This window comes from Colias philodice, chromosome 7 (genome assembly GCF_061535455.1).
Source record: "Colias philodice isolate Cphi_HAF_F1 chromosome 7, ilColPhil1 Martin Lab GWU primary, whole genome shotgun sequence".
Lineage (NCBI taxonomy): Eukaryota > Metazoa > Arthropoda > Insecta > Lepidoptera > Pieridae > Colias > Colias philodice.
Genome location: NC_143092.1, coordinates 144516 through 372575, shown reverse-complemented (window position 1 = coordinate 372575; position 228060 = coordinate 144516). Strand labels below are relative to the sequence as shown.

General features: G+C 33.5%; 6 protein-coding genes and 1 long non-coding RNA gene across 9 annotated transcripts; 3 read left to right on the top strand and 4 right to left on the bottom strand.

Annotated features, from left to right (window-relative positions):
- The first annotated feature begins 1557 nt into the window (after positions 1 to 1557).
- On the top strand, positions 1558 to 17661 carry LOC149486871 (uncharacterized). Its single transcript, XM_089697072.1, has 5 exons — positions 1558 to 1752; positions 9993 to 10092; positions 11275 to 11460; positions 11989 to 12139; positions 14288 to 17661. Exons 2-5 carry the CDS (start codon positions 10012 to 10014, stop codon positions 14380 to 14382), a joined length of 513 nt encoding a protein of 170 aa, XP_089553198.1. The 5' UTR covers positions 1558 to 1752; positions 9993 to 10011; the 3' UTR covers positions 14383 to 17661.
- Positions 17662 to 23669: 6008 nt separating this feature from the next.
- On the bottom strand, positions 23670 to 127788 carry Vsx2 (Visual system homeobox 2). Of its 3 annotated transcripts, XM_089697045.1 has the most exons (10): positions 127491 to 127788; positions 88429 to 88479; positions 75138 to 75158; positions 70585 to 70675; positions 69964 to 70090; positions 36574 to 36752; positions 35366 to 35367; positions 25605 to 25735; positions 24417 to 24605; positions 23670 to 23825 (listed from the first exon to the last, which is right to left on the bottom strand). In XM_089697045.1, the coding sequence occupies exons 1-10, from the start codon at positions 127786 to 127788 to the stop codon at positions 23721 to 23723; spliced, it is 1194 nt and encodes a 397-aa protein (XP_089553171.1). In that variant the 3' UTR covers positions 23670 to 23720. The 3 variants fall into 3 exon arrangements, with proteins under 3 accessions (XP_089553171.1, XP_089553169.1, XP_089553170.1); XM_089697043.1 differs by lacking the exon at positions 35366 to 35367 and having other exon boundaries at positions 25605 to 25798; positions 36578 to 36752; XM_089697044.1 differs by lacking the exon at positions 35366 to 35367 and having other exon boundaries at positions 36578 to 36752.
- Positions 38323 to 39323, bottom strand: LOC149486870 (uncharacterized). Its single transcript, XR_016315834.1, has 3 exons — positions 38994 to 39323; positions 38806 to 38867; positions 38323 to 38731 (listed from the first exon to the last, which is right to left on the bottom strand). It is a non-coding gene; the product is annotated as an uncharacterized LOC149486870 (long non-coding RNA).
- A 64983-nt stretch (positions 127789 to 192771) lies between the features above and the next one.
- mRpL14 (mitochondrial ribosomal protein L14) lies at positions 192772 to 193641 on the top strand. The gene is made up of 2 exons (XM_089697083.1): positions 192772 to 193036; positions 193320 to 193641. Exons 1-2 carry the CDS (start codon positions 192856 to 192858, stop codon positions 193586 to 193588), a joined length of 450 nt encoding a protein of 149 aa, XP_089553209.1. The 5' UTR covers positions 192772 to 192855; the 3' UTR covers positions 193589 to 193641.
- A 1733-nt stretch (positions 193642 to 195374) lies between these two features.
- Positions 195375 to 202763, bottom strand: LOC149486867 (calcineurin subunit B type 2). The gene is made up of 5 exons (XM_089697171.1): positions 202599 to 202763; positions 202346 to 202385; positions 198916 to 199079; positions 197962 to 198096; positions 195375 to 197640 (listed from the first exon to the last, which is right to left on the bottom strand). Exons 1-5 carry the CDS (start codon positions 202599 to 202601, stop codon positions 197470 to 197472), a joined length of 513 nt encoding a protein of 170 aa, XP_089553297.1. The 5' UTR covers positions 202602 to 202763; the 3' UTR covers positions 195375 to 197469.
- A 1957-nt stretch (positions 202764 to 204720) lies between these two features.
- On the top strand, positions 204721 to 213694 carry eEF1gamma (elongation factor 1-gamma). Its single transcript, XM_089697032.1, has 10 exons — positions 204721 to 204804; positions 204921 to 205070; positions 205161 to 205227; positions 207685 to 207827; positions 208549 to 208689; positions 208982 to 209149; positions 209945 to 210084; positions 210433 to 210602; positions 211907 to 212049; positions 213221 to 213694. Exons 1-10 carry the CDS (start codon positions 204784 to 204786, stop codon positions 213356 to 213358), a joined length of 1281 nt encoding a protein of 426 aa, XP_089553158.1. The 5' UTR covers positions 204721 to 204783; the 3' UTR covers positions 213359 to 213694.
- Positions 213695 to 214332: 638 nt separating this feature from the next.
- LOC149486865 (uncharacterized) lies at positions 214333 to 223346 on the bottom strand. The gene is made up of 6 exons (XM_089697347.1): positions 223200 to 223346; positions 220072 to 222856; positions 217194 to 217209; positions 216763 to 216963; positions 216263 to 216356; positions 214333 to 216104 (listed from the first exon to the last, which is right to left on the bottom strand). The coding sequence occupies exons 1-6, from the start codon at positions 223344 to 223346 to the stop codon at positions 216090 to 216092; spliced, it is 3258 nt and encodes a 1085-aa protein (XP_089553473.1). The 3' UTR covers positions 214333 to 216089.
- Between the last annotated feature and the right edge of the window lie 4714 nt (positions 223347 to 228060).

The following is a 228060-nucleotide window of genomic DNA, read 5'->3' as shown; positions in this document are numbered from 1 at the left end:
TTATATAAACAACATACCTATTTGTAGATACCCTTGACCTGTGCACATGTATTTTAGATTTATGTAATATAGAATAATAAATTATTTTGTACAATAATATTATATGCTAACTATATTATGTAAAATGTTGTTATTTATTTCAACCCAGGCAAATATTATATGATCTGAAGAGAAAATATTAATTCTCATTAAAACAATACCTAATTAAAAATAACTATACCTAACTATATCAATTAATTTATTAGTATAAAAATGTTGTGTGGTTTTATGAAACCACGGCAAAAGTGAAACTGTTCGAACGGTTCCGAACACTGCTTTGTGTAGCGCATGTCGCGTGTATCGCGGCTGCCGAGTAGGTATACCTACTCGGCAGCCGCGATACACGCGACATGCGCTACACAGACCAAGAAGTTTGAGACGATGTAATAAAAGTTTCACTTTAATAATAATATATCAAGATATTTATTTTGATTTTTTTTTAATATGATACTTTATGGATACTTGTGATTGTTTCTCATATTTATTTTATTGCACGCCTCATAAGCGAAGCGTTGAGGTGGGTAGTTGGGTACTACTGTCACTTCGCGCAAAACATCTGATTTTTCAAACTTAAAATGTCTTTATGTATCATACATTGCACTTGTAAGATAATACATACACACACATATTAAGAAAAAACACTATTTTTAACGTTCATGATATTTTTGATGTCATTTTTGTTATTTAAACTAGTTAAAAAACAGTTTAAAAAAGTTCTGTCTTGGACGTCCGTGTGTCTGTATGTGCGGATCCTTTTTCTTGTTAACACGATAGCGACCGAAATACTTTACTAATCGAGTCTTTTTTTTTCTCTTACGCTTGAGTATGCTCAGGAATAGAACCCTTTCATTTTTCAGGGTCTGATTCGATGTGGTTTAATTGTTATTAAATAAACAAAAATAATAATTAATAAATATTTATTTAAAAAAAATTATGAGGCGTGCACTTTTGGATTTTCCAAATTATTTTATTCTATTACACTTTATTGTACATAAAATAAACAAAATGTTAAATGATACAAGAAATGATGTAGGTCTATCACAATTGGAATTTGGCGGCCTTATCACTATCCAGTGATCTCTGCCAGGCAACGACTGGGAGAAGGCAAAAAGGAAAATATGTATTAAGTATGAAAACTTTTAATTTTTTAGACGAGTTGGTGAAATGAGAAAAAATAGTACCTAATGTTAACACCTCAACATAGGTACACACATGGTATGTACACAATATAATGTTTTAATATTTAATAGTAAACCGATTGATATTTGATACAACTCCATAATATGTATTTTAATAGAACTCTGTACCTATTTGAACGTACACGTGTGCAGTGGTTTTTACTGAGCCTACCTAGGTTTTACCTATGCTTTTAGAATTTAAATTGAATAATCGCGCTTAGCACTTTCGAAAAACCCAACCCAGACGAAAGTGACGTCACATGACGTCGACTTGACGTTGTAAAATATCGACTACTATCTTTATCTCTCTCACTCCGTATACAATTTGTGTGTGCCATCTCGTTTTCAATCAGTATTGTACTCACATCTCGTCCGAAAACGAGTGTCTGTGTCTGTTTTTATATTTTCAATGTATTTACTTCATAATTAGTGAAATAATAGTGATTGTGCCAGGGAGTAATTTATAACTTATTCCTTCAATTTTTGGTGTTTTGCCAGTCAAGAGATTTTATTGTTCGAGGATTTTACTAACGCGGTAAGTAATTATTGTTTAACCTCAATAAAAAACATAAACATCAAAATTTGTATAGGTAAACAGAATATTAAAAAGATTTATTACACATTGCAATAACTATTTTTCTTCAGTTCCTTAATGTATGAACTAACTATGTTCTTAATATTTTTATCGAAAATAATTTACTTATAATTATGTAAATTCACCTTGCAAATTAATTATTTCGATTAATTAACAAAAGACAATCACGACGTGCCTATTTTTAAGGAATCAATAAGTACGTATTTTAGTTTGCAAGTGCAATATTAAAGACTATTGCTGTGTTATTTTATAATATCTCATACTGTAATCTTATCTCCTTATTCTCATACAAACATGAAACAATTAATTTTATGAAGATGGAAGGTCACACACTTGCCAAGATAAATGAACTGTCATTTGCCAGATGTTATCAATATCTCTATATAATTATATAACAGGCATATTTAAATGATTTCCTATTAGGATGAAGGAAGTAGAGATGTAACAAATAAATAAAATTATTTGGTGAACTAATAATTGCAAAGATAAAGATTTTCCACTAGTCAAACACTGTTGTAACTAACGGGAAATCTATGATAAATTATTCCTTTGTACACAAATTTATTATCGAGCCACATCGTTATTAGTAACATAGTAGATGCGAAAGAGATGCACATCCCTGGTGCGCCGTGTGCGGGACAGCCCCAATGTAATCATGTGCTGTATAGCGAGTCGGCTCGACTGCTGATATGTAAACCACTGCTGCAAACTGTCTGCTTCCTTGATAGGTTTGTAGTGGTGGAGTGCATTTCTAGCAGTCATAATTTTTAAGTTATTAATTGTTACTAACAAAATGAGTCCTGGTTACTTGAATAAATGAATGAATTATAGTGTAAACTCTATACAATATAACAATGTGGGACGCTTTTTTGATGTTTTATGTAACATTTTTTGCTGCAATATTGATTTTATTGTATTTCTTTATTTATTTTATTCATATCTTGCAATATTGAGCCAGCTTGGTGATAGAACTTTTCCAATAATTTAGCTGGTAACAGCTAAATTATTGGAAAAGTTAAACCTTCTCAAGTTTATAATTAGTTCTTAACAGTTCCCATTCCAGTGGGATTTCTGGGATAAAAAGCCTATGTCGTATTTTGGGTCTTCAGCTACCTACATAGAACATTTTATTGTAGTTCAGTAGTTTTTGTGTGAAAGAGTAACAAATATCCACCCTCCCAAATTTTTGCATTTATAATATTAAGTAGGTAGTTTCGCATTTATTATATTAATTATGCTATGAAAATGGCCAAATCCTACTATTACTTTTACCAAACATATCCGTAGCTATGTTATATAGAGCTTATTTTTAAAGAAATATTGGCTAATTTTGTTTAATGTCTGGGATACTACAACCTTGAATAGTGTACTGTAAATTAAAGCAATTGAGATAACATATTGTTGTAATTACTTATTTCCATTTGTTAATTTTAATTCATTACAATCAAATAATGAAAACTATAAATAATCCAGCGCCGGCATTGAATGTATTTTGCAACACTACAATTTTTTTATATAGACCTCTGTACATATAATCCGATTTAAATTAGTTTCTGACGCGGAAATAAAAGTGGGCATAAATGGAAGAGGGAATAGCCTTCGATACCGTAGTACGTATAGACTCATCATTATGGCGCCGATATTGAGGCCATTCATTAAAAGAATGTACGAAACGATAGACTGCTGTGAGGGTGTGGTTTTTCTGCCAATAATGTAGTGATTAATTTCGTGTCTATATTCTAATAGCACAGATTACTATCAATAGTAATATACCTACCTACCTAATACTATCAGTTTCTATACACTGAACTAATACTATGAATGGGAAAGTGTATGATTAATGTTTTTAACGGTTTCACCCAAAAATCACTCAACGGACTATGATTGTAGTTGGCAGTGTTGATACTTATTAATATGTAGAAATACTTGCCTCTGAGGTTCCGTCCACGGATGAAACCGCGCGGCACAGCTAGTTTGCTATAAAAAGCGTCTCATATACTAGGTACTTCAAGCTTCATAGTGTGAACTCAAAGCATGCCAAGCTTCATCTTCTAGGTACACATTTTTTTTATTCTACATACCTTTTTTTTTACGTTGGGAAATGCATTTACGCATCCCCCTCTGCAGTTTTTCTGCGTGAGGGGGTATGTGGGACTCGCGAGAAGCCATACCCACTAAAACCCAACGGTGGCCACTGTTCACCTTCGGCGGCAGGGGTTAACAGCCAGGCCTTATACCTCCACCGCTTACGTGGTCTACATACCTACTGTTCAATTGTGTGAAACAATGGAATTGAACTTTTGTATTCATATTCAGTATGGTTGTTAAGATTCATGTCTGCTATTGAGATGTGCACGGTAAGATTTTTAAACAGCTTACGACTTACATTTATTTAGAAATAAATAGATTAAATTATTATTTAATAGTATAGTGTTGCAGTGTACCTCTTAAAGTATCCATAATCCATATACGTACATATTCGAGGTCCTTGTAACTACAAACCTTTAGATATTGGCCTAATATTGCACACAAGAAAAGACAACTATCGCTCTTAAGTCTTGAGTCCCTGCAAAATTATGGTTTCGTTCTAAGTCTTGGCGGTTTCTGGTTTCTGATTTCTATGTTATAGTTGCTCCTTATTATCTATTTCTTTATCCGAAAATCGCTTCGGAATCTAAACTATAAAAAGTGAAGTCCCATGTCCCCTAGTGGGGTAAGGGTAGGGCATGCACCCGGGTTTACCCGGTTCCGAAAAACCCGGGTAAACCCGGGTTTTTTGATGATCTTGAGAACCGGGTTTGAATAGTATGAAACCCGGTTCTCCCGGTTCCGACCAAAATATTAAAATATGAAGTATTATTTATATTTTGCTGCATTATTTTAACAAATTTATTATATCTGGCAACGTCAGACTCACGTGCATCGCGAATTTTCGTGTCAAGCGTGGCTCTGATTGGTTGTCTAACCTTAGATGCTATAATTTTCCTACGGGGTGTATTACCAAAAAAAATTAGGCTTCGAAAATGACAAAAATTAGGCTACTGAAATATTTTTATTAGATTTGTCGTGAATTTGAAAAGCTGTTGATTTTACTGTTTCATATAATGATCCAGTCATGTTTTTGTTTTTGGTATCAAACTGAAATTTATATCGAATACTCAAGTCTTCGGTCCCTTGATGCTGTGAAAAAGTCAAACTCACAAGCCAACGCATCAAAAGATACCGCCGTAAATGCTGAAAATTTTTGCAAATTTCGACATTCGCATTGGACTCAAAACCTACAGGGTACTTCTCATGAACACAGAGCCTTTAAATTTCGTAAAAGTAACGTTTTATATCACAGATAAAGGAAAAATTGCTAGAAACATAAATTTTAAAGTTACAACATTATAAAAAATAGGTTTGTTCGGAGCCCTCGGAGCGCGAGTCCGACTCGCACTTGGCCGGTTTTTTGCTTTACAGTTTGCAGTTAAGGGGGCGCATAAAGCAAAATAACCAATCTTCTTTTGGATGATACGTGTAATATGCAAGACCAAATCTAAAAAATAAAATATATATCAAACTAGATGATATGTTCAACGATTCTGTTTAATCAAAAACATAAAATATTAAAATTGACTCGATAAAAAAAAATCACCAAGTTAGCTCTAATTTTCACACTTTTACGTTTTCTACTTGACATGGTAATACTTATTATGATTTTTTACCCGACTGCCAAAGAAGGAGGGTAATGTTTTTCGAGTGTATGTAAGTATGTATGTATGTCTTTTCCTTTGTGACCACCTGTAGCCTAAACGGCTTGATGGGTTTTGATGTATGAGGTATCGTTAGATTTGTCTTGATTACGGGAGTGTCATAGGATACATTTTATCCTAAAAGTCCCACGGGATAAAGACATAATAATATTTTTTCTAAATTTCCCTTTATTTAGTGTGCAGTCGGGTATTTTGTTTTTTTAATAATAATCTTGTTTTTCATAAACAATTATATTAAAACATTTGCAAGATATTTGTCAGAGCATTTTGTGTAATTACTTTTAGTTTTGGTTTTATCTGCGATAAACCACTTTTATCGTGACAAAATCAAACGTTTATCTCGAGAAAAAAAGAGCGCCAAAAGTGGTTTATCGCAGATAAAACCAAAACTAAAAGTAATTACACAAAATGCTCTGACAAATATCTTGCAAATGTTTTAATATAATTGTTTATGAAAAAAAAATCATAATAAGTATTACCATGTCAAGTAGAAAACGTAAAAGTGTGAAAATTAGAGCTAACTTGGTGATTTTTTTTTATCGAGTAAATTTTAATATTTTATGTTTTTGATTAAACAGAATCGTTGAACATATCATCTAGTTTGATATATATTTTATTTTTTAGATTTGGTCTTGCATATTACACGCATCATCTAATAGAAGATTGGTTATTTTGCTTTATGCGCCCCCTTAATGAATAAGGTTTAAGTTTATAATGTGATACTTATAGCTTCCGCCCGCGACTCCGTCCGCGCGGATATCCGTCTTCGCGTGGATGGTTTATTTCTCCATATTGAGTAACTCTGACAATGACATTTTATAAAAAAAAAGAATCCACTGCGGGTAACGCAACGTGTGTTCGCAGTTCTACAGAACAACGTGTATGGATAAAACTGAAAAATTTAGATTTATTTTTCTTCCACGTATTTTTCCAGGATAAAAAGTATCCTATTTTAGGCCCAGGATAATAAAGTATAATTATACCAAGTTTTATCGAAATCGAACCGTTAGTTTTCCCGTGATGTCAGCATATACAGACAGACAGACAGACCAAAATTTTTTTAATCACATATTTGGGTTTGGTATCTATCCAGTAACACCTGCTATTTATTTTTTCAATATTTTTAATGTACAGAATTGACCCTTCTACAGATTTATTATAGATATGTAAAAATTATGATAACAAGGTACTTTTATAAGACTGATAAATAAAGAGAAGTATTGAAATTTTGTTTCTTTATTAATTTAATAAAACAAGACACAAGCCGCGTAAAATAAAAGGCCTATCAGGTACTTTTATAGTTACTTTTGTTTAATTTCGTTTTTTTTCCGAGGTATTATAAAAGAACCGGGTAACCCGGTTCTACCCGGTTCTGAGCTCGATTTGGAACCGGGTTTCAGAAACTTGGAACCGGACTCGGTTCTGCATGCCCTAGGTAAGGGGCAGATGCATTATACATCTGTTTCACTGATCGATTTTCTTTAGGGGCAAGTAGGTGATCAGCCTTCTATGTCCTACCAGACCGAGACATTTTTTTTTTCTTCGTCTCCACCGGGAATCGAACCCAGGACCCCTTGGTGTTACGCTCACCCGTCAACCACTGTACCGAGGTCTAAACTATAAGATAGATAGATATTCGGGACGGAGACAAATGCAACGAATCAAAAACCATAAAAATTGGTCCAGCAGATCTCCAGTTATAAGTTTTGTTACAAACCTGACTGTTTTATATATATAGAGATAATCAGACCCAGTACTCTAGTATGACAGGTTATCCTTGATTGTTTCGTCTGGGATGTATATTTGTGGTGCAAGTTAAGCGCGTTTTAATTTACAGTTTATAGAGAAAGTTATATAGACTAGATTATTATAGAGAAGATTTTTCTTGAATCCTCTTAAAACGGTAGATTATTATAGATTAACACTAGAAGAGTGCTTGACTTAGGTTGTAACTTGATATACCTTTTTAATAAATTAATAATTGTAGTGTCATAACTCATAAGCTTCACTAAAAGTAGATTACGGTTCGACAAATTACAATAGGTAGCTTTTAAATATTTTGTTTTTCTTGTTAAGTTAAAATAAGTCTTTGGTATGCAGTTTATCGTGAATCTACATTCTACTTGAAGATCTTTAGTATAAAATTTAGACAACATACGTATCATTACTAAAGAACATATTACATACAAATGATACAATGCATACAATCTTGATACTAAATGACATTATAATTGGCTATTATAGAGATTTACCCAGCTATTAGCTTATCTTTAACCAAAAGTACCTTCTATATATGCTTCATTATTTAATATCTATACACACAATACTAAAGTTCTTTAGTCATTAAATATTCAATCGTAAAATTCGTAAAATGCGGGGATTACATTTTCCTTATCTGTGACTAGCTGCTCCGCGCGATTTCACCCCCATGGCTTCTCTTCTGTTGATCTTAGCGTGATAATATATAGCCTATAGCCTTCCTCGGATAAATGAGCTATCGAACACCGAAAGAATTTTTCAAATCGGACCAGTGGTTCCCGAGATTAGCGCGTTCAAACAAACAAACAAACAAACTCTTCAGCTTTATAATATTAAGTATAGATAAGGTTTCCCTTCCAATTAAACAGAGTACTTACTCAGGGAAAATTAAGGATTTAATAATGCAAGTATTTTTGTTATTTTAATCAGAGAAAGCTTGCTATAAATGTTTTTTTTCCACCAATTCTATTTATGTTTTCATAACTAAATCCTTATTTTAAATAGAATTTAGTCCGCTTGTCCGTTGGTCTTTCGTAACTTAAGCCTCTACTTAACGGATCTAGTTAACCGTTGAACTGGTCAGTAACAAAAAGAAGTCTAGGATAATAGTTGAGCTATCTATAACCATTCGATCGCATCATGAGGACCGAGGGTGATGTGCCGTGAGTACATTTTAACTGATTTAAATCCTAATTTAAAACAATATAAATAGATAATAACTCCCAAAATATCATGTATTATTGTGTTAATTTTAAAGAGCTTATGGATTTTAAACATTGTTTTTCTTGAGCTCTCTATCTGTGTTTAACTAATAACTACTAAGTTAATTTTAATGGTTTTAATTAGGTATTTATAATGATACGTTTACGTTCATATTTCGTAGATACTAGGTTAGTTATTGAAAAATTTAATGTGTATTTAATTGTTTTAATGACCATTCCTACAAATCTATACAATAAAAAGATGGAGGGTCGTGAGATATTCCTAAAAATGACGTTACTAAAAAATGCTGTAAGGTTCAATTCGAAACATTATGTTTATTGTTACGTTTTTCCCTTGTTTTCTATGCTATTCAGTAATTCGTCTTAATCGTCTTGTCACTTGTGGTTACAACGTCATCAGTTGAGGATGTTTTGGTGACGGTGCCATGCGTCGCTTCACTTTAGGTGACGCGTTTGTCCGTTTGCCTTCCTGTGGGCTGTGGTATGTGATAAATGATAATATCACAATGGAATAGGTATTGTTATTGCCTTGATGGCTTTCATTATCTCGATTGTCATCCGGTTAATAGTGATCTGCGTATGTTTAATGTTTTAATTACGCATCTGTGGTAATATTATAAAGCTATTATTATTTTGTGTTTGTATGTAAGTACTTATAGGACATTATTTATAGAGAATAGGACAATAGGCTAAAGTTACCACTTTTGAAGTGAAACTTCTTTAGGCGCGTTAAGAGTAAAATTTCAAGGTCGGGTCATGACAATGCCGTCACGTCATGGAATTTCAAACTTGCCAACTTGTCAAGTTTCACTTTTGACACGTGTGCTTGGCACAGAGGATCTTTTTTTATTTTTTGCTCATTAGATACAGCTAGTGTACAATATTGATATTTGATAGATTCTACATTCCTTTTCTAAAATAACAATCAGTTTAAAAAAGGGATTTATATATTTTTAAACATTCATTTAGCTAGGAATGTAGCGATAGGTAGCTGTAGGAATATGCTTGGAGACGTAAATACTTATAAAAATCTTCCGAATCTAAATAACTATAGAGTGATTTGCAAACGACCTTCCAATCAGACAGATAATTTTGGAATCAAATTCCAGAGAACTATTAGCTAATAATAATTCCATTGCTATAAATTGAATTAGGGCACTTGATGGCAAATACGCAAATTATTCTCTCTCTCTCTCTCTCTCTCTTCAGCCTTTTTCCGTAAACTGTTGGAGATAGGCCTCTCCTAAGGCACGCCATAGAGCTCGGTCGCAAATTATTAAAATGTGTCTATTATAAATTAGAAATCTAAATAACAAGGCACTAGATTTCTATAACTATTCCACAGACCACACCATGCTTATTACAACAATAAAAAGTTTCATCATATTGGGGTTAACCTGACAAAATATATTATACCTATATTTTTATTATATTTTGTTTTCAGGTGTCAAGAGGGTAAGGAGATGGCGGTTCCGCACATTACATCGTTCTGCTGGTGCATGGGACTAGAGGCTGGATCGAAATTGATTGGATTTGTGCATTTGGTAAGTGTGATGAAATTCTTTTGTTTTAATTTTTATAAGACAGTCAATTACTCAAAACACTAATTATACATAAATTGTAATCTATACAGAACACACTTTTTCTGAATTCACAATATCGACTGCCGCATTGTGCGCGACGTTGCCAAACGTACACTCGTAATTTTTTGCGACGTTGTCGGTCTGATCCAATGTCATTAATAACATTATGTTCGCAAACAGGCCGACCTTATTTACATTCGTGTTTGAGACCCTGAGGGTAGATTGATGTGGTTCGCCGGCATTTTTATTTTAGATTCTATAAAAAATCTATATAATAAAAATGAAATGCCCAATGGTAAGCGCAAAACTCGAGAACGGCTGAACCGATTTCGATAATTCTTTTTTTTATAATACCTATTCCTTGACGTACGAAGATGGTTATTATGGACAAAAAAGTCAACTTGTACCACGGGCGATGCTGGGGCGGACCGCTAGTTAGCAATAAAATTTGACGTATGGGCGTATGAAATATTTTAATATACGGGTCAGTTGTTCCAAGTACTGTATAAAGTAGCTGATGCGAGCTAGTGTATTGTTTATTTTTGCATATTATAAATTTAAATTAGGAAGATCTATTCATATTATCAAATTTATTCTTTGGAGGAAGTGTGTACCTACTACATTTACACACATTGTGTGACACATATTTATCTGAATCGCGCTTGTAAAATATTTTCGCTATTCGCAATTCTATACTTAGATAATTTATATTTAGATTAAAAAATGCGCGAATTTATCGATACGTATACAGCTAACATTTCAATACAAACTTTGTTTAACTTGTCAAGTTGACATTTGTATAAAATTTGTGACATTAGAATATTTGGCGCCACACTATCTGTCAAATTTGAAATTAGTGTTTTCATTTCTTTTTATCAAAATGAATGATCTCAACAAAAACATGAATTACAATACTAGCAGTCTAAAATATTTATGTGAAATTTTATTTCTGCTCAATTGACTATCGATTCCTTTTCATTTGCTTTCTGGTTTTTGGAGATATCGCCATAAGATCGCAAATAAGTCGTATCGTCTGTACATAATGTCACAAGCTGTCTTCCATGCCAGTGTACCTAAAGTGTACCTCCTTCGATTCCTGATTCCATGCTTGTGTACCTACAATGAAGAATATTATTCCTCCAGATAATATCGTTCAGTCTGATGGTATTATGCGCGGTGTACGCGGAAGCGTTCCGTCAGTACGTGGGCACGGTGGAGGACGCGGGCGACCGCCTGTACACCACGTGGTACGCGATCACGTGCGCCGTGGCCGTGTTCACCGTGCTGCACGTGCTGCTCGCTGCTACACTGCTCTATGCGGTGTTTAAGGTATAATAATCTATACTAATATTATAAAGCTGAAGAGTTTGTTTGTTTGAACACGCTAATCTCGGGAACTACTGGTCCGATTTGAAAAATTATTTCGGTGTTATATAGCCCATTTATCGAGGAAGGTTATAGGCTATATATCATCACCCTAAGACCAACAGGAGCAGAGCAAAGCGGGTGAAACCGCAGGGCACAGCTAGTACTATATAAGAAGAAAAAATAACATAGACTCAACTACTATAGGAAGACAAATTAAAAGTCAGAGACAACTTGGTACAATATCGAATTGAAAAAGGACACCTTGGAACTCCATTCTAAGTTCCAACTCACGTTTCAAACAACGCCATCTATTGCCAAATTAAATTCTATTGCATTCCATAAAGTTTTTAAAGTTATCATTTACAACTTTTTAAGAGTAACTCGAGTCTATCTAGATTTATTTCCATTTGATCCCTTAGTTTCTGTTAAATAACCAGTATATAATTTAACTGTTCTTACAATTAAATAACTTATTATTATAATTTCCAGAGAAACACCCGAGCCCTCCGTATTTGGGTATGGCTGATGCTGGCTCTGTACTGCGCTTCACTAATCTATGTGATAGCGGCCATGACATTTGGTTTCACTGTATCGGGTTCGGATATATTCCTCGCCTTTTTGCAGGGATTGGTTTTCTTTGGTGAGTTTGATTTAGTTTTAGTTTAAGTTTAATTATAATACATATATAAAAATACATCACCATATTAGATAATTAATGAACAATCCTAATCTTAATTCCAAGGTGCTATGTAACATGATGCAAGTTGATTATATTACTATGTATTTGTCTCAGTGTGTTCAATTATGTGTATTCTATAGCATAATTGAGCCACATTAAAAATTGTATGGGTTCATGGACTCTCAACAGACATGATGCATATTTCTGAGATAAAGATAAACTACGATAACATGGCGCGCCCCTCCAAATTACTGTTTCAATGTGTGTAGTGACATTCTTACGAAGGAGTTTGTATGTAGTTGTACGTATTCGTCTTTAGTAGCAGGACGACTAAGATCCGTTAGGCAAAAATAAAAAATACAAGAGTTACACAGCTATTGAAATAATACAAAAACATATCAATTTAGTTCATTATTAGGCCTCCCCCACATTGGGCGTAGGCCGAGCGTATGCGTTTCCTGAGCGTGCTGCCGGCGTCGGCGCGGCGCGGACGTCGCGTCAGCGCGCCGTCTGTGGGGCGCGGGCTACGCGTTGTCCAACGCCGCGCGGGCGCTGCGTGAACGCCGCGCAGACGCCGCGCTTACGTCGCGTTCCATGGGCGTTCGGCCGCCCGTGCCCCCCGCACACATTCCCCTCCCGCGCCCGCTAGCATCTCAGTCAGTCACAAGGCAATGAGTGCTAGGGGCACGGCGCGGGCGGCCGAGTGCTTTAGACGCGACGTCGCGTCGGCGCGGCGCTTGCGCAGCGCTTGCATAGCGTTCGATGGCGCGACGCCCGCGCCCCACAGACGGCGCGCTGACGCGACGTCCGCGCCGCGCCGACGCCGGCAGCACGCTCGGGAAACGCGTACGCTCGGCCTACGCCCAATGTGGGGGAGGCCTTAATGTTGTGGGCCAAGTGATTAATGAGGATATTATTATTAATGCCCAGGCAGTATGAATAATGCCTTTGTTATCACTTGGCTCGTAACATAATATTATAAACTTTCTTATAATAAAAAATAAATGATGATTACGTATTTTTGTAAATGATTTTGATGTCTTAACTAGTCACTAAAAATAAATGTGTTATAAATACATAATAAAGATTTCATTTTATTGAAAACATTAAACATGCAAGATATAGAGTAAATAATAAAAATATTACATTTCAGTATTTGAACACAATAAAATTAATTCATAGTTCTTTTGCAATCAGTACTCGTAATATCTCACTTATTACCAGATTTGTTGGTCAACTAATCATAAGTTGCCGAGCGCCCAAGACAACGCACGTGTCGTTTTCATAGAATACGTCAGTGCAGCGCCATTACTAATAATAATGAGCGATTAGAGCGTGACTAGTCGAGCAACAAATCCGTGGATTTGTTTTTGTTTGACGGCCGTCTCATTACGCACACATGCGTTGTGAATCTTGGTGGTGCATTGTAAATACTTTCACAAATACTTTCAAACGTTTTGAATTTTGGAGGGGCGCGCCATGTTATCGTAGTTTATCTCTACATATTTCTCAAACATGGTGTAGCTGTTCTAGATATAAAATTCTATTTACTTAATCTTTCTCCCTTTCATACATATGTTATAAAAAAATGCGAAATTAATTCTGTTTGTCTGTTCCGTTCAACTGTGTCATTCAAAGGATAGATTTTTAACATATTTATTTTGTCATATCTACTATTATACAACACTTACTAATATTAATATGTGAAAGTCTGTTTGTTTGTCTCGCAACGGAGCGATTTAATGGAATATGATTTTTATGTCTCGAGAAAGCTTAACTATGTACATATAATTATAAATATTAAAACTATGTTTGTCAAGAGAGTGACATAGGTTACTTTTTACCGGGGTGGAATATGTCATAGAGAATTTCATTTTATATGCGGGCGAATCTGCGGGCATAAGGTAGTTGTTAAATACAATAGTAGTAATTAAATACAATACGGCCTGGAAGAGATCGCTACCTAGCGATAAGGCCACCGTTTGTACACATTATTTTCCTCTTATCTGTACTTTATGTGTTTCTATTTCTTTTGTGTGTGCAATAAATAATTAAATAAATAAATAAATACAATAGCTTAAACTAATATCTATTTAATTAAAATTTCAGGAGTATTAGCGTACTGTATCCTCTGCGTGAACAGCTACTACCTGATGCTGAAGAGCTCCGAAGACATGCAAGGTCCACACAAGACTGATTTCTAGATTTACTGCTTAAGTTACGTCTAAGTCACTAAGTTTAGTTCTTATCTAAGTTAGACTATGCGATTCAACTAAGAATAGGAGCGATTCAGCGCCATCTTGTGACGTCATTACACTTGTGACGTCACAAAATGGCGATTGTGGTTTTAAAAATCGGATTAACAAACAAGAAAGTTTCTATTTTATGTAATGATGCATTTACATCAAACGAGCGAATGCTCATTCTAACCCCACTATGTCAAGTTCTTTTAGTGTAAACAGGCGTAGAGCATTCTTTCGTTGTTCTTAGTGCGTTCGAAAATTCTATGCAATGTTCTAATACTGAACAACACTGAATACGAGTTTTCGTTTACACTAAAAGATAATGAAAGAATGCTCTTGCTGTAGCACTAGCTCTATGTTCGTTTGATGTAAATGCACTGTAAAGAGTAAAGACAAAATGAAATAAACGATTATTAAAATAAAAAGGATTTGTAAGTAAATTGCCATTTTTAAATGACATTTGACAAGTAGGATATATATTAAGGTTATTCACGTTCCTATTCTTAGTTGGTTATTATACTTTATTAAGTGTATTTAATAAGTGATTTGCGGCACTATTTTGATGTTTTTTTATAAGATAATTGTACAAATGGTACTTATATTTGCTATAAATATTGCATTAACTTGAAAAGTACGTACAAATATTTAAAGTTTTTATTTTATTTCAAGCAACTCTTTATACAGAAAATATACCATTCATACTTTTCAAAAATAACGAAAAACAAAAATTTTCATTATGACATGCTTTCCCATCTATATACAGTACAAAATATAATTTTATAGTAAATACACGGACAAATATAGAAAACTTCATAATTCAAATATTTATAGATACAGATTTTATCTTCCAAAAATGGATAAAAAAAGTGTTATTTTTAAGTTCTACAAATAAATAAGCGTGCCATTTTATGTAGAAATCTTTATGTTATATAAAACATAAACTGTCTTACCACAAAAATCTTTAGACAGGGTTTAATTTTAAGCGCGGGTTCTCTTTAATCTGGTTTTGTCGTATTTCACATAGACAACTGTTAAAGTGACAGATCCCTGGTTTAAAGTTAGACTGTGTTTAAATTGTTTTGAGATAAGACTAATATTGTTTAAAATATTGTACTGTTACTGTTTTTTGCCCAAATCGTAAGTGCCAAAAAGGGTCATTCTTTATGAATCTCTTTTTGATAAAATTATACTGTATGCCTTATGCAATTTATTGAAATATATTTAAAGGAATTTAGGGCTTTTTTATTATAAAGTAGAGATTTGCCACAAATTGTAATTACTTAACTAAAATGTTGAATAGCAAGGATCATAAAAAGACAATAGATAGTACATATAACGGAATACATTTTAAATGCATGGAAAAAGATAAAATTATTCTTATCTTTACAAAGTCAATGATTTTCTAAAAAAAATATATTTCATATGTCGTCCAATTCCAAAAAGTGCAATTACTAAAACATCCTGTTATTTTATATCTAGAAAGCCTAGATATATTTGACGTAAGGAAAAAAAAATAACTGAAAATAAATAAATTAAAATATATATACTCGTAGATGTGCTTGAATAGAAATATAGTGGCCTTTATATGCCTAAAATTTTATTACATTATTTCTTACTATTTTTTTTCATAAAAAACATAGTTTTACATTTTAAATAGGTAATAGGTAGGTCTGAAACTTTGCTAAAATAAACTATAAGACGTAAGTTTCCTGAAATCTTTTCAAATTTCACTTCTACCGAACTTAATGGTAACCCATCCAAAAACTAACCGAGCCATATAATGCTTATCCTGTATTTAACTACAGTGTGTAAACTATGCCTTCGTAAAGCCTTAATAATATGATAGAATATTAAAAAAAAGACGTGTGTCACTTGGGGACTGCCGCGGTAAAGCTATTGCATGCTATGCCTTCAAGCCGCACCTCCGCGCCGTCCCCGTGGGGAGCGTGAGGTTTTTACGTTACGGAATTTCTCGATTCGGTCTCCGCGCTCAAGGCCCGCGATAGAAGCTATGCAATAGCTTAATAAAATAAATATAAAAAATGTTCCTACCGATATATTTTCAAGTGTTCTTATATAAAATAGCATTATAAATAATTATTTGGAATATTCTAGAGGCCTTATTCAGACAAATACGCGGATGCATTTATATACACAAATATATGAAAGAACTATACAATAAATTTGACGAATAAGTATAGTAAATAATTTTATTTAAGTACTATGAATTACTAAATTTTCGAATTTTTGAGTTTTCCTAATCTTAAATTACTCTTCCTAGTAGTAATCGATACATACTTCGAATTTTTGACTTATCCTAATTTTTTATTACTATTTCTATTTTCTAGTAATAATCTATAGTAATCGATACATGAACAATGCAAATTATTATTATCTTGTTTTATTATTAAGGATTTTTTATTTAACTCATGTCCATGTAATGGATAATGAAATAATACTGTTAAATGTAATTTTTTATATCTTATGATTTTTACATATTTACTGAACAGTATACTTTGTTCTTAGTTCTATAAATGCTTTTGGTGTCATATTATAATATTAAAGTCATCACATAATTTTAAGATTAAATAAGTACAAGTTGTATATGTCGCCGTTAACTGGTTGAATATGCTATTTGATTGAATGACTAGCGCGTTCATTGAATGACGACATTCAATTGAATGACTAGGCCGTTGATTTAACGAGCGTCACTTAACGTTAAAATAGCGGATTATAATATAGCCCTTTGAACAGAACAGATATAACGCTCGGCATATTGTTGAATGACTAGCGCGTTCATTGAATGACGAAAGTTGCTGAAAATTTACTTTGTCCACAAGAAGACGATGGCGATTACCTGACGATTAATTGTCCTTTAGTCATTCAATTAACTGTCGTCATTCAATCAAATAACAGATTCAACCAGATGTCTGCGACATATTCATAATGTTATGCACAAGGATTTTTATACCATCCATCCAAAATATTGTAAAAGAATTACTTAAGATATTTATTTTATTTTACTTTTCTATGACTCAAATCAAACACGAAATCATTATGAAAATATTGTTAAAACCTACAAAATTTATTTTTTCACACAGTTCCGCCTTTATAATGTTCAAAAATAACATAGTACAGTTGAAAAGGCATAATTTTAAAATATATGATGTTATATTTTAATCAGTAATCTCATAGGTATTTATTAGGAATCGAATAAATGTGCTATTTACATGTTGCTTACATTTTGTTTTATTTGTCCTTTGCCTTTGTATTACAATACTAGCTGCGCTCCACGGTTTCACCCGCGTGGCTACGCTCCTGTTGGTCTTAGCGTGATGATATATAGCCTATAAGCCTTCCTCGATAAATGGGCTATCTAACACCGAAATAATTTTTCAAATCGGTTCCTGAGATTAGCGCGTTCAAACAAACAAACTCTTCAGCTTTATAATAGTATAGATATGTCAAGTTTAACTTATTTTAATTGCGGTTCATTAAAAATAGGGCTTCATTGTATTAATTAAGATAGGTATAGTCAACTCATCTAATTCTGTGACAAAACAGAATATGAAAAAAAAAACAGGTTAAACTTTATAAATTTTATTTTTATTTTTAATAGGAACATTAATCAATCTTCTATTTATCAAATGGAGCAAGTGTAATCTTAACACATATGAATTAACTCAGCGTAAAATGAGCTTAATCAAACCGCGATGACTTGTCTAATTCTGTGACAATCACCATAATTCGGTGATAGTACTTCTCTAATTCTGTTGTAACCGAATTAAGTGAGTATTTATTATTTTTTAACACAAAAGTAAAAAAAAAAAATACAATTAATAAAAATATAAACATATTGAAAGTAATAATTATGTATTTATTTATCAATGAGAAATTATCAAAAGAGGGGAACCATAAAAAAATAATATTGGACATTATAATTGTTTGTGTGAACAGTGTACAGACTCATTTTTGACTGCAGAATATTTTGAATTGCGGATGTCAGCGTTGTTTCATTATATTTTCTATTTTTATTTTTGTCTTCCTCCATGCTGTCTAAAATAAAAAAAAATAACTCACTTAATTATGTGATAAAAAAAATAACGGACTTTTTTAAAATGCTTGAAAGCGATCCTACTTTTAAACCTGAGTAAAAATAAATATTTTCTGACTTAAACGACTAACGTATACGTACTAAAAACAATTATTTATACACGAATTGAAAATAATAAAAATTTGCTTGTTGCAATCTTGAAAATCGTTAACTTTTTGAACCCAGGAAATAAGGTATTATGCAAAAACAAATGAAAAATTACTAAAACCTTTATCGGTATCAACAAGAATATGTTTTTAACAATTAATTGTCAAAGTATCATGAACTTACACTCACCTTTTCTATTTAAAATTAATTAAATAATGACAGCACAGTTGCACGCTACCGGTGAAACGTCAAACATGGCGGGCGCAGTGACAAATCTCGTGATTCTTACTATCTCACCCGCACGATTTTAACAAAAGTTTGTACACGAAAAGAAGCTTTATTACCATACCATAGGGTTAATATTAATGTATTGGATTTTACTCCTATAACGCTATAAAAGAGTCCAAACGTTGTATCTCCGAATTAAGTGAGTCACATAATTAGGTGAGTTTACCCTACCACTTTTGTAATATTATCATAGTTTAAAGAGACTTTGATATAAATATGATACTGCAACCTCCTTGGTACAGTCTCTCTGGGGTATGTCTGTAAATTTAGTAAATAATATCATAGAAAACATTGCCAATCAACTAGCGTTTATATTTAATCAGTGTTGCGACTGTGGTATATTCCCTGATTTACTAAAGTTTAGCAAAGTTATTCCTTTATTTAAAAGTGGTGACCAAGAAGACAGTAATAACTATAGGCCAATTTCCATATTACCAACTTTGAGCAAAGTCTTCGAGAAACTAATTTTAAACCAATTAAATAGTCATTTTGCATCAAATGGTTTACTGCATGCCAAACAGTATGGTTTCACAAAGGGGCGCTCTACCACTGATGCCGGAGTAGCTCTTTTATCACATATATACAAAGCATGGGAAAATTCAAAGAATGCTTTGGGGATATTCTGCGACCTTTCTAAGGCTTTCGACTGTGTAGAACATTCCATTCTATTACGGAAACTAAATTTTTATGGTATCAAAGGTTTAGCTCAGGATCTCATAGCTTCATATCTTCAGAACAGGGTACAAACCGTTGTCGTTAATGGAGAGAAATCTCGCGGTGCGCCGATTAACATAGGTGTTCCGCAGGGATCTATCTTAGGACCGTTTTTGTTCTTAGTGTATATTAATGACCTACCTTATTATTTGCAGGATATGTGTGAAATAGTACTGTTTGCAGATGACACCTCATTAATTTTTAATGTGGATAGACATGACACAAATGTTGACGAAGTAAACTCTGCTCTTTTACGCATATCCAATTGGTTTAATGCTAATAATTTACTATTAAATACAAAAAAAACAAATTGTGTAGAATTAATCCTCCCAAATGTAAAAAAGGTGAAAAGGAATATTATTTTAAACGGGGAGGTATTATACCCTGTGGAATCGACTGTTTTTCTTGGTTTGACATTAGATGAGAAGCTTCAATGGGGGGCCCATGTTACCACCACCGCTGCTAAGCTCAGCTCAGCTGCATATGCAGTTAGAAGAATAAGGCATCTCACCGATGAAGAAACGGCTAGATTGGTTTACTTTAGCTACTTTCATAGCATAATGTCCTATGGAATTCTGCTATGGGGCAGGGCTGCAGATATAGAAACTATATTTATATTACAGAAAAGAGCCATACGCTCTGTATATAATTTGCGTGCTCGAGACTCACTAAGAGATCTCTTTAAGAATACTGGTATCCTTACTGTACCGTCGCAGTATATATTTAATAATATTTTATATGTACATAATAACGCTTACTTACACACAAAAGTAGGAGATAGACATTGTTATGACACAAGAAACAGAAATAAAATTGAAATGCCATTATTCCGGCTAGCTAAAGTTAAAAATTCATTTATGGGCCAAGGTATACGCTTTTACAACAGAATTCCTCATAATATTAAAGAGTTTATTAGTTCTAAATTTAAATCTTATATAAAAAATGTACTTGTCAAGAGAGCCTATTACAGTATTAAGGAATATATGGAAGATAAAAACCCATGGAGGGTTGTCGCGTAAAAACCACAGGACAGTTCTTTGGTATATTATGATAATATATTATGATATTACATATGTAATTTGTAAAATTGTAAATCTGACATGATTAAAAAGAGCAACTATGGAGTTTCTTGCCGATTCTTCTCCGTAGATACTGCTTTCCGAATCGGTGGTAAATGTTAAAAACATGTACTTAATGACGTTTCAAAAGTGCTTCTAGAAGAAGTCTAATTGAATAAATAAAATAAAAAAAAAAAAAAAAAACAGTGGTTAACTTGCTTGATCGCAAAACCGAAGGGTCCTGGGTTCGATTTCCGGTGGAGATAAAGAAAAAAAATGTCTCGGTCTGGTAGGATACAGAAAGCTCACATATGCATAGTTGTCAGAAAATCGATCAGTGAAACAGATGTATGCAAAATGCATCTGCACCATAAGCTACACGGTTCTTGATTCTTCAATATATAAAAATTAAAAAGTCTAAAAGGGACGAATATCAGTTTTGCACGCCTCATAAGCGAAGCGTTGAGGTGGGTACTACTGTCAAGTGTCACTTCGCGCAAAACATCTGATTTTTCAAACTTAAAATGTCTTTATGTATCATACATTGCACTTGTAAGATAATACATACACACACATATTAAGAAAAAACACTATTTTTAACGTTCATGATATTTTTGATGTCATTTTTGTTATTTAAACTAGTTAAAAAACAGTTTAAAAAAGTTCTGTCTTGGACTTGTCCTTTTTCTTGTTAACATGATAGCGACGGAAATACTTTACTAATCGAGTCTTTTTTTTTCTCTTACGCTTGAGTATGCTCAGGAATAGAACCCTTTCATTTTTCAGGGTCTGATTCGATGTGGTTTAATTGTTATTAAATAAACAAAAATAATAATTAATAAATATTTATTAAAAAAAAATTATAAGGCGTGCACTTTTGGATTTTCCAAATTATTTTCTTATATAATAATTAAAAGAAGGATACGATTAAGGATGATAAAATAAACACAACAATAAGTTTACACAATTGTTTATTCATCGGAATAATCTTATATTACTTAGTTATATTACGATGACGTCGCATGCTTAAGTTTCTTTCGAGTGGTAATTCAATAAATATATTACAATTTTATTCTATAGATATCGTAGTAAGTACAAGAGTACGGCGGTTTAAGACTAAACAACAATTTATCACAACGCCGAATACGAGAATATTTTAAGTCTATGCAATTATTCTACATCATCAATGTATTTTTTGTCTGTGGTGGCCGCCAATTTATTAGGCAATATTTGTTTATTTTTTTTTAATCAAAACAGATTCTAACAAAATTTTAACTAAGTAACTACATATTTTGAAAGTTAATGTTACCTATATTCCTATTTTGAAAAAAGTGAACAGAATGATAACAAATATTGCCTAATGAATGGCAGGCTTTACATAAAATGGATTGCTACAGATAAATAAAAAAATTGGTAAGTAATTATTATCTAAGGTAGTGAAAATATTTCTCAGTTTCTTAAGTACATTAGTTAATTAAAACATGGAAGAACATAATGTAGGCTCTAAGTAAAATCTAGTTCATATGAAAATATATTAAAATGAAACATGGGTAGGTAAATTATTTTAGAAATAATTTATTTAACACAATTTTATGTGTTGAGATTTTTAAATGCAGTAAATTATTGGTACTATGTAGTTGGTAATTTTATATTATTTGTCACAACCAATTTATAAAATTAATAAAAAATTATGTATACATATTTAGAAACATATGAGATCTAAGACTACGTGTTATATCTATACATTCAATTATTTCGTTAAAAAACTGGAATGTCAAGATATTTAATGGTATTAAAAAAATATCCAGATAATAAACATCTTTTTAATTTTAAAAATTATCTACACAATTTCGTTGGTTCTTCGATAAGCATCAGTTTTCTAAAACGATATCAAATCATTCCAGAACTATTTAGCTAACGATAAATTTAATTAAGGATAGCCTCACATTGTGCTCAATGACTCGTAAGTATAAGCCGAATTTAAGTACAGGCTCTATAATATACATTAGCAAATAATTAATACAATAATTTTCAATTAGGCGTCCAACATTTACAATAAAATTTAAAATTAGTGCCGATCACTTCAACTAGTCTTCCCGCCTTAACTATTAAATACATTACAACTATCCGACGCCAGATGGCGCCGGCAACTTTATACAACGCTAATACGGACACAGCTGACGAAGAAAACACGATTGCGTTACATTTTATGCTTTAATACATCTTAAATCAATTAGAAACATATACAAATAAAAACACGACCTTGCTAACAGCAAAGCACCGAAACACAGAATACAGAAATACTCAACACTCCGAAATTTGAAACCGTTCAAAGGTAACACTAATGCAATGTTTCGGTGTTTCGGCAGCGTTGCGCGACCATTTGCACAAGTATCATTCATTTACATTACTTCTACCCTTCATAATTTACAAACACTGCTTTACACCAAGTACATAGAGGAAAGGGACTGTTAATTCATTTAAAGCAATCTGTCACCAGAGAGAGTAGAGATATACAAAAAAAATTATCTACCAACCAACAAAAAAGAAATTGAAAATGGTCAAAGTCTCCGCAACTTGGCTTCTCATTTCATACTATTTAAAAGTATGTAGGTATGTAGGTACTCTATTTCATTATGTTACGATAATTTCTTTAATTGATTTGTTGTCTATTGAATTTGAGTAGAATTTTTAAAGTGAAACTTTTATTACATCGTCTCAAACTTTTTGGTCTGTGTAGCGCATGTCGCGTGTATCGCGGCTGCCGAGTAGGTAGGTCGACCGACACGCGACATGCGCTACACAAAGCAGTGTTCGGAACCGTTCGAACATTTTCACTTTTACCGTGGTTTCATAAAACCACACAACATTTTTTTACGCTTTCCATAACACTTTAATTGTTTATTACCTTACAAAAACGAACACATCAGCCGGCCCGTATCTAAACCGCTAAACAGATAAATACTTAACTATGGTATTGCACGAAAAGCCGGGGCACGTAATGTACATAATTACAAAGCACAGGGCCGGACTCAGGCTCAGTAGAGGCGCGCGTCGAGCGGCGGCGGCTCCGTGCCCACGTCGATGTCCGCCGGCCCGTCCTCGTCCGCGCTCGCGGCGCGGGACCGCTGCAAGCCTCGCACCTGCAATAATAATTATTTTTGTTAAGCATTATATATTATTTTTGAATGAACGGTCAATCAAATCGGTAGTTTGCCTAGCGGCAAGCATTACCGCCCATGAACATTTGCATTTGGAGATGTGATGCCCGATTTTAAGAGATAAAAGATAAAGAAATCCATTCTTTACGACGAAAATAAAGGCACATACTGAGAAGTGAAAAGTGAATTAGCATTAACACGCTTGTTATTATCACTATTTCTTGATAGATAATATAAATCAAATATAATACCTATGTTTTCTGTAAAATTGTAGCCTAGGCCCTAGTCAATACTAATATTAATTTTTAAATTGATCGAGAAGTTTTTCAAATTCATCGTTAACATAAACAAACTGACGAATAAATACTTCGTTCCTCGTAAGCTGCATATTAAATGTAATGAGAATACTATAACGTTTAGGAAGTCAAATAAACCAAGTTTTACGTCAGTGTTCACAAATTTTTTTCTAATGAAAGAGCAGAAGAGAAAGAATCGTTCCATTCCATTCACACATTCCATCAAGTATAGTTATATTATGTATAGTTAAGTATACAGTTTAGTCATGTTACTCACTTGCAGCAACAGGTTATTGGACAGCAGCCTCGCCTGGTGCTCCTGCGCCTTGGCCCGCAGACACGCGATGCTATTGTTCCTGAACGCTTCAGGATCGTCGTACATTTCGCGGGGTTCAGGTGACGCGCGGCCTTTGGCTGAGGAGGAAGCTGTCGTGCTGCTGCCGGGAGAGCTTTGCGCTTGACCGAACTGGGGATTAGAGATTATATTGTAATACAGAACAACCATGTCGAATTATAGGTGTGAGGCGATCTCTGCGCATGATGGAACTGAGGTTTTATAAATCATACTATAGTGATTTTAGCAATAAGAATTACTAGAGTGAAAGAGGTTGAATTATTACGATTTAGGGATAAGACCGCCCAGTAAATTGTACCTGTACTCGTACTTATGCAAATTTATTATACCTAAGATTTTGTTTATGTACAGTTTAGTAGGTATTTCGCACTTTGGGTAGACTGTATATAAGGTAATAGAAAACAATAATTTAAGTAAAAAATATTATTAGATAATGTAAGAATACTATGTATAAAATAGGAGAGCTGGTTTATAACATGAAGAACATTGTAGTTCTTGCTTTATCGTCCTAATAAATAATTATGAGGATTCATGAAGATAATTTACATTCGACTAACACGCCAATAACTTTTGGAAATTTTATCGTTGTCTCAAGAAGCAACTTGAAACGTGACTAGGCATTAAAATCTGTAAGCTGCTTATTTTATGTTCAAGATCTAGTCAAAATTTGAACTTATGATTAATACTTAACCATAAATTAAAATAAGACAACAAAAAAGATATAAAATTTATATTCATCGTCTGCCTGTAGAATTATAATCACGTCAATTGAAGTATTTATGCGAATTCGAAGATTCGATTTCCCAAAAATATTCGGTATTATAGTTATATCAAAATTGATGATTATGATATATCTAATACCGAAGGACTTCGGCCTTTGCTTATTGCATATAAACTTAATTATCTACCGATCACACTCTTATAAACTTATTATAGTAGCTATGGTGCAGCCACAGGGTGCAGCCAACGAATATATGGTAATACTCCAAATATGAAATTGCACTTTTTCTAAATAATTTTTATTCACATTTATTTTTGAATTACGTCTAAATAAATTAACTAGATAATATCTACTAGAGGTATTTGTCATAAATAAGACAAACAACAAACCTGGTTATCATGGCCATCATGTCGGTGCGGGGAAGCAGAGGGTGCGCGCTCGGGCTCCGCTTCCGACCCCTCGCGCTCCGACCCCGACTCCTTGAGGTGCTGCGCCGCCTCCAACGACTTGCGGTGCATGCCTGCAACACCAACATGGGTTATTGCACCTGCATAATAATAAATAAAATAATCTATATTCAGTTCTTAGAACAGAGATTGTTTCGTTAGTTTTATATGTCTCATTGGTAATCATAATAATAATTTTATATACAGATTGAGTTGAACCTTTTCCATCCATCTTTAGAAATTATGTACCTACTCAAACATAGCCTGCAACAACAACATGGGCTATTGTTTGTATGTTTGCAATATAAATGCAATAACCCATGTTGGTAGGTATTGCAGGCATGGCATAATAAAAAGATAGATAGTAGAGAACTATCGGGAAATGAATCGGAGTTTGCTGTAGAGAACATATTATTATTTTAAAGTATTTTTACATTTTTAAAAATTCATTTGAAAATTAAGTATGTATTCGTTTATGAGCAAATCTATCATATCAATTATAAAAAAAAATTCCTCACAACAAACCTACAATAATTATAACTGCAACATTATTTGTTTTAACTAAGACCCGCATTAAAAATATTCACCAAGAAACCTATAACGAGTTTAATTAGTCCAATCCCTGAATTAATTTGTAACGTAATCATTGAAAAAAGTTGGAGACATCAAAGATACGGCAGGCGCCATAATGAGTCGCATACGGCTTCTATTAGCGAGAGCTGATACCCACTTCATTACTATGCGAGCGGGGACGGATTCTAGCGCTAGTTTTAAGGGGCCATGGGGCTTACAGATTGTGTGATTGCAGTTTGTACGATTATTATTAATGTAGAAAATAGTGCAGTTTTCCGAACCGGTGGTAAATGTAAAATACCTAAAACATTTTAACGCTTCTGATAGAAGTTTATTTAAATAAATAGATAGTTGAGTATTAGGTAGTAACTAAACATTATGTACAATTTACTCGTCTTGTTTAATTTAGTTTACCACTATTACTAAAATAATTAGATCACTTCAGAAAGTTAGACAGACCGACTAAATATTCTGGTTTAGTTAATTATCACTAGTTGGCTTTGGCTGACTTAAAAAAGGTATGATTATATGATTTAAGCGATTTTACATTACCTATATGCTTATATCCCCGGTTTACGCATACATTGCGATAATTTTAATTGATACTCTCATCACGCGTATACCTAACCATACTCTGAATTTGTTTTCAATATAGCAAGTAAACAAGATAATTGCAATATTATCGAATTGGGGCCCCACAAATCCGTGCCTGCCCTATCGCTTGCACTCGACTCAGCTCCGCAAACGTGTAGGCTTCTAGCTGATTTGGTTATCCAGGTTAATATCGAGAGCGATACGAATTCATACTTCGTTATCGTTCGTAGCTAACAGCTAGATACTAGTTACTATTTGTATTTACTGGATTATGTAGGTACTTAGTGTGTGTTCTGTTTATGACTAACATGTTTACATGTTCAATCTATGCTGTAGATTTGGACTTTATTCTTATTATGATAACAATATGATGAGTATATTTTATCATTTATGTGATATTATATTACTGGACGAAATGACTCAATTTTTCTCTATGTAGCTGAGAATTTAATACGTTTCGTTTTTTTATGTTTTAACATTAAGACACTAGATGGCGTTGTGCGTCATGGCTGAAAATATTTGTGTCTTCTTAGTAATTTCTAGTTTTATGTCTTCTTGTTGTTCGTAGACTTCCACTTTTTGTTTTAATCTAAGTTCGTACGATTATGTATCTTTTATATTTTTATTAATATAAAAATAGCATTCTATATTATTTGTTAGTTATAATTTATATAATGTTATTTGTTTACAATTGGAATTTGAATTTCATTTTATGATAAATCAAATAGATTTACGAAAACATTATTAATTCTTGTTGTGTATCTGTAGTATAATTTTTTATTATCTATGTACTTATAAATATTAAATACCCTTAGAATATTATGATATAAATTCCCAGACAACTTAACGAGATAATAAACGATTAAAACTGAATATAAATATGAATTATTAGTCATTGGAGCGAACACACATGAATATTAATGAACCGTACCATGTCACACAAATAATGATAGTCACGTGACTAAATAATAGGAAAATTACTAACTAGCTTTACTGTGATAACTTATGATAATGGGAGATTTGAATTCAATAGAAAAAAGAACGTGTGTGCCGAGCACACGTGTTATAAGTGAATCTCTATACTAAAATCGTCGCCTTTATTCTCGCAAATAAGTATTTGAAAACTGATTCTCCACTGATAAAAAATACCTACCTATAGCTTAAAGCCCTAAGTATGTAGTACTTAGGGCTTAGCTATAGAGTCAAAAGGCTCTAAATAAATCCACGTTAGGTACATCTTCACATTATCTACAAGACATCGCTCGAATTACTAGGTAGGTACTCTATTGCATGTGAAAGTTGACCCACAATCGCTTAAAAATACTTCACTAACAAAGTCCAAACAGCGTCAAAAGACCCTTTAACAAATCCGATCTAAATTTTCATACACTATCATCCTGATATATAAGTATACGATGCTACTTGCACTGTTTTACTTATAGCATAGCTGAAATCGTTAACATAACAACACATCGTACAAGTCCCAGTATTATCCGAGCCATTAATTCTGTTACATTTTTGAAGCGTCACCCATAAACATGAAGTTGGTACAGTTGCGGGTAGTTAGTGTTAAATCAAACGGATGTATCGCTCTGGGTGTAATAGACAAACTTCGCAAGTCCTAATGCGAGTTGTGCGATTAGACGCTCCTTTAAACGCGTTTACTGTTTATCGTAAGATCGTTTTATTTCTCTAGATGTTGAGAAATAGAATCTATACTAAATACTAATATTATAAAACTGAAGAGTTTGTTTGTTTGTTTGAACGCGCTAATTTCGGGAACTACTGGTCCGATTTGAAAAATTCTTTCGGTGTTAGATAGCCCCTTTATCGAGGACGGAGGAAGGCTATAAATCATCACGCTAAGACTAACAGGAGCGGAGCAATGTGGTTGAAACCGCGGGGAACAGCTAGTAAATTATATTCGTTCTGATTTTACAAGATTTTGATTTCATAATAGGTAAAAGACATTTGGTACTTGTCTTTTGTAGAATGATAGATAGATATTATACCTAGAAATAATGGTAATAGCATTCTAAAAATACTTTTTTTGGTTCTCACTACTATCACAGATTACAGAATATTTACGTAACTACTAGGTACTTACATTAAGACTGCTCTCACTAACTAATTTCACGTCACGAGAGACAATGTCGTCAATATACTTAGTAGTAGGTACTTAGTAAATAATATATGATAGTAAATCAAAAGCGAAATGTATCTGAACAAAACGAACAATGCATATTCTAATACTCTACAGCTCTACGTAAGTCTACGTATTTTTTGTATATATATTCAATATTGCTACACACCTAATCTATACTAATATATATTACTAGATTTCCGCCCGCGGCTTCGCCCGCGTTTGCAAAGGAAAACCCGCATAGTTCCCGTTCCCGTGGGATTTCCGGGATAAAAACTATCCTATGTGTTAATTCAAGTTACCCTCTATATGTGTGCTAAATTTCATTGTAATCGGTTCAGTAGTTTTTACGTGAAAGAGTAACAAACATCCATACATCCATACATCCTTACAAACTTTCGCCTTTATAATATATATTAGATTAGACTAGATTTCCGCCCGCGGCTTCGCCCGCGTTTGCAAAGGAAAACCCGCATAGTTCCCGTTCCCGTGGGATTTCCGGGATAAAAACTATCCTATGTGTTAATCCAAGTTACCCTCTATATGTGTGCTAAATTTCATTGTAATCGGTTCAGTAGTTTTTACGTGAAAGAGTAACAAACATCCATACATCCATACATCCATACATCCATACATCCTTACAAACTTTCGCCTTTATAATAGTATTAAGATTAGATAAAGCTGAGGAGTTTGTTTGTTTGAATGCGCTAATCTCAGGAACTACTGGTCCGATTTGAAAAATTATTTCGGTGTTAGATAGGCCATTTATCGAGGAAGGCTATAGGCTACCTATATATCATCACGCTAAGACCAATATGAGCGGAGCACTGCGGTTCAAACCGCCGAGCACAGCTAGTCAAAATTAAAGTCAAAATCAAATGGAATATTAATAACCTATTACCTCCTATACCAGCCAGAATGCAAATAATAATGGCAGGAGTCATGGCGCCCAGCAACGCAATAAACAGGACCTGATTAGGTATTCAAAGGGACGACGCTGTAAAAACCTCGTAAAATCCTTCTCACTTGTATTAAAAACACTGACTGCTTCATAATAAAAGCTTGAAATTGGAAAACTTTTGCGAAATATTTTTGTTATAGCTAAGTATATTATATTTCTTAAAAAGCTGAATTTATATATAATTCTTTTTTTTACATTAATATTTGTTATAAGTACATGTGAGGCCAAATATACATATACTGGTATATGAAATTATAAAGGCTATCCAGTACGTATAGGTACCTTCAAATGCATTTACATAAATATCTATCCTTTAAAATTCATTGTATTTTCAAATTACGTGGTTGATAGTTTGAGATATATGTAGTTGAAATTTGTGAAAATATTTACATGGTACTTTATGATGAGCTTAGATTACAAAATAAAAGGATGATGAGCTTTTAATGTAGAGTCATTGCGCACCTCAATTTAACTATTTTTACTATATTTCAACTTCCTGTTTCCTGCAAATATATTCTGTTTGTTAATATAATTAATAATATTATTTATTTCGTATACAACATCAATCGCCTAATATTTGCGTGCAAGCAGCCGTATCCCGCGCTTAATAGGTATCTTCTTTTATACATGGGAAATTTAAATTTTAATGGAAAAATTCAGGCAAATCCATGGAAAACATCACCTATCAGATTATATAGCCTATTATGATTATAAAACTATGACTATTAGACAACACGAAACCAGTAAATATTTTGGTACAACGAACTGTCTCGTAACTGACAACATTACGCACTTATAGAAAAATGAAGAGTCAATTACAATCAAAGAAATATGACACATCAAAGCGTCTGTCTAATGCACTGCGGTGATAATTTTTAACCATTTAGCGAAGTGGTGAACAGACAAAGGACATATGTACGTAGCCTTCTGCTTTGTGCGAAATTTTCATACTGAGAGAGTAAGGCTTGCTACACACGACGCTACTGTTGTGTTTCGGAAGTAATGAACTGGTAATATTTTACACGAATTTTTGGCTTTTTGTGTACGAATTTAATTAAATATATCGCTAGATTTGTGATTGTATATAATTTGTTGTACTTAGTTAATTGGGGTACGCTAAAAATAACAAAAATAACTGCACTTTAGAGAAATAGATGGCCGATTACAATGTTCTAATCGTATCATTATGTAAATATTATGTAGATAGAAGGTGCAACGATATGTTATTGACAAAGTTGAAAAAATTAGATATATCTTATGACAAGGATACTGAAAATTTGCTACGGTTTGATTTCTACAATATTATCTAGTAGTATGTCAATACAATTAATATTCCTTTTACTATCCATTACTACAACTCTAATCTACAATTCAAATTGCTCGGATAAAAAATTGGTTCTAGCAATTTCAAGGTATCGCGCCACAAATTTCCACCGCATCACCGTGTGTACGCGGCCTAACAGCTAGTGTCATTTGACAAGATAAAAGCGTGATGCACAAAGCAAGTGTATAATAGGTAGATAATTTAAAAAGATGCCTGTTTCCATTTGCGTTCACTTTGATGTAGCTGAGGAGAGCCACTACGCCGTAGTGGATTGGATAATGTTATAATGTGAGGTTTTTTGTTATTTCCGATTGGGCTTTAATTGGCGCTTCTAGATATTTATGGCTTTCAAGTTTTTGATGAGTATGGAGTATCTCGAGTGGTATGGAATGTGGGTATTTGGGACTTTTTAGGAGCTAATCTTTTATAGGTGTCTGGTAATTGACGTATTTATTCGTATATTATTTGTAAAGGCATTTTTCTTAAATATAGCACGCTTCGCGGATGTGTAAGCGCCTTTTGAATTGTAATTCAAGTGGATATTTTAAGGATAATTACGATACCATGGATGTGTCACTGTCTAAAGACAATTTAATTTTGGTGCTCTACTATTTTGTTAAATTATCATTAAACTGTTAAAAAAGCATTAATTAATTTAATTATGTACTTATGTGAGGGTGTTTCATTATAACTTATAACCATTGCCTATGTTGTTCTTCAATCATCAGCTTCTAAAATTCATCAGAATTGATGGTATCTAATTATCTGGCTTAAGATACACTAAATACTAAATTAAAGAATAATATATATGACTTTTAAATAAGCATTGAAATCATTATAATAATTGGGAAATTATTCGCTCTTGATTAAAACGTCTATGCGGAGGCAAAACACAATCTTAACTTTTCTCTATCAAATACATATTTAGGAAAGGCGATTTTTTTTAAAAATTACATATTTTACTGGCTAATGGTTTAACGTAATAAATATGATGTATTTAAGTCAAAACAAAAATATTTTAACTTACATTTTTTCATAATAAAATAATAGAACTTTTCATGCTACGTGCGAACAATGCCGTGAGCGTTATGTTGAAATTCTGTACAGAAATTACCTATCTATTAATAAGTATGTTGTATTCCAGTTATTAAGCAAATAAATGAATTAAGTTTAGACTTATAAGCATATAAGATAACATATATTTAATCTATCGCAAAACTATATCACCAAAATACCAGAGGCTGATTTAATTCCTACCTACCTATAGGTACTGTGTTTTCGTCACTTTGAAAACCAATATTTGAAATAGGTACCTACATAAATAACAAAGAATTACATACAATTTTTATTCGAATTTGATTCCCCCCTAATCTTTAATTTATTTATTTTTACCACCAAAGTTAAACTTAAGCAAGACACGATTATCTAATAACTTATCACATAAAATTTATTCCTTATATAAGTAATTACTTAAAACTACTTTATTCATCTTCTTTAAAATACTTAGTAGAGAGTACTTACAGAATGATAAATTAAGAAAATTGGTAGTTTTCAGGAAACTTAATGACTATTTTAACTTGGCGCGTAGGACAGTTTGCGCGACTGAATATTATAATTCAGGTCTGATAGTAGGTTACTTGATACTTCAAAGGTTACTCTACATATTATTATAAGGCTAAATTTATTTATTATCTATGCCATAATATTATTTTTAATTTTATATATTTGTAATTTTAGTTACATGGCAGTTAAATTATAAGAAATATATTCAGTTTCGTTGAATTATTTCGCTCCTGCCCCAATTGCCATTACCATGAAACTTGGTAGTAAAATTATAAGCTGTCTCACAGAAATAATACACTTTTGTAATGGTGAAAGTAATTTTCTAAATTGATTATTTAGTTTCAGAGCTACCTTTGCATAAATAATCTTTAAAACTTTATCTTCAAATATTAGAAAAGCTTTATGTCATAAAAAGCTCAATTCAGTTGCTATAAAATACTATATATAATATTATTTATAATTGGGGGGGCAAGTATCTCGCTTCGCGGCGGTGCTGAAAAAAAACTCCGGCTGAGTGGCCAGACGGCCGGAGTCTAGGGCGACTGAGTGAGGAACCTTCGGACTATCCGAGCGTTATCCAGAAGGACTGCCCGCTTTATCCCCACTGTCATGGGCTTTACCGGTAAATCCAACCTCCTTAAATATTGTTTTAAGGAGGCAGGAACCAGCCCATTGGTGGACACAACTATAGGGATTATCTCGGCAGACACACCGTCCCACATCTCGACAACCTCGTGCGCCAGATCCAGATATTTGAGCCGTTTATCTGACTCGGCCTTAACAAGATTGTCGTCATGTGGAATAGTGATGTCTACCAAGAAAATCCTAGAAGTTGCTTATTTGTTATTATTATTTGCTTTGCTTATTTATTATTTGTCTTTAAGAAATGAAGATAATCTTATTCCTAAAACAGATAAAAAGCTCTTTCTTTAAACTTCACATTAGCATTTAACTTCACCAAATTACAAACTACACTTCAGAACATCAATATAAAAACCTACCACTTATATAAAGCAGCCATTTTGTTCAACAAACCCTTTAGTACATAGGCAGGTGAATGCTAAGCATATAATTAATATGTAAGCGCGAGCCAGCCCTAATAATCAAGGCTTAGACTCGGCGGCCATGTTGTGTTCCCGTCTGTGTGCGTCCGTGTGAGCCTGTGTACGCCTGTGTGCGTCGAGGAGGTTCTATGCACTTTGCGTCTGTGTGCGTGAGACGGGTTTACGATTTTTAATCTTTTTGCTATTGGTCTGGGATGGTGTTAATTGAACGACTGAGTAGTGGTGGTGATTGTATGTTTGTTTGCGTGAATAGTGATGGATACCTACTTCTATTTCTAAGTAAAGCCTATTAGTAAAAAAAGTAACATGAACACTGAGATTTTTAATAGGTACCTACATTATGGAGAATAGTAACTCAAGCCTTCATTTTTAAGAGTGTAATTTTAAGAAAATTGTAAATTAAAAATACAAAGCTCTATATTTATACCTACCAAATAAATACCTAATAGATACAATAATATGTTTATTTTCCCCATACATAAAAACAGATGTACCTACAGTTTCTAAATTTGTAGAATTCCATAATTAACAGCTTGCATAATTAACGCAAAAAATGCCACAATATTCTTTATTACCAAAATGACGCGATTCTCCACACTTGATAATTATATCACAAGTGTACCAACATTCAACATCTACATATAAACAATCCACGGTAAAACATACTTTAACACCAGTGAATATCGCTTTGTTTCCTTTGTGTCAGACAAGTGTGAAAATCACCATTTGCAAAGGCGTGATTAAAAAATTTCAGCTTTGTCTTTGGTTTGGAACTTTGGAACTGTACCTACTCTACTCGGTATTTGGCGATGCTCTATGGTTGAGATATTTCAGTAACATCGCTTAGTGTCTTTTTGGATGTTACCTATATGAAAAGAAATATGAATAACAATAATGTTTGTAAAATTGGTACATTGGTGGTTTGAAATTATGGTTCAGTTAGCAATTGCCCCCAGTATACCCAGGAAATTACATTGAAACATTTAATATTACAAATATATTATTATTAGGTATTAAACAACAATTGAACTAGTTTTTTTACAGAGAAAAGTAATCAAACTATCACAAACCATGGTAGAGTCAAAACATTAGTCTCCATAGAGATCGCTCTACAGCGAGCTATTTCGAGCGCCATCACTACATAGGTAGTATAAAACAAAGTCGCTTTCTCTGTCCCTAATCCCTATATCCCTATGTCCCTTTGTACGCTTAAATCTTTAAAACTACGCAATGGATTTTGATGCGGTTTTTTTAATAGATAGAGTTATTCAAGAGGAAGGTTTTAGTATATAATTTATTTATTAGGTTTTAGACAAAACGGGCGAAGCCGCGGGCGGTAAGCTAGTTAGAAATAAACAAAAAAAAATATCTATGAATTAGTTTGATAAATCGATATTTAATAACAACCCCACATTAGCTATTAATTCTTTACCTAAATACTTGTAGAAACTGATATTAACAAAAAAAATATACCTACTAAACATCTTGAAGTTAAAATTAGTACCTAATTAATTCCCACATGATGATTTTGTTGAAGCTAATTATCGTATTGAATGAAAGTTGACTCACCGCGTGGTGGCCCAGCCAACGGCGCGTGCTACGGCCGCCCCGCGGCGCCGCTCGACTCTTCAACAAAATCATCACATGAAATTATTGTTACATAATATGTTATATATGTACCGCTTGATAGCGTGTACTATATTTTTGGAAATATTTTTCTTTAAAGGATTGATTTTTTTAGTTTAATAATTGTGTCTTGAATGTACCTACTACCCCGACTTTGATAAGAAAAGGTACCTATTTCAATATGTTTGGATTTGAGAATCTTAAAGCCTAATTGGTCTTCAGCAGATCAGTTTTATAAAATGATAAAAATACCTATTACTTACCTTTGTTAGAAGTTAAAAGGGCTAAAAATATCGAAATAAGCATGAATAGCTAACTACGTTAAAGTTAGTTTCCATAGCTGTTATAAAAATAAAATGTCGCATGCATATTTTTGTTGTTCTGATACTAATAGGGAAATCCCATGTCTTAAAAAAAAGCTAAAACAATTCCACATTAGGTATTTGTTATCTATCCTACAACCTTACAGGGTAATAATATAAACCTATCCATAATTGAATAATTTATTTGCCTAAAAATTTTAAATGAGGGAAAAAATAAAACCTAAAGAATTTACCTTACAGAGAACTCTCTAACCTTACTGAAACCTACAGGTTTTATTATAGATAAAATTACGTTGGATATTCATAAAGTCATCCTTTATCATGCTAAAAAGTTTTTTACTAAATGTAAAGTAGAAGAATGTAATCTACCTACAAATAATTCGAAACATTGCAATACTTGGGAGGGTAAATCAAAGTAATGGTGTAAAATTTTAACATCATATTGTTCGAATACCAATATAACACCGCCCCTTTTCTGTTCGTTAACTATCTACAATTCCAAAAATGTAATAAGAAAATATTAAGAAAGCTTCATCCTAAATCCAGATTTTGTGAGCATGATTACCGATTTAACTTTGTATCTAGATCAACTAACAAAAATCAAAATCCACTACAAGAGAACGCTAATAGCACGTCATCATCATCAGCCCTTATAGGTACCTACGTTTCCACTACTAGAACATGGAACATGAACAAGTAGGTACAGGCCATAATTCAAAGCACATAAAAACAAATAAATGCTTACCAAGAAGCCAGGGCGCCACATTGTCATTGTCCTTCGCACTCTTGAGGATGGTCTCCGGGAGTGGCAGGGAGTGTCGGACCATCGCACCGTACAGGCCATACTCCGCCATGATTGTCGACCGGCCCCAACATTTCTCTGTCTTGCGCCATTTCGCTCGACGGTTTTGGAACCAGACCTGTTGGAAAGATGATTTTAGATATATTATGTAGACACCGAATAAAATAGAGACCTATCTAAGTTTGTATTGTGTCAAAAAATAGCAATAATAAATGATAATTTAACATAGTGCTGCCAAAAGGGTTCTCACATCGTCATGTGATGCTGTAGTTTTTGCAACGTTGATTTTCAGAGACTGTAGATTCGTCCTTCAAAATTTATGAACTCTTTTCACAGCCAGTTATGCGTTGAAACATTCATTAGGTAAATCAGAGTTGTTGTGCGAACATACTCCTACAACATGTAGGTATCATCTAACACCAGGATTTAACTACGATAAAATTTCTACTATATTTTAACATGATAGCCTGGATTAGGTATTAATTAATATTTATTGAATAAGTCAATGATTGATTAAATTAATTAATACCTAAATGTTTCAACAATTTCATTAGTTGAACTTCTAAGGATAGGTATATAGCGGTTGTTAATTCCTATACCTAATTTCCAATCAATAGGTATCCCGAAGATTTTTGAAGTGAAACTTCTTAAGACGATACACAAAAAAAAATCCACTGCTTGGCGGGCGGAGTCTAATAGCTCGCTATCGCGAACGCGGGTGTGCGCGAAGTCATTCTTGCAAACTCGCCGCGCTGCCGCTGGCCGACTCGGGACAAACATGTATGGAGTCGTCATACAGTTATAATATTGTTATACATTTATTTAATTGTTGATTTATTGGTTTTATTTTCTTGCTTATAAACAAATAATCTTCTTTTTAACAACTACTTAGACATTATTAATAATTATTATTATTTCGTAATGTTTACTTTATTACAAAATAATACAGGTTATAAATAATCTTTAAAATAACAAAAAATATTGTTACTCTGAAAAAATGAAATGGTAGGTACTCAATAACGCGGACTACTGAATTCATTTAGATAGAATTTGATGCTGACGTAGATATTACATCATGCCCAGAAATGAAAGGTACTATTTCTGAAAGAAGTTATAAACCCTAATTCTTCTCAGTCAAAGTCAAGAGTGAAAGATATCACTAATACAGTAAAACTGATGCGAAACTTTGGATGTTAATTTGTATATTTTTTTGTTAGTTGTTACTTAATCACGTCAAGACTACATTACCAATTTTGATAAAATATAGCTAATTGCCTGGATTTACACAAAGGATACTTTTTATCCGAACTGAACACTTCTGTGGGAAAAAACAGGATTCACGATATTATAACCTAATTCCACGCGGGCAAAGCCGCGGTCGGAATGATATTTTTTTAAATAAAAAAATTGTTTTAAAAAAAACACAAAATATATTGACGCATGTATTTATTTTTTGCACTCTATTATAATTGTAATTATTCATTACAAATAATCAAAATAAAATAGCCAGAACAAAGTTAGGCCCTGGTAGGGTAGGTAGGCAGGTACAGCAATGTGAGACGAACACTGGCTTATTTATACCAATAATAATGTATTATAAACATTAAATTAAGTTTACAACAAAAATACATAATATTAGCTAATGTGAAAACGAATCAACCAATCATCCCACAACAATGAAATGTGCACACAAATATTCATCCAAATCGGTTCATGTGATTAGGAGGAGTGACTGCAGCGCCATCTTCCGGGCCCAATTGTGTTTCCAGATCACCCAGGAACTAAATTTAATATACTTACACAAAATTATTCGAAATGAAAACTCACATTACTATGTAAATATGAATATAAACCTGTTTTAGTACTAAGCAATTTCCCGCACAGGTGTAGTAAGTATAAATGAAATAAATATCAACATCAAATTCTTTATACAACATACTTATCTACCACCTACTAAGAAATGTAATTCTTGAAATTTTTTCGTATTTTTTTTAAATATAAATACTACTCCAATGAGCTCCTGTTCCATATTATGTCCACCATACTTCCACTAAGTTCACCATGATTTTTTATTTCTTTGCACTTTGTTGCTTTTTGCTAAAAATGGAATCATGCGATTAAACCAGTAGAGCGTTGATAACATACATTTTTGACTGAATAAAGGTACTAACGAAGGAGTGGGTTCACATTGTGAACAATCAGTGGGTTTATTTTCCTTCTGGATTCCGGATTTCTGAAAAGATTATCTATGCTATAAATGAAAAAACCTTACACATTCGTTATGTACTTAAAACAGGGGTACATATCAAACATCGTCTATAATACAATTATCATCAAATTTAAAATAAAACCAACTTACTTCATTAATTTGTTCCAATTGTAGGCATTCTTTTTCCTCCAACCTTTATGTTTCTTCTTCTTATTTTCTTTATTGTCCCCATTTGTCTCATTTTGTCTTATCGTGTTGTCACCCTTTTTTACGATTGTGCGAGCGACACAAGTTCCCCGTGTGACGGCCGTAGCGGGAATGACTCGTACAGCGATCGGGGTAGGAAGGTACAGGGCGGCTCTCGCTATATTGGCTGGTCGCGCGCTAATTTCAAGTATTTCTTGTTTATTTCAAAACCATCGCATATTTCAAAATTCTAAATCGGTAGACGTATAGGTTGTATATTTTATAGTTAATATCCAAAAAGTCGTAACGTTACGTTTGTTATTTTGAAGATGCCAGAGATTATAAAAAAATAACAATGAGAACTTTACTATTGAACTTTCTTGTCAAGAATTTTCATCACGACAACTTTAATAATATAAAAATTACGAAGGTTTAAAAAGGGCCGTAAATGTTAGAAAAATTAATTCATCACCTTGAGAGTAAAATTTCAAGATCGCGTCATGGCAATACCGTCACGTCATGGAGTAAGGCGACGATTTTGAATCTTACCAAAGAAGTATACTTCTGACACATGTGCTCGGGGTACACGCTCATTTTTTACTATACCATCTACTATATAACCATGTACACACATAACATGTCCAAATATTCAGCTAGAGTGTCGCCGCGGTATTAACTAAGCGAGTAAAACAAACCAATTAGTGGGAACAAACGCGACTAGATTAAATTTTCAAACTCGAGTGTAGCTCTCTACCTAACCACTGCTAGGGCTGGCAATAACGAGTTTTTAAATTCTGGACTTTTCAGGTCATTTCGCATTGTGACACATAATTGAAAATTAAAGGACGGTTGGAGCTTTCAAATAGTTTTTTCAAAGAAAAGTGGGTTATTGCTGTGTTATAATTATAGGCTTAAGATTATGAATAAGTCAATATTCAATATTAAATAAACTTTACCAGTACAAGACAAGAACTTATATTGATTTATTTTTCGAAATTGGGATATTACCTATGTACAGTATTTAAAGCTATTGCTTACTACATTAATACTTTAAAACGAACAAAAAACCAAATTACCATTTTCATTCATTTTTGATCAAACTATCATATAGACTATAGAGCATATAAAGATTAATTTCTCCTTTATATAACAAACGATTAAATCGTTAACTAGTGACAACCCTACAACATCTACACAGCGCCTGCGAAACAGTTAATTTCTAATTAAATTTGTTAATTAAACTCGATCCGTGCTCCGCGCAAATTAATACTCCGTCGTATTATATTCCGAACCGCCCCCCTCCCCCTTCCCCCCACTTCTCACAAATCCGCCTACCGCTGTATGTAACATGTATTTACTTGGTCTATTGGCGGGTTATTTCGAGATTTTTCCGAAGAAAATTGATTGAAAACGCGTTAAGGTAACTTGGTAAGGTCTCTGAATAGAATTTACCTTTAGATTTTATGTTTGCGTCGATAATATTTCTGTTTCATTTAATTCTAAAGTATTTTGAGTCATTCTTCCGCTTCAAGATTGGATAGTGTATACCTATCACTATAAATTATTACCTACTTAAGAAAATCGGAAGTATTGGCATCGTTGACCATATCTAAGCAAAGCTTTAGAGGGCTTTCGGATGTTAGGTAAGTATGTGTTTATGCTATCCTTATAATACAAAATTAATTTAAACTTCATTCATTTCAATTCAAATAACGAAAAACAACGTGTTACAGATTCGTACATTTAACACTAAGTATTAATCAGGCAACACGTATGACGGTACATACCAATAACATTATCAACTCTAAGCTCCGCTTATTAAATCAAGTTTAATTAACACAAATACAAACAATTACATTGCCACAATCATTACCAACCCACCATCTTACAAAAACTTCAAAAGAACCACGCTGTATTAACGTCTTTGTAACGATCACTTAGCTCCTAAATAGAGTCCAGTTTATCCGGGGCATGTTATTGATTGGATGCCGCGACCCCGTGACAGTCTAATTGCGGCCCGGGATTAGTCCGGGACACCCGGACACCCGGACGGGATTAGGCCCGGTAATTGTTTGTGGCAACGCCCGCGGCTGCTTATTGGAAAATTCTGTTGCTATTGTTACGTTCTGTTTTTGAATTAGAAACTTGTTTAACTTGTCTATTTATGGGTTTAGGATATTTTATATTTAGACTAGCTTTTCGCCCGTGGCTACGCGCTCTTCTTATGAGTACCTTCCTCGAGAATCACTCTTATCCATTAACAACAATTGCATCAAAATCCGTTACGAAGTTTTAAAGATTTAAGCATACATAGGGACAGATAGACAGCGCCAGCGGGCAGCGACCGTGTTTTATGCTATGTGAATAGTGATGATATCTATACTAGGTAACTGCTTTCCGAACTGATGTTAAATGGTTAAACTATGGTATGATGATTCAGAAGAGCTTTTGATGAAGTTTAATAGAATAAATAAATATTTGAGTCTGAGTTTATAGCTTTTATTATTATATATTATTAACAGGATAAATAAAATTCTTAAAGAAGATTTTAGAGATTTTAATTCGAATTAAATTAAAATAAGGGCTTACTAAAATTTTTGAAAGTGGAGGTAATAATTCATATTTTTGTGGTATAAATTGGTAATATCTTAATTTTGGGACCACATATTAAACAAAATTTAATTAAACACTAAAACAGATAAACAACCAAAACATACAACAACAATTAGCCATTTCTTTAAACAAACAGCGAGCAGACTTGCCGCTAAAAGTAATTCCACTTTAGTTATCTGCTCAATATCACGTAATTGGCAGTAACCATGGCAACGTACATCTCCGCATTTCCTAATTAACATAGAGGCCCGAGCTTCGTGTAATTGTTAATTTGGCAGCACATTCGGGCGCGTTAATGACGCGTATGCTGCGAATTACACCCACCCGGCAATTTATTATCCGTGTGTGACAATCCACCGGCACATGACCTCTAAAACACGCTCAGTTGAATACATTACAACCGGCTCGAAGGACCAGCGCTCGCTGGACGCATTAGTTTAGGGTCGAATTTGTAACGCCTGTAAAACAATTTGTTACCACGTCGCTTTTGGATTTGAAAAGCTAACGTTGTTGCTAGTTTTGTAAATAGACGAGTTCGGCTGGTGTAATGTTTTCTACTTGTCAAGTTACGAAACTAAAAATGGTTAAGAAGTACACACCAAAATCTATACACATTGATTTATAAAGTTTGCTGTAACATTGCTGTAATTTTTTAAATGATCTATTTAAGCTCTTGATTATGCTAGAAAGACAGACAGAACAGAGATTGGTCGCAAATATTCATTGGAGGATTTAAATAATAATAGTTAAGATGTACTTATTTATTTATTTATTTATAAGATGTACTTACTTCAAAATGTATATACATATAAAAAATAATTAAAAATTAAACCTCTGAAGTATTTTATAAATTTATTTAATATAAGATAAGACAAATAAACAAAAACTTTAAATTAATCCATTCTGTACTAACTAGTCACAACTTACAACAAATTTAAAAGCCAAATCTTTAGAAGCCCTTTGACAAAGTTGCAAACATTTATTTAATACGGTGCTAAGCGGCGCGGCCGGGCCACTTCCCTCTTCACAATATCTAATCTATCACACAAAAGGGATGAAGCTCAGCCGACAGGATCACAATCAAGGTGCTAAGTGCGCTCCCGGGGGACGGCGTCCCTCAGGGCGCACTCTCGGCGCCGTTATTGTATAAATACTATAATCCTCTAACACGATCACTTGCCGTAATTGTTGTAAGTGATGGAAATTGATTTTGTTAATCCATACAAGCAACCCGATTTTGTGGCCCTCTTTTAGATGCAGTATGGTTAATCATTGGGTGATTATAATGTGTTTTATATCATTAAATGTGTGTCATGTTTTATTTTGATAAATATTCAAGTAATTTTACATAATAATATAATAATATTCTGTTAACAGTATGTACCTACATATAAATAAAGATCCATAATAGCCAATAGGTATCTTAGTTTTGTTTTTATTTAAGCAAAAAGGAATTATTTCATGAAATACTTAATAAATGACGATATAACATTATACATAATGGATTAATTTATTTCCTTGGTAATATTTTAGTTACCTAAAGTAATTTATTAACCTGCTCGTATTATACGCCCCCTGTCTACATGTCAAATTATACTTGCTCAGCAAACGAAACTATCATACGAACATGACGAAGCCGTTTCTGATATTACTCAATGAAATATCATGCAATCTACATATATCAGTAATGAATCGTCTCCATTTTCAATTATCATATGAAACTATCGTAATCACTGAAGTCTAGTAACGCCCAATTAGAATTTATAACCGACTACCTATGCCCCGCGGTTTTAACCACATTGCTCCACTCTTTATTGGTTTTAGCGTGATGATATGATATAAGTCTTCCACGATAGGGCTATCTACGGAAATAATTTTCCAAATCGTTTCATGGTTCCTGAGATTAGCGCGTTCAAGCAAACAAACTCTTCAGTTTTATAACATTAGCATGGATATTGCAATGATGAATTAGCGAAGTCATTACTCGTTGACAGCTCGAATAAGGCTGCAAAGTGTGACAAAGGTGACAAAGGCAGTCTTTACGGAGTGCATAATTTCATTTCTTGGGCGCGGGGGAGGGCCGACCAATCAGGTGCAGGCCGAGCCAAATAGAGTTGCGACTCTGCTCTCAATTTGGCAGCAATTTAACGCACAAAGCCGGCGCCGTAACAAGTTATTATTCAATTGGGGTGCGTTGGACACATTTTGATTAATCTATAAGTTAATGTGCGGTTAGCGTTGATGGGTTAACAAGTTTGCGGATTGCCGTTTTGTCATGTAACTGCTTGTTAGTGGATGATTGTGAGGAAAAGTGACTTTTGAATAAAATGTTTCACTTATGTTCGGTTTTTGACACATGGTAGATTCAATATTTTAAAATATATATATATTATACACTAGAAAAACAATAGTTTTAAAACTACCTATTCACTATTAATATGCCAAAATATGAATATAATATTATACAGTATACACCTATGCGATGGTTACCAATTGTAACATACAGTTTCTCTAATACGGAGCAATTTTTTTCCCGCTTATTACCTGCCGATCGATTCCAATAATTACGTTTTATTAAATTATTCGAACATGTATTTACGCTACAATGTAATTCTATAATAAATATGATAATAAAATAATAGGTGGAAACGGAAGGGAAAATAACACCAATTTCTACATGCAAGTCACAATTTAAAATCGAGGGGGGTAGTTATAAAAATACAATGTTAACGAGTGGAGACTTCCGACAGCCAGTTAGATAAACAAGACGCGTCGCGGGTTATTATAGTCTGGCGTTGGGTGAAAGCGGGACAAGGGACAGGCGATAGGAGTGGACAATCCTATAAACATGTTTGAACACATAAAGCTAGAGATATTAAAATTATATGAAGACTAGTTACACCTCGTGGTTTCACCAGCGTGGATCCGCTCCTGTTGGTCTAAGCGTGATGATATATAACCTATAGCCTTCCTCGATAAATGGGCTATCTAACACCGAAAGAATTTTTCAAATCGGACCAGTATTGCCTGAAATTAGCGCGTTCAAACAAATAAACAAACTCTTCAGCTTTACAATATAAAGTATAGATGGAGTGGACAATACTTTAAAGGTGTTTGAATTTGAATAAAAATTAAGGTGAAAATATAGAGAATAGAAATTATATGTATATAAGCTAGAGATTTAAAATGATATGTAGAGCCTAAAGTCAATTATTTGAAAGTTACCTATTAAATGATGGATTTAATGAACTTAAACTCATAGATATTAGATAAATTTATTAAACTGAACGACGATTATTAACGATTGTTTTATTTTCTTAATCAAAGAAGTTTACTATTTAAGTGTTTACTTAGTTGTCAATTACAATAATAATGTATATACATATTTTCCATTTTTATTAGTTAAACCATCGGTTTTTACACAGTCACGAAGCGTTCAGGAGGTATTTACGCAGTATGTTTATGGACACAATAGTAAAATGGTTTACGACAATTATTAACCTATGAACATTTGCAATGATACAGTAATTATAAAAGTGCCCCGCTACCGCTCATAACTTGGTCCGCTTCTAACTGGGCAACTAGCGGCCGTGAACAAGCGATTTTGACGGTTTGCCCAATCGGTATAATTGCTATAATATCTCAACGACAATTGACGTCTAATCAATACGATGGACGAATTTAAACGAGATCAATTCGGGCGTGTTTTGAAGAGTAGGTAGGTATTGCAAAGAATAGGTATGATGTAGAATCTATGCAATAAATTGATGTTTTACTGAATACTGAGTTGTTGTAGACGTGTTTTCTTCCGATTGATGATGTAGTTAATAGTTATGTATCTAATTATAATTTGTTCAAATATTAAATAAAAGTTATACCTAACGTTATTATTGCAAAAAGTTGCCATTAACATTGTTATATTTTAACTAGATTTCCGCCCGCGGCTTCGCCCGCGTTTGCAAAAGAAAACCCGCATAGTTCCCGTTCCCGTGGTACTTCCGGGATAAAAGCTATCCTATGTGTTAATCCAAGTTACCCTCTACATGTGTGCTAAATTTCATTGTAATCGGTTCAGTAGTTTTTACGTGAAAGAGTAACAAACATCCATACATCCATACATCCTTACAAACTTTCGCCTTTATAATATATATTAGATTAATAAATTGGTTCCTACACTTAGAGAGAAAGATCTAGATCTGTATTAAAAAAGACAGACCAGTCGTTTGCCAGTAACACAACAAAATAAATATTAGGTATAAAGCTTTCGTTGAGCATATACTTAAAAGCATTGCAAAAACCAAATTAACATTTGAATATACCCATGACCTGTATATAAATAACTCGTATACACAAACCTAATTATATTAATACGATTTCACAAGACGTTTGAAGTATTTCGCATTTGAAAACGTTTCTACAGCGGTCGGTTAATCGGTTTACCGCTCAAAAGACGTCTTTAATATATTTTTTAATTGCATGTGCTTCATATCCGATTATGATATGGAGATTTGCGTTATTGCAAATTGATTTCAATAGTTCGCATATCCATGTTTCGATTTAATATAGGAATTAATACAGATTACTCTGATAGCCAGCTTTGTGCTTCTGTGTTCATGGATTTCGACGGATTTTTAATTTAGTCGTGTAATATTAATCAATACTGTGGTCGGATTATGAATTTGCGGCTGTAGGTACATTTTGGAAAGACGGTTCAGCTTTAAGTGCATTGTTATATTACTTTTGTTTCCGTTATAAGAATTAAGTCTTTCCGTTGTCGTTATTTTTTTAATCCTTAAGTTAATGCAAGATTTACTATTATCTATACTAATAAGTTATTTAGCATATTGCTGGACAGACTGGAACCCTACGCGGAAAAAATTCTCAGTGACTATCAGTGTGGGTTTCGTCGGAACCGAAGTACGATAGATCAGATTTTCCTCCTCAAACAGATCATGGAAAAGAGGTGGGAATATGCTCAGAGCATGCACGCGCTATTTGTGGATTTTGAAAAAGCTTACGACAGTATCGATAGGGGCGCCCTGTTCGCAATTTTAAAGGAGCTTGGAATTCCAACCAAACTGGTGGACTTAATAAAAGCGGCTATTGGAGTCAGTAACATGCGAGTGAGAGTAGGCAAAGAACTAACAGAAGAGTTTACGGTTTTTACCGGATTAAAACAAGGCGATTCTCTGTCGCCTGTGCTATTCAATTTGGTACTGGAATACATCCTGCGGAAAATGCTTGCATTGGACTGCGGAGTGCTACTAAATGGAAAGCATATGGTAATTGGATATGCAGACGACCTCGCATTGCTTGGTGAAAACCGTGACGAAGTTAGCAAAGCCGCTGAGATCTTGAAAGAAGAAGCAGAAAAAGTCGGACTAAAAATAAATGTCAAAAAAACGGAATATCTCCACATGAAGCGCTATAGGGACACACGAACTCAGCGCCAAAACCTACAGGTTGGAGATACAACGTACACGGGAGTAGCTAGCTTCAGATATCTGGGTTGCACGATAACTGATACACACACCAGAGAGGAAGAAATTAAAATCCGCATCCAAAATACCCTCAAGTGTGGTGCAGCATTGCATAAAGTGCTCGTGTCCAGGCTTTTAAGTAAAAAAACCAAACTGCGGATATACAAGACGGTTATAAGACCAATACTTACATATGGTTGTGAAGCCTGGACCCTAACCCAGAACGAAGAGCGTAACCTTTTAGTTACCGAACGAAAGCTTCTTAGGAAGATCTTTGGTCCTATCCAACAAGAGGATGGAAGCTGGAAAGTCCGTAAGAATGCCGATTTAGAAAAACTCATGGCCGAGCCAAATATACTTGGGGAAATAAAATCACGACGCCTGCGTTGGCTCGGGCATGTAGAGCGAATGGGTGAGGAGCGAGGTCTGAAGAGAGCATACTTGGGTCGTCCGTCGGGCCGACGGCCAGTTGGTCGACCCAAGTATCGCTGGCGCGATCAAGTGGAGAGGGACCTGAGTAAGCTCCAAGCCAATGACAATTGGCAAGAGACCGCTCAGGACCGGGGAAGGTGGAGAGTTCTCGTCTCGGAGGCCAAGACCCACTTCGGGGTTTCAGCGCCACAGGAGTAACTAGTAGTAGTATACTAATAAGTAATATTATAAAGAGGAAAGGTTTGTATGTATGTATGGTTTTCACTTTTCACGCATAAACTACTTTGACCGATTTTGATGAAATTTAGCACAGATAATCTTTAGACCCTGAGAAAGAACATAGGCTACCTTTTATTGCGAAATATGTACCTACCTCGGGCGAAGCCGGGGCGGACCGCTAGTTTGATATATTTCTCTAGGTAGGTATAGGTATTATGATCAACTCTTTAAAAAGCTTACAAAATCATTAAAATTACCAAAAAAGAAATATAATTGAATGTTATCCACAAACAGTTAATCAGTTGCCAGAAACAAATGCTGTACAAACACGCCTCAGTATAACGATAGTCAAATGAAAATACAAGAGAGTCGCCAAAAAATAACGATATGTAAACTAAAGAATAGTGTCATCTTGGAATGTGACAAACAGACGACACTTGGGCTAACACAATCACACATTATTGTATATTAGACCAATCTCCTTTGTTATTTTTTAACACGCGTGTGTTATGTGGTCTGATCAAATATTTTGATTAGTTTTTTTTTGTGGTGATTAAAGAGGTGTTTTATTTTAAGTTTTGTGCATTTGGGAGTCTGTCTGTCTGTTTATATTTTGTGCTAGGTTTATATTTATATGCTCGCTCAATATTAATTAGAAGTGCAAAACATGTTTGGTAGTGCTTATTTTAAAGTGAATAAAAGAAGGATACCGAAATTATCTTTTTAGAATTAAAATGAAAGATTAATAAAATGATGAACACTCAAGTATCTACTAAAGTTTTATTACCTATAATAAGTTGAACACAGAAAAGCGAAATCTGCAGTGTCATGAATCTATTTCGGTTCAAAAGTGCCTCATTTGCTAATGGGAAAAGCGGTAAATAAAGAGATGTCAACAAAGGAGTTTTCTTTTAAAAGAAAAGCAAAGTGGCAGCCTATCGCGCACAATGCAGTATAATGAGAAGATTGTCTTGCCCCGTAATTGCTTCTGTTTGCAATTTGAAGAAGTGCCCGCGTTTTATCTATCCTTTATCTATTGTACGGGAAAATCTGTGTTAATTAATATTAATGTGAAAGTTTTGAGTTTTGTTTTTGTACTGAATTAGCTTGAGAGATTTTGATTAATTTATAATTACTGGCTATAAGTAGGTAGAGCATTATTATTTATTCATTTAATGAAGAAGATACTGAGGAAATTAATTATATTAAGGATATGCTAATAAATGTGTGTAAATTAGATATAAGTACAGGTACTTCTGTTTGAATAAAAAAGAAAACTTCAACTTAACTTCGAACCAAAAACCTTGTAACCACAAAAACAACTATAAAGTATCAATGTATACAATTAAACTACAATATTTCAACGAACTTACATTTTTTATTACAGGCAATAACATTATTGTTCTCGTAGGTGCCTCGTTGAATCAATTTCCATTGTTAAATCTATTTACTTTACTTATTATCATGTTATCCAATAAAAAATATGTTAAGTCAGCATAATTAGTGTTCACGCGGCGGATCGATGTTATTTCAAGAACTGTTATTGTTCCCGCCATTTCACGCCGACCGCCATCTTGCTGTCACCTGTCATTATTATCGCATGCAACGGAAATGATGCATTATGTTGTATTTCAAATTATTGTTGCATTGTGAATGTTAAGCTGAATGGAGTTACGGCCCGTACAATAGTTTTAATTTAGGAAAATTGTTTAGAGCGCTTAGTTGCGATGATTGTAGCTTTGGATCCAAAATTATTTATATTAGTGTACCTACTCCATTTACGTAAAAAGCTATATTTTTTATGTACCTATATCTTATAATTAAACAAGTAATCTGATCGAAATTCGGAATAAAATCTCTCAATACATAATCACAGATAATTATTATATTTCTTGTAAACCAACATCGAATAATATTAATTTGTTGTTGACACAAAATAAAAGAACCAATTTTTATTCAATTGAATACGGCTGCTCAGCAAATAGGCTGTCAATCCGCGTCTAATAAGACAGCACTCGACATAACTCGCGCGGTTTCCACGAACCTCTCGCTCGCTCGATAATTACGCATTTATTTTCACTCAAAACCCCACTTCAGTCTGAGATGCATCCCGTGTCACTCCTTTGTATACCCAACAAACTTATAACAACTGTCCCTATTGAATAATAGGTCGTTATTCACCGGAGATAGAGTCCAATTTTAAACAGAAATTCACAAACGGCCGTAAACGAAATTGGTTGTTGTATGAGGTGCCTACATGCTCATTAGTGTCTTATAATAAATAATATGGGGTCGGTCATTGTTAGTGTTGCAACAATATTAAAATAATAAAGCGATAATAAGGCTCTTTGTGTCGTGAATGTTTGGAATAGGACCTTTTAAGAACTTTGTAGTTGTGTTGATATTGTGAGAACGTGTAATATTTATTTTGTCTATTGTAACAAAATATAACTATCATTGGATTAACAATTCTTATTTTTTAGAGATTTTTCCGTTTGATACATTTTGTTTTTATATTGTGTCTTACACTCTTACCCACACACGTAGAAAAATTCGAGAAGAAAAGAATCCATTTTCTCATCAATACAATACAATATGTAATATAATATAATAAATTATATTTTCTCAATATTATGTTAGCATCAATAGGCAGAAGTCGATCTGATGTAGTTGAAATGTGTTTATTTTCTTTTTGTAGTTATAATAATCATTCTTAAAAATTATTTAATTTCTTAACAATTTATTATTTCTTTATTATACCGAAACGATTATTTACACGTACACTTCCTTACCACTATCAATTCTCAGGTGACAAAAAAGGTTATCACCAAGTGTCAAGTGTGTGCCGGCAAGCTGGGTCAACATTTCTGTATCGCCAGTAATTGGCTGCTAGGTGTTTGCTTAGGCCCCGAGTGTCAGATCGTTTAATCTTATTTGACTAACTGCTGGAGGATTCTTCAGTTGTGGGTTTTTTGGAGCAATTGAGAGTAAGATGCAGTCCGGTGAAATTTAATCGCGTGGTGATAAATCTTGGGGATGGAAAGTCTAATAAAGATACACGAGTTATCGTATTTGGTATAAATTAAGACATTTATACCAAAGAAGATCATTATATTATACTGGTAGACAAAATACGCAAAAGCTAAATAATATAGAAGATGAAGATGATGTAGTGGAAATCTCATGAAGTTTTGGCCCAATCATGTTTAAATCAATCAGTTATTTTCATAGCTAAAATACCTATTATATTTTAGTGTAAATTCCAAACCAATAAGTTTTCACTATCACATAGTACGAAAACATAACTGTGTTGCGACAGCCGTATCCTACAGAACATTATCATTGTCATGAATGTTCAAAATAATATAAGCCTTCGAACCCTTTTTACAAAATATTGAGTATAGTATAATGGTGCGAGCACGCAACACTCAGCAACTGTGGCCCAACTCTTCAGTCGAGCCTCCAATTTGTGTCGTCAAATTGGACGGTTTGTCCACTTTACGGAAACTTCCATAAAATAACTTTAAGGCATAGGTCACCCAATTATACGCATTTTTTGTGCTGGCAATACACTGTCCAATTGTTGAGTCTGTGGTGTTTTCTACGAATGGAAGAACAATTTTATACAAGAATTCAACACGTCATAAAAATAAACACAGAAGGAAATTATTTAATTATTTTGCAGTATTTTGTTCATTAACGTTCTCTATTTGTCCTAATATTATTTACCATTCAATCAAAAATATATTTCAAATATCACACAGCTAAGAAAAATAACATAGAATTGCAAAGATAATTTTTCAGCACAACTCTATAATAACCCATTTGTAAGCGTTTGTAAGTACATACAAATAGAATCGATCGGGTTGTCCGTCGCAAACAACGTCTAAGCGACACCGAAAGGTCTAGTAAACATCTTTACTGATGTAAGCATAAATAAAATGCTACATTTGTTCAATTGTGGAATTTGTCCAAATGTAAACAGGACAAAGATTTCGAATTATGGAAAATTTTTCGTTATTTCAAGTTAGAAAGAACATCATTCATTAAATACGTTTGTAATAACTAAATGAAATCGTACAATGAACAAAATAAACACTCCTGTTATCATGTGTATATAAGGGAAGATGAATATCACACAAATCAATCTATTCCTGATCGATTTTCTTTAATGAAAATTGTCTTCTGCGACCATAACAAAATTTCTAAATTTTCTTTTATACAAAAAGCTGGAACAACATATCGATATATTATAGAGATGCATTGTCCCTTATATGTTTTTCAATTAATAATAACGGTCTATATTCGCGCCATATCAGTTAAGGGCCATGCCAATAATTTGTGGCGCCTCATGGTGTCGATTGGATGACTCGCAGAATTAACTGTCATTTTAAATAACGTATCAATTGACTTGAACATTTATTGTGTTCTAATTTGAGATCATTAGCGCGTAAATATAACATGAATAGAACATATTACAAACTTTATCACGCTTTTTTAAGGGGGTCGGGTACATTTTTGAGCTACCAACATTCTCATTATTTTAGTTTGCTTTGTTAAAAACGAATGGTAAATGGTCAAGAAATCTTTCTATTATCTTGTCTTAAAACTAAATCTAGATTCTAAATTCTCCTTCTTTCTACAACTTGTTATTTCTTATATACTTCTTCGGATCTCATTAATCCTACGATTTTTTTATTTAACACGTAAAATTCATTCTTCTTCCAAAAAAGGTTAAATTATTGAGCAAGTAAAGCATATTGTCGTGAATAAGGAAATCCTCAAAATATATTCTACAATAAAATGAAATTATTCACCGTCTCGAGAACTACACAGTAAACCTGAAACGTGCTTACATGAATCACACGACTTCTACCGTTTTATTGTACACGCGTTGCCAAGATTTTTACATCACGTAAGATAAAAGTGCACTCTATTCTATCTCTTATGCGTTGGCAATAACATCTAATATTCAGTGCAATAAATCTGTATGCGCAGACAATTCGATTATCTCTCTATACTCACAATACGTTATTAACTTCACCATTACGAACATTACCTAAGTATTGGTTTTCGAATTATTTGGAAGTAGTGTTTATTATATCCTTAGTAGGTACGTATTTATTGTACAGAAAGAGTAAAAAAGAAATAGAGCCGACTTTTAATTAATTCTCTCCTCAAGTAAGTTTGAGTCAATTAATTTTAGTTTTAATGAACACGCTTCAAATTGATTTATTTGTAGAACTAGAAAAGGGTTTAATTGGTTTCGTTATATTAAATTCATAATTAACAATTTCCACATCGATATTTTAGTATTAAGCATACTAACTTTTCTCCAGGTTTCGTGCTAAGTAGGTATTTCAATCAAATTTGTGTCCCCACCAAAAAGTAGAGTCATACGGAAGAAGATAGTCTTCTTCTTTCATGAACTAGACATACTTTCACAATATACGGATTAGCAATTGATGGTAGATATTGATAATAAGTTGATAATACTTTTTTATAATATCTGACACGTAGGCATTAATCAAGAAGCTTATATCTAATAACACTGGAGATTTCAGTATGAACATTAAGTTGTAACAAGAAAATATGACCTTGAATGACGCCTGTATGTTTTTTTATCCCTTTTACACCTAACTTGGCAAGTGGGTGTGAAAGGGATAAAAAACATACAGGCGTCATTCAAGGACATATTTTCTTGTTACATGTTAATGTTCATACTGAAATCTCCAGTGTATTAGATGTAAGCTTCTTGGTATTAATAATATATTTGGCAACACCACGCACAGCCAAGTCCAGAACGTGTATCCGAAGCAGATAAAAAAAGTAAAATAAAAAAGTACAATTTGAATAAAGAACGTTAAATCGTTATCGAGTGCAGACCGAATTCGCGCCAAGATGAACCCAACTCTCAACGCTTGGCTCGCTCACTTAGTGCTCAATCTCGGCGTTTAGATAAATGCTTTTCGCTCGAAATAAGAATGGATAAAATGTATAATGGCGAGTATACTTGGAGATACTTCTAGAAACCGTTAGTGTGTATTATTTGTCTCTTGAGAAATGTGCTTTTGTATATTTATGTCTAGACAATAATGATAATTTCTGGTCTGGTCTGAGCTGCCATTTAGGTACTTCATTTAAGTATAAGGTCTACGAATATATTAAAGGTGAGTAGTCTTTTCAACTGAATTAAAAAAGGAGGAGCTTATTTGGGTTTGTTACCTCATAACTTTCGCCACAGTGAACCGATTTGGATGAGTCTATTTTATTTGAAAGCTGTCCTATTGGTTCCATTTAAATTATGTCAAGTACGAAATAATATTTGAAAGCGATTTAGTTTTTTTTAATAATTATTATCTATACTAATAGTATAAAGAGGAAAGGTTTGTATGTATGCAGTATGTATGTTTGTATGTATGTATGGTTTTCACGTTATTGGTTTCTTTAGACCCTGAGAAAGAACATAGGCTACTGTTTATTGCGAAATATGTACCAGGGGCGAAGCCGGGGCGGACCGCTAGTGAGCTTTAAACCTAAACTGTTACGCTCTCTTTGATAAGGCCAATGGCTAGACAAATATAATAATTGCAAATGAATAACGCGTTAACGAGGAAGCAGATAACAAGCTAGTAATTAATTAGGTGTACACAGCAATGCAAGTCGAACAATGTGGGTTTTCATAAAATAATTATTAATCTGTTTGCGCAGTTGCATGATACAGCTGTTTGCGTATAAAGTTATTGTCAAAACATATTTTCTGGGTATATGTTTTTTCTAGATAAAAAGTAGGGGAAATTGCTGTAAACAACAAAATTAATAAATTTATTTAAAAAAACTAGCTATACCATCTTCGTCTGGGTTGAAAAAGGACAAAAATAACGCTAAATGATGGTAAAAATCAGTCGAGTTCTAATTGAATTGTAAAGTTGATTCAGTCATGAGTCGTTTAAAAATTAAATTTTGTTTTGAAAGTTAATCTAATAATGTTAAGTACAAGCAGCGTAACGTGTCCGACACGACATCGTGACGGATGCGATCCGACACAGGGGGCGCCGTCCCCGGACGGAATTAATGGCCCGTTATATCCAATGTTGTTTATTAAGTTACAATGAAATGTGGGTTTTTAACGCTGATATTGTTAGCGAATAGGGACTCGTTTTATGGCTTTATCATTTGATTAGTAAATATTTGATACAAGTGAATTTGTCTATTGTGTTGCAGTGATTTTTCCTTGTTTGTTCGTATGTCAAGTGGAAGAATTATGAGTTGGTGGACAGAAAATTATGAGGAATATTCGAGACGGGAAGAAGATATGGACATTTTAGTGACTCTTAATAATTTCAATGAAATGTTGAGCGTATTTATAAATTGTGCCATGTACCACAATCGTGCTTTTTATGTTAAATTTTAGATTTTTAAAAGAGCATAATTTTCCAAATTTTAAACTGTTCTTAGCAGATAAGTATTGTAAGAATTTGTACATATTTTATTTCACTGTTTTTGTAAACAATCGTGTTACGTGATTTTTGTTTAAATCGTCTGTTAGACTATTAATTATATTAAATCATCAATCTTTGCATTCATTTTCAGTTATTAGAATCACAAATACATTAGCTATTGTTAATATAAACAATGAAATTAATGCCTTCAATAAACATCAAAAATTAATTAAATTAAAACGATAATGTATCATAAGTTATAAAGGTAGTCTTATTGTTGAAATCTAACAGAATGAACTGTGACGCGAATGACGTGATCATTTGTTACACGATTTACGCTACACTAATTGATGCGTGTGGTGTTGCTCGCGTATAGAATTTTAACGTAGAATTTTATACGTTGACGTTATTTACTGTATTTCGTGCAAATGTGCTCTACTTTTTTTTAATTTACAAAATTTCTGCTTATTATGTTTTTATTATAACTATTAAGTAATGTTATCTGCAAAACAAAGATAGTCTGTTATTTTACAGTGAAGGATTTTATTCAGACATACGAACACAAGAACTAAAAGAAAATTAATAAGATAGTTTGATAATGTTTGATACACAGAAAAGTAAATTGAGATAGAAATAATGCCAATGCATTAAACAAAAAATAAATAATAAATCTAACATACCTACACGAAACATTGAAAATAATTTCCTCTTCTATATTTCTTTTAGTAAATACAATTAAACAAAATACAATTTACAATATAATTCCTGTAAGTGATAGCCACTAAATGGACATTAGGGGTTGCATCTCGATAAATTACATCGTCGGGAATCGAACCCACTCTATCACATTAGCGGAAAATTTGAGATACTTAACTTGGCCGCTTTGCGCTTGGTCTAAGTTACAAACTTACAAGTAAGTATGATTTGTGATTCAGTTTTTAAAGAGCGAACAATTAATTATTTTGTGTACGTATAATCTTTCATTTTACATAATAAAATATTGAATAGATAGTGGACATATTCAACTTTCTTTAAAATAATTTTTACTTTAAAACCAAATCTTCATTAATAAAGTAATTATTAGGTATACACTGTGCATTTTGCACGCCAAAGAATTACCTATTCCGGTGATGTCTTACATAATCTCTACAAAGTTAAATCTCTCTTTGAAACTTATTCATCCTATAAAAATGTTTATTAGGTAAAAGATTATTGTATTAGGCATACAATCTTCATGCAAGTTTATTGCACAAAGAACACCAGACACAGTAGGTACAGTTTATAACTTTATACACATTGCACATTCTATGGAGTTTCTTGCCGGCTCTTCTTCATAGATACTGCTTTCCGAATCGGTGGTAAATGTTAAAAAATGTAATGACGATTCAAAAGTGCTTCTCGAAGAAGTCTAATTGAATAAATAAATGTTTGAGTTTGAGTTTATTTTCTATAGCTAAAACGCTATCAGCTCATACCTTAAAGTTTCCAATTCTCAAATAGACACGTAATGTGAATTGTCCAGTTCTATCCAATTCACTCGTATTTCGGTGGGAGTGAATTGTTTATATTGTAGTCTAGTATATATATATATATATACATATATAGATGGCTTTATTTCATTTTATTTTGTAGAAGTTTATTTTATTCTTCTATATTCGTGATAAGGAAAAATTCTGTATGTACTTACTTTTACTTATTATTTCAAAAATTGCGAATTGGTTTTTTTACTAGACACTACAGGGGTAGGTATATTAATTATTAATTGCCATTTTTTACGGCTGTGCGATGTAATATGTATATGTATTGTATATTTTTATTTAAAAAAGAGCGTGTACGCCGAGCACACGTGTCAGAAGTAAAACTTCTTTGGCAAGATTCAAAGATACCATACTTACCTTCTTTGGCATTCAGAACTTTCACTTCAAAATCTACTACAACTATCAACTGTCGCAAATCTACCTTGAAATATCTCTTATTCGCAATTAAACCTATCAAATTGTATTCTAAAAAAAACAAACTATAGTACCTCAGTACAAGCTATTGCATTATATTTAATGATCGTGTAACCAACAGATAGATCTAAAGAAGTGCATACACTCACCGCGGGTGGCCCGTTAGTGCCACGTGACGTCATTACAACGTTGTGTTCGCTTGCGTGCGAATAAGCGAGGATTATGGTTGGAATTGTTAGTTTTTTGGGGCTCGTGTTGTTTTCTAATTTGTAACTAGTATGCGATTTAATGATTGTAATAGTTATCATATAAATGGGAGAGGTATATGTCGAAGATGCGTTATTATTCGTAAATTAGTTATTAACGAGAAAAAGGAAAATCGCTGAGTATGTTTTGATTATACAAGTGTAAGTATTTAGCAAAATTGATTAAATACCTTATATTTCAAAGTCGGTACTGGGTATAATATTTACTCAAGTAAAATCAACCTGGGAAACAATATCTACTTACATGACATATAAAAAATATTATTATGCTTTACACGATTTGAATGTAGGTACCTACATATTTAGAAATTTATCAAAAATAGTAAAATTACAAAATTAGTACCTCCACTAGTATAGCAGTTAAAATAATAAATTACCAAGCTCTTTCACCAATCCCAGCAGATAATGATTAAAATAAAACCGTGTATAATAATAATGTAACAAGTAATTACCGAGGTGCGCACGTGCCGCGGCCTCTGATCCCTTCCTAATAACGCGATAATGGCGCCCTCTATGATAGTCATGACGTGTAAAAAATACACCACAAAGATAGTGTGTAAACAAAATGAATTAATTTTATTAGTATGGTAGGTATTAGCTAGATTATTTCTAAACTGATAATAAAAATGTAAATGCTTTCATGTCTAAATCACAGTACAGTTTCAGATGAAATAAGCAATGAAAACCTGGCTGCAATGAAAAACTTCTTACCTGATTTGAGGCTTTAAGTAGTAAGAAAAGATTTGAGAATAAAGATTTTGGTCGTGGTTATTTCGGGGAGTAACCACGAGGCGAGGGTAGGTACAAGTAGTAACAGTCATGGGTACATGTTGAAACGCATTTTTTAAAGACGTACCTATTTCATATTGTGCCCTCTACCAGTAGATTTATGAAACGTGTTCTATTTCTTGGTGACTTTGCAGTGGAATCTACTTGCGAAATGTACAGAATTCGATATATTTACAAAATAAATTAGGCAGGTAAAAGTTAATCCAAAACACCATTCCAATATACAACCTACTTACTGATTTCTTATTAGTAATTTATACATCATCATTACATAGTATAAAACAAAGTCGCTTTTTCTGTCCCTATGTCTGCTTAAATCTTTAAAACTACGCAACGGATTTTGATGCGGTTTTTTGTATAAGGAAGCCACGGGCGGAAAGCTAGTGTTTCATAAAAGACGATTCCAAGACTTTATTTTGCAGTAGGTATCTCATATTTAAGTTTGTTTGATAGTGATTAATAATTATAAATGTCAGATAGTTAGGACATGACATCAATTTTAACGATGACAAACTTTAATATAATCAAATTATTTTTTTAACAAATTCAGTCATGTTTTATAATAAAATTACGCTTTTAGAGCGTTTAAAATACAATTTGTTTTGAACCATTACACACTAGCAAGAAAACAAACAATTAGAGATCTTATACTGCTACAAATAGGGGTTAAATTTGTGTGATTGTATTAAAAGTTGGGTTGTGGGGTGTTGTAATAAGAATTAATGGTGATGTACCAGCGACAAGTGCGGCGCAAATGTAGCGGTTTAAACAGACAAACATGTTTTATAATAATTTTATTATTGATAAGTATGCTGAATTTTTCCAGTTATGAAATACTAGCTTTCCACCCGCAGCTTCGCCCGCACAGTCAAAGAAAAACCCGCATAGTTCCCGTTCCCGTGGGATTTCCGAGATAAAACCTATCCTATTTCCCGGGATAAAAAGTAACCTATGCCCTTTCTCGGATATCAAAATATCTCTATACCAAATTTCATGCAAATTGGTTCAGTACCTAGTTAAGGCGTGATTAAGTAACAGACAGACAGACAGAGTTACTTTCGCATTTATAATATTAGTATGGATATACTACCACATATATTAATTTAATATTAAATCATAACAATAAAAATGGTCTGGAACCTAGAAATATTTAAGCAATCATATCTTGAAATAAGTAGATCATTACGTACACAAGTATATAATATGGATATTAGATAAGTAATACGTAGGTAGAGCACAAATGTAGAGATCAGTCACGCAGTTACCTAAGTCATCGTTAAAACAACCCGCTTCGCGTTTTAAGACAAACAAAACAAAATTAACACACATTACAAGACGTAATATATTCAGCAATGAGCTATTAAACAAGATAAAAACAACCATTAATAAAACGAAATTCACACATGAATTAGTAAGAAGCATCCCTTAGGATCGCTTAATAAAATTATAACTTATTCTATAATATAATAGATGATACAAATTCGGAGGGGGTGTGAGCGGGACGCATAGATTGTGTCTCGCTTTCGCAGATCGTTACAAGATTTGCGTGAACAAATACATTGTTTATGTGGGTTCGGTTATTGGTGTTTTATAGCGTTTGTAACATTTTGCTCAAGAATTTTATTAATCCTGTAATTCAGACATTTCAACAAGACTTGTAGAAGTGCTTCACTGGACAAAAATTACCTATAGGTATGGAAATTAGGTAGCTACCTACCTATAGGTATAGGCTATAAGTACGTACTACGTACCTACCACAGGTTCAAGATCAAGACGAATAATATGTAATTAGTGATTCTGCATACTATATATCAACTATAATTTACATTTTTTGTAGTAATAAGCTTCTCCGTCTGCTTTCCAATTTTCTGAATAAATCTTCGGGTAATAATTGATCTAAATCCATTCAGCAGTTTGAGCTTAGATACGGTCAAAAACGCTAGAAACCTATTTTAATAAACTTTTTAATTACTTCCTCAATAATTATAATATCATTATATTATCATTATTGGTACAATACAAAGCCAAAATTTCCTTAAATAATCTGAAAATCACGTGACAAATTTAATTTGAGCCCAATAGTTCTGATTTAACAAGCACCCAGCAACTACAATTTATAGTTATTTGTAAATAGATTAGCGAAGCAGTTAATCATCAGTAATCGAATGAGGGGAATCTGTGGTTTATTGAATTAAGGAAATTATGGGTAAAACAACACAATTGGAAATGAAAACAATAATAAGAAAATTACTGAATACCAAACCTACTTTGATAATTAATCTTTTCTAAAAAGAATCAGAAGGATCTGTGAGAAGGATGTCTTTTTTATAAGCGTGGAATCGATTTTGATAAAATTTTTATCTATAGGTAGGTATATTAAGAATAAATCTTAAAACTTTAATTCTATTCAAAATCCCAAAATAAACAACACAATGTTAGGGCACAGATAGTAACATAAGGCGTTTTAATAAGACCACCACTTGTACGGTTGTACCACTTGAAGCTACTTATTTGGGATTAGAGCCCTTCCCGATGTGTGCGCGAACAAACACACAACACGATGTGGTATCTTCAAACTAAATGGAAATATTTAAGCCTATCTTACTTGTGTAAAATTATATTACGAAGATTGTTAAATATGAATCGATTGTAAAATGGATGTTGCAAAAAGTCTACTAAGTTTTTATAGAATCTACTGAATCTTATAAAAACTTAGTAGACGGTGTCTTGTGTATTTTTTTTTATAGAAATCCAGTTTGTTTATGATAGAACATGAGGTAGGAAACCTACGAACTAATGAATGTATATAAAATGTGTTTTTATCGAAAATAAACCGCTTACCCATTGCGAACACACACGTACAAAAATCCTCCTACAACAAGAATAGACAAATCAAAATACCAAATGAACGATCCATAACTAGCCATACCTTACATACCACACGACCAGCTGCCGAGACCCCCGTTTTCCCTTACATAACCCACGACTAGAGGTCAGTATACTGGTCGCTAGGTGGCTATTAGGAAGGCACGCTAATTGCTAAATTCGCCCCCCCCCTCCCCCCGTCTGGGTCGCATTGTCCCCACTAATGAAATTGTACGCTATACAATTAGTAAAATTTTGGACGTAAATTGTGTTTTGTATTTAACCGACTTCAAAAAAAAGGAGGAGGTTACCAATTCGGCCGGTATGTTTTTTTTTTTTTTTTTTTATGTATGTACACCGATTACTCCGTGGTTTCTGAACCGATTTACGTGATTCTTTTTTGTTCGATGCGGGATGGTGTCGAATTGGTCCCATAAAAATTTTATTCGGATAGGCCCAGTAGTTTTTATTTTATGAGCATTTTTGTCTGTATTTGTAAATGTTGCAAGTGCAAGTTTGAAGTCGGTTGTTTTTAACGCAGTTATTGACTTGTTGCTTTTAAGTTTTATTGATTCGGCTTGTGTGTTATTATCGCGTTTTGGTGTTAGTGTGTATATTTTATACGTAGGTCTACTTATTGGTAGCCTACATACTTTTCCTTGCCTTATACATACCTACTTTAATTAATATTCTAATTTTAGATTTCGCGCTTGCCTTAAATAATTATTCTAGATTCAATAAAACATTCATCAAAATGTTATGTTAGTCTTTGCTACACAGTTATTAGGAGAAAATTCGTCCACCTAGATACCTGCATGAAACTAAATTTAAAGGTGATTCATAATGTCACAAGATTTTTGAAAATTGCCTATTTGAAATCATAAGAACTGACTACCCATTTCCTAGCTTCTCCCCATCAAGCTTTTCAAAAATAACAGCATTACCAAATCCACCTGTAATCTAACCACTCAATTACTTAGTTAACAATAAAACAAATAGGTAGTACAATAATGGCGGATCCCGGACAGCGCCTAATAACCGGGTGACGCGATTATCCGGCCAACTTCACTTTACCCGGATATCCGTAATGTAGTTATCGTGCTCAATACTGAATATTTCGTTAATTTTTATTTATTTATTACAATAGTAGCTGCTTAGATAATGTTTTAGTTACACAGTTGTTTTGTTCTGTGGCTTTGCGTGGTTTGAATAAAAAGTCTATTTTAGAAGATATGTAGGTTAAGTGTAATGTAGGTTCGTTTGCGTTCATAATTAATCAATTATTCTACTAAGTTCTAAGTAGATACCTACTGTCTGTAAACTGCATGGCAGATTCGAATGAATTTTCAGAGGTAGAGAAAATATCAAAGGAACTCGGGTATTTTTGGCCGGAAAATGTAACTGAACTTGAAAATTATAGGTTTATTAAAATTTCAACTGTGAAACGAAACCATAATATTGAACTATCTAAATTTTATTTTAATGAAAACCAGACTATTTGGTCCTTAATAAAAACTGCCTAAGTTTTATAAAAGAATAGGTACATACTTAGGAACCTACCTACCTACTTATTACTTAATAATTATCACAAGGATTTAATAAACAAAATTATACATAGGTATAGTAGATATTAATCTGATACAAACGAATATCATCGTTGGCCTATACGTCTATTAGGTACAGATGGTTTATGGTACTATGCCTGCGCAATGCTTTTGGTGTCCAAACAATCCAATGCGGGATCGACATACTTTTCCGCAGGTCGGACAGGGGAAATTAAACATAATCCAATAGAAGATTATAACTGGATGTGAATATTAATTAATTTACCCTGCAAATAGATTGTCTATTTATTTTAAACTAGCGGTCCGCCAAGGCTTCGCCCGTGGTACATATTTCGCAATAAAAGGTAGCCTATGTTCTTTCTCAGGGTCTAAAGATTGTCTGTGCCAAATTTCATCAAAATCGGTTAAAAGGTTTTAGCGGGAAAGCGTAACAGACAGACATACAGAGTTACTTTCGCATTTATAATATTAGTAGGGACAGTAGACGCTATAAGTTTTACAGGGAAACAAACAGACCCGTAGGTACATTGAATAAACGTTATTACCCGTTGCGTTGGGATCGATCGCCCGGCGCCCGCACGGATATCGCATTATCCGGCAGCTCAGGATACCCGGGTTAGCATTTCCTATGCCTATTAGCTTGCATATTCATAAAGTGAAGTTAAATGTATATTATAGGTATTTGGATTTGTTAATAGCTTATTAGAAGGTTGCTTTCCCTGCGGATTTTTGGGTAATAATGTAATATTTTGTTTGGTATAAGTTTTATCTTGGTATTAGGTAGATCGGTACCTACCTACGTTTTGGTAAAATCTTATAAGAATTAATTTTTCTTCATTATGCCTAGGTAGATAATGACCGACTTTTATTTACCTATCTAGATGATTTGTTTGGTGAATGACTAATCATAATTTCATTTAAATAAAACACCTTAAAATAGCTATTTAGTATTCGCTATCTATTTCATAGGTACTTAATTGTCCTTATAATTTAGACATTATTTGATGCCATAAATAAATATTATCCTTTAATTATATAAATGGAATTGAACAAAAACACTTCGTTATACCGATCCCTGACCGCTACGAACAATAATTGGTAACTCATTTATCAAGGCAACCTTATTGATTATATCATTCAGAAAATTAATTAAAACGAAATATAATTCACGAGTCCACAAGGAAAACTCGTATTTTCTATTTAATTAAGTCATGCAATTAATCCTGTGCGAGCAAAATAATTCTCAAACGTTCACATGTCGAGTGAAAACGAAACGGCATGAAAAGACAAAATCTCAAGACAAACCGGCAGCCATGCCACCGGGAAAGGCGGAGCTAATCATATCACACAACCGAATATAAAAGTCGCAACTACACGCTCGTCTTACGCAAAAATGCACTTTATGCAAATCTCGTAAGATGGAATGTTGAGTGGCTGAATGTGGTCTTAGTTCTTTCTGGCGCGGACAGGTAGTACAAAAGTGGCCAATCAGCGCGCGGTCGCCATAGCTACGGCCTGTTTCATATTTGCTCGCTAGATGGCGTTGGTTGTCTTAACGAATTGATTATTTGTGTATGGCAAAATTTGTGAAGGCATCTTGATCGGATTTTAAACATTTTGCACTATAAAAAATTAAAAATTATTATGAAAAATGTAAAATTATGAAAAAAGCGCACTGAAACCCCTGTAGTAATTTGCTGAATATGTATTTTCCAGCTGGTTAAAAATAAATATTAGGAAAAAAGAGAATATACCTAATCTAGATACAAATTCTTTATACCTAATCGTTTCGAATCCTGTTTTTTTATTAAATTATGTTTGTATACCTACTTGTATGTTTATTAATATTTAATAGTCAGTACATAGAGATGTTCGTACAATAAATTAAAAATAACTCTTACTGAAGTGTAATTTAAAATAAAGAGTGAATACTTAGACTATTTTCTACATTATCTCCAGGTAAATCATACATAGATAGTAGAATACACCTACTAGGTATCTATGAAACTGAGAAGAAACCCCCATCGTCTACATATTAACAAGCAAAATTTAATTAATACCGGATACGTTTCATGCTTTATATACGAATTGAATTGCACAATAATTCATTTATTGCAGCGTCTCCCGGATCGGGGAAACCTAATCTCTAGTCCGCTATTATGCCGAATTCACCCCAGTGCTGCCATCTTAAACTTCAAGTCTCCCTACATACGAGCCATTTTTGAACGTTCTCAAATAATTTCCCACCAAATTGAGAGGCAATACACTCTATGCGGTTAGGTTAAAGTTTATTTTCTAATGGATTTCGCGAGGGTGGCTCGTTAGGGGTGAGGGTCGAAGGGGAGGAGGGGGGGTTATGTTTTCCCCGCTTCCGAGGGAAAGCGACACTTGAGCCCCGTTGTGTGGAGCCGCAAACGGAAAAATTATTAATAATAATCACAGTTTTAGTGGTCTGTAATTATAACGTATGTACCTAGCGAGTTACTGTTTGAGTTTTGCAAAACCGTTGTTTATTGTTAACTGTATAATTTAATTTTCATGTACAAAGCACGAATGTAGGGTTATGTTTTAGTAAGCCAAGTAGGTATTTCAACTTTGCGCTGTTTGCCAATTATTTTCAAAGTGTTGTTTGTTGATGAAATATATCAAATATTCCTTAAAATTTAAGTTAAATTTAAAGCACTTCAAGGTTTTAACTAGGTATGTACTATAGAGATCTGGTGAGGCTTGACTGGCTTGACTTGTGTGGCCAGATTACCTTTAGGGTAAACAAAAATATTCAGAATAAAATTTTTTTATTAGTGTAGGCAGGTATTTATGATGAACTGTAAAGCGCGAACAAAAATAATTTGAAGCTTAATTTTACATTGCGTATGGATTTAACTAACTCAAACATATCAAAATTTTTCGAAAAATTTGAACTTTTCCTCCATAAATTAACCGCAAACAAAAATAAAAATATCATATTGGCTGGAGACTTTAATATTGACATAATGAAAGAAAATCAGTCTTCAAAATGGTTTAAAAACTTACTTAAAAATTTCAACATTAATATAATTATTAATCAACCCACTCGTAAACTGGCATGTCTAGATATAATAGCAACAAATATACCGCGAGTAGAAGGTAAGGTACTGAAAGTATTTCTCTCAGATCATGAAACATGTCAACTAGTAAATCTTCCAAAGCAAGCTAGCCCTAAACCATCGTATTGGTTCGTAACACGAAGAGATTATTGCCAGGAGAATATAAGGAAATTTGACATGCATTTAAATTCTATTTATTGGACCGATGTTTTAAATGAAGTAAATGCTAACGTAGCTTTCAAAATATTTCATGAGTTTTTCTGCCTACTGTATAATTTATGTTTCCCTTTGTACAGAAAAAAGATATCGAATACTCTCAGTCACATGAAATGGATATCAAAAGGCATTAGAATAGCATGTGCAAGGAAAAGACAACTAAGATTTATTCATTATAAATCAAAGTCTTTTCAAAAAAAGTTAGAATTTCAAAAATACAATAAGATACTCCGATCTTGTATAGACTGCTCAAAAAGAATAATAAATAATAGATTAATATTAAATTCCAAAAACAAAACAAAAGCTACATGGGACTTGATAAAGAACAGAGGGACGCATAATATGTCTGATAGCAACTGTATTGACCTAATCTCACACAATGACGTTGATATAACAGATCCATTAGAAATTGCTATGACATTTAATAATTTCTTTACTAATTTGACATATAATAATTCAAGTAAAATAACTAATTCCATTCATCAATCAAGTAATTACAAATATAAAATAAATTCAATAAATAGCAGCATATTTCTCTCACCATGCACAGAGCAAGAGATTATTAAAATCATAAATTCTCTTAGGAATACAAAGGCTGTAGGTTATGACTCAATAGATACAAGCATACTTAAAGAATGTAAACACAGCATTTCTTATGTATTGGCTAATTTAATTAATAAATCATTCTCGCAAGGCGTCTTCCCTGAAAACCTGAAGGTATCTATTGTTAAGCCATTCTACAAAAAAGGCAGCAAAACGGATATAAAAAATTACCGCCCGATTACACTTATATCCATTTTTTCAAAAATTCTGGAAAAAGCTATGAGTGCCAGACTCATAAATTTTTTAAACAAATATAATATAATTAAAAAAGAACAAACAGGGTTTCAAGCAAATAAATCTACTGCATTGGCTACGTTCTATTTAATTGAGGAAGTAACGAGATGCATTAATAATAAAATTCCTGTTGCATCAATCTTCTTTGACATGTCAAAAGCTTTTGACTTTGTGGACCACAAACTACTTATATATAAATGTGAGAAGTATGGCATTAGAGGTCCTGCTCTTGAATGGATTCATGATTATTTGTTTCATAGACAACAGAGTGTTGAAATAAATAAAATAAATACCAAGCTAGAGTTCACTACATACAAGTCCCCCTATTTACCTAATAGTTTCGGTGTGCCACAGGGCAGCATATTGGGGCCTTTATTATTTTTAATGTACATAAATGACCTACCTGACATTATGGACCAGAAGTGTATATTGTTTGCAGATGACATTTCAATAATTTATTCTGACGATCACAAAGAGATAAATTATAACATGACAATTAATAAAAATTTAGAATTAGTATTGACATGGTTTAATGATAATAATCTATCGGCTAATATAACTAAAACAAAATTTAATTAATCGACATACACCTCTTAATGTAACGGACAAATTCCATACTATCGAACAAACACATTACATAAAGTTCCTAGGGTTAAATGTAGATCAAAATTGCAACTGGAAAGCACATTGTGACATGATTACCGGAAAAATAAATAAGTTCGTCTACGCATTAAGAAGACTACGAAAAACAGTGTCCTTTAATGCTGCGCTTACCGCATATTACGGATACGTTACATCTGTGATACGGTATGGAATTATATTCTGGGGCAACTCGACGGACGTGACAAATGTATTCTTGGCACAGAAGAGGTGCATAAGGGCTATGTGCAATATTGGTCCCTTAGAATCTTGTCGACCATTATTCAAAAAGCACCATCTTTTAACACTCACGGGATTATACGTTTTGGAAATTTGTATATTTGTCAAAAAACATAGTGAACTTTTTAAAAGCATGAAAGACCACTCTATACTGGGACTAAGAGATCCCACACGTTTAATGATGCCTAACTGCCGTTCAGCACTCTACCAAAAGAATGCAAGTGTAATGTGTGTAAAGATTTTTAACCATATACCAAAACATATAAGGGAACTACCAAAAAATTTAATGCACAAAAAATTAAAAGCGTGGCTTATTAATCACTGTTTATATTCCTTAAACGAATTTTTTAGATTATAATTACCGAAACAATAAAAATGTTAACCTAGCTTGACAAAATTGACGTAAGAAATCAATTATAATGTAATAGAATGGAATAATCAAATTGTCAAATTGCTATATTATAATTTATAATGTAAAATGAACTAATGTAAATAATATATTGCTTAAATAATAACTCACGTGAATTAGTTTAGATTATAAAATTTAAATATTTGTATGCCAATTGTTGGCGAATTGTGCGGACGTGAAATTTATTATAACTTTGCTTTGTAACCACAATTCATACAAATAAATCATTTCATTTCATTTCATTTCATTTAATTACTTTGTAAATCCAAATATTGCATACCTACGAACTTAATAGGTATAAAACATCTAGAAAATGCCGTTCAAGAAACTACCTCAATCACCCAATAATAATTTCAACACAAATTAAAAAGATTCCCCACATAAAGCAGCCATTCACGGACGAATTAAAATATCGGTAAACATAAAAGTTCCGGATTTCGTCCAAGGGGCACTGCCGAGGGGACCCTTGTCAATTAATCCGCCATTTATTAATTAATAATGCTGACGTGGAGCTATTCGACATAATTAATGTCAATAAAACCCGTCAATCGGACTACAATAGATGAAATGAAAAAATTGCGTAACGTTCCGCGAATCTTAAAGTATCATGTTGCGTCTATTGGGCTCGAATTCGATCCTTTTAGTTTACGTAGCTACCTGGAGATGGAATTTTTTTAAGAAATAATTGCGTAGAAATTAGTGATGCAAATATATTGAGAATTTATTTATTAGTCGATACCGTCTTCATGTGCGGTATTGTAGAGCTTTCAAAGTCTAGGCTAATTTGATTGTAGAGCATTATTTATTGAGTAATTACTGTTGTTTTGTACGTTACAATGATTATTGATAAATATAAGACCTTAAAACAAATAATATCTTCATATACATTTTATCTTCATAGATGTTCAGGTTATGAGATGAAATCACCCACCAGATCATAATTCACACAACCTATCAAAAACTATTCTTAGGTACAACAAATTAAATACAAATTCTTCCTATCGTAATGTTATTAAATAAATAGGTCTTCTTTGCTTTTGGTTAAGCTTAACCAAAACCAAGGAAGACAAATTCTCAACTTCCTTTTAACTTATAAAAAATCCCCAACATTATGACTGCTGTATATTCTATAGCAAGATCGTTTATAGCAAAATCGTTGTTGCCGCAACACAAAACAGTGTCACATTACAATCGACGCCAATTGACGTAACAGGATCAGCGGAGACGCGCCCAATCCAATTATTGGAGTCTTGGAGCAATCGCTTTTTGTGACTCAATTAGTCCTTTTGTCGAGCGTTTAGAGCTGGCCTTATCTTGTGAATATGCCGTGTTTTGAGGATAGGTATATAAGGATGAATGGTGTGATGAATGGAAAGAATATCTACGTACATTCTACAATTATAGATTAAAAGAAATAAGCATTAAACAATGTAGCAAAGAAGAAAGTCTAGATTGTGTAAATTACCTAAACAATTTCAGCACTGCAAAAAACAGCGTCAATTGTTTATCCAAAGTTATAAGTAAGGTAGGTATTTTTATAAGAACTTATACTTAGTATGTAAATTAAAAAAGTTGCTCACAATATAACTCCCAAGCTTAAACAACTTTCTCCTTATAGCACTGGCTACACAAATAGTGGTTATCGTAAGTATTTGCGGCTGTTCTAATGTAAAATTATTATGCATAACTTTTTCTAGATGACTTTAAGAACATGCAGCGGTATTTGTCTTTCTTATTACCAACGTAATAAAATTAAATATGGAAATTAATGAAAATATGGATAGCACCACAATTGTTTTGTTTTTTTTTTTGTCTTCAGGCATAAAAACGTTTGATATATTCTCAACATTATACCACAATAGCCTTTTCAAGAGATTCACTTACTTGTATCCTGTCCTCCGGCAGGTCAGTTTTGAGGGAGAGCATCTCGCGCGCGTACACGTCGGGGTAGTGAGCGTCCTTGAAGGCTTTCTCTAGCTCGTCCAGTTGGTACGAGGTGAAGATCGTCCGACTGTAACCAGAATACCGTTAGACCTGGATTGGCACTTGTTAATGTTTGCATGGTACAGAATGGTTTAGACCTGGATCGGCACTTTTTAACGAGGAATGGTTTAGTGGTTTGTTTGGCGATAAATCATCAAAACTGCTTAACGGATTTAGAAAAAATTTCACTACCTAGTGGTCTAATTAGAGACTAATAGAATTCGCTTTGCAATCAATTATCATACAATTTTTAAATTGTATGCTGACTTTAAGCTTTATTGAATAACTTTTCCAGAAAGCGTTTAGGAAAATCTTAACAGTTAACAAACATTGTGTATCAATGAGGACTTATTTAAAAATGTACTCACTCTTCTGCTAAATAATTATTACATAATAATTTTATTTTCAGTTAAGTCTATCTAAATACAGTTAATCCAGTTTAATTTAATATCGTCGCCTCGAAGGACTCCGACGAAGCGATCGTGAATTACATCATTATTAATTTTAGAAGTAAATAGTTACCTATGTCTCCTTTTTTTCTTCTTTTTCTTGCCATTGTAGCCCGTGAGACCGTCTACTGTGAAGTCTTTTGCAGCTTCGATTGATGATACACCTGCGAGAAATAGTCCAATTTATACTTCAATACTATCTGCTATACCATACATTATTCATTAAATATTCAATTATCAGGGTTGATTTTTAGTTAAAATTTACGTAGGTATCATAGGTAATTAGGTATTCTAGGTATCCATTTTTTCCAACATTCATTCTTATACAGAATAAAAACAATTATAGAAATATAAAAAATAAAATATTGAAAAATTAAATAATGTCTTGGAGGCATAATGTCTTGTCATGAATATGAGCTTTACATATTTTATGTTCTTTCAAAGTTGTAATTGTGAAACCAAAAGGAGCTAATAGTTCAAATAAAATTGTTCCTCAACAATCTGTCTTCTTTATTTCTCAAAACGTCCATCACCATAACTTTCAAACTATAAAATCGTCAACACCACGGTTATGATACCGTCCCCGAACTAGTCACATAATTACAGAATGTGATTGCCAAATGAATTAGTAAACAGGCGACATGGGTTAATAGAATGTGTCCCCGAGCACCAGCCCAGGACATGCCCTGGGGAAACCTCGTAATTGAATTTGCACCAATGAATACGACAATGAATTATTAAATTTACTACCCTCGATAGTACCGCCGTGTTGCACGTACACTGCGCGTTTAGTAGAGCAAAAAGTTGGAATAGAGTAGGAACAAGCAATGTATAGATGATTGGAGTCAGTGATATATGTGGTGTGTGACGAATCGCAATGGATGTTTGTTAAAGGGTAACATGTTGTGAGGTCAAGCCACGTGTGAGGGATAGTGTAATGTTCCGTTTGTTTTGTTTGTTTTATTCCGCTACTGTCAGTTGATAAAAGTGTGAAATCGGTTTTAAATGGACATTGGTAATTTAATTTTTAAAATTTATTGAATTTTTTCGCATTGACATTTAAATTATAAATAATAATGTATGCTATTTTAGTTGGTATTTAAAACGTTTTTTTTCTTAGTTTGTTCGCTACTTAGGTAGGAACGTCTTCTTAGAACTACGAGCGAAGATAACTTGAAGTTAAGTTTAAAATTCTATTTAACTTACCGGAGCACTCTGTACTTGTAAAGCTAGAATACCGTTTAAATTCCATTATAGGTAAGTATAACTTAACTTAACTTAACATTTAAGTTAGGAGTATGCGATGGTCCCAATACTGCTTCCGTTTCCTTCTTTTTTATAATATTTTAATTTAAAAAAACATATATATATGGGTATTTATAATGCTAAGAAATACGCTGTTTAACTCTCCATTTTATTTTATATTCGTATCATCAAATATTAATCAATAATTGTCTATTAAAACAATTTTATCAATTCTAGATACGATAAATTGTGTGATAGGTAATGTAAGTCTGAACTTGAGTAATTCTTGCCCTAATGTTTTTCAGCAAACTTCGATAGAGGATTATTATCTTTCGAGACATATTTATATTCTTATGTCTGCGTTGTTTACATGTTTGTACAAAATAATACCTAAGATAAAATTGACGCATGTTTTTAAAAATGTGTAAACTTATCTAACATTTCTGAACCACTCATTCAAACATTGTCACCAGAGCTATCGAATACCTACGAACATCTCCCCTTTTAAATTGGAAATCAATACAAGAAACTTACGCACATAACGAGCTAAGCGGGGATCATAAGTCGGTTACGGTAAGATCATTACAGATCTCAATGTATGCGTCACCACGAACACATGCACCACACAAAAAACAACTTTATTACACCGTGATAAGGGTAAATTTTCAACAGCGGAGAGCTTAAGGGAGGGGTCCAAAAGCTTAAGAGCGACTGCCACTTTACACTGTTGCACATAATAACAAACAAGACCTTTATTCGAGCCGCATAATTATTTGGTAATTGCTCCTTCTTGATAATCGACTGGATCGTTTTTATTTTGCCCATTTTTTTTAATCGAAAGCTCGATGTTTTGGTTCAAAATTAAGATTTAGTTTGATACAAAAATTTGGTTATAAGCTATTGCATAGCTTTTATCTCAGACTTTGAGCGCGGCGACCGTAATGTAAAAATTCCGTAACGAAAAAACCTAACACCCCCCACTCCAACCGGCACAGCGATGCGATGCTATGCAATAGCTTTACCGCGGCAGTCCTCGAGTGCCACACGTATTTTTTTATTTTATATGTAGGTACAGATGATTATTTAACATGTTTTAATAATTTTTGAATTTAATAATATTCAAAGTTCAAGAAGTTTCAAATTCAATTTCAATCGAAGAGACTCTAGGTACATGCACTCTACCCATAATATGATGAACATGAGACAATCATGAGATATTCTTTGTAGGTTAATATTACTTATGATAAGTTATAATTTAATATCTATAGTTCAATACACTCTCTCATTACTTTAATAATTAGCATATTGCTATTGCTTGTTATATGTTACAAAACGAGAATACTATGAGACTTGATTCTATCAAATTTAATTATGAAATGTCCATCGTCTTCATATTTTATAGCCAATCTAGTAGAAATTGAAGTTTTACTGATAATATGGAAATAAATTTATGTTCCAAGAGCTTACCGATACTTCATTAAACCCCCTGATTCCTACAACCCAATTTCTACCTTCTAATCCAAACTAAAATACTCCCAATTCTATTTAACATACCATAAAGCATTCACGATACATCGCTGACACCAATATCGAAATTTGATAAAAGTATTTGAAAGCTTGAGTGTGCGATATTGGGCCAATCGTTGCCAATTCCCCGCAATATTCGGCAATCGTCGGCAATCTTCGGAACGATTAGATTTATTTGCGAGACACGTTACACGTACTTCTGATGAGATCGGATTAGGTTAGCGATGAGCGAAAATGGAGCTTCATTTTAAACGCACGTGACATTTGCTGGATTGATATTCAACTGACTTGTTATTAAGCTAACATTATGAGCCTGAGATTTTAAATAATTGGGCACATGTAAAAAGATTAAAAGTAGGTGGTTTACTTTTTTTTGTGCAATTATTGGTTAGTTTATTCAGTATCCTGAGAAGAAACTACTGTTCTTCTTCTTTCTGATTGGATTATTATCACTAAAACATATTCTATTGGTATAAAAATCTCTCTTTTAACAGTTTCATAATGAAAATCACCAACCATTTTATGAAACATCCCCTACCTATCAACAAATCAAACGTACCCAAAACAAAAAGCAACAAAAGTTCCCACGACATTCGAAACTTATGTTTTGGTTTTACAATTTGACACGTTCCTAATGAAGACACTTGAACGCAAATAACGTTGCAAAAAGAAAACCATTGCAAGAGGAAAAGGGGATAATTTCATGTTTTAAAACATTTCGAGTGGACTCACAACATTATAATGAAGAAGTGCTTGTCTGTTGATGACTAAATAAGTATTTGGAAGAAAGCGACACCAACCCCTGTCGGCTGTCACCTTGTTTTCGTTTATTTGCTAAGTTCCTCATAGTCCCTGCTGGAATAATGCTTTTGATGATTGCCAAATGTTTTTGCTTGAATAGTCTCTGGCAAAACACATGTTGATATGTCTTGATTCAATAGTTAACTGCTACTTCTATAAATAACAACAGTTCATCGAATGAAATTAAAAACAATCAATAAAGTTAAGGATAATATTGCATGCCCTCTCTTATAAATGGAAAGGATGATCTATAAGATCTTTAAGACATTATCCAGATTCAAATTGATTATAATTATCTATTGCATTCGTTTGATATTCATATAAACATATAATAAAAAGTGTTTCAAATCCCAAACTAAATTCTGAGTTAAAGTTATCTTCAACCCAACTATCTATAAATGTACAAGACATTATAACATCTTCAAATCTTCGTCTATGTGAAAAGCTACGCAATTCGGCGATTCTGTGAGACATAAAAAATGACATTAAATTTCAATTGCAAGCGCTTTCAAGAGCGCATACAATTAGTGGCGAGAGGAAGAAATTGGCAATTTCCACGCAGAAGCCAATTTCGCACCCACATTCCTGTTATTTGATTTGCCTTCGAATACAGCTATACTCAACGTGAAGCTTTTTATACGCAATATTGCTTTTAAATGTGAAGATTTGGATACGGAATTTTCTTTAGATGTACGCTAATTTAAAAAAAAATGAGAAGTTAATTTTGTAACAGACAACATTATTTTTAATGTTATTGAGTGTGTTAGTTAAGTAGTGTGTTTTTATGTTATTAGTACCTAAGACACCGATGTAGAGTTTAGTTTTCATTTAAAATAAGTACTTAAAAAGAGGTTATACCCATGTCTTATTATTTTTATAAACTAATTACCACTTATGTTAGTTGTAATTTCAATCCAATTATATCTATTTATAAACAAACCTTTATCTAAACCTTCCCTGAACCAATAAGTAATAATGAGTGTTGTGATCTTTTAAAATAAACAAATACATAAAATAAACTCAAAAGAAATGAAAGTAGAATAAAATTATTACCTGAGTAGAATTGTCGGACAGCTACACATACATGAAACAAATAAAAATAAGAATTAAAAAAATAAATAACGATTTGTTTCCACCGTGACAAACGTGAAGATTACGATCAAGATTTCATACGAAGGTCGTTTTATGAAATACGGCAAAATAAAGACGTCCTCAAAATCAAAGTACTTAAGTAAATATAAGCTTACTCCGAGATATCAAAACCTTTAGAAAGATATCGCGTTTCGTTCACACGCAGGGCGTTAAGAAAACCGAGCAAAACGACTTGTATAGACCCTGGTTTTGTCTGATATTGTGATCTCGGGCCTTTGTCCGCTCGGACCGAGCTTTCAAATTACAACCGAATTTACGACGCGAATATACAGGTTCATTTAATAACTTGTGATTGGATTTATATGGAATTGAAAGTACAAAGTAATGTTATAATAGATTTTACGCTAAATTGAGGTTTTAAATAAAATTTAATTTAATGTGCCATACAACCGAATACCATCTGAGATCTTATCCAATTTGAGAGTTACATGCTTGATTATTATTTGACTCGTTATTAGACCTTGTATTATTTCTATAAACAGTCAAGTATCTACACGAAGCATAGTTACTTGCATGGTTGCTATAAGTTAGACGTAGACTTGATGATACGCCAAGTCGTAATCTATGTAATATATTGCAAATTTTCAACTAAATCCGTGAAGTTATTTGACAACAAACATCTAATTGACAAATAAACGTATGCCTTAGTTATAATATGCATTTGACCTACGTGTTAAACGCTGTTTTTCACATATGTATTTACTTTATAATAAAGCCACATAAAACAACGACTTAACGAAGTATTACTTAAGTACTTATTACAATATCGATTAGACAATTTGCGGCATATTTACCTCGCTAATGACTTATTGTTTCACAAAACAAACGTCAATTAAACGTCTTTATTATAAAATTACAATATAACTCAATTATGACGTCACGCGTGTAATTATACATTGTGTTGAACACATGTTTTGTCTTCGACATGGTTTCGAAAGCTCTATTGCTTATAACAGTAACTATGTGTTTAACTGTCAATATTAAACTAACTAGACGGCTGGGCTTTGTTCTCTTACTGCAATATCATTAATAGGATAATAATACGTAGGTATGCTATTAGGTATGATTTGCCTTAGAACTTTTAAGGTTAAGTTTAGTTCACTATTAGCTTGAGCGAAAGCTCAGAGAAGAAATAGTTATATTTATTTTCATACTAGCAATGCCCTGCGGTTTCACCCGCATAGATAGCGATATCGTGACAGTGAAAAGCCTACTATAGGTCGGACTATAGGTTTAATTTTTAATCACATGAAAATCACCTTCACCCCGTCCCGCACTACGCCTGCTCATTATACCTACTATTTTCTGTAGATTGACACTTTTAAAAATTCGTTATATCTTTTGAATGGAATATCCAATTTTTTTTATTTAAAAAGTATTTTGCTGGTATTGAAACAGTCTATATAATAAAACATCATTTAATGGGATAAGGATTAATATATGTGTATGGATAACATGGTTTGATTACTGTCGGCACTTCTATTTACTTTGAAAAAGTAAAAAAGTTGTTGTAGTAACATAACTACTGAAGATGGACATATGGTATCGCGGACTTTCTTGTAGATATTGATCCATTCTATAATACCGTAGAACATTTTTTTGTTCTATCTTCAATAGATTCCGCAGCGCACGCGATGACAGCATTTTTATTAAGGAATTTTTTACACCTTGGGTTACATTATTGCATTTTTGGTAAGGATCTCTAATTTTTTTGAAAATGCAATATAGCCTATGTTGCTCAGTGAAGATGCAGCTTTTTAATGGTGAAAGAATTTTTGAAATCGGTCCAGTAGTTTATGCGTGAAAACCATACATACATACATACATACATACATACTTACATAATTACAAACTTTTCCTCTTTATAATATTAGTATAGATGAAAACCAATCTATAAGAATACATTATTGATGCACTTTTTGCTTAAACATTTTAAAACTGATTCTATTTAGTTATAATTTTTTCCATCACTTCCCCTTTAAATTAACTAACCTTATTAAATATTGAATTTTTAGGATTCAAGCCCGTTGTACCCATACCTAATTACAACTTTTAATTTATTTCATTACTAGCTTTCCGCCCGAGGCTTCGCCCGCGTTTTCAGAGAAAAACCCGCATAGTTCCCGTTTCCGTGGGATTTCCGGGATAATACCTATCCTATGTGTTAATCCAAGTTAGTAGTTAATAGGTAATATGTGTGCTAAATTTCATTGTAATCGGTTCAGTAGTATTTGCGTGAAAGAGTAACAAATACACACACATCCTCACTAACTTTCGCATTTATAATATTAGTAGGATAGGATATTTAAGTCCACAGGGATATAAACAGTTGTTCCCAATTTCAATTTCCTATGACTTAAGCTTGTATGTTTGTAACACCTCATCACTTCACATGTTCCCGCGGGACGAGCTCCCTGTGGGCTTGTAATGTTAAATGATTGTAGACCCTTATTTGTTAACTAATGGATGAGGTGTATGTTTCTTTTATAAGTAGTATATTGAAAAACTATGTCTTGTATTCATTGAATACGTTCTCTTTATACTATGTAGTATATATACGTACATTGTACAAAGTATAGGAAGGTACGTGGCAATAAGTAATCTTTTCCTCTTTCTTACTTTAGATTTTAATTAAAATTTAATATCATGAACTGTCAAGACAATTGAATTTCACATTTTAAACACCAACCAAGTCATTAAAATCGATCATAACAGTCGGTCTGGTCCGGTGTCCCAAACCACTGCCAAACCTGTACTTTATTCGTGAATTGGGTGCAAAATATTTGACAGTCACCCCTCCCCCTCCCCTGTCCCCTCGCACCCCTCACCCTCACCCCCCCGCTAAGAAAGCTATAATGTTATTACCAGGCCATTATATTTTCGCGCTCGGCTGCGCTCGTTCGCCTAATATCCCCCTCTTGTTTATTGTACACTTTTCTAAATTAGATTTTGTTAAGATTTTGTATTTTTTTTCTCCTTTAAGTTTCTTATTTTTATGTGCGGATTATATTTTGTGATTGTAAGTGAAAATGAAGCTATGGTTGACAAACGCTAGCCTCCTAAGATGAAAATTGATTAAGATTTATAGTCAGACAAGACCTCCCGCTCATTCAAATTAGTAATACACGTAATTAGTTTGTAGGTAGATGAAACTATAATTTTATAACATAAAGTAGGTACCTATAGTGTACCTATGTATCAATAACAAGCATTTGTTTGCACTTCGAGATGATACATCATAATAGGTAACAACAAAGCATATGTGAAGAATATATTATAAGACACTTAAAAATACTACTCTATAACAACCTAATACACTTTTTTATGAAATCTCTACAAATTGTAGAAACATATGTTAATACAATATTCGTGTATTTGTATTTAATATGTTTGTATACCTACTTCTCTCTTGTAAAAGCCTATTTATTTTACGTAAAATATTTTCATCTCATATCATCATTTATAAAGCCTTCGCGAATCTAAACATTCGAGAAATATTTATTTAACTGATCTAAGCATGATGTAGAGCCACAGTAGAGCTCGCATTAAGTAAGAAAACCAAACCAAAAAAACCTGTAAATCACGTAAATCTAACATTCTTATCATTAGGCAAGTTGATAATTTCCGACGCGAGAATAATTGCCAACTAATTAACGTCGGTTCTGTCAAAAGCCCTTTGTACGCGCCGCTCTACGAGTGCCAATTAAAATTTTACATCAGCCACCCTCGCTACACTGGCCACTGTTGAAATAAATCTATATTTGCGGAAATCATACGTCGCTATAGTGGATAATGAGGTTTGGGAATGGAGGTTTTATAATTATTAGATTTAATAAATATTCTTTGGGTTTTTGTAACAGCGCCATCTAGTTGTGGAGTGAGGAAAGTTTGCATGGGAGGCTGAAGCATTGTCTTTGCAGGTATACAGTTATACATAGCGTATATGAACACCTAGACACTGGAAAAACGCTGTTCGTCGTGTATGCACATTTTTCAGTAGTGATCAAACTAACACATTCTAGTACAAAAGTTGGTATCGCTAACTGCAGTAGTCTATTTCTATACGGTCTACTAATATTATAGATATAGAGGAAATATTCTGGGTATTTGTATTTAATATGTTTGTAATGTTTTCAAACGTAACCTATTGGACCGATTTCAAAAGCTCTTTATTTTGTAGAGCTAGCAATGTAACAAACCTTGTCCCAAAAATGCTATCATTAAATTTAAATTTAAATTTTTTTATTTGGAAGAAATCTGGTTGTAGTTTAAACGTTTACTGACCAATTCTCTGGTATAGAAAGGTAATCACATGTATGATACAGTCTACAGATGACCAATTCATATGCGTCTCACGTCAGACAGTGTCTCTACATAGCACTTATATTTTATAACTAGCGGTCCGCCCCGGCTTCGCCCGTGGTACATATTTACGTTTTCTCTACATAAGAACCATCCTCGTACTTCAAGGAATATAATAGAAAAGAATTATCGAAATCGGTTCAGCCGTTCACACGTGATGCCGTGACAACGCGAAACGGGTGCGGACCCGCCGCCTTTTTATAGCTCCCGCCGCGAAGCGCGTCGAACGCGGCAACTGATACACAAAAATAATCCTTATGGCATGTAATTCACGCGCGATGACTTATAGCGTATTTCATGTATAACTTTGGTGTTTCTACACCGATTTACATGATTCTTTTACTATAACCTGCCCAGGAGTATGAAGAATAATTGTGCCAAATTTCGTTAAAATCCGTCGTGTAGTTTTTGTTTCTATAACGAATATACAGACAGACAGACAGACAGACAGACAGACAGACAGACAAAAATTTTACTGATTGCATTTTTGGCGTCAGTAGCGATCCCTTATCACCCCTTCATAGTATTTTTTTAAATATATTTCATGTACAGAATTGGCCTCTCTACAGATTTATTATAAGTATAGATTACATACCTAAGTATATAATAACCATAAACTACAACAAGATTTATTCAAATCTAAAGAGGTTTCGACTTTCAATTGTAAATTTTCCTTAAGAGGCCGCCATGGGGAGGCGCCCTCCATGTATCACATGTTTACCTCTGTCTCGCCTTTGTGGCTTTTAATCTAACACTAATAAGCTGAAGCCTGTGACTAACACATTGCGATGCGATACAATTAACAGTATACAAAATACTTGGCTCATTTTTTGACATAGGTACGAAGGTGTACAACTTTATCATGTCATGAGGAATATTTTAATCATTCCAAAAAAGTTTAACCACTTACCTATGTACCTATCACGAACTAAATTTTTTATTATCTACACTTGGAATTAAAACTTGGAAATTGAAAACAAGTTTCTATACCTACTCTACATTGTTATTTTGAGATAACTATACCTACATACTATGGAATGTGTTTCATTTCTTATATTTGAAATTAACAAAAATTGAAAATGACTGACTAAAACTCAATATTTGAGGTAAGATTGTTTTCTTGTAAATTTTATTAGAAAATGCTATGAATTTCCGATTTATTACAAAAAATAGTTGCACTAGGTACCAGGGTTAATCAGTTTGTGTAGGTACTTGTCTTTTAAAAATATTAAATATATTAAGACAATATATTTTTATTGAATGGAAAATGTTGAATGAAAAAATTGAATGTAAAATGATCGAGTTAACCTGGTTCAAAACTAGATGGCGTTGCAACCAATATTTGTGAAAAATCCTTCATAAAGAAAAACATTTTAACCTAGGTAATAGGTATATTCCAACAATTTAACTATGAAAAAAACCTTAATCGTATTCTTATGACAGCACTTAAACTTCAATTGATTCTATATCCAAAATATCGTACGACAACCTTACTTTTCAGAACATCGTATCGACACCGTCACGCATTCGTATTACTTCCTGACGTTGTAATGAGGCACTCACACCTCGATTATAATTGCTAATGAGGCGTTAATACTCCCAAAAGCCTGCCACATTTGAACAGCCCTATTGAGTGGTAATAAGGTCGATGATTGCGTGTCAAGTGCGCAGGTTCGTTAAACCGAGGGAGCGAGGGGAGGCTGGTCTAATCGTAAAATATTATTGTTCACATCACAGAATTAATAAAATAATCCCGTTATATTTTATAGATCTGTAAAGTATTTATGAAATAAAAAAATATAAAGTATCTATCTTATTTGTTGAAAAAAAAAAGAAATGTTATAGCGCTGTCAATCAATATTACTATTAAAATAAATTACAATATGTACCTACTTATCTCTTTAAATGAGTTTTTTTGGTACATAATTTAACTAGCAAAACTATTCGTTAACTGGATATGTTTTTACTGTGATTTTAATTTGAGAAATATTTTGATAGAGTATGTGCAAGGAATACTTGAAACGATAATACACTTTATTTTGATGATTGCTTTTATCTATAGAGTGTGGATACAATATATAGCTTTAATATGTTGTTATTACACACTATAATAGCTCAATAGCTACCTGATATAAGTAAATGTAATAGTCATTCATTTTAAAACGAATGTAGATTATTATTATAATAATACAATCCCTCTTTCCACTGATTGCACCTTCATTCCATGTAATGATATCCAAAAAAATAGAAATATAAATAAATAAGTTTTACTACAGTATAAAACACCAAAATTAAATAAACATGATTAATATTTAATACGTCCTTACTTACATGTGTATAAATCGAATGTTTTTAAATTCTTAAGTCGATAATTAATGAAAAGTATGTATTGTATTTTAATATTTTGTAATGCTTTGGGGTAAAACCTGTTAATTACTTGTTATTATGAAATAAATAAATAAATAAGAGAAATCGACGATTTTGAAATAATATTAAATAATTTGGAAATTGAAGTATTGATAATATTTTAATATTTCTGACATGTCACCTTTACAACTTTGACTAGAAAGTCAGAATAATATTATGCTCGACCTTAAGACAAAACGAGATTAACTTTACATTTCGCCTTCTGAGACACTTATTTTGATACTATGTATTTAATTAAATTATAATTAAATGAAACAATAAAATAGATAATAATATAAATACATTATAACAACGTCTCAAAATATCCAAAAATTAAATTATTTTTCACGTAAAACTTCCAAAATAGGCAATAGAGATAAAATCTAAAACACGATCTTCAGCAATGTTCAGCCCTTACAGTTTCCTTATTTTACTATTAAAATTAATGTAAATATAAGAATTTTCTGCTCAGTAATGTAAACAATAATCCCTTATTATTAATATACATAAATAGTGTGAATTTTTAATTAAAGTTATACTTAAAATCAAAATATATCGAAGCGCATGGATAGGTCGACCTTAGTATGGTGTAGAGCATGCAGATTTACTTCATTTGTATTATTTTTTTACGAAAATACAATGTATCTTCGTCTTTAAAGGCGTATTACGATAGATGCACTAATTGCTGCATCGAAGAACATATAAAATTAACAAATTTATAATAAATTATAAATGTTATAGAGTATTTCTGGAGCGTGTGAAAGAGCAGATGCCAGAGAAATAGTAGACCTTTCGATGACAATTTAGTATATTTGCCTGACACTTGTTTCTCGGTTTGCTTAGTATATCACTTACACAGCTAGGGGAGATTGTTTGCACACAATTTTGCTTATTAGCACGTTTTTAGAAACGCTTACTTTGACATTCAATTCATTCCAAGTTCCTCGAGCACTAACTGGAGATCAATCGACAAATATTGGCCATTTGATTCAGTTGATTGGAAAATACGCTTAATTTTAGTATTCTTGATTATTCTGCAAATAAGAAAATGTATGATACCAGTAGGGTTGTCGAACAGAAGTTTCTATAAATCAATCTCGAAGTTGCTACGCGCGTAGATACTCTATTGCGCGGTTGTGTCGTAGATGTTTCGAAATGTGCTAAAATCGTTAATTTATTGATTATTTTTTATTAAAATATTAGTCAATAATATGGATGTTTATCATAATTTCATTGAAGAGTATTAGAATTGTAGAGGTAAGTTTCAAAGTTGAATGAACTTGAATTTTCTGCTCCTAAACATTCATATCAGAGTGATTACGACTGTTCGTAGAACTTTGCTCTATATGCTTTGCTCTACTCTACCATTTCTTTTTTTTTACTAATGAATGTCTAGGTTTTATTTCTTGCCTGTTTGTTATTTATACAAAAATCTTTTTATAAATAGGTAATTTAAGCTTTAACTTGAAAACTATGGCTGGTGTTTCGATTATAAACGAACATAACATGATAAAATCCATCTAAATTGATTGCTAAGATTTGATAAAGGAAAAAATAAGGACAACCATAAGCACGTTTAAAATTTTTTTGTTGAATAATATGAACATTATTTCTCTGTAAATACACGGCTTTATCGAATTCGTTAAGATTATTCAACTACCTATTCCACATATAACAAAATACTTCTGATTGAAGATTTACAAAATTATGATTTTCTACTTTACAAATTTCCAAGCCAAAAAGCTACTTCATTAACACGAAAAAAACTGAAACGCAAAATCAAACGGCGCCGAACTAAATCCGATACTTTCGTCGCAATAGTTGTTATTGTTACAGAACCACTTAGCCGAGACAACATCTCGCAAGATATTCGACACCGACCACATACCACATTCAAATATACCCTCTATCACAAGGGAATAGAGTTGATTTGTTTCTTTGTTGGAGGTGGGAGGACCGCAAATGTTACAGTAACTGATAACCTTGTAGCAGTTAATAATATCTATATTAACTAAGTGTGGAAACCTTCATGTTGACACCTCGAACCCTCGAACGGAACTGTTATTTTTTGGGCGACATTTTTTATTTATATCCCGTGCAATGTATAAGTTTACGGTGTCTAAATATAGGATGTTTGTGTGTGAATTTGGAGCAAACGTTTGAAAGTTTTTGAAGTGAAACTTCTTTTTCGGGGTTGGAAAAAAATTTAATGTAACACTTTATCGTTACGCGTGACATTTTTCCGTTACGCGCCATCTTGATTCGACGTATTTCTGTAAAATTGCATAAATTATTTTTTGAAAAATAAGGTCATAAAGAAGTTTCACTTCTTACGTGTGTACACTAGTACACGCACACATTTTTTTAAGAATTGTGTGAGGTTGTTACACAATATGTCTAGAATTTTTTTGGGTAAATAGATATGGGTAAATGGATATTAATAAACTGAGTAAATAAAGAAATGAATTAAAGCTTGAGAAGTAGAGCTTTCCTAATTAATAAAAGTATAACATTTTAGAAGAGTTCATACAGATGAAAGAATAAATTTTGCAGAGTGAGGTTTTTTTTTCTAAGATATAAAGAATAAGTAGTTGCAGAGTAAATTAAAAATAAAATGAAAATAGTCCTCTTGCATAAAGTTATTTTAGATGTCGATAATATTATGTCTTCGCAGTATCGTCTCCAATGGTACCTACTACCTACTAGAAGACAATTCATTAATGTAATTTAAACATTCGTAAAATCCATTTAAATACAATATGGTGTGCACTAACACATGGCGACGAGACGGTCAACAACCTAAAGATACGCTGTATAGTGTATACGTAACTACCCGACTAGCTGGCTAATTTTATATGATTTTCTATATTAATGTCTATTTATATAGGAAACAAGAATACGAAAACTATGATTATTAAAGAAACAGTTACGTTTACAAAGTCTCTACATTTTTTATTTAATAATTAATTCTTTGAAATTAACTAAATTTTCTCTTATGAAGGTATAATTTGAGAAAATTTACCTATTAGTTACCAGAGCCTAGATATATATTATACTCATAATTCAAATATAATTTATCAAGTCAAAAAGTTCAGCTAGATTCATAGTTAGAAAATTAATGATTTATTAGTGTAATACTTTTTGGTCCTACAAGTAACTTATTTGTACTATTAAACATGTTTTCGACGGCGCGAGTGTAGACCACTTCAACTTAAATTAATTAAAACTAATTGAGTTCTGTCACGGGTTGTTCCATGAATAGTAAGCTTTATTCAAGTCAAACCACCAAATTTGTAGCTGTTTTGTGTAAATTTAGTAGTATATTTTTTTATTATCTGTAGGCATGGACGTATAAAAAAAGACGGACGGTATATCGCCTAAACATTGAGTGAAGCCTAGTAATGGCGGCGAAACATCCATGTGTGTGTGCCATGTTGCCATGGCAACAGCTGTGTTGATGACAATGGCGGCTGTATTTTTTTCTATAAATTTTGCCGTAATAATTTTGTCATTAAAACATAAAAGAAATAACTTGCTTCCCTGTGGAATGTAATCCCTTGTGTTTTGTTATTTAAAATTGTACTGTTGCGACACCATTTAACCACGCAAGACGGCATTTTAAATATTTTTTGTGAAACAGTGACGCAGTTAACCAGTCGGTAGTTCACGACGTAATGGCGGCCGACTAGCTTACTATGGTGAGAGTGTGTGCGTGTTTATTGTCTTTACACGATCGCTAGCTTACTATGGTGGCTTCACGTTGTTTGTTCGTAATACGGCGTCCGTCTTTTTTTATACGTCCATGTCTGTAGGTACCTACTTAATTTTATGTTCAAATTTCTTACGTCTTTAGTCTCTGGTCTCTACACTTGACATTTTATATATTCAGAGTGTATAATTATATAAATAGCGCTGACACCATAATTTCCAAATTAAAAATGGCGTCTTTCTAAACAATAGCAACCGAAACGAGCATCGGGTTTCATTGTTTTAGGAACAATAAAAAGCGCGGCCATGTTGTTGGAAATGTCAATTCTGAATTCCTCCCCGCGGCGTTCCAAATATGAAATTCCCGCGTAGAAATGGCGGCAATTTTTTACAAATGGCTGCCGAGCCCTCGCTAGTCAGGTTGCTTTTCATAAACCACACAAGGGTTGCAAAACACATGTGAAATAAGCCAACGTAGACATTCCAGAATTTTCTGCCGCAAATCGATGGCGAGCGCGGGAAACTAAATACCTATACGTACTCTCTGTACCCCTACATAAAACTAGAACAACATAAAAATGAAAAAGGTACTGAAAAACACTTCAAGGCAAAACAAACGCGGTAAAATATCGTAGCATTAAAAAGCAAAGCCATATCAAAACCTAATGACGTAATTCGAGCGCCGGAACTATAACCTCTAATTTGCATCCAACAGGATCCTCACATCCCACCTAAGCGAATTGCCTCTAAAAATATTGTAACACCACTCTAGCGAGAAACGCCTCTATTAGCTGCAAATCAGGGTTCAATATCGGAAGTGAGGGTTTGATTTATGATATTGGCTGTGGGCCTGCGCCGTGACGTTTGCTGTTTGGCGTATCGCTAAGACAAAGGGGCGAGGAGTGAGGCGGGCGGGGTGAGGGGCGAGGGGAACGGGGGGTCGCCCCCCCACACCACCTCGAGCCACTTTCCTAAATCAGTACCGTGTATTGTTCAATATTAGTTCCTGGATAGGAATCCGCTCTTAGCTGGCTCATATTAAGGCATGCGTTTATTAAGACTGTAGATAGGTAGCCTACATACTACTGATTTTGAAGACTAGCAAATATTGAAGTTACAGAAATTTAGTTAGTCTCTATATCCAGTTACAAAATGTGGCAAAATAAACCCTTGTTTAAGTCTATGAAATGTTGTGATTAGGTATTTAAAACATACTTAAGCAAATAAATAAATTGTTAGAATCAAGATCCGAATAAAATACTAGTTCAGAGAGCTTATTGTAACTTAAATAAGTTATTTTGGAGTTGGAGCTTAATATGAATGAATGTGAATGGATGATGAAAATTGAATATTATGATGCCTAAGAAACACAGGATCAATGTGTGGTCAAATCTAGCTTGCAGATGGCCACTATATTTTAAGCATCCGCTAAGAAATAATTTTGTTAAATTCTACCTCCAAGGGGATAAAATAGGGGATGAAATTTTATCATATGAAAATTTCGCAACGAGCAATTCTTGCCGGATCTTCTCTGAAGAATCTGCTTTTCGAACCGATGGTAAATTTTAAATTATATTTTGAGTGAATAAATGTTTGAGTTTGAATTTGTAATTTGATTCGGTTAGATAAAGGAACATGCTACTTAAGCTGGCTACTATCATTTAGCAGATACAGTAGTCTGCTAAATTATGTGCATTTTTGACGTGACAACGTCTTATAATTCAATAGAGCCGGCTGCACGCACGAAAAAACATGACTCATGCGGCGTTACCTCGCTCTGAGGCGTTCCATGTAAGGCTTGAAGTGCAAGCGAGAGCACGGAACGAGCGACAAAGAAGCACAATCGGACGTTGTCACGTTCAACTGTCGTCAGTAAACCGACTTTACAGACAACCAATTTTTTTGTTCTTAAATTTAAAGCTTCGTATTTACTTCCGATTGTCTGTCTAATTTCCAAAAAAAAAATCGTATAGACTTTTATGTGATTGTAACTACTAGGTACCTAAAACCTTCCACGGAGTTGTAATAATAAATACAAGATATAAGAAACAACAAAAATAAGTACTAGGTACCTAGGTACCTACTGTTTGTATGCGATGGATGGTTTTATTTATAAATCTTCTCATCCAATAAATTTGATGAAATTTTTAAGCTAAGGCTACTTAAGTTTATTTTAAATTTATGTACGTTTATGTACCTACCTAGGAAAGTTTTACAATAATTTTCTATGATGGTTAATTAATTAAACGTATTGCACGACTTGACGTTTATTACAAGAAGAAATACTTACGAACATACTCCAATACGTTTGATTTTGTTACATAATATCTTATATATAAAATTCTCGTGTCACAATGTTAGTCTGCATACTCCTCCGAAACGGGTGGACCGATTCTCGTGAAATTTTCTGTGCATATCGGGTAAGTCTGAGAATCGGCCAACATCTATTTTTCATATGTACCACGGGCGAAGCCGGGGCGGACCGCTAGTAACTTATAGACTTACCTGTTTACATTGCATAACACAACAAAATCATCAAACAAAAAGCACACAGAATTACTACAATTAACAAATAAACTTAATTAACTTAAACCGTTACTTACCAAGGCACAATAACTTTCAATAACGAAACATAACTAAACTGTTACTAAGGCACATTCCAAATTACAATCATCCAATAATTAAATTACCGTAATTAATAAAAACAACCACTGACCTGAGAGGTGCGTCTGCGAGGGACTGTAGGGAGACTTGATTTGCGGGAACCCTGCAAGAATTGCATTCAGTTACAATTTGTTACAGGAATCTTAATTTGCTAGGGGCGGCTTTCAGTTACATTAAGATGTATCTTTGTCTTTGATTAAAGTACACATACAGTTAAAACAATTTCAATACTATAAGTATATATACACACATAATGTTATAAGTACCCTACAGAGTGAACATCCTTAGTAAATACTCTTACGATTTTTATTGCTATTTACGTGTAAAAAGTGAATTTATCCAAAGTGTTTTCTGCCTATAACATAAAGCAAGCAAACTGTGACATAATTGTGTTGTGCTTTCCATGATTTGAACAATTTAACAAGTGATTTAAAGCAATAACGAAAATAAAACTTGACAAAATCATTAATCCTGCATGTCGTAAGGAGCGACTCATAAAAACGCGTAAGCGACACCATCTGCACGGCGCTTACGCCGTTCTTCGCACCAACATTTGCATTTGCATTTTTCGAAGGCGGCACTAAACTGGGTGATTATTACTTAAAAGTTTTAAAACATATTACTTTTTGGCTCGGAATTCATTCAATACATTGAATACATATATTTATTTAGCAGTATTTATTACTGTTCATCTTTGTTATTGAAATGGATAAGATTACATGGGGATGCTGCAAACCTGAGTGTACTGTGCTTACAGTACGTATATATGTAGAATTGCACTGGCTCACCACTACACTCAATAGTGCGGGAACACGTCCATTCCAGTCCGGCATCGGCCGTCGACTGACTAATGACAGCTATAAGCTGTCCCCACCACTGGTGTACGTGAGACAATGTATATATCTATTTCATAGATACACTACATCCCTTCCTTTTTCAAAATTAATTAATTTTCGCTCCAAATAATCACATAATGAAAAATTATAGAATTATACAGTTATCAAGTTATTAATCAATAATTCCCAATAGAACTTTGAAACCTAAGTTAATGAAGAACTCTTAAAATCAGAACATACTTATCAAACCTACTCGTTTGATACTTGATAAACTCATTCCGTACTAGCTTCCACCCCTGCCCTTCCTTTTCAAAAAAATTTTTTTTTTCTATTTTCAAACGAATATTGTATAGAAGTGTATAACATTATCCAACATTTTATAAACAGCGTCTGTCCTTCAAAATGATTAGACATTTTGTAGTATTCGACAGTTCAACAAAGGAGAATGACCACGGGTGGCATCGGCAAAATTTTAGTTGTGCCACGTATTCGCGATATTGTTAATTCCTATTTGCATTTACAATGATCATATGTATCAATATTAAGTCTAAATAATACCGAATAAATAGAAATAAAAGTAAAAGTTTTTGTTTTGACACATATATCTATCTCTCTAGCAAGCATCCTGCGTCATATGTCATAGTATCTATTTGAAATGAATGTTGAATGAATGTGTTCGACGCATTGTTTGACGTTCTTTTGAAATAATGTTTATTACGATTCACTTTTCACATTTGTCTTGTAAATCAAAATATTACCTATGTAATAAATGTAAAACTTAACGTTCATCGTTAGTTTAAACTCGATAAATTATTTTTTTAAAGAAAACTTTAATCGTTTCTAAAAGTACCAACATCAAACTTCAAATTGAGCTATATTTCATCTTGACACAACAAGTTTGATTGCGATACCAAGTGCCATAGTCACTTGGGCAATCTCCTTTTTGACAATTATAGAAAATATGACATTGTTATCTAAATTTACAAATTTTGGCTTGCTCAAAAAATAGTACAAAACTTATTATTGAACTTCATGTTTTTACTACCTAACCTAAGTTTAAAGTATCTGCATATCTTCAAACTTATTAACTTTATTCTTATTCTTATTTTTTTTTTTTTTTTAATATCAGCAAATTTGTAAGTGGCCAAGATTCCGTACTGATGAGTGTACACCACCAAATTCAATGCTACATGTTTATATTGATTATTACTCAAACTGCAAATGTCTCAATGTTTAGGATTTGCGTTCTGAATTCTAAAGCTACACAATTACCTACTAAAAACGTGTTCAGTTTCTCCTTTAAACCAATTGACTTTATCTGACGATAATACTATTATGTATTATGTATATGCCAATAACCGTGCTATTTTTGTATTTTTTGTGTAAACAATCTAAATATCTTAATCTTCAACAGACCCAAACATTCTTGAGATCTAAGTACCTTTTGTTTGAATTCTAAATTACCTTAAACAATACAATAAATGAACAACCTTCAAAAACCAATTCAAGATACGTATTCTAACCATAGGATCTACGTTATGTCAGCTGCTTATCTAAACACGTAATTATCTGTTACATTTTATTATGAACTGCGTAAATAAGAAAGTATTAAAATATGCGAGTATTAAGTGTTTCGATTTACCTTCTATTCGATTAAATTAAACCTGCCTCTTTTTCATAGTCAATTAGGCACTGTACATCACGTTTTTTCATTAAGTATACATTAAAGTCAAATGGAAATCACGCCTTAATCAAAAGTTACGAAAAACTTATTAAATCTCTTGATGCAACTATGTACTTAACGCATTACTTTTCATCTTTATTCAAGTAGTTATAAAGCTGTCTTTGCATAGCATGTCATTTCGATTTGTCAAGGGTAAGATCTGTCGACTAGTACCTACGTACTAACGTGGGTAGTCAAGAAATCAATTCAAAATAATTCGCAAATGGTTTTTCATTATAATATATGGACAAGTGAATGTTTACCGTTTACGTTCAATTCAATGACTTTCGTTGCTAGTGTTAACTTGCTAACTACAAAACCGTTAAGGTATATTTAAATTCATATTATCATCATTATTTGCGGAATGTAATTACAAATATATTACCTATATACACTATATACAAGTTATAAGATTCTTAATCCTTTCACTCGTAGTTGAACGAGAAATTATTTATATTTTAAATTACATTAAACAATATTAGGTAGGTATGTCACTAGTGTTATTTCGATACATAACGAAATTACTCTTATAATATTATTATTGCAAATGCATGTCCAATATGATGTCAATAATTAATAAGTAAGTAAGTGTGTAAGTAATTTATCAACCCTGTCTGCAATATATTTATAGGTAGATGTTTAAAACTGTCTGGTATTTATGAAGGTAGATTGTAATACTTCTAGAATTTAAACTATTTTTGCAGTATAAACTTTACACGTTGCTAATATAGTTTATTCTGATATCTGGTCATAATTTGAGTATTTATTCCTCCTTTTTTTCGTGCAATTAATATGAAAGACGTGCTTACGCCACAGGATTTATTTTTTTGAAATATGTATCATGAATTACTGATGTAGATCATCAGTAGGTTCCAAACTACGTGAAATACTAGTAATATCACACGAGATAATAATTATATAACTACGTAAAACGTTGGGTTAAATTTAATGTAATAAGATTTAACTACACACTGGTTTTGTACGTTACAACCTACAACAAAATCTGTTCAGTATTACCATCGCATCATTGTGAAGTTACTACAGTTTGAAAACTTACTTTATTTTCTAATTGCACACTCAATGTGAAATTATATTATCTACTGACCGTTTTATGTGAATGATTGCAATACAGATTAGTTTGGTACCAGTCACCCAGTTATACGTCACCCTGGATTCCGATGAGCACCGGCTGGATGTGTTGACACGTTGCTTGACGTGGTAGCGGACACCAGGCATGGTGTCGCGGACCCAGATGTGATGTCACGGTACCTAGGATATCGTGTTGCGTATCAACGAATGATACTCGATGCATGACGCTCGAAGCTCGACTCCTGCGGTGCACGACGCGATGACATGGCGTTCGAAGCGGTGGTGAGAGCGGCAGCGCCATCCATGCTGCGCAAAGTGAAGTTGCCGGCCTGCTGGCACTTGTCGACCTCGACAGTGGACACCTTACCTTTGGCACCAACCAAAGAGTAACACGTAGAATTACTGTTGGATACATTTTCCCATTGAAAACGTTCGAATGTAAAGTAGCCTCGTCCCGATGGCACACCTCCCATTTAAGGAATGTCAATTTCTCCTATTCAAAGGAAATCCATACCTCCTTTTAAAAGGAAATCGATACCTCCTATTTAAAGGAAATCAATACTTCCTATTTAAGGGAAGTCACTACCTCCTATTTAAAGGAAGTCCATACCTCCTATTTATAGGGAATCAACACCTCCTATTTATAGGGAATCTATACCTCCTATTTATAGGGAATCAATACCTCCTATTCAAAGGAAGTCCCTACCTCCTATTTAAAGGAAGTCATCTTTCTTTCTTTCTTTCATACCTCCTATATATAGGGAATCAATACCTCCTATTCAAAGGAAGTCCCTACCTCCTATTTAAAGGAAGTCTTCTTTCTTTCTTTCTTTCATACCTCCTATATATAGGGAATCCATACCTCCTATTCAAAGGAAGTCCCTACCTCCTATTTAAAGGAAGTCCATACTACCAATTTAATGGAAGTCCATACTTCCAATTTAATGGAAGTCAATACCTCCAATTTAATGGAAGTCCATCTATTTTCATTTCAAATAGAATATGAAATTCAAACGAGTTTACTCGTCGTCGTCGTTTCAGCCGTGGAACGTCCACTGCTGGACGGCCTGCATCCAGTGACTCCCAGCCACTCGAACCAGGTCGTCTGTCCATCTTGTGGGAGGTCGTCCCACGCTTAGCCGCCCAATTTACATGTAATGTCATAATAATATAAAATTATAACCATGGCGGTTGCGAGTCCATAATACTTTGTCACATCTTGGTAATTACTACAGGTTACCACTTGTATTTATATTGTGGCTTTTTATGCATTAAACAAACATGGATATATATTAATTTACCCAATCTATTTATAGTCTAACGACATTTTAAATATTTATTTCCAATTTCTAATTTAACGAAATTAGTTACAGATAAGTAGCAGTCGTGAAAACGTTAAGACACTTAAATAGTTTGCCACTTGAATAATATAATAAAACTAGGTGTGGCTAACACACAGTATTTTAGTGTATGCATTTTTATAATATTATGTATATATTACTCAAACAAGTATTTCAAATATTTTATTTCATATTTATATTCGCATTTAACGAGTCGCAGTATAAGCGTTGTATGCGTTCTGCGGCTAAAATATTCATTATTGTGCGGGTAGTTCTAAAATGTTTCAATACAGTTTAATTCTGTTTAAATTTAAAATCGTTCGTTCTTATTCCTTGTCTATTTGTTTTTATCAGCATTTATTGTTTAATTTCTAATAAGTGTATTATGAATTCAGTGTGTACATAGTAAGTATATACTTATTTTTTCTCCTTCTGAGTGGAACAAATAAGCGAAATTAAATAGTGAGTGAGTAATTATTTACCAACAACCTAAACACGGTAATTAGTCATTAAATATCTATTATCACAGAAGCCTCTAAACTAGGTTTCCTCAATGTGAGTGTGTGACCATATAATTAACTCAAAATAACAAGAAGTTTAACCTCTCCTGATTACATTATATTATGCTCACAGGATGTCTTGAAAATAAATTACTTAAATTCAATAAATTATATTATATTATATTCAATAAATTATTCAAACAAAAATAACTGCGTATTCTAATTACTTACTAGATTAAAATTCGAAAGATTTTATTTTTATTTTGTCGTTCTATTTTAACTTGTGAAGGATTTTGGATAAGATTGAAATTGCATTTGTATTTAATATGAACCAACGGACGTAATAGTTATTCTGTCTTTAACATTTCAAAATGAATTCTGGTATGTTACTACATACCCTCTCCCTTTTTTATTAAATTTCTTAAAACTTTTTATTGCACGCGTACTCTTTATAATATTGTAACACTGACCTTTTACCTCGTCGCCACTTGTACTGTGCTTACAGTACGTATATATGTAGAATTGCACTGGCTCACCACTACACTCAATAGTGCGGGAACACGTCCATTCCAGTCCGGCATCGGCCGTCGACTGACTAATGACAGCTATAAGCTGTCCCCACCACTGGTGTACGTGAGACAATGTATATATCTATTTCATAGATACACTACACTGAGAATGAGAAAGAACCATCTGATGATTTTATTTTATGTTTAAAATGCAAAAAGAAATATCACAACGCCTGTATTTCACTCGAAAATACAAGCCTTGCTGCAGAGACTCGGGCTAACTGGTATTGTCCGGAATGTGTTTGTTCTGAGCCTAAAACAATAAAAAATGATAATACTCCGATAAGAAATAATATCACCACCACGAGAGGAAGTAAAAGACAAGCTCTTAACTCTCCGCCTATGCATATAAATCTGATGCCTATCTCACGCGACGATGTCCGGGAGGTGGTGCAAGAAGTACTCCAAGACACTCTCAATAATTTTCTAACTAAAATACACGAAGACTTTTTAAAGACTCTTAACAAAGAACTCAAACCTATTCGCGAAGAATTGAGGGTTTTCTCTGATTCTATGACTTTTATTAATTCCGAGTTTGAGGAAATAAAGAAAGAGCATGAAGTAAGTAGAACGAAGTTAATATTCTTGGAAAAAGAGAATGAAAACCTCAAATGCGCTTTAAATGACCTGCTTTCTCGTAGTAACCAAATTGAACAATATATTCGTCAAAATAACTGTGAAATCCAGTGTGTTCCTGAACACAAAAACGAAAATCTGATGCAAATTATAATGGATCTCGGAAAACGAGTGGGGTATGAGTTAAATGAGAAAGATGTTCTTAACTGCACTCGTACAGCGAAAAAGGATAGAACCAACACACGCCCACGTTCCATAGTGCTACAACTCGCGTCTCCCAGATTACGCGACCACCTCCTTGCCGCAGTAGCCTCTCACAACAAAAAAAATCCCCAGAACAAGCTCAATAGCTCTGACCTGAAAATTCCTGGAAAACCAACTCCGATATACATCAGCGAACATCTGTCTCCAGCCAATAAGCTTCTACATGCTGCAACGAGGATTAAAGCGAAAAATCTGGGCTATAGATTTGTATGGGTACGTAATGGGCGGATATTTTTACGCAAAAATGAAGAGTCTGGTTATATACTAGTCACCTCAAAACAGGTCTTAGATAAATTAGAATAATTTCACGTCAATATGAAGCAAGTTAATGGTAATAATCACAAATAAAATTCGGGTCTCTCAAAATTTACTATCAGAACACACGCGGATTAAAAAGCAAAACAAATGAATTCTACAGACAAATAGTTTGCAACGATTATGATTTGGTTATATTAACAGAAACATGGCTTAACAGTGGTATTACCAATAACGAGCTTTTTGACGATAGGTATATTGTGTACAGAAGGGATAGAAGTGACACTTGTTACTCACATAAAAAAGATGGTGGAGGGGTATTAATAGCTGTCTCGAAAGATATCACCTCGAAACGCTATTCCCACTGGGAATCGGCACTAGAAGACCTATGGGTCGTTATTAATGTAAATGAATCTAATAATGTATCTTATAAAATCGCTATCTGTGTCGTCTATTTGTCACCACCGGTCAACCCCCAAATGTTAGATCTATTTATTGATAACTGTAATAAAGTGCTCGAGATTAATGCAAGTATATGTATCTTAGGGGATTTTAATCTGGGTACTATTGATTGGAGTTTGTTGGGTTCAAATGATGTTTTATCCCCTAAAATATGTCAAACACTCGTTGATTTTATTAATGCTAATGGTTTTAAGCAACATAATCATATCGTAAATGCATTAAATAGAATTCTTGATCTGGTTATTAGCGACTTACCTTTTTGTTCAGTGTATCAGGCCCAGAATACCCTGAGTGTCTTAGATCCTCATCATCCAGCCCTCGATATTGATATTTCTTTAGCCACGGAACAAAAACTACCTTACAATAAATCCAATGTTAAATTTAACTTTTATAAAGCCGACTACACAATGATACGCCAAGAATTATCTCAATATAACTGGAATATTTTAAATCAATATGATGACGTGAACTTGATGCTAACTATATTTTACGAGAAAATCCTTCAAGTTATCCATAAATATGTGCCCCGGATTAACACTAAAAAATATCGATACCCGCCATGGTTTAGTAGTAAACTTATTAGACTGTTAAAAGAGAAATTTAACAAAAGACGCCGCTTTAAAAAATATAAAAACCCCCTAGACGCATTCGAACTGGATCTCTTAAGTGCACGATGTACACGCTTGGCAACGGATTGTTACAATAAATATATTAATTCTTTGGAAACACAAATAAATGAAAACCCGAGATACTTCTGGTCCTATATTAAGGCCAAGCGCGGAGGCACTAGCAGTTATCCAAGTTCAATTTCCCACGAAGATGTATCTACCTCAGACGGACACCAAATCTGCGAGCTCTTCTCAACATTTTTTCAATCTATATACACAACATCCACTAACCAAAATTCCAAAGATCCAAATTATAATAGTTACTGTAATAATAATAACAACATTATTTTAACTCTTCCGATCATAGAACATAATATGCTTCTAAAGAAACTCAGATCTGTTAATATTCACAAAGGTAGCGGCTCAGATAATATTGCACCATACTTTGTGGCGTCCTGTGCTGAATCCTTGGTTAAACCACTTTTGATTATTTATAATGCATCTCTTCGCACAGGAATTTTCCCTGAGCGATGGAAAATATCTAAAGTGGTACCGATACACAAATCTGATGATTCCAATCTTGTAATAAATTATAGGCCCATCTCACTTCTTCCAATCTTTGCCAAGATATTTGAATCCCTTTTATGTCCGTATCTCAATGAACACTTCAATAAATTCATGACTTGTAGACAGCACGGATTCGTCCAAGGTAGATCCACCGTAACAAATCTAGTTGACTTCAACGAAGATATAGCTGAGGCTCTCGACTCGAATAAGCAAATCGATGCCATCTACACAGACCTGAGTAAAGCATTTGATCGCGTTCCTCATCATATTCTACTCAGTAAATTAAACGGATATGGCGTATCTCATGCTTTTCTCAAATGGTTTGAGTCGTACCTGAGTGATCGCACATTTTTTGTAGTTGTTAATGGCTACAGCTCGCTGCCTCGCTACATCACATCCGGTGTACCTCAGGGATCCCACCTAAGTCCAATCCTTTTTAACGTATTCATTAACGATGCACCCTCATGCTTCAAATTTTCAAATAGCTTTATGTATGCTGATGACATTAAGTTTAGTAGAGTGATAGAAAATATTGAAGATGCATATAAATTACAATCTGATCTAAATAGTTTTCTTAGTTGGTGCCACCAAAATGATATGGAGATCAATGCAAAAAAATGTAACTTCATAAGGTTCACAAGGAAATTAAATTCAATAAACTATAATTACAGTATAGGCGACCATAAAATTCAAGAAAAAAGCTTGGTCCGTGACTTGGGTGTTTTATTGGATAGCAAACTAACATACTTACAACACATAGACAATATTACTGCTCGCGCCTCTAAAATGTTGGGTTTTATTATGAGGAACTCCAAAGGATTTAGAAATTATAAAACTAAAGTTACATTGTATAACAGCCTCGTGCGCAGTGTATTAGAATATTGTTCTACTGTCTGGAGGCCACACTACGCCACACACACTTTACGTCTCGAACGCATCCAAAAGAGATTTTTATGGCATTTACTACATAATTGCGGAACACCAAGAAAAAAACCACACTCATATAATGACCGACTGACTTACTTCAACATGAACTCGCTCGAAGATCGAAGAGACATTATTGATCTACTTTTCGTCTCTAAACTTTTTAATAATAAAATTAACTGTCCCCAATTACTAGCAAGATTCAACATTCGTGTACCGGCTAGATATCCCCGCTTTAAAATAACCCCCTTAGCTCCTCCACTCCGCAAATCCGTTTCCGGGGCCAACTCCCCACTACCCAGACTATCAAAAATTATCAATAAATACAGTGATAAAATCGACATCTTCTTCCATACACCCAACAAGCTCCGTTCTATAGTGAAGGATATACAAAAATTGAAACCTTAAATTGTTGTCATCATCTATCATCTGTTAATCAAAAATTCTTATTCTTTTAATAATAAAAATAATTTTGTATTATACTCTTAAGAATAGCTCTGTATAATTGGCGCATGCTGTGTTGACCTCTAATTATTTGTTACTTTATCGCAAGAACTATATGTTATATAATAATTATTATATTAAGGAATCATTGTAAACAAATGTTGGTTGACCAAATAAATAAATAAATAAATACTTAATATCATTAGAATAGTGTGGGTCAATAATTGATACTGACTATTTATAGTCAGTATTAATTGAGCTACCTACTGGTGTAAGAATATTAAAAATTGGTTGAGCAGTTTGTGAGTTAATTCACACAAATATGCACACTTACTTATAAACAATGAAATCTTTACTTGTTTTCGAAAATTGTAATAATAATAATTAGACAATAGATAAATAAGAATAAGTTTAAATATTACCTAGTGATGAAAACGCACATATTAGATAAATAGTTACTTTGTATTACCTCTTGATAGAACTGCATTTATATTAACATTTATATTTTCAAAATTAAATGCGCTCAATTCATAAGCTTTACACATTTGTTTTTTTTATTAACTATAAAATAATTACTTTAATTTTGAAAATATAAATGTCTAAAGCAAGAAATAATTTACATACAATATTCATTTTTAAAACTTACTAGCGGTCCGCCCCGGCTTCGCCCGTGGTACATGTTTACGTTTTCTCTACGTAAGAACCATCCTCGCACTTCAAGGAATATAATAAAAAAAGAATTATCGAAATCGGTTCAGCCGTTCTCGAGTTATGCGCTTACCAACACATTTTGCGATTCATTTTTATATATAAGAAGAAGATATGTATATATATATATATTTTATGACGTTTAAAACTGACATTTTTCTATTTATTTTTTTATGTACAGGAGTTTGTAAACTTTAGTTATGTGAGTGTCCAATGATATTTTGTTCATTTAATCTCATAAATTAAAATTTAAAATTCTACTATTTGTTTTTCTTCCTGCATGTAGAGTTCGTGTAATACGTTCGATCTTCAATAAATTAATGTTTTGCCGATTAATTATTTAATTAAGTTAGTTATTAGTAGTTTATGTCTCTCCTTATTTTTTATTTTACGCTAGCATTAGGTACATTTTAAACTTTGGCTTTAAATGATATAGTGAAATAATGTGTTAAAGTCTTTAATTCCTTAATTTAATTAACGTTAACAACCAATACATTTCACAAATCATTAATTAAAATATAACCTACAACTAATCGTACCCACAAATTCACAAACACACAGCTTGTCAAACGATCTATCAACACTTAGCACAGTCTATTGTAGGTACATTTGGCACATTGCGTAGACCAAGATCAAATTTCAGATGAGATAAAAACGCGAACAAAGAATCGAATTTAGATCGTGTTAGACAAAGGAAAGCTAAGACGATGTTTTTTTTACAATTTCACGAGTTAACAAAGGTTAAATACTTCCTCAATTATGTGGAAAATGTATGCATTGTCCGTTCCGTTGAAAGGTTTGGAGAAATTTAATAGTTTGGAAAATATGCCTGATGTTGTGGTTGTGTCCATGTTTACTGGGTTTTTGTAGCGTGACTATAATAGAGTTCATACTATATTGAATATGAATAATATAGTTTTATTTTGAATTATATATTACGTTTTGAAAAGTACTGAAATAACATGATGAAATATGGACTAGTAAGCTTTCCACAGCAAAACCTTCAAAACCTATAAAGATTTCACTTTTTACCGAAAATAATAAAATTATGCACAAAATCTTTAAATTTTAAGGACGTAGATGTAACTCATAAATTATATTAATATCACATTATGTTAATTTGGCTTTTCAGAGCTCTACGCTACTTATATCTATTACAAAAATAAATTCATTTTTAGTTCATCACGGGATGATATCATAAACATGGACGTATAAAAAAAGACGGACGCCGTATTACGAACAAACAACGTGAAGCCACCATAGTAAGCTAGCGATCGTGTAAAGACAATAAACACGCACACACTCTCACCATAGTAAGCTAGTCGGCCGCCATTACGTCGTGAACTACCGACTGATTAACTGCGTCACTGTTTCACAAAAAATATTTAAAATGCCGTCTTGCGTGGTTAAATGGTGTCGCAACAGTACAATTTTAAATAACAAAACACGAGGGATTACATTCCACAGGGAAGCAAGTTATTTTTTTTATGTTTTAATGCCAAAATTATTACGGCAAAATTTATAGAAAAAAATACAGCCGCCATTGTCAACAGGACAGCTGTTGCCATGGCAACATGGCACACACACATGGATGTTTCGCCGCCATTACTAGGCTTCACTCAATGTTTATGCGATATACCGTCCGTCTTTTTTTATACGTCCATGATCATAAAATGATTATTTAGTCAAATTCAAATAATGAATTTTGCCAGCTGTTTATTCTGTTTGTTGCTATCTCTATTTTTCATACCTTAACAATTTATTAAGCTCTCGTTTTTAAATCTTTGTACAGCTCTACATTTAAAATATAAATAGTTAATTAGAACCTTCAAATATTTAAAATATTTGATTTCATTGAAACTAAAATATGATTAAATATTATCTATTGACATAACCCGTATAAAAAAATTATTAACTTCAGCACCAACATAGTTAAAAATTCCTAGCAACTTTTAATTTCAATTACATTCAAAACTTACACTCTATTTTAAGGTTGACAAAGTATTTTTTATAATACGAATAGATTTGACTTCGTGTAGCGTAATTTTAGCAATTTATAAGTAGCTACTTTAGGGAAGACAATATACTTTAACAACCAAGTCGATTGTAACGTTTTTCACTTAGATTTGAACGTAACGTGCAGCTGATGGCAACCCATCAATAGCGAGGAGTCAGGTTGCATCACACAATACACTCTTGAGATAATGAGCTGCTGACTTTTTGAGATCACTCCTACACGTTAAGTGACTCACAATGACAACCATTTGCTAGATAAATTAGAGGGTGTGATGTCCTGACTCCTGGCTATAAAGAACATCGCCAAAGTATTGAGAATAAATTATCCGATGGCAGTAAAGATAGCTTTCAAATACTATAAGAATTTTTAACATCGATAGAGCAGTGTTCGTTTTTTGAGTAAAATTAGGAGAGATATTAGTGTAGAACAATATACTGTTGGTAAAATATTGAAATATTTTTTCCTTTCTCTTGTAAAAAGTTTGTAGAATACATATAGGTATTATAATAAGGGATATCTTTATTTTATAAACTAATGCTTCAGGCCCTCCTTATATCAGGAGCGCCCGACTTTCCATAAATTTATTACCTATAGTTTACATGGGTAAGTACCAAATTAATTTTATCTCACGTTGAAAATATTTTTAGCTAGGAATAATTGCGATTTAAATTATCATTAAGGTCTTCTAATATGTAAATAATAAAATGTAGAGCGACTGTTTAACAATTAAGTTGTATTATAATTTTATTATATTCAATTAATAGGTAGGTAATAATATACATTTACGGCCTTACTAATAAAAAGTTAAACAATGGATAAATTTCTACCATTTTCTACCATAGCTGTGTCCTGCTCTTGCTCACAAGAAACGTCAATCATAAAAACAAGACAGGTTATTGCAATAACTAATCCATTGCATAGCAAATGGGTAACATTTTATTAGTAAGGCAAGTTAGGATATATTTATATGTATAAAGCTTTTTAATACCAAACACTATCGTATTCCACCAAAAATAAACATTAGCTTTGATTCGTTTAATTATAAACTAAATTGACATTGACATGTAACGTTAGCAAATTAACGAATCTATGAACGTATCCACTTACTGGAGTTCGTCTTAATTATCGATCTATTGTTTATTTGTATCGGATTCCCTCAAAGGCACTCTTTAATTAACAGGAGTGCCCTCAACAAGGGAGAGCCTGGTATGGGTGGCCATATTGCGTATTAGCTAAAATAAAAACTATATTTGATTTTATAATTGGTAATTTAAAAGTCTCATTTAGATATCTAACAATGTAATAATGTTAGGAATGACGTTGGTAAGTAGGTATACAGGACTGGATAAGTAGATGTATTTTAATTTATATCTCCAATTTTTTGTACCTATATGATAAAAATAATATTCAAAAAAATATTGTGTTATGGTTTATATTGATATTGTATACAGGGTGTCCCACTATTGGTATACTAAGCGCGAAGGGACTTGTAGTTTTGCATACACTGATCACGTAAAAAATACTTAAACAACAAAATTACGTCAAAATTTTTTTGCTAAATTTTTCCTGAAAATCCATGTTTTCTTCTCTAGCTTCGCGCAGCCGCCATATACTTACCGCTTCTCTAATGTGAGCATTTTGTCTATGAAAACATCTTAAACGATATCTCACATGCGGGTGGCAAATTTGGGCGTGTTGCTTGTGTGCGGGTGTACACATAGAGTTTTAAGAATTCATCTATCCGAAAAAAAAATGCGTCTGGAATTTTATAAGTATTTTTTACGTACTCAGCGTATGCAAAACTATAACCTCCTTTGAGTTTAGTATACCAAAAGTGGGACACCCTGTATATTCGAACACCTTTCATATTTTTTGTGCAGACGGTAAAAATAAGAATCATATTTTGTTGGTATGATTTGCTCCTATAGTCACGAGCGACTGAAAGTCAGTGCTCTACGTTGCAGCTTATACTGTGTTTTTGGTACCTAAATACCTACCTTTGGAAAAAAATTTATTGAGAAACTATTCTGAATAATAAGTTTGCCATATTTTAAATCAATTTTATTTTCTTATTACTGTTACATTTAAGCTAATATTTTACCGGTAAAATCTCCAAGATGGCGGTCACTCGTTCAAAAAAATCGCATAACCCGGCATATTTAAATGAACAGTGTAGCTCACTCGGAACGCAGTACGTGCCTTGCATCTTAATTCCACAACCAACAGCTTCTAACGACCCTGATAACTGGATAACCCGCTAATGACGTCACTTGAGGACTTATTAAACGAATAATGAGTATAGTTCAGCTTAGATTAAGTACAAGGGGCTCGATTTCCAACTTGTTACGGGTCGAAGGAATGTTCATAACGAGTTGGAAGTTTTATCATTATAACTTATTATGGATAACGAGGTTGTCTGTTTAACGATTCAATTTTTTCAAGCCTAGATAACTTCTTAACTCTTATGAAGTATCTAATTCTTGTTATTTTATAGGTGTTGATGTAAAGATGTTAATGATTATAATTATTTTCTTTTTTGCGCTACGAAGCCTACGCAGCACTTTTACAAAAAACAAAAACAAGAAACAAAATATCTATTACCTTGTATGTATTATTAAAAATGTTCATAAAAAATTAAGAAGAAAATTGGTTGTGTATTGCAATATGATTTCAACAATTTTTTAAACAATTTACATATTTATCATATAGAATGAGTGTGTGGTTACAATAGGCTTGGAACTTTTTAAAAATAACTTGTAGTAGGGAACTTATATACACAGGAGTAACATATCATTTAGGTACTAATCATTTTACATGACTTCCAGACTAAAAAACCCTTATTTCAAGTATATAAAAGACCAAGCTCTATTATTTAAATAATAATTACCTATCAGTAATGCTGTTTAATTTAGCAACACTTAATTAAAGATGGCGCTCTCACAAAACAAAAGCCACAACTAATTGAACGCGGTCTATCAGTGCATTACAGTCGCTTTATTCCAGTCTGCAATAAAATTTCAATTAAACAGAAATGACTTCAAATATAAGCGCTCTTTTGTTAACGGATTAGCCCGTGGAATTTAGAGGGCTAGTAATTGAAATAGCTATGTGTATTAGACGGTATTACTACCGACCAGTGTAACTTGACCCTCCACGCCCCCGATTGTATGAAGCGCTAGCAGTCTATAGGGTCTGGTGAAGAACTTGAGGGGTCAAGTTATACTGGTGGGGTTGTGTCGTCACATTCTTCGCGGATTACAAGTCTCAGTGACAGAACGTTTTCAATTAACTATCCCCTGTTTTGTATTGGATATTAATTTATTGCACTCATATGTTGGATAATGCGGTTGCAGCGTAATTGCATTTTATTGGATTTTGTATTTTAATAAATTTTCTGTTTTATAGTGACTTGAGGATGATGTAGGATTAAAGTGTATTGTTATGTCTGTTTGTGGCATTGTAGAGCCGAAACCGATAAATCTATTTAATTGTAACTTTCAATATAATACTGAACTATATTTTTGAATGGCTACAGTGTTTTTTATCCGACATTGCAAATTTTGGCAATATTTATTTATTTTGTCTACCGCACTTTGTTAATTTTTTTCAATCTCAATTCTACCTACTTGTAACACGAAAAGTCGGTGCTATTGTGTTTTTGCAACACTCAAAGTAACCTTAAAGTGTAACATATTGTCCTAAAAACACAATCTTTTCGATTAAATGACACAAAATTGGTATTCAATATTATTGAACGGTAGCCTGCATAAACAAAGATTTCCGTAAAAGAGAAAAAACTTGTGAAAACACCCGAAGCGCCACTTCACTTTAACTAAACAAAAAATGCTTTAAAACTAACAAATTGGGGTTTAAAGCGCCGCCCGTGAAATTGATTGAAAAAATTACTAGCTTGTTGATTTGTTTTATAATTTAAGAAATTCGTAAATTTGTATAATTTCGCATTTCGCAAGAAGAATAAAGGTTTCAATAGTTTTATAGTTAGGTACACTAGCTGTGCTCTGCGGTTTTACCCGCATTGCTCCGTTTCTGTTGGTCTTAGGGTGATGATATTTAGCCTGCCTTCCTCGATAAAAGGGCTATCTAACACCGAATTTTTCAAATCGGACCAGTAGTCCAGGATAGTAGAGTAGTATCAGAAGATATTAGCGCGTTCAAACAAACAAAAAAACTCTTCAGCTTTATAATATTAGTATAGATTTATAAAATTTTATCTTTGTCTCTCTTTAGTCTTTATATATCTACAGGAATGTACCTAATTTTTTATTTCCTCTCTGCAAACAAATAGTCTAGACTCTAGGTATAGTTACAAAAAGCTTTTCATTTTTTTAAATCGTCCTGCCCGTCTGTTTTGTTTTCACTTTTTACATTGCTGGTTGAATTTCTATCAATTTAGATACATAAATCGACAATATCCCTAGGGGGTGAAATGGGGGATGAAAATTTAACATTTACACATTGCAAGCTAGCAACCTATATTCAGTTGAATAATTCAACCCTTCAATTAGAATTACAATAAATTAAATTACAATACTTCACAATATTTTGACAAGCGCCACGCCTCCCGGATTACAGGGGATTACTTTGGATCCACTTCCTTGCTACAAAGGTGTATTGTATCGAATAATGGACGTCTCACACATTGTTCATTGTATCCACAAAGATGCATTATTGGCCTTATTTTTTATTTATGTTGAGACATTTTAATAGAAGTGGGCTCGTTTGATTTGATAATATTAATTTAGTTCAGCTTTCCGTTTCGCTTTGTTTTTCGTTTAATTTCTCACAAAAGATGTCGAATAGTAAAGTTGTGTAAGCGTAGAAAGATACATTTTAGCCACATAAGAAAACCCATACGTAGGTATTCAACATCATAAAACAAAATAAAATAGCCATATAAGATTATTTCATTCGTCTCTACCGCGATTGAAATACGTAGGTACGAGGCAGTACTACTTCTACTACATACCTTAAGTACCTAATATTACATTATTGATATGCTAAATCAACAGTCGAAATAGTTACAAATAAACTCGGTTTTAAAATGAAAACTTTTACAACAAATCCACACACACCCACATCTATACAGTAGGTATGCACATCATTTTTTTACAGAATGATGTATCTCCAGGCTGTTAAAGCACTAGTTTTTCAAATATCTAGGATATAAAATCTAGAATGTTCGTCATATTCTTTTGAAAAGTAAAATAAATATTTTGAAAACAATCTAGATGCGTCTTCGTCTACCGCCCTCGGCTGTACTTGGCCAAATCATTGTACGACGCTACACGGGAAAATCAACCCTAAAGACGATTTGCAAACACGAAAAATAAAGTTGAAAATCGCATGTGCAAGGACTATGTCGTCGCGTTATGACTAGTAAACAAAGCGTTATGAATTTTATGCAAATAGCTTTTAGGTTTTAATTTGAGTGGGAACGTCATAAGGAAAGCATGCGCTAGTGATGGGAAATTGAAATTCTAACTTTTTGTATTTGATTAATTTTATTTACATTTTTTTTATTTATTTGCAAGGATAATCTTAGAAATTCTAGTAGGTAGATATAGAGTCGGACATAGAGATACCTATTTTTAGTGCAATAATTATTTACTCTATTATTATGTATTATGTATTCTGATGTTCTGACCAAGTGCTCGTAAGTATATTATAATCAAGGAAGTAGGATGTATCTATCGTATTACCACTATAGTTGAAATTTAAAACGATTGGAATCCCAATTTTCCCAATTCCCCAATTCCCAATCGACCTTCAGACGTATTAGTTACATGTCAAATAACAAAATACTTTTAAGTTAAGTTAATTCCGTGTTAATTCGAATCGTACTATATATTTGTTTTAACTCTACAAAAAAATCCTGTAAAAAAACGTAATAAAAAATTAAACCTGCAATTCAATTATCGACAACAAATCACCGATTAAAGAAGTTATAATGACATCACTATCAAAACGTCGAAACGCGGGGCGCGGGACGGGTTTAATAGCAGGCAGTTAGGACTCTTTGTCCTACGTGTGAAGTGAGCACTAGGGCACACGGGCCCACAGCCCACCACTCCCCGCAGACCTCCCGCGCCCCCAGCGGCGCCCCGTCGCCAAGGCCCGCTCGGCTTCCGCGCAGACACTCTCAGGGGTCAACATACACTAGCCGGCTCAAGTATAAAACGTGTTTATTACGAACCACGTTTCCTGCATTGCATTTACGCGATTACCGTTATTGCCACACTAGAATTTCAGCTAAAGTTATTTGCGATACGGACGATATTCGCGTGCACGTATTCGTGTTTATATTGCGAATTTTTGCCTGGCGTACGGTACAGTTATTCCATAGGTGTTTCAAGGTGACGCCGCGGGCGATTCCGGGAGGGGACGCTAGTCTAATCCTTGTCGAGTGTTACCCATGTGCTGTGCTGGCCTATTAGAATAATTTATTTATACATATAACACTCATATACATAATACAATATACAAGGCGTCTCAATGCTGTAAGTGTTTAGGAAAATTGTAGGTACGTAACCTTTAGTAGCAACATACCTACCTATAAATTATCTGTGATAATACTAAAACAAGTTCTGTTATTGTTAAGAAAACCATTATCATGTTTCCATACCTACTCTAGATTATTATATCATAAAATACATTTTTTATGCTAATTGGATATCAATAATTAAAAAGATTGAAACTTTTACCAATTCCAAATGAATTTGGCAAAAGTAACTAAAAATTTAGGTATATAATCATTCAAAAAAAATATGGTTTTGATTATTTGACTTATTTTTGAATCTATATTTTGAATTTGATGACATAAAATCGACGGAAACGGATGACTTTTTGAATGTGTATCTACCTATATCGGTGTTTAATAGAAATATTTCATAGATTTAAGAAAGCGTGTTTACGATACCTACCCTAAACACAAAAAAAACACTTCCCTATAAATTTATAAAGAACTAGCTTCCGCGTTTTCAAAGAAAAACCTGCGTATCTCCCGTTCCCGTGGGATTTCCGGGATAAAACCTAGCCTATGTGTTAATCCAAGTTACCCTCTATATGTGTGCTAAATTTCATTGAAATCGGTCCAGTAGTTTATGCGTGAAAACCATACATACAAACCTTTCCTCTTTATAATATTAGAGATAGAAAAAAACTATCACGAGATCCACATGCTTTTATCCTTTCACTATCAAAATATTCAACTTATAAGGTTTTCTACTTTTCTTAAAAAATCCATTTAGAAAAGTATAGTGAGACACTGCTTCTAAGCTCATTTGCTTTCACTCTAAATATAGATAAATACCTAGTACGTAGGTTTTTCTTAATAAGACATAGTGAAGTCCCATGTCCCCTAGTGGGGTTAGGGGCAGATGCATTATACATCTGTTTCACTGGTCGATTTTCTTTAGGGACAGGTAGGTGATCAGCTTTCTGTGTCCTACCAGACCGAGACATTTTTTTTCTTCGTCTCCACCGGGAATCGAACCCAGGACCACTCGGTGTTAGGTACGCTCACGCGCAGACCACTGTACCAAGGAGGCGGTCATAAGACATACTTACCGTTTTTATCTTTTCCTTTATGCGCTTGAAGTTACTTTTGCAAATATAAAATCGATTAAGGACTGACAAATTATTTTTATCTTCATAAATTTATTCTACAGTTAAAAATGTTTGTAAATACCCAGTAGATAAGCAATAGTCCTACATAAATTTAATGTTAAAGTTTTTTATACTTAGATAAACCAAACTTAATTAAATACTTACCTACCTTTTCTCCCGATACAAATATATATAACAATGAAACAAGATTTAATTGATTTCGTAAGCTGGCAAATAAAAATATATGTACATTAATTTAAAAGTAATTATATATTATATAATGTAAAAAGAACTTCTAGATTACTTAAAAGAAGGTAGGTACTATCTAAAGAACTGAAATAAAACTACATAATTGTGTGATTATAAAATTCTAATTCATTTATTTGCCAATAAACACAAATATCTTCCAATTTACAGAAAAAGCTACATACAATTTTAAAAGCTGCATAAACCCTGATAATTCACGTTGCTTTCAAAAGTGAGCTCAGCTAATCCCGTCTAAATATCAAATAAAACAACGCCTAACAGCGTAGCATAATAAGCTCCCTTTCTTCCTCGCATCCTTCAGGCCTTGTTCGAAGTACAAATAGTCGTTTGTTCCCGACTCTCTTACAATCTAACACCTAGCTATTGTTCCTCTAAAAACTAATGAACACACCTCGCGCTAACATGAGTGACAATCGAGCCGAGGACGGCGGGGCGGCGGGCGGGGGGCATAACGACGCAAAAAGAAAAAAAACAACCAATTGGCACTTAGCTTGTAGCAAACAAACGACTAACTACAATGTCTTCATATTTAGTTAGCATTATTTCGCGTGTTCCGTACAATCGAGCTCTATTCGCGGGCTATAGAGCTCATATTCGAATGCCTCCACCCGGGGGCAATTATTTTTCACGGACATAGTAAATTCTGAAGACGCTTTTGCAGAAGAATGAAATGTGGCGTCTTGTTGTTTCAAAATGGTCGTGCTGAGCGCTGTATATACGTCAGTTTTGCTTTTCCGTTGTATGCTTGAGAAAAATGGGGTATTTTGAGGTCCTACTCTGTTCTAATTGTAGGCAAATGGAGCAACTTTTACGGGAAATTAGCTTCGTGTTTTTTTGTACGAATCTCGGTCAAAGTTGAAAATGCCTCGAGTTTTCACACCTTGCAAGTGTTAGGTATTTCAGTGTTGTGAATATTTGAACGAAACAATGGGTGTTTTTAAAATAAAGAATGTAAACTAGTAAAATTATGAGGTTTATGCAAAAACACTGAATACTATAAACTTTGTATTCTCCAAATATGCTTTGTTACAAGTTGAGAGGCTTTAAGTCAGATATACCTAGAGCAAAAAATATGATTTCAATAAAGAAGCACTTGCATTTGCACACGCAGCTAAGTTATTTTTTGGGCAAAAGAGTTTCATAAGAAAGTAAGTATCAATAATTATCTAAAGAAAAACTTAAGATAAACCTACAGAAAAAACTATCCGACAAATGTATCATACACCTCAATTTATATAAAATTTCAGAAAAAATGTAAAAATATAAATAATTATAAAAAGGTCATAAATTCTCTTGCATATCAAAATCCAAAATACCAAAACCAAACCAAACCACAAACCTTAAAAAAATCACGCTATAAACCCGTTAAAATATCAAAGCCCAAAGCCATGTCCGCAAGGTGGCTGGGGCACACGATTGCCCCTACAGCCATTAATATATTAGCGGCGACTTGCCCCGGGAAACCCTCATTAAACGGTGGATAGCGTTTAATAAGAAAATAGCGAATTCATACGGTGACGGAATTAAGCGATTCCGATTCGGCTTGGGACACACTTGGCTCGAAATATTACAGTTGCTTTTTTGCGTGTTAAACTTAATGGGAGATTGAAAGGTTTTTAGGATCAGCTGTAAACATTGATTTTGTTTAATCGTATGTCCAACTATGGGTTTATTGGGTTCTAAATAAATAATTTCATGTGTTTTATCTTATCCATACTAATATTATAAATGCGAAAGTAACTCTGTCTCTCTGTCTGTTACTCAATCACGCCTAAACTACTGAACCAATTTGCATGAAATTTGGTATGGAGATATTTTGATATCCGAGAAAGGACATAGGCTACCTTTTATTGCGAAATATGTGCCACGGGCGAAGCCGGGGCGGACCTCTAGTATAATATTATTATAAATGCGAAAGTGTGTTTATTCGTTTTAATGTGACATGGCCATGGGTAACTTTTGACAGCGGTGAAACGACTCATACTAATGCGAATTTAACATCAGGGGAATCCGCGGGCAAAGAAAAATATATGAATACTAGATTTCCGCCCGCGGCTTCGCCCTCGTTTGCAAAGGAAAACATAGTTCCCGTTCCCGTGGGATTTCCGGGATAAAAACTATCCTATGTGTTAATCCAAGTTACCCTCTATATGTGTGCTAAATTTCATTGTAATCGGTTCAGTAGTTTTTACGTGAAAGAGTAACAAACATCCATACATCCATACATCCTTACAAACTTTCGCCTTTATAATATTTATTAGATATTAGATTAGATATAGATATTAGATTATTTTCCATAAAAATGATGATGATGATATTGTTCATGAACGCCCAACGACCGGCGAGTTTATAGTGGTTTACTTTAATCAGTCGTCAAAATTTCCAATTTTAAGAAGATTAGAAAAATGATTTAAACGAAAGTTAAGGAAATTTATCGAAACGCTAAGTCAGGAAAAATTTCTTTAAGTCAGGGAAATTTCCATAAGTCGGTAAAATTTCTATAAGCTGGAAAATTTCCATAAGAAAGGAAAATTTCTATACGTCAGGAAAATTTATATAGATAAGGAAAATTTGTATGAGTCAGGAAAATGTTTATAAGCCAGGAAAATTTCTATACGTCAGGAAAATTTTTATAAGGCAGGAAAATTTCTATAAACAAGGAAAATTTCTATACGTGAGGAGAATTTCTTTTTGCCACTTTTGGAAAATTGCCACTTTTGGAAAATTTCCATGAGAAGGGAAAAATTCTAAAAGCCAGGAAAATTTATATACGTGAGGAAAATTTCTCTTTGCCGCGAAATTATAAAGATAAAGAAAAATTGTATAAGTCAGGAAAATGTTTATAAGCCAGGAAAATTTCTATAAGCCAGCATTCTATAAGCCAGGAAAATTTCCAAACGAAAGGAAAATTTAAGACAGGAAAATTTCTATACGTCAGGAAAATTTCTATACGTCAGGAAAATTTCTCCTCGCCGCAAAATTATGTAGATAAGGAAAAATTGTATAAGTCAGGAAAATGTTAATAAGCCAGGAAAATTTCTATACGCCAGGAAAATTTCAATACGTCGGGAAAATTTCTATAAGCGAGGAAAATTTCTATATGCCAGGAAAATTCCTATACGCCGGGAAAATTTATATAAGCCAGGAAAATTTCTATACGTCAGGAAAATTTCTATACGTCGGGAAAATTTCTATACGCCAGGAAAATTTCTATATGCCAGGAAAATTTCTATATGCCAGGAAAATTTCTATACGTCGGGAAAATTTCTATACGTCGGGAAAATTTCTATACGCCAGGAAAATTTATATACGTCGGGAAAATTTCTATAAGTCAGGAAAAATTATATACGCCAGGAAAATTTCTTTACGTCGGAAAAATTTCTCTTTGCCGCAAAATTATGTGGATACGGAAAAATTGTATAAGTCAGGAAAATGTTAATAAGCCAGGAAAATTTCTATACGCCAGGAAAATTTCAATACGTCGGGAAAATTTCTATAAGCGAGGAAAATTTCTATATGCCAGGAAAATTCCTATACGCCGGGAAAATTTATATAAGCCAGGAAAATTTCTATACGTCAGGAAAATTTCTATACGTCGGGAAAATTTCTATACGCCAGGAAAATTTCTATATGCCGGGAAAATTTATATAAGCCAGGAAAATTTCTATACTCGGGAAAATTTCTATACGTCGGGAAAATTTCTATACGCCAGGAAAATTTATATACGTCGGGAAAATTTCTATAAGTCAGGAAAAATTATATACGCCAGGAAAATTTCTTTACGTCGGAAAAATTTCTCTTTGCCGCAAAATTATGTGGATACGGAAAAATTGTATAAGTCAGGAAAATTTTTATAAGCCAGGAAAATTTCTATACGCCAGGAAAATTTCTATACCTCGGGAAAATTTCTATTAGCCAGGAAAATTTCTCTACGTCGGGAAATTTTCTATACGTCGGGGAAATTTCTATAAGCCAGGAAAATTTCTATAAGCCAGGAAAATTTCTATGCGTTAGGAAAAATTTGTAAAAGTCAGGAAAAATTATATACGCCAGGAAAATTTCTTTACGTCGGGAAAATTCCTCTTTGCCGCAAAATTATGTAGATAAGGAAAAATTGTAAAAGTCAGGAAAATGTTTATAAGCCAGGAAAATTTCTATACGCCAGGAAAATTTCTATACGTTGGAAAAATTGTATAAGTCAGGAAAATGTTTATAAGCCAGGAAAATTTCTATACGCCAGGAAAATTTCTATAAGCCAGGAAAATTTCTATACGCCAGGAAAATTTCTATACGTCTGGAAAATTTGTTTAAGTCAGGAAAAATTATATACGCCAGGAAAATTTCTTTACGCCAAGAAAAATTCTATAAGCCAGGAAAATTTCTATAGGTGAGGAAAATTTCTCTTTGCCGCAAAAATTTCTATAAGTCAGGAAAAATCCATAAGTCGGGAAAATTTCGCTAAGACAGGAGAATTTGTATACGTCAGAAAAATTTCTCTTTGTGGGGAAAATTTCTATAAGTCAGGAAAATTTCGATGAATCAATAAAAAATAATATTATAGATAAATTATGATAAAATACGTATTTAAGGCGATAGAAACGATTCAACTATTTTATATTTAAACATGGTATGCATAATAAATAACCTTATATTTCGTGTTTCTCAGAAATAATAATTCAGAAGAGAACTTAATACAACGGTTCGGTGAGATGGGAGAGGATACGGAAGATTGCTCTAAACTGTTATTAGGCGATTGTGACCCCGTCCGATTAGGGCCCTTCTGGCCTCCTCCACTCAAGCGACAGCTCAAGCCGAGGTTCGTGGTCCCCGTCAAGGGGGGACGCCCTTGTGCATGTCGCTACCAGGGTGAACCTTCAGTTCACCCCCGCGTCCGCGTTAAAATGTAGAAGCCCTTCTGGCTAACATTGAGAGACACCACAAAAAAAAAAAAAAAAAAAAAAAAAAAAAAAAAAAAAAAAAAAGCGATTGTGAAGGTTATATTATTATTTATTTAATTAAGTATTTAATTTGATAGATAAATTAAAAAATTTAATCAGAGAGATAATGTAAAAAGCAGTTTTAATCCTACTAATATAATAAATGCGAAAGTTTGTGAGGATGTGTGTGTGTGTGTGTGTTTGTTACTCTTTCACGCAAATACTACTGAAACGATTACAATAAAATTTAGCACACATATTATAGAAGGTAACTTGGATTAACATATAGGGTAAGTTTTATCCCGGAAATCCCACGGGAACGGGAACTATGCGGGTTTTCCTTTGAAAACGCGGGCGAAGCTGCGGGCGGAAATCTAGTAAGTCATAAACAAAACGCTCTACATAAGCTGATGGACCGTTTTTCATAAATAGGCAGGAATAATTATCCACTCAACTAGATTACAATATTAATATGAATAATTATATCATTGGCATTCATAGTTAATTTATTCATCGCCCGTTGTGTCGCGCGCCGGCGAACGATTGTCATTGCAAGGTTTGGTTCGAAAGTGAATTAACAATGAAGTCGGCGCCGCGTGCCCCCCCTCCCTCCCCGCACACACCCGCGACATCCCCTCCCCCTCACACCCTCACACAGCCCAATTGAACGAACAAACATACAACTATGACCTATTTGCGGCGCGGAGTCTTCATTTCTTGTCCGTTCTTTAAACTTTACAAAGTTTTACAGGCATTTTTAATTGCTTCTACAAGCGACGTGGCGAAGGAAAGATTTCTAGATATTTTTACGATTCACTCCTATAAGATATAGAGTTATTTCTTCATTAGATTTCAAAGGGAGAAGGCAAAAGTCAAATCTAATTACCAGCTAACACTTCCGAAAACCGTTGCATGTTTCTAAAAAAATAAAACGTTCACACCGTAATTACGGAACAAAAACCAGTCCCTCTGAAGTTGTACATTGTCCTAATGCTAATCCGTGCGACCCTTGCTAATGGAGGTTTTAAGAAAGCGAAATTAAGCCATCTTGCGTCAAAAAGTCCAAAAGTGGGGACTGGGGCGGCCGGGAACGTCGTATCCTACTGACAAATATGTTTTGTTTTTGTGCTCCGATTTTAGCTCTGCGGTTTTTGGCGGTTTTCTTGAATCGTGTATACGTATTGTAATAATGATGAACTAATCTGTAGGTAATATTTATTTAGTCTCTTTAGGCTTTTAAAAATGCTTGAATTGATTTAATTGTAGATATTTTTCATGATATTATAACATGAAAGGTGCTTGGTTTTGGAGGATCTTTGCACTAAATAGAAGGGGAGGAGGTTGCTAAGCTTGTACATTAGTACCAAACTCTACTTAGTAATGATATTTCCATTTTCTTCTACTAATAATGATCGCAGTCATAATAAAATATTTAATATCAATACATACTACATATTTAGGTACCTACTCAATTTCGTATTCAAATCATGGCCCATAAAGTACGACAATATCAGCGCTGAACAACACAATATTTAATAAAATTACCATAACGATGATACGTTCGTATTAAATAACTCATTGTAAATAAGCGCCCAATTTATATTCTGCCCCGGGGATATTATCATAATCGGCCAACGAGCGGGACACAACATAGCTCAACCCCACGCGCGAGACAGGGACGAACGATCTGAAAACTTCTGACGACGCTAAAAATTTATTGGAGTTCTTATAATGAGGTTGTATTCCAGTTTGGAAAATTCTTGAAGTGATTCAACTGAATTGTAGACTCTATCACAACTTGTATAAGGTACACAGTCGTGCGGTTAACATTTCAGTACTGTGTCCAAGAATTCCACGTTTCACTTAATTAATTTTTCATTTAATTAATTCCGTACATAACGTTGTTTTCTAAGAAATTATACAAACGCAAGCTTTTTATTTATTTAATCATCCATTTAGAGGACATATTCAAATTATTGAAATTTTGTGCATTCAATTAACGTTTGTTAATTTTGTCACAAAACCCTAAAAACAAAGCGAGATTGCCAATTTGAATTCCACCAAAACCGTTTCCAATTTCAGCGCAGAACACAAAGATACCGTCGCAAAGCACAAAGGTAAAAAAAAGGATCCATTGTTCTGACTTATTAGTCAATTCAACAATATCCTAACTGGAGAGCCCTCAGGCGATAGTTTAGAATCCTTCACACCTGTCTCGATAACAAACAAACTAGAAAAATTCGCACTGCGAGGTCGAGTGTCCTCTATTATTGTTATCTGTGTGGGACTTTAGACTTTAAACATGCGGTTTAGGGTTTAAATTAGCGTGTGGGGGCGATAGTTTCATTTTGAGGCTAATTAGAAATGGGGGGGTCGTGGGCGGCTGGGCGGCTGCGCCCTACAATGTGAACTCTACGCCGTCAGCTGTAGACTGCCAACTGTTTGTTTTATAACTCATAAATAAATCCGATTGTACTGTTTGTTTGTGGTAAATATTTTCGTTAGTGCACTGAGCGCTGGTCTTTATTCGCTTTGGTAGCATTGCACTGGTGCACGAAATACTTCTGCTTTTGACGGGAATTAATGTATTCTAAAATAAGTTAAAGATACGGATCTATAAGACAAGATAGATACATTTAAGTTCAAGTATAATATAAATATTTCGCTCTCCAAATTTATTCGATAGCACAATCTCAAGAAAACACAGGCAGGTGTTAAATTGGTTGTCTTTGCCATTTTGTAGAGCTCGTGAAAAGTTACAAATGTTGTGACACGAGTTCATATATAGTCAGCCCACCATCTTAAACTAACATTCTGGTTTAAATTCTCAACTATAGGTATACCTATATCTACCTACTTACCTAACTTAATCTTACCACATTCTATTCCATAATACCTACTATTCGCCAGTAGCGAATTATGATTAATTTTCATATTCATATACAGCTACGCCCTTCCTTTACATACAACGTGTATGTACAGGAAAAATGTAAAACTCAATAATGAACTAAAAAAATCCCCAAACAAATATTTCGCAAGCATCGCCAGGCATTCCACTAGTGGTGTGAAAGTAGCTATTAAAGTCGCAAGCTTTGTGCGAAGGTGTCGAGCCGCGGCTCCAGTACCACCTCGCTATACTATAGCACTCAGCTTCACTTCGACTTTTCATATTCATTAATTACACGTCTTTGATATTTGCTATTGGTGTTTTTTGTTTAGATTTTTAGTTTTTCTAGAATTCGATCAATTGTAAACATGTTGATAGAATTTGTAATTGTTTTTGGAAGTTGGATTGTTTGACAAATAATGATTAAAATGTGAACTCCCTCATTATGATCGTTTTAAGTGGATTATATCAAGACTCCTATGTATTTTTATTACCTATGTGTTGTTTTGATTCTATGATAGGCTTCTTTCCAGACAGTCAGCAGTGCAGTCAAAATATTCAAGTACTTTTCTCTTAGAAACGATTTTAAATCGTTTTCGAGTCTTCTTATTACCAACATAGCCGTTTTTTTATTTGCAACTTTTTAACTCATTTCATTTGACGTTCACTTCTTCAAGTGAACTTCAAGTGGGCAACGTCTGGCCGAGCGCGAGAGGCCAATCGATATGAGCTGAGCCGTTCTCTAGACGGTGATCTGCATAATGTGTTGATTATAAAGCGATCACACAACAATAAGTGCCGCGGGACAAAGGCACTGTCTACGTAAGCCCCCTCCGCCCGCCGCGTGAGGTAGTGCCGCTACATGCAAGAATCGCGATTAATTAATTTATTAGTTAATTTATGTGCCAAACTGCCTAATTATATGTATCAATATGATAGGGTTAGTCCTTCTTCTTCATTTGTTTTATCTACATTAATATTATTCGATTTTTAAATTGATTTAAAATATAGTATAATCGCCTTTTGGGACATAAGTCCCAGTAGCTAGTGCAAGTTGACGCATTTTCTTCATTTTAAAACAGTAGAAAAATTACGTATCTTTTTACAAAAAACCTGTTCTCCACCTTTTCTTTATATCTATTACAAATGCATAATTTTCAAACTTTTATCGTGTCGCAGTCGTGTCGTGGTGTCGTGTCGGATCGTGTGTCGCGCGGGTAGCAATATGCGCGATGTTTGTGTCGAAACGCGCGGCTAATATCGGCCGGAGCGCTCTTACTTCACACCTCCACGGATCTCGCTTTGAATTGCCTTGTGGCTTTGTGGCGAGATGTAGCGATTTTGTTTTATAATTATCAATTAATTGGTTAATTTTGTAATGAGTATTTAGAAATTTCTTTCGTATAAACAGATTCGTTGCTTACACACGAGTATACATAGAGAAAATACATTTTTTTTAGCTCTAGAAACGAGTTAAATACTCAGAGAATAGGTACAAAGTCGCCAAACTAAATTTATCTTACAACTATTTTACAACATACCTATAGCGTCTTTATTAATTAAATACTTTGCGGATGCTACTATACTAGGTTTAAATAAATTATATATAGGCCAAATAACAAACGAAATCCAATCATAATTAAATCATTCATCAAATCCCAGTTATGCCATTTATTAACAATTTCCCGCTATCGCTCATAACTTAGCCCATTCCAAAAACCGGTTCCACAAGGAAGGGTTGGAACACGTGTTCCTGTGTATGTGTGCGTGTGTGTGTTTGTGTGTGTGTGTGAACCAATAACCGACTACCCTTTTCGTTAATGTCGGAATTACAGCCTGCTAAATTAATACTACAGTCATGTAAATAATTATCGTCTTATTGGAATTGGCAAGTCCTAGATTTGATAGATAGATTGTTATATCCAAGTTATGTCGATTTAAAAGGGTTTCTAGAAAAAGTATTAATAAATAAATGTTTGAATTTGATTCTGTTGGCTGTATTAAAGTTTCTGTTTCTTTCTTGTATAGGAGAGAGATATAAGGTTCTGCTCTCGTAACATACAAACATCAGAACACTACCTAACTGAATGGTTATTATTATGATAGTAAGAAAGAAAGAAAGAAAGAAAGAAAGAAACATTTATTTATCAGAGACAGCACAACACACACACATACATAGACATAAAACATAAAACTGTACAAGTAAAATAAGAAAACATCGCAATAAGAAATCAACACAAGAAATCAATACAATAAAAGAAGCAAATACTTAAATTAATAACATGAAAAACACGTACAAAAAAAATAGAATGATATTCTACATTTATTAAGGTGTGTCATACGACCCTGACAAAAAGGAGGCAGCTCAGCATATGCTGCAACGTCCAGGAACATTGGCAGCGCTGTTTTTCAGTGCCCCCTTTATAATAAAGGCTTCGAGTTGGGACGAAAGGAGTTACATTATGACTACATATTATATACATAAATATATAAAAATAAATAAATAAAGGAGTTATAATAAACTTATAGATCATACGACGATATAACGCGACTAACGGCCAAGGTAAATATTAAATACATATAAATAATAATTAATAAATACATAATTAATAATAAGTATTTTTTGGACAATTTTCAGGTTATGTTTAATTTACCACTAAACCTGGAAAGTAATAAACTTGTGATGAGTCCAGCCACCACACTAAAAGCGCAATTATTAGGGCTTCAAAAATATTGTACATGAAACCATAGAAAGCTGTTTAGTTTACTTATAGTGAACTAGATTTCCGCCCGCGGTTTCACTCGCGTTTTCAAAGAAAAACCCGCATAGTTCCCGTTCCTTTGGAATTTCTGGGATAATCAGTAACATATGTCTTATTCTGATTCTTCAGCTACCTACATACCAAATTGCATTGTAATCGGTTCAGTAGTATATTTGCGTGAAAGAGTAACAAACATTCATCGATCCTCACAAACTTTCGCATTTATAATATTAGTAGGAAGATAAATCAATCTACGAGAAATTATAAACAAGTGATGATCTAATTTACATAAGCACGAAATAAAACTTAGGTACATCTAATACTAATTTCAAACCGCAGCTTCACTCGTTTGGTACCCAGATGGAAAGTTATCTAAGTACTATTTAAGCTTATTCATACTACCTACATAGTCCTATCCTTAGGTCCTATCATATTGCATAATATCAATTTGCATCCAGATAGGTATTTTCTAATTTGATGTTTTTAAAAGAAGCAGTGAGATTCCATGGAGCTATCCTCATAAAATTTCGCTTTTGTATTAGCAGTAGAAAAAGAATTCATTAAAAAAGCATTGTTGCATTGGACTTGGCACTGCGTGAAATGTGAGTAGAAGTTTATTTTACCTTAGTTAGTTTCACCGTTACGACATTATTGAAACTGAACTTTCACTAAAAATTATATTACACTATGGAAACTAAATTGTGCGTCATTCACCACCACTATTCCGGAAAATACCAATTGAAATAGTTAAGATACGGAATATTTTCCCTTCAAGGTATTTTTTTCTATATTAGAGGCACTAATCGATAAATAAAAGGGTGCACAAATATAGGATTCCAGACACATTAGCCTTTGAGAACTAGCAATTGCCAAAATCGCTTTGTATAAGCCCTTCAAGTTACATTTCGACCCGCCCTTACTAGTTTTAAAGACGAAATATGCCTCTGCAAAAGGTATAATGCGATTTTCAACAACTCTAGGTAACTATAAGTTTATTGATTTTAATTTATTTGGGTTCAACGCCATTTAAAATTAAAACAACTTACCTACAAAGAGTATATTTTACTATGTAGATCAACATACACCTACACACAAATAATATATACCTAAAATACAGAATTTCCAAATGAAAATTGATTTAATGGTGTTAAATATGCTATTAAATCTAATAGGTATATACCTACTAACATTATTGAATCTATCTACATATTATACACATAAAAAACTCAATATGTCTTCGATAAATATTTCCAGAACGCTCTACATAACGGTATAATTATAAAAATATTCACAGAAGCATAACTGCCGATTAGTAAGTGTATCTATTAGTCGTGGATGTCATATTTGTAATCTCACTTTTTGCTTCATAATCGTTTAAATCATACCGTCATATTTCGAGGTAATTCATCAAGAATATTTAAAAATTTCCTAGAAATAATTTTGTTCAATGAAAATAATATCTCTATAACTAGCGTCCACCCACGCTATCATTTAGCTTTGATTATAAGTTTAATACTCATTATTTTACCACTCTCTAATGCAATAACAAACATAAAATCAAAATCATTTTAATTTATTTACTTTAAGATTATTACCAATTTATATCTAGAGATAAGAACTAATAACGCATAAGTTGTCAGTAAAACATGTTAAACCTTCAAATTTATGTATGTATTTGATTGTAGGTATTTAAAATAAAAACTAAGTAGATATGCCTGGTTTCCATATCAGGTAACTACAACATAAATTGTTTAATTTCTTTAGGCTGGGCATCGTTGGGTGTGTAGACACAGTATTACAATATATTTAGGAAATATATTGTAATACTGTGGTGTAGATATTTTATTTACTTATTTGCAAAAGGATCATTTATAATTGGGATAGCCGTATAATGTGTATTTATTTATATCTTATTTATTTTATTCCTTAAACTGTGTTACAAGTCAAGATATCCGTTTTATATTAAGAAATACTAAACATTATAATATATCTACACTAAATAAATTCAATGACGCCGCTCTCTGTCCACTCTACCTTGAGGCTGAAAACCTTGTTAATGCTTGTTCATCTACACGTGGATACATCTAACGATATCTTACTTAAGTATACTTTTCTATAAAACTACAATCATATTAAAGATTCTTAATTCGGACTTTCTATTAAAAGCTTAAGAACTTACAGCTTATTCAAGCAACCATTCTATTTGTATTATTGTCTTCAGTAAATTAGAAGTACCTACCTAATGTGAAATAAAAATTCTATACTTAACTCGTATGGCTTAAAACTAGTTATCTTAGCCATTGGTTCATGCAAAACTTATGGTGTAGGTTCTTAATTGAGTAATAAACCTGTATATATACCATTACACTTCTTTCCAGCTTCTTTAAAACAATATTTTCGGTAATTGCAAGCCCAAAATGGAACAGGTCCCTTACAATATGAGTAGATATAGAGGCCATATACACAGCCCCTTAACCACGCAACCCTCGCCCAATATCTTTGAAATCGATTCGACACTCATTACATCGAGATGAAACAAATAGAAATACACACTTTACAATATTTTTCAACCCGTACTTCCAAGCTATTTTGGTTGAAGCATAATATTGATTTAAACTTTAGTATTTTGGCTGAAAGGTGTATGATGTAGCGATAATCACTCACTTTAATTGTAGTATTTCAGTCTCTAGGCTCTGGTTGCTCTATAGTCTATGGGCATATAAGGTACACGGTACCTAAACATCTTCATGTATAAATCAGCAAAATATCGATTAATTGTATCTATCAGTAGGTACCTACTTTTCAGCATACGCAGAGACATGATTATGATTATTTTATTAACGAAAAATGCGGAGATTGATTCAATTTGAAATATTGTTTTGCAACAATCGCTGCTCCAACAAATTTCAACAAAGCTCATTGGTGTTATTATAAATTGGAATTGATGCAGCAAAATATCGATGATGATGATAATTAATCACAGTAAACTAAGACACATTATTGTAAGAAATTCATTGTGAATCATCAATACAACTTGAGATTTTAATGCACATTAAAAAGAGGTATAATATAAAGATATTAGGAGAAACATGTAATAACAAATTGGTATGTATATCTGCCTAGATCAAATAAGTGTGTTTCTATTAAAAACCTCCTTTTCTCGTTCGATTATAAACAACTTTTAAAACAATCTGTCTTCCCTAATAACATCTAAACCCTTAATGCAGGTGTCTCCTAAAAAAAGTCGTGATTCCTAACGCTTCCTAAAGACTCCAATAACCGATAGACAATAGGGAAGCCAAAATAAAACGCGAACAAAACGGTCTAACCTGACCACTAATTTTGAATATCAGCTAACCTATTATCAGGTTGACGGAATCTCGAGGGCTTTATCCAGCCCTCATTGTGAGGAACAAAGAGGTATTCTGTGAGGTGTGAGCTGCCTGTTATCTTTGCTTCGCAACTGGTTTCTTATAAAGCCGTTTTGTGGAATCTTTGTGAGGTGTCGTCGTGTTTACTAGCTTTGGTCGTATAAATGAAGGCTTTAATTGGATGAGCGATTAGATTTCGTATTATATTTAGCTGCTATGTTGTATAGGATAGATATACCAGAAATAGGACCGGTCGTTTTGTTAGTCTTAGATATTTATAGCAGTGTGATGAATGAAATGCGTATCTAAAAGAAGCTAGTTTGAGATGAAACATTTCGATCGGATGACAGGAATCAAGAAGAGAATATAAGTATTATCACATTTAAATATACTTCGTTACATTTACATAAGGGAGAAAAAGATATGACATACAGAGGAAAAGAGAGGGAGAACTATACATTTATAAGTTTCACATTTATCAGGTTCATACAAGCTAATGTCAAGCATAGGTACTCTATGAAATAGGTACCTACACTTATACGGGCATATAGAATTGACTAGAAATTCCCTTTCATTTTCATTTTAAATAGAAAGTACATACTTGATTTCTTCGTCACACCCCTTTTTAATAATAATACGTGACAACCACAATTATTTTAATAATAATGTATGTACACTAACAATAAGCAAGTAGGTGAAGGTAATATGCTAATTTTAATTGTTTATTTTGTAAGTGTAAGACGGACCGGAGAATTATGAAAGAAGAAGGCACGATGCGGTTTCAAAACCATTTTTTATCCTGATTGTGATAAAACCCAATGTGTACCTACTATTGAATACTAAAACTAGTAGCTCTAGATAAAGATATATTGGGAATAATGTAGAAGAAAATACAATAAAAAAATAACCCTATTTAGTTTAGATCTGGTAGTTAAATTCTAATAAAAAAACTATGATTTTATACTAATTAATTTTCTAGGCGAGATAACAACTCCACTGAGCGGCTAGTAGTAGATACAAGGAAAGGTGGAAGGAATCAGATCGCCGCGGCAGGTCACCAATGCGCTGGACCGACCAAGTGAAATCTGCTGTAGGAATACGCGTATCAGACTGCGCCAGACAGTCTAGTAACAGGAAGAGATAGCGGGAGATCGTGCAGAAAGCTGTGTCCGCCTCTACCACCGATGGGGACGTCTCAACGTGACCTCGACCACTCTGCCAAGAGTGAATCGACAAAGAAGAAGAAGAATTTTGGTAGAGGCACAGGGTTCGCTGTCTTTTAAGACTTAGAGTCCTATAATTATTTTGACAATTGAATTTGGCAGTTTAAAAAGGTATAGGTAAGGTAGATAAAGGGCTTTACAGTGTAACACTGTGGTGTTAAGCTTTTTATTTTATATATTTTTATATCTTTTTGTATTTAACAGGCTTAATTGAACTGTTGTCTAGTAAGTAAATTAAAGAAAAATCACATTTTATAGATGTTGTACCTGATATTTAAAATTCATACAGCCTTTTTGTTAGAATAAGAGTTTTCAACATCGCATCAAAAGCTCTTATGATTTATTTGTTGTTCAATCAGACACTTTAAAAATCAAATATCTCTGTACATTACTTCTAATAAAATCTAGTTACACATTTATTAAATTTCTAACCTTACCTTACTAAATACCACATAAAAGCCTCTTTTAAAGCACGAATAGCGATATAAAATGATCGTTGAAAGTGCGCGGGCGCATTGTGAGCAGTGCACGCCAGTCGCTAACAACCTTTGTTCCCAACCTTATTAACTTAGCTCCAACCTTTGTATTGATTAGCTAATGCCCTCGCATTTTGTTAAAACTCTTGCGTCAATTTGTAAAAGATTCTTTATGGTTAGTATAATATTAAGTTAGAAGTTATATTTAGTAGAGTTAGGATAAAGATTTCAAGTAGATATGATGGTATCTACGAATAATGACCTTACATTTCTTAATGTTTAGATTATAATATTTTAAAATGTGAAATAAAAAGTTATTGTGGTAGACATTAATATAGTAAAGGATACCTACCTGTCAATTTTTAAATTATATCTATTATTTTTAAAGAAGCTTAAATCCCTAAAAAAGTTTATTAATAGGTATAGAAAAATATGCATGCTCACAGGAGCAGAAAACTGTCTTCAATGGTTTTTAATTCACTCTATTCTTTACAAATATTTCCGATAAAATGTTTCGACATCAATTTTTATAAATGTTCCTACCTAGAGACAAAAACATAAAGATGATTAATTTAACTTAAACATTATAGTACCTACCTATAAGTATGTAGTTTAACAATACGTGTACAATATATTTATAGTATATTTATAGTAATAGTTAATAATCTAGATTATATTTATTGTTATTAAGAAGAAATGTTTACTTGAAATTGCCATTTGAAAAGAGGGAGTCACGCGCCGACGGAAATGTGCGAATTACGAATTCGCAAAAATTCAAAGCTTTGTTCAAAAATAATTGATTGAAGAAATAGTAATTTTAGTTATTCATTCGTAAATAATGGATATCTACACATAATATATTTCAGAGAAATAATTACATTGTAACTATTACTTTTTAAAGAATAGGTACCTTATCTTAATCTAAATTCGAAACCTTGTAGGTATTAAATATAAATTTGATCAACCCGTATTTAGGTTTTAATTTCATCATAGAGCGCTATAACTGAATAAATAATTCTAATGTATGAAGAGATGGTTAAATGTAGAGCTGTCTTATTAGGTTTTAAATGCATAGTAGGTATTTGAGTAGTTATTATTTCTGAATAATTTTGCAAGACCTTCTTGTATTGTAAAATATTTATTTCTGGAATACCTATATCTAAAGGTAGGTATTTTCTACATATAATTTATTCAAATATTATTTTACTGTTCTATCTCTTTTCTTTTTCAGTAGAAAAAAGTGATGAACAGTGATTATTAAAACTTTGTTACAAAATAGAGACTTCATTTTAAATTTTAAATTCATGTAGGTCGAAACGTATACAAACTATTTTTAATTGTTTAAAATATCCTTGCGATTAAACCTGTGTATTTAATTATTTTAACTTAGTTTGTTTCACTTAATATTTTATTCATTAAATATCATTTTTAAAATTCATATTTAGTATCTAGCATTTTAAACAAAAGTACCTATACTTTATTTGATTCAGTTTGAGTAAATGTAGAGATGAGGAAAACTTTAAAATGTAGAGTCGGTAAATACTACGTTATCATATTGTATTGATTCAAATCATTTCTAAAAGTATTCTAATTGGACAAATTAATGTTTGAATTTCTCTACCTAACATTCTACCAGTAGTTTTCGTTTGCTTCATTTATGCTTTACATTCCATTTTTGCAGTCCTCAGTTCCAACAGACCTCAAAAGTGGACACTAATACAATCGTTCAAAAACCAGATCCGAAACCTCACTTGGAACGTGTCGCGAAACACAAAAGGTCTTAAAATATTCCTCAATATAGATTGTCGATTGCTAACACTAAGAAACTCGATCCGACAGCTCCGAGCCTTTATTCAACGCTAATTATAAAAGAAATAAACCGTTTAGTTAATTAATCAAAGCCGTCGGTGCGAATTCAATTCATATGCGTTATTTTTTAGTTTTACATGTCGTTTCGTCTGTCTGCCGCCTTGTGTAGTGTTTAAACGAGTGCAATTCTAATAAGATTTTGCTCTTGAATTGTAGAGTTTAAAAATATTATTATCAAAATTCGCGATAGAGCTAAAATTATTTGGTTTAAATTTAACATAGGTAGGTATAATTATAATCATTGTAAAGAAGAATGTAATTTAATCGATTTTTACTTTACATAGAGTTGTAGAGCAAAGTATAAAATCTAACAACTTAGGTATGACAAAAAAATATTCCTTCTCATAAGAAAATACCTACTTAAACACTTACTTATGGAGGTTATTAAGGTATTCCTTGGTCAGTAATTATTGTAGTATCGTAAATTTTAATTTGTAGCAGTTCTGAATTTCTGTTTATAATACAGTTGATTTTTTTTTTATACCATTTCATTTTTCACAGTACCTAGTGAATAGTGTTTGAGTACAATACCTATTTATTATTTATAAGACCTATTATTTTACTTTAGACTACAGACGACGCTTAATAAAAACTTAAATCCCTAAACAAAAAAAAAACATTTTTTTTTTCAGATGTTTATTTACAGTTTTTTTTATTAGCGATAAATAAAACATTTCAATTATTGATTCTAAAATAATCAGGCTCCAATGTGTTCATAGTAGATTGGTCTCTCTTGCTTGTAACGGAAGGGATGTAACCTAAAGTTATCGGTTTTCACTTGAAAAATGTTTTGCACTCGTCTGCAGGTACTTACCAGGCGGCGGATGCAGCAAGGGGGGCCCGGGAAGGAAGGCCGCGGCCACGGCAGCCTGCGCGTTGAAGGCCGCCGCGTACGCCACGCGGCTCGCCATCGACGCTGGCAGCGGGAACTGCGGCGCGTACGGCCCTCTCGGCTCTCTGTTCTCTGACAAGTTCAGCACTCTATCGTCCCGGCTCTCGAAGTATCGCTCCCGGCTCTCCCGGCTGTCCGACAGACCCAGCAGCTCCTGTATCGCGAACGGCGACCGCTGCGGCGCCCTGGGCGCGCCCGTGTTCGCACTCATCGCTTGCATCTCGACCGCTTCGTTCAACTGCGCCTATACATCTTAACACTGTGCAACACTCGATGACCGAACACTGAATTCGATTGTTTTATTTCGCGACGACTCGACGATTTCGAAATGATTACGTTTTGCGCTATGCCCCGTCACGCAACCGCTCACCGCGACGTCCCGAGCGCATCTGATCGCGGCGCCGCCCGTCGCCTTGTAAAAACGACGAAACCCCCCTCGAAACTCCGGCAACTCGGTTTCGCTATTGAAAAATCTTAATTCACCACCCTCCGGGTCGCGGCGGCGGAGCGGCGGCGCGCGCGGCAACAGCGGCACAATGCCCGGGCGGCAGGGCGCAGTTCCGCGCGGCGGCGCCCGCTCTTACGCCCTTGCGGCACCGCAGCCTCCCCGCCGCGCCCGGGCGGAGCCTGCTAATAGCCAATACGGATATTTTGTTACCGCACTCTATTGGCCGGATTTCTTCGCGGTGAGCCCGCCTACTCGAGGCCGGCCGACCGAATTGGCACCGCAGCGCCCGGCGATAGAGTTCAAAGTGAGCGGCGGCGGGGTCGGTTTAATTTTGATTAATTGCGAGTCTGACCGACGCAGGTGAGTCGCCGCGGTTCCGCGAGCCGCGGTAAGGTGGAGGCCTTATTTAGCGAACGCTGGAGGGTGTATTAATTTACGTCCGCGAATTCACACGAGTGTATAATATCCCATTATAGATCATTACCTACCCGCCATATGATTCGGGGGTGAAACAAAGAGAGGCCTTTTTACGCCCACATATAATTCACGCTTTTGTAAAGATTATTTTTTTGCTCATTTCGCTTCGCCAAAGCCCAAAAGAGATTGAAAACCCAGACTAGCTCTACAAATCTTGTCATTTCTTTTTGAGGATGACCTTTTTTAGGTTTCAAAAAAGAGGGGCTCATTCTTGAAGAGCATAATGAAATTATTATTAATTTTCAATATTTTATAGAAGATTTTTATTGAAACTCCACCAAGCTTTAATTTATTCTGAAAATGTAGAGACTGTTAGAATTATAATTAAAATTAGTAATTTCTAGACAGCTCACAGTGGAAAATGTTCAATGATTTTTATAATTTTATTTTATTGAGTGTTACCGGTAATTCCCAATTAAGCGTTACCTATTCATTCTACTGATTAATAAATGAAAATGTAAATAAAATTAATACCTACTTTTTTCATTCAATTCTAACTTTAATTTTATGCTGATTCCTTGTCTTCTTTGATTTTCTCTACATTTTTATTTATAATACCTAATAGGTACCTGTCGTTTAAGTAAGTAGGTATGTAGGTATTTCATTTTTTTATAATCTTTCTAGTTACTTGCTCATTTAATTGAATGAGCTTTCTGAAAAGTTTTTTCTTCTTATATTTATTACATTTATTTAGTTTAGAATCGGTAGATTATGTAATGGAGGCTTAAATCGCATACCTACCTACAGTTGATGTTCATTTTATAAAAACAAAGAAAAAATCTTGAAAAATGACTATTTTTTTCTAGGAATTTTTTCCAACAATTGCCACATAATCATGATGCTAAACGGATTTTTCTTCCTTGTAACATGACCATGAATATCTTAAAACAAGTAGGTAGGTATTTATTACCTACCTATGTTTTTTTGTTTAAAACATGTGAAAAAAGGGATATAATAAATAAATAGTAAAATAAACGCTTCATTGTTGGTCCTTCTCTATAGGTACCTAAGTTTTCTTATTGTCAGTGTCTTCTTATTTTAGCTACCTTATAACTAAGTTTCTTTTTGTGTACTTAAATTTTTATAAACTTAAAGTAAAACCTGAGTAAACTCAAACTAGACTTCTTATAGAAATAAATTTGAATCGTCAAAACATAATTTTACCATAGGTAAATTATCTTTAAGAACCCATGAAATATTATCTATTATAGGAGGTAGGTACCTACCTACATATCCTGATAAAATTGTAAAGAAATTTATTCATAAGTAATTACATAATAACTACACAGGACAGTAATAATAATGTCTACATAGATAGTTCTTTTTTTTGTAAAAACTAATTATTTGTTAAAAAGCATTTTTAACTTACCTACCCGATAATTTAATACCTAAATTTAATATCTTTTTCAAAATATAAAAGATAATTTTCGACAGAAGTATAGGTATTGTTTTTTTGATTGATTAATTTATAATTGTAGAGTCGATACTTCAATAGGTACCTACCTACTCTCTTCTACTTCAATATTTTATTTATTCAAATAGGTACCTAATTGATTTTAGTTCTTAGTCTAGTTGGATAAATAAAAGTTTAAAATATATCTGTAGGTAGATGCCTGATATATTATAATTAGTAAAAAAGCGAACTGTAAGAAAGCTCTAAAATAATTATGAAAAAAATCAAGTGTGGTAAAATAACTTTTATCAAGTGTGGTAAAGTAAAATTTCTAACGTTCTTGCAAATTTTGCAACAAACTCTTCAAAAGGTAAGTATCTACATTCTTGACAAAAAATAATTAAATTAAAAAAGCGCAAAATCATAATATTAAGGAGTGAGCTTTCAAATTAAATCCAGTTATTTAGGATATTATTTTTAAGTTTAGGGATCTATAATACTAGTTTTGCAGTGTTGCCTACTTGTAAAATTCGAAACAAATGATAGTCTCATTATATTTCTGTCATCCACATGTTTGCTATAGGTAGGTGGCTCGGACTTTTAATAGGATTATAATTTTCCCAGATTTTAAGTTTTTTGTGCAGTCCCTACTTTACCCCGCTTTCAATCCATAGGTATGGTGAAGAATCAATGGGTTTTAGTCAGTTTACCTACAATAAAAAAAAATGTAGGTATGCGTGTACTAGAGTACCTACACACGTAATAAGTGAAACTTCTTTATGACCTTAAAAATGTCACGAGTATGGCGTAACGCAAAAATGTCACGCGTACGGCGTAACGCAAAAAATTTCACGCGTACGGCGTAACGCAAAAAATGTCACGCGTACGGCGTAACGCAAAAAATTTCACGCGTACGGCGTAACGCAAAAATGTTACACTAAATTTTTGTCCAACCCCGATAAAGAAGTTTCACTTCAATTACAGTAGGTAGATAATTAGAATGATAGGTGTGGGTTTGACAAAATCGGCAGGTCTAAGTGTAAATAAGAAGGTACCTATTTGAGTTTAATCTAAACTTTTCAGATGCACATATAAGTGATGAAATATTCTGAAAATAAATGATTATATAAACTGTCTTATTAACAACAATTTTCACTGTAGAGTCGCTCTTTAAGTAATTTTCATAATATAATGGAATCAAGAATATAAATTGGTAACCAATCAGCAGTTTCATGCTACGTTTTGAACCATATCGAAAATTAGGTTTTCGGTAGCTAGATATACCTAACATCAGTATCTACCTAACCTAGAGTATATATTCTAGAGATTTTTTTATTTATGTGTGTGACTTACTTTTAATATTTATCTTTGATGGTAGTAAACACCGACCTAAGACCAAATTTTCCTTTTTATAAGGGGTAAAAGTTCTCTCTCATTTTTTAAAAAGCTCAATAAATCAGAGGGTAAGTTTTCACACTTTTTATCAGTTATCGGTAAGGTAAGAGCGAGGTATATCATCAGCATAACCTATCTTGGATTGATAGATGGATAGATCACAGATGGATGGATCAGTATAGTAGATATAATTTCTACACCAATATTTTCGATTTGCTGCAACAGTAGGTACCTATTAGGTAGTTCAGTTCCTGTTACCAGATACATTCATTGTTGCGTCCAGTTATATTTTGTATTCTAAATTAATTTCAAAACAAACCATAAAATATGACTCCTTTTCGATGTCTCTTTCTAGTCCCAAATGTGTTGAAAATGTGTTGTTAAGCACTGAGATATCTTTGTAGCTTTAATTTATTTCAAATAATGATTTGACTCTTTAGTCCCTACTTACCTCATACCTGTGATTTTTTTCATAGACCATTGGCTAAATTTTCGTTTAATGTATTTATTTAATGTATTAGGTATACCTACAAAAAATAAAAAACGGGATCACAATTATAAATTTTAATACATCAAATAAATAGATAAAGCATGAAAACAATAATTTTAAACTAGACGAGCAAACCCACGCAAGAGCATAGTCCTAAAAATGATCCGTGACATTACAAATAAATAACTCCCATTCAATAATATCCGTGTTTGTGTAGGCGATCAAAATATTGTCCTTGTAAGGCGTCTTCACACGGATCACATTACATACACTGAATAGACGACGCAGCGGCAGTTGCTTTGTGCGTCGTATTGTCTGAAACACCACGAATAGGTTAACGTTCGCACGCTTTTTTTATTTCTAATTATTTTCGATGGTTTCGTATTTTATGTACTTTTTAGGAGTATGTATTGAGATGTGTTTGTTTTATTATGTTTGTTATATTTGTCGGAAATAAGAAGCGCGTAGGTTTATAAAAATACTAAAATCTGTTGGAGCTATGGCACTTTTCAAGTTTTCGATGATAAGCGGAAAATACGACGATTGGATGCTAGTTTAAAAGCTCTCTATGTTTCTAAATTTAATCTACCTATGCTTTATATGATAGTGCAGATAATTTCTACCATACCTAAGTGAACACTTTAAATCATTATTATCAAATTAAAATCTTCCTAATTAAGTTTTTAAGAAAATTTATTCTGAAATTATTCCACCAAATAGATGCAAATACCTTTGCACATTACCACATAAAATCTAGTCGTTAAAAAATGGACCTACATAACAAATACAGGAATTAAAGTTATGGTACAGATAGAAAAATAGACAAAGCAACGAAATAAAATATGTGTTAGGTACCTATAATTATTGTACTGTATTTGAAATAGGTATAATGAATGCTATATTTGAACCTTTACCTTATTAAGAATGTAATTTATTCATTAAAACGTAGGTTATAGGTAGTTAACATTTAGCAAGACTGAATTCGAGAATTTGACTTCGATTTAATTATAAAATTTTACTCATATTCCTTACTTGGTTACTGAAGATTATTTATTTTATAATGAGATTATTACTGCACCTTGCTTCTACATCTAACAATTAATATGAATAATGCAAAATTGATAAGGATCTCTTTGACTTGCATCATAATTAGAACTGCACTCCCTAAACCGATTCTCACCAAATTATAAGTTTGGTTGTTAGCAATCATTAATTCCCTGTCTAGGGTCTATCTCCTAGTTTTTTTCACGCAATATTTTCATTTGGATTTCCCTTTATTATCAAATTCCTGTCGATTTTTAATTTTAATTTGATAGCCCTCAAACAAACAATGTTACAATGAATTTTCTTATAATTTCAATTCGGTGGAGACAAAAGTATACGAATTTTTCATTAGTAAAAATTTTCACTAATTTACTTTAGAATGTTAAAAAATGGAGAGGATCTACCTTTCGGTTTTAATTATATTTTCATACAGATAATAACGGAATAATAGTTTTTTTAACCACTTTGAAATCCTTCATTAATAAAATTAGGGATTGTTTGTTTTTAACTGCATCCTATCCTATTATAAACGTAAAGGTTTATTATTTTGTATGGATGTATGGGTGAAGATAGATGTTTGCTGCTCTTTCACGCAAATCAGACTGTGAGATCTATTGAAATTTGGTACAGATAATGGTGGAGATAATATAGTCTAGATTAGCACATGAGGTTCTTTTTAACCGAGCATCACGCGCAAGTAAAGCCGTGGTCTCTAGCTAAATTTCGTAATTTTTTGATATGAAACTTCTAAGGCGCGTTGAGAGTTTCAATGTCGCGTCATGTCAATACCGTCACGTCATGGAGTAAGGCGACGATTTTGGTATCTCTGAATATTTCTAAAGTAGTTTCACTTCTGACACTGTACTCGGCACACACGCTCTTTTTTTAATTAATGTTTGTATCATTATGTTTGTAGACTTAGACAGACGAAGAGAAGATTCAGAGGAATAAAATTCATGAGTTTCAAAGCTTCACCTTATATTTACAATGAAAAGACATCGAACCTTAGAATATAATTTTTCTTCATTTTCAAGCGTAAGGCCGCGTTTCCATTTGCAAGAAAACTTCCGCAAGAAATGTCCGACAGTCCGTCCGACAGCAGCTTGCAAGTTTACTTGCAGGTGGAAACGCGGAATTAGACTTGCAAGCTGCTGTCAGACAGACTGTGGGACATTACTTGCGGAAGTTTTCTTGCAAATGGAAACGCGGCCTTAGAGAAAGCGGCCTCAGTTAAAAGGTTGTACCAAAAAATTGTATCTATAGTCTATACCTAACATACCTAATAATATAAATCTGCATAGGCAGAGTAAAATAAATACTTTTCACTACGAGTCTATAACATATTTTATTATAGATAGGACTTCTAGGACGGCGACATATGATTATTTTTTTTTTAATTATGTAAGTATACCTACCTATTTTAAAATCTACGATATGTTCAAGTCTACTGGATATTCAAAATTTCCTATCAATTATTATTTTCTAGGAAGAAGAATAGAGTTTTTGTGGTAGGTATTATGATTGAATCGGTTGTAGTTATAATTTTTGAAGAACACAATTCACTTGCCTAACGATAATTTTACGAAACCTGTCGTAGTTAATAATATAATATAATATAGCTTAATTTAGTTAAAGTGCGGATAGGATTTTTGTTAGTGAATTGTGTACTTTACCTATTAAAAAAAAACTGTAAAATGCAGTTCCATCTCTTGATGGTGATTCTTGATAACAGTAGGTACAAAAGGATTAATTATATCAATATGATTGATTTATTAGGAATTAAAATTATATTTTATTTTTCATATTATTTATTAACTCTCATGGTGGTTAGATAGATGATAATGTACTTATGTTGTATCCTATTAATACAATTATAAATGTGAAGTTTGTGAGGATGTGTGTGTGTGTTTGTTACTCTTTGCGGGTTTTTCTCTGAAAACGCGGGCGAAGCTGGGGGCGGAAAGCTAGTGTTTAATGAATTAATAATTAAATTCGATAATTTTTTACTACTCTATCACTTAAACACAAAACAATACAATACCTACTATGATATTGCAAATTGTCATTACCTACAGGCTACATACCAATAGGTACAATTGGAGTTTTTTTTTCATTTATATTTCGAACTACATTAATTACTATACCTTATCGATGTAAAGCCCTAATGGTCAAATTTTTATATTAATAGAGAATGATCTATCTATTTACTGAGATGGTGATGATATCAATAAGCGAGAAATTTTCAATCAAAAGATACTTTATTACGCATATAGGCTTGTGTGTTATAGGTAAATAGATAAGTACTATCATATCGCATGTATAAAGTATTTGAATACTATTAAAAAAACATGATAGGATATAACTATGTAGTACTATTTTTTTTGTTTTTTTAATAAATAAAACAGACCAAGTGCGAGTCGGACTCGCGCACCCAGGGCTCTGAACAAACCTATTATTTATTATGTTGTAACTTAAAATTTATGATTTTAGCAATTTTTCCCTTATCTGTGCTATTAGACGTTGATTTTTTATCAAATTTCTAGACTCTGTGTTCACAAGAAGTACCCGATAGGATTTTTATTCCCTTGCGAATGTTGAAAGTTACGAAAATTTTAAGCATAAACTCCTGTAACTTTTGATTGCGTTGGCTTATAAGTATTTTTCACAGCTTCAAGGGGCCGTAGAGGTAGACTTAAGTATTCAATATAAATTTCAGCTTGACACCTCCACGTTCCTGCAATAAAGGATCTTGACAGACAGACAAACAGACAAAGGAGGGCACCGACTTTCATATAAAAAAATAAATCAAAATCGATTCATCCAATTAAAAGCTCTGCCATTCTGTTATTTTGTGTGTTAAAACTCAAATAAATATATAGTTGAAGTCGGTTGAAAAAACATACAAGCACAATTAGGTAAAATAAATTTAATTTTTCACACATAGTTTAAAATGTTGGAACTAATATTGTTTAAAAAGTTTTAATATGGTTGACACAAACAAACGAAAAATACTTAGTTGCAGGTGTATGCAAAGAATTCACTTGAATCTGTACCTACTTTAAAAAGCGTTTGATGTTTCATAAATATTTTAATATTTATCTATTAACTTATGATGTGAAAACTCTTATATTGTGTAACTTTTTCCTTCTAATGCTATTTAGGTACTAATAAGAGAGCCTAATTGTAACACTTGATACCTACCTACATACCTACCAACGTTATCAATAAGATAAAACATTTTAATTAAAAACTAAATGCATATTGTAATTGACATCTATACTAATATTATAAAGAGGAAAGGTTTGTAGGTAATTATGTATGTATGGTTTTGATGAAATTTGGCACAGATAATCTTTAGACCCTGAAAAAGAACAAAGGCTACCTTTTATTGCGATATAGGTATATGTACCACGGGCGAAGCCGGGGCGGACTGCTAGTAGGTACCTATATAAAATCAATAGAAAATATTTTGATGAAAAACGTGTTTCGTGGTATACAATACAATTGACTCTACCTTTTTCCAACACGCGAAGTAGACAGGCGTAGGTATTTGATTACACCTGTGTCAGTTGTATAAGTATAATATACTTTTACTTTCATTGTAAGTTAAAACAAATCCCAAATTATCAACAAACTTATTGTTGTATGCTCCAAAGCCTTTGTGTACAATAAAAGCCGAAAATTACTTTTGTTTTGCAAAATATGTTCCTTTCCGAAACGTTGCAGATGTAATGTAACCGTAGGTATGTTAATAAGTATGTAAGACGATTGATTGATTTATTTATTTGTTAATATCAATTATAATAGTTTATACATAATCCCTAAAAGATCACGTAACAAATTTTACAATTATTGTTCTCTGTAGGTAAAGTAACAAGTTATTGCTAAAACAAATTCAGATAATCTGATATACTTATCAAAATCTTAGATTGGTACCCACAATAGAATCACACATTTTTAATTTTAATTATTATAATACAAAATTATTGTGTTCCTGATAATATTAGGTATGTATTCTTAAAATTTCTGAAAACTATTTGAACAAAGCAACAATGCAAAAAATTGACCAGTTTTTTGCATTGGTATGTCCACAATCGAAATATATAAAATTACTGCTTTCTAGTTAAATTATCTTTACAAATTTATATTATTCTGTCCGTCTGTCGCAATAAAGTCAAAAAAAAGATACCTACTGCACCGATTTTAATTCTGTTTTCACCAATGCGTTCTTTTCGATGAAGTTTTATGTTTTAGACAGCGACAACTGAGCTGCGATTGGAAAGCTAATCTTTTAATATAAATATTATTATTGATAAATATTTTTTTTTAATTAGGTACTACAGAAATAATGTAGAAAGTAGGTAGGTGTGAATAATACTAACAAATGATGTCGTTTTCATAGACTACAATGTCTTAAAGTTTAATGCTGGGTTGAATGACTTAAATAATGGTTTTAAATGAAATAATTAAAGTTCTTTTCAAATTCATATAAGATATGTTTTTTCATAAGTTTGAAAAGCATAGAGCTATCGGTTTCTATACCTACTTTCCTTGAGGATATAGGTAGGATAACTTCCGGAGTGATAACAAACTTCCCACTATTGTTTTTTTTTTTCTAAAAAGCAACTCCGAAGTAGATATTTTTAATACGAATTTGAATTCATGTTTACAACGTTCGCATACTCCATCGTGTACCACGCTTTTCGCTTTCTTTCAGGTGAAGCTATGGTCAAGAACCTACTTTCGTGATTTTCAAAACAAACATAACTATACCTACTTATACTACGTAAGTTAATTGATAAAGTATTATTTTTAGGTTTTGCAAATCAAGAAAAAGATAAGACGGAAACATAGAAGGTTTTAACATGGATATCACCAGTTTAATATCTATTGTGTCCCATATAATCTGAACAGCTTTGGGTTGATTTTTTATGATTTCTACATCAGCTGTAACAATGACTTGCATATTCGATCGTCTACAACTGTTTAGAGTTCTCTCTAACTTAAGATACAGTATAACGAAAACAACATAAATATTACAAAAAAAATCCTTCAATTCGAGCAAATCACATTAGTCAAGAAAAGCTCACAAATAAATCCAAGTTACGAATCAAAGAGTTATAATTTCAATGACGTCTACACGCAGGGGGTTACGCACACATTTTTATCAAGTGACGCCGCCCAACCCCCGATGGGGGTGCGGGGATGAGGGGCGTGGGGTGCGAGGGGGCCCACGGGGGTGCAAGGGTGCAGGGGTGCATAATTACACCGTACAAACCGAGTTATGGACATTCTGTGTTACGTTTTTTGTTGCCTTTCAAATTTTTTTATTTTTTTTTTAATAATTTTTTCGAAGGTGAAGGATTAGCAATGTAGTGGACATTGATAATTTTTCATATTCACAATGACAATTTTATTATTAATTCAAATTCAAATTATATTTATTTTCAAGAATGTAGTTACTAATTACCTACAGATGTTTTAATTACAATATTATGTGACTAATATTATGTGTTAAAAAATTCTACCCATTGATTGGGTGTGTGACTTTGTTTTTAACTATGTATTATGATAAATCAAATTAATGTTATTCATATATTTAGGATAGGTTCAGAAGAACCTATTCAGAATTTTTTTGGGAGACAGCTAAAATCTTAAATTAAAACCTTACAATTTTATTTTATAATGCAAACCGTTTAAAAGGAAAAAAATAAACTCAAGCTTCTAGATTTTTCAAATACTGAATGAAGTTAGGCTAAATTCGATAAAGTTGCATCACAGCGCAATTTGGGGTCCCACTGCACCGCGCAACTTAATCAAACTTTCATATTAAACTATCAATATTTTCCAATATAATAATGTTGCTAATAACTCTACACAATTTTAGTATGTAAATATTAAGGGACATAAAATTATATATGTACCTGTATTTGTTACAATATTAGAGTATACCTACCCTAATGATTCTGCCTAACTATTATTGTTGTTGACTATTTGGTCAGGTTTGAAACATCTTTTTATTACTAAGATATATAGATAGAGATAATCATATGAGCTTCCTCGTTTTACATCTTTAATCAATAGGTATAGGACAGTTCTAGCCCATTATCTCAACTCATTATTATTTTTGTCAGTTATCATCCTGATTATATTCAGCCAATTTTAGTACTACAGTACACGTGCAGAGTCACTTGACAGATGTAAAGATACAAATACACCTTTGCACTTTTATATAGTTTTTTTATGAACAAAAGTGATTGCACGCTTGACCACAAACTCGGCTACTAGTAGGTAAGCGAAGAACCACTTCTTCCAAGTGGCAGAATGTACCTATTCACTCTTTGCTTGCAGGCAGTACAGAAACTTAGAAGGGATTAGTAGATATCTAAATTACATTCAATCACCCAGAAGCATTATTATTTAAAAATTATTACTTTTAAGAAAATAAACCCATTTTTATGACACGACATAGGTAGGCTAAATATAAGGATAAGGATATCATTGTAAAAAGGTTTCATGCTATGGTGAGTTATCCAACTTCAGGCTATATTAAATAATAAAGTGTGTTCAATGTTAGATAATAGCTTGGCTGTTATTTAAGACACGTCTTGATACTGTCTTAAACACAATACAAGTATAGTTTCTGAATCTTAGAAGTACTTGATTGTTTCTATTTTTATCTACATGACAATAATGTCTGTAATGCAGTTTTGTATAAACTCTATCTGCTAGAGCAGCCTGATTTTGTAGGTGCTTTTGCTATTTTATATTAGTTATTCGTTCTTTCGAAACGATGCTAAAACTTCCACTTACCTACATCATAACCTACTTATCTATAGCAAATTATTTTCATTCGTTAATATGTTTAAAATTTGTGTAGCTTAATAATAAGCATTAATGTAACAAAGCTTGAAAGACCTAAATAAATAAATAAAACAAAGAATTTGGGTTTATGAGATATTTTATTTTAACTCAAAAAATACAGGAATGTGTGGTTTTTAAGTTAAATTAATTTTATGATATTAGGATTTAGTTAGTTTACAATTTTAGAGGTAAGTTGAATTTTAAGTAGCAGTGCCCTATTGGCTGGTAGCGCTACCTAGAGCCGCAGCTCCTAGCAGCTACTTGTTTTGCAGCAAGCCTAAGAGATTAAGAAATTGGTCGACTTGATCGCTCAAGCCCATTCAATTAAAGAAATAATAATTTGTTGTAAATAATAATACGTAGACACAGCAGACAGTTTTATAAAATACTATTCCTGATTGTTTTGCTCAAAATCGCACTATTACCTTGCATCTAATTTATTCAGAACAGCTCTCCTTATCAATCGAAAACGCATAACATCAATAAATTTCATTTTCAGCATATCTTTTGAGTTTCAACGAGTAAAACTATCAGTAAAGCTATCATTAAAAAGCAGCGACGTTTTCAAAACTACTACAATCATAACTCGATCGGTATACCTTTGAACGAAAAATGACATCGGAGAAATGAATACATATTTTTAGTTTACATTCCGTACCTCTTGAAATCGGAGAACCACAGGCTGAGTGTTGTTAAACTAACATTTTAACCAACCGTTAAGTAACTCGTCTGCTTTTAAATGTTAACAATGCTTTTGTGAAGGTGCACTTGATTTTAGACGAAGCACGCCTGCCTATTTCATTCTTGCGCTGGTTTTATGCACATTTAGTATTTAATGTTTGTTCAACTATCACAACAATGATAACTTTAACTCTTATTCGTCGAACACAAAGAGATATGTCCTTAAAGTGAAACGTCTGAATTAATTTTAATATTCGCAGACATTTATTGTTACTGCATTTACCTATCTATAAGTTAAGATTGTTTTAATGTGTATTTGACATATTTAGAGGATTGTTAAAATAATTCATTTAATATTTTTAAAAGCTATGAAAACTTACAACGTAAATGTTTTATGATGAATATTGAGTTTGCATAAGTAAAGCTTTGTTAAATATTTCTGGTGATAAATTAATACAGGTCTAAATGTTGTTTTTTTTTTATATAATATACTTATTCATATTGCTATGAAAGTGATGATGATGATTATTAGCTAGTATTACCTTCTATAAAAGCTTTAGGTATAATCGGGGTATCGATTTATACTTTCTCCTCACACATAGAGCCCTAGAGCTTAAAAACTTTATTGATGTGCTATTGTTGACATTTCATTGGATATAGGTACAATATTAAAATAACTACCTAGGTAGTAGGTACATATGAATGTTGCGAAAACTACTTCTTTTTATTCCTTTTTTTCATTTGAATTGGTCTTTAAATTTATTGAAATTTACTGAATATATGTGTACCACTCAAAATTGTACTGGAAATCCTTGAGGGAGGCCTTTGTCCAGCAGTGGACGTCCCACGGCTGAAACGACGACGACGACAAACGACGACTCAAAATTGAATTAAATTTCAGGTAGGCAGGTACAATATTTAACACAAAGGCATTACATTTAATTCTTACGTTCCGACTTAACCGCAACTTTAAATTCAGTTGCATATTACATCCTCATTATTACATTACAGAACAATTAAGCGAAAGCTTTCAAATTACAATGCAATTACAAAAGTACAAAGTCTTAGAAGTCTCGCTCGTATTAATGTGCTGAGAATAGTGGAAACTTAAGTGTATAATGTGTTAGCGAGGGCCCTCCGAGCGGCGCCGCGCGGCGCGCATGTATGCAGCTCCATTATACCGCATACTAATGACAGGCACCCTGATTAAAAACCTCAGTGGAGAATAGGCGGGGCTTACGCCCACCACCCGCCATCATTTTTTACTCATTAAAAATTATACGTATTAATTAATATTATGTTTGTTTATGGCTATGTAAAGCGGCGGAGTGTGACGCTAAATTGTGTACTAAACTTTTACATTTATTTCCCGTGCGCAATTATTTATAACTATGCCGACTGTAGCATGGTAACGATGCAAGTTTTTAAATTTTTAATTTGTTCAAGCGAATGGCGTGGGGTGAATTTTGATTTTCACATAAAATTGTGCGTTTATTGCACGTAAAATGTTTTATAAAAAACGATTTAAAGTCAGGCAGTTAATATTTGATCATGACAGTACCCCGAACAAAACATGATAATTTTTTAAGTATACCTAGGTAGATTAGGTAGGTGCTTACATATAGACACATACGTCTATATTTATTTTTATTTGTTAATATTGAGACCAAAATTCAGAAATGTACAAATTAACACACGCAACTACAAAATAATGCCCTATCATTATTTATATAATTGAAAATGAATTCATGTTTATTGCACGCCTCATAAGCGAAGCGTTGAGGTGGGTACTACTGTCACTTCGCGCAAAACATCTGATTTTTCAAACTTAAAATGTCTTTATGTATCATACATTGCACTTGTAAGATAATACATACACACACACATTAAGAAAAAACACTATTTTTAACGTTCATGATATTTTTGATGTCATTTTTGTTATTTAAACTAGTTAAAAAACAGTTTAAAAAAGTTCTGTCTTGGACGTCCGTGTGTCTGTATGTGCGGATCCTTTTTCTTGTTAACACGATAGCGACCGAAATACTTTACTAATCGAGTCTTTTTTTTTCTCTTACGCTTGAGTATGCTCAGGAATAGAACCCTTTCATTTTTCAGGGTCTGATTCGATGTGGTTTAATTGTTATTAAATAAACAAAAATAATAATTAATAAATATTTATTAAAAAAAAATTATGAGGCGTGCACTTTTGGATTTTCCAAATTATTTTCTATTACGTTTCAAGTAGATTCCTACTACTTCCATAGGTATTATTCTCCCAAGTCACAGGTATTTACTGTTAGTTTAGAGATAGCTTTAAGTTAGATGACAGACCTGTTGCTTAGCTAAGCTTTCACACTTGCACTTGTCTTAAGGTCCTCGTCAAGTTATTGTCTTGTTCTTTATTCATAGAACAGACATATTCAACGTTGGTAACGACTTCTAAAAAGAGCAGATCATTTAGAAAGTACCTAATTGAAAGTCTGTTCATGTAATTATTTATTTGTTCATCATATCACATATCATGTAGATAATTTCATTACGTACTGATACTATACGTCTATACCCAAAATATTGTTTTATACAACATTTTATGGTGTGAAGGGAGCTTTTGAAGAGTTCACTTCAATGTAATTTATTTTGTAGGGTTCTAAATAATTGATCACCTCTGTGATCTTCTAATACCCAAATCTGTTGTATTAAAGGTATTATAAATTTGTTACTTGCGATTTAATTAATCAACCTAGAGTGCATTTATAAATTTACTCTACGTACCTACGAAATAATTCGACATAGAAGTTATCCATTGTGCATATCTACAAGCTTATATTTATTGAGATATATTATTAGATAATTATAATATTTACAAATTCTGTGGCAAACCTAGAAATGAATGTTAAATCTAAATCATGTGTACATTGAATTACTATTTACAAAACTCTACAAATAGGTAATATCTTGTTATAGTTTTAAATAGAGTATCTACCTAGGTATACCTACCAACTTAAATAATCTGAATTGAGCTGGTTTGAAACGATAAACAAATCTTACAAAATTTGTACAAAAAGTAACTGGGTAGGTACCTATTTAAATTTGTTACCCTGACTAGGTCTCTACAGAAAGCATTTAAAATTAGAATAGGTACCTAGGTATTGGAAAATGACCATTTTTGTGTTCAAAAAAGAACTTATTAAAATTAAGGTTTTATTCTTTTTTGCGATAAGAAATTACCTACCTTCTTGTACAATAGTTTTTGTCAATAACGTATGAAATATCATAGCCAAATGTGAGAAATAAATAATGTTATTCAAATATTATTAGATAATAACTGCTGGGTGTTTGTTTCTTAATACGACGACGATTTTATTTATAATATTTTATTTTATAATATAAATTATATTAATTAATTTATAATATAAATTATAGAAGCTAGAGACATCAAATTTTAATTAACTAAACTATTTTAAATGTTTAGTACGTGTATGCTTCTTTCTTTAACTGAATATAATGGCATGAAAAATGTTCCTAGAGAACTTAAATTTTCCTATAACACATCACAATTATTTAATATAATACTTAGAAACCTCAATAATACACCAATCCACAACCACTATATAATATTATTTTCTCTATGCTACAACTATTCGCAGATCTTAAAGCCTTTTCACTACCGCTTCACATTAAGTGCCTCCACAATTTGATAATACAGTTTAGCATAGGGGTAAGAATTAAGAGGCTTTCAGCTGAATTGTTGTACGAAGTCAAATGTAGGAGTCTTGAGTTTGAGTGCCATCGTGTCGATTGATTGGTTATCCGTATCAGGGCACACGGAACCTGCTGACGTGTGAATATTTATTAGTGTTTATTTTTAGTGTACCTAACCATTTAGGTAGGTAGAGCTAGGTGGTCATGCGCAGTTTGTGATTTCATTTGAGAATGTTTATCTATTAAAACGTAACTTCTCTTCGTAATGAACATTTGTAGACATTTACATTACTTACAACACAAATAATAAATTTATGAATTAAACGAGTATAGTAAGGTTAAAAAAAAATCCACAATACCTATATCCTGCGTGTCCACTTAGGTAATTTTACGTTAGTTTCATTTGTCTTGAGTCATTATATTTATGATTGATACAGATATCAATCATAAACAAAAAGAATAATTTATTCGGGGACAAAACATACCTAGATATAGATATCTAACTACATAAGAATAACTCTCCTACAAGAAGCTGAAATTGGGAATAGGTAGATAATACCTATTGTTAGTAGGTACGTAGGTACATAGGTACCAAAGAATATATAATTATACCTAAAGTAATTCCACACTCAAGATCCGTCAAATACTTACCTAAATCATCCTATTTGCCATTTTTATATTATGTAAATTAAACGAAATATGGCTCTACATTTATTTATTCACTCCCATTAAGGTATATACCTACTAGTACAATCACATCCCAATTTTAAATCATCACAAAATATACAAACTATTCACTTCAATAACATGAAACATTTGAAAAACTATACACTATATTTTAAGAAAAACCAATTAAAACGAGTATAGATTCTCACAATGCGATATCGACTGGCCCACAAAACAATTAATTCGGCTGCCATGTTGGTTTTTACCCGTCATTGTTTCACGCCAGCCAATTATTAGGCTCGCGGTCGGCTGGGCCAATCAGAGCGCGGTATATTAGCTGACGTACTCGTAACCACCAATGGGAGGGCTCCGTTAATGCACTAATTGTTATTGTTCTCAATTTATTTGGTGATTTTTAGATTTGAAAAAGGTAAGAAGAAATTTCTTAACGATAGTGATATTGCAATTTCTTAAAAAATATAACACAATAAATTTAGCTAACAATATTGTAATAAATAGAGTGATAATAACTAATAATAATTGAAGGTGCGGTCTACGTAAATCGACCACTTCTAAAATCAGAATAGAGACCAATCTTGTTGGCCTAAGAAGGAATGATACCAACCTTAATAGGTAGTTAATAGTTAACAGATAATTAAACAGATGAGATTAAATACATATTTAATGCATTCCATGTGTGTAGAAATAAACACACATACCTAAATCAATTAGAAACTTTAATATAGAGACAAAATTCATTAGGTAAGTATTTACATTAATATTGAAGTAGGACCTGAAAGCTTCAAAAGCATCCACCACAGACTATAAAATATAAATCAAACTACAAAGACACATTTCGGTACATTCACGCTACGATTCCAATATAATCTCCAACCGATACAAGTGTCGGTGTGAGTGGCCGCGAGCATTGACACTCATTAGCGCGCTGTCCAAACTCGTTATAAGTTGACACTGCTATCTAGCCAGGGCCACCAGTCGGATAAAACAATAAATTTTTGTTAAGTAATAATATGCTTAAGAAAGAAATTTTTGTTTGTGATGATGTGTGATTTATCTCAAAACTACCTTGAAAATTTTTTCAGCGTTAGAATGTTACCTACCTAGTTACCTAGGTACATCTTTATAGAGTAGGTAACATACGTACTTTTACATAGTAGATATTTTTATCCCGACTCGACCTAGGCGTTTAGTGGAATTGTTGTGGTGCCTGGAATATTCTATGTACACAAAATAATACCTAAAAATTTTCCAAATTATACAGTGACAATTATTTACCTATTTAGATGCCGAAAAATTTTGTCCTATTTTCGAATACCTACTATACAAATCCATATTAATCTAGGAGCTCTCTATCTTAAATTATGAATAATTTAATCATCTCTGTTCATTATTTATGTTATCTCACCTCTAAAAAAATGTTACTTATGACTTGATAGCATGAATCATTAATATTATAGTCGTTACTGCAATCCGTCGCTTTATGCCTGAAAAAAACCCTAAAACTTAACACAAATTACGAAATATTCTAACTCTACCATATACAACAACAACAAAACATTTGAAGTTTAAATTTGTACCCTTATAATTTTCAATTTAATTTCATCGGTAAAGTGGTCACTGATCAAAACGTTAAATCATATACCTACCTACAGCTATATATAATATGTGGGGTACTAGGTAGATAGCGAAATGATTACAATTACTATACTGAATACTAAAAAAAGCAAGTAGAAACTGCTACATGGCGATGACGACTGAAACTACATTATCAATTTCTTATCTCTAACTAGCAAAATGTATGCTATCCTTGTCATTACTCCCATTGCCCCACTAATTAAAGTAACGCAATTAACGCTCTGCCGTTCACTAATAAGGGGTGTTCCAAAAGTAACAAAGTCAAAATTCACAATAACAGTATAAAACAGATAACGAGGTAGTCCTGGGGCGCGCCGCGGGCGAGGCGTGACGTTCGTGACGTTCGACCGCCGCGCTGCGAATTATTCTATATTGTAATGTATTGACGAGCGTTTTGTCACCACTGCCCTATATACAGAGTGTTCAGAATTCAACAGATGGGAAAAATACAACTATATTCTGTTTCTACTATCAAAAACACAATACTTTACATTAGCTAACATTATAATTTATATTTAATAGTTCCACTTTTTTTTTATTGTACAATAGGGGAGCGCTTGGCCACAATCTCGCCTGATGGTAAGCTGAGATGTGGCCTAAGATGGAGCGCGCTTCCCTAAAATGTACCTGTTCACTCTCCTCTTGAAGACCTCCAAATTGTACTCGTCGGGGAACACTTATTTAAATCTAATTCTTAAATATTTATATTCGCACAAGTATATGTTTCAATTTTGCCCCTTATAAGAACAGATTATGTAGAGTCATACTTGTTTGCTTGAATATTGGACACAAACAGAAAAAATGTTTTGTATAGGTCTCATTATCTCAATAGTTGAAGTGAATCTCAAGTATTTAGGGTAATTTCATGAATTAAGAAACACTGAAAAAGCCAAACAATTGATATTATCCACCGAAGTTTCATTATTTTCAAATAGATTGCAGAGGATCTCTTCGTAATAAGAAACACTGAAAAAGCCAAACAATTGATATTATCCACCGAAGTTTCATTATTTTCAAATAGATTGCAGAGGATCTCTTCTTAATAAGAAACACTGAAAAAGCCAAACAATTGATATTATCCACCGAAGTTTCATTATTTTCAAATAGATTGCAGAGGATCTCTTCTTAATAAGAAACACTGAAAAAGCCAAACAATTGATATTATCCACCGAAATTTCATTATTTTCAAATAGATTGCAGAGGATCTCTTCTTAGTTCTTATAATTACATATAAAGGTCCTAATAAATATAAGATGAAGTAGGTAAACAACGCCTGTTTAGTAGTTGTAAAACCCAATCCCAATAATTTTATCCAGCTACGACATCTCTACAAACCTCTACAGACAACCAGTTTCTTATAATCCTATTTATACCGAAAGAGTAAAACAGTGTTAGGAGTCTGCGTTGCAAGTGATGAATTTGTCGAATAAATCATCATGCGTCCATCCCCTAAGTCCCTAACATAACTCAGATATCCAAACAATGCCAATTTTAATGTAGCCATAAAATTAACAGTTTCTCTAATTTGATGTTAGCGCACAGTTTCCTCTTTACCTTATTTTACCATCATCAACGTGCCACGTTCTCGAAATCATATCTACCTACCTTATAATTGTAACCACACAACCATGCTCTATAAAAAATAAATTGTTGTATATAAAAATTGTTGATGTTATTTATAATAAACGAAGTCCTAAGTCGACTGCTTAGATTCGATCCATATAAGTAGGAATACTTATTCCTATACTTATAAGGATCGAAGTATTTCTGCAACATACGGAAGACAAGAAGACCTATAAATTATCAAAAAAATGTATGAAACATCAAAAAAAATTTACGATTTCTCAATCCACATTGGAACAGCCTGTGCACCGATTGGCGGTGTCAGTCCCGTAATGAGCATTAGCGTAATTGCGCTCATTTGTCCCGCGGCTGCACGCGCCAAGTAACAATATTAATACGAGCTGTAATAACACTATTATATATGTACCTTTTATATCCAATACAGCATTGTTTTATCTATATGACTAGCTATGCTCCGCGGTTTTACCCGCAGTTCCTGTTGGTCTTAGCGAGATGATGTAGGTATAGACTATAGCCTGATGAATGGGCTATCTAACGGCGAAATTTTTCAAATCGGACCAGTAGTTCTCGAGATTAGCGCGTTCAAACAAACAAACAAATTCTTCAGATTTATAATATTACTATAGATTTTGTACGAAAAGCTATGTATCTATTACTTATCCTAACCTACCATTTGTGAGACAAATGGTTCTACTTATAAGGTCAGTCGGATTGTAATACATACGTACTATAATAATTTCTCAGTCCCACTCCGTGTAAATTAATGTTGTTATGTATTAAGATTTTTTATACAGACACATCATCATCATCATCATCATTAACAGCCTATGTTTGTCCACTGCTGGACATAGGCCTCAGTCATGGCACGCGATATTTTGATAATTGAATTGAGAGATATTTTGATACCCGAGAAAGGACATAGGCCACTTTTTATTGCGAAATATGTACAATAATATTATGTAGTAGTTAATGATATCAAATCTTTTTTATTTCTTACTTTTCCGTTTTTGAAGTCGGTTGTTTTTAACGCAGTTATTTTTATTTAATACTTTTTAGTGTATTTTTCAACACGAATCAAACGAGCCCAAACTCGATAAAGTTGAGTCAATATATTACTGAGTTCCTATGGCCACCTTCCGATTCCATCATCAAATCAGCTTCATGTCATGATAATGTTTCATCGCTATCAAATTTACATACGTATACAAAATTTCAGCTCAATCGGTTACCGGGAAGTGAATTGTTACTTACTACATATCAACTTAGTCATCGAGTACAGACAAAAATGCTCATAAAATAAAAACTACTGGGCCTATCCGAATAAAATTTTTATGGGACCAATTCGACACCATCCCGCATCGAACAAAAAAAGAATCACGTAAATCGGTTCAGAAACCTCGGAGTAATCGGTGTACATACATAAAAAAAATATACCGGCCGAATTAATAACCGCATAAAATCGCATGGAGAGCTTAATTTTCATTAAAGGCTCTAATCGCACGGAAAGCTAAATTTTCACAAAAAAGCTCTAATCGCACGGAGAGCTTAATTTTCACAAAAAGCTTTAATCGCACGGAAAGCTTAATTTTCACAAAAAGCTTTAATCGCACGGAGAGCTTAATTTTCGCAAAAAGCTCTAATCGCACGGAAAGCTTAATTTTCACAAAAAGCTCTAATCGCACGGAGAGCTTAATTTTCACAAAAAGCTCTAATCGCACGGAGAGCTTAATTTTCACAAAAAGCTCTCATCGCACGGAGAGCTTAATTTTCACAAAAAACTTATCGCACGGAAAGCTTAATTTTCATAAAAAGCTCTAATCGCATGGAGAGCTTAATTTTCACAAAAAGCTCAAAACGCATGGAGAGCTTAATTTTCACAAAAAGCTCTAATCGCACGGAGAGCTTAATTTTCACAAAAAGCTCTAATCGCATGCAGAGCTTAATTTTCACAAAAAAGCTCTTATCGCACAGAGAGCTTAATTTTCACAAAAAGCTCTATTCGCACGGAAAGCTAAATTTTCACAAAAAAGCTCTAATCGCACGGAGAGCTTAATTTTAACAAAAAACTAATCGCACGGAGAGCTTAATTTTCACAAAAAGCTCTAATCGCATGGAGAGCTTAATTTTCACAAAAAGCTCTAATCGCACGGAGAGCTTAATTTTCACAAAAAACTAATCGCACGAAGAGCTTAATTTTCACAAAAAGCTCTAATTGCATGGAGAGCTTAACTTTCACAAAAAGCTCTAATCGCACGGAGAGCTTAATTTTCACAAAAAGCTCTAATCGCGTGGAGAGCTTAATTTTCACAAAAAGCTCTAATCGCGTGGAGAGCTTAATTTTCACAAAAAGCTGTAATCGCACAGAGGCTTAATTTTCAAAAAAGCTTTAATCGCACCGAGAGCTTAATTTTCATTAAAAGCTCTAATCGAACGGAAAGCTTAATTTTCACAAAAAGCTGTAATCGCACGGAGAGCTTAATTTTCACAAAAATCTCTAATCGCACGCAGAGCTTAATTTTCATTAAAGGCTTTTATCGCACGGAGAGCTTAATTTTCACAAGAAGCTCTAATCACACGGAGAGCTTAATTTTCATAAAAAGCTCTAATCGCACGGAAAGCTTAATATTCACTAATAAAAATAACTGCGTTAAAAACAACCGACTTCAAAAACGGAAAAGTAAGAATTAAAAAAGATTTGACATTATTATTTACTAGATATTATTTATATGTGCTATTTATTAAAAAGGTTTGATGTCGGTGCACGGGCTTAATACTAAGTGCTTAACGTTCGGCACCAACTTCAAACCTATTTAATAAATAGCACATCCATACTAATATCTATTATAAATGCGAAAGTAACTCTGTCTGTCTGTCTGTTACTCAATCACGCCTTAACTACTGAACCAATTTGCATGAAATTTGGTATAGAGATATTTTGATACCCGAGAAAGGACATAGGCCACTTTTTATTGCGAAATATGTACCATGGGCGAAGCCGGGGCGGACCGCTAGTTGAGATATATAAAGAAAACAAACTTAAACCTAAGGGCCGAGACAAACGTCAAAACGCAAAGGAATAGAATCCGCAATCAATACTAATTGACATAATCGTATGATGTTTTGCTAAGGATTTGTTCACCCTACCAACTACGACGACGACAATGAACAAAATTTTCATCTAGTCGCAATTTAACAAAATTGTGCAAAACACAATTAAAAATAAAATATTTAAATTTCCTGTCGTTCTGGTAATTGGAATTTTTGAGATCAATGAATTAAAAAATAGATCTTGCTTGAAATGGTGGCTCCTAGAAAAAAATGTATCTGAAGTTATTATAGATAATTTTATGATTTACAATTTTGGTCCCATATTTGGTCCCATATGCTTAACTTACCATCTCGCGATTTTCGCAAAAAACCTTTTTTTTATTAATTGACCTCGAAATTTTTTCTTTCCGAGTACCAGTATGACTGAAATTTTAATATTTTATTTTGAACAAACTTTGTCTGGATGGGAATTTTGGTCGTGGTCGTCATCGTCGTTGGTAGTGTGACCGAACCACTAAAATATCATGAACTTATGTCAATAATTATTAGCGATAGCAGTTTCTATTCCTTAGCGTTATTCTATTCTCTGACATTTGTCTCGGCCTGCTACTAAGTAAAATGTTCTATTTTGTTTCACGTGATCCTGTAGGTATTCATCAAATTACAATCAGTTAAATTATTGGATGTTTACTGAAATATTGAACTTAAACCGAATTTCAAATGTAATATTGTATACTTTTACTTTTACAATATAAATAGCACTAACTGAAAGAATTCGCAGAATTTGCAGGATTAAAAATCGTGTTTTTTTCTCTACGCATGACAATAACATCACCACTGCTTGAAACGGTAAAAGCAAACATCGTGAGGAACCGGTATGTTCAAGAATCAAAAGTTCGAAGATATGTGACATCTGCCAACCCACTTGGCCAGCGTTTATGGCCTGTACCCGCATTGGTAACATAGGAATGTGGGCTGAAGATATTGCAAGAATCAATCCATCTATTATTTAACATAAGTTATAAATATAAGCAGCATTGTAGATTCTAAACCCTATCCTCATAATAATTATATTTCAATAAATAAAACCTTCATTCCTTCTTCCTTATTATCTCCAGACACACTTTCGAATATATAATATCCTTAAGTACTTAGTACCTAAGGATATAATCTCAGTAATCTAATGATAAAGGGATGGTAGAAATTGAAATATGTAGTTTAAAGTCCCAACTCCCAAAAACTTTCAGGTACCTACAGGTTTAGTTTCTGTACAATAATACCTAGGTACTTAGGTAGGTACAGGTTTAGTTTCTCTAGCATTTTCTATTTCCTATATAGGTATACCTAAGTTTATTATCGAACATATAGTATTAAATATTTTCTGCACATTTTACGTGCAATTGTTCCCTGAAATCTATTCTCCATTTTTTTTAACATAATGCACAATGCACAAAGATAGTCGTAGATACCTATTTAATTAAAATATACCGATAAATAGGTATTTGTCTATTGAGTCGAAATCTCTATTTATTTTGTGTTTTAAGTTGGTATCTAGGTATATTTATATTAAAGTCGTTGATAATAATACTGAAAAGAAATGAAATAATACGTTTACCTAATTTGTTTTATTACCTACCTAATGAAAATTTGTGTTTATTAACGTATCTTCTCCTTGTTAAAATATTATGAAGTATGAGTAATACCACAGTAATACGTAGGTAGTTACTTAGGTAATTAAAAATATAATAACTGTCATGTGTTGTCTACTTATAAGAGCTCTATTCGATCATATACAGTTGAACCTCGATAACTTAAACCTCGGTAACATAAAAACCTCTGTAACTTCAAAAAATAATATGTTCCCTTCCCATCAGAGCCCAAAACCTCTTTAACTTAAAATACGCAACCTCTATAACTTAAATAAATAATCTCTGTATTGGCCCTCAGTAACTTAAAGAAATGTTTCAACAACCTCTATAACATAAAATTTTTTGTCAAATGAGTCATTTTGAGAGTGTCAAAACAAAAGGTTTCGGTATTTATTGCTTGCATGTGTTTACTATGTATTGTTAACGTAAACAATACATTACCTATTGTTTGCTTTATCGAAATTCTTCAAAGCTTTGCGGCGGTTAGCTTTATGACAACAACTTACTTGCATCATAAGTTTTTGATTGTTGTCCTGGAAACATCATTTTACTTACTGTGTGATAAAACTGGCTTAAAATGAGTCCAAAAAGAAAACTAACAACCCTCACCTACGCTGATAAATTAAAAGCTATAGAAGCAGTGAAAAATGGATAGACCCTTGATAACTTAAAACCTCTATAACTTAAAATATTTTGTGTTTCCCTTGGAATTTAACTTATCGAGGTTCTACTGTAGCTTACTTATATATTTTATATATAGACTAATATATCCTTCCGGACACAGACACTATATTCTGGCGAATTCTGATAAAATATGATGTGTTAACAATTAACATAATTAAGGTGATACTGGCTGAGCCGCGCCATTTCACTAGCGGATGAACCTGGCAAGTACCTAATTCTATAGCTCATGTGTTATTCTAGTATATAAGCTACATTACTGTCAAGTTTCATCCAAATACGTCTCTAGTAGTTTATTCGTGAATGTTAATTTATTGTAAACGAAAGTTTGTAGAGATACTTAGATGTATATTTAACTAGCTGCTCCGCGCGGTTTCACCCCCGTGGCTCCACCCCTGTTGGTCGTAGCGTGATGATATATAGCCTATAATCTTCCTCGATAAATGGGCTATCTAACACCGAAAGAATTTTTCAAATCGGACCAGTAGTTCCCGAGATTAGCGCGTTCAAACAAACAAACAAACAAACTCTTCAGCTTTATAATATTAGTATAGATATTGTAGGTAGGTATGTGCATGCATCCATCCTCACAAACTTTTGCATTAATTATTAGGATACTTACCTATACCAATAATATTGCTAATGTTTCGTTACAAGCTTAGCCACTTCTTTGCATAAGTGTATGCTACCTACATTAAATTCTCAAGATACCTATGCAAAAATCTATATGCATTATCAGATAGTTTTTTCGATTACGATTTACAAATAATTATAAAATCAATCAGTGAAATGGATTTGAAATATTTAAACTACTTTATATGCTTACATAGAGTGCGCAATTTAGGAATACCTAGGTACCTGTAGGCATTATGAAAAATCGAGGGACAATGTTAATTAATATTCTGCATCGTATGGACAGATTATGCAAATTATCTTCAGGCGAGGCAGTTAACTAATTCAAATATAAATCAATTGAGAGTTTAATGAATGAAAATTGTGTGCAGTTTCAAAATAATCTGCATTAGTAGGGATTATAAATCAGATAGGTACCTACAATACTTATGTACACGATATGGGCAAAAAAAATCAATTTATAAAGTACTAGCTTTCCGCCCGCGGCTTCGCCCGCGTTTTCAAAGAAAAACCCGTTACCGAAAGATTTCCGGAATAAAACCTATCCTATGTCCTTTCTCGGGTATCAAAATATCTCTATACCAAATTTCATGCAAATTGGTTCAGTAGTTAAGGCGTGATTGAGTAACAGACAGACAGACAGAGTTACTTTTGGCATTTATAATATTAGTATGGATTTAATTAAATTTATATGTAGATTGTAGATATTACATAGGTTCCTATAGTTGACTGTATGAATTGAAAACTTTTGTGAATTTATGTTATTGAAATCACTGCAACAAATCGAATAGTGGTATCTATAAATAATTCATGAGCAGGCAATATTATACCTATTCAATGTCTAGATAAATAATTATTAAACAAACGCTTTCACATCAGGAAACCTATTTCAGGTTACCTACCTATCATGTTTGAATTAAAATTACAAAATTTATTTTACTATTTTGTACCTATAAACCTGTTATATTAATATTATTCAAATGTATTCCTATTTGATAGTAATTTATTTAAACTAGGGGTAAAATGCAAACGATAGGTGCCTTGTAATTATCATAAACTTGGGCTGATAAAGTTTAGGTACCTACCTACTTGAAGGCGAATTACTTACGTATCGTTTAGGTATGTTTATAAACATGAGTTTTTACCAAAAATGAGATCATGTGGAAAGGACTAAAAATAAGTATTTTATCCCTCTCCTAACCTAACCTTAGCACTTATAAAACGCTCTATCTACACAATTAGGTGCATGTAAATTGTAACACCAGGTAACAAAGAGGTAAAGTATAGGTATCTAAATTTGTATGTTTGTAGGGGGTAATCTTCGAAAGCACTGACCCGATCATTAAAATTCTTTCACTGACAGGAAGCTACACTGTTCAGGGGTGACATAGGCGAAAATATAGCCTCCGATTCAAGCAGGTGAAACCGGACGAGCTGCTAGTTTGAAGTCAACACATCACGTACCTAAGTAGGTACCTACCTATTTAATTATGAATTCATAAATTTATTCTAAAAATAAATAATATCTACTGTTGATGAGGTGAATCTCCCGAGAGTATCACACAGTTTCTTGATTACAATAAATAATTATTTACAGCACTAAAATGTTCTCTAGTAATATTTGTATAATTCCACTAGGTACTGTTAACTCCCTCACACTACAACTCCAAATCTCTCCGGTATAAACCCCTTCTGCTGACGGTACCCGCCACAAAATGGCGTCCATATTTACCAGTTTTCATATCGCCTGGAGCACTCCTCTATATAAACATTCCGAATAAAAATGCGCCATTACTATTTGCATTCATATCTAAAGAAAACATACATGCTAAATTGTCAGCGAAATAGCAAACGAGCAACGCTCAAAATTCAACTTTATCTCATACTGATAGGGTTCATTTTTCAAAATCAAAAGCTGGCTTCAGGAAAGCACAATGATTCTGAATGTGTTGTCCATCTCGTTCCGATATGTGGTGTTGAGGTATGTCTGTCTCGCTTCCGCGTAAGTAAAAGGTGGGATGATTGAGACGTAACTGCCAACTGCCACTGGTCCCATTATACCTCGATAATAGTAAACAACTTTAGTGATGTACTGTAATTATCGACATTCATTTTTTTGTTTCAGGATCTATTTTTAAATCAGTCGATGCTGTTGACACATTCGTAATGTAGAGGTATTTTTAGTGGTTATGTTTGATACAATGTGTAAAACAAAACTCAGTGTGCACTCTCTAATACTTATTTCTTTAAATGGTTTAATTTAATAATTACTTGAAATAATAAATCAAATTGACAGATAAAATAAACTAATAAATCAAATAGATAAATTAAATATTTATATTTTTTTAACTCATTAACTATTTTCTGGCGAATTCTGATAGTATAATATGATGTTTGAACTATTAACATACCTAAAATTTTTACAATCTTAGTGTCAATTTTTTTTTTTTGCTAAAATCAAACGAGACTTAAGTCTGTACGAATTATAACGACTATTATTTTTTATTTACAATTGATCGCAACATTTATCATTTAACATTCCATCATCATTTTCTATAACAATTTGTATGAAACTGACATTTCACACAAGAACATCGACAAGCCATCGACACCCTTCCATCCCTAGCGAACGCACTCGACCATAACTAATAGTGGTGAATAAATTGCGGTGCACAAAAGCGCGCGTTTTTCCATCCACCAATCAGCGCGCGCCGTCACTCCGAAACCCGCCAATCAGATCACGTCATCATTTCAAAATTATGCTCAAGTACATTTCATTTCTTGTTCCTTAATATATTTCGTAGAACGGGAACGAAATCCAGAAGGGTGATTTTACAAATGGCGGGCTGGGTAATCAAATCAGGGGTGAAACGTGAAAGCTTGTTAAAAGGATTAGAGGACTCATTTGTTGATTACTTTTCGCTGGTCTGTAGTTTAATGTACGTTTGTATTGTGGAAAATAAAATATATACCTACATACATGGACGTATAAAAAAAGACGGACACCGTATTACGAACAAACAACGTGAAGCCACCATAGTAAGCTAGCGATCGTGTAAAGACAATAAACACGCACACACTCTCACCATAGTAAGCTAGTCGGCCGCCATTACGTCGTGAACCACCGACTGATTAACTGCGTCACTGTTTCACAAAAAATATTTAAAATGCCGTCTTGCGTGGTAAATGGTGTCGCAACAGTACAATTTTAAATAACAAAACACAAGGGATTACATTCCACTGGGAAGCAAGTTATTCCTTTTATGTTTTAATGACAAAATTATTACGGCAAAATTTATAGAAAAAAATACAGCCGCCATTGTCATCAACACAGCTGTTGCCATGGCAACATGGCACACACACATGGATGTTTCGCCGCCATTACTAGGCTTCACTCAATGTTTAGGCGATATACCGTCCGTCTTTTTTTATACGTCCATGCCTACATAATACTTTATAATTTTTACCTATCCTACCTATCTACCTTACTTACCTTCCAATTCTGGACGATCATGGGTTACGAATTAAAATATTACCTGCATATTAATAAAAACTTCTAGTAATTGAAATATAGGTAAATTATTAGTAAGTTGGTATATACCTACCTACTATTGGTTATATGTCACTTGTAAAGTACCTACCTAACATAATAAAAAATCAGTTAAAAATTTAAAGATAAACCTATAGGTACTGAAGATATAAATTTACTCGTATAATCTACAGATACAAAAAGTGCTGAAAGTTGACGAATGAATGAATACTTAAAGAAAACATCTTCCATTTTCACCAAGCCTACTTCAACATAAATATCTACAAATCGAAAAGGGAAACGCACTCAAACCTGTCAGAGACAGACCCACAGAAACTGCTATTTTTCCTCCAAGTTTCATAAGTATAGAGCATAAAGTGACTATTGAACAGTCACTTAAATCTATTTTTTATTGTTTCGTTTAATAGGCATATATTTTTTTGTGTTATATTTATCTACTAACATGTCTCTTATTAATAAAATAAATTGAGTATGATTTTGTACCTACTGGCTAATTAATAAGTTAACCATTAGCTACGATAAATAAAAGTTATCCATACTCTGATTCTTTCATTTAGTACCTACTTACCTAGTAAAATAATGATCTCATCCTAAATCGTTCGTTTTTAAATTTATGTAATGATATAAGTGGTTATAAAATAACCATAATATGTACTTACCTACCACTACGTAAATAATCATATGGGTATACAAACCCATCATCACCTCGTCCTCATAATACCTAATCAATATTACAAAACAATTCAATACCATTTTAATTTACAAACAATTCAACAAATACTACAAACATTCGCTGCAATTCCAAGAAATAAATCGCAACAAAATTAATATCACACACTTCAAATTGAAATATAAAATTGTCACATTACAAAACATTGTCCATTTCGACACTAATCCTATAAAAGTGTCGGATATTTTGACAGTGGGCTATTGATGGACAGACACAGAGTACACAATAGATCTATTGTGGCCACAATGCCAAGTATGAGTTGCACTTTTAGTGCCGCACCTGCTCCTGATGTTTACGCCAATTATATTTATAGAAATGATTATCTTATTACATATAAGAATAACTTCAAATTAATCGGAGACAGCCACCACACCTGGTTCAATTAACAGGAATAACTCTAATCAAAATTGGTAACTAAAATCTTTTCTTGAAATTTCGCAGTATGTAAAAAGTTTTTCTTTCGGTAAAAGAAGCCAAGAAAGGTCTTACCAAGTATTTTTTTATAGGTGGATACCTACATATGTTAACCAATCCTACTATATAGTTACCTATAGATAATTCCTTATTCCCTTTCCACAATTCGTTCAAATAAACATTTGAAGCGTTTTAGCTCTACTTTATTTTTCTATTTTAAAGCGAAACATTTATTACATCGTCTCAAACTTTTTGGTCTGTGTAGCGAATGTCGCGTGACGGTCGGCTGCCGAGTAGGTATAAAGCAGTGTTCGGAACCGTACGATAATTATCGTATACAAATACGATAATTTTGTGCCTAAGTTTCACTTTTACCGTGGTTTCATAAAACCACACAACATTTTTTATTTTAATTCCCTTATTTGTTAATTCAACATCACAAAGGGCGACTGTCAATACAACATCTCAATCATTTAACACTCAAACATCCTTTTAAAACCAAAGCGCGTGTCATACCATAAGATTGTCTTCTTTCACCTATAATAAAAACAACGAAATCCGATAATATAAACAAAACTACAAACCACAAAACAAATGAAAAAGACGTATTGACAGTCATTTCCTGCGTGTTGTCTCGATGTCTCTCCTTCCGATTAATCGATCGCGATCCGATTTCAATGAATCCTTTATCGATGTTTGCGAGTATTGAATTACTATAAACAATCTCTGATTTATCTGGCTCCTTTTTACTTGATTGTCTTTGAAAACTTGTTGTTGTGCAAACCGTTTTTTGGATGAGAATAATTAAATGAATCGTACTTTTTTATAAATACCAATGCTATTATTATAGTTCAAGATTATTTAATTAATCCTTTATTTAAAGAATGTTATTTTGTTACTTCATAGTATCATTTTAACACAATAATAAATAAAGCAATTAAAAAAAAAGAAACATCTGCTTTAACCGTTTATCAAAGACGTTGTGTTGCGTAGACATTTCGTAGCAGATTCGTAGCATCGTAGGTCATGCTGTAGACAGGACCGTACGGTGTAAAGTATTTGATTTATGTAACATATTTAATCAATAATTTTAAAATACTTCAATTAAATTAAAATACAAAGATGATTCTAATGCAAAAGCGAGCACAGATATTTTGATATTAGACAATCATCATCCTGTCGGTTAAATATAAAATTATAAATAATACCTAATTTCATTTGAATTACAATACATGTAGAGGCAATACATATTGCATGAAAATAATAGAGAGAGAGTATGTAATACTTAATAATTAGAACCATGTAAAGTTAACAACAATACCAAACTCCCACTTCAACAGTTCATTGTACAGTGATCACAAAATTTGTTATTCTAAACGTCAATAGTTCTATTAATTTAAATGTACGAATATTGGATGATATTACAAAAGAAAGACGTGACTATAAAATTAAAAGTGTGAAAAATCGTGTAGTATAATAGATATAATATGTAAAACTGTCACTCGGTATTGTGATCCCGAAGGGCTTGTCAGAGCTATTGTTAATCAGCTAACCTATAGCACCAGATGTTCGCATGTAAGCATGTGTTGTATAGAATTTTAGTAGTAGGTATGTAAAGGTTTACATGACTATGAAATAAGACAACTTGTGGTATTGTTGTTAGCAATATTAATGTAATTAAATGTGTACGTATGCCTATTTGTAGGTGCTTATATAAATTTTCTGTTACCACGTTAAATAAACCCGCTAATCATGAACTTTCAGCATATATATTTTGACTCTGAAAAATAACGGTCTTTCTTTCAGTTCTCGTTATACCTAGGTATTTGTATTTAAGAATATATTTAAGTATAATTTCAGAGACTTGACCTTTATTTTATAGTCAGTATGATATTATGGGCAACGACTGCAGTTGCACCATAAACTGAAAACAACATTATTGTCTACAATATTTTTATCGGTTCGATCACTTTGCAAAAACTGAAGCAGATAACATTATTTTTATTTGTAATACTTTACATAGTATTTTTCAAGTCACGTGTTATTTTTAATGTAAATTCAAGTATATTAAAATTAAAAGGAAAACTATATTACACATAGGACAAACGGCAAACTATATACCTACTACAAAATAGGATATCGTACGAATACAATAAAACTCGGCTGTGTTGTAGATCATGTAAAAAATATAAGGATTTTCCTATTGAGGTTCGTAACCCTAATAACAATTTATTAAAACAACCTATCGATAAAAAATGGACGGAGGTGAAAGGAGAGGATACCTACTTATAAATAATTTTTAGGAAACGTCTGAAGATTCTCGATTAAGTCTGTAAATAAATATAAGGACTACTAACAACTAGTTATAAAAGCTAACTTTAGCAACTCTATTATATTAGTACATATTTACAATGTCTAATTTTAAATGACCCTGCATGCTGTATTGTACCTATTAGCTTAACCAAAAGGCATAAACGTAGAACCAAAAGAAAAGGCTCAAGCCCTGGTAAAGGTTTAGTATGAAAAAGTGATAAGTGAAGCAGATGTGTATTGCATCTGCTCCGTGCACAGATATACCTACTGAACTTTTCTTAGTTACATTTTTATTGGTGATACTTATTTTTGTTAAATAGATATAATAGAAAACATAAAGATATTCGTATTTCTTAAACATATTAATTCATAAATAATATAATCAAACGAGAATTTGATGAAATTTAAAAAAGCATAATAAACATAGTTTACTGCCTGATAGCTTTTTCAAATTCATTGAAATACGTTTGATGCCGATTTTGATATTACTTAAATTATACATTAACATTCCATATATTAACATTATTTCACATCATTATTAAAATAATACACCTTCACCATTGTTGCCTCCCTCTGCATTATTTCCAATGACTCAAACAAACGACAAATAAGTTCAACATTAAAATATACAACATTAAAAATGTATCCACTAACAAATCATAATAAAGTAACAATAAAATAATTTGACACGTTTATCGGTCCGATCTCGCTGTTTACTCGTTTCGTGTTACCGAGGGGCCAAACAAACAAACTCCGCCCTATTTACATGCCACCAATGTGATAAGGAATAATTTGATAAGTGACGGCCTGACATGCATTGTGTACATAATTAGAAATAAGCAGCTGCTTTACGAATTATTATGGGTTATTGTTATTTTTGTTAATATTTTTAATAAAAGGCATTATTAAATGACTGTTCGAACTATTGTTTGCTACTTGTTTTTCTTGGTTACGATCTTTAATATAACTGCGGTAATACGCTAGTCTGATGCCAAAATTTATATAAGATTAAAAACGTAATCTTTTTTCAATATCTGAATCACTACTAAATAATGTGTTCTCTACATTATAAATGAAATGACTCTACACCACCTATAACGGATGTAAAACGCATTTGATTCACGATACCTACGTATTTGGCTGACTCGATGTAGTGTTCAAAAGTTCAGAATAAATACAATGTAAGATGACTTTTATATACTTGTTCAGCTTTTATTTAGGTATACGACTTATGAAACATTCATTCAGGAAATAGGCATTTTATATTATTTATTTTGTACTTATTCACCTAGTTCTTAGGCGTATTTGCCCAAAAAATATGTATCTACTGTGAAGATAAAAAACGTCAGGCACATAAGATTCCATTTATATGTCACAAAATCAGCAAAACCTTCCTCATTCCGTTACATTTATATAAAAACATAATCATACCGAATTGCTCTATTCGTGCGTAAATAAACGCCAAAGTGATGTGTGTGCAAATGGAAAATCATCAGTAACGCTCGCGGCAATCACTTGATTCGTATAAAATTGCGTGCCTCACATTCGGGAGGGCAAATTGCCAATCAATGGGATGATTGAGTTAAACCCCAGGGTCTGTGCGTCTTGGGGTAACGATTTATTAAAAAATTGGACGACTCTACGCATGTTACAAAATGGCCGCTTGTCATATTTTTACGTTTATTAAGAAAGAAGCAGTACTTCCAGCACTGAATTGAATTATTATTTGTTGGATAAGACCGTATTTAAATGCTATATCCAATAGAAAATATGCATCAGTGAAGTATATAGTAATCGATTTGCTAATCAGCGCATTTTCGAATCCAAAAAAATAAACGAATCGCTGATAATAACATATAGATAAACTGGGTATAAGAAAAATCGTAAGATCATTTCACAACTTGCTGATAGAGACACTTCAAACCATATATTGAATGTATAATTATTATTTTTCATTAAAACTGACTATTAAACGTGCACACAAAAAATGCTAGACTTCTTAATATTTTTCATTTTCCTTACGCAGCAACAAAATACACACAAAATATTCATATACAACCCACTTCTCTAACCAAGCACATAATATAAAAATCAACATGTAAGGGAATTTCACAAGCGTCGAGTCAGCATAATGATATCATTTGATATTCAAGGGGCGCTTGTTGGCGAGCTGTATAATCAACTGGATTGTAAATAACTTTATATACCATATATTTTTTACGCTGATAATGATAAAAGTATTTCAAAAACTAGAGAGGTGAAATAATTTTGTAGGTAGCGCCGTAGCGGTCCTCGTTATTCTACGATTGCCGTAGCATTTTTAGATAGAGAAGGTATTATATGATATCGATATTTGCTTCTTCTGGTAATAATAATATCAATTATCAATGCACGTAAAAAATATAAAATATAAATCATTATTTGCACAGATAACTACAGAATTTTCTGTAGCATTACGATCTACGAGTACAAGTATCAGGATAAACTATTATCTAAAGATGAAATCTTTTGCAATAACTTTTATAATTGAACTTTCCGAGACCTACGATTTGTGTCAGATTTGTAGTAATTCTGCATGTTTTTGCATAGTTTTAACTTTAATTTTATAATAAACAATTATAAAATATATGTACATAATTAAAATTGTAAAACATCTAATTTCTTCTTCAGCTCTACCACAAGGAAGAAAACATTTCACATAACAAACAACTTAACAACAATTATAAAATCATTCAAACAAACATTAAAACCAGCCAAAAGCAAAATCCAATTCCTTCAACTACAGTTAAACTATTAGAAAGAATTCCTTCGATGGGCTCGCTTCGATTGGAGACTTGAGGCACTCCACCGAGCGCGGGGGGGTGAGGCGCGGCGGTGCGGGGGGCAGGGGACGGTTAGGCAGAGGGCCCTCCACTGAGCACTCTTTAGGAAATCGTAAATCGTCGAATGTGAGTGTGACGCGCTTCCGACGTAGAGCTACGAATATTGCTTGACTGACGTGACGTTAAATTTAAAGAAATTATAGGAATTTTGTTAAGGAAATGCATGGTATGCAAAGCAACGAAACCTAAGTTTTGTTGTAACATGGGTAACAAAACATAACAATAAAAACATACAAGATATCCAGAGAATAACAACAAAACCGGATTATTACTCACAACATGAAAACTGCATTGTTATAAATATTCTAGAAACTTAACATTTGCGAGAATTTTGAAATAAAAGGTTGATTCTAGTACGATAAATATTCTTTTATTAGTTAACCTGTAGGTAACCCTGTTGTAAGATTTTCTCTACTGGTCCGGGAGCCAGCAGCAGATTTTATGACCAAGTTCCTCTCAAGCGGTAATTAGTAAAATGCATCAAAGTATAGTATTATGAAGCCTCGTGAACGTCAGCTGGAGCTCGGTTGGGGGGAAGAGCGGTTGTAGCCTCCCGTATCAGCTGACGGTTTTTCCACCAAGATACAGCCAGCTGACATATATATTTATCCACAGTTACATACAAGCTATCATCAGGTAAATTTTTGTTTGAGAGGAAATAACGGAAAATAAATTTTTCTTTAAATTTAACTTTCATGTTCGAGACACCAGCTGACGTATAATACACCATGTTGTAACCAGCTGACTATTTTTTTTCGTTGAGATATTGGGCTAGCTACAATTTGACAAATTTTTAGCTGAGAGGAAATGAATGAATGGATGGTTTTTTATTTCCTATGTGCGTGGGAGGCTACAACCGCTCACCCCCCCAACCGAGCGCCAGCTGACGTTCACGAGGCTTTATAATACTATACTCTCATGCGTCTGACGAATTATCTCTTGAGAGGAAATAGTTAACCAAATTTGCACCTGGCTCCCTAACCATACCCTTGATCTACCGCCTTTTCAGGCGATGACGTTACGGATACGAAGCTATCTACAATGGTAATGTTTATTACTATGCGATGCAGACTGTGTCCAACCTGCTCAAAGCAATTTATAATATATGTTTTTTCTATGATTATTCTATGAGAGTCTCTATAGTGTTGAAAACTTTGAAGTGTTTGTAACCATTACAAACACTATAATTCGATATAGCCGGCTGCACGCACGAAAAAACATGACTCATGCGGCGTTACCTCGCTCTGAGGCGTTCCGTGTAAGGCTTGAAGTGCATGCGAGAGCGTGGAAAGAGCGACAAAGAAGCACAATCGGACGTTGTCACGTTCAACTATCGTCAGTAAACCGTTAACTGACTTTACAGACAACCAATTTTTAACACAGTATCATGCTTTGTGGAATAGACTAACTATTGACGGGGCCTCTATATTCATATCGATTAATCTTCCATCTGAAAATTGAAACACGTCGTCATCAATCCATATACGTTCCCTTTGCTAAGACACGACCCTATGAGGGTACGACTGAAACACATAAATCTAAAGATAAATATTAAAGACATTTCCACGATTTCGTAGTTCCCAGTTCGCCGGGGACAAGCCATTAGGTCGCTCGCTGGAGCCGCAACACGACCACAAGAACATCACGTCTCTTTATTAAACGAATCGCTTCTCCATTTATACATGCTACATGCTTGTTATTTCATCTATTTTATATTGAGTATACGTGCTTTATGGTTAAGGGTAGAATATAGAGGTTATTGTTTAATCTTTATAACGTGAACAATGGCTTAGAAAAAGGTTAAATAAGAATGAATTTGTTAGAAAAAAATATCGTAGGTGTGATATATAGTAAGTACAAAAAAGGTTTATACATTAGGGTGGAGTGAAAAATATTTTTTTTCATTTTCGTTTCGGCATACCTGTAAAAAGATGTCATTATTGCTCATAAATACACATGCAAAATTATACTTTGCAGATGATACATTTAGAGGTGCCCCCAACATCATGAACTTTCAGAAATTCAAAAAATTTAGTCGAAAATCATTAAAGTTTAATTTTGACAAATTAACGCTAAATCAGATTCTGTGTTATCTCGTTGGTTGCCAACGGGAAGACACATAATACATAATATTTCAATATATAAAAAAGTGGCTATCGCTGGCTACCAGTGGCTCTGGTCGGTGGCCCGTTTGCGCCGAATCTTATTGTAGGAAACGTTGATTTTGAACAGTGCCGTTAAGGAAATAACACTAATGTTAGTAATATTTCTTAGTTATATTTTACGCGTAAATACAATTAAGATCATAATTTAATATTTTTGATGTGAGTTCTATCTATAATTCCGCTTTGTTACAGTAAAGTGTTGGAAGTCAAAATACGACAAACGACATGTTGTCCTGTATTTTGTTTGCCAGATAAGTACCCAGTGTCTCAATTACCAACTTATACTGATGCTAAGAAACTATTACTTATTTATTAGATATGAATTTAAACCTGATAAAATAACAAAATTCATGATTTATCCGAAAGATTAGCTACGGAAATGTTTGATGTGTGGCGAAAAGCATCGCTTCCCACTATTAGCTTTAATAGAGTACTACAACTTATTCGACACACCATATTCGATGAATATAGACGCTTATTAAAACCTTATCAAGACCGACAAACTAACAAAAAAGAACAAGAAAAGATAACTGAAGTATTTTGTCACTCAGTACCAAAGGTTATTTGATATTTGAAGTTGCAAATGCATTTTTTTTTAATTCTCTTGTACTTGCTCAAAAAATTATGCCAAATTAACTATGTGGCAAGAATGTTAGAAAACTGAGCCTCTGACTTCTAATTTATCTGAAGAAACCTTAAAAGACATCGTGAAAAGCGGTTTGACTACGTTTCAGAATATCAAAGATTTTCTATGCCTTGCCCAGGCCGTAAAGCATATTATCAAATGTGTGACATAAGCTTCAAGTGCAGTTTGCTGAGAAAGTAAACAAAATGATTTTATAATGGCAAGAGCATCAGTATCACAACTGCTAATGCCTAATTTTGAAAAAAAAACAGCGTTATCTATACTAATATTATAATCTATACTAATATTATAAAGCTGAAGATATTGTTTGTTTGAATGCGCTAATCTCAAGAACTACTGGTCCGATTTAAAAAGTTCTTTCGGTGTTAGATAGCCCATTTATCGAGGAAGGCTATAGGCTGTATATCATTACGCTTAGATTAACAGGAGCGGTGCCACGCGGGTGAAACCGCGAGGCAACCGCAAGCGCAGCTAGTACTAAATAATTACTTATTTCTGACATTTTCATTCCTCTATAATATCATTTTCATTAATGAAATACGTTAAAACAACTAATCAGGCTATTATTTAGTGTATCACAAAGAAGTTTGTTATATAATAGACTTGGAGGCCATAAAAATACTGTGATTAAAAAATAAATCAAAGTTTGCGAAAAAATCAAATTTTTCTAATTTTCAATTGGGTTGGGGCACCTCAAAACATCAAGACAGGTAAACAATATTTTGTATGCTGAATTCACTCATTAAAAGGCACCTTTCTGTCGCTATGCCTTTTGAAAAAAATAAAAAAAAATTTCTTTCATACATTATCACTCCACCCTATTATACATGGATTCTACCTACAAAGGTATATGAGAATAATACAGTTTAAAAACCTAAAAAAATTCCATTCTATACCATCTGCATCGTAGGCATTTATCTCAGTGAAGCTATAAATTACAAAATAAATAGACAAAAACAAATTATAACTTCATGCGTTATACACTATTTTATAAGATAATGAACTATTTAAACATAATTGTACCATAGGTCGTGTCAAGCCAATTGACTGAACATAATATGTATTTCACGCGACGATTCTCTCGGTCTAAAAAGCGCGGACAATGAAATAATTAAACTTAAAAGAAAGTAATTTTCCCATTGTTATAATGTGAATGTAATTTATGTATTTGGCCAACCATAGCTTGTGTTAAATTGCTTGGAAAGTGTGTTAGAATTGTTAAGTTTTACTGTTTTATGAAGTTTAATTTAATAAAAAAATTACGTTATTTGACACAGTTCATGTTTACCTACTATGTACACTTTTATGACGATATCTGTATCGATTCTCAAACTGTTATTAACTATTTCAAGATTATTCATCTCTACATATTTTGTATCCTTCAAAAGAATTAGAAACTTTTCATTATTCTAGTTTCGATAGGTGATTGTGTGATTAAGGAAACCTATCGAAGGTTTTCTTTACGTAAATATCACCACATAAAAAGCAGATATTGTGAAAAATCAGTAATATTTCAGATTGATAATATTGATAGAATGCTACGCACAACTGGCACAACTAAATAACCTATGGTTATAGTATAATCACACTATCATCCAGTTGTTATTTCTGTCATAAAAAAAATGATTTTACATTAAACAATATATCCCTGGCTCATATTCAGATTAATTTTCAATCACATGTAAATTTAATATGTAAGTAATGACTTATTGTGTAAATATTAAAAGTTTTTGCTATCAAAGAAGGTTGCAATTGCACGGAAAATGTTATAGCTACTGAAAAATAGAACAAGATCGAACTTCAAATTTTTTTCTAATATTTGTTCACATAAAACTTAACTATCGCGTTCGTAGCTATCAAAACAGTGCAAAAACTGTATTCATGTCTTCCTATTTCATATTTTATATTCACTTATTCATTTTTAATCCCATATTGATTGTAATACAACCTCAAACTAAACACACAACAGAAGCTACGTCACTGTCAGCCGCCATGACAGGCCGATGACAATAATTTTGGCGGGAAATGTGTTTGTAAGCGGACGCCATTGTTTGGAAACAAATGGTCACAAATGTAGCTGCGACAAAAGCCTTTTAACGTCGTCTTAATCCACTTAAGATGAGATCTTACGAGCTTCTGATTGAATGGGCGATTGTTAAGCTTCGGACAGTATTACTCTAAGAAATTGGATCGCGATGTGATTGCCACAATCATTGTGACGATTCATGTTTTGGGAATGCTCTGTTGTCAATGGATATTTTGGAATATGACCGCTTGTGGTATTGAGCCATTAAAGATATTAATGTTAAGCAAATAGAATAGGTACTCTTATCGTATTGAAAGATTGATATAATAAAGAATAAGTTATTTCGTCATTTTCTTCGATAATTTCTAGAAAAGTATTTACTTTATAAAATCAATGTACAGAAATAAAACACATGTGTTGTAATGCGGTATAATAGTCGCTGAAAACATCGATCCCATCTTTTTATTCGAATTAATTACATTCATAGTTTTCATACAAGCTATTTCATGATGTAAATCGTGTATAATATACAAATTTAAATTTTCACAAGCCGTAAGAATGAATTTCTATTCCGCAGCCCATTTTTTGTACCTCCTCCAAATGATCTCGGTTTTAATAAAAACATTACAAGCAAGTAGGTGTATCCAAGAACTCATTTCGTTTGTGTTACGTCCATAGGAACATTGCCAAAGAGGCCGCTGACTCAAAGCGCCCGCCCGGGGCTCCTCCTTGATGGATACCTTTTCAATTTCTTTCTGACTACTGTGGAACATAAAAAAATATCAACTTTACTTGATAGGGCTCTATTGTAAAAGTTAGAAAGTGTATGGGTGTAGTTTGTTTTATGGTTATGGATTAGGGTTAAATGAATACAGTTATTAATGTCTACAATGTAGGTTCCTATAATTTTTCTCTATATAATATGTTACTTATTGTATCACTTAGCTTTTTCAAGAGTGAGTAGAGTGTGCTCACTTAAATAAATGCTCACTTATTGACCCTTATTACAATTTACATCCATTGCATGGTTAAGTCTAAAACTAATATAATTCATAGCCTTTTGCCTATCGAAAAAATACTACTCGATCCACATTATATTATATTTTCAATATCGCAACGCAGCGACATTTCCGTCCGCCAGTGTAAGATATATTTTCCGATGTTTAGTGCGCGGATTGTCATTAGACCGTCTCTCGACCACGCCTCGCCCGACGACCGGATTTCCATATTATTTTGTTTGAAGCTCGCTAACGAAGGCCTCCTTTGAGCGGAAAACCTTTGAAATTGGACGTCATCATTACTGTGGAATTATTTGTACACCGCAGTAATTGTATGGCCTTTGATTTCTATTCCATTTTATATATTATTTGTAATGTTATCTGGCTTTGAATCGAATACTTATATTTTTTACCTATTACTTCGATAGCACTCCAGCGGTGCCCTCGTTTCTGAGAAGGTTTTTAGCAATTTCACGGGTTGAGGAGAAATTTATTAAAATGCGTCCTCGGGAGAATAAATTTGTCATAAGTGTGTTTGTTGCTTGCCCTCTTGGAAGAGTGAGTAATTTCTGAACAAATTACAAAGTGGACGTTAAGGGAGCATAGAAACCTTATCACTTACCTAGGTATATGACTGTTTAAAAAATTGATTACTGAGGACCAACACTCCATAATATGGAGACGAGTTTCTTTGAAGCCTTTCAACTATATCATAAGATAATATATTTTGCAATAGTGTTATCGTTGAAATCTTTTCTATGTTTCAAACTTTCATACATATTACTTATACAGCATAAAATGAATGAAATTTTTGTATGAATATGAATTTAAATAACATAGTTGGCGCCATAATTTCTCACATGAATACCTTGTTATCATATTCATTGCTTTTTATCTTCTAATATAAGTAAACAACTTATAAAAACAATACGCTGTACCAATCTCACCTTGAGCCTTGAGGGTATTAGATACCCACGCTAAATTAATTTATGTATTTACAATATGACAATAATATAATAATACGTAAACTGAAATTGATTTTTCTTTACTTGTATTTCAGAAGATGAATTTGTGAGGATAAATATAAAGAATTGCTACGACAAATAAACAGGTGATAATACTATATTTATATTTATTTTATATTTCTATAAACAAATCTACTTCATTATTAATTACCAATAATTATTATTTAAACCATTAAACATGCCTGTTAGAAACTGAGTAACTGTGGCAAGAGGCGACTGCACTCAAAATATTTTCGTTTGAAGCGCTTAATGCTTCCAAAACACTTAGTTACAATTAAAAACATTTTCCGATAAAATACATCATTTACTACTTGATACATAGCCAAGATTAACCAACAGCTTCTTCCAAGTAAATAACAGATCACATAGCGCAGGTTTCATCAACGAATCAAAGCATATCATTAACAGAATGGACAATAGAAAGGCGTAGCACTCTCTCTGATTACATCCCTTAACAAAAACTATCGTAACTCATTGTCTCGATGACGGGGGTGGAGTGGGGGGAGGGGGGTTGTCATTACAGGGCTTCGTTACTGGGCGGATCTGAATCGTTAGCTGTAAACAAAGACTGAGTTATGTGCCCGGCCATTTTTGAACTACATAGCATAAGAGATGAAGCTACGAGCAGCTGATGATAAGGTGAAATTTAAAATTTTACGGTACAGAAAATGTAGATCAATTTATTATAAGAATATGACTATTTAGAACAGGGTTAAGTGAGTTGCTAAACTGAAAATTTTCATATGAAAAATCCTTTAATGCTTGGATTTTAAGTGCCGTAGCATACTGAAAACGGATTGCTACGAGGTTTTTTTACTATCATTAATTCGTATGTGAGCGTGGAGCTTAAAAATAATCTATTTAAAGTCTTAAGAAACAAATTAAATAAGAAAAGACACAACATCTAAGTAACAAACGTAAGTACTGGTTTCGTGACTTCATGCATTAAGTAAGCATGTTATGACTGCCTTCAAAATTATCTGGACATGAAAAGTATAATTAATTAGTTGAAGACTCATATTATACAACAGATGTATATCGTAATTATGAATAGATCACTCACCTCTAAGTAAACGAATCGTTTACGTAGTACGTTACGTTTCCATATACCTACCAAGATGAAAACTGAAATATTTACCTAAATGCTTATAATAACGAAATGAAAAAGCATCCAGCTCCTAGACTACATTATATACGTCTCGGAATTCTCGTTCGTTAGCAAATGCATTCCGTAATGAGCGTTTTGTGCGCAAATGTAAAAATATATCAAATGCACTATCAAGTAATGCGCAGCCCGGGGCGCGGCTGTAGAGACAGGAGGAGCGATTTTAAATTTCGCAAACCATTTATCAGCGGAAAGCCTTTCACACTCTTGTTTAATAAGTTTAGAATAAATGTTGTAGGGTGTTATACTAATTTAATAATGCTCAACTGAAAACTGAGGCCATCAATTTTGAAATTATAGGTATAGGTTTCTACACGTGTATGAAAGTTAAATGCTTTATTTGATTGCGTTTCTTTTTAATAGTGAATATCTTCAGGAAGCATTTGAAACCCAAAGCAGCTCGTTCAGTCTAGACGTGCTTTGCCCAATGAAATTGACGTATCTTTATAATTTACCTACCTACCTACCATACCTACTTACGTGTAAATTTGTTTTCAGTTTAGAACTTGACTACCGTTACAAACTCACATCTCAAGCGTTATTTCGGATTTAAGAAGCAAAAACACATCTACATTCTTGTAAAAATACCATGTCTACAATCCCATACCATATTTAATGTAATATCGCTCGTTTTGCCCACATGTTCGCACCCAGTCATCTTATAACGAGCGTCGTAATCAACACCCGCTGCACATACTCGAATAATAGCTCACTGCCTCTATATACCGCTGTATATAATGATGTTATGTGCTCTCTACGCAATGTACGCTGCCTTTTTGTGATATGTACTTATGGTGCGTATTTTTTATTGAAATTATCATAATACTCTGGTCATAAAAATGTGGGGTAGGTATGTTTTGGTTGAACAGGTGAGTTTATAGGTACATACCAGCGATTGTCACAGCCTAAGTTCCATTAACAAATTAAAGTAGATCGTTAACAGAATGTAGGTAGGTTCTAAAGACTAGAGAACACTTTCTTTGATTACAATCCTTAACAAGCAGACTACGGATAAAAGTTTGATTGACAATAATTTTAGCAACCAAGGCCCCTTATACATAAACCGCAAAGAAATAGCCGAGCGTGCATTTCGTCAGAACATAATTGAATATAGTGAATTGCTAAACCTCTAATAAAGCATTGTGAGCGAGGGAGGTTCTTTGAATACCTAAGTTTAAAATGAAATTGGATGAAATGAAAGAAATTACGCGCAATTCAGAGCGCGCCCCTGCGCGGCCTCCGGCGACAAATTGTATAACCCACTGCATTTCTTATGTAAATTGCATAAAATGTAACATACAAATAAGTATGAATTTATTTACTAACTCCGGCTTTTTGTAAAACATTTTCCGTGTAGAAAGGATCGGGACGGTTGGCGGAAATAAAGTAGGAAGTGAATATAAGGTCGTTATAGAGCTACATTGAATATACAATTGAATCTCATTTAATGATTATCGAGATGTTTCCTTAATTTATTATTACGTAGGTACCTACCAATTAAATGGTTAAGTTTATTAAGGTTATTTAATAGCTTATATAATCAAATCAAATCAAATCAAATCATTTATTTTTTTCTCCTCACAATTCCCAATCACATAAATTAATCTACATGCATACAAAAATATATATATAATATGTATTAGGTATAATATAATATGTATTAGGTATATCCTATGCGAAAATTTGCATCATAAAGGCAGTATCTTTTGATTGCGGTGGCTTATAAGTTTGATTTTTTTTACAGATTCAAGGGAAAGTAGACTTTAGTATTCAATAAATATTTTGTAAAGTAATTTTACTCACAACATTTTTTAAAACAGCAATATGTAGAGCAATCGAAGAATCTTCTCAAAAACCTGGATTTAAAATTCAGTAGGTACCTAAATCATTGCAAAGTTAAGTTTTATGATACAAACAATATCACACAGAAAATTGCACTTAACACTTGTAACAAGAAATAAGTTTTTAATTGAAATTTGAAAATCATTCGTAAAAGATATCAAAAGTTAATATCGATTAATACACAAAAAATATTGAATTTACGTAACATATAAATACATGTGTGTCGCACGGTCCCCTTTATAAGTCGATAATAACGTAATAGTCGTCCCCAAGTGATTGAATAATTCATTTTGGGGCAAGGGCGCAGCTCCGCTTATACAATTATGGCGGCCAACAATATCGAACTGAGCTTTCTTTGGCTTTATTTTGATAGTTTTATGTTCTCCTTACTTGAAAGTTACCTATACTGGGAAAATTACCACTTTAAGGAATTTTTATTCTGAAACAAGACTTCACCTTTCTTGTTTAAAACGTAGGTGTTCGATTTAAGAGCAAAACTGAATTTGATACAAATTCAAATTCTTGTCGAAGGTCATCAAGGATATAAACATAATAGCTGATCACCGCAGCTTCCTGTCCTCTTTTAAGGAAAACTACCTATCCATTTTTAAAACATTTTTCATTGATGCTCGTAGCTTAAGTTTTATAGCCTTCAACGTTTTTCAGTTACGTAGTCCCTGAGCTTAACACGATCAAATTAACAAATAAACAACTTAACAATATTTTCAACTACAATTAATATAGGTGATCGATATTCTGTTATGAAATTTCTGAGTGTCCACATACTTATATAACACACCAGATTTTACAAATTTATATTTTCATAAAGTCCTCAATAAGCTCCTAAAATTGAACGAGAGATAAGATCTTTTCTTATAAAATCAACTCGCACTACGTTCATCGATACATAAAGAAATACTAGCACAGTAGAGATTAGATAACCATTTTTTCACAGAAAATGCCTCACTAAAGGGCAGCATTATGTAATCATACAGCTTTCAATAAACCCATAACTGTTAACACACAATTTTCACCTCTATCACGATCGATTACGTTCCCTTTTTCTGTGAGCAAGGCAAGAAAGTCCCAAGTAATTTATAAAATAACTTAATGTTCAGGAAAATGGCGCAGTGATTCCTCTAATTATATAGAAGCTAAACGAGTTTCCTGCCAAGACGAGGGAAAATTGTTCCCGGGATTTGGAACATTCATTATTAAACTTTTCTATCGCTTTCTTAACAAATTGTTAACTAATGGTATTGACTACTTTATGGTTCATACTCTACTAAATTTTGTCCATCGTTTCTAGTATAATTAATTCTTGTTTTTAGATAAGTGTTAAATATAGGATTTAATCAAATGAAAGAAGTATGAGTTATGACAGCGTAGCCCGTAGGTAGGAAGGTGAGGTAGTCAGGTTAGGTTAGGTAGGAAGAAATTAAACACATCTACAGATTTTTTACTTATTTTATTTTAGAAAATTCAAGCTAAATATAATATAAGAGGTGTAAAAATCAATGTAACATAAACACGAAATATTTTGTGTTTTAACATTATATAAATAGAAGACTTCGAAATTAATAAACAAAACCAAACACATAAACCGAAAGTCATTAAAAAAAAAACAAAAAAGTTTCATAAATATATGGGGATATACATAAAAGAAGTAGATTCCAAAGGATGTTCTCCTAATATACTAGTATATAGGTAGGTACCTACGTCACATGTCCGCGAATCGTGCGATGTACACTTCGTACCTACATAGGAATAAAAGCCTCACGCACGCGGTAGGGACAGCAAAACAGGTGGATTTATAAATTGTAGAATAAAATATATTAAAGGGATTTTTGTTGGGATTAGAACACTGCTTTAACTTAGTACTTTAACTTTTTAAGTATAGATGAAGTTTTTTCTTTTTAAATACCCTATAACCACAGGTTCGTAAATAGTTATCTACAACGTAACTATAACTTTGTGAATGCATGAATATATTTTTTTGTCAATAAAATAGTTCTGATATTAATGGGCCTTTTAATTTTTTTTTAATAATAAATCAATGGCGTCGGTTACAAACAATTAGGTAGGTATAGATAATATTTTAACTTAATATTTTAATTTAGGAAAAGGAGCTCTATGACTTATTGAACGTACGGCGTAGGTACCTACTAGGTATATTTGAAAGAAAAACAAACCTTAATATTAATAAACAACCACACCGCTCCAATAACTCCATAAAAATATATAATGATCAAAAAGTAGATACTCGAGCTTGCAAATAATTATGTATATTTAAATGAAAATACACAAAGCTGTAGGAATAAATAAGTCCACCTGTAGGCGGCTTCATTTCAATTTGCGATCTGATGAATTCTATAGCTCCAGTTAGGGTTCCGCTCGTGTTTTGGGTTTCTGTATTTAATTGTTATATTATTTATTATTTAACATATTATTATAATCTATATCCTTAGTTTATCTATGTATTTGATAACGTTGTGTTCAGAAATTTGTTTGTAATTTTAACTTGATAAATTATGCCAGCATTTTAATGTCATGGTATACCTATTATCCTCGACCCCTGATTTCAGAAATTTAAAAAGTTAACGATATCTCCTATGATTAAACATATTTTTTTATTAAAATAGAAAAATATAGGTATTTATTTAGTAATCTCCAACCCCTTAAATCATAGTCTTCAGTCTATAGGGCTTAGTCTTACGTCCAGATAATTGTTTTGAAACGCCACCCTATATATATAGGGGATATACCCAACTTCCCAAATATACAGAACCCATAGCAAAGCTAGATTTGTATTAAGGCATATTTTAATGAATACGCTATGTACCGTCGAGATAGGCGGTCTCATTAAGCCTCCGCCCAGTAATTGCACCCCCTCTTTCTTATTTACCCCCTTTAGCCCAAACTACATAATGCTCTACCTAGCTAGACGATGACACTTCACTCGCGGCCAAATTAAACATATATAATTTGAGGCTTTCACAAACAAATCACTACTTTTTTATTATTATTGAAGACATAGGAATATTTTTTGGTTATTCATTCTGAAATAAATAAATAGTATAGTGCATTGGGGGAATTTAGGATGATGGGTTATTCCAGAAAATTGTGAATACCACTTTAGAGCATCGCTTTATCATAAGTATCGTGAAGGAAGGGGTTTGATATTATTAGCATACATATTTGCTTAATCTATCGATAGTTACGTATTAATTTAACATATAGATGTACGTATTTACCCCGTGGCCGGAATTACCCCAATGCACCTTACCTCATAGTTCATTCTTAGTTAGTTAAATATTGTATTCTTGATTAGAACAAATATTATCCGTTACCTACATATTAAATATCTGTTTTTAATAGTTTAATTTGATGCATAGGTATCCCATCATTTTTATACCAATTAAGAATTACAATATTTGCAGTCAATGAAAATTGAAATCTGCGACGTATATTTGTACCTATCTAGAGTCTTGATTAGCAAAAACTAAAAGATATGTAAGTAAAATTAGTAGGTAGGTATTTCTTGATAAACAACCTAAAAATCTGCAGTAAAAAATACTAAATATACCTAAACCATCATTGCAGTTTGTACCTAGTTAAAATTTGTAGGTATATTTAATTGAAGTTCGTTATTCAAACGGGCAATGTCCGGATGGTTCGCTGGTATGTACAGAGTTTATAAAAAATATCTTCAAATACAATAAGTGTTTGACTTTTAAATTAAACGTTTAGTTTACACCTATAGAAGTTTTAAAAATATCTTTCTACAGAATTTATATGAACTCTCCTTTCTAACATCAATAAAATCTATAATATTCCGAAATTAAATGAGTACCTACAGCTATTTTGTGATTTAATAAGTAGGTAATCAAAACATTAATGGAAGACCATTAACCATTAAACACCAGACCATTAAACCATTAGACCATTAAACACAGTCTAACCTTAAACCAGGGATCTGTCACTTTAATAGTAATTGTCTATGTGAAATACGACAAAATAAACCAAAAATCTTTTTTGAGGTAAGACAGTAAGCATCGGTACCTAATTTTTCTATTCATTGATTTTAATTAAAAAAGGGTGGGTAAGTAGTTGTGGTAATAAAATGTATTTAAAGGTAGGTGGATCGCTCCCGCATCCCAACAAAAAATGTGATATTTCTTAAAGTATTATCAAGTTAAATCTACTTGTAATCAAAATAATGTATAGAGCAAATTTTACTCTATTTTATTGCATAGGTACATATATAGGTAATTGCTAAGGAACCTTTGATATCTGCAATTTTCAGAAATACAAATGGTTAGGTAGGTACACAAAATAATTATATAAGACAGTGTCTTATAATAATGTAATTTAACAAGACAATGCAATGATTAAGAATAAAATAGATATTAAGAGAAATAACATAGGTAATATTTTTATGCACCTAACTGTCTTTTTTTAAGGCTCTTGATCGAAAATTAAAGAGAACACAGTCAATCACTAACTAAATATATTATTTAAATTGTTCATTTAAAGTTCCTTCTATATTGTTGAACAATAACATCTCAGTTGTTGAAAATATTGAGAAATTAAAGATTGAATTTTCATTTTTTATACCACATTTCCGAAAATTAAATCCTATGTAGTTATGGTAGTTATCTAAAAGTTTAATTAGGTCTGATTTCTGTACTTTTCTACGCATTTTTCTTTCCAATCAAGAATCTATAAATTACGTATAAGATCAGATTTAAAAAATTTGTTAATTAATACGGAAAATAAATCCCGCTTTCCAGATAATCTAACATTAAATAATGAATCTTAAAACACTAAAATACTAACGATTAGAAGCGTTTTTTGTAGCTCTTAGTGAAACACATCACAGGAACGATAGATATTTTGCGTAGTTAAATAAGTATCTATTAAGAAAAGAAATTACACTGTTATTTAATAAACTTTAAATATTACAGGGTCTACAATCTTTACTAATTTCTATTTTTGTCATCTTTATATGGCTCCACTTTCATACCAAATTATCAGTAATGGAAAACTTCTCAATAAAAATGTAAGTTTCTTAGACATGAATTTACTAATTGACACAAATAAGTTGAATTTAATTTCGTTTTGTATCATCGTAGTTTGACACAACAATTTATTAGGAAATATTCTTGTAAGAAATTTCATTGTTTTTTTCAATCAAGAAACTGTTTCAATTTTAATAAAGTGTTTTAACCGGTTGTCTCTTGTCGGATATATGTAGGGCAATTACGGCCTAAATATTTTTTTAATAAATACTCTTTGCCTTTTTTATTTATAGGTATTTTTGCTTTGCCTATAGTTTTTATTTAGATTCACGTGTAAGATTCGTTTATAATCGAACTTATAACTCTACGTAGCGATAAAGTACCAAACATTGAACCGATAGAGGTCCCATTTTGCATAAGGGTCACGTAATTCATTTTAGCAAGTCGCTGCTCTCTTAAATAGTAAATACACTTGAGATATTGCCAAGCTTTTCAAAATTTCCTTTGATGTACTTTTAACTACTTGCAGATTTTATGTAGGTACCTATATGTGAAGATATGTCTCTATTCATATCGTTGTATTCAGTTATGGAAAAATATAATGAATTATGTCTTTTTTTCAGTATGTCATTTTTCAGCGTCACAATATTAAACATTTAATCTGTTGGGCTACTTTATCTAAGGCTTTCTATCATAGCTTTAATTGGAAAGCTATATATTATATCTAATCTTTATTATCTACATTTTAGCCCGTGTGTTTTCTTGCCTCTTCGTTTCTTATAAATTCCTTCAACTTTAATATAATAGAGTATCAAACTGAATAATGTAAGAATACTTATAGAGCCATTACCTTAATATAATATTATAGTCCAGTATTTGATATAACTTACCAAATAAATACCTAACATATTAAGAGAGTATCATTGAAATACAATTCTAAATAACATTACTGATTCCATAGAGAAATAGAGTCATGATTACTACTATCTTAAAACTTCAATCAAATCAACATTTCGATGGATCATCATCAACTGTCACTCGAACAAGATAGTGCAACTAAACTAGTTTCGTTAAAAAAAAGCTCTCATCATACCTAATTCTGTTTCGTGCTTCATTCCTGAACATGAAACGGACTTATCCCCTTTGAGAATTCGCACTAAAATAATAAATCAATGTAAAAAATCCCGGAAATATTCGCTTACGCTCAGTAATGGCGTTCTATAATTGTATTTTCATTCCTTTGACGGTCAGGCGGATGAATTACAGGGAAATACACAACTTTCCACTGCGTTAATGAACACCTGATTGTATATAAAAAAAATTGTCGATAAAAAACCTTAGGTAATACATAAGTGAGATTAAAAAACAGCCCACCGCGTTCAAAGTGAGAGGCTCGCGATATTATAATCTACGTCTTTGAGTTTAGGAGGCACCACCCCATTTTTTCTCCCGTTTACACTCGTGGATTATGTATAAGTGCGTCCTTTTTCGTGTGGTATAAAAAATGATTTATGGAGAGGTGTAGTATATCATTAACTTAAATAATTATGTGGGCTCGCGACTGCCGCCACAGAGAAGGCTTTTAATGTTGCCAGCTCTGGTATTTTGCTAGGTTTTACGCATAAATTTGCATTTATATCGCTCTATCACACTTAAGTGTTTTTTTTTTTGGATAATCTTTCATCACATAATTTATTTTATTATAATATTCTTCTCTGATGAATGCTATTTTTATGACTTAGAAATATATTAAAAATACGTGAATAATGAACTTGTGTTACTAACTTACTAACTCTACATTCTAACATGTTATAACTACCTGGGAATTAGACGTAGTCGTAGATATATAATTAAAAGGGTCTAGTATTTATTGCCATTTGAATAGCTTGGATTTCCAAAATTATGAGGCTAATGTATTTACATCATAACAGTCGATAAAATTAAATATTTTAATCAGTAGATGCCTTGTTATTTATAACACACCTAAATTCGTTGTCACTTATATTAATTAAATAGAAAAATGTCGGTAAAATTAAATGCTCTTTGCTAGCAACACTTCACACTGGTGTGAGGGTCGCACGCACACACGCGCAGCTCAGTGGATAGTTTCATGATTACTGTCGCATAATGGAGTGCGGCTTTAATCATTGGGGAAATATGCGAGTAAAGCGAATTGTCGACTTCATACTGTTTACTGTTTATACCCCGTCTAGCACACACAATGCGTTGGTAAATAAAGCCAAGAGGGCGCTGTAATTTTCCGTTCAACTATTGTATAGTTTTTCAGTTAAGCGCTGAAAATAAATGAGTGAAAACGGATTCACGCGTCACTGTGTACTATGTGATATGCTGTAGTATGTATAATGTCCCTCATTTGGTTTATAAAAAGGAGTGTTTATGATAACGGCCATAGAGAAGTAAATAGAATGGTGTGTTATACATTGGTGGCTGTGTATCGCTTTTCAGTTGAATTTGTATGGTCTGCGCATGTAAGAGTGGAATTGTATGCTGAATTTATAGTATATTAGTAGGAGAGTTATTTCAATCTACATTATTCAAATATCAGATAATTGTGTAATTATTTTCTATCATCAATTGAATGATATTTAGGTATCTATATAAATAAACAAATAATTATCTGACCTCTAATTCAATTTTTAAACATTTATATTATTTGTTAATTAATCGAAATAAAATAAAAACACACCTGGTACTCTAAACGATAAACCCTAAGGAGTCATAGGCAATACCGAAAGAAAGAAGTGAAAATATTTTTTCTCTACCAAACTCAACATGGTTAAAGAAGTACCAACTTATTCACTTTGAAAATTTTTACTAAATGAAATTACAATCTTTTTTAGGTACCTACATCATACATTCATTTTATTTAATAAAGTATTCAAGTATCAACAAAAGTATCAGTTTAAATATATAGAGACATAGAGTCATCTACTGAAATTTATTACAACAATTTGACACTTACAACTACTACTCCAGTCAGTCAAGACAATCAATCCATACTAATATTATAAATGCGAAAGTAACTCTATCTGTCTGTCTGTTACTCAATCACGCCTAAACTACTGAACCAATTTGCATGAAATTTGGTATGGAGATATTTTGATACCCGAGAAAGGACATAGGATAGGTTTTATCCCGGAAATCCCACGGGAACGGGAACTATGCGGGTTTTTCTTTGACTGCGCGGGCGATGCCGCGGGTGGAAAGCTAGTTCATAATAATTCTAAAAGTTTTCAAACTTCGGTCAAGTGAATAGTACCTACATTGGGACGACAATAAATCTCATTTTGCAACCTTGTCCGCAGTCCGGAACATTGTTAAAATTGCAATTAAATTAATTTCTGCTGTATGGTCGTGAAAAAAAATTCCAAAAGTTCTGCAAACTTGGGGAAGTTTTCCATATAATATTTCATATCACGTATTAAATTTGCAACCAATCTCGGTTGAATAAAGTTGCAAATTTATACAACCGTTCGGTATATACCTGTTTCCGATATCTGTGTCAAGTTTGCAGAACTTTTGGAACGTTTTCATTCAGTTTAATAAAAAAACCATTAATATTCAATAACAAAAAAATGTTCCGTACACTGAGAGTCTGAGACGGCATACCTAATATCAAGAATATATAAAATCATTACCTACAATCATTGACAGCCTATATTGAATTTTGATTCATTTTTAATGCACAAACGTTTGTTGAACTGTACATTAAAAAATTTTTAATGTACAGTTCAACAAAATCATGAAGATTTTTATTTTCGGCTTAATAATTTTTAATTCGAAAATTAATCACTTTCAAGTGTCAACCTATTTTTATTTCTCACCCTACGTTAAATTATTTTGTTTCTACACAAATTATTCGCGTAGATATGAACAGGTGTTCATATACCTAGATAGGACACATGCATCCAATATGCATACGTAACCTACCTAATCATACCTACTATGAACTAGCTAGCTATGAATTTATGGTTGCTGTCAATACCTACTAGTCCTTTCCACCTAAGATGATTTCTGTGACACATCGATTTTTGACACGTGTAGAGATGTCTTTACTGAAATCATATCAATTGTTTTCGATAATCGATAATATTTTATATGGAAATGAAATCGATTTGAATAAAGTACCAAAATTAGTTTTTTCGGCATTTCGCCAACAATTAAGTAAGGAAACTTAGCAAACAACAGCAACAAAAAGTCAACAATAACAATTAGTAACAATAACAGACTACCACGTAAAGTATCATTATAAAAATGCAACTTGTATGCACTCGTACAGACGATTGACTCGATTGACAAACGATCACAAGATGGGCGCCGATTATATGATTTTCCAACTCTATGATTTTTCAACGATCCATTTCATGTAGGTACACAAATTGCGTAGGTATTATATTTTTGTGTTATTTTATTTTATTTTTCATTATATTAAAACTAAACAATACTGTTTTCGATTTATAAGTTTAAGATGTTTAATTTTTATATTTTTGGCAATAATTCCGCCATAAAATAAAAATATTATGCACTAAAATTATTTTGGCGTTTTAAACATAAAATACGTAATTCGGAACACGATGAAGTGTCACAGGAATCATCATAGGTGAAAAGGACTATAAACTACAAGTCAAAGTGTGAACTACTAACTGCACCGTTCAACTTTTAAGTATGGAAGCTTTACAACTTATGGACTTATAAAATGTCTGCTAAATATATGACTGATAAACGTGTATGAAATTAGGTTTCTTCACTTTCAATCAATTGGAAGATAGGTACCTAAAACAAATTATAATATTAATCATACTTCCTTTAGATATAAGAAAGAATATTAAAGTCAATAAAAAGTAGAAAAAAACGGAGAAGTACCTATTTTGTAAAAAACAATTTATTTTAAAAACAACTGGAGGATTTGAATTTTATTTACATAAAAGAATAACAAATAATTTTTAAAATCTCTTAATATCTTCGTTGGGCTCTTATTCTGATTCATCTTGCTTCATTGACTTTCTAATTGATTTTGAATATTTTGTTGTTCTACCTATGCATATTCGGGAAAATCCTACTAATATTATAATTGCGAAAATTTGTGAGTTACGTCCACCGCTTTCACTACGTGGATGTACTCCCAGCGTATCATCATCATCATCATCAGCCGATATACGTTCCCACTGCTGAGACACCAACTCCTATGAGCTTACAGGCCATAATCCACCACGCTGGCCAAGTGCGGGTTGGCAGATGTCACGTCATGTCGTCGAACTTTTGATTCTTCGACATGTCGGTTTTGTTCACGATGTTTTCCTTCACCGTTTGAGCAGTGGTGATGCTGCAACATGCGCAGATAAACTGAAAAATCAATTTCCTGTACGCTCGAGATCAGGCGAGCGCTATGTTATTTTTTAATTATAGAGTTACCTACATAAACTGTGTAGCTTGGCTCTTAGGTTCCACATACGCTTATCTTAGATAATAATTACGAATGGCTTGGCTTGAAAAAAAATTAACTGTAGGCCGTAGACGTTGTGGCATGAAATATAATCTAATTTCAGAACATATAAACAGAGACCATTGCACTTTGGATAGGTAACTTTTTATTGATTTTTTACTGAACTTAAAAAATCATATTTTTTTTGTTTTAGAAATACATAGAAAGACAAATGAAAGCTTACATACCTATTAACTTAAATAATTTCTCCTATCTATCTATTTTACTTTCTTCCGTTGAAATCATTTCGATATACCTTTATATGGTACCTAGTTAATTTTATTGTATGCCTTTAGAGGATAGATCTTTGACTTCTCAATAACTTTTATGAAAGTTTTTGGCCGAAATCCCAACTGATGTTGGACGGTCAAATGAGTAGAAGTAAAAAGTATGTAACAATTTTTTGCTTTGACTTTGCTTCTTTTTTAAAATTTCAAGAAAACTCTGAATGAATTTATCTAAGATGCCATTGAATCACGCCTGTTGACTGTGGAAAAATATAAAGAAAAATTGAACTCAATTAACAGAACGAAACACACCAAATTCAAAACTCTACATTTTCATAAAAATGAATATATTTCAAGTTGCGACCTCTTCTTGGAAAAAAATCTTATCACCTCACATTTTAATATGCCTAAAGGCACCTAAGTACTTCATTTCCTAAAAATTCCTCAAAAGAATTAAATGCGGATAAATGCTCTATAATGCAACGTTTCCGTCGCTACATTGAACTAAACGTAGGTACATCGTTAGACATTACTATAATACTGCGTGTGAATTATGCAATTCATTTTAATTTGCGGCCACAAGAAGGGGGACCAAGGCGGTTGCACACACGACAAATCTTTTTTTACCACCCTCCGGGAGAGCGCAAGCTAAAAGCCACCGTAAAACCAGCCCTTAGAAGCGAAATAATGCAGAAAGGTGTTGATTAAATTATTTCTCCATTATTTGATTCCACCTCTTTCAAAATGGCGACAGTTTTGCGTATGAATGCGGTTTGAGACGGCGATAGTTGACGACTTAATGAATTCTCGTGGCCATTTTTAATTGATCTGTTATTGTTTTGTCTTCAGCCACCAGAGGACAAAACAATCGCGACAATGCATCTTGTTCAGGTGAAATCTTACTGTCTGATATTTTCTTGGCAAATCATTTATGCAATTATGTATCTACGTATTATATTTCAATTTATGATAAGTGATAAGTATAGACTTTTCTGATGAGCAGTGTGGCAAGTCATATATTATTATATTAGGTATCTATCTATTTTGCTCTACATTGTTATTTTTTTTTTATAACTCCGAATCAATCTCTTAGATAGTTAAACGATATCTATTGTTAAAACACATAAATATAATATTATACTAGCTTTATGCCCGCGGCTTCACCCACGTATTCATAGTAGAGTTCCGGGGTAAAAAATTGCTTGTACCGCATACACTCTGGCCTCTTAACTTTCTCTTGACAAGGAAATCACATCTATGCTCCTTTACGACTTATCGACTTAAACTATTCGTAAGAATTACGTCCTAAAATATTTATGTGAATAGAGACAACGTAGCATTTATATACAGCATCGTAATATGTAATTTACTTAGAATTTTTTTTAAATATGGTGCATAATGCATATATAGTAGGTATTAGGTACATGATGATTATTTATACAGGGTGTCCCACTGTTGGTATACTAAGCGCGAAGGGACTTGTAGTTTTGCATACGCTGAGTACGTAAAAAATACTTATAAAATTCCAGATGAATTTTTTTTTCAAATAGATGAATTCTTAAAACTCTATGTGTACACCCATAACAAGCAACCAGCCCAACTTTGCCACCAGCACGTGAGCTATCGTTTAAGATTATGTTTTCATAGACAAAATGCTCACATTAGAGAAGCGGTATATGCCAGCTGCGCGAAGCTAGAGAAGAAAACATGGATTTCCAGGAAAAATTTAGCAAAAAATTTTTGACGAAATTTTTTTGTTTATGTATTTTTTACGTGATCAGTGTATGCAAAACTACAAGTCCCTTCGCGCTTAGTATACCAATAGTGGGACACCCTGTATACAAACGCATCTAATGGAAAAAAATGTATTTATTAAACTCTAGAGCTTTCTCCGGGTGGGAATGTTAGATACCTTAATAAAGAGTAGCCTGTGTTATTTCACATCATAATAATATTTCCATACAATATAACAGTAAAGTTAGTAATGGTTAAACAAACTCTACATTTGATAACAAAATAAAATTTTATTCACCGTAAGTCCATGAAGTAGACCGTACTCTAGTTTTCTTGTTAATCTGTCTACAATATATCTTTAACTTTTTAACCAAGGCATCTTCTAAAATACAAGCATTGTGTCATATAAATTTAACATATCAATAAGACCAATTCGTATCACACAAAGGGCAATAAAAAAAATTAAAGTAGGATTATTTTTAAATAAACGTTTCCAAAAAATAAAAACTCAACATGCGTAAATCAGGTAGGTACCTACAGAATAACTTCACACTCTCTACATTGCAAATAATAATGTTATCGCTGATATAAAATAGGCTTATACTTAAAAGTATAATTAGGTAGAGTTCTGCGTTTCAATAATTAATAATTACATAGCGCGTACTTAGGCCGCGTTTCCATTTATGGACAGGCGGCCTTACAATGTATCGTTTTTCCGCTCTCCGAGGATCGGTTACAGTTTAAATTTCCTCGAACACACGATATAATATAGAAAGAAAATATAGGTTTAAATTTCTAGCTACAGGTATGTGTCTCGTGATTAGTTTATGTTACTACCTAAGTAGGTAGATAGGTACTACAGGCTACTAAATTATAAAAAACTAGTAAATTTATTTGGGAATTATTGGTACCCGGGTGGGTAGGTGGTTACTTCCATACCCATCCACCATGGTTTAGGTTTAGATAAGAGCTAATTTCGAACTCGAAACAGAACTTAATAACAGAATATAATGTTTTTTTTTAATAACTAACTTGAATTGAAATTGAATTTTCAGCACTATCAACAAATTATACCCAGGTTCATGAAACGCATAAATTCATATTACTTAATTAATAAATTATTTTGAAAAAAATCATTGCTCTATCTATAAATGTTACCTATATTTTATGTCTCCAGCACTCCATTCGTTTTTAATTGGAAATTTCTTCAACATTATATTCTTCCACCCATATTCATGTTTATAAAATAGCACCTCTAGCAAAAATATTTTTTTTCCAAATATTCGATACCAACGCCTTGTCCTACTTCCTAGGAACAAAATAGTGTTTAAATGAAGAAGTAGCTCACAGTGACAGCGTTAACGAATGGAAAATTAAAAATTTAATTTCCAGAAAGTTGTTTTAGTTGAATGCTGGATACAATATTAAACAAGTACATAATTTAGTACTTTTCATAAATGCGGACATTATTGCGGTCTCTCGTTATTAAAATATGAAAAGCACAATTTGCGAAGAAATGAGTTTTGTTTTGGTCCGTTTTGTTCATATTGCTAAGTTTAATAAAAATCCTAATAATTACGTTTCTGTGTTACGTTTGGTTTCATATTTTCCATTTTGCTATTCAAATTAAAATAAGTGTGCGAAGTCTTGAATGAATTTCATTTTAGGCATCTTTTATTATATATATAGGACATAATAATATTTTTTTCGTAGAGATTGTTTATTAGATCTTATTTATTTATTATTTTTTATGTACCTAAGTACCTCAGTTTGGTGAAGTCTCGTCAAAGATGAAAATAATATAGGTACCTATATTACATATTTTTACAAAAGTTAAATATGCAAAAAATATACAAAAGTTTTACGATAAGAGATGAAAATATTTCTGATTAGAATTGAAAAAAAACGTATTTATAAAAATGGAACACAGATTTGATTAAAATTAATTTAAAGTTAAGTAGGTATTTAAAATTTTATCACTTCTTTTCCTCTTTCTTCCAATATAAGAGTAATAACCTTATCAATATATTCAAATCAATTATGTCTTGTTTAAAATGAATTTTATCTATGTAAATTGTAATGATTGTAATTAGCTTTATTTAAATATTGGACTTCCTACTTTTGTTATATCTCTTGTATAGGTACCTATGTAACCTGTAGGTAGTAGGTACAGATTGCGATTTTAATAAAATGATGACTCTACATCAGTGATTCCCAAAGTGGTCCAGGTGGACCCCCAGGGGTCCACGGGAGACTTGCTGGGGGTCTACGTAGGCGTGAACAAAAAATGGGGGTCCACGAAAATTTATCTGCTTTTGATAGTACCTAAAGAGCAAAAATGTAAGCATAGATAGTTTTTGTTAGTGTTATAAAATGTACCATTTTTCGTTTTTAGTTTACCTATCGGAATATAGAGACAGAACTCAGAAGTGACACAATTTTTATTTTTTGGCGACTTTAAGAATGTGGTAGAAATGTAGCAGCAGGAGGTCCACCGAAACCAGTAAAATTTTGAAAGTGGTCCACGAGAAAAATAAGTTTGGGGACTACTGCTCTACATAGATAAATTAAGTACTCCATGCACTTTTAAGAGAATAGGCTCTTAATAAATACTTAGGTAAACATGCACGATTAGATAAATCTTGTTTACCTATAATACATAATTTATGACTGGTATTGTGTAGCGCTATGAATGCTATAAAACTAAATATTGAATACATACTTACCTGTTCTATTTCCTGTTTCTTGTTCAGTTTGGTACCTTCATCAATTGGCAAGTTCCTATTTTTATTTTTCGTATACTTATTTGACCCTTTCTAGTATTCCATTTCTTACCTTAATGTTCAATGTAGAGTCTTGTAATCATTGAGCTTGGAATCGAAAAAAACATTAACACAAATATGTAAGTACATACTAGATTTCCGCCCGCGGCTTCGCCCGCGTTTTCAAAGGAAAACCCGCATAGTTCCCGTTCCCGTGGGATTTCCGGGATAAAACCTATCCTATGTGTTAATCCAAGTTACCCTCTATATGTGTTCTAAATTTCATTGTAATCGGTTCAGTAGTTTTTACGTGAAAGAGTAACAAACATCCATACATCCATACTTACAAACTTTCGCCTTTATGATAGTATTAAGATTAAGATTTCTTTCAATAATTTTATTACTTTCTATATTTATAAAATAGTTTTCTCATATAAAATTTATATTTTTCGAATGTACCTACCAAGATATCTGACATCGTCACACGGGCAGCGGAAAGAAAAGAATCCACAGTAAGTCCAACTTTGACTATTTACTAGTCGATCTTAATAAACCTAAATGTTCATAAGTTATTGCCTAAGTTTGGGCAAATTTACGAATATTAACAGTTAACACTGTTAATCACCAATTTTGCATTAACATGCAGTAAAATGGGTGATGTTTTAATATCACAACTTAAATAACTTTTTTTTTCAATTTGCCGACGGCTCCAGAATCTAGATAGGTACAACTTAGATAGGTTAAAATTTTTAGATTACAACGAATTAATTATTTTATTTACTGTTACTCCTTTATAAAAATGGCAATTCCATAAATTGCCAATCTTAAAATAAATCAAACACGAAAAGATAAAGGAATTGTAATTTGTAATATCTAACAAATAATTATTAATTATGAACAGACGACACATAGCCTAAATTGTCTAACAAATTCATAATAATTTAAACCTAAATAAAGTTTTTATCCAGCTTCAATATCTAGTAATTAGGTAATAAGTTCAAAATATTATTCTCTAATTAGGAATTACACACCTATACATAACTAGGTATAAGCTTTTAATGATCTGAGTGCATTGTATTAAGCCCTAGCCTAGTTCGTAAAATATGATGCTCTATTAAACGAATTTAATTAACACGCCTATTTGTTGTTTTATTGGATACATTTTCATATTTAGCTCTCAAATTAATAGGTTATTGATTTTAATTGAATTGTGAATTGTAACTAAACACTTATTTGTTAATTTGTTCATGTAAATTAATATAAGTATGTGGTATGCTTCCGTTATTAGGCCTATCTACTTTTAATTTTTTACAATATGTTAGAACTTAGATATATTAATTGTCCGCGAACCTTTATCTTATAAAATTCCATTTGCGAAAAGCTTTACTTCGTTCTAGTTACACAATCATAATTTGATAATAATTACATGTCAATTTGCAAATGTGTACAAGTTTATTATAATCAATGAGCTTTGAATTTTAAAATGAGATAAATGCTAATTTACATTTAATTAGGTAGCTACCTAACAAGTCATTTGTTTTTTTTTAATGGTATGCTGAAACATAAACGAGCCATGATCACGCAGATATCTAATTCTACAATAGGCAAGTGAATGTTAGCAAACAGCGCTTCCGCTCGCGAGGCGATGGGCCGGGCTGTTTGGACAGCACAATGCCGCACAATGCCGCACCGAGCCGCACAAAGCGGCGGATGCGCTGCGAGGCGCTTTGAGGCGTCAGCCGAGCCCTAATGACGCGAACCCAACACTCCTTTGTTTCCACTGTAATCTCCTTATTGAGTTACCTTTAATCATTGACGAAATCGACCCCTAACGACCGCTCAATCTCCTGTAATCAATACTCTTGGAATAAAAAATTGGATTCGGGAAGACGCGACGAAATTGGCGCTAACGACAGACGTAATCTTATCCGAACAATATTGTGACAGCGCGCCCATTACCGACACGCAGCCTCCAGCTTTGTTCCTTTATAGTATTGTGTAAATCAACGGTTCTGAAAGGATTATGCCATTGTAAACTAAACAATACCTATCGCTCGTCTCGTAAGAATAATATTAAGTTATCATTCAATGTTTTTGCTCGTGACGATCTCTTTCTTAGTTGCTGTGATGTATTCAAAACTCTAAGGTATTAAATTTATATGAGGCAGCTAAATTGACACTCTTACTAAAAAAATACATCAGTACCTAATGAAAAATAAGAACATAATATCATGTTAGTGGCCTACTTCCTATTTAGTAGATAATAATACCTCAATGTTACATAATAATTACAATCCAGATTGTCCATACGCTTAAATAACCCGACACTAGGTATAGATAATAGGTACATTATTTTGGTTATGTACTGACTAGACTCTAGATAATATTAGTTAAGTAATAGGTATGTCCTGTAATTTTTTCGCGACTTGACTTCGTAGGTATGCATAGTGAAAGTGAAAAATGTTTGAAGGGTCTTCATTAATTACTTAAAAAAACACATAGGTAATATTGTGTAATATGCCTACATATTCATTCAATTCGAATTTTTTTGTTGTTATTTTAACAAACCAGTTTACTGACTCTTCTGTTCGTAACAGATTTTTTAAATAGGTCCAGATTTTTTTTTCAATTATTCGTACAAATTACAATAAGTAGTTAGGTAGATAATCAAAAATACGACAATACAAAAAAATAAGTTTTTTTTTTAATTATTCCTACCTAATTATTCCTACCTAATTATTCCTACATACCCATTCTATCCTTACATTGGATGTACTTAGATGTATAATCTGTATTCAATAATAAAATTGGAGTAAGAATATTATGTTTGTTATCTCAGATTTGTTATAATGTAAATATTATATCCGCTTTTTACTAAATGCATATATACCTACCTCTACCTACTATACCTACCTACATTCTACATATTACATAGGTAGGTAGGTACCTAATATCAAAGTACGGAGCGTCTATAAATAACATGTATAAAAATAAGCACTTAATTTTACTGAATGCATACACAGTACCTACATATATTTTTCTGTGTCTGTCTATTTGTTTCGGCTGGTCTCTGAAATGGCTCGACCGATTTTGACGGGACTTTCACTTACAGATAGCCGGTGTAACTTAGGCTACTTTTTTCATAAAGAATAGGAATAGGAACCAGCTTTCAAATAAAAAAGAGTCATCAAAATCGGTTGATACAAACAAAAAAAATAAAAAAGACGTGTGGCACTCGGGGACTGCCGCGGTAAAGCTATTGCATAGCATGCCTTCAAGCCACACCTCCGAACCCGTCGGAGTGAGGAGCGTGAGGTTTTTTCGTTACGGAATTTCTCGATTCGGTCCCCGCGCTCAAGGCCTGCGATAGAAGCTATGCAATAGCTTAAAAATAAAGTCGACTTGAGAACCTGCTATATATTTTTTAAGTCGGTTAAAAATTAAAATGTTATGTGATAGCATGGAGGACCCAATAAGTATATTGGTTCATGGGTGATAGCACAGACTAATAATAATATATAATGTCTACGTATAATCACAGGATACTATTTCTTTAGGCAAGCAACGCCATCTCTAAAATAATAACGTAACTAACGTAACGTAACTATAGAAATTGGAATACATGGAAACACGAAAAGTACATTCCATTCCATTTTCATTGTTTAAGTGTTGTCTTGTTAGGTCTAAAATCGCCATAAATTTGTATTCAATGCTGAATGAATTTGCCTCTTAATTTTGTAGATAGATTGCATTTATAAATTCTGTGAATGTCAAAAAATTTATGTCAATTGTCAAAGTCAAACTTCAAAATCTAATAAATAACCTCAAAAATCAAAATAACACGATTGTTGTTAGCTAATAACATCAATAAAAATGTTTAAAACTATCATAAGCAATGTAACAACAAATTTAACACGAGGCTTTCACACGACCTCGTGTTTAAGTGAAGTGCGGTTATTATCCAGACTCCGAGTTGTGGACAATTCAGAAATCGGCAAGCGAGCTATGGCTGAGGGCAAACCCCCGAAAGTTATTTGCGTTTATAACAAACAACGTATGTAATTCATATTACAGCTGGTGTATGCTAAGATTTACGCGTAATCATTATTAATTAATGTCTCAGTATTGCATGGCAGGCCAACGAATTAAAGTGTACCTTCTACCGTATTTACCTACCTCTAAATTACTTGCTATAGTGATATTTATCTCAATTTGTTAATTAACAATAGCCTGAATGAGATGATATTCGATTCAATAAATAATATTATATATTTACCTAATACATTCCTTGCAAACCAACCAACACAATAACTTTGAAATATTCTTATTGATTACAGGTGTTGGCTACATTGGTGACAGAGTACTTGTGGCTATCAAAGGACAGAAGAAAAAAGGCATTCTAGTAGGCATGAAACAGACACAGAAAGTCAAAGTACCAAAGTTTGATAGTAATAATGTGGTTTTAATTGATGACAATGGCACACCCCTCGGCACAAGGATACATGTGCCAATTCCAACCATATTGAGAACTATTTTGAAAGAGCGCACACATGCTAAGGGAGCAGACTACACAAAACTGTTAGGCATAGCTACTAAATTTGTATAGATTTATTTTTTTGAATGTAATTAGGTAGTGTAAATAAATTATATAGATTTATTTATGTCTTTGTTTAACTTTTGCTACCCTTCACTGCTAACCTAAATCAGATGTTATAATTCATTTTTCGATATTTAATAAATAATTGGTATGCTATTTTCGCTATAAAAAAAGTTCCTCTGAGTGCAAAAATATCAAAACTTAAATTAATGTGGTCATTGTACATAATATTAAAATCAATTATTTCAATCGTAAAAAAAACAAGACAAAATACATGTGCAAGAATATTTTCCAATTTATTCAAATAACAAAATTACTTACTTGACATGTAAAATTCTAGTAAAAAATTACATCCTTCCATTCCTCAGCATATGGAAGTTTCAATAAAAGACATTCAATATGCCTAGACCAACTATAGCAGGTATACAGAATAAAAATAAAACAAGTTATGAAATTTGAAAATTTAATAAACTTATAATCAGTTCCAGGTGAGAACAGACTTAGGACACGCTATCTAACGATGGAGATGAGAAGACGCAGCTACATGTGACTAACTCATGATTATTATATGTTGGCCTCGTCTCTACAGTAAAACAACTTCTAATTTATAATAAAGAAGAAGGGTGTTTTTATGACTTGCAACACTGATTTGATCTTGCCATCAATAAATTCTACAGCATTTTACAATGTTTGAACTTTATGAAAAGGAATGTTGTATTTTAATATTTGCAAATAAACATAGTGGAAAAGTTGTTGAAACACACAATCATTAAATGCTCGTATGTTTCTTTTTTCCTGATATTATTATTTTGTAAATGTCTTGCCCGATACAAAAGCGATTTTCAAGTAGAGACGCGGCCGTATGTACATGCAGTAAGATTATACATTCCACACATCACAATTACGACACAATATACACCAAATACACGCAACTTTAAGTAAAATGAAAGGGTTACGCCGTAACCGATGCACAGATCGTATTAAATGCCATTCTTCTGTATTGCTTAGTGTTACCGCACTCAAAAAGGCACATTGCATTATAGATTAGAACATTTATTTATTGTGAATCTCGTAAATACAGGTTATCTACAGTAACTCGACTTATCCATAACCGTGTCGGAACCTAACCAAATTAATTGTACTCTTTCCTTATAATAAGTCACACTTATACTTTAATGGTAATGAGAAAGCGATGTATCGATAACCAACAAATTTATACAAGTGACGACGGACAGATAATATAAAATGAGAATACTAAATAACTCGCATACGTCGATGACATTTAATAGAATATTGCATGTATATCGTGACTAGACAGATTTCGTGCGTCTAAATTTTAAACTAACGATTACCGAATCGTGCTTAAAACACATCATAATATAAACGGACCAACGGCTTAGAATTCATTTAACTATTTAATGTAAATCCTTAATTATTTATTCGAAAGAAAACTAATTACAACTGGAAAAAAGTCGATTCTTGTAAGGGCGAACGATAATGCTAATGACATTCTGACTTAAAAATATATGCATAATGTTTAAAACTCGATTAAATTTAAAAAACATTACACAAATGAAACAATGTTAAAATTTGGTTGCATTCAACCACTTCTGTCATGTCCTTTGAAAGGTAGCCTAAACTAAAATGTTATTATTAAGTACTTAATTAACTTTGTATATTTAGTTTTAGTTTTACAATCATCCCAAATAAAATACAAAAACTTAACTATAAATAATTCTGAGCGATGCGATGTTGCCGCACTGAAAACTTTCTCGACGAATGAATGTGTTACCAGCTTTTGTTTACAGGGTTACCATATCCACGATTTTTATTTAAATAATATTTGATGAAATACGCATTAGCAAACAGACAACATCGCATAACCCAGAAAATTAAATTGTAAGTGCACACAACCCGACTCCAGGCACAAAATGAGACTCAAACCAGAGTCGGTATAAATTATATGATCTTGGTTAGAGGTGGCACGGGAAAGGGTAACTCTTGGGTCATTTAAGGGACTTCAGGACCTGGACAGAAACACTGGATTAGGTGAAGGAATATATTATTTAATTCTAATGTGTCTTATTTTGTTCTGATGTCTTAAGTTTCATGAATTTTAAATTTAGATACATGAAAATGTCAGGATCATTGCAAGGTTCAAATTAATTTTATTATTTAAAGTTTGGAACCTTTTCAAAACGATACCTTTTTTCAATGACTTCAATAGCAGTATGTTTAATCTTTATATTCATTATGATCCATACAATTTAAGAGTTACAATGACCCTGACATTGAAAAAATAACCAATTTCGAAATATAAGGGTAAGTGAAGTACTTAGAAGGCCCCTTAAGTATTTGTACACTAACTTGTACTGACACTGAATAATATACACAACTCGGTGAATCCAGCTAGTGGTTTATAAATCACGACCATTTTATAAAAACTATAAAATTCGAACTTAATAGCCTCAAAAAACTAGCTGTAATTATCATTGTAGTTTAAATACCATTTGCATTTTACAGCAGACTCATAAATTACTCAATTTTAATTGTTCTATCTTTAAAAAGACGTAATTAACTTATGAACCGTCACCATATTAATAACAGGTTTTTTGTGCGACAAAATGAAAATATAAATATTTTTTTTAAATGGGTACACTGTTAATGTGTCGTCCACTATTTTTTTTTTTAATTATAAGAAAACATTTACAAAGCACTAGACGGAGTTCCCGAGTCGCAACTAATGACATTCAACCCTCGACGAGGACTATCGACTAATGTACAATCCGACACCTAAATAAATATAAAACACTAAATAACAATACAATTAAATTACCGCAACAAAAAAAACGTATAAATGATTTGACTACAATAAATGTTTCGTAACTAGTGTAAAGTAAATAATGCATGTCTTATATTTAGTTAATGTTAGAAATTATGCGCGTCCATAACACGCGGCGCTATTTTATTGCACTAACTAATAAAAAAAAAGTAAAAAATATAATGTATAATAATAAAATAATAAATAAATGTTGTTATTCTCAAAATAAAAATTCCGAAATATATATACATATATTTTTGAGAGTGTAAATAAGTATTATAGATATGGCAGCCCCGAGTAAAGGCATGTACAGACGCGCAATTAGAAAAGTGTCTAGCTAGAGCGATAGAGGATTTGAGGACGAACGAGAACTTGCTTCACTCGCGAGAAAACGCAAGATAATGGACTTGGAAATTAATTTAAACGTTTCACTTATCATATTTGAAGTGTTAAGGCATATTCATAAGGGCGATCATCCATCAGACATTTGTACAGTTCCAATCAAATGTATTTAAAGATTGTTACAAATACGATAGTACATATATAATAGAACGATGAAGTATACTTAGAGCTAGTCTTATTAATTTTACGCTAAGTAATGATCAAATATTTATTTTTGTTAATAAAATGCTTTTTTAGCCTATTTGGAAACGTATCCAAGTTAGAATCCGATTTTAATTTTTAGAATAGTAAACGTCACCGAACCAGCGGCTAAACAAAACCTTACGTTTTCTCGCTCGTATCCGTAAATACAGTAAGAATATCTGCTACATTCCGATTGAACTTGCAAAACCTGCCTTATATCTATTAAGTATTAAGTGTCGTACTTAAAACACTTCGAACCACGAATAAAAGTTACCGCGCCAAAATGTGAGTCTGAAATCGAAACCGACGCCATGTTTATTAACGACCAATCACAGCGCCGCACGTATTCCGCGCGAAACATTTTTGTCTTTTTTTCCGATTCCATTTTCAAATTCCGTGCCAATAGATATTCGATTCGCGTTCGAAACACAAAAGTGAACGCGTATCTGATATCCGTGGCGGTTTGCAAGCGCAAGCAGGTCGCCTAGACGTCGACGACCATCTTCTTGTGTATGTCGGTGTTGCCCACCACGTTGCAGAACTCCTCGAACGAGATCTTGCCGTCCTCGTCCTTGTCCGCGAACAGGATCGTCTTGTCCACGATCTGCTGCAGCTGCGTGTCCTTCAGGTTGTTGCCCACCATCATTTTTAATACCTGCAAGTTGAGGACCGTATTTATAAATAAAAAATAATTAAGTTAAATAATAGCAGAGTATCAGGTAGCGGGTTAGTACATATTTACAATATCAGAGTCGCTGACTATGTTTACATACATTATGTTTTGAAATTGAATGATATTACACTCTCTTACTATTTATTTTTAAATCAAAAATTAAGATTTTTGACTTGAAAAACAAAATGTATTTTTTTAACCAGATGCCTAAAATCAAAATGAAGAAAAATTACCATCTCACCTCTTACAAAAAAAGGACAAATAGCCTATTTCGTATATAAAGTGCTTGTAACTAAAGCATACCTGAAACAGTTCCCCGTTGGAGATGAACCCGTCATTGTCCATATCGTAGATGCGGAAGGCGAACCGCAGCTTGGACAGCTTGTCGCCCTTCACGCTGAACTGCGACACCCCCTGGATGAACTCCTTGAAGTCCACCTGGAAACGCCCCCGTACAGTTCGATATTAATATTAGCCCACCTTCATTTGTCGGGACAACTGTTTTGAAACAAGATCACGCGATTTAATTTATGAGTTGAACATCTCATAAATTAAATCGCGTTTAAAATCCGTGAAAAAGTATTTAATTTCTAAGATCGAAAAATCTTTTAAAAGTAACTACATTTGCTAATAAAAAAAAACATAATTTTATTTTTAACTTTGCTTGTTAGGTACAAACCACGTGTTTTAAGAAATAGTTATTATTCAAAAATTTATTGCATTACTAATAACTTCTGGCTTTCTTTTTCCTAAATAATATAGTTTTGGCTACATTGTTTTTGCTTTAATGTGTACCTAAACTGGTTAATTCAGTACACATAGTATAAGCTTACAATTATCTTTAAACAAATATGCTTCTTGCAAACACGTTTGAATCATCAGCACAGTAACCGAAGGCCGAATATTAACAAACGGGCGTTTTTATTACTTTACTTTAAAAAAATAGAACCATTATTTAGGTTACGTATATTTCTGTGTGTATCTAACGTATGGCAAATTATACATGATATTTCTTCAGGTACTAATAATTATGTCCTATGAAGCAATAAACAGTTTGAGATTTCAGCTTGGAGGTATCATAAAATTTGTCTTAGCCAACTGCGAAAATAACACAAAATATATAAAAATTTACAAATGTTGGTATTTTTTCTTTAATTCAACCTATGAAACCTGGGTTTGAATGGGTTATCAAATTTGTCGACATTGCATATTTACGTTGATTTACAACGTCACAAATTGTGACATCATAATGCTCACCTCGCCATTACCGTCCGCATCGAATATATCGATCACGCGCTGCACCAGCGGGTTCTGCTGCAGCTCCGGCAGCGACATGAACTCGTCGATGGACAGCGCGCCCGAGTTGTCCAGGTCCAGCTTGCGGAACCGCTTGCCCAGCCGCCGGATCTCGTCCGCGTCGACTGGACATGGGACGCGGTTAGCGGTCAGCGGTTACAACAGACCCATTCAAACCGGAGAGTTATCCGCTACCACCGTGGGTAGCGGTATCCCGATGGGTACGCTATTGTCTCTTACGTAGTTTTATGTACTTAGAGACTATTCTGGCGGCAGCGTTTAACTCTACGGTTTGAATAGACCTTTACACGGACACTGGGTACACATAAGGATACAATCACCCCCAAACTATTGGCCGAGCTGAAGTTAGGAACTGTCTTGTTTTCGATATTGGCTCTTATATCTGTGGTATAGTGAATACTTTACGTCATGCATCGACTAACTTCAGCACGACCATAAATATTGGTTGTACATTGGTGTATTACGAAAGGAGAAGATACACGCGTTGCCCTATAGCAGAGTTATAAAAGGTACGGTAGACGCGAGGGGTAGTACGTAGTCAGTTAGTTTGTAGTTTGTACTCCAATCAAAGACACACATAAAATAAAGATAAATAGAACCTATTTTATTATCTAGGATAACCTTCCCCTTTCAATAACACCAACGATTGAGTAAATGCAATTTTAACACAATAAAATTTTGGAAAAATAGTTAATTGTCTTTCGAAATGCCAATTTTCATAAATTTCCTATTGGTCTGCAGTGTATAATAGATTTTCTACATAACTCTAGCAAGTCTCCAACGTTTCTCACTTGGTAGATTGTTCATAAAGAAGCAATGCTAAGCAAACGAGGTTCCTAACACCACTTCTATATTTTTGATCTCTAGCGTCTTACGTTTGTTTGCCTAGTGAGTCGTGCAGAGCAAACCTACTACTTGAATAAGCAATTGCATAATATACATTATACACTTGTATGTATAATGTACTATACGTATTGTAGAGATTACTATTCGAAATCCAAAGTGAAAAATTAATTCATTAAAAAAATTATGTAAGTAGGCAGGTACATCATACGCAATCAATTATTGTCTACCAAAAATCATTTATTACAGATCCTACCTGAAATAAAAAATATGTACATCATTCACAGAAATAATGAGAATAAAACAAATTTAGTTCACTCTCGTTTCTTATTATCTTCAGAATCAATTGAAACCACGAACAAAATGACCCTGTTTACGAATCATAGCATTTTATCTGTAAAACTTTTCTCGGTTTATGAATCCGTTGTATAAACATATTATATAGGCTGGCGAGTTTATTGTTACTCGGCTTTATATATTCAAGTGTTTCAAAGGCTGTCGACGTCTATTATATTGTCCGCATACTAAGTAACCTTTTGACTCGGACAGATACAAACGTATTGTGAACACGATGCAGTATGAATAATTGTACACTTCGTCATTTTATTTTAAGTGTATTTCATCATTCTGTATTATGCGTTAGACACAATCTTGGGTTATTTATCGAACACAACAAACATTTATCACACGTAGTTGCGCACAATGCGATCATTCTAATGTGCTGTAAAACATCAATTTTCTTTATTCGATTGTTAGAACACAAACATTAATTAATCTAGCAAGCGTGTTGATCGGCCGTTCCCGCCATTCTATTATTAACATACAAGCAGTTCTAATGCTCCCGTGCACAAAGCGTCTATATATAACTATGTATATGTCACACTATATGATGATGGGATGACCGTGTATGATGCCGCGAGTTCATTCAAAGCACACCGCGCATTGTCACTAGGTATGTTCCCGTCATACTCTGTCTTCGCCCTGCTCAAATATTTAGCCTGAGTGGCGAAATGCCAATTTCATATAATAAATTGGAGATATCTGTTATCTTCGAAAGTACATGGTCTGTTTGGACAAGTGTATTTCCTATGATGTGTAGTTGTTTTGCTATTTACTTTTCAATATAAATTGTTTGCTGTTTTATAGAAACACATTTACGAATTTAGATGGTATCCTAATTAATTTGAACTTCATTAAAAACAAAAATTTTGCTGGCTCTAAAAAAAATGTAGATTATTTTACTGGCGTAATATAATCTTCTTATCTGTATTTCAAACTAGATGTTTTCCTGAATAAAGTTGCATTAACTAACAAAAGCACAAGAGACTGGATTTTATTTCATGTAAATGTAACTAAGTTTTTGGACATGTTGTTTTATATTTTTTAACCTAAATGCTAGAATTAAAGATTTTATCAGATTTTAAACGCGATTTATTCATTATATTATTTTTCCGACGTTTCGCACACTTTGCAGCGAGCTTTAATGAAACTTATGATTTAAAAAAAAATAGTTTGGCAAACTGGTTGAATATGTCATTAAACCAGTATGTGAACAAAACACATGTAATATTGAAATGATAAGAAAATAATTGTTGTTATCAGAATCCATCCATAACAGAAATGTCAAGATATTCAACAAAACACATATTTGAAACCAAAAATAGGATTTAGCAAGTTGTTGTTGAGATAGGACAAAATTATGCAAGCCTTACATGGGACAATCCATTATCAATAATAATATCAAATCAATAATCACCCCTCGTTAAGTAACTAGTCGTATTATAATCATACATTTACACTCAAACTTTTCTCTTATTTCCGATTTATATATTTTATATCAAACTCCTCTGAACTATTTTATCAACTTAAATATTCATGTTATGTTAATGACTTTTTTGCTATCTAACAGTAATGACTCAAGTAAGTTCTGTTATAACTATTTTTACAAAAACTTTCCAAAAAACTATAGTTTATCTACATAGCTTGAATATGATTATATTTTTTTACATTTAGAGCCAGCAAAATAATTATTCAAGCAAAAGATTTTATTTACACTAGCACAAACTTGTTTTATGGGCTGTTTACTTTGGTATAATCAAATTAAACACTAGCTTTACATAAACTCTGTACAAGGTATTGTATCAATGTAGGCAACATTAAGCCGAGTGCCCAAGTCAGTACTGCCTATGAAGCTATTCAGTGCCCACCCATCGACCCGTCTATGGTATCATGAGTCTAGTCTAACATCGAGTATGTGCTCTGTGGTGATAATGTAATGACCATCAGTGAGCGACACTCACAGTTTTCCACCTTAAAATCAATGCAGTTAACACGAGCTGAAACAACACCCCATATTACCTCTCAGTCCACACCCAAGCTATACATTAGTTTTGCTGTTAGTTCTTGGCATTAAGCATATTGACTTTAACATATTATATTTTTGCTACCCTCACTTTTAACAAATTAACAAAATGTGTGTTAGAAAAAAATTAAAAAATAACATTATCGTATAATTATAAATACTTACAGTTTGAACATAGTTCCATAGGAATTGAATTTTCATTTCCCTGTAAAATAAGCACTTGGGTTAATTTCGAATTTATTTTTAGCTCAGATATAAATCATCGTCATGATATTTTTAATAATGAAATAAAATGAGTTTCGAATATTGTTTGCATTCAAAAAATGTACAGTTTATTCGCATCATCTAGAATTTGCTTGAAATGAGTGGCCTATTGTCAAAAGAAATGAGTCTGCCTCTGGACTCCAACGGTACTCACCATTTTTACGGTTTTACCGGTGACTTACTAGTAAATTACACTATATTGAAAACAAATACGCGATAACGCGTATTTTTTATCTAGTTAGAATCAAAATTACACAGGAACTCAATTTTCACAGGTTCACCCTATAAGCCAAGATCGATCTAAATAAATTTGACAGATTATAACTCGACAATTACTTGACAGATGCAGAGGATATATGATTACCAAAGATTAAATTATGTTATAAATTTTAAGCTATCCATAGAAATCTCTAAAAATCACTGCTATTACAGCAGTTTCAACCGCTTTGTTTCATCTTTTGATTACGTTCAGAAGCCTTCAGTCTCCTACAAAGGCATTTAGACAAAAAGTGGCCCCGTACACAACATAGTAATATATTCATAGATTAAGGATTGGTCGCGGAGACCAATCCATAATCTAAGAATATATTATACAATTCCTTTACAATCTCGGAGCAATTATCAAGCCTTGTTAATTGCTCCAAGTTTACAATTCAGTTATGTTGCATTGTTAAGAGAGTAAATTGGGTTCTTATTAATTAATTAAAAAAAATGTTGTGTGGTTTTATGAAACCTCGGTAAAAGTGAAACTGTTCGAACGGTTCCGAACACTGCTTTGTGTAGCGCATGTCGCGTGACGGTCGGCTGCCGAGTAGGTATACCTACTCTGCGATACACGCGACATGCGCTACACAGACCAAAAAGTTTGAGACGATGTAATAAATGTTTCACTTTATTACATCGTCTTAAATTGCACAGTATTTGGTCTAGAAACGTATTTATATATTCAATTATCTTATCTTAATATATATATAAAAATCTCGTGTCACAATGGCTGTTTTCCAATTACAGAGCATAATGCGACTCAGTGCCGCACAATGCCGAATTATGCTGATGCTTAATTGGAACATGAAATGCACCAGCAGGTTGCGCTAAGTTCAGTGTTGAAAAAAAATATTCTTAAGAGTTAGCAATAACCTCATTAATGTGTAAATAAAGTGTAATACATAATAATTGTTTGAAAAATATTTACGGTTATTTTAAGTAATATGGATTTTGATTATTTCATTAACATTTTTTTCAATGTTTGTACCTTCATCCATACTTATATTTATTTTTTTAACACAATTTGAATTAACTTTGATTATTTCGAAAAAACTACAATGAAACGAAAGCTTTAAATTTTTTTCCAACAATTAATAATTACTAACGATAAATCGATTGCACGCATCAATTCACGCGCATTTCTTTTTCTAGTGCTCGATTGTGCGAAGCGTTGCTGTAGTTGGAACATTCAACGTTAAGCAGGTACTGCCAAATGTCACCTCGATGTTCTGGAAGCTATGGAACGTCGCGCCAAGCGAATTATTGGAAACGACCAGCTATTCGAAAACCGGCTTCTGAGCCTTGGTCATCGCCGCAAAATCGCCAGTCTCTCAGTTTTCTATCGACTTCATTTCGGGGAATGTGCAACTGAATTACATGGCCTTATCCCAGCTTCCCCTTTTTTCCAAAGAACGTCCAGGCGCACGGCGGGATACCACCCTTATCTGGTAGAAATGCCGACTGCACGCACAGCACGCTTTGCGTCCTCCTTCTTAATGCGAGCTGCCAAAGAGTGGAATTCTCTGCCGGCGTCCGTCTTTCCAGAGAAGTACAACATGGGAATTTTCAAGAGACGAATTAACAGGCACTTTCTAGGCGGGCGTGACTTACCACCTTAGATCTCGTCACCACTTTCCATCAGGTGGGACTGGGGTCAAACGTCCACCTATCTACTTACGTATAAAAAAAAAGAAAAAAAAGCAGTATGCCGCATAATGCGCTCTAGTGCTGTAATTGGAAAACGGGGAATGTTTGTCCCACAGTTTGTCCTCAATGGACTCCTAAACCACTTAATCGATTATAATAAAATTCGCACACCATATTGTGCAGTTCGATCCAACTTGAGAGATAGGATAGGTTTTATCCCGGAAATCCCACGGGAAAGGGAACTATGCGGGGTTTTCTCTGAAAACGCGGGCGAAGCCGCGGGTGGAAAGCTAGTATTTTATTGAATATTTCATTCAACTAAACTAGCAGCACTCCCTGATGACAATGGCACATTCAATGTCAATGTCAAGTCTGACACTTGAATTTTTCTTCCCTCCCTCGCCCCTCTGAAATTTCTCTTTCCGTAGATGTCAACCATGGCGGCCGGGGTAGGTCTTTGTGTTATCTTGGAATATCTTTACAATCTAATTGTTTTCTGCAAAACCATGAATAGGAAAATGTGCTCTTTTATTACTTTATTACACTGTGAGTTTATTTGTTTTAGGTACTTTACACTTATCCGGAAAACTTCCGTGCCTATAAGGCGTTGATCGCCGCACAGTACTCTGGAGCCGACGTAAAAGTTGCTCCAAACTTTGTGTTCGGAGAGACGAACAAGTCAGATGGTTTCCTGAAGAAGTTTCCGGCCGGTAAAGTGAGTGTACATTTAGTGCTAAGTGAAGTGATAGTGACCTGTGCACAGATGTTTTTGACGGTGACGTGTAATGTTTGCTGATAATTTTAGGTTCCTGCGTATGAAAGCGCTGATGGGAAAGTGTTCCTCACCGAGAGCAATGCCATCGCCTACTACGGTAAATATTTTATAATTTATTTACATTTTTCGCTGCCCATAACCTTAAAGCTGTTTACGTTTTTTTTACTTTACGTATTGATGAAAGTATACAGAAAAATATGATTTTATCATCAATAATGTAACTTATTAGCCAATTAATTTATTACTGTATAGTCAAGAAGAGCCTGTACTTTTGTTTTATTTGTCTATCTTCTTATATATAAAAATGAATCGCAAAATGCGCATAACTCGAGAACGGCTGAACCGATTTCGATAATTCTTTTTTTATTATATTCCTTGAAGTACGAGGATGGTTTTTATGTGAGATATGAGAAAACATAAATATTAGGGATGTAACGATACCGATATATTGGCCGATATAATCGGCAAGCCGATATATCGGTATCGCCGATAATAAAACAACCGATACCGATATCAAACAATTCAAAAAACCGCGCCCAATGAACGATGCGGGAGGCCACCCGCGCGTGCGCACTTTGTTTTCTGAAAAAACTCTACCAATAGTAAACTTTTATTAGGTACTGATTGTATGTGTATTAAGGTACTTAAAGTTTAACTGACTTTGTAAAATAATAATACTAAAATAAATGGTTTTGTTGTTTTTTGATTTGGCATTTTTATTTAAAAGAATACGATTAACAGTTGAGTCTCTGTTAAATGTTGGTAACTTTTTATGCATAATTCACTATTTATTTTTCTACCAAGCCATTGATATCGGTATCGGTATCGGTATCGCCGATACATTACTACAAATATCGGTATCGGTATCGTATCGGCAAAATCATGTATCGTTACATCCCTAGTAAATATGTACCACAGGCGAAGCCGGGGCGGACCGCTAGTTTTATTATAATTCACGTATCTTATTAATGTATCACTTGACACAGCTGTTCGTAATGTTCCAATCTTGTATGTTCATACATGAAAAATGTTAATGCATAAATTACATGAAGTGACTCAACCTTTTTTATCCTGTCATTTAAAATTAACTATAATGCACTATCCAAAATTTATTTTAACTCTTGTATAGGTTTATTTTTAAATATTATTTGTAAAAGAATTAAGAATGTAGTCAATACTTTAAACATAAATAATGTTGTTATTAAAACTAGGAAGTAAGGACAACATTTTAAAGATGACTCATGTTGTTCAAGGATACTCATAAATATCTGATATTTTTACTACCTATTGGTGTACCTTTTAATTGGCGTAGCTTAGTATTTATTCATCTCAAAAATTTTATCACTAGCTGTAAGGTACCTTATCATAAATAAATAAATAATCTGTGATACTTATTACTTTTTTGTAGGGATGTAACGATACATGATTTTGCCGATACGATACCGATACCGATATTTGTAATAAAATATCGGCGATACCGATACCGATATCGATGGCTTGGTAGAAAAATAAATAGTGAATTATGCATAAAAGTTACCAACATTTAACAGAGACTCAACTGTAAATCGTATTCTTTTAAATAACAATGCCAAATCAAAAAACAAGAAAACATTTTAGTATTATTATTTTGCATTCAGTTAAACTTTAAGTTATACAATACTAGCGACCCGCCCCGGCTTCGCACGGGAGCAATGGCGGCCGACCGGTACCGCCGCAAACGCTACGTCCCGCAATTTTTAAATCTGTAATATCTTCGAAAATATTCACTTAAATCATACGGTGTAAAGGGCCATATAGATCTATATTAAATGAACAATGTATTCAAGGTATTTAATTGGTTAAGGATTAATGTTGTATTGGTTAAAATCGCTTCGAAAATTAGCCATTATTTGTCGTAAAAAAAAATGACAAAAAAAAGTTATTGTGGGTTATCCATAAGAGATAGACATTTACCATCACGGACTTTTCTGTAGACCTTTTCAATGTGTACAATACTTAGTACATTATTTTGATAAAACTCGTAGGGTTCAGCCTGCGTTTGCAATGTAAGCGGAAAAAAATGTAATTATTTACGACATCACATTAGAAACCTCAAAAATAACAGTACTTCTCCACTATTTAATGGATGTTATTATACATATAAACCTTCCTCTTGCATCACTCTATCTATTAAAAAAAACCGCATCAAAATCCGTTGCGTAGTTTCAAAGATTTAAGCGTACAAAGGGACATAGGGACAGAGAAAGCGACTTTGTTTTATACTATATAGTGATACACATACAATCAGTTCCTAATAAAAGTTTACTATTGCTAGAGTTTTTACAAAAAACAAAGTGCGCACGCGCGGGCGGCCTTCCCGCATCGTTCATTGGGCGCGGTTTTTTGAATTGTTTGATATCGGTATCGGTTGTTTTATAATCGGCGATACCGATATATCGGCTTGCCGATATATCGGCCGATATATCGGTATCGGTATCGGTATCGTTACATCCCTACTTTTTTGGTTACACGAAGAAGTCAAATTAAATATTTATTATTCATATACATTTTTCAGTGGCCAATGAAGCCCTCCGTGGGTCAGACCTGAAGTCACAAGCCGCAGTGTACCAATGGGCGTCATGGGCTGACAGTGAACTGCTTCCCGCCTCCTGCGCCTGGGTGTTCCCGTACCTTGGCATCATGCAGTTCAACAAAGTGGTAAATCCATACTAATATTATAAATGCGAAAGTAACTCTGTCTGTCTGTCTGTTACGCAATCACGCCTAAACTACTGAACCAATTTTCATGAAATTTGATATGGAGATATTTTGATACCCGAGAAAGGACATAGGCTACTTTTTATCCCGGGAAAATGACGCAATTCCGGAACGGGAACTATGCGGGTTTTTCTTTGACTGCGCGGGCGAAGCCGCGGGCGGAAACCTAGTACTTTATTAAGGTACTTTATAAAGGTGTCCATTTGAAGATTTAACGATAATAAATGTTACCATACTGAATTGACCTATCTTTCAGCTTAGCACACAAAAAAAATTAAGCATCTAGCGCAATAATTCACGTCACCATGAGTGAAAATATCATCATACTCGGCGATAGCAGAAAAATTGAAAAAAACGTCATAACTCCGAAAATACGAAAAATCGCATAACATACATGGGGGTGATTCGGAAAGCCCTCTAGGTCCTCTACCTCCCAACTTGCGTTCATCACTACTTTTTGGGACACCCTGTATAAATTGTTATGCAAATAAATATTACTGATGTTGGAATTATTTGAATATTAACTATATAATTATAAAGAGTAAAAGTTATTGATTGTTACAATAATTGATTTACTTACATTTTACAGATCTTAGATACATTTGAATGTTAGGCAAAATGTATAAAATCAATGAATTATTAATTTGAATATGTTTTATAGAATGTGGAGCGTGCAAAGAGTGATCTCTTGGCTGCCCTGAAGCTCCTGGACAGCCACCTGCTCACTCGCACATTCCTCGTCACCGAGCGAGTCACTCTGGCCGACATCATCGTGTTCTGCACACTCATTCACTCCTTCCAGGTAATGTCTGGAATTTAAAGTGGTGTTAAATCAATTTCTTGTGACAAATATTTCATACTTGCAAATAATTTTGTTTGCTTTTGCTTTGCTTGCAATAAATCTTTGTTTGATTACTATTAAAAATTTTATAGCAGCCATAGCAATTGTATTCCTGCACTATGTAAATAACTATTTTAAGTTAACTTTCATTATAAATTGTAGGTTCTAAGATATACCTATACAGTATACACTAGTTAAATTGATGATATAACTACAAACAAACACACTAAATCTGTATTGCACGGCATTCCAGCACGTCCTGGAGCCAAGCCTGCGCTCGTCCCTGGTGAACGTGCAGCGCTGGTTCGTGACGCTGGCCAACCAGCCGCAAGTGCTGCGAGTCACCGGAGCGCTCACGCTCTGCACCAACGCGCCCGTGTACGACCCCAAGAAGTACCAGGAGCTCACCAAGGATAAGAAGGTATACTGAATGTCAGCGGTTGTTGATGGCCACAGAAAATAAAAAGACGTGTGGCACTCGGGGACTGCCGCGGTAAAGCTATTGCATGCTATGCCTTCAAGCCACACCTCCGCGCCCGTCCCCGTGGGGAGCGTGAGGTATTTTCTTTACGGAATTTCTCGATTCGGTCCCCGCGCTCAAGGCCCGCGATAGAAGCTATGCAATAGCTTAATAGAATATTTATTACTGAATCAAGCATATAGTTTTTGTTGATACATAATGCTATAAAGCTGTTAACAGTGTTATAAGTATAATTTCAGGCAATATGGCCACACTAGACTCGTGGCTTATATCCAGCTCTAATATCTAATCTTGAGTATTGATGAGACTTTAAAAATAGACTGAAGTTCATTGAATGAATGAATGAATGAATAAATACTTTATTTGTACCAGAAACAAAATAATAACAAAAAACACAGACAATAGAAAAACGTAGAAAAAGGCGGCCTTATCGCTAATACAGCGATCTCTTCCAGGCAACCTTAGGTCAAGGATCATGAGAATTATGTCATATATTGAGGTTGATGGTGCTCAACACTATTTATAATAAATTATATATACATACATTTTCATTTATCTGTAAAAAAGGAAACTTCATTTTGATATTCAATTATTTAGCATTTGAGAAAATGATAGAATAGATAAATTTAATCACAAGACAGGATTTGAACCCGCCTCATTATCGAATTTTTTCTATTTTTTGCTATAACACTTATATTTTACCATAAATGTAATGGTTCTCTATAATAACTTCAGCCAGAGGGAGCCAAAAAGGAGAAAAAGGAAAAGAAGGAACAGCCCAAGAAGGAGAAGGAAGTGAAAGAGCCTGAACCAGCCGATGATTTGGACGAGAAACCCAAAGAGTCCAAGGACCCCTTCGACTCCATGCCCAAGGGGTGAGTCAGACACATGCATCACTTAAGGATTATGAAATGTAATTTTTAAAAAAGGTCACATTATGCAATAAATTCAGTTTATTTCCAAATTAATTGTTGGCAATAAGTCATCTATTCTTTGAAATCATTCAATATTGATTTAAAGAGTAGTTCAATGTATAGGCTGTTAACCACATAATATTATCTTTAAGAAGAAATCTAATAAAATTATTAAATTAGAAAGTGATTATTTGATTGAACCTCCCTTTTTTATTAGTTTATTGATTTAAAAAATAAATATCTGAGCAAAATCAGACGACAATAATTTCTATGCCATTGTCATTTAACTGTTCCATTTGCACATTGCAGTACGTTCAACATGGACGACTTCAAGCGGTGCTACTCAAACGAGGACGAGTCTGTGTCCGTCCCCTACTTCTGGGAGAAGTTCGACCCCGAGAACTACTCCATCTGGTTCGCTGAGTACAAGTACCCCGAGGAGCTCGCCAAGGTGTTCATGAGCTGTAACCTCATCACCGGTGCGTATATTTACTGCATAATACATATGTAGTACTAGCGGTCCGCCCCGGCTTCGCCTGTGGTACTTACATATTTAAACTATCCTATCTCTAAAGTTGGATCGAACTGCACATGGTGTGCGAATTTTATTATAATCGGTTAATTGGTTTAGGAGTCCATTGAGGACAAACATTGTGACACAAGATTTATATATACATATTAAGATATGTAATACTGTAATATAATTTATGAAAACGTAAGAGAAATTGGCAATGAAGAGAAAATATGTTTATTTGTTCCTATAAATTATTACTACAGTTATTAAATAAGAAAACAATTTAAATGAACTTCACAGTACAAAATGGATATATCCACTCAGTGATTTGGGAATCTAAGGACTTTTAGTATTGTATTTATTTTTTTTCTAATGCAATTTTTGAATAGTTGAAAATATATTTTGGCTGTGGCAAATTATAGATGTTAGAGCCGATTTTTCTATGGTTGGATAAAACTTATTCGTCGAATAATGGTTAAAACTACCATTTTAAAAACATATTCTAAATGCCCGTATTTGACAGTTTACGTCACATTTTAATATTATCGTCAATTGTGTAATACTTTATTGGACGGATAAGTTTTATCCAAGCATTGAATAATCGGCCCTTATACATAGAAAATGTAAGTTGTCAGAATATTTTTTTCAATAAAGATTAAACGACACTTTATACAGATACTTAAAACACGATATTTCACACACGACATTTCATACATATTTCTGAACGCATGTATCAATCTTTACTTACAGTAATCGAATAATGTTTGATAGGTAGGAAGTAAAGGAACATTTAGGGAAAATATTTATTCGGGGCAGAGACAAATCGAACGAATTAAAAACCATAAAAAAGACGGGTTGCACTCCGAGAGTGCCGGCAGAAGTGAAAACTTGATTATTAACGAGCATGTTTGATATTATTTTGGAATGGTATCCGTCTTACGCTTTTTCGATCAGGTCACGTGTCCTGACGCGAGTTTAAGATTTTACACCCATTACAGAAAAAGTGCTCAACGCCGCTAAAGAAGTTTTCACTTCAAAAATTTTTCCAGCTCTTTGCTTATCTTTGTTTTATGTGTAACTAGCTTTCCGCCCGCGGCTTCGCCCACTTTGTCTAAAACATAATAAATTAAAACCTTCCTCTTGAATCACTATCTATTTAAAAAAACCGCATCAAAATCCGTTCCGTAGTTTTAAAGATTTAAGCATACATAGGGACAGAGAAACCGATTTTGTTTTATACTATGTAGTGATGTTTTGTGTTCGTGTCAGGCATGTTCCAGCGGCTGGACAAGATGCGCAAGCAGGCGTTCGCGTCGGTGTGTCTGTTCGGGTCCGACAACGACTCGAGCATCTCCGGCGTGTGGGTGTGGCGCGGCCACGAGCTCGCCTTCCCGCTGTCGCCCGACTGGCAGGTGAGTGACATGCTCACACACTACACACGCGCACACACGCGTCTCAACCACACTACGAGCCGTGTCTCTGGCCTCTGATGCCCCAATTCATAATATACTAGCTTTCCGCCCGCGGCTTCGCCCGCGTTTTCAGAGAAAACCCCGCATAGTTCCCTTTCCCGTGGGATTTCCGGGGTAAAACCTATCCTATCACTCAAGTTGGATCGAACTGCACATGGTGTGCGAATTTTATTATAATCGGTTAAGTGGTTTAGGATTCCATTGAGGACAAACATTGTGACACGACGTTTATATATATTAAGATTTGCTAGCAGTGCAAATGCTATTCTAGACCTCTGTAGCAGATACTTGGATGCATATAGCCGCACATAATATGTATCTCCGTTTTGTATTTGTTTATGTATTGTTACTAAATTCAATGTACGTTTTGGTGTAGTTACTGTACAATGAATAATTGTTTAAATAAATAAAACTATAGGCTGTGGTCAAAGACAATATTTTAACGATCGTTACGGTTATATATTGTCATTGTCTTGAATGTCTATGGTGTGAGTAGTGTTCATTATCTATGGAATTAATGTCATGTGCCACACACTGACACATTCATACACATGTTTGCGAACTTGACGCTAGCAAGACAATTCGAGTGAATAGGTTCGATTATAAATGCTAGAGCCTAGACATCGCTGTGCCTATTCCCTACGGATATTTCATACATAACACTTTGATACTGACAGGCCAAAGCCATAACCACATTGCTATAATGCATGCTGCGATCGATTCAACGGCTTCCACGACCCATAGCACGTAGCGAATATGATGTGCAGTTAAACAGCTTAATCTAATTTCAAATTATGGACATAATTAATTACTATGTAACAACTATTGCTATATTATTGACTGTCGTATCCAAGAAGCTTATATCTAATACACTGGAGATTTCAGTATGAACATTAACTTATAACAAGAAAATATGACCTTGAATGACGCCTGTATGTTTTTTTATCCCTTTCACACCTAACTTGGCGTGTGAAAGGGATAAAAAAACATACAGGCGTCATTCAAGGTCATATTTTCTTGTTATAAGTTAATGTTCATACTGAAATCTCCAGTGTATTAGATATAAGCTTCTTGGTCGTATCCGTCAATAATTGTGTATCTGTAATTGCAGATCGACTACGAGTCGTACGACTGGAAGAAGCTGGACCCGGCCAGCGAGGAGACCAAGAAGCTGGTCAACAACTACTTCTCGTGGACCGGCGCCGACGCCAAGGGACGCAAGTTCAACCAGGGGAAGATCTTCAAGTGAACACCCCCCGCACCCCCAACACCCCCACAGATGACTGCCGACGCTTTTGTATACTTTTATACGGTTTTATAGCGAGCCCCGAGTGTGCGAGGGAACATCGAAAATTTTATTCGTTTTGTATAAAGTGATTTAATCGCTAATTATAGATCCATAATGTCTCCGATAGCATCTGTAAAATATTGGTGTGTTTATACAAGTCATAATTTATTCGAGTGGTCATCTTAACTTAAGTCGACAGTTTTGTAAAGTTATTTTAAATGATATTCTGCATTTATATATGTAAAACACAATTCTCAATTGTATGTGAAGCTAAGGAATAAAATTGTTTTCTATTTATTTGCTTCGTTTTATTTTACAATTTCTGATTGAGACAAAATTTTTGACAAGACCGATTATTTTACAACTATGAGTAAATTGAAATATTAGCTCCGTACATAAAACTACTAAGTACTATTCAATTTTAATAAAAGTGTTGATTCTGCATATTTTAGTCGGTAGTTAATTCAAACTAATTAAGGCTTGGTGCACCATCATAGTAGTTATAGTTAACATTAATGTCAAATTTAACAGTAACTATGACTTTAACAGAGACTGCGAAACGTATCGACATTGGTGCATGCATTTTTTTAGCATAGTTAAAACTTAAAAGTTAACAAGAGTCGCAAGTCAAATGACATCTTTTGTAATTTAACGCTTCTGACAGTTATTTAACGTTAACAACAGCTTTAACCGGTGAAATGCGAGCGGTTATGGTAAGAATAAAAATATGATGAGTCATCTATAAATTGTCAAATGGTGCAATGCAACTAATATTTTCCCTAACCGTTATATTAATATCCTTGTTATTGCTAAAGTAACATGGTGCAACCCAGCCTTAAATATTTGACACTTCATTGAAAAGTTCCTATTCGTAGTTGGTTGGCATTATATTATTTATTTAATTCTATTGCAAAGGAATTTCAATAAAAAACAAGTTGGAAAGCAAAAATTTTTAATATATTCATATATCTCTTTAAATTTCAGACTTTTGCCTAATCTGCAGAATTAGTAACATTGGTACATACATTTATACACGAAATGCGTTAGATCAGTGACAATGAGTCGCTGAGGTGCGCAACATTGTAGGACAGGACAGACCGACTACTCGGGCTCTAATTCAATAAGATGGTACACCTTAATGCGAGCTTTTAGAATAATTATAATTAAAGGAAATTAAACTATGAGTTTTCAACTTTGCAAAACTAGTCACAAAATTAACAAATTTGAATTTGGATCGAAATATATTTTAATTGTATCTAAATTTTTTAATGAAATAGCCAATGTATGCAACTTAGAAATGTAGAGCTTAATATAAATTACCTTAACTCGAATTAGCGAAAATGAACAAGTGAAGGTGAACTTATTTAAATTTCAACACTTGGCAGTTTTATAACATTTTTTATTAGCTAGTCGTCAATTGGTAAAAACTGAGCGTGCGGAAAGTAGCTTAATAAAAATTAAAAACTCGCATTAAATGGTACTTCGCTATGAGTGACTAGTGACTCAATTCCGTCATATTGTTGTTTATAATTTACCGTTCTAAGTTCTAATTCAATTTGTTTTTACATCTAATTGATATTCGATTCATGCTCCAATAGGACAAGATAAGGCCAAACTATTTATATACGACTGTCTTACAATGTTTGATAAGCTTACAAGGTCCGCAAAAGCTTACAATTAATAAAGTTGTGAATTTCTGCAAAAGTATAGCAAAAGATCTTGAAAGTTTAAATAATTTCATACGAGACATCACATGGGGGTGACAAGAACTTCTAAATATATTACTTCAGCATGGTTTCGTTTACTTTTTAAATTTTTGATTAAGCATTTACATGTAATATCAAATTTCCTTTTAATAAAATCACTGAGTTGAAACTTGAAAGGATCGAAACAGTTAAAATGACTGGTGTTCGTTATTTTATAAAATCTTTAACAATGAACAAATAAAGATTTATTTTAGGGGTATCAAACATTTATAGTAACAATTTGATATAAGTAGTAATATTATAAAAGTTCGATACCAGTTTCATCTGACAAAACAATTCATACGAAATTTGGTTTTTACATACAGCTAGTTAGTCATCAAAAGCAGCAATGATTAATTAGATTGAGCAAGATTAAACTACAATGAAATGTGTCCCAATCGGCAAAACAACTGCGCAACTAAAATTGAAAACATTACAAACTGCGGCTTCTCATTTCGCACAGATGAGATGATTCTATGATACGCGAGGAGGGCGCCACTAGCGCTCCGCAAACAACCGACCGGTTAGAAATGATTGAGCTAATATATTTGATATAATCTTATGATATTTATAACATCTACAAATAACGAATAAAATACAAGAAGTTGAAAGTTTTATACAAATAGTGAAAGAAGAATGACGAGATTCAATAAAATCTCAACGACTCCGCCATTTCTATACCGGAACGGTGACTAAAGATTTGCTGTCGCACAATCGAAATAATATCTAACATTAATAAACATCGAAAATGCAAGGTCAACGGTAGCTAATAGGAGTTACAAACGACGCTATAAATATAATATTATATATCTAACGGGTAAATTTACATCTTAAAAATGATAACATCTCAGTTTGAGTCAATAGAGAATATTTATAAAAGTTTAAACTCTCAGTAGAAGTAAAAACGCGTTTGCTCGTTCGTGGAAGGCGTGTGCGCTCGCCTGTGGTCATTGCGGCCGGCCCTGCAATCATGAATAAAAAATATCATTATTAAAGTGGACTGGATGAAATTGATTTCCACAAAAAAAAGCTTTGTCACATAGCTGATATTAAGATATCTATGTGACAAAGCTTTTTTTATTATATATAAAGCTTATATAAAGCTATACATAAAGCTCACCATATCATCATGGTTGTGTAAGTCGAGGTCGGCGGTGAAGGGAGCGATGTGCACGTTCACCTGCACGCCCTCGCCGCACTCCAGCGACGACGAGCTGCCCGTCATAAACAACATGGTTGTTATAGCTTATTTTCTAGAATAATATTTCATGCACAGTAATTTTATAAAAGACTGTCTTAAAGTTTTCACGGCTAAAACAAATTATCACCATTTGGATGAAATTTGGAATTTATGCACTGTTGAATAAGATAAACATTTTTTTTTTAATTGAAATAATCAAATAACAAAACGATAATATTCTGTCCGCATATGAAACAAATTCACAGGCACACAGATATTTTTATAAATCTAACACTGAAGTAATTTGTTACAACTGAAAGCATTCATTAAAAAATTAAAAATTAAGCGCCTTGGAATTTAGAAACTTTTATTAGGCTCTATTTAGTAGCGTATGTCATTTTTAGAGCTGCATTCATGATCATAATATATTTTGATTATACCTGACGGTCATCTGTTGCGCGTCGTCGAGCAGCGGCAGCTCGTCGTCGGGCGGCGCGTGCGCGTGGCACTCGCAGCGGCAGTGCTCGGGCGGCGCGTAGCTCAGCGCGGGCGAGCGCGCGCGCGCCGGCAGCGTCTGGATGCGCTTCGGCTGCTTGCGCCGCTCCGGCACTTCCGAGAAGTCGATCCACTCGGCCTTGCGGCTCTCGCTCACTGGAAATTGTTTTGGGTGCCATTTACAATTCTAAGAATTGATACACTTCACTTATACTGTACGGTTTACGTATTACGTCGAATGTGGACTGTATTTAGGTCGCTAATAATGGTATGATATTATGGGACAACTGGGAACACTTTAATTATCGCTAATAATTATATATAATTTACGCGGATTCGAGCGGATAGATTAGTACGGGCGCTGCTATGGAAGAACTGCGCTTTCCGGCCGGCTCGGCCGTCGCACGATAATACTGCTGAGGCAGCTTGACCTCATTTACGTTATTGCTCAATTATTGTAATATGTAATGTAACTATGGTTAATAAATAATTTAAAATAAAATATTTGTTCGCTGCTTGAACATATACCTTATCTTAATCAATACTAATATTATAAATGCGAAAGTAACTCTGTCTGTCTGTCTGTTACTCAATCACGCCTAAACTACTGAACCAATTTGCATGAAATTTGGTATGGAGATATTTTGATACCCGAGAAAGGACATAGGCTACCTTTTATTGCGAAATATGTGCCACGGGCGAAGCCGGGGCGGACCTCTAGCATAATATTATAAATGCGAAAGTGTGTTTATTCGTTTTAATGTGACATGGCCATGGATAACTTTTGACAGCGGTGAAACGACTCATACTAATGCGAATTTAACATCAGGGGAATCTGCGGGCAAAGAAAAATATATGAATATTATTTTCAATAAAAATGATGATGATGATATTGTTCATGAACGCCCAACGACCAGGCGAGTTTATACGTTCGCTAGCTATGCAGATACTGAGCCATCTGCACACGCGCGGCCTGTGGATAGAAAGCATAGCGTACGGGATGTGGGTGGGAATAGGTGGGTGGTTAAAATTTCCAATTTTAAGAAGATTAGAAAAATGATTTAAACAATATGTAGTTAGGGAAATTTCGATTGACAGAAAAATTACGCTAAGTCAGGTAAAATTTCTATAAGCTGGAAAATTTCCATAAGAAAGGAAAATTTATATAGATAAGGAAAATTTGTATAAATCAGGAAAATGTTTATAAGCCAGGAAAATTTCTATACGTCAGGAAAATTTTTATAAGCCAGGAAAATTTCTATATGTCAGGAAAATTTCTCTTTGCCGCAAAATTATATAGATAGGAAAATGTTTATAAGCCAGGAAAATTTCCATGAGAAGGGAAAAATTCTATAAGCCAGGAAAATTTATATACGTGAGGAAAATTTCTCTTTGCCACGAAATTATAAAGATAATGAAAAATTGTATAAGTCAGGAAAATGTTAATAAGCCAGGAAAATTTCTATACTTCGGGAAAATTTCTACAAGTCAGCATTCTATAAGCCAGGAAAATTTCCAAACGAAAGGAAAATTTGAGACAGGAAAATTTCTATACGTCAGAAAAATTTCTGTACATCTGGAAAATTTCTATAAGCCAGGAAAATTTCTAACGCCGGGAAAATTTACAGGAAATTCTCTATACGTCGGGAAAATTTCTTTACGTCGGGAAAATTTCTATAAGCCAGGAAAATTTCTATAAGCCAGGAAAATTTCTATACGTCGGGAAAATTTCTATAAGCCAGGAAAATTTCTATAAGCCAGGAAAATTTCTATACGTCAGGAAAATTTGTATAAGTCAGGAAAAATTATATACGCCAGGAAAATTTCTTTACGTCGGGAAAATTTCTCTTTGCCGCAAAATTATGTAGATAAGTAAAAATTGCATTAGTCCGGAAAATGTTTATAAGTCAGAAAATTTTTATACGCCAGGAAAAATTCTATATGCCAGGAATAATTGTATACGCCAGGAAAATTTCTATATGCCAGGAAAATTTCTATACGCTGGGAAAATTTATATAAGCCAGGAAAATTTCTAATCGCCGGGAAATTTTCTATACGTCGGGAAAATTTCTAATAAGCCAGGGAAATTTCTATAAGCCAGGAAAATTTCTATACGTCAGGAAATATTGTATAAGTCAGGAAAAATTATATACGCCAGGAAAATTTCTTTACGTCGGGAAAATTTCTCTTTGCCGCAAAATTATGTAGATAAGGAAAAATTGTATAAGTCAGGAAAATGTTTATAAGCTAGGTAAATTTCTATACGCCAGGAAAATTTATATACGTCGGGAAAATTTCTATAAGCCAGGAAAATTTAAATACGCCAGGAAAATTTCTATGTCAGGAAAAATTTTATACGCCAGGAAAATTTCTTTACGCCAAGAAAAATTCTATAAGCCAGGAAAATTTCTATACGTGAGGAAAAATTCTATAAGCCAGGAAAATTTCTATACGTGAGGAAAATTTCTTTGCCGCAAAAATTTCTATAAGTCAGAAAAAATCCATAAGTCGGGAAAATTTCGCTAAGACAGGAGAATTTCGATAAGTCAATAAAAAATAATATTATAGATAAATTATGATAAAATACGTATTTAATGCGAAAGAAACGATTCAACTATAAATGTATATTTAAACATGGTATGCATAATAAATAACCTTATATTTCGTGTTTCTCAGTAATGTTTAATTAAGTATTTAATTTGATAGATAAATTAAATAAATATTGACATTATATTTTATACTAGATTTCCTAGTATAAAATATAGGAAATCTAGTATAAAATATAATGTCAATATCTCTTGTGTTCTACATTTAGAAATTAAAAATTTTAAAAGATTTTAAACGCGATTTGTTCATTATATTACTATTATCCCGACGTTTGCACACTTTGCTGCGAGCGTGGTCACGGGGAGACTGGAATAATTGTATGATGCATAAATCGCGTTTAAAATCCGTTAAAATCTTTGATTTCTGGTGTCAAATGTCAAATGTGTTAAATGGGAAATTATAAGTTATTTTAATAAAAGTTTTGTGTGTTACTAAAACTGTTAAACTTTTTTTATTTGTAACAATTAGTATTTTAAATTTATGTATATTTTATTAGGTCGAAAGCTTTTAAATATATTACATATATGGATATGGATATGCACTACATATTTGATAAGTTATGCAGGGTGTCGAAGAATTAATGCGCAGAACCACTATTCTCAATCACATATCACAACTGCAGTAATTATTATTATTTATGAAGGTACCTTCGCTACCGCTCCTCGTGCGCGTGCGCTCGGGCGGCGGCGGCGCGGCGGAGGCGGAGGCGGCGCGCGGGCGGCGCGGCAGCTGGATGCGCAGGCGCTCGTGCGGCGCGTCGCGCGGCGCGGCGCTGGGCGCGGCCACCCGCCCCAGCGTGCTCACCGCGTTGTGCGTGGCGCGCGGCCGCTGCACGCCGGCCACGCGCACGCCGCCGCGCTCGCGCACGGGCACGATGGGCACGCCCAGCGAGCGCTCCTGCGGCAGCGTGGTCGGCACGTACGGCAGCTCCTCGAACGACTCCTGCACCACGAGCCCGCGCCGCTCCACGTCGCTGCCGCCGCGCGCCAGCACCTCCGACCCGCCCTCCGACTCGGACGAGTCCCGGCCGGTGTCTTGCGGCGTGCCCGGCGTCGAGCGCTCCGCTTCTATGGCGCTCTCGATACTGGACACTTTTTCTATTTTTGGTTCCTCCTCCCGCTGTGACATCTCTTTGATCCCGTTCATGCCGATTTCGACGTTTGCGGTAGTAATTTCCGTCTCTCTGGCGATCGGTCGCATCTCATCGCTGTCCGGAAAGCTCGGGATCGACTCTGATATTTCGCTAGTGACGCTCGGCGTTTTCGTTATGCTAAATTGTGTACTAAACACTTGTTCCCTGCTCCCGACGTGCGTGGTGAATATGATTCGCTCTTTACGCTTCGCTCGAGCAGAATTCGGTGCCGGTGCGTTTCCCACTGGAGACTCATCGGGTAAATAGTTAGTTGTAGGTTTTGTGATATTTTCTGGGACATTGCTAACTTTGGCTTCGAGTGAGCGTTTATCTTCTTTCGGCGTCACGATCGGTGTCTGCGTTACGGCAGTCGATGGTAATGTTTCAATCTCTGGAGATCTAGAAATACTAGGAGTCTTTTCTGTGGGGGAATGTAATGGAATAATGATACTTCCATCCGGTAAAACAGTTCTCTGTGTCGGTTTTGGCAAGGGCGCCGATGCGGCTGAAATGGGCCGCTCGGGCATACATCTCACTTGCGGAGCAGAAGAGGGTCGCGGAACGTCGCGTGAAGGAGGCTCTATCTTGTCACTGGCCGTATCTAATTCATCGGGCGGTGTGCGTAAAGGAATGTGAATTATACCGTCTTTAGACTCTTCATAATATTTAAGCCGCTCAGTGCGTTGTCGGTCGACTGGTGTTTGAGGAAACTGTCTTTGCGCTTGTACAATCGGTGAGCCATCTCTGGAACTCGGCGAAGGAGATGTTGCACTCTTACGGGGTGTTTTAAATAGGGATAAAACTGAACCTTTTATTTTCACAGCGGAAGTTGGAGTAACCGATCGATCTCTGCTCTTACTTCGAGATCGACCCTCGTTTAGACTCTTTTTTCTTTTTAATGCATCCGATGGAGAATCGGGAGAGGCTATAGTTTCGCGAGATTTAAATAAAGAACAAAATGATGATTTACGAGATACAGGGATGCCACTTGGAGACGGCGTGCGGCTGTCGCGGGGCCGTCGCGCCGTCAGCGGACTCACTGATATTTCATTCGCACGTAATGTTTGAACGCAATTATCGTTTAACTCTAAAGTGACCGGTTTGCGAGCCGGCTCCCCGCTTATTACAGTTCTTTCACTTTCATCGTCATCATCTTCATATTCGTTATCCGGTTTGAGTTTAATGCGAATAATATCCTTTGATCGATTAGAGGTCTTGTAAACTTCAGGTTGTGAATGTTCACGTCGTTCTTTCGACCGAGCTTTACGTTCTTCGACTCGCGCACGATTTCTCGTTTCCTTCAACCGTTTCTCTTCATCAACTGGAACTGTTGGAGGTTGAGTGTCTGGCGTCTGTTTCGGTATCGCACCTGAAGACACTGTCGACGTCAATGCGATCGTCGGTGCAGGAGTGGGCGTAGGTGTGGGAGTTGGAGTCGTGGGAGGTGGTACTGGAGAAACGATACGCGCCGTGCTACTTGTTGACCTCGCGCTTGAACTCTCTACTGTTACTTCCGTCCGTACCTCGCGACGATCGCGCGCATCTACAGGTGGCGCCGGTAAAACGGACGCTTCCGTTGATAATTTTGCAATCTCAAGCAATCTCTCTTCTACCGCAGCTGCACAAATTTCAGGGTCCGTTTCGATCGGTTTCGGGCCACAGAAAGATGTTTCGAGTAACATTTTATGCGGGGAAGGGGAGCGCGACACGCCCGATACGACAGAAAGTCGAGACACGCGACTTGCATGACTGAATCCTGATAGAGCCGAGTGTGCGGAACATTGAGAGCCGACGCTCGACAGCCGGCTAGTTCGACCGGAGACCGCCAGGAGCGCCGTTTCTGAACCTTGGCTATCTTTTCGCGAATGTCGTCGCGACGGAGGGGCGGTGGTGGGAGCTCGAATTTCCCCATTTCCATTTCCGGGGGCGCCTTCCAAAAAGGCGAGTTCCTCAGTGGACGAACGCAGGTCGAGAGCTCCGTCCTCGCGGAAACCGAGCTCTAGTTTGGCGCGGGCTTCCTCCCCCGAGCCGGTGCCCGCGAACAGAGCCAGCTCCGGCGAGCTATCGCGCGAGTCGTGGTGGCTGGAGCTGGAGGCGCGCGAGATGTCGATACGCGGCGCGGTGGGCGCGGTCAGCACCGCGGCGTGCACGGCGGGCGACGAGTGCGAGCGCGCGCGCTGCTCGGGCGGTGCGAGCGCTGAGCCCGACGGACCCGCCTCCTCCGCGACTGTGCTGCTCGAACACGCGGGATCCTCGCGTATTTCTGGCAGACGAAACGTTTGTTTTGTTTCTGGACTCGACTGAAATATAAAACAAGTTATAGTTAACAGTTTGAGTCAGAAGTTCGCAAACTTCCGTCACTTGAATGGATTTAAAAAAAATAGATTATATTGTATTAAATTTTGTTTGTGTGACTAGATAGATAACTAGGAATAAAGTAGGTACACATTGTAACTTTTAACAAAAGCGACTGTTAACTGTTAGTTAATTCTGTTGTTTCCTATTCACGAAAAATGACATACCTACTTACGAATAAATTATTCACAATGGTATTGTTTTGTCATTAATTGTCAAGATACAAAGAGAAAGGTTTCCTTTTTTTTAAGGATAGAATGTCATAACAAGTTGTCATGATTCGTTTACTAATATCAGGTCGACACTTGGTTCCATCGAGTTGTTGTTTGTTTTGCATAGAGGAACATGGAGAGGCACCTCATCAGAGACGTCGTGGTCGAAGGAGGCGATGGGCGCGGGGCCGCGGCGCTGCCGGCGCTCGCCGCTCGCCGCCATGCGCCCGCCGCCCGCCGGCGACCGACCTGCACTCGACGCCTGCCTCTACGTGCTACGGCCTACGGGCTCTTCACTCCGACATGCTAGCTGACAGGACAAGGTTATGTCAATGTTACATACCTACTATACTTGTGCTGCAACCTTTGATGACATAAGAAATAAGCAGGCAAAGTTTATGGAGAAAGTAATGCATTTATTATTTACCTACATGTCATTAATTTGCTTGAGAAAATAAATCATCCTTGATCTATTTTTTTTAATAATCGTAGATCCAATTATATTAATCTTTAGCATAAGAATATTAACCTATTGCATTACTTTTGTATTTTCATTAAAGTTTAATACGGAGAGAATGTGTAATGTTTAATTACGATTTCTTTTTTTACGACCTTCACGAGTAATTACCAAGTAGGTAATTACTATTGTTTTCTGTCACTAAATTCAATATGCACTTATAGTAATTAAAGAAATAGGTAGTTACACTAACATACCTACTAATTTATTAATTGAAGGTCAATTATACGCTGATCATATAAAAGTGTATGTTTTCCGTAGATTATTTCATTTTATCACATCACTCCAATGGTATTCGAGCTTTAATACGGAATGCGAATCGGACAGAAGCGAACATAACAGTGCAACAGGATTAAATGTTAATAGATCACGGGAGTAGGTTAATAGGTTATCCGCGCTGGGGTGACGGGTTCAATGACACAAGGCTCGCACTCTAATCACCTGTAAGCTGCTGCACCTGGCCGCTCGGGGTATCGAAAAAACACACCTTCACACCTCAATTTCGTCTCCTGGCACGGATTCACATCGATTATGTATTTTTAGAACTGGAGGGTTCCGCGTTGGATCGCTCGCGGCGCGGGGGTCGGCTGGAGGGCGGTGCGCGGCGGGTCGCGGCGGTCGCGGTGGTCGCGCGGTGGTCGCGGTGGAGGCCGGTGGCAGGCGCCAGCAGCCCTGTGTCGCTGGCCGAGAGCTCGCCCGCCCACCGTCTACTCGCTGCCGTGGCACGCAGGCGCGCAGCCGAGCCGCACGCATGCGTTCAGCGTTGCACCAAGCTGTCTTTTATTGAGATTCGGGTTGCCAATGTGTAAATTAATCAAAAATAAACATTTTGAAGTAGTTACATATCCCATTATTTTCTTATATCTACCATTATTTAATTAAGTATAAAAATCTCAATTTTTACTATGTATTTAATTTGTTAATCAATAAAAAAATATCCAGTTTTTTTTTATTGGTAGGGAATACATAAATAACAAATTTAAAAAAAGACGGGTTGCACTCCGGGAGTGCCGGCAGAACCGCAGAAGTGAAAACTTGATTATTAACGTTCAGCATGTTTGATATTTTGGAATGGTATCCGTCTTACGCATGGAATATATGGGCTAAAAAAAACATCCGTCTTACGCTTTTTCGATTAGGTCACGTGTCCTGACGCGAGTTTAAGATTTTATACCCAACGCCGCTAAAGAAGTTTTCACTTCAAAAACCTTCGTGAAACTGAAAAATTATTAAGAATTTTCATAGAACTCTTAAAATTATTAAGAGATCATTGAGTTTTTTATTTCATCATAAGCTCTACGCGACTGTCGTAGAGTTTATGATGAAAATATAATCTAATGAATTACATAATATACTTATTGCAAATATTAACTACCACTAAATATTCGTTAATTCTGTATAGTATATAAATCGAGGTAGATAGATATAAGTAGCACAATTTTTTTTTTGTTCGAATAAAACTTTTTAAAATGTTATCCTCGGAAACAGACGAATTTACTATACCTACAATTATAACAAAAGCAATTTTAGCTGTTTTTTTATATGTGTAACATTCATTCATATTATACTTTTTATAACAATATTGAATCATTTGTAGGGACTAGCGAGTATTGGCAAGGAGATACAATCAAATTGCTATGCACCCCTATTGCCGACCCCAATCGCGCGTTATATAAATGGCTCGGCCGTGAATACATTTCCATTTATCAAATTATATGAATATTTTATAGAATATTGCGCAATGTAAGCTTCGAATATCTATGATATTATAGCGTGTAATATAACACATTACACATTTCCTAGGAAATCTATACAATTTCTAAATAGCAATCGGAAATGTAAAACATTTAAGATATGAAAATGTATAAGAAGTGCCTTTGCAAGAAAAACTGTGCTACAGCAAGATGTCTGCAAAAATAAAAAAATTTGGAAAATCCAAAAGTGCACGCCTCATAATTTTTTTTTAATAAATATTTATTAATTATTATTTTTGTTTATTTAATAACAATTAAACCACATCGAATCAGACCCTGAAAAATGAAAGGGTTCTATTCCTGAGCATACTCAAGCGTAAGAGAAAAAAAAAGACTCGATTAGTAAAGTATTTCGGTCGCTATCGTGTTAACAAGAAAAAGGATCCGCACATACAGACACACGGACGTCCAAGACAAAACTTTTTTAAACTGTTTTTTAACTAGTTTAAATAACAAAAATGACATCAAAAATATCATGAACGTTAAAAATAGTGTTTTTTCTTAATATGTGTGTGTATGTATTATCTTACAAGTGCAATGTATGATACATAAAGACATTTTAAGTTTGAAAAATCAGATGTTTTGCGCGAAGTGACAGTAGTACCCACCTCAACGCTTCGCTTATGAGGCGTGCAATAGCTATATGAATGGACTGGCAAAGTATTATAATATAAAGATTTACTTTTATAATGTGACATAATTTATAATTACTTAATTATGTATATATCAGACCGATTACTTGCCAAATGAAAATTTGATTTTATATGAGTTTGGTTGAAATCTGTGCTATGGAGTTATCTATCCATCGCATTGATGAAATGTGTGCGTTGAAAATTCGTCAGATTTGAACGATCTGAAAAAAATTGATTGTCTGTAAAGTCGGTTTACTGACGATAGTTGAACGTGACAAGTGACAACGTCCGATTGTGATACTTGGTCGCTAGATCCGCGCTCTCGCTTGCACTTCAAGCCTTACATTGAACGCCTCAGAGCGAGGTAACGCTGCATGAGTCATGTTTTTTCGTGCGTGCAGCCGGCTCTATCGAATTATAAGACGTTGTCACGTCAAAAAATTATAAGTCAAATGAAATGATTACAATATCTACAAGAAAAATTGTTTGTTGATTTCACTTTCATGATCATGTCAAAGTTTGGTTAATAATGTCTTATCGTCAGACAAAATTGCATTTATATTAACCAGCCAACCAGCCAAACAGCTGATTCAAGCTAACTTACGCTCACTCACGCTAAATCAGACTAACTCACGCTGACTCACGCTAACTCACGCTCACTCAGGCTAACTCACGCTCACTCACGCTCACTCAGGCTAACTCAGGCTAACTCACGCTAACTCAGGATCACTCACGCTAACTCAGGCTAACTCACGCTCACTCAGACTAAGTCACGCTAACTCAGGCTAACTCAGGCTCACTCTCGCTAACTCAGGATCACTCACGCTCACTCAGGCTCACTCACGCTCACGCTAACTCACGCTCACTCAGGCTAACTCATGATTACTCACGCTTACTCAGGATCACTCACGCCCACTCACGCTAACTCAGGCTAACTCACGCTAACTCAAACTAACACACGCTCACTCACGCTAACTCAGGCTAACACACGCTCACTCACGCTAACTCAGGATCACTCACGCTCACTCACGCTAACTCAGGACCACTCACGCTCACTCAGGCTGACTTACGCTCACTCACGCTAACTCAGGATCACTCACGCTAACTCAGGACCACTCACGCTAACTCACGCTCACTCAGGCTAACTCACGCTCACTCACGCTAACTCAGGACCACTCACGCTCACTCAGGCTGACTCACGCTCATTCACGTTTACTCAAGCTCACTCACGCTAACTCACGCTCACTCAGGCTAACTCACGCTCACTCACGCTAACTCAGGATCACTCACGCTCTCTCACGCTAACTCAGGACCACTCACGCTCACTCAGGCTGACTCACGCTCACTCACGCTCACTCAAGCTCACTCACGCTAACTCAGGCTAACTCACGCTCACTCAAGCTCACTCAGGCTAACTCAGGCTAACTCACGCTAACTCAGGATCACACACGCTCACTCACGCTAACTCAGGCTAACTCACGCTCACTCACGCTAACTCAGGATCACTGACGCTCACTCACGCTCACTCAGGCTGACTCACGCTCACTCACGCTAACTCACGCTCACTCAGGCTAACTCACGCTAACTCAGGATCACTCACGCTAACTTAAGCTCACTCACGCCAACTCACGCCAACTCACGTCAACTCACGCCCACTCACGCCAACTCACGCCAACTCATGCCAAATCACGCCAACTCACACCAGTTACTCTTTCACACAAATACTACTGAACCGATTACAATGAAATTAAGCACACTTAAAGAGGGTAACTTGGATTAACACATAGGATAGGTTTTATCCCGGAAATCCCATGGGAACGGGAACTATGCGGGTTTTCCTTTGAAAAAGTGGGTGAAGCTGCGGGCGGAAATCTAGTTAAGTATAATTAATATACATAAAATTTTGGTTTCATAAAAAAAAACTATGAACAAAGTAATTCTGCCGTGGGATCTAGTAATATTATGTCTGAGACACGCGAGGGGATTATACATATAAATTAAAGTACGAAATTTTAAATCTATGTCGCAGTCATC

Bases quoted from the DNA above. Each gene is read 5' to 3' on its own strand.
- LOC149486871 (XM_089697072.1), top strand. From the start codon at position 10,012: ATGGCGGTTCCGCACATTACATCGTTCTGCTGGTGCATGGGACTAGAG. The intron at 11,461-11,988 runs GTATAATAATCT...TATAATTTCCAG, and splicing joins TGCTCTATGCGGTGTTTAAG to AGAAACACCCGAGCCCTCCG. The intron at 12,140-14,287 runs GTGAGTTTGATT...TTAAAATTTCAG, and splicing joins GCAGGGATTGGTTTTCTTTG to GAGTATTAGCGTACTGTATC.
- Vsx2 (XM_089697043.1), bottom strand. From the start codon at position 127,788: ATGCAAGCGATGAGTGCGAACACGGGCGCGCCCAGGGCGCCGCAGCGG. The intron at 75,159-88,428 runs GTCAGTGGTTGT...ATGTATGTGTAG, and splicing joins CTCGCAGACGCACCTCTCAG to CTGTCCGACAATTCTACTCA. The intron at 70,676-75,137 runs GTAATAATTTTA...TATTTCTCGCAG, and splicing joins TGTCCGACAATTCTACTCAG to GTGTATCATCAATCGAAGCT.
- mRpL14 (XM_089697083.1), top strand. From the start codon at position 192,856: ATGTTTAAAACTATCATAAGCAATGTAACAACAAATTTAACACGAGGC. The intron at 193,037-193,319 runs GTATGTAATTCA...TATTGATTACAG, and splicing joins TTGCGTTTATAACAAACAAC to GTGTTGGCTACATTGGTGAC.
- LOC149486867 (XM_089697171.1), bottom strand. The intron at 199,080-202,345 runs GTAAGTATTTAT...TCCCATGTCCAG, and splicing joins TATGGAACTATGTTCAAACT to TCGACGCGGACGAGATCCGG. The intron at 198,097-198,915 runs GTGAGCATTATG...GGGCGTTTCCAG, and splicing joins ATGCGGACGGTAATGGCGAG to GTGGACTTCAAGGAGTTCAT.
- eEF1gamma (XM_089697032.1), top strand. From the start codon at position 204,784: ATGTCAACCATGGCGGCCGGG. The intron at 204,805-204,920 runs GTAGGTCTTTGT...TATTTGTTTTAG, and splicing joins TGTCAACCATGGCGGCCGGG to GTACTTTACACTTATCCGGA. The intron at 208,690-208,981 runs GTAATGTCTGGA...ACGGCATTCCAG, and splicing joins CACTCATTCACTCCTTCCAG to CACGTCCTGGAGCCAAGCCT.
- LOC149486865 (XM_089697347.1), bottom strand. From the start codon at position 223,346: ATGGCGGCGAGCGGCGAGCGCCGGCAGCGCCGCGGCCCCGCGCCCATC. The intron at 222,857-223,199 runs GTAAACGAATCA...TTTATATTTCAG, and splicing joins CAAGTGTCGACCTGATATTA to TCGAGTCCAGAAACAAAACA. The intron at 216,357-216,762 runs GTATAATCAAAA...TATGACGGGCAG, and splicing joins GCGCAACAGATGACCGTCAG to CTCGTCGTCGCTGGAGTGCG.